This window comes from Thunnus maccoyii, chromosome 10 (assembly GCF_910596095.1).
Source record: "Thunnus maccoyii chromosome 10, fThuMac1.1, whole genome shotgun sequence".
In the NCBI taxonomy this organism is placed as follows: domain Eukaryota; kingdom Metazoa; phylum Chordata; class Actinopteri; order Scombriformes; family Scombridae; genus Thunnus; species Thunnus maccoyii.
Genome location: NC_056542.1, coordinates 6959371 through 7200456, shown reverse-complemented (window position 1 = coordinate 7200456; position 241086 = coordinate 6959371). Strand labels below are relative to the sequence as shown.

At 39.9% G+C, this 241086-nt stretch overlaps 5 protein-coding genes and 3 long non-coding RNA genes across 20 annotated transcripts in view; 3 read left to right on the top strand and 5 right to left on the bottom strand.

Annotated features, from left to right (window-relative positions):
• Positions 1–32895, bottom strand: part of LOC121906338 (DNA-binding protein SATB1) — a 79333-nt gene extending 46438 nt beyond the window's left edge. For 5 of the 8 annotated variants that reach the window (XM_042425149.1, XM_042425152.1, XM_042425154.1 and 2 more), the window contains exons 1-3: positions 4839–5000; positions 3284–3522; positions 326–502 (exon numbers count right to left, since the gene is read on the bottom strand). In XM_042425149.1, the coding sequence (XP_042281083.1) occupies positions 326–502; positions 3284–3497 (391 nt within the window). In that variant the 5' untranslated portion in view covers positions 3498–3522; positions 4839–5000. Of the gene's footprint in view, positions 1–325; positions 503–1157; positions 1231–3283; positions 3523–4838; positions 5001–17913; positions 18404–32635 lie in introns of those variants that run through there. The other 3 variants (XM_042425150.1, XM_042425151.1, XM_042425156.1) reach the window with 3 other exon arrangements.
• Positions 32896–39382: 6487 nt separating this feature from the next.
• On the top strand, positions 39383–51776 carry LOC121906337. The gene is made up of 4 exons (XR_006098597.1): positions 39383–39735; positions 40464–40546; positions 50622–50763; positions 51585–51776. It is a non-coding gene; the product is annotated as an uncharacterized LOC121906337 (long non-coding RNA).
• LOC121906336 lies at positions 41290–56869 on the bottom strand. The gene is made up of 3 exons (XR_006098596.1): positions 56110–56869; positions 51088–51205; positions 41290–42212 (listed from the first exon to the last, which is right to left on the bottom strand). It is a non-coding gene; the product is annotated as an uncharacterized LOC121906336 (long non-coding RNA).
• Positions 56870–57677: 808 nt separating this feature from the next.
• si:dkey-82o10.4 (uncharacterized protein LOC797793 homolog) lies at positions 57678–63514 on the top strand. The gene is made up of 5 exons (XM_042425148.1): positions 57678–58594; positions 59738–59809; positions 60191–60317; positions 60840–60984; positions 62624–63514. The coding sequence occupies exons 1-5, from the start codon at positions 58160–58162 to the stop codon at positions 62706–62708; spliced, it is 864 nt and encodes a 287-aa protein (XP_042281082.1). The 5' UTR covers positions 57678–58159; the 3' UTR covers positions 62709–63514.
• A 4050-nt stretch (positions 63515–67564) lies between these two features.
• On the bottom strand, positions 67565–74090 carry efhb (EF-hand domain family, member B). Its single transcript, XM_042424391.1, has 13 exons — positions 73857–74090; positions 73667–73726; positions 72258–72401; positions 71624–71801; positions 71318–71428; positions 70927–71056; positions 70727–70810; positions 70554–70621; positions 70259–70413; positions 69662–69869; positions 69227–69454; positions 68498–68679; positions 67565–68182 (listed from the first exon to the last, which is right to left on the bottom strand). The coding sequence occupies exons 1-13, from the start codon at positions 73917–73919 to the stop codon at positions 68033–68035; spliced, it is 1761 nt and encodes a 586-aa protein (XP_042280325.1). The 5' UTR covers positions 73920–74090; the 3' UTR covers positions 67565–68032.
• Positions 74091–74833: 743 nt separating this feature from the next.
• Positions 74834–83140, top strand: rab5ab (RAB5A, member RAS oncogene family, b). Its single transcript, XM_042424393.1, has 6 exons — positions 74834–75065; positions 76955–77181; positions 78227–78378; positions 79336–79458; positions 79856–79949; positions 81020–83140. Exons 2-6 carry the CDS (start codon positions 77016–77018, stop codon positions 81133–81135), a joined length of 651 nt encoding a protein of 216 aa, XP_042280327.1. The 5' UTR covers positions 74834–75065; positions 76955–77015; the 3' UTR covers positions 81136–83140.
• Positions 83141–104315: 21175 nt separating this feature from the next.
• On the bottom strand, positions 104316–220468 carry znf385d (zinc finger protein 385D). Of its 6 annotated transcripts, XM_042423350.1 has the most exons (9): positions 219461–220468; positions 212078–212212; positions 173518–173660; positions 144384–144491; positions 132091–132259; positions 117330–117674; positions 115077–115258; positions 109852–109953; positions 104316–105456 (listed from the first exon to the last, which is right to left on the bottom strand). In XM_042423350.1, exons 2-9 carry the CDS (start codon positions 212115–212117, stop codon positions 105202–105204), a joined length of 1344 nt encoding a protein of 447 aa, XP_042279284.1. In that variant the 5' UTR covers positions 212118–212212; positions 219461–220468; the 3' UTR covers positions 104316–105201. The 6 variants fall into 6 exon arrangements, with proteins under 6 accessions (XP_042279284.1, XP_042279289.1, XP_042279286.1 ...); XM_042423355.1 differs by lacking the exon at positions 212078–212212 and having other exon boundaries at positions 219461–219612; XM_042423352.1 differs by lacking the exons at positions 212078–212212; positions 219461–220468 and adding an exon at positions 199451–199508.
• A 3459-nt stretch (positions 220469–223927) lies between these two features.
• Positions 223928–224853, bottom strand: LOC121905242. The gene is made up of 3 exons (XR_006098380.1): positions 224666–224853; positions 224118–224161; positions 223928–224016 (listed from the first exon to the last, which is right to left on the bottom strand). It is a non-coding gene; the product is annotated as an uncharacterized LOC121905242 (long non-coding RNA).
• Between the last annotated feature and the right edge of the window lie 16233 nt (positions 224854–241086).

The following is a 241086-nucleotide window of genomic DNA, read 5'->3' as shown; positions in this document are numbered from 1 at the left end:
ATCTGTGTGGGAATGTGTGTGTGTGTGTGTGTGTGACTGTGTGAGTGTGTGTGTGTGTGTGACTTGAGCATCTCCTGTCTGGGATCAGTGTCAGGATGTGTTACTGTGGCTTCTGATCTGCTGGCGGTAGGCTATTATGGTCACAGAGTGTGTGTGTGTGTGAGACTGTGTGTGTGTGTGTGTGTCTGAGTGTGTGTGTACAAGTAACAGCATGTCAGAAAACGCTGTAGAGAGGATGTTAATGAGTATTAGAGGGATAAAGCAAGACAAGGAGAAAGTGGAGATACGATGACGGGAGTCGATGAGTGACATCAGCGGCGCTTACCTTTGGCCTGGGCCGCCGAACTGTGGGAGTAGCCCAGTGACAGCAGGGCCATCTCGATGAGCTGATTGAAGAGCATGTCCTTACGCACCAGGACGAACTCGGCGTGCTCCTCCTTGCTGTCGAAATCCATGGGATTCTCGTAGTGTTCGACCACACAGAACACGGGCAGCATGTTGCCTGAGGACACGGGAGACACAGAGGCACGCGGCACGGTGAGGACTGAGAGGGTTCACGTTTCTTCACGCGCAAACTTTGACCTTCAGTATTGTGTGTTTGTGGAGGGACGGGATTAATATTTAGCGCAGATGATTAAATTACACCGAGGTTGAGTGTCAAGGGAATATGAGCGAGTGACTACATTGCAGCTGAGTGGAAGTTCTGAAAAGAAACCGACTAAAGGATGTGTTTGGACCACAGAGATATTTTTCATCTTTTATAGGGCAGTTTCCGTCTAGAGCCTCACCTCTCTGCCTCAGCGCCAAACTCTCACATCAACATGAGGAATCAAACACTCCTTGAGTGCACAATAATTTCACAGACTGCATGTTTTACCTCTTTTCTTATTTAGAAATGCTTTCTTTAGTCTCGTAATTTTCCTGATCTTCCTGTTGAGTTTTCTCAAAGATGGTTTCTGTAATCTTTAATTCTATTTTAAGAAGCTTTTTTTATTAATTTTTGAAGGTTTCTTTCCTGCAGTCTTGTGTTTCTTTTTATTCCAGGTTTTAATATAATCACATAACGTTATTGAAATGTTGCACTTTGGCCTGCAATGACTGGTATGAGTTGTGCATGTTTAATAAACAAATATACATATTATAGATAGAATTATCACCTTTAACTCAGTGTGAGCAAACATGAAGCAGCCGCAGAAATCCTTCGACTCGTATGTCTTCTTTTGGCACAATAAACAGTTTATTCACTGTCAAGGTGCTGGGATCACCTTAGACTTTTCCTTCTGCCTGCCAACCCAAAATCATCCTCCCATGATGCAGCGCTTCAAATCCCGAGCCACCCCTGCGCCCTGAGGTTTACTAGTCTGTGTCAACAGTGGCTCTGCTGTTAGGTGGAATGAGCAATCCTTGCTGACTGCTGAAATGTTCAAGGGAGCCACTGTGCAAATATCACCCAATATGCCATTTTTTGCTAAAATAACATCCCTGAAATTTAAGGAAGTTAAAAGCACATGCAGACAACTTGGCCTTTTGAAGTCTCAGTCTGAATGACAACTGTAGAGAATCAAAAATTGGTCAAAGTGTTGGTGAATAATCTATACAGTAGCTTAGTGTACACAGTAAATCCTCCACCGTTTATGAGGTGCCCTGTTGCCCTACTCACTCTGAATGTGTCCACACTACTGTCACCTGGACAAATTTCTGTATATTTATTGTCCTTGGTGATATAAATGATTCACATTCTAATATTTTCCAATCCCAGGCATTCCAGAAGATGCACACAGCTCTGGCAAAACAATCAATAAGCCGACAGATGCCAGGGAATGTGCTGAAAGAGCTGCTTTTCTCCTCCCCCGATTTTAATAGATAAAGATCTAACAATAAAGACTGCTGTGTAGGTTCATTTGGGGGATCAATACTGGCTTTGTTTCCAGGGAGCCCAGAGAGGGCTGCGGTAAATATTGTTTCGGGCTCGGACACAATGCCCACTGTGGGCCCTCTGCGAAGCCTCCGCGGCGGACCGCCCGCCTCCCTCGGCAACTTCACCCTTTACTCGGGAAGAAACTGAGCGCGAGGGGAGGGTGAGAGCGATGAGGAGGCTTTGGAGGAACAAACGTCGTAGGAGGCCAAGAGAAGCAGAGATGATGAAGGTGAAAAATTAGGCTCTCTCAGCTGGAGCGCCACGCGTAGATTAAAGGAGCAAATAAGAGAAACGGCCCAACCGAGGACACTCACACAGCTACATTCCAAGAGTTCCTGAGTCCCTCTTGCCCCAAAGAAAACCAAACCAGCCAAACAAACAAACAGATGAGTTTTAGCAGCCAAGTGCTATTACAACTCCGAACCTACAGGTTTTCAAACTCATTTCAAACCCACTGAAAAAAAAAAAGCATAACTATAAAAAAGGTTCATGTTTTTGGATAGCTTCACCCGCCGTGTTTTTCACTAGACGACACCAGTTTTTATTAAAAAGCTATGTCATAATCCCAAAGTAAAGGCTCCCTTCGAACGGCAATGGCTCTTAAAGGACCCAAACTTTCCCTTAATAAACAAATGTCGGAGCAGGAGGACTGCGGTTTGGAGAGAAGAGCAGTGACACAGCGCTATGCAGCACGACACAGGGATAATTCTCACAGTGCTCTTCTATTAGCTATTGTCTGGGCAAATAAGTAGGAGTGTGTGCAGTCGGTGTGTCTGCTGAGATGACTAAAGAAGCATTGTAAAAAAAGGTTTAAGAGTTTTGGAGAGCACGCAGGGGGTGGTAGTGGGTGGAAGGTGTATGTGTGTGTGTGGGAAGGGGAGGGGGGGGGGGGGGTATTTAAACTGCATTTAAATAGCTTTCCACTATTTACGTGGTTTATTATTCTGGAAAACACACACACACACACATGCACAAAGTTGTTTCAACTATAACTGTTTTATAATCAGTTGTGTATTGACTAGAGCCGCAATTAACGATTCATTTCTTTAACCACTAATCTGTGGGTTATTATTTTGATTAATCTATGAAATGTTTAGTCTGTAAGATGTGAAAAATAGTGAAAAAGGTCCGTCACAATTTCCCAGAACCAGATCTTTACATTACATTTTCCAATAAACAGTCCAAAACCAAAAGATACTAAGTTTACAAAGATATGAAACAGAGAAAATCAATAAATCCTCACCTTTGAGATGCTGGAAGCAGTACATTTTTGGCATATTTGCTTAATAAATGACTAAACTGATTGACTAATAGATTAATCAACTTATCATCTCAGTACAGACACACTTTCTCTCTCCCTCTTACCTCTCTTGTGGCAGGTCTTCAGCAGGTGCCCGGTGGGTTTGTACGGGACCCCGGCTAGCTTGGCCCCGGTGCTGCCCAGCCTGGCCCGGCCCAGGGGGCTTCCGTTCTGCTCCAGTCGGGGCAGCTTGGCCGGCGGGGCCTTGCCCTCTGCCATGCTGTTGACCAGCTCAGAGTTCTCCTTGCCCAAACACGCCTCGCTGAGATGTTCCATCATTCTCAGCACCTCTGCTCACTATCACCTGGGGAGACAAAAAAACAGAATAATTCAGCTGTCAGCCGAGGTATGCGCGAGGCATAAAAGAAGCACAAGAATGAGAAAGTGAAACGTGATACGAGAGTAGCAATGAACACGAAATCTTTTGTGTTGATATCACTGACATGCGAAGACGTGAAGGGACATTTTTATAGAGCAAAAAAAAATGTGCTTTAAGTAATTGAGACCTCTGAGAACAGACCCATTACGGCAATAACTGTCAATTCGCCTCAGTTATGACGACTTGGGCCACGGTGACGTTTTCGTGCCGCTGTAATGTTCCCATTTTTCAACGCATGTATTATGTATGGGTGTCCCGCTAGAGATTCCCATGCGAGAGGGGGCAAACAAGCCTCGGTTTTTAGTGCAAACACATTAATTTGCTGGGAGATTCCACTTGAATGAGTACAGTGCAGTTCAAGGTATAAGGTTCTGCAGCGGTGCACGCAGAGACGAGGAAACTAACATAATTCGTTTTCTGAGTCACTTCGTGTGGCTTCACATTCATGATGCAGCTCGGAAGGGGAAGGCAGGCGAAAGGCCACTACGTAATTTTGCTTTGACAGACACACACACACACACGTATAAAATCACTCACACTATCGCTAGCATAACTTTTATAGGTGTGAACTTTATATTTAGATTTTGCAAGTGCAGAGAGATATTCATGGCAAGTTTACAACTTTGGAATGGGTGGAAAAAGGTAGCTTTAGGAAACTTCCAAGACAGTTGCTGACTCATGAGGGTAGTCATAAAAAAGTTAGTGGGGGAAGAAAAGAAAACAGAAGGGGAGGATAGACAGATAGAAACGAAAGATGGAGATTCTTTTCCCACAGGTGCACAGATACAAAACCACTGACTGAGGCTGAAGCCGCCAACAAAAAGCTTATTTTAGCTCCCGGAGTAAACTTTAAAGCTTTGATTTGGTTAATAAGATGATTTTTTTTAAAAACTGCAACGGAAAAGTCATTACGGGTGACATTACATGCAGGTTTTATTCACTGTGCCGAACAGGAATGCTGTTGTCAAAGAGTGACAAGGGCAAAATCATCCTACCCCCACGCAAAAGATCATGAACTCCTCCATTCATAACATGCAATGAGGCAACTAATTCCCCACAAATAGGGGGCCAAAGGAATCCAGACCCGGATAAAGTCCAGATCCAGGTCAGGATTTTTAAATGACCTTAAAACACAGAAAACAGGAGCAATAGTTCAAATGGACACATAAAGCCCTAAAGGAGGGAGGAGAGGAAAGGGGGGGGGGGGAGTTAAGAGAGGACAAGTTGAGTGGAAAACCAACCTGAAAAGCAGCACTTCAGCACTGGAGAGCATACAACACCACCTGGAAAACGCGTCTTCTTCAAGTTTGGCCAGGGTAGAAAAAGAGACACAAAAAAAAAAGAAAAGAAAAGAAAAGAAAAAACCCGCAAAACAACTCTTCCTCTCTTGTTATCTCTCTTTCTTTCTCTCTCTCTGACACACACACACACACACTCACTCTCTCTCTCTCTGTCTCTCTCTACGTGTGCATGACAGAAAAAAAAACGGTTATTAAAAAAAAAAATCAGTTTTTAAAAAGACGCCTTCTTCTGCTCTTCTTCGCAGATGACTGGCAGACGGTGCGAAAAAACAACACCCCGGGTCTATGGAAGAGGCGATGAGGTCGAGATGGACCGTGATAGGCGAACATTGGTAAGCGGTTATGTATGTGTGTGTGTGTGTGTGTGTATGTGTGTGTCTGTGTGTGTGTGTCCGTGTAGCCCCTAACGTTAGCTAATTCCGTCCAACTGGAGGAAGAAAACGGCAGCCGTTAGAACCGTTAGAACCGGCGACATTTAGCAAAAAGTGGACGGTTAGCCGCGTCCATCGGTTACAAGTGAGGGCGACTTCTGCTTTAGTTCGCACCACAACATCCAAATATCGGCAGGCAGGCAGCCGTACAGTACAGTTAGCAGTCGCCAGTATAAACCAAAGCACCTCGGACACAGTTGTAATAATAATAACCGCCGCCGAGACCCAATAAAACCCCCGTTGTGTATGTTCACGGAGGGGAATAAACGTACACAAAAATGGCTTAACGTCGGCTTAGCTAGATTTGACTACCGGCAGAGACTGACTGAGAAAGAGAGAGAGAGAGAGAGAGATAGGAGAGAGAGAGAGAGAGAGAGAGAGAAGGAGAGAGAGGAAAAATAATAACCGACAGTGTGATCTCGCTATCGCGTCGGAGGCGATGTGGAGACGATATGCGGACAGTCGAAACAGGTTCGCTAAATAAAACAAGGAGAAGGAGGGGAGAGGGGGGGTCAAAAAGTGCGGTTTACTTTCCCGATGTCGAGGATAAATAAGGCTTGCTGTGGATGCATAAGAGAGCTGCCTGCGATAGTAGGAGGTGTCCTGCTGGTTGGGGATTGGCGTCCGGACGGAGCTCCTCTTTCTTTCTATCTCCCTCTCTGTCTCTCCCCCTCTCACCCCGTCTCTCCCTCTCTGTCCCCATTAAATTATTAGTTGTATTGACTCATCACCCCCCCCCCTCCTCTCTCTCCCTCTCTCTCTCTCTCTCGCTCTCTCTCACTCTCTCTCTCTCTCTCTCTCCACTCCTCGCTGGTGCTGCCGCTGCCTGTGCTCTCCCTTTCTCCTCCTCATTTCAAATGGCGTGGTAGAGGGGGTAAAACATTTTAGGGGAAAAAAAATAGAAAGAAAGGAGGGTGATGTATGTGTGTGTATGTGTGTGTGTGTGTGTGAGAGAGAGAGAAAAAGAGGGGGAGAGAGAGAGGGAGAAAAAGAGAAATAATCCCCCTCATAAAAACCAAATGATTCCTCCGCATCTCAGGCCGAAAAGTCCTGGCGGAGACAAATAAAGTGGAGAAAGTGGACTGGGAGAGAAACCACACACACACACACACACACACACACACATAAACACACATGCACACACACACACACATACAAGAACAGGCTGCACATACACACACATACACACAACAGAGGGGGACGGTGTTGCGATTTCCGGCTGTGCGCGCAGGAATTTTTAATCAGCTTGATTAGAGTGAGGCGGTCCTGCATTTAACACACACAGATGCACGCGCGCACACAGTAAAAAAAAAACAAAAAAAAAAACTAAAAACATTCATTCATGATGTGTGTGTTTTTTGTCCATTTTTTATTTTTTACTTTTGCTCAATATATAGTTTTTATTTCACAAAATGCTGCACTATGCAGTGATGTGGTTTAAAATAGCTTAAAGGTAAGGTGAACTATTTGATCTACAGTGAGTGGGTGGTCATCCTGAGATAAACATGACAATAAATAATAAAGAAACCTAAAAATACATTCTGTGTTTACAGAAAAAAAAAACTTTTATATGTCCCAAAACACTCATTTTAAAACCTCCAATAACTTACATCTGTTTGTTTAAAAATAGGAATTTTTGCATGTGCAATTAATTTGGTTTTGTTCTATTAGCTTAAAAATATGCATGTTTTCAGTCATGGTATTACTGTTTCTACACAGTTTGAGTTCATCATTTCACTCATGACATTGTTTTATTTGTTCTATTTTTCTTTTGTAGAATATGTCTCAAATTATAGTTATAGACTTACTTTTTTTTACTATATATGCTATGAATTGATATCAGAAATAACATCTCTTTAAGCTCAAGGAGTGATAGCTTTAATCAAATTTAACACCACATGACTTCCAGTTAATGTTCATTCTTAAACAATAATTCAAACACATCATATTTATATGTTTAAAGATGTATTCATTTACATCTTGCAACTTTAACAGACTATGTTATGTTATTTACACTAATAAATATGTATGACCACCTTAAAAAGTAGGAAGGCTGTATCCTGCACACTTATAGTGGCTGAAATGAGCTACATCCCAAGTAGTTGTTGATTTGTCAGTCAGTATGAAGTTAGAATGATTTCTTAGGCTAATATCTACTTTTTTGGACTTTAAAAATGGTACAAAAACATATATGGCATAAAAGAATCACTGAACAAACAAAAATATGTATTGCATTTTCAGGGAGGCGCTGATTTATGTTATTTTCTATTAACAGATGGTATGAAATGAGATTTTAGATCAGTCTAATAGACCAGAGGGGTGATGTGTGCATATTAAATAACTAAAAACATAGTTCAAGATCCATATAAAACATTCATGGGGTGACCTTCCATTACATCACTACATATTTGAGGGTTGTTGTTCAATAAACAACTATGTTCTCGCAAATAAACAAACAACGCAAAGACAACTTGACATTTCTCATCTTAACATTCAGCTATCGCAGTGTTATTCTGCTATTATTTCACAAATGTTACCTCTGTAGCAGGTCATACTGTATTATGTCAAAGTAGATTATGCCAAAATATTAGACGAGCTAATCTCTTGTTGATACAGTCAACAAAACCCTGAACTGTCAGAGTGGTGGAAGGAATGAAAGGAGGAAAGAAAGGAAAAGGAGGGATATTCGGGAGGCTGGAGAACGACACAGCCTCTGCAAACAATAGCAAGCTGGAAGGTTTTTCTCAAGTTGACGTGTGAGCTATTGTTGTTATCTTGTAATTATTTCATGAACCTCTCCCTGCTGCTTTGTTGTTCCAGGGCAAACTGCAAAAATATCAGACAAGGTAATCTCTGTTGATATTGTCAATAAAAGCCTGATACGGTGTTTTTACCTAACCTTAAGGTGGCCTAATAATACCTGTTTCACTTTGGCTTTATGAACAAAGGCCAAACTAATATCTGGTCAACACAGGTGACAGTAAATGCACCATTGCTGTCTAGTAGTGTAAGGTGCAGATGCATTCGGCTCTCGATATGAGGAGCCAAAGTATCTGTGTGTGAGTGTGAGAGAGGCAAAGTTCAGTGTTGATGCACAGAGGAAATGCTTTAACGCACACATGAAATATAGTGATATTAATACAAATACTGTGTAGGATAAAAGTACACTTAAAGTTAAAACCAAGTGTTCATTCATTCATTTTGCTCTGTTGACAACAGAAGTACATACTGTAACAGGTGGAGCGTTCTGCTCAGCGTCATCAGACCAATATCTAAATCACACAATGATGAACTGACTAGCATGTCTGTCCAGGTTGTGAAAGAACAAAAACAGGAAACCAACAGAAAACAGGAAGTGTGTACACCTATGACGGCGACAAAGCCAGAGGTTGCGAACCGACCGTAGAGGTCAGGTGCATGTGAGATGTTACATAACACTATCTGCTTACTAATAAATATTTGCAGGACTCATAAACTTCCTCTTAGCATAAATATAGTAATAGTACATCAAGTTGTTTCATAAACAGTGCAAACCACAGACGTTAGCTTTTCAAAAGTAACCACCAAACAGGTGACAGCAGTCGAAGAAACTCTATGAAACAACTAAGAAGAAAATTATTCAAATGTACAGAAGCTGTTTACAAGCTGAGCTTTAGAGAAAAAAAAAAAGATCAAGGTCCTTTAAAATAAGGCTGAAATTGAAAGAGATGAAAAGCCGAGCACCGAATAAGTGATGGTGTGTTGTATCACCGTGCAGTAGAATCATTACAGTTACACTTCAATGAACCCCCAGTTGTGAAACCAAATCATTGTTCCACCCACCCATGTGAGGTCAAAAGTTTGCTCATTTCAAAATATATTCATGGCTGAAAAGGCAGCATTGGAAATTCACCACAGAAGGCCAGCGGAGAAGCTTTTAACGGAAAAATACAATCCGAAACTCACCTTACAGACCTGAGATGGAGAGATGTCTTGAAGTATTGACACTTAGTTAGCATGAGGCGTAAGTTTTAAGAGGGGGGGGGCGGCTGCATTTAAAAGGGTCCCGTGTCTGTGGTTTTTTAACAGGAAATGTAAGAGTTGTTGAAACTATTGCATAAGATAAAGATGTATAAGGTCTTGAGCAGAGGCTACCGCTTAGATTCAATGATCAATTCTCATCTTAACAATTCTCGGGGTTTCAGTGAGCTGCCAACATTGTGTACTAAACACAGCTGCGGTGTGCTGTGTGGTTAAATGGCTCCGCTATGTGTCTGAATAAAGGACCCGAACTGTGGAGTAATTACAATATTTTCAGAGGTTCATTTCAATGTGAGATATTATTCACAGTCTGAAAAATGTGACAAAGATTTTCACAAAGTCACTCAAGACATGAAAGTAAAATTGACAAATGAATCATATTGAAGATAGTGTCTATCTTGAGCTACATGAGAGGCACATTAAAGAGGATGAAATTGGCCTGTCCACATATTTTTTATTATTACTTTTTTAAGAATAAATGATGAAAATCAAGTATTGTTTTCTTTTCTCTCTGAAATGAAGGTGCATCATTTCAGAAAGTGTTTCATTTTGCACAACGTGACTACTGGTCAGGTTCACTGGTGTCACTGTGATATGTAGTAACATGAATTGCACCGACAGGCTGCAGCCCCCCCCCTTCCCCTCCCCAACACCCAAACCTTCTCTTCAGCAGATCATTTTGCATCACCTACACCTGCACGGCATCACGGCACAACATTGTGCATGTTGACATGTTTTCCACGTTGACATGTTGTACATGATGTTTGCTACAGCTCCTGTTTCTCTCTTTGTTTTTTTTGTTTTTTTCCCTTGGCCACAGTTAGCAGCATTCGGAAAACAGGAGTGACGGTGAAAGCGAGCCATTGTCGGCAAAATGCTCTTTTCTATCTGGCATGACGCAAGCAGCCGCAGTCATTTCCACTGTGATTGTCGGGCACCATCAGAGAGCATCGATAACCCCTGCCAGGCCTTGGCACCGCCAACAGGTGCCGGCACTGCCAGCTAGGTTGGCACCGACGTGGCTGTGAAAACCCTCTGACATCCAGAAGGGCACAGATTTGCACTGAATGCACCACTGAATCAACACTGCTGATTATCAATTAACATATACCGTTTTGTATCACACAGAAAAGAGGGAAAAATGGGTTTTGAAACACAGAAAGCTTGTTTTAAAAATACTAGCTGTGTGCTGTTATAATCATGTGCTGAATACAGATTTAGCTCTGTTCAAGGTGGGTTTTTACAAGCCAGTGCGGCTTTGTGTCGGGGAGATACAGTACGTGGTGAGCTATGCATGTACACAAGTGTAATTGTTCAGGCAGGATTTTGTGCCTGTTGGCTACATTTGTAAAGAAAACATGAAAAATGACATGAGAAACATGACAGACCAAATGCTAAATTGCAACAAAAGACACCTCATATTTAAATGTCAGGAGTCATAGCATTACACCGCAGATACATTTCATCTTCAGTGTGTGTATCACCACAGGTACTGTACTGTCTTATCAAAACTATCAGATCTGGCCTCCTCCTTTTTTAAACCACATTTATGTCTCAAGAGGAAATATATATTATGCTTGTCTTATTAAAAAAGACACTAATAATCAACACACAAAGGGGTAAAAAGACTGAAAATGAATAAGAAAACGTATAATAGTTGGCTCAGCATGCAGATGCGTCTTTATTTACTGTGTCAGGCGAAGCCGGCGCCATCACTTACTGTACGTAGGTGTTGTGATGTCTTCATGCTCGCCACTTGTGATGCTTCTAATGGGCATTAATACGATTATTTGGATTACTAATACAAATTAGTCTGCGCATCCAGTCTGAGCTAACACAAACAGCAATGGGGGGGTAAGCGCTGTCACTGGTTCGACTTTGAGCTTTCTGCAAAGTGTCTCCCACAATAAAAAAACACACACATAAACATAATAGTATTATTAAAGGCAGTGAAGGATTTAATAATCTGTCGGGGGAACGTGTCAAAACATGCCTGCATCAGTGTGGGTGCACAGATGAACCTCTGTGAGACATAAGATGTCATGTACAGTGAAAAAAGGAAAACACAGGGGGGTGGAGGGGGGGTGTACAGTAGATGCCGTGCAAAACCATTAAGCAGTTAAATGAGTAATAAAAGTGACAAAAATGAAATTAATCTCTCATCTAAACAAAAAGGTTGTATTGGCGCTGGAGTAGATGGTATTTTATTTATTAACAATTACCGGCTTCATTTTTTTTTATCATGAATGGATTCACATCAAAGCCAGACTTGACTTTTGGAACAAAGAAATTGTTTTGGCATTTGTAGGACGTTACGTGGGCATAGCGTGGGTTTCAAAAATGTGTGAAACCTACACATGAACGTAACATGAAGGCCACTTCTCCAAAATACTGTACGGAACTGGAAATCTGAGACACTGAGACGATGGGAACGAGTGTAATGCGTCATCATTTCGTCGGCTAAGTTCCCACTTCGCTCGTCTTCTCAGAAATACCATTGATTGTTTACGTGTGACGTGATTGATTTCCCTGCAGGACTGTTAACATGCACACATTTACAACCACAGGCCGGGTTAGAATCACTTCTTACTGAGTTCAGGGTCTAGGTGGTTTATTAATGTTTCCCCCCTAAGACATCTGAGGACCATGAAAAATTGCTTAATCAGTTGTTACGAGGTAAGCACAGATAGACTGAATATTCCATAATGAACATATCCTCCAAATCAAATTAGTTTCATGTTTTCCATTAGCCTCTCATACAGCGAGTGTGGCTTTCAATTACTAGTGAAATAAGGTGATTTCTACATTTCTCATATGTCCGCGTTTCGGTGTGGGAGGAGGGAGGAAAGAGAGAAAGAAGGAACAAGGGGAATGTAATGAACTGAGAGTCGGCTCCTAAGTGCTTAATTGTTTTATAATCACATGAAGTCGACAGAAATAGAAGCGGAGCGAGTGGTCTCCACCTCAGGTCTGCTGACAGGAAGGCCTAACGCCAGTTGGCCTCAACGAGTCTCTACTGCGCTACAGTGGAAGGGTTTTTTTTTTTTTTTTTTTTTCCCTCCTCCGGCGATATGTCTGAACGACAACCACGGCTCCACCGACACCCCTTGTTCTCACATCGTAACTCTCCACTCTCGAGACGCAGCCTTTAGACGTGTGGTGTGCACTGTACACAATGCAACTCCCACGCACAAGCAGATGCACGCCACACACACAGACGCATGTACATCTGCTAAGCAACGGTGTTGCTTTGACGTAGTGTCGAACAACACCTCTGCCTTCAGGGTCCGGGGCCCTTAATCTGCACCTTGACTTTACAGTCAGCGTCGGTGTCATAAGGTCGACGTCGACTATGGTTATTGTACCGCCGAGCGACGCGAGGCCAGTTCAAGCCAGCGGCAAGCTTCCTCACAGGAATCTGTTTTAAAGATTCGAAACTGTATCCCTGCCTTGTTTTTTCACTTCCTCCTTCTCTCGCTCTCTTTGCCTTTATCAAATTAAAAAAGCCAATTAGACATAGAACAATCAACGGGTATCAGAGGCAAGGCCGTTTTTTTTTTAAAGAAATGACTTTTCTGTCACTACTCGCTGGAACCCGGGTCATCACATGACCGACTAATCAAACTCTAATCTCTGCCTCGTGGATTGCAACAAATAAACAATTAATAGAGTTAGAAAGACAGGGGTGTTTGTGTGTGTAAGAGATACTGAAGACGGCTTTTTCCACGTTGTGGCACTGAGAGAGAAAGAGAGAGGACAGACTGAAGGGGTGAGAAAGGTTGCCATGTCCTGCTGGGTTTTTCCTGAAGTGGGGGGGGGGGGGGGTGGGGGGAGAGAGAGAGACGGTGAAGGGCACAGTACCCCGGCCTTGTGGGGAGTTCTTGAGAGTGTTAAGGAAATGAAGGCAGGCGATGGGATGGTGTTACTCGCCTCAGTGTGCGAGAAGTGATGCTGGAATATAAGCATGCGGGGAAAAACGGCGCTTAATATCGAGGCTTATGCAGAAGTATTAAATAAGAGGTGCAGACTTGAGAATGTGGTTCATTATCTACATATTTTTTTTTCTTTGCACATTTAATCCCTTGTCAAAGGATGCATCATCCATCCACTGACGAACAAAACAGTTGATAAGGCAAGGGTGTGTGTGTGTGTGTGTGTGTGTGAGAGAGAGAGAGAGAGAGAGAGAGAGAGACAGAGAGAGAGAGAGAGAGAATACAGTATGTGTTGAAATTGTTTCATTGGAGTATGTGGGTGGGTATTAACAACCTGATCTTAGCGGGATGCGCTTTCCTCTAAATCGCTCTCTCTTTTTTTTTTTTCCCTGAACAAAGCATTCAGAAAAACCTACACAGATCGGATAAAGACAAGCATCGGAATAAAAGACAATGAGTTTTTTTTTTTTTTTTTTTTTCCCTCTCGAGAAATTAAAAAAAAAAAAAAAAAACATACATTGAGATCTGTAATAATGTGATTTGAATCGTGAAAACTTACATGCTTTCTTTAAATGATATTTTCCACGGTAGCATGAAGCACGCTAAATAACAAAAAAAATAAACAACTAACATAGGAGGGATGTCATTTTGTTAAAGCGTGACAAAACCGACATGACGGACTTTGGGTCTTTTATCTCCTGGGGAGAACACGCCAACCCATTCGGTGAACAGGGCTGATTGTGAGGGACCCAAAAACAATGTGACGCTTTTATCACTAAGCCAAGGAATCTGGATCAACAGTATGCAAAGCATATGCCAGAATAAATGCAGTCGAACATGCTGGGACAACATAACCCCCCCGCACCCCCCCCCCCCCGCCCCCCACCCTCTACTAACCAGTCTCTCTCTCTCTTTTTTATAATATAAAGAACTTTCCAGATAATGACAAAATGAGCTCTAACTCCCGAATCACACACTAAGTATTCACCCAGGGTGGTATGTCTGTAACTGTCGGAGAGGGAGGGAGGGAGGGAGGGAGGGGGGGTGGTGGGGTGGGGTGTGGGGGGGGGCCCTTTCTTACATTTTTGAGCCCTGGAATGCAGCATTCCCTATTAACACACCAACCTTTTCTTTTTTTCCCAAACTAGTTGCAACATGTCATCAAAAAGAAAAAAAAAAACGCTGGGAATCATTGTTATCTTTCTCCTCTATTAGCAATCATAACAGAGCTATTTCATACAGAGGTAGAGATGGCGGGGTGTGGAGGGGTGGAATCCCCAAAGAGCCACACATTAAAAAACGAGACAGGCCTCTTATTTACTGGCGGCAGTCTAATAAATACATTTGCTGGCAGCTAAACAGGTATTTACTCTGCTCCCTACCACAGGTATAATTTCACTGTTTGCTGAGCTGTTATTTTGCTACAGCGATAATTATCGAGGTGGTAAAGAAAGACGATTAATGGTTTTAGCCGAGATATCAGTCTCAGCAAAGTGAGGCACAGCCCAGCTCTAAACTCCCAGTAAATACTCAACAGTTAGGGGTTTTAATAATCAGAGAATCCTGAACACAACCCTAACACACAAAACAAAACTGAGATGGTTGCAAACATACAGAGGTTTTCTTTTTTTTTATTTTAAAGAAGAGACAACATCTTTCCCTGGACGTTTTTATTCTACTAAGAGCGATAAAACTGATGATTCAAAAGCATAATTCAATTTTAAAGAAAAGTGACGAAGCATTCTTAATATCATTTCACAGCAAAAAACAACAACAACAACAACCAAAATCACAACCTATGCTCTCCAATGTGCCGACTAATTGGTCTCTCAGGGTCACAAGACAAACTTTGCCATCTCGCTCTCTCATCTGACAACCTGCTCTTGGGCGTTAAACCTGACACTGAGTGAGAGCTCCACTGTACTTAACTAAACTGGTCTACACTGTCTGCAGACGTATAAGGTTTAACCGGTGACAGACAGAAATCGCTGTTCCTCCGGTTTCTACAGTTTTTCGTGGAACGTACCCTCCGGCGACCTGACAATTAAAGCAGTTGTGATGCCAAAAGTGTCACTGGGCTTTAAAAAGAAAAAAAAAAAAAAGAGACAGCAAGAGGTCTTTGTTTGTGACACACTACAAGCTGATTTCCTGCTCTTACACTACTAGAGTACAGTAAACCAGTAAATGCTGCGTGCACTAGTTTCGGTTAGATGTAATGAAAACAAAACTAAGCTCTCAGGGGGGGAAAAAAATCTGAGTATAACAAGGTTAAACCTGTAAGTTAGAAGCAGAAAGGTAGAAAGGTGGAAACACTTAGGTGTTTTCCCAGATCTCCTCCTAATTGTAAATCACAGTAAGGTTATTGTAAGAGCTGTGAACACAACAGAACGCATTCAAAGGAATTAATTACATACTAATAAGCTGCGACAGATGTTTAGGCTTTACTGCTGGATCTGTGTGACCTGGCAGTCACACACACACACACAGCGTCGCTACCGTCCTCACACTCTTGATTCTTATCATTCCTGCCAAACAAGTTTATGTGTAGAAAATTTTCGCCAGGCAAATTGACACGCCACGATGGATATGTATACGCGAGCATGTGTTTTTTTTTTTTTTTTTAATGTGCCACTTTCACAACCACAAACTGATAAAAAGGACTGGCTGTAAAAAAAAAAAAAAAAATGAAGGCTCACAGCTTAAGAGTAAAACCGAGAAGTTCTGTTTCAACGTTCACAAGCTGCCGTTGAGGCTTTCGTCTTGTCTGAGGACTTTTACAAGAAGTGACACATGGCAGACCGAGACAGGAAAAGGGCTGTGTGTCATTGCTGTCAAAGGCACTGACCAGATAAGCCACAGCACCTTGAACTGCCACAGATCTGCAAAGATAAAAGGAGAAGAATCACCGGTGCTGTGCCATAACCTGTTTTGTTCCCATGCGAGAGGTGCCATGCTTGACCTCGTAATCTCATGTGAGCGAGAGGCGAAGAACACGACCTGATGACAACAACAAGGCGATAAACAACTGGTGACACTGAAGATAATTTCAGAACGACTGCCCTTTAACTATCTGATCAAGTTTCTTCTTTAATACAAGGCAGATTTTTTTTTTTTATTGTGATCCACTCTGCTGTTTATACTCATTTTCACAGTCCGTCACGGTTAAAATTTGTGAAGTTTAATCTTTATGACAGGTTATATACCCACAATACAAACTCTTGTCTGTCTTAAATGAGCGTGTTTGTGCTGATACTTACATATATAACTAATCTTCAACATCACAGTAAAAGCCAGTGACCATGCTGGTGTGCGAAATGTCAGCTATTTTCTAGAGGAAACCTTTAAAAACCTGTAAACCACAGAACATCAGTGCCCACGCAGTTTTAAGATGGCAACACATCTTCTCATAACTGCTCTCTCTCTCTCTCTCTCTCTCTGTGTGTGTGTGTGTCTCTATATCTCTCAAACTTACACACACACACACAGACAGACAGACATACACACGTTGGGTCTAGTTGTACCTGAAATTACTTTATCAGCACTGTGACAAAAGCCACAAGGCAAACCAAACTGCATTACTACACCGTCTCTGTATCATCACATCTATCTGACTGCCTCACACCAAGTCATCCAGAGAGTGAGCAATAAATCCATTAACTGTTTGTTTCCCTGTGAGTGTTTTTTTTGTGTGTGTGTGTGTGTGTTTTGTTTTGTTTTTATGTTTGGCTCAGTCAGTATGTTTCTGCTAGTTACACAAAGTGTTTCATGCTACAGCAGTAAAAGTGTTGAAGGAAGTTGACACGTAATTAAATAGTAAGTGTATGGAGAGAATAAATGAAGTGGCTCTAATGGCCTAATAAAAAGTATTAAAAGTAGATGGGCAGTTGGAATAGCTCCAGCATTTCTAATAGACATGTCAGCGCTTTGATAACAAACGTGATTTGTCAACGCACACACGATTCACTTTCATCATAATGAGTTTTTTTTAAAAAGAAACTAAATGCCTGCTTTAAATATAAACTAAACCCGGACGTGAAATACGTGTAATTTGAAATAAAAAACTAAAAATCTGACTTTATTTACCAAAAAATAAAAATCCCTGGTTCCTAAAGTCATCAGGTCAACAGGAGCAGCGATGGCAGCATCACTTCTTGCTCCTCCGCTGCGCGCTGAATAAGTTGTTAAATGAATTAGAGGAGATGGATGTACTTAACCCCGCGAATATCACGAGTGCTTTGCTTATTCGTGCAGAAATGACTTTCTGCACATTTAAAATTAAATGGCAAAAAAAAAGTACACTTATATTTACCATTAAGAATGACATTCATAATCTGTATTTTTTTATCTTTATGAAATATTAAATCCTTGCAGCCACTTTTGGTCTGTGTGGGTTTTAAGTGATTTGAAAGATAGGTCTGTATATTGCCTTTAATTTATTTAGACGCCAGTAATTTATCCTTGTAATTCTAAAGGGAGAGGCACCTTACTTTTATGAGACATGCAGTAAAGAAATGTGATTTAAAAGATAAGCTTTTTTTTTAAAAAAAAAAAAAAAAGAAAGAAAAAAAAAAGAGGCGTGTGAGAAGAGTGACAGCACAGACAGATCGCTGAGGATAAACAGTGAGACCGTACCTTTAAAGTCAGCAGTCGCCCGACCTCTTGTTTTCCATCAAAAGTTGAGCAACCTCTTGTCACTGCTCCACGACGAGAGATCCAAAAATAGGCAACTGCTCTGTGGGAGGAAAAAAAAAATGTTTTAAAAAGTCAAAAGTCCTACGGTTGAGGAGGGGGGGAGTCGTGTGCTCGAAACCGCACTGGCGGAGGTTGAAGTTGGGGAGCGCACACGGCGGATGGAGCGCAGAAATGTGAGCAACCGTGCGCTGCGGGCAGCGGGGGTGAAGTAGAGGAGAGGAGAGTAGCGGCATGTGAGGAGGGCTGCTTTGAGAGGGTGGCAGGTAAACGAACCGCCCCTCCCCGTTTCTGATGCTCAAATCGATGATTTGCCAGCTGTGGCGCAGCTTGTCTCATTGCCCCACTTTGGTTTTTACAGCCGCTCCTCTCCGACGCGCTGCTCTCCGGGGACACAGAGAGAGAGAGAGAAAGAGAAAGAGAGAGAGAGAGAGAGAGAGGCAGAGAGAGAGAGAGAGAGAGTGAGAGGCAGAGAGAGAGAGAGAGAAGTCACTGCCAGCAGAGCTCTCACACTCATTCATTTTCATATTTACACGCCACATGTTTGCATGTCAAGAAGAAGAAGATGAAGGGGGGAAAAGTCTGGTAAATAGTCGATTGCGCGCAGCGGCGGTGCGTTTTGCTCCGTATAGAGTCAAAGCCTGTTGTTTTAACAGCGGAGGGCAAACTGCCAGCTTTCCTCCCCGCATACCTGAGCGGAATATGAAACCATATAGCCCGGTATAGTCTGCTATACATCAGATGCTCTTATCGACATAAAAGAGCCGTTCATTAAAGCAGATGGGTTGATTTGTTTGAAAGCCAGAGTGTATGCAAAATAAAAAATAAATAAATAAATAAAAAAGTTTACAAGAATAATGAAGTTTGAACAACGCTTATTAAAAGGGAGGCTAATACTGCAGTCTGTTCTCTTGCTGTGTTTGCCGAAAGCTGTTTTTTCAATTAATTTCGCCAATTTAAACAAGGCTTTTAGTGGGAAATAATTATTATTCTGACTATTCTGAAGTGAACATTTTTAATGCATCATTATTGAACCAGACGTACTTCTGTTTCATCAATGCAAGCTGTTGCTTTTTTTTTTTTTTTTTACCTCTTGCAACTTAGTTAAACTCCGGCCATCACACACACACACATACACAAGCGCACACAAGCTTCTCCATCACATTTAAGAATCATACCGCGGGCCTATCAAAAAAAAAAAAAAGACAAAAAATAAATTAAATATGCGCTTAAAGAATGCAAATTTGCAAAAAAAAAAAAAAAAATTACGTGGAGCGCAGAATAATATGATTTTTTTTGCTTTCTCTCTTCTTGGACATCTTTAAGAACACAGCCTGAAGCAGAATCAGCCGAGGCGCAGAGGACAGTGACAGATAACGGGGTGGGGGTGGTGTTGGTGAGGGGGGGATATAGCTTTTATTTTCGCCCTCACAGTGTCTAAATGTATTTGTGCTATTTAAACATGTATTTTCAGCTGTAACTGTATTGACAGGTGTGTGAAAAGTGCAGAATATACATCGCCCTTTTTTTTTCCCCCCCCCCCCCCCCCCTGCCAAAGTCTGAAATTAGACGGGAGAATTTCAAGTTTCAGAGTGTTAAATGAAATGAAATAGTCTCAAATGAAGAACATATTACAGTATATGAAGGGAGAAACGTCTCTCCATGGTGATCCTTCTGACAACATATTGTACATGAATGTTTCCTACAATAGATTTTTAACATCAGGAAAAAAAATAATGAATTATCTTCATCATGCATGGATGAACATTTTCTAATTTACTCATTGTTTGATTTTATCATGCTTGTGTCCATTGTGTGTGTGTGTGTGTGTGTGTGTGTGTGTGTGTGTGTTGCTCCTGCATTTACATCTGTAAGCCTACAATATAAGTGTGTGTGCATTGCAGATTGCGGGTTGCATGCACATTTTTTATTTGTGTCATGTGTCATATGTGTGTGTGTGTATACTCATTTGTTGTGTGTGTGTATTGTGTTGTGTTGTGTGTGTGTGTGTGTGTGTGTGTAATGATTGACAGTTTGCATCTGCACACAGCCAAACTGCTCTGCACTAGCAGGTGTGCAAGAGCCCACAGGTAATGCAGCTGTTTACTTACAATGTGAATGTGTTCCTCTTTCCGGGTTTAGCATAAATAACACACTGATCCATTTACATTTACACTTAATTTACACATCCCATTGAAAATAGAATTAGTGGAAGGGAAAAAAAAAAAAAAAAAAAAAAAAGGCTAAAAGATGCCGACACGAGACAGAAGGTGAGAGCCGAGGAAAAAGGTTTCAGTCTGGAAAAAAATCATGAGAATGATTCTGATTGTCCACGGTGAGCTTATTTCTCAGAGAGGATAGAGAACGACTGGAGCCTTTATCGTAAGCTGATATGTATAAATACTTCTCAGAAAAGTGTATTTGTTGTGGTTTTGGGACTCCACAAAAGTTTCATTATGAAGCATCTGAGATCTGCATTTAAAAAAAAAAAAAAGAAGAAGAGGGAGGAAAAAAAAAAAAAGAAATCACACACACACACACACACACACAATCTCTGCATATGATTCACTCCAGCTCTCTCCTGGGAGACTGAATGGGAATTGAAAAGTTCCAGTAAAGAGATTCAAATTTGCTTTTTGCATAATTATAAATTCATGCTAAGTTAGGAGTGTTTTCATCATTACGGACAACAGCTGGTGATTTCAATGCAGCCTGTGTTTTATCCATCAATTCATGTTGCTGCCTCCGAAAAAAGCCCCACATGTGCTGCAGTTGTCGCTTTGACCACAAGGGGGACCGGTGAGTCTCATCTTAAAGTGGAGTGAGAGAAGAGGAGAAGAGAGGAGAGGAGGGCAGCTAATGATGACCTCTCTCCATGTGACACTTTTAATACTTTGGGTTTTAACATGCTGTAATCCAGCCGGTGGTTATGAATCTGCGGATTCAAAAGAAACAAACTCTGACCTCTGCTTTCAAACACAGAGAAGATTATCAGTGCAGCAGCAGCGGCGGCGGTGGCGGCGTGTGAGAGCCGTAGATGAGCTCCAAGACGTTAATGTAAATTGTTAATGTGCATCTATGATGGTGACGCATGCAGGGGGCACATGTAAGGCACAAAAAAAAAGAGAAACCAAATGTGTGTGAAGTGTAAACAAATCAAAGCAGACCTTGAGCTGAGACATTTCAATCGTCTGCACTTTTCTTTTTTTTTCCTCTCTCTCCGAAAACAATAAATAGCACCTGGAAAATTACAAGGGTTATACACCCCAGAATTAATCTTTCCAACCCATAACTAAATAGAGAGACACTGTTGCCTCTCCATCAAGTGGGTATATTTTAATTACAGGCTATTGACTACTGAAAGTAATTTGTCTCAGAAAGATGCCCAAGAGCTAAAAGACAGACGTCTCGTCTAAATCTGGAATGCTCATCCATTTTTTTTTTTCTGCTCTGGTTTTGTGGTTAGTCTTTGCAACTTTCTCCAGTAGATCTTTTATAATTGCTCACCTTTTAAAGATTAACAAGGATTCCTGAGACACTAACGGTTTCATCTGGGGGTGAGCGCTGGATTTTCACAGAAATTGAAAATTAAAGCATGTATTTTTCCTGCCTTTGCCTCCTTCGCTTTTCTACTCACAACCTCTTTGATTTCATGATTTTTGAAACAGAAGTAGTCCGCAGGCTCACCTCTCAAATGAAACACTATAAATCCTCATTTGCGTGCTGCCAAGGAGGACAGTGGAGATGAGAGCCAATCAGAACAATAAAAGCTGACCCACAGCGGCGCCTCCAAAGCGCACACGCCTACAGCTGTTAATGGGATGTCAGTCAGCTGGGCGAAGGAAAAACAGCCCCGAAGTGTAATTACTGTCTGGTGTGAACTCTCCCATCAGCTGTAGCCGCTTAATGTCACTTAGTACATTATTGCGTGTGGAGAGCGTCAGCTGAACACGGATGTCAGCTGCCTGGATTTTAGAGGACTCTGTCTGTGTGAAGCGGCGAGTTGCTGGTTCGATTCTTCAGGTGTACCGAGGTGTCAATCACACAGCGAAGGGCCTTTTTCCTCTTGACCACAAACCAAATCAAACCCCATCATCAGTTAATCCTATAGCTCCGGCTTAGACCGGTGAAACCTGCTTGTGAATTCATGTCACATAGTGGAAAATAAGGCTTTATTGATCCCCAGGAGGGAAGAGAATTTAAATTTTGATCATAGGTATCAACTGTTGCCTTAAATTTAATTTTAATTGATTTTCTTGGTTGGTTAATTCTTGGGCAGCAGTTTCTTCCTTTAATGTAATTATTTTTCTTCACTCCTGATTTTAACACAACAAGTCCTCCAAATTAAATGACAAAATACGTGATTACTACTCGGTTAAGCTTAAGGAACGATGTGGTCATGGTTAAAAGGAACTGACACTTGATCGTTGGTAGAAAACAGGAAGCGCACAGCAGTCCACGGTTTTTTTGGCTCAGTCATCCACCCTCACCTCCTCCTTCTGCGGACTCTGTGGCTCTAACAACATCAAATCACTTCCTCCTCTTCTCCCGGGCAAAGAGTCATAACTCCTACGGCCGTTGGAGGTCTTCGTCACTTAAAGGTAAACATACGACGGATGCTGTTGTTGTTCTTGGGAGAGCAGCCTCTCCTCACGTCAACCATCTAAACCCTGGTGCAGCTTTTAATGGTGATAACCTCTTGACCTGCAGATAATCCAGAGTTTTCCAGAAGCGTCGGCTGTCGGCCTGAGACTTTCCCAGCAGACTTATTGTTATTGTTATATTGACCTTATTGATATAAGGTGCCTTGCATCCAACTGAGCAGAACCTATGTCATGAAAGCAAAAGCTAAACTGTCACATGAAGAGTAGATGAAATGTAACGAGGCCACAAATTTGCAGGGTTTGTCAACTTACATCCAAATGGTTTTCTGCTTCTTTCTGGCAAACAAAATAGACACATGGCTAATTTTTTTTATTGTATCTGCTTTTCACGCTGATTGTATCGTGCTGATTTATTGACATGGATCGTTGTATCATGCCACTAAAGGGTACATTATGTTATTGTCTCGCATTATTATGTCTAAAAACAACCAGATCTATGTCATATATTTTGTTTAGTTGTGTACTTACATTATCCCAAATGTTTCCAACAATGTGAAAACTGCTTTATTCAGTGTTTTTACTGCTTTTAATTGATAAATATAATTTAATTATCTGCAGATAATTCGGCTCATTGTAAAAACCTTGTGAACGATGAACACTGAAGGAATCCTAACCTAAAAATAAAATGTTAATGGTGGTTTGTTTAACAATGAAGACAACAACTCCCATGATCCCACGTTTACTTCACAACATCATCAAACTCAACGTCTTCTGTTATTGTTTTGATTGAGAGACACCGAGCAGCAGAAAATTACACGTTGTGCGACGCAGGCTCTCAAATCGGTAAAGCCCGTGTTTTTTTATTTCACCTGACAGATCACAAGGAGGGAGGAGTCCCAAGTTCAAAGCAACATCAGATCAACAAAGCCCTAAAAAATCCGGCTACGCATGATGATGATTATATGATGATGATGATGATGATGATGAAGTAGATGAGCAAGATGACTAAATGCTGGAGAAAAAAACCGTCTTGCTGTGAAATATAAATGCAAGTTAGCAAAATGTAAATGCAAAACAAGTTTGATTTAAACAAATTTGAACTAAAAATAAGCCTATACTGTTTGTGCTATTTCTATTAAAAGTAATAGAGACCTTTCATCTAGAGAAAGCTGCTGAAAGAGCAGTGTGATAAATGTTTGTTACCATCATTACTTTAAATGAAAAAAAACAACAGAATACAGCCTTAAAAGATGCGTGATAGTCAAATTTAACTCATGCTGTTGAGCTAACCCTCCCACCTTAGCTTGACATTGTATGCACTAGAAAACCCTGCTAATCCCGATCTGTCTCAGATATTTCTGTGGCCAGCAGTTTTCTGCATGTTCAGATGTGTTGGCTTTCACTCAAAAATGGAATGAAAGTATTCATAAGGTCAATCCACACCAGCAGCATTTTTGACATCTGACACTCTATGTAGATACTACCACAATATGTAGATAGATAGATGACAGATATAGAGAGTAAGAGTCATATCCAGAAGACTCAGGGACAACTGGACATCTTGCTTCTCATCCAAAAGGCTTTCTCAGTTCTGAAGTCAGCAGCCCTTCTTCATACATCATGATCTGGATGCTTTACAGCCAGAGTTAGAGTCACTCCACAAACTCCGGCATTTTCAATGCTACAGGCCTATTTTTCTTCATCTCCTGGGTTCTTAGTAAAACATAATCTCCAAAGGCAGCTGTTCAAATCACACAAAACTCCCACTGTGTATATACTGTTAACTGTATCTATAATGATCGTTCAAGGCTTCTCATTTGTAAGAGCTTTCTGAGCACTTTACCGGCATGTAGAGCTACGACGGCTGCTGACAGGAAAGCTGATTGTGAGGATACTGACGACCAAACGGAGGTCACAGTTGGTGCGGATGGATGGACGCTTCAGTATCACTTAAAGGCTGCTGACATTTCATGTTTCATGTTAAACAAACTGCTTTTAATGCAGCCAAAATATACAATTTCCTATGAGCCAAAGGAGCAATGAGACAACAGGTGTTAAGAACTGCTAAGATAAAAGGTTTCATGAACTGATGATATGCTGCACTAGAGCAGACCTTTCTTTATATGTTTATGTCATAGATTATTTTACCCTAAAGGATTGGTTCACAATTTTTCAAATCTGTCTTAAAACAACAGGTGCCTATATGAACAATGAAACAGGTTTTGCTTGCTGTAATAATTCCTCCTGTTCATACTGACCATTAGAAGATCCCTTCATAGTCGCCTCAGTGAAGAAACGGGGGACAAAAACTACAATCTTCTTTTGAGCAAACATGTATTAAAAAGTTCATCTGAAGCTAATATTAGGCTTCAACCATCATAATTAGTCGAATTAAGTGTATATCTTCCAAAGCTGCAGTCTTTTTAGTACACAAGTCTCTTTATATTTCCCTGGAGTGTGTTCTTGTTGAGCTGCAGTGGAGGAAAAAAGAGGAAAATTTACAGCAAGCAAAACCTGTTTTTATGTTCATACGGGCACCTAACTATTGTTTAAAGACAGACTTGAGAAAGCTATCCTATAAAGAGGACATATTCTGCACATATCCAGGTCTATATTTTTTACTCTGGTGCTCTAGAGGAATATCTTTGCATGATTTACAGTTCAAAAAAATGTGTTAGGTATCTTATACTAGTTCTTCATGCTACCCCCCAGTTCATCCTGAAACAGGTCTCTTTAAAGACCTCCACTGGCCCCGGAGGCTATGTAAACAGCGGTAGTAGGATTTCACTTCTTTTTCTTGTTCTTTACTTGAAATATAAACTTCTCAAGCCCAAATCTGATCCGAAATATGTGAGTAAAAGAACCCACAACCTTGCAAACGAAGCTTTCAGAGCAGGCTGAAACTTTGGCTTCTGACTTACAGGGAGCATTTTTACATACCTTCACCTCAAGTTTTGTAACTTTGACTATGTTTAACATAGACATCTGACATCATAACAGTATAAAAATAACAGATAATCACAAAGAGCATAATATGTCCCCTTTAAAGGGTGTTGCCACCTGCATACAGAGAACACGGCAGTGTCATGTAACGAAGAACATGACGAAGATGTCCACCGCACGCCAGGTGCTACAACAGAAAGTTCTTGATAGACGTTCTTCTGACATCCACCTTTAACTCCTCCTTCTACCGTCACCTTCAGCGTTAAACATTTTCTGCGTCAAGCTTGCAAACACGGTTGGATGTCAGGCACATCAACCAGCACAAGCCACAGGAGCCGCGGCGATATCAGCCCTCTGTGTTTGACATGCATCTCAATGCAGTGCTGCTGTCACAGTGAGACACCATATCTCCTGGAGAGTCTATTAGCTGTGCTTAATTAAACAAATGTGATTAGACTGATCCAAACTCACACAACTGAATCCCCGGTAAGGAGTCAGCCATGAGAGGTGGCTGAAGAGAGAAAGTGGAGTCGCGCATGGCTTGGCTTTATTAATAGAGCCTATTACACACTAACGCACACCTCGGCGGGAAGCTGCAGGGCGTACGTGTGAGTTATGTGTGTGCGGGCAGCGATGTTTCAGGTCCACTTCTGAAGTTTGTCAATCACAGTTTAGTGCTGACTGTCATGAGCAAATGAAGCTCGGAGTGTCGGGGTAAAGGTGATAACTAATAGCAGATTGATTACTGGTAATTTAGTGTGTGATATGTGGGTGGAATTTAGCTACAGCTGTCAGTTGTAACCAGGTGGAAAGCTACAGGGAAATTTCACCAACTTGTAAAAGATGAATCACCGACAGAGGCAGAGAAAGATGAGAGAGAAACTAAAGCAACTGAGTGCGCTAATATTTTAGGGGGATTTTAAGTCTGAGTCATTTCAATTCACCATCAAGTGTAAACGCTTTCTGTCAAAAAAATATAACTTGCTACTTAGAACTACTTAGTTGAGGAAACAAGTAGCAGAAAAGATGAAGAATCCCTGAAACTCAGTTAAAGTTTGAACTTTCTGTGCCCTCTGCATCTCATGAATTTGATGGTGCACTCATTACTCAATCACAGGCAACCTAGACATCCAGGGCACTGCTATTTAAAACAATGGCCTGTCTATGTCTGACTGAGCTGAGGGGTCCTGATGAGCTACTGCAAGTAATATGGCTCTGATATGTTATTGGGTCAATGCCAATTCAAACTAAGGAGGCCTTTAATAGTTTGTTAAAAAGGTCAAGTAACAGTTCACCAAGTTTGGTTCATTTAAAGGATCCATTCAAACTTTTTTTTTTTTCAAAAAGTCCTGTTACCGTGCAAACAGACTCCGTACGGACCTGCATCATCTGCACAGTCTGCAAAACCTGCAATGAAATGCTACTTTATCTCTGCATTTTACTTTTTCAATTACTTGATTTTTTTTGTGTATCTTGCGCAATACTTAAAGGCTTTACGGTACGTATCCCAGAATACCTTCCCGCTATCTTAAAACAACACTGACATGCCCATATGTACACTGAAAGGGTTCGTGGCCGCTGTAATTGTTCCTTCTGTCCATACTGGCAGCAAAGAAATCTTTTCCTAAAGCAATGTTAGTGTAGGAGATGGAGGAGAAAATCCACAGTCTGTGTCTCCTGAAGTTCAGCTGAAGCTAATATGAGGCTTTAGCAGTTTGAGTTAGAAAAATCAAGCAGTATTCTCCAAAGTTAATGAATGTGACTAATATTTTTCTTACTGTCAACAAATGTCACGTGCAGAGCCAACAATGAATTTATCTTCTAACAAGTATTGTGTGTGTATTCGAAGCCTGATATATTATTATTCCTCTGTGCTGTAGACCTCTGTTGGTGTCCTGGGTGACATGTTGCTTCCCCGTGAAGAGTTTGGTCTCTTTAGTTTGTTTAGAATCAGCTCCAAAGACAAATGACAGCGATCCAAAAACACAAAGTAGAGTTTGAAATCTTTCCGTTACTCTGCCGCTGACTGCCGTTTCTTTTCAGATTAACAATAGTGATATTTTTTCAAATAAAGATGCAAAAGGCAAGAAGGAGGGATGAAGGATGTATTTACAAGATTTTGTTTTGATCAATAACATAATAATATAGGGCAGGTAATCATGATGTAACCATGGCAACATATGTAGACATCAGGGCTCACCAGCGTTGGAGTGTGTGTGTGTGTGTGTGTTTGCGAGGAAGCGTGTGTGTGTGGACTGAACCACTTTGTAAACACAGTTTAAGTTTAAGCTTCATCGGAGACGTCAAAACAGTGAAGCGTAGCATTAAGACTCTGATTCAATTAACTTTTCGTCCAAGTGAGAGATACTTCAGAGGCACAGCGGTGTTAAACTGCTGTGTGGAGAATGTTAAGTACACAGGTGTCGATGTTAGGTGTACAGTATGTTTGCTGGACAGGTTTAAATTATACAAACACAGTTTTTCAAATGTATTTTAACTACATAATCACAGACAAGAGAAAAACACTATTATTTTATTACACTATTATAGAAATTCTGGCATGAATGTAACTGCACTGTGTGGTTTTATTAAAGTCAATGCTTCTTATAAGAAATTATTATAAATAAAAGTGTTCATTGTAATTTTCACTTAAACAATGTTGATTTTAAAGGATAAGGCTGTCAATTTTTTAAAATATTTTTCTTACTGTCAACATAATCTCATGCGCAGAGCCAAACCAACAATCAATTGATCCTTCTTACAAGTATTGTTTGTGTTTCCAGAGTCTGATATATCGTATTCTTCTGTGCCGTAGACCTCCGTTGTTGTCCAGAAACTATTAAAAACAGGTCATTGAGCCACACCGCTGCACTGGGTGACATGTTCCTTTGCTCTGAAAGCAATAGTTACGGTAGTTTGTTTAGAAACGACTCACATTTTCAGTCTCAAGAAAGAGGTTCCGTGTACGGCAGACGCCGCTGCACATGAACGTGGTTGCATTCTCAGTGCTTCAACAGCTTGTTGTGTTACATATCACAACCTCTTGACTTTGTACTACACTGTAAATTTCTCAGCTTCAATATGGTATCACTGGTATTAGTCTTTGGAGCTGTTGCTAAACAAACTACGGTAACCATTGGAACCATTGCATCATGTCACCCAGTGCAACGATGTGGCTCGTTGGCTTGTTTTTAATGGTTTGTGGACATCAAGGGAGGGCTGCAGCACAGAGGAATAAGATATGTCAGGCTTTGGATACAAACACAATACTTGTAAGTAGGACGAGTCCATTGCTGGTTTGGCTCAACACACGAGATTAGTTGACAATAAGAAAAATATAGAAGCCTTATCCTTTAAATATCAATATTCACTCTATATACGCACTTCTAAAATATACATTTCTGGCAGCTACTTATAATATATTTCTTAACTGTGTTTGAGTTTACTTTTAGAAAAGTGTTGTTTCCATTAACATGGAACATAGAGGCTGCTTGTGTCTATCTTTTAACAGGGCTATATCTGTACTGAACCATTTATCCAGGCCTGCAATGCCATTTTGCACTGGTGCATCCATCACGTCACCATTAAGAATCGGAATGCCTTTAAGCCTCTTATGCACATTTCCCTTTTAGCCACCATGACTTTTTTGATAACACTGCAGCCACAGGAATCTCTAATTCTGCATAATTTTTTTTTTTAGCAAAACCTGGCTAACCTAATTGTGTTCTTAATGTCTGTTGCTGTACAAGTAAAGACAGGACAGGTAGGTCAAGAATTTACGGTAACTTATTGTTTGGTGACTGAGTTATAATGACACCTGTGTATGAATTGAGAGTCCAATTTAAGGCACACTGTTGCAACTGTTTTAATTTTGTTACAAAGTGAGATAATGTTATTGGATAAGGAGGAACAAATGCAAAAAAAATAACCATTGGACCAATTACCAATCAATGCTTTATTAGCTGTTATTAGCGTTAGCCAACCCCAACTGTCCACATTTTGAAGTGACCTTGAGCAAGACACTAAATCCAAAATTGTTCCTGATATCCAGACCAGCAGCTTGCATGGAAGCACCATTAACCTCAATGACGGAGTGTGTGAATGAGAGGCAAACTGTAAAGCTCTTTGTTTGTAGGTAAAAATAGTGATATATAAGTGCAATCCATTTATTATTGAGTGTGTCAGTTCAGCCAAACAGAAAATAAAAAGATATTTTATAGTACTGTTATGTGTGACGCATATAGTTTTATTTGTCCAGGTTTTAAGATATCTATTTCTGTCGTCGCCTCAATACAACAACGGAACTTTATGGTGCTCGAAACATAAAAAGAAGACATATAAAAGAAATTGAACAGTAACAGAAAAAGTACTCCACAGAACTCATTCAACAGTTTTTATTCGAACTGCTTTCTATGAAATAAATGGTTCATTCACCGTCATTGTGTTGCAGTGGTGGCAGAAAACTCTGAGAAAAATATCTGGGCAAATAAAACCAAAACTATATGCATGACTAGATATCACTAGAGTTATACTTGGGGACTCAGAAGAGAGAGATTTTTAAAAAGAGAACTGATGGAGCACATGCCGAGATATCCTGAGTTTTAGTAAGGCAGTTTGGGTCAAGTTGCACAGATGCTCGATCCTACATTTCCCATAATGCAATTAAATTATCAGTTGACCCTTTTTGAAAACTCCTGGCCCCCAGTTTGTAACACAGGGTTTCTGTGATTTTAAGGCCCCAAACACAGTCCACACAAGTACGCAAACACAAACGGCAACTCCTGCCCCAACCGCCGCAAACATGCGTTAAAGTTAAAGCTAATGAGAGTGTTTCCATGACAACAGCAGTAAACAAACATGGCGTCTGCTATTCTTACTGTACAGAGGAAAGAAAAATAGAAAACTGCTTTTATTGTGCTGCCTTTTCATTGGTCATGGATGACAGAGAATTCCTGTCTGAATAAAGGAAGTTACAAAGTTCAGCTAGTGCATCGTTGGACTGGTCAGCCTGATTGTTTTGAGTGGGAATGAACCCAAATGGAAGGGGGTCAACTTTCTCTTGTTGTTGTTGTTTCACTAGTAAACACTCATTTAGTAGAAGTGACCCTTTAACACAACTGCGATAGATTTCAGCAGACTTGAAAACAAAAACTCGGGTCAGGTGATTTCTGTTACTGCACATGGAAGCACTGCTTTATTTTTAAGTGTGCACCAAAGTGTCACTGGATCATCCATCAATCCGGAGACATACGCTGCAATGCATCACTTCATTTCTAACAATCACTCATACAGTAAAACCCCTAATCCAGCTCACACTCTCAAGTTGCCTTTGACAGCAGCTTAGCCACCCTGCCATCCGGCGTAACACAGCGGGTGTGGAGAAGCCCTCAGGGGTGAGATATCCTCCGCCCCCCCTTCAATCCCCCCCCACTCCCACCCCCTCCCCGGTTGCCCCCGGTGACAGTGACAGAAGTCTGTAATTGCCACCTCGTCAGACGGCTTCATTAAGACGAGCATTGTCTGCGCAGCTGAACGGCGGTGCATGGGGAAGAGACGAGCGCGAGCCGAGGAGAGGAGAGAGTGCCCACAATGCAATTACTGCATCGCTGTGACAGGTGGGGCCTCCAATCCTCTGTGTCGGTGGGGCCCTGATGCATGTTGGGGAGCCGCAGCGGGCTCGCATCATTTTTCACCCCCCCTGTCATTAGTTGGTAATGATTGGATTATTTTGCAGATGAATCGCAGTATATGTCTTGCTCACAAACATTTCCTGGCCAAATTAATCAAAACCATCAAGGCAGAGCAGTCAGAGTGAATTAAAAAAACAACACGTCTAGATTAAAAATTACCGTAATCCTTCATCAGTGTGCTTTTAACCCTTTGACTGGGGGTGTGTTGTGGTGTGTGCCATCTTTTATGAATGTCTTTAACAATATGACAGTCTTTATGAATTGTAAATTATTTATAACATTTGAGGTTCACAACACTTATAAAGAGCTGAAACATTGACACAACAATTAAGTAACAAAGAATGCTATCATGTTTTTGTGCAGCTCACTATCTCTAGATCATATTTGATCTCATATTTGACAATTCTACAGCGCACACTTTACATTAGCACTTAGTGCAAATGTAGAAACTACTGAGTGGATGCTACATGTAGCAGGGAGACTTCTGACGGTCTGCTACAACCTGTAAAAGCAGGGTCACATGACCAACTGAGGTCGCTGAGCTAGCACTACCGCTAGCAAGCTAATCTGCCAGCTGACCACTACAGGCTGTACAAGCTTTTACTACAATGTGGGTTTCACAGTGGGTTTTTATTTCAAAAAATGTGAAAGAAGGACAAATTTTAGTAGGAATTCATTATAAAGAATGATTTTTGTTACATTATTGCAACAATAACATGCCCTGATCATTCAAAGTGACCTTTAAGATAAATAAAACATCATACAAATGATTAGATGATCAATTATCATCCTTTTCATTGAAATTCAACTGTAAAGATCAGAGACTAGAGGTAAATCAGTCACAAACAAAGGACTCTCGCAAAGTGAGGAAAACGGATGAAATAAAAACTGCTTTCAAGGAGCTGAAAACTTTTAACTGTGGTAATAGAACATAAAATAGATCCTAATAAAACATTTTAATGGTCCTCTCTGTCTAAAGAGTACAAACGTTTCTCTCCTTAGTCATTTTAATAAACCCAAATCTCATGTACTGTGTCATCATACTGATGTTGCTTTAACTTTAACTTTCTTAGCTAACTTTTTTCCCACTGAGTGATGAGTTGAAGAATCTACCTCAACCTCTGAAGACTGGAGGAACTGCAAAGAAGGAGCAACAATTCATATTTCCCTGCAACCTTAATGGATAGAACATTGAATAATCATTTTTGATAGTTCCGTGGTCTTAAAAAGTCAGATGGTCAGTTTACCCCCAGGCAGATCAACTTACCTCTAACCTGGGGCAAGTTGAGCCACCGGAACACTTTTTTTTTGAGAAGTCCTATTTTCAGGCCCCTTTGTCATAGATGCATTATTACAGTTTCATTTGATAGGACACATCCTGAAATAAAGGTAGATGTTTTCATTCTACTTCTGTCTCAGTTTCCTTACCTGGAGGACAACATACGTAGAATTTGGCTCATCTTATCTCACTCTCTCCTAATATGGAGTGTTACCCATTGACTGTATGGGAGCTATGCTCCTGTTGCTAACGTGCTAAACATGGATAGCATCACAACTTTTACAAACTGCATAGAATTAGTAAAATGCACACGCATGCATTTACTTTCTGTAGATTGCAGGCTGTGGGAGGATTTCAAGCTGGACACTACAGCAGACCAACACGGTCTGGCTGTTCAGACTGAAGCTGCAGCAGGTAGGAGACATGTAGCTACATCTCGAGTCTAGTTAACGTTACTTAGTAACGTGTTGTCAGGGAGGTTTAATAAGAACTGTGTATGCTACACAAAACATGCAGTCAACGAGGTTTGTTTTGTTTATTTCTATGATTTCAACACAGATTTCTTGTTCACAATTTTAGTCTTATCAGGAGAAAAATAGATTGGGTCCCCTGGACACGTTAATAGTGAGTTTACTGCATCCTTTCAAATTTTAACGCGTCAGAAACACAGTACCTATCAACATCACTGGATACAAGTCTTTATTAAGTTTGTTTTTCTCATAATTCTTGTTTTTACATTTGAAAATGTTTTCACTGATTCCTTACTGCTTTGTCAAAACTAAAAAGAGGTGAAAAGAGAGTTTTACAAATTTTTCAGGGACAGTTGTGTTATGTGCTTCCTCGCTATTTACCTTCTACAGCAGGGGGCGCCAACCTGTCGATCTTTGGGAAGCTCAAAGGAGATCGCAAAGCATTAGGGTTAATTTTAAAAAATCATTTATATACATTTTTTTCGATCTAGCCATGCAAACCGAAAATGTTAGAGCATAACACTCTCCTGCTCTCCTGTCTGATTGGCTAGATCACGATACTATCATGAAGCTACCGTCAGTTGGTTTAGCAACCAGCTAGCAAGTTAAGATGGAGGAGAATGTACGGAAAAAGCCAAAAATCTAAAACTTCCATTCAGCATGCGAATGGAAGTTTTTTCTCACTTTGGTCAATGATAGACCAATCTGCCTAATTTGTAACCAAGCAGTTGCTCTGGCGAAAAAGGTAACTTGGAACGTCATCACGCCCCTAACCCATAATTCAAAGACGACTTGCAATCCAAAAGTGCTCTGCGCTCCAGCAAAGTGACCAAGTTGAAGTTGGCATTGAAGACTGTATGTAAGTCACCTTTTGGCTAAACACAAAAAAACATTTACAGATGGAGAGTTGTCTGTCACTGTTGACACTTTATTCAAAGTCTGTATAAACAAAGACTATATAAGAAATGTGGTCACGAGTGTGCTACTTGGCCCGGCAACTGTGGTTGTTATCGGAGGATATGTCTTAACAAGTGTTCAGGGATTTATCATTGTGTAAATGCTTCTTACTACAATCTGACGAATCTGTGGACATGACACACACTACACAACTAATGGTGTTCGTTCAAATGGCTTTTGAGGACTCATCCATGAAGAAAGATTTCCTCATATTCAAACAGTTCAAACAGTACTTGCATAACAGCAACATCACCATTCATAAGTTAGTGGCAGTTACAACTGACAGCGCACCACTTACGCGAGGCACAATCTATGTTTTTACTTCTTTGTGCTGCAAAGACCCAGAGTTTCCCGAGTTCCACAGTTATCACTGTGTGATCCATCGACAGGCACTTTTTCCCATGTGATGACGCTAGATGTGAGGATTGTTAAGTAACAGGCAAAAGGACTGCAGCGCCGATTTGTGATTTCTTACATACCTGATGGCCAAACTGAACTGAAGGGTAAAGACAAAGAGGAGGCACACTTGATTAGCACTGTCAATGCATTCAAAGCCAATGTGGGTCTGTGGACCTCTCAGTTGAGAAATGGGAGACTGACACACTTCCCAAACCTGGAAAGAAACCCTGAAAAGTTCTGTGCCCATTTGGATAAAGTAGCAGCTGACTTTGACAAGCATGTCATGGAGGATACTGTCTAATTCATCACAAATCCATTTCTTCCCATTGGCAGTGACACTGTATTTGTCAAGTTCCAGGATGTGTTTTCCTTGCCAAGTGGAGTGGACATGGAAATAATTGAACTGCAAAGTGACATTGAGATGCAAGCCAGGGAAAAGGACAGCAACTTTTGGGGACTTCCCCCCCCCCCCCAAAATCTCCTCTCCTCTCCACTTATGTGCTGAAAGTGAAAGCCTACTTTGGCTCCACTTATTTCTGTCAAATGGCCTTTTCAAGTCAAATCAAGTCAGTTTTATTTATATAGCACCAAATCACAACATAAGTTATCTCAGGGCACTTTTCACATAGAGCAGATTGAGACCATACTGTTTAATTTACAGAGATCCAACATACCGCGCAAGGAAAAACTCCCCTTTAACACGAAGAAACCTCGAGCAGAACCGGGTTCTAGGTGGGCGGCCATCTGCCTTGACCAGTTGCGTTGAGAGAGAGAAAGAGGGAGGGGGAAGAGAGAGACACAGAGAAGCACAATAACAACAATAATATTAATAGAAAAATGACTAATAATAATAACAGTAGTAGCTGTGGGGGCGTCAAGCTGGACCGGGAGGACAGCAGCTGGTCTGCATCGGAAGATCCACACCTGCGAGATGAGAAAACAGCAAAACTCTGGGGAAGATGCCAACTTAGTAACATGCATTAATGGAGCATGAATGCGTACAGATGGAGAGGGAAAGGAGGAGATGACAGATGAAAATAATCAAAACAAAGCACAGGACCTGGCTGACTGACAGGCACCTTACTGACTGTGTGAGACTAGCCGTCCAACTACAGAGCGCTAACTGATAGCGTGCAGTCACAGCCATCACACCGACTTTGGGGAGGTTTTGCATAGTTTGGAGTGAAATACTGTGTATAGTACCTAATTGCTTGTTTATTTCCCTTTTGTTGTCATGTGGCATATGGTTCAGTGGGAATATTTATATTGCTCTCTTTAGCTAGTTAAATAAGCTTAATGTATTGCAGTCATTCATATTTTAATTTCTGCCTTCGAGGCTGATTTTGAGAGAAGGTGAGGGTATTTCAGTTCATACTGTGCCTTGATAAAGCATAAAATAGTAAGAAATAAAATTGTTAAAATGGACTGATTGTAAAAATAATAAGAGAAGAGGCAGCATTTAAACATCTGTGTGGGCTTTCATATCTTATATTTCTGAACAGTAGATCTTGGCCTATATTTGCACATGAGAAGTGATCCATCAAAAAATTGTCTACTTATGCTCCAGCTGTCTCTGTCTGTCACATGACCTTGCAGGTCATAGATGTCCCTCGAGAGTCACCCTCATGTAGCAGAGCATAAAGTAAAAGTGTTGAGATGTGATGTAAGATGTTTGACTTCCATGGCATAGCCAGGAGTTTACTTTAATGTTGCCTTTTTTTTAACTGTAATAATTGATATTGTATAAATAAATAATTTCAGAAATTGCATTGAAAATAATCCAGGGTTTTGCCAAATTAACATCAGTGTTGTCTGGCATGGTGTTTGGCAGTGACACCTAAATCATTTATCCTAATCCATGTGCAGTGAATGTAGACATCAACATCTAGCTTTGATATTATTTTAGCTGAAAAAGCAAATAACCTACTAAAAGGAAAGCGATAGTAATGCATTAAACACAGTCAATAGTTTTTCTTGGATTTTCCTACAAAAACTGTGAACAGCGTGTTTTCAGGATGAACCAGAGTAACGAGGATGCTGTTTCTTGAAAGAGATGTTGCTGCAAAATTTGATAAATGTAATTTTTCAATGCTTTGAGCACCACAAACTACACTGTAGTCATTTCTGTTGTCCTAGGAGTGCAGCAGCAATCTCATAGATATCCCAAAACTATGTAAACATGGCTACGTAGCAGTAGGTATAAATGAGAAGATATATGTTATGGTCATTTAGGTGAATGACCCTTTAAAACCTTTATTATTGATTTACATTTTTTTCCTAAATTTTTAATGTTTTAGCCATAAATTCACTATCATGTTGATGAAGGATTCTCTCTTATATCTGCTATGAGACGGGGTAATGTGTGCAAACAGCAGCCTGACTCGCTCTCGTTCAGTCCACCCCCAGCGAAACACATTCCTTTCATCCATCGAAATTCCGCATGATTGAAATTGCCCTCGGTAGAAACATATCATAGCCATCCACGGCTCTTGGACGGCTCCCATTGGGCGGTTCAGCCCATGCCAAGCGTCTGGGTTGGCCGAGAGCCTCCAGGGAGGCCGGGGCTTATGTCTCCATGGGCCAGTAAGCCTAGAGGCCCCGTAGCCGTGGGAAATGTAGCAAATCAGGGGAGCACCTTGGCAGTGGTGCCCCCCCCCCCTCTTAGCCTTAGGACTGTCATAGCTAAAAGAAGGCTAATGGTGGCCAACTGTGCAGCGAGTGGGTCTGGGGTGTTGGGGAAGCATGTCTGTAGGTTCATCTGGATTGGCGTTGATAAGGATGTGCGCTCTTCGTCCTCTGCCTATCACTGCCATGCACAGGGTGGGAGCCGAGTGTGATGCATTTCTGTTTCTGTGTGTGTGTGTGTGTGTGTGTCTGTGTGTGTGTGTGCAGCGGTGGCACAATGATGAGGGACTGGCAGACCATCTCCAGAATGCCAGCAGTGACTGATGCCACACCAGACATTCCTTTCAGAGGAAACGGTGGCGTGGTCAGCACCATGCCAGCTTCCACAGGCCCTCAGGACACCAGCCCCCCCCCCTCCCCTCCTACCCTCCCCCCACCCTCCCCTCCTCCCCCTCCCTCCTTTAAGCGCAGACCACAGCAGTGATGGCACGAGCTTCCAACAAATGTGTGGAACTGTGCAAAGGGGAAAACAAACAAAGCGAGAAGATGTGTTAGGTCTCAACTTTTCTGATTTTTTTTTTTTTTGTATAGTTTCAGTTTTGTTTTTCATTTGACTTTGTCACACAAATTATATTATATGATCACTGAACCGATTTCAAGGCTAAGACTTGTCCACTCTTTACATGTTATCAGATGGATACTTTTGTAATAAAATGTTATTTTAATTACTGGAACCATTACAGTCATTGGTGACCGATCACACTCAGTCCCACCTAAATTCGGGAGTGTCGTCCTTAAATATTCGATTGTGTCATTGATAGGTTTAAGAAGCAGCATACATTCACTTATTTCCTTTCAACTGCTTCTAAGTTCTTGTTTTAACTGTGTGTTTTAGTTTGTGCTATATTTTTTTATCTCCATCCATCAACTTCGTCGTGGTGTAAATAAAGTTGACCTGCATGGATTTAAACATCACGGTGTGACGGCGCCTGTTCCAGTCTGGGTTGCTGTTGACAGTCAGCAGATAAATGTATTAATTGTGTGGTGTTCAAGGATTAATTTGCATTTGATGTTTGATGTTTGATTTTCATGTCTGGGATTGGAAACATCCACATCATATGTGCGAGGAGAGGGGAAAAAAAACTGAGCAAACAGAAGAATAGTGTGGAAAGCTGTGAGTGTGTTTACAGACTGAGCAGGCAAAGTGTAGCTCGACTCTAAACTCTGTAGACTACATATTCTGTGTGGTCCTCTTTATACACTTTTTCACATTGTTCTTGATTTCTCCATACAAACTGCAACCTAAGTGATAAATGCTATTTGTTTATGTTACTGTTATTAAATGCAACATGCAAGCGTTCTCATAAGATTTGAGGTTTTACATTTTGCCTCCAATCATGCTGTACCTGATGCTCAGGGTTGTCCACTGCAATTGCAAATTAAAAATATGATTTTTTTCTGAATGTCAAGATTAAACACTGGTGTATTTTGTGGGAAATTAGTTGTTATATCACAGAAATACTTTTGCCTCTCACTGAAAAACTAAATGTGATTTTAAGTCAGGTTTGTGTATTAATAATGCAGCAATTTACACAGCATTTCTATTTTGTTTCTGTTTTGATCTGTTATTAAACCACCATTTATTTGGAACACATGACAAATTACATTTTCATCAAATATATAAACACCATTCATGACTTTTTTTGTGCCCCACCCCCACACTTATGAAAGGAAACCTACGCCATCGCTGAAAACAGTGGGATCCCGGAAATACCTGGATGTGACGTCACGTTTGCTGCGCTTAGCTGTTACCTGCCATATGAGAGCAGAGATTAAAGGCTATTTGCAACCTCAGAGTTAGCAACGAGGTCACTGGAAGATATAAAGAGTTAGATAACAATCAGTGAGTCTGCAGCCTTTGTTGTTTGTTGTTCATGACAACTGCGAAACAGACAAGTATCACATTTTATATGAGAGAATGTGTGCGTAATGAATAATATGGAAAAAGTACCGTTTAAACTGCTCACCTATATTTTTTCAGATTTTTGTTATTACTGTCAGAGAAGCCAGAAATTAATGTCTGCCTCCTTGAAGAATGTCCCAACTCTGATTAAGTTATTTATGCTGCACTTTGTCATTTTTGTATTGCATATACTGTTTTACTTTATACTGTGTAACCATGATTTCAGGTCAATAAAAAAAAGAAATGAGTCATCCACTGTAAAAAGAAAACCAGAGCGACAGAGTCCAAAGAAATGCAGCCTAAATCATTCTTTAGAGTACATTCTTCCTTTCTCCTATTTGTTGGAAAAGTAAAAATCTCCTGAAAAAATAAAAAATAAAAAGCTAAACCGAAAATCCACACAGCACAAGATATCACGAACCATCCTTCACTCTTTCTGCCAGAGAGAAAAAGCCTCTCCATCTCATGTCTCAGGTTATTTCAGAGGGTGGCGGGGGTTTTTCAATCGCCAGAAGAGCCCCTCGTGCTCCACCAGGGCTTAAGTGATGACACAGAATGATTATAGCACAGTTAAATACCTGGCCTAATGAGCCATTTAGCCCTATTGACATCCGTGGCTGTCTCAGAGGTGGAGCGAGTACCACGTACATGCTCCTTAATCAGAACCGATAACACCATTTAGCCTTCAAACGCTAATCCTGACTCCCGGGCTCTCTCTGGAATCCACTGTGATTTCTCTGTACTCACGCTGAGAAACTTCATGCCTGATTCATTTTCAATTCCACTCTTCCTGCACAGTTGTAACTTCGCTGTGGTTTTACAAGCATTATGACTGGTGAGTTTTTATATGACTTTTTTTTTTTTTTTGCACAGGATGTTGCTCAATATCTTTTAAAACGATTTGTGCAGAGAAGATCCCTTGTGCAGGTTTTGGTGTAACAGTGTTAACGTAGATAATTAAACCACAATAAACTGTAGGTATTTTTTTTTTATTATTGAGGATGTTTTGAAGGTGTAAAAGCAGACAGTGGAAAACCTTTATTGTCGGTTGATTTCCGTTTCATAGCCTACAAAAAATGAAACTGAAAAAGTGGTGACAAGTACTTCAGGTAAATTTGGAGCATTTCATTAAAAACACGTGCCACAACAAAGAGAATGAAAGATAAAGTTTTAACCATGGGCACTTGTTGAGTCAGAATGGTGTGAATGTTTTGATATTATTCAAGTTACTGTAAAAATTATCAGCCCTCACCCTCTCAGCACCGTGAGAATATCTCACATGTGCATATGAAACCGTTGTCTTTTTTTCTCAGCGCTACATCGTTTCACAGGTTTTATTTCTTTAAAAAGCAAATCAGTTTGACCGGAGGCAGAGAAAAAGTGAGCACTGCCTTCCAGCTCCATTACAAAAGTTTACCTGAAAAGATTTAAATGTCATATTCGAGGAAACGCGCCAGTGTTATATCAAGCACAGACAGGATGCACAGGCTGAGTTCTAGAAAAACTTCAGTTTGATATGGAATAAACTGAACATCATCTACTTTTGTGTCTTTGTGGTTGAAGGGGAGTGAGAGAAAAGAAGAACGACTGAGGTGAAACTTTGCTGCCAATCTGCTCGTCTTCACTTCTGAATGACGAAAATCAAGGTCAGTTAGACAAACACACACACACACACACACACACACGCATACGGGCAGGCACACACAAAGAAAAATCGACAAATACACTCGCAGACACCTACACGTCGGGCATTTACAGCCACCACATGTGAACATGAGCGTGCATTCACCTGAGAGGCACACACACACACACACACACACACACACATATATCACCTCCAAATGAAATACACACCACAAATTAAAAAAAAACTTTAACACACTTGCACATATACATGCAAACTGTAAGCCCAAAATTCTCACTACCCCCTAAAGAAACTTTACTCCCTTACACCTACACGCTGTAATACACACACACACACACACACACACACACACAAACAGGCACACAGGCACATGCCATGCCCACAACACACACGACCTTTAAACCATCCCATATACTCCCACACTTTCTGTCTCTCTGCCACACTATCGCTCTTTGTCTCTCTCACAAGTTTGTACTTAAAGTATCTGTAAGGACCTTCACTGACATAATACATTTACTGGCTCCAAACCTTATTTCTAACTTAACCCGAAAACAAATTTTTCATTCTCAAAGAGCCCTTTGACCGGCCAGAACGTCCTCGCTTTCCAAAACCGTCTGCAAAAATATCTATACTTTCCAAAATGGAATTCACTTTTCAGAAATGACTATACTTATTTTTAAAAAAAAACACTTTCCACACGTCCTCACTCTCCCAAAATGTCTTAATTTTCCAAAATATCTTCACTGTCTTCACTTTACAAAAAAAAGGTACACTTTCTAAAAAAGTCCTGAGTCTTCACACTCTCTAAAGATATTCTCACTCTCCAAAAATAATCGCCAACAATGTTCTCACTTTTCAAAATGTCCCCAATTTTCAAAAATTTCAAAAAGTTCTAGAAAAAGGTCTTCATTTTCCAAAATTGACCTCACTTTTTTTCACAACAATGTCCTTTTTCCAAAAACTGTACAAGAATGTCCTCACCCTCATTCAAAAACATCTGCACTTTCCAAAAAATAATATATATTTTTTGGCAATTCTGAGATTTTATTGTTATTTTCTTCCATTTAACATGAAATACAAAAGACGTTACAAACTTGAGGTGCATTTGTTTGTTCACTTTGACAAAAGTTCATAGGTTTATCGCCTTCCTTCCTCCAAACAGTGACATCCAACAGGTAGTTAACTAGTCATCAGACGGCGGACATCTTTAGTCACATACAAATTCTTCGTCCCCAAAAAATCAGTCTGATGTTGGATATTCAGCGTGCAGAGATAAATTAGTTAATTATGTCCCTTCAAAAAGTCCACACTTATAAAAGATGTCCCTAATTTCCAAAAACTAACCTTAAACTCAAAGTCTAAAACTCAAACCGGTCCTCACAAAGATAGAAGTACAAGAACACACACGCCAGTCTGAACATACAGAGGTGTTGTCTTCACGCGGAGCCTCTCTGGTCCCGATCGGTTCGTCAGTAAATCTGGTGTCCAGATGGTGAAAGAAGGAGACATCAGACTGTCGTTCCTAAAGAAGCAGAGCCACGTGAATCTCTCATCCACCACCGTCCCTGCGGACCAGCAGAAGTGTCTACCGGGCCACGTCTGCCTGCTTCTCCAAGTGGCCACAGGGGAGGGCCAATTAGCAGTTCCCATGGAGAGGCGCTGTGGCCCTAATAAGAGACGGAGGGAGAAGGAGAATCAATTAAACCTGCGCTGACCCCCAGAAACAACACAGGAGGATCCGTCTTTAAAATGAGACAGCAGCGGGCGGGCTGGATTTAAACTCATGTCCTGGTGAATTTTGACAACGCTGACCCGATTTCAGACGTCAGCGTGAAACAGTGAGGTTGTATGATGGAAACAAGATGAGTCAGGATGTGCAGGAGTTGTGGAATTAGAAGGCGGTGGACGGATACGTTTACCTGCAACTCTGACAAAACCTCTGTGTAAAAAACAAAACGAAACGTGGTGACATTTTATTTTACGGGTCTGCAATTTCCTAAGAATTTACCTAGAAACATACCCGTACATACCTACAGTATGTAATTTCGCGGTTCTCTCTTGGAAAATAGTCCACGTTCTGAGACAGTTACAGTGTTTGATTTAGTAAGTTGTGTGGATTTTTATAAGCAGTTGTCATTAATTTATAATTGGAAATGTTATTATCCACAAATTTTGAATTGCATGCCTGTCTCGCCTGTAGACAAACTTCTGACAATACAGGTTAATCCAGGTGTTAATTGGAATTAATTAACTGAAAGTGTAACAATTGAACCTTGTCTCCGTATTCCCTATAATTACTACTAAATGACATAGTTATTTCCAGGAACTTTTCTATAAATACACAATTACATATGAGCTCCTTTCTAGGAAGTTATAGGACAAATTTTCCACTTGGAGTGAAGTGCACAGCCATACAATTTGATACTTTAAATCCAAATTCAGACATTCGAATGGATGGATTAGGACAATATACCAACACATTTTAGATATTAAAGATTAAAATTGCCCTGATGATTTCATTGGACCTCTCAAAAGTTGGTGGTTTTGCAAATTTAGCACGATACAGAGGTTTTCCTTCACCTACACCTCCCTAATTTGTGTTGTTAGAACAAGAGGAAGGGGATGCTGGAGAAATTAATAAATTAGAACATAATGAAACAAAAAACACACATCTTACAATGACATTGCTCTGCAAGATACAACAGCTAAACAGTAAAGTGTGATTTTATATGATGGGACTAGCTAGTCACCCAAATCGCATTTGATTAGATAAATGTATGGATCCAGGTTCAGGATGAGTAATAATGAGGAATATTTAAATGTTTTATAGGAAGAAAAAGAGAGATTTTGTTATAAAAATATTTATTTATTTATTTATACTTTTTTTGCCATATTTTTATTGCAAGAGATAACTGAACAATTACCACAACAAGACAGAATTAGGGCTTGGAAAATGTATTTTTTTATTTCAGTGTGTCTTTAAAGGCATTTTCAATTTCTGACAGATCATTTAGGTTTTCATGGTGGTTGTTATGATGTCTGTAGAATTTCATATATCAGCAATAACTTTTGAGACAGTTATCTGCTCCAGACGTGGCTGTAAGTTGAAGCCTTTGTTTGTTAAAAAAAAAGGAAGAAAAAAAAAGCTCAACAGAAGGAAGTTGACGTATGAGTGAAAACTTGTAGATATGCAGTGCATTGTGGGTAGTTTCCTCTCATTTATGTTTTGGGAGTCGTCAACAAAGAACCAGCAGAGGCACCTCAGGAGGGAGGAGAGGCTAATGAAAAGTTTGATTATCTGAGTTGCACTCTGTTTTCCCCAATAATTCATACCAGAAATTAAATTCTGCATACAGTTCTCTTAATTTGACTTTAATTAAACAATACGCTATAAATGGTACTTTAAATGACCAAATGTTCCCATGTAGCCAAGCAGAAGGTCCCCAGCCATTAAGAATGATATAAAGTTGGTCTCAGGAGGGGGCGGATGGATTCTGATCTGCAGGAATGACAGCTGATGACTTCAAAAAGTTAATTAACTTTTCAATTAGGACTGCATCTGACATTGCAGTTGTATCAGCTATAGAGAACAACTCGGCTGTTCAGGGAGAAGCAGACTTGTGTAATAGATTGATGCACTTCAGTGTCTTTGAGCACTTGAATAATGGTTTGTAATGTGAGCATGTGGCATTAAAGCGGTTGTACTGACTATATTTGTTTTAATTTTGACATTAGATAGATGCTTTTATGTTTGTTATCATTTGTTTGGTGGTCTAAGAGCTCACTCAGGTAGACTACATTTTGCTCAAATATAATAAATATACTGTACAACAGTTTGTTGCTGGTAAAGCAAAGATGTTAAATACTGTAAAAGTGGTCATTTATAATGTAATGAATGAATTTTTTTTATGATTACCATTATTGCTATATTATATAAATAAGCACAATTATTATTATTATTATGGTCTTTTTTTGTTGCTAAAAACATGAGAATTAAATATATTCTAATGCACACCTGTTAGACAGGTGCTTGGGAGAATGAAATATTATTTTTTTAAAAAGTTGTAATTCCAATTGTAGGCAACTGTCAAGCAAAAATCTAACAACAAAGCAACATTTTTGTCATTTACACATTATTTTATATTATTTAGCATTTATAAGTATTGTCATTACTGTAAATCTGCTTACAATTGCATTATAGTGCATTATGAACAAATTCTAAGTGTTTATACTTACTTACTACTTATGTAAATTTTGTTGATAACGCACTATAATGCAATTGTAAGCAGATATACAGTAATGACATTTCTTAAGTGTTTATTGATGCATTTGTCAACAATTATAATTTCTCCTATGAAGCATCAGTAAAGAGTTAATAAATGATTAATAGCACAGCTGTAATCATATTTAATGATACATGAATGCACACATTAAAAAAATCCTTACAGTGCGTTATAAAACATTTATACCCATGTACAAGGCAAGTTTATTTGTATGGCACCTTTCAACAACAAGGAAATTCAAAGCGCTGCACATTCAAAAAGAGTTAAATAAAATCAAAATAAACAAAAATATAAGCTAAAATGGAATAAAACAGATAAAATAGGGACCTGACAAAAAGTCAAGAAGTATTTATAAATAAATGAATACTTTATTGATACGTGTAATCTGCAAATATAATAAATACATAGTTCAGATCATATTTCATATAATAAATAAAGATATAATTCACAGTATATGATTACAACTGTGTTACCTTGTCAGTCATAATTATACATGAGTTACAGATGCTTCATAGGAGAATTTGTAGTTACCATTACATTAATCAATACTTAATTTCTGCTTATAACTACACTTGCTGTGTTTCATAAACAGTTTAAACAGTTTATCCATTGTTTATACACTTCTTAATGCTAAACATGGGTGTTAAAATAAAGCATCAGCCTCCGTAAATCAATACTCACTTACTTTTGCTTTTACTCTGCTTCAACTTCAGCAAAGTGATGATACTCTTAAGAAATACTCATCATCATCATTTCAGCTGGTGTTTGTTACATTACATAGCAGCCGGTGTGATAACAGGGCCAAAACTGGTGATTAATAGACAAAACAAAAACAAAAAAAGAATAAATCTGTAGGTTTCTGCATGATAATCCATCCATATTCTCCTTGTAGAGGACAAACTGCCATTCGTGCATCCTCCATGATATCAGATCAAACATCCTCACCATTTGCTTATAGCCTCTCTCTTCTTGAATACAATGTTTTCAATTAGCGCGTGGTTCCTCAATTTTCGGCTAATATTAAGGCTCTAATTGAAGTGGCTGGGTGGCTGTGTGCACTGACGTGGGGACAATGTGCTATGTGTGGCGCTAGTCATTAGCCTGACAGTGCCTTACACCTGGGGTTCATTCAGAGCACGGGTCAGAGGGCACGGGAATTTGTACGATAATTATTGACAAGCAGATGTTATAAAATCATTTATGGTAATGCAATCATAATAAATGGGCTTTGTGTAGCCGGGCAGATGAGCGGAGGGGGAGAAAGTTTAAGAGAGAAGGAGGAGAGAAAGGAAGGAAATTTACACCAAGCTGCTGGAGTGATTGCATTAAAGTCCATGTGGATGATGAAAAAAATGTATGGAGTAAAGAGCACCTGCACGCAGCACACACACACACACACACACACACACACACAAACAATCATATACATAAATACAAACCTTGTGAATGGTAAAGAATGGTGGATAAATCTGCTTTCACGTGCTTTGTCGGCTGTTGGCTGGCTTTGGCACAATCAAAATCTGAAAAATTAGCGATCATTTAGCTCAGACGCATTCAGATCTATTTACATCCTGCATATCAACCTGATGTGATGTTATGTGGCAAAAAATAGCATCTCTCCACCTTAAGTGTGTATGTAGGTAATTTTGCTGCATGTCTAGTTGCTTTTGATCATAACACCGCCATTTAATTATAAAAATAACCTCTATCCCCAGCATAAGGAGGCTCCTCACAAATAAAATATTAGGAACTAAAAGGGGTGGGGGGGGGGGGATAGGTGTCTTTACATATATTGTCATTTGCTATAAGACACCCTATCTGTCTCTTGAAATGTGTTAGGAATTACCGCCAATTCCAAAAACATGCATTAGCCCCCACCTTAGGTGCAATAGTTCTTTTTACAGCGGGCAAATATCGCAACGAAACACGGCTGTGCGAGGCAGCTAACCTGGCAGCTGGCGGAGAATAACCCTGCACAGGAAGAAAGCAACCATGTTATCATGCACACACATGTGGCCTGGGTAAAGATTAAGCCGTATTCATCCCTGGCTGCTTCGCTCTCTCCTGCCTCAGTCCATCACAAGATATGGCAGCCGTTCAGCCAGGAAGCCAGGAGAGGTGCCATGGATTTCACGGCGTTCCCAAATCAGGCCGTCTGGAGACTCGGGCGAGGTGCTCCACCGCTCCGCAACTCGCCTCGGCTTTCCCACAGATCATAAGCTCTGTACTGATGCCGGGGGTTTGGAATTTTGTTGGAAGGGAGCGTTGGTGCAAAACAGAGGCTCCCCTCCACCCACCCTAACACACACACACACACACACACACACACACACACACACGTACCCTCAATACAATCCCCTGTTGTGTGCATGGAATTGGGAATCATCTGCTGATTCATGCTTTCTGAGGACTATTGTTCCGCAGTGTGTTAATATTTTCTGGGAGTTTTTTTTTTTTTTTTTTTTTTTTTTAGGGGAGTGGATTTACTTGAATGAAAGGCAGAGTGTAAGAAAGAAAATGATCATTTAGCATGGAGAAGTGAGGGATCATTGCATGTCCCTGCTGACATGTACATTATCACTGAATGGGGCCGGGGGCTCAGCATGCTGTTGGCCTTGACTTGGGAGAGAGGCTTACACCCCGAGAGCTACTTAGGGGCCTCTCGGTGCTAAGCTGCTAATAATTCCTGCAGGTCCCTTAAAAAAAGGAGAAACACAAAGGGGAAACAAAGTGATGAATGCCGGGTGTATGGTAATACATCAGGCCGTGTTCACAATGAACTGGAGCCTTTCACAGAGTAGGTGTGAGCGGGGCGGCGAGAGCGGTCCACATTAATAATAATGAGAACTATACTCAGCAGTATTTTGCTGAGCAAGGCAATAAGGCAAGAAGGGAAACAGAATAGATCTACAAGGAAAGGTGAGACTCCAACAGTGTTAAAAGCTGCAACTAACACATTATTGTCTTGATTATCAGTTAATCACTGTGTCTATAAAATGTCAGAAAATACTGACAAATGCCCATTATAAGGTTAATATTGCTTGTTTCATACAAACAACACTAAAATATTAAGTTAACTCTCATATATGACAAAAAAAGTAAGAATAAGAATATTTCGAATCATGATTATTCAATTACCAAAATAGTTGTCGGTAGACTTCCTGTTGATGGACTACTACTAATTGTTTCAGCCCTCTCAAAATTTCTATAAGGAAGAGCATATCAGAGCTGCAACTATGTCAATAAAAACATTAAAAAAGGCCAAAATGTGTCAATTTAGTTTGGCAAGAATAAGAAGCTGTTTTGTGTTTTCGTGTGTTATAAAAGACAGAAATCAAAGAGCTTTGAATACATAGTAACACACACACACACACACGCAGGGTGACAGCATTGGTGTAAAAGTCAATGAAATTTTTGCTCATTTGCAACAGCTGTTAGGTGGTAAATCATCTTTTCCTTTTTGTCATTTGAGTCACACTCCTCATCGAGGGTGTTTGTCACAAAAAAAAGGAGGCTGGTTTGCACTTTGCAACAGTAATCACAGGTTGTTAAACCAAAAAGAAATAACATTTAATGGTATAAATTTATGGTGTGAACTTCAGCGATGAAGTCTCATTGTGTGGTCTAAACTTTTTTAATGGAACCAAATGAAAACAAAAGGCACTCCGCGTCGTCTTGAGAGAGCTCAGAAGCGATGCCAAAGGAGCCAGGTAATCACAATGGTGTATCCAGGCATAAATGATTAGCTTACCCATCTGAATATTCAAGGTGATGCCCGAGCCATTTGTGTTGTGCTTCCTACATCCTCGCTTCACCACACACAGATGAGGAGGAGGGGGGGGGGCGGGGGGGGGGGGGGGCTGCGTTGCTGCAGCGGCGAATCCAAAGTGATTTCCCTGTGTCAGTAATTTTTTATTTTCGAAAAAGCCAGTGGTGCAGTGTATTAGTCATAATTTATGTTTATCATCCCTTGTACCCTGACTGACTTCAACAAACCGTTTAACACTCTTAGCATATGTGCATATGGTTGCTTTAATAGCTATTCTGCATGGAGGAGCACTTTAAAGACTCTAAATCATTTCTTTGGACAAACACTAATGAATTATGTCACCACAAGTGCGATTCAAAAGTGCAGGGAGAACCAGTGGTAATTATTGGGAGGCTCAGAGATTTTAATTATCAGGATGGGCTCCTTCAAAGTGTAGCTAACAGGATTCAGAGGGAGGACGGGACACGTCAGTCATTAGATCCTCTGACGGAGAGAAAGTCAACTGTGAGTGTGTGGAGGGTTTCACTCCCAAATTGATCTCACTTACAAAAGCTTGAACCCCTCTAGGAAATATCTCATCATTTAACAAGAATCTCTATATTTTAAAACTACATTGTGAAGTGAGAAAACTATTTTTGGTGTTTGTTCATGAATCTGTGTTTTTGAAGTGAAAAAAACACAGATTTGGTGCCCCCCCCCCCCCCAAAAAAAAACAACAAACGCTGTGTCGAAGCCGCATTGTTGCCGTTAATGAATTCATCAAATGTTCTGTTTGTTTTCTTGCGTGTGTCAAGGCCTCACGTCTCAGGGAGAACAATAGTTCGAGCAACCTCTTGTACACTAATAAAACATCACACTTCCTCAAGGCTAAAGCTCACTCGTACTCGCCGTTACACGCGCGCAACTTTTCGGATTTACCTTTAAAATGTGAGAAAGAGAGACGTAACTCCCGCAGTAGACATGTTTATCTGTTAATGAGAGGAGTTCTGTTATGTGTGGACACATTTATGCTGATTTTAAGCACCTTCTCTTGGCTCTCTGGAAATAGTAACTTGTTTGTCAAGAGCAGTGCTTGATTTTTTTTTTTTTTTTTTGCTTAATGCATTAAATTCTGCTTTAATTTCATCTCTTAATTTTTTTATTATATTTACTGACATTTTATTAAGTTTGTTTATGAAACCAGTGACAGCTCTGAAGGCTCTTCTCACCACACGGTGTGTATTTATGTCTGAATATGTAAGCAGGACCGTTATGAATGTCCTGAAATCAGATTTATTCCAGTAAAAATATCCTCATTCCAAATCATTAAAAAAATGGCAACAAGCTGTGTTTTTCCTTTTTTTTTTTTTCACAGAAAAAAATAGCTGAAATATGGCATGTGAGAAATGTGCAAGGTGGCCGTCTTACAGAAGGTGTAGAGGTGGGATAAATTTAATTACAGCTTCAAATATTCATTTGGCAAATATATCAAGGTTGGAAACACAGGCCCAGAAATGGCAAGCCAGCCTGGCAGGCGCTCACAATAGCGGATGGCAAATGACAGTAATCCATGAAAAGAGACCAGACATTTATAGAATTTATAGAAGGACTCGCCATTCCAGATCTCTGATTTTTGTGGGATTTGCTCATCGGCATGTTAAATGTAGGGAAATATATATATAATAATCCCGACCTGTTTTTCACCCCATTACTTCGGTTGCTAAATTTCCAAATTGATTTAGGTTCATTATTGAGCCACGTGTGGAAACACATTTTGCAAGAACTTACCTGAATCTTTCCTTTCTTGATCAAAATTAAGTTATCCACACATTAATAGACTTTGAGTGTTACTTTGTGCTTGTGAGTTGTCGTTTGAAGAGAGAATATATTGGCTTCTATGTATAAAAAGGCTGAATGTAAATGACAGTTTTACCAGCAGCTAAAAAAACGAACTGAACTCGGAGTCATACCGATACTTTCAAGGAGCGGTTAATACTTTCAAGACAGAAATGAGCCATCTTCTCTTTGTGTCTTTTGCTCTGCAGGCCTCAGACGGTCACTCGACACAGTCGCAGGAGCAGGAAGCGCAACACGTGAGCCTCGCTGCTCTCTGATCTAACACGCTCGCTGTCTCGTCTCCAGCTGTGCAACGGGTTGTAGCAGCGGCACCAGCGAGCTCAGGCACAGGTGAATGCACACCAGGGCACTTCCTCTTCCTGTGACAGCGAGTGAAGGCGGCCTACTTTGCCTCCGTTATCACGCTTTGCCCTGCGTAGGGTTGATTTAATCAGCAGGTTTTCGGGGGGGGGGGGGGGGGGGGGGGGGGGGTTAAGGAGGGAGAGAGACTGCCTTACCTTCCCGAGCCTGGAACCGGAGGAGAGCACGGGGGCGGTAAGTGGTTCTCCGAAGACCACACAGTCACAGAGAGTCCTGGTACTGGTGCCAAACAACCGCCCCATCATCCCCTCCTCCCACCGACAACCAGATTAGAGTAGATCAAACCTCACCCACCTCACTTCCACCTCAAGGGGGCTCCTTCTCCGATGCTGCTGCGGCTCCGAGCAGGAATCACTCTCAGGAGGAGAACACGGGGCGTCAGCTGGTGCTCAGGTGCTGGTGTGGTTGAGTTCTAATAATAAACGGGTACAAAACAGTTAAGTCAAGGATGGAAATTGACAGTGACCTACATTACTAAACCCACAAACCATCTTTAGTTCATATCTTTCCTGCATGCCTGCATCATTGTAATTAAGAGCACACAGTAACTGCACGCAGACAGCTAGTGTGGTGGAGTAAACTGATGAATATTTCTGATTTTAAAGCTACACAGATAAGAGATAATCGTTGTTTTGTTGCTCTCTACGATGTAGCATGATAACAAGCTAACTTTGAACCAGCTCATGAGAGATTTTATGTTACGATTGTTAAAGAGTGAACACATGTCTCATATGTCTTCCCTGGGAAAAATGTCACACAGGAAGTTATGTGTTTTGTTTTTTTTTTAACAGAAACCTTTGTTTGGTTTACGAGCACCACCTACGAAGACTTGGATGTCATCGACAAAAAAAAAAGAAAAGAAAAAGACGTAAAAAGTGTTGGAGTCAATGGCTTGAGTGACAAGTGATTGCTGAATCAAGAAACCAAAGAAAAAAAAAACAACAACAAAGTAAGCGCCTCACAGATTAACACACGACTTGAAATTGCGACTTTAAAGTAGTCGAACCGCTGTTTTTACTTGAACTTTCTTGACGAGCCTCTACCTGCGCGTCACCTCTGCGAACGTTAACACAACAGCGGATCCGCCAGTGGCTCACCGCTGCTCGAATCAAAGATGCGTAAGAACTGAATAAATTTGTTTGCCAACAGGAGCCAAATCATCAAACTGCCTTCCACCCTCCTGCTGCATGAGAACAGTCCGTGTGGAGGTATGGGAGACGCTGGCGGCAGGAGCGGTGCTGCTGGTGCTGGTGGTGGTGGTGGTGGGGGTACTAATCGGGAAGGGAAGGAGGGATGGATGGAGGAGGAGGAGGAGGAGGAGGAGGAGGAAGAAGGGAGGGTTGATAAAGCCTGATCTGTGCCACCGGGCATTTATGGCTGGTGGGGAGGCAGGGGGACGGGGATAGGGGGAAACGGGTGGGAGGAGGCATTGTCTGCTGTGTCCGCGCGTTTATAGGATTGAGCTCAAGTTTCCTTTGTGTTTCCATTTTGTTGAGGGATTATGTTCTTTGAGAGAGTTGTGCAAGCAGGCAGGCACACAGAGTGGAGGCGGAGAGAGAGAGAGAGATGGAGAGAGAAGGAGAGAGAGAGAGAGGATGGGTGAGGTGGTGAGATGGGGGGGGAGAGAGAGGCATGAAGAGGGAGGGAGGATGTCTTTGTTCAGAGCGTTGATCATGAACAAGACAGATAGCAGAGGGTGTGTGTCTGCATGAGTGTGTGTGTGTGTACAAGTGAGTATATCAGTGTGTATGTTTTTGTATGCTAGAGAGAGTGTGTGTGTGAGTGTGTGTGTGTCAGGGAGAGCGAGCAAAGCAAGATGTCAGGACATGTAACCAGCCATGTAACAATTTAAAATCAATTTGCCTCCCAAGAAGGAATTGCTCTGCGAGACATTTTTTCCCCTCCGAGCGTTTACAGGACTTTCATTCTATCTAAATAGATATCAATTACATAATCGCTTTTCTTCTCTCCGCCTGGCCGCCGACCGGCTCCGCAAAGTTTGTCACACTGAGCGCTGGTGTAATTGTCCCCCCGCGCATAATGTTTTGTGATTGCTTGTGACATTAGCAGTGTCATTGATTGTGTCTTGTCAATGTGTCTTCATTACAATGGGGCGCAGTTGTAATGAAGACACACACACAAAAAAAAAGCTCTGACTGAAGCGAGGAGGGGCGGGAGGTGGAGGTTGAGTTCGGTGAGGTCTGATACTTATTTCTGAATCGTGTCAGCCAGTCGACGTTTCATGTCGGGGAAAACCGCTTCTTTTCCTTCAAACGCGCCAGTCCCCAAGTCGCATCCAAAACATTTTTTTTTTTTTTTTTTGCTCTCGTTAATCGATTGGTGATGGATGAAAGTCTGCGCCTCTTCGCAATTCATCAAAAATTCAAATAGAGAAAAAAAAAAAGTAACTGGAAGTCTTAACTGGTGATAATCTGAATGCTGAAAGTTTTCCAACTCCTCTCATTTAAAAAAAAAAACAAAAAAAAAACATCCTGGTGTCTTTACCTTGTTCCAACCCCACTGGGGTAACCACGCACCCATTGTGTTTTCCTCAACTTGTTAAAACACCACATGGTACATTTGCATAGGATAACCAACATATAGAGAATCATTTGCATGCCTGAAAGTGCACTTGAGTAACCGTAATTACACGTGACACCAATTACTCTGTTACTTTGTATTAAATTATAATGGAAAATTCCACTAGAGAATTGGAGCCTAATTGCATCTTAATTTGCATAATTTTGCATATTAATCACATCTCAGATGAATAATAAATTTCAGCAGATTTTTTAATTTATGCATAGATACAAAAACAAGTTGAAAAATAATTTGTGAGTGAAAAAAATCAGGAACTATTACTTAGAGCATTTGTGCTAATTTCTCTCATTACCCAACGCTCAAGTCAAAGATATCTTTACTCTTGATCAACAAGCTCCGCGTTCTGAAATCGAGAGTTAGTCAAAGCTTCAGTAGGAGAAAAAAAAAGAAAAAAGAAAGAAAAGAAATGGAGAAACATAAATTTTTGGAAATATCCATGCATCAATTTTACATAAAACTTTGTGGCTCTACAGTATTTAAAGCTCTTTCAGCACTGCAGAGATGCCAAATGCACTCAACAATGATAATTCAAATCACTTTCTGCCTTTTCCCTGTTCTCACTCTCGCTCTCTCTTTTTTTCTGGCCAACACCTGTGCCTGCTATTGTGTGTGGCTCCCTGCCAGCAGACACCAAAATCCAATACCTGTAGCCCAGATTCAATTCAAATGTACAAAAAAACAAATCATATTTTCAGATTTAACATCCTATCTTTTACAGAGGAAAGTTGACCAAGTTGTTCTCAACTTGATGATGAAGAGAGGCGAAACTAAATCCTGTTCTTTTATAAATAAAGTTGGAGTCAGAAGAAACGAGAAAAACAAACACATTATTATATGTTTTTATGAGGCCACACTGTCCGAGTGAACACAGTGTTTCCCGACCTTTCGTGACCCTTTGACACAAGTTAACTTTTTTTTTTGTTTTCTGATTTAATTGCAGGTAACATTCAGACAAATATAATGATTTGTGGAGAGTTTGACAAAATAAAATCACTTCCTTGTTCCCTCAATCAACATACACTCTGTTCTTTACTCTATAGTGAGCAGTAAATTGATTTTGGACACTTTTTGAGTCACACGACTGTAATTTTTGCATCATTGTGGGATTGTTAGAGGAAAATAGATTACGCACCATGGACACTGCTTTCTTATTCTACTGTAGGAATTCTTGAGGGCGCTGTATAGCGGATAAATTTCAGTCAGAATTTGATCATTTGAATAAAATGAGACAGTAAATATGGTGCACTGTAGTACATAGGGAGAGATTCAGACAGCTTTTTTGTGTAGCTTTGATATGTTTCTCCTTTCTTACCCTTTTAATTGTCTCTGGACCTTCCAGATTTATTTTGTGTCCCCTTAAAGGTGTTCCGACCCCTAGGTTGGGAACCATCATCTTTAAAATGTGAAAAGTGTCACCTGATATCACTTCATGTACACCGAAGCTACAATATCATACATATATATTCATTTTTTGGGCGTCCAAATCCTGTGATTTCATCCAGAAAACATTCATTCCAGAGCATCACATGTTATTGCCGGCGTCGTCTCATCATTATTAATAAATGAGGCTCCGCATTTAGCCTTTGCTCCTTCCAGTGACCCGCCTCGCACACTCTGGGGTTCAGTTAAACACGACATCTTCATCCCTGTGAGGAGCTCAGCTGTGGACAACAGTGCCTTTCAGTGGCACAACAGAGGAAAGAGCTCAGTGAAGACGCAGGCTGCAACGTTACAGCTCACACAACCGTCTCTGTGACACTGAATCACATTTACATTCGAGGCCTTCGAAACTCTGAGTGTCCTACAGTTTCACCTTCACAGCTTAGATTGTCAAGAATAGTGAGAAACACCCAAACTATCCATTCAAATAGATTCTGAGAGTGGAAGAGAAACACAGAGAGTCAGGGCCTCGGTGCCATCACACCCACTTAAGAAATGTTTGACTAGACACCAGAAAACCTGTAAATTTTTAATGTTTTCTTGTAAAATGTATTCACTTAACTGTTTAGCTACATTCTGTTAATTTTTATCTCCCTAAATAATGGTTTAACTGCTACTTCACAGAATATACTGTACTGTCTGGGGTGAGAAATACGAAATCCCTTTATTTTATTTTAGGCTGCTTAAAACATCCACATGTAAAGATACTTTAAATATCAGAATCAGCCTTAAAAAGCGCACTGTGTGTAATTTCTGTCCATAATTGAATGTCCTCAGTTCGCCAAGACACAACACGCAGCACATGACCTCTGTGTCTTGAATGTTAGCTACAGCTGATTGATTTTTTGAGGCGGTTTAATTGGTGTTTGTGGTGTTTATTTAAGTTTGACTCTTGATTCAAACTCAGTCAACCTGTGAGGCTCAAATGACCAAAAAAAAAAAAAAAAAAAATCAGTTCATTCAATGATTTTCTTTCTTTCTGAATGGCAGTAAACAGGGATAAATGTACAGTAGTCATGACTCACTTTTCTGACTGTTGTTTGCATGTGAAAACTTAATCTCACGAGACAGTTCAAATGTTAATTATCCACATGTGAAAACCAACATGTGTCCAAACAACTCATATGTTCTGCTCCTACACGTGGGTTTTTACATATACATCCCCATTTTCTTTTCTTTCTTTTTTTTTAAACTTTCTTTTGATATCTCTCTTATTTCTTCCTTTTTCTTTTGTTTCTGTTTTTCTCTCTCTTCATCTTTTGTCATTTTCCCTACCTTTTTCCCTCCTTCTTCTCTCATTCTTCTTCCTTCTCCACAGTCTAAACCTGGTTAAAATATCTTGATTATCACGTAATAAACAGCAGCCTGGACTCTCACTCTGCACTTGTGTGTTTATCTGCATATTCTCCAAAAAATTAATCCCATCCAGAGAGGACTTGTTAATATTCTGCTCCATTCGACTCGCAGATGTAAAACGCATTCTCAACTGACACACATAATTACTGTGATACATCCCGGAAAGGTTTTCGTGTCTGAGCGCAATTTCAAATAACCGAGTGCTAATTATTGATAGCCTAAATAAAATTAGTTGGGAGAACTTCAGGTGGGCGGGGCCGCGCGCAGGTGTCTGCCGCGTGCGTGCGTGCGCGCGCGCGGGAGAGAGCGACGGGAAACGGCGCTGACCTGTAATCACCGAGAACAGCGGGGACTTAATGATGTTTTGGTCTGCTGATCAAATTTCACATTTTCGCACAATCATTTTGGGCACCTGCGTAGAAAACAAAGCCTGGGCGGAAACTGCTGGCCTGTAGGAACAACTGGTTCTGTGCGCGCGCGCGTGCGTTTGTGCGTACGTGTGTTTGTGTGTGTGTGTGCGTGCGCGCCCATGTATACACACAAAGTCACTTTCACTGGCTTTTTTAGGTGTTCTCTCTCTTTTGTTGTGTAAATTGTACATGCACGCACAGACACACTTAAAGTTTGTCTCCTACTTTTCTCAGACTTTATAACACACACACACACACACACACACACACACACACACACACACACACACACACACGGAGAGAGAGAGAGAGAGAGAGAGAGAGAGAGCAGACGAGACAGATTCATGGATATTTATCTCCCTCTACTGGACGGAAAGCCACTTTGCTCCCTGTATATGCTCCTTGCACAAGTTCTAACTAATGCAGTTATTAAGACATAAAACACTTAACCAGTAAAAAAAAAAAAAAAAAAGATTAAATGTTTGTGCAAAAGAGTGAACACATGAAATCAGGTTTGAATATGTATTTACATGTGTTACTTGGAGCAACTGAGCAACTAAAACCATCCTGAGGTCTATTATTGTTTAATAAGGGAACTAGAGTATAATTAAAAATTTTAAAATGAGTTTAACAAATGTATGAAGGTTTTATTTCTGCTGATTAAGATATACAGTGTTGCTGGTAAATCATAGAGCTGACAACCCCAGTATTTGCCTACAGTTGACCAAATGTACATTGTCAGCATTTGACCTCCATACTTCCACTTTCTTCCTTTCCTCAATTGTTCCAACTTCAACTTATTATCCCTGAGGAACTTTGATGAGCAGGTCACAGGAACACACTGGTGACTGGTGAGCAGCAGCAAACTGTTAGTGAAATACATTAAAGCAACATGAAATATTTTATGAAAAATAAACATATTTAAATATACCTCTTACACCTCACTGATCCCCACTGAGAAAGTCATAATGAACTCATGCTGTGCAGCCAAACATTGTTCAAACCCACAGAACTTTATTTGAAATTCTTCTACAAACATACCAAACATGTCAGGCTGAATTTTGGAGAAAATGTGTAAACTGCTACATTAAAATGGGACATTAATAATACTTCCATTTGAAAGAATGCTGCAGCCTTAAAAACATTTAGTCTGGGATTTGAATAAAGTGTATTAGTGGAATTACAGAATATAAACTGTCACACAGGGTGGGATAAGATGATTTTTACAACCTTAAAGCTGCTTAGGAGGGAAAAAAAATATGGAGAACTGTATATTAAGGGGTTAATTTGTTTATTTATTTTTTCTTAAACACAGCAGCAGATCCAGCAAAACACTTCCCCTACTCTGCTGGAGGGAAAAGTGAAGAGTTATTAAGACGATCCTTGAGCCTGATTGTTAAATTTCCAACTGCACTTGAAGGCAGCAGTCATGTGTGTACACCATGAGGATTATGGGTACAGCATGGGGTGAGTTGCATAAGGTTACCAAAGACAGTTGTTTTGATAATGGAGGCTGTTTCGGCGTCGGTCCTCCGTTCAATCGCAGCCGGTAACGCTGCATGCTCCCCGCTATGATGCAGCGGATCACCAGCCTCGCTGCAGGCCGGGAGCTCGGCGGGCTCGTTGCCTGCACACCCGGGGTCTACGCCTGGAAGAGAGGCCCGACCTGCAGCAGGCAACCGGCCGCCGTGCACCGGTTGAGGACGGGGGTGTGTATACGTCCTGAGCGTCCCTTCAGCGGGGAGCTTGGAGCACAGGGCCGGAGGTTGTGCAGGCGGGATGTCGAGTTCGCCGGTCAGAAACACAGACTATTCAGCTCACAGCCCGGAGCCGACGGCCCGCCGCCGGAGAGCCCCGGCGGTCAGCCTGCTATCTCTGTGGTCGGCTCACCGGATCCTATCACATGGATCCGGTGCAAAGCCATCATGTGGGTCGTTCTGCTGTGGTTTGAGGTAGACATCATCTCTTCGGAGTTTGACAGAGGAGTAAAGCAGGTAAACACTGGCGCATGAGGTCTTCTACTTACTGCTACTGTGGTAATAAATGCAGTAGAAGAAGAAGTTAAGAGCCGTTTCAAATGTGGATGATAAAGGGCCTCATATTTCCAAAACATCACCTTCTATGTTCTCCTTTTATGTGACCATGGACACTAAAAATGAGGATTTGATATGGCCACAAGGGGCTTCATAGAGGTCAAATATGAGATAAAGCAGTTGAAAAGCTTGAGGGGAGGTATTACAGTATGTATGTATGTGAGCTTAATTGATTGGTTAAATGATGATTAACCAATAGTTGATGGACAGAATATTTGTTTGCAACTATTTTGACATTTGATGAATGGCTAGGGTAATATTTCCAAGAGAAAATGTCAAAAAATGTTCCTGATTTTCTCTGTTTTATTACTTTATACTGGAGTTTGGGCTGTTGTTTAGATAAAATAAGACATTTAAGACTTCACCTTGGAGTTTGGGAACTTGTGTCGAGCATTATTCTCATTTTTCTGGCAGTTTATGGACCAAACGATTAATCAGTAAAAAATTAATCAACAGATAGTTGTCAGAGACTGCAGCTTTTACAACTCAGAAAATACCGTTTAAGTGTATTAATTTTTGTCAGTATCAGACTAAATGACTTCTGTTGCAAAAACAGTCTCACCTCAAGGTCCGTTTAGTAGCTGCACCTCATCAGCTGATGGACTTTGTCCAGCTGTTTTGAATTGTAAATGTTCAAATTTCCATTTTTCTCTGAGCATTTTGTCTTAAAAGCCGCAGTTTAAGTCTTTAGTGTTTGGAAAAAATGGAAATTTGAACTTGTATAATTACACGACAACAAGGCAAACTCAAGCTGCAAAACTGTTACTAAATGGCCCCTGTGTTTTTTCTACTGTCAAAACTATAGTTTGAACAGCAGGATATAACTTTTTTTTTTTTTTTAAGGCTAAAAGGCTTGAGGGAAATTTAACATTGTGTATTAGATTTTTGCTGGTTTAAGACAAAGGTTCTCAGCCTGGTTTGAACACAAGACATCACAGTGAACACGACCAGCGCAGCTTACAAACACCTTTGTATCGACAGGAATAGAAACAATGACTCGAGGCACTTACATCACTCACCTTGTTGTTCCTTCGTCCATTCCAGGCTTTTGTCCATGTCTCTAACATGATGTCCAGTGGCAGATACTGGGAGCTGAGGGGGATAGTGTCCAAGGAGGTAACAATCACACTGTACACACACACACACACACACACACACACACACACACAAATTAGAGATGTGTTCAAGTGCATATCACTGACTCTGCCGCCTGTGGGACGCCAGCACCATGTAGAACTTTGACACACTATATGAAAACGTACATGAAAATGAATCAGTCCAGGTACAATGAATGGCAGAGTGTTGAACTGAAACCTTAAAAATATGCTGTCACCTTACATTCAAAGCAAGCTGGAAGTCCCAACAGTATAAGAAATCCTTGGAACTTGACCCTTCATGGCAAGGGTCCAACAATCAATTGAGACGGACCAGTGTTAAAGGTTTAATCACCGCTATTGCTTGTTTTTCGTATTGATTATGTCTGTCTTGTCATTTCAGATGGTGAATTATATTGAGAAGAAGTGTCGTCCTCTCACCAAAGACCAGAGGCAACAGCTAGCAGTGTCAGTGGATGATATTATATTTGTGCTGCCGGAAGACATCTCTCTTGTTTTTGATCAATACGGTAGGTTTTTGTTGGATCGGTTTTCATGTATTCACATGAGCAGACTGAGAATACTTTGAGTGAGAAAGTGAAAACAGGACACTTGATTTGCAATTAACATCCCACCTGGATCACTTTAGGGGGACTTTAACAACTTCAGTAAACTGGTTGAATTGCTCTACTGCCAATTTGATCCTATTAGTCAAAGGTCATAAACTTGTCTGTGCTGTTTTTGCAGCGTGGACTCACATCCTTTGTCTCCAAGCACAGTATCCCTCATCAGACAGCTTGCAGTTTTGTATTCTCTGTTACTAGTCACACACATATTGGCTTTTTCCATTTGAGCAGTAGTATAAAAGTCTCGTATGTGATCACAGGCGAACAAACACACCTTTCATCACACTTTTAAGGCGTCCTTTAACAAGCCACTGAATCTTCACTAGTTGAGCATCACCTGTAGAGGATTGTAGATACATACAACATTACTATCACTCCAGCTAACTCAGCTACTGGTTGCTCTCTGGTTTCTCTTTCTGCTCGCAGGTAGAACGTTCTGCAGTGTTGTCATGAGGTTTTGGCTCCTGACGACACACGAAGGCCCCGATGACCCCGAGGCAACAAAAATCTTCAAAGTGGCCCCCAGTGAAGATGGCAGCCCACAGAAGAAAATAGTGACAGCGGTCTATGAGTAAGCGCTCAGCTCGTCATCTGCGCGCATCACAAACATGACATCCATCTAAAAGTATGGATTGCTGTCAAATCTCTCCTCGCAAATCAGTCCCACACACATTTTTCTTTACTAGAAGCTCATTTTTGATCATTAATTTGCTCAGATGTTCTTTGCCAAAATCTCTGTTTGCTTTATTTCTGCATATAGAGTATGCTAAATCACAATTAAAAGGTGGAAATATTTACTTAGAGGCATAATTATATGTTGGCAAAAGCTCAAAGTTACATGCAGGCCTGACAACATATGGCATGTCTGTTGTTGTTGGGTTTTGTTGGGAGCCACAGATACACAACAACTGATGGTGGTGAGTTTAATGTTTTTCAAATAGATGCAGACGTTATAATTTCGGAAAAATGTTCCCAAGTGTCATGTGTGGACGGGGATGAGAGATTTTAATGCATCACCTGGGAAAATGTTGAAAGAGACACATTTAGTTTAAAAAAAAAAAAAGAAACATTAATAGAAATGCTGATGTGAAGAAAAGTAACCAAAAAAAAAAAAAACACCACCAAGCAAGAAACAATACTGATAGAACACACACAGGTGGTGCAGTGAAAGCAGCACATCAGTCGAGCTGCCGCAGCATCAGTTACAACAAAAAACCCTTTTATACAACCTCCTTTTATACGTATGTGACTCACCGCTGTTCCCGGCAGTCACTCTTCTCCCGCTTGTGCACCTGGTGCCAAATATAAGGCGAGCATTGTGGCGCTTTCCGTAAAATGTCCTCATATCTGAATAAAGCTCGATGCAACGGATAGCGACGTTTGAATGAGCCAAAGCCATTACTTTAGATAGATGAAGCCAGCAATGTTATACATACTTCACGTCTAAAATGGGATGTTGAGTGTTTGCCAAAAAGTAAAGAATCCAGTTCTGTTAGTGCATCACTTCAGTTGCTCTGATTTGGGTCTAAAGAACCGCTGACATGATTTGCCACTGAAACAGAAAAGGGGAAATAATTTCACTCCCGGCGCATGCAACAGTCAAAGCCTCTTTCCATTTCCAGTCAGTAATCCTGTTAGTTGTTGGACCACATGGTGTGGCTATTCTACCTAATGCCCACCTATCTAGTTAGCCAGATTCTCTTTCCTATTGTTTCAGGTCTTTAAATCCCTTCTGAGAAAGCCGGTTACACTTCAAATGTTAACCCAAAGGCTTGCGAACAGACAGTTTGGCAGGATAAGGAAGCCGTTTTTCAGAATTTTCACCTCATTATTTTCAAGGTGAGACAGGAAACAGAACTTTGTTTGAATGTCAGTGTAAGTCAATCCGCCTTTTCCCCCTCAAGGACTAAGAAGAGTTTTAGGATGCTGCTCTGCAAAACTCACATTTTACTTCTTAAAAAAACAGAAATAACTGTCATGACAATTAACAGAGAACATGACGGGGCGTCCCGTTGGCCTTGAGGTTTAAGATGCTGACTGTTTAATTTCAGTGTCCTGGGATCGACATAGTCACGCAGCTTTTAGTCACTCCTGTTGGTTGGATGGTTTTATTTCCTGTTAAATTGTCCTGGAACCGGATGTTCATGTTTTAAAACGAGAGTGAATTATCTTAGTTCCTGTTAAAATCACGTATGCCTCCTTCCTCCCAGATTCCACCGAGAGCTGACGACCGGAGCCTCTCCCGATTGGACAGTCACCACCGTCTGGCACTGGCACTGGAAACTGTTTGAGTGATTTGACTCAACGCTGCAAGGTCATCAGGACACGTCAACGGACTAGTGATTGATTGATTGATAGTGACTGAATGAAGGACAGCCTTCAACTGGACAACAGACAAAGCAAGCAGCAGATTAAAGAACTGTCCATCTGGATCACATGAAACTGAACCACAGCAGGGACACTTTGCAGATGACCTCAGAACTTTATATATATATACATGACCCTACTTGAACATCCTCCTTTGACCCTCGTATGCCTTTGAAACACTCTTCCAGTGATTTTACACAGTTCCCAGAAAGTCACTTACTGTAGCGCCCCTCTGATCTGATCCACCTGCAGAACACTATCAGCTTAAACATATGAACAGATGTCATTGGAGGAACATTCAAAAAATATTAATGTATATAATTAATATTGTTAAAATATGCTACAAGTCTGGGTTGAGTGTTTTGACAAAAAAAAAAAAATCTTATCTCATTCCACTCACTAGCTTTTTTTGGGCTTTCAGCTGCGTCTCATGGTCTTCCTCAGTGGATGGACTTTCATCAGTTGTTATTACATAACATAAAGTATTTGATCACATGACAACAGGCGTTCATATATGGGACCAAACCTCCACATCTACTGTAGGTCACATGACGACAACTGAGCCATCTCTATGACAACTGAACACCTCCATCATGGCTGAAAGTCACAGCAAAGCTACTAAGTGGACCTAGAGTTAAGTTTTTTTGTTTTTTTTGGCAAATCACAATTTCCAAAGTGACGATGAACTCTTGATACCTGTTAAACCGATACCTCATATGAATAAACTGCTTGATAACCGTATCAAATTGTACTGTTGATCCTTTGATTTACACAGTCTTACAATTAATACTCATCTCCACTACAGCAACAGTATGTGTCTCTGACATAGCAGTGATGACAAGCAAAGGGACTTGGACATGTAAAAAAATTTTTAAAAAAGCACCAGTGTCATGGATGTTTTAGTCAAACCGTCTTAACTCTCTCCACAACATGTCAAAATAATATAAACGTATTAAAGTACAAACTGACACCCGACACTTGTCGCTGCGTGATGCGCTACAAATCAAATATGACCTGGCCTCAACTTTTTTTCAGCGCTCCAATGACGCAGTGAAGCGTCAACCAATGTCAATCATATGTCTTTGTTTCACCATTTCCACTCTCCGCACAATTCCTGTTACGTTCCATCTAAAAAAAAAAATGGAAGAAAAACTGATTCTTGTCATTAGCCAGTTCCCTGTTATTTAACCCTTTTAATTTACTGTGACACTAACAAAAAAAAAATGCATCTTGGCAGAGGGTGGCAGCTGTTGTGGGAGTACCTGGTATGTAACGTACATTTTTAAACACACAATGGCTACCTGTGGTAGTGTGTTATTTAATAATACATATTCACTAGCTATTAAAGATAATTGCTGTTTTGTAGCTTTGTCGCTCGTAGTGTGAACACCCCGTTAGGAAGGTGGCACACCTGCAAATACTTTCTCTACAGTCCCTAACTCTTCTAACATGAACAGGCTAATGTAGCTCTTCATTAGCATTAAAGGTGAAGTCCTTATATTCCATAACTGTATTTTCCACATGTGATTCATGAAACATATAAGAAGAAACCAAATATATTAGTGTTCTGGTACTTCTGACAACAACCAACAGGCAACAAAGTAATCCATTTTCCATAGCGAGCAGGAAGGGGGGCGTATGTTCAGCTACATGGTTGTCGGCGACGTAGTTGACTGCAAGTACAAGAGATCACAACACGATTCCTACACCAAGTGAAAAATAGTTGTAAAGCATCGCTGCGAGCAAGAGTGACAAATTCTAGCAGAAAATTCCCCCACCAGACAAAGTAACTCAAACGCAGCCTGCGGTCGTTGCCAGAAACATGTCAGTCGTCAAAGACATTACAGGCTCATGAATGCCGCGTGTCATCCCATTCTGTTAAAGCTCTCCGCAATATTATTAATGTTGACAACATATCTGACAAACAGAGGATTCTGTCATTAGCGGCCGCTTATTCATGCATAATGAAATATGCCGAGGATTATTCTAATTTTTTTTTCCTGCATAGTAATATGCGGTCTGTGGAAGTTTGCGTGGGGGGGTTTTTTTGGTTCCAGTGGAGCATCTCGCAGACTCGTAATGAGATTAAATGAGTGCGGTTAGCTTAGCACATGTCAATATGCTCATGGGTTATGGTGAGAGCACATTAAACAATTAGCCACGCCTGTGCATCACTCAGTTTAATGGAAATTAACAAGAAAACAAAAACAAGTGGTGAATATAAAAAAAAAAAGCTAATGGTTTTTTTATTAGGTTTTTTTTTTTTTTTTTTACTGTTTTGTAATTTTCTGACATGTGGATCAGTCAACGCTGCGTGCCAACCTGTTTCATTAATCTGGTTACCGAAACTGATTGCAAACAATTCCTTATTCCAAGAAACCATAAATTAATTGCGCTGTCACTGTCAGACTCTCATTTTAAGATTGATTAATAGAATTAAAAAGATAAATACGCCTGGAAATCAAATCTAATACTCTGACAGAACAGACGATAAGGTACAGAGAACATACGTCTCAGTATTTATTCAAGTCTTTTACCAGCAGAGAAACACAGGCTGTTATTGTTAAGTCCAAAGCAATCAATTAAAGATTTAACTCTGTCTCTGTATCTCAGCAGCTCGGTGTATCAACAAAAGATGACATGTTGTCTCCAACAAAGAAAAGATGAAATATTGACAAAATAAATGAGCTGTCGCTACGAAAGAAATTCTGTTTTTCATTTTAATATAGAAACTGATTCTCTATAAACAGATATATAACAGGGGAAAACAACTTCTTTTGTTTGCTGACATGTTTATCTCTGAATTTGAGACGCTATTAATATTATGACTAATGAAAATGTAAGAGAGAGCAATTACATACAAAAGCCTTCAAAATGTTTTTAAAATGTTGCTTGTAGCACAGGGACATAAAATAAAACCAAAACTCAAAAAAGCACATTATTATTACTATGCATTTACCAATAAAATTAAGTATTTTTGACTAGTTTTTTTTTAATCTCAGCTTTAATTCCCTTATTTGCTTTTTATGCCATTCAGTGTTATGTGCAGGAGATTCTCCACTGTGTGTTTGTACTTTACTGTTTTTGTACAGTCTAGGAAACTAAACATAATATTCAGAAAACCAGTGACATAAAGACTGATAGCAGACTTGAGTGTATCACAGTTGACAGTGATGATAATGACATTTACCACCAAAATGTGTATTTTAATCATTCCCCAGCATGCAGAGAACCTGGTTCATTTCAGAAGAAGGTTGGTTTGCATCTCAAAATGAACCTAAACTGACAGTTGTGTCCTCTTTTTTTAAGGCAAAGTTGATTTATTGTTATAAAACGTGCTCCATGGTGTGTTAATGGTTGTTTCTAATACTGTAAATATTACTACATCAAACAAGTTGTTTACCCAGCGATGGAGGCGCAGCTTGAACGACTCTCAGCAGTGCAAATATTGAAAAATGTGTATCAGGTACAGTATGTCTGTTCATGTAACCCTCTTTTGGTTCGGAGCTCAACTGCTAACTGGCTTCAAGCATATTCATGAAATAATAGAAACAGCAGCCCTCTAAAATAGCCTTCAATCCAAGAAATAGTTCCAGAGGATGCTCAGATTAAGATTTACATGACGAAATACATTAGTCTGATGTTTAAAATGTTGTGGCTCTATGTCCCTCCACCAGTCCACCAGATGCCCTCAGACTTTTTCCCTGTTTGTTCAGACTGGACTGAGGGGGAGAAGAACGGTGAAGAGGTTGCGAGTTATGTTTAAGGGCCACTTGAGATACTGTTGCCTGCTTCATTGACTCTCATAGAAACTAAGTGCAAAAGTGAACTGAAACTCAGATCATCAGTTGCAGCCTTAATGTGCAGGCCAACCACTTGACAGATTTATTGGTTCAGGTTTATGTCGACAGCAATTTATGTTTCTAGTCTTTATGTTAAAGGTTTCTAGACTGGCAATGTAATGTTAAAGTTTATTTGCTCAGTATGACTTTTGCACTTTAAGTCATATTTATGTAATTCTGAGACAGTTTGATTTATGACGTTCATATATTCAGAGGATTGTGTGTGATTATATTGTAGACTTTTATTTTACTCATTAATGAAGCTGTATTTTTGATCTGTCCTCAGCCCAGAGCAGCTATCGCCTTTTGTGTTTTGTCTTTTTTATCCCCAGCCTGTTTCTCCCTCCACACCTGCCCTGCATCAGTCTCGTTAGCCCTGCCCTGCTCTCTGTGTCTTCCCAGCCAATCAGCTCCCAGCCTGCCCTTGTGTCTTACCACCTGTTCCTTGTTGTTTCATTAGTTCAGTTTGTATTGAGGTCCTGGTTTCCAGTCCAGTCTTGTTGGATCCTTTGTTCTGCTGTTTGTTCAGTTCTGTTCAGTTGTTCTTTGCCTGCACTTGAGACTGAATAAAGGTGATATTTTTCAACCTTACTCTTCCTACAGTCTCCTGCATTTGGGTCAACCTGCCACGCTCCACATAACATAAAAAAAGGTGTTAAGATGTGTTTTACGGAGTGTATATTTATTGTAAAACAGATTGATAACCAAAATCATGATAATGCAACAATGTGTAACAATAATAATAATAATAATAATAATAATAATAATAGCCTGACACATTTGGAAACATTTACCTTTAAGTATGTGATAGCACAAAATGAATTGATCATGTGCATAGGACATGGTTCTCAATAGTGGCACAGAAGAAAATTAAAATTTAACATTTCTTGGATGTTCATACAGATTAACTCAAGAATCATTTCCAAGAAAGCAAAACTCAAGCTGAGTACTGAATTTGTTTATTCATATCCCCAGTAGCTGATACATTTATATGAACAACAATATAATGACAAATAAAAAGTGTTTTTCATTGCTCCAGATGTATCAAAACAGGTGTCCCACTTGCAGAGATAAAGTGTAAAAAACATTGTGTTTTGCATTAAAAATGTCTTTTTTTGTTGCACTTTACAAACTGCTTTACTTAACTAAGCTACTGAGAATGATAGTGAGAAACTCAGATTTTCACATCATGATTATCATGTGAAAACTTTAACTTCACTACTAAAACTTGTACTTGAGATGAACATACCTCTTTTATGGATTGAGATCATTCTCAGACCTTTTAAGCTGAGCCGCTCTTCATGATGTCAAAAATGCACTCCCATCAAACTAAAACCATTTGGAGCAACAACATTTCCACCTGAAATATTTACTGATGAGGAAGCACCGTGCCGGTAAAACACCATTTTTCTACAACACTGCCTTTATTTCATTGAGTATGTTCCGGAAAACCTCGACACAAACCTCCCCGGTTGGATGCCTCATTGACGCCAGCTTCCACGCTTCCTCGAACGTCTCCTCGGAAATATTCACATCCACATTCCTGAAGATCTCTGCTATCTGAGAACGGAAGGAGATGCGTCAGTAACAAAAAAAAACTCTGTTTCTCCCAAACATGGTCATGTAATAACTGTCTCTTTTACTTCTAATCTGAACAAAGAATCAAATAATATGAAACAGGCTGGTGGTGGAAAAGCAAGTTCAATCAACTTTATTTTGAAAAGTAAATATGAAGAAAAGTATTAAACCCCACTGAAGTATATGGTAATTCAAGAAACAGATACCCAACAAAGAAAACACATGAAATTTAACAAAACAAATTCTTCTTATTATTAAGGTACACTACCACCCCGATCTTGTGTTTGTTGTGCGTACCTCTGTCTTGGTGCGAGGACAGAAGAAGTGTTGCTCGTGAACACCTCGGAGGGTGTGAACTGATGGATGCAGAAGATCTGCAGCCGTGGATGTATCACCGTAGTTGTTAGGGTCGCTGACTCTCTTGATGCGTGGAGCTGGGAGGTCAGAGCGCACGGACGGGATCCCGAAGGCGCGGCTGCCTATGGAAAGAGAGAATAGAAGTTAAATAAGCACTCATAAAGCTTTATGTAGAGATTATGTCCTCACTAAAAAATATTGCGCTGCAGAGGAAATTCAAGCACGTTTTAATGAATATGACTCATAACACAAGACGCTGAGACTAATGGCCGTCTTAGTGCTGTAGGAATAAAGTCTTTTTTTCTGCAAGAATTAATAATTATAATATATAATAATTAAAAAGTTAATTTATTTCATGTCTCTCACTACAGTGATTTCAACTGTTGCATGATTGTGTCATTAGAAAGTCATTTGCGGGTAAGGAGGAGTGTCAACACGTTGCTAATTGGCGATGACAATGACTGACTTTCCTTATTACCAGAATGTCATTTTACACTTGATTCACCTGCTTTGCCTCTTTACTGAACTGTGCACATTCTGGCTCCAAACATACAATGTTGTCACCCACAAATCCCAGCTGTTGGGTTTTAAACAGGCAGACAAAAAGTCATATGGTTAAATGGAAACTAAAAACATCCTTGTCACAACAAACCTCTGCCTCTGACTTACTTGATGTGAACGGACCACCACCGACAGCCCCAATGATGGAAGAGGAGGTGATGAAGTGGTCTGGGGCTGCCCTGGGTTGTCTCAGGGTCCGCACAGTTTTCAGTGAGCTGCCTGGCTCCACAGGCTCCAGGTCCTCAGGCTCAATCAAAGCCCTAGAAGCAAGAAGCTGCGCTGATTCTGACGAAGGCTTCGTCTCTGTGTTGGCTGGTGCCGTGCCGGTCTGGCGCTCTGCAGGAGATGACAAAAACAGAAAATGTTCCAGAAACTAGGCCTCCGTATGTAGCCTCTGCTTCACCCTGATGCAGAAGCATAAAAGCAGCCTCGACTGAGCCACATGAATTTGAAGCAGAACTAGAAATGTCCTAGAAAAGCATGCATTGAGATTAAAATAATAATAGCAAATAGCAAATAGCAACTTAGTAAATACAAACTGACTATTCGTGAGGATGCGTTGCTCTTCACTGTTGATGGGCATCTTGTCCTTCCAGTTGAGGAAGTTAGCAAACTCCAAGAAGTTGATTAATCCGTCCTTATCTGTGTCGCAGTAATCTATCAGCTCATCCAGGACCGGTCCGCTCACGTCCAGATGAAACTCACGGCACACCTCCTGCAGGTCCTCTTTGTCAATCATTCCTTTGCCTTTCTAGTGATTTACATAAACGGATATACAAACAAAATCATACACAAATTCTGTCACTATTTGTTATTTGTAGCTCCATCTATTGATGAAAAGACCCAACAACTACAGTATGTTCTCACAAGTGTTAAACTGCAACAGGAGAATTGTACTGTAGTAGCATTATTTACTTTACAAACTCACTTATCAATATCCTAATGCAACAGGCCTTTCTCACACCATGCATTGACATAACTTGGTGTCTTTGATCATGTGAAAAGATGAATTGTTGTATGTGTTACACTGAACAAAGTACCACTGGACTTTTTCAGATTACTTTAGTTAAAAAGTCAGCAAATTAAGAGTACAGGTCACCAGAATTGTGTAAAAGTGTCACCCTGCCTGTCCAGTCCTACCTTGTCATAATGCCTGAACGCCTGCAGCAGGGAGGAGAAGTTTTGGAAGTTGACCTTCTTGAGTCGGTGTCGCACCGCGTTGACCAGACTGCGCTGCTGGTCCCGGCCTCTCGTGTACCTGCCTGGCTCCATGGAGTTCATTACACCTCCAACACCTGTGGAGGAAGCAGGAAAAACATCATTTGCTGACTTGAACAAAAAGCTCAAGACATTGTGGGCACATGGTATCTGCTAACACATGTTCAAATATGAAACCCAGGAAAAGAAAATGTGTAGATAAACTAATAAACTTTACCAAATTCATCTGGCGGCAAGAGAATTCCAAAAGTGTGATCCGGCGAAACTTTCAAGCTATTTCCTTTCCTGAAAAGAATGAGATTAATGACAAAATGAAGTTAAACATTAGTTAATAAAGTATAATTGTCAGAGTTAACAGAATCAGCCAGAAGAGGTGCAACAGAAACTAACGCGCGGTTCAGTCTGCCAATTGGTGGCGCCGTCTTTTCCCTGAAGTCATTAGATCTCTTCCAAACAGGCTTTGGATTGTAAAACCTAAGGCAAAATAATATGAGAGCAAGGTCAGGTGGGATTTATTTTCTCTAAAATTAGATATACACTAAATGGATACACAGTGTTATGGAAATTAGTGTTAATTTTTCATTGCTTACTTCTGTGACTCCCCCAGCCAGCGGAGAGTTTTGCTAAGATTGCGGCCGTCGTTGAAATGAGGCGTGAGGTTCCCAAACCTGCTGTCTCTACTGCAGTGACTCCAGTCATACTTCCTGTCAACTTGCTCACCTGGAGTAGAGCACGGCGATGTGATCGACAAAAATCAACAAGTAGATTGATAAATCTGACTTTCAAATATGAAATAATGAAAAGAAAAACAAAAATATCAACAAAATACAGCCACACATGCAACTTAAAGTCACAATTAATTACATTCTGCTTGGCCAACTGCTGGTTATAATAGTGAAGGCATTCTGCATTTTTATCAATATGAATGTGCAACTTAATTTTGCTTTTAGGTTTTATTTCAGACACATTTCCAGGTCCTACCAACAAAATAGGCATTGTGGCTACGGATATAAGCCTTGTGTCCCTCCTGAGCCTCCATCTCCAACTCCTCTGCTGTTTTTGAAGGGTTAATAATTTCACTTACACCCGAACCTGAACAAAAAAGAAGGTCATCACTTCAGTAAACGATTCTTATCCTTACTTTAATTAATTATAACACTAAATTTTAAAAAATCCGCACATTTTGGGAGACTTGATAGGAGATGATAAATATTTGCATGTTCTCGTTACAGCATTTATGTCTTACCAGACTCTTTTTGACTTTATTTGACATTGCACATACTGTACCTTTTACTGTTTTAACACCAAACGTTGTTTCGTCATTATACCAGGTGGGAAGTCCAGTATGCTGGTCATGTGACCTGCCCAGAGGTGCTTTTTGTCTGGATGCGTAAACCGCTTCACTGAGCTCCTGCAACTTCTGTTGGAACAAGGTGTTTTGGGGAGGACTCAGGATGTCTCCGTCCTGTTTGAATCACACAAAATTGAAGAATTTACATCCATATTCTGGTTGTGTGACATCTAAATACCATATATATAATGTAATCGATTCACCTCTGTGAGTTTTAGCAGGTACTACATGGTTAAACAAAATGAACATACTACAGTGTCACTGTCGCTAATCTTCTTTTCTCAAATTAATCCGTGAGCTTATAACAAAAAAAAGAAGTATTATCAAGGTATGAAGTAATTATTCAGGAGCATCTTAAAATGCCAGAAGGTGAGGTAATATTTTTTTCACAATTTCAGTAAATCCTTTGTTTTGACAGCCTTAATCTCATCACAGTGCAGCATGATAAATCATTCATTGACACTGACCCAAAAATATATCAACCCACCAAATGTGAGGTAGTAAAAACCCTCCTTATTGCCCGTTTAACCCACAGGGAGGTGTGTGTGTGTGTTTATGGATGGTACTCACAGCAAGGGAAGATTTGGTGCTGACACCATGAACGAGAGTGCCAGCAACATCTGGATCATTTGCCTTCCCTTGGTGCACTCTGATAGCGCCCGGTTCTGGTTGGGTGCTGTTGCGGAATTTCCTAACCACTGGTGGGGTGGGGGGCTGAAAAACAACAGATAAAATTGTTAAAGGATGGGTTCATATTTGTTCAAGTCTGTCTGAAAACAACAGTCACAGGCCCAAATGAACAATGAAATACATTTTTTTTTGCCATAATCATTCCTCCTGTTCATACTGATCATTAGAAGATCCCTTTATAATGCACTTACAATGTAAGTGGGCCAAAATTGACAAAGTCAAATGTTTATCTGAAGCTAATGTGAAGTTTCTCAATGAGTCAAATCAAGTAGATATCTTTCAACGTTAGTCTTTTTAGTGCCAAAGTCTTGTTACTATACTTCCACCGCAGCTCAACAGGGAAACACTGGGAAACAAACGCCTCTTTCACACATAGTTTCCCTGGGATAACATTTCAGGCACCATTAGCGATTTTCACTATTCACACATGCAGCTACTTTCAGGAACATTTCCATCTTGTGCCTTTTCTGGCAATGCCAGAATAGATGGGGCAAGGGACAGTCCAGCAGATGGCGGTAATGCAACACTTAGGGATGCCAACCTCCATAAAAATCAACAGAAGAAGAGGGAGAAACCCATGAAACTCAGATCAAACTGTGAAACTAAGCAGTCCTGATCAAATATGCATCCAGATTCTGTTACTGCATTGCCTATTTCTCGCCTCAAATGTTTCAGGAAACATATTTTAGTGTACTATTTAGAAAGTTTGCCATGTTGAAAGCAAACAAACCAAAACCAAGCACCGCCCAACTCACAGTATATCACCCACAAGTCAAGTCTTGTGATTTGTTCACTCCCTCTATCTGAAAGCATCTTTCATCTGACAGACGTAATCCTTAACAATACTTGTCCTTGCAATGTTACTGCTTTCATTCACATCACAGCTGTACTGGCATTTTCCCTGAAAAAATTGGCAGCACAGATTTCCCTGAATATCGATCCCTGCTCCCATTCACACATGACCCCATGCAGGAAATGTTCCTGAACATTTCAGGGATAGACTCTCTAAAGGGGGGATCTGATGCTAAAAAGACAAATGTGGCAGATATCCACTTGATTTGATCTGTTGTTTTAAGACAGACTTGAAAATTTGTGAACCTGTCCTTTAATATGGTATACAGCATCAGAGAGAGAGAGGACATGTAGCTTCAGCATTTAGAGTTGGCTGCTGCTCCGCATGATATTCATACTTACAGTTGTGCAAATGCATCCAGAGACAAAACTGATATTGTATACTTAGACACACACACACACACACACACACACACACACACACAATATTGACTTACAGCTGGCACTTCTTGTAAGCAGGTCTTAGTCCCGTAACCTACAGGTCTCAGTTTCCCAGCCTGGTGTTTAAGAAAAAAAGAGAAAAAAACATTAATATACAGTGTAAACTATCAAAGACACAAGGTTATTTAGCTAAAACCTTTCCTCTATAGTAAGACAACACTGGCTAGCAACTTCAAGTTGACTTACCCTCGGTATGTTTGGAAAACTATCGGTGTATTTCACTTGGTAAGAAGTATTTCCGTCAGACATGCTTATGTCTGCAACAGAACCAACCAAGTAATGATCTTCTCTTCTCTAATGTTTCCTGGAAAAACTTTGGACAACTTGCTACACCAAATTCTTTGGTCGACTGCCTGGACGCTGAGTTGTACACCTGTTTGGGTTTCGTTGCCTAGCAACACTGGTCATTAGTTTAAATTGGAAATACGATCACACAGAACTTTTAAAAAACACTTTTCATGGTAATATAAAGTTAGGAGATGAAGATCATTGATCAAGACTCCTTTAAAAACATGCTGGAAAAAACAGTTTAGATATTCCTTTTATTTAAGTACAGACTGTTTTTCTTGACTTCTTGACTATTGAGTACATGAATGAACATGAGGTACATTCATGGGAACAAGATGCCAAGGGGGTACACAAACAACACATCAGAAATAGAGGGGAAATTAAATAAATAAATGGAAAAAAAAAATTAAAAACTAATACAGATAATGAAAAATACATAAAATAAATAAAACAACAAAATAGGGTTAAATAAATATATTAAAAACAATACACTCATTAACCTTGTTTGCAACCTTTTTATCAGTGCAAGATTTAATGGTCTATGATTTCTGCTCACACTCTGCATGAAAAACTGAGAGGAGAGTTTTTTGTTGGCAAACTTTATAAATATGAAACTTAGCAAAGATTATTGTAAGATTGGTGATGTTTGCTTGTTTCCCATTCTTTCTGTTGTAACTTAAAAACCCAAACAGTGACATACAATAAATATAAATAACACAATAAAGTAAATTCTGCCATAAATGTAACATTGATAAACCAAGAGTCTTATTGAAAAGTGAGGTACAAATGACATATATTATTATTATTATTTTCAGTGTTTTTATGAGGAGGCACATACCAGTAAATTGGGAATAAATCCTGACACGTGATTGGTCCGTCGCGCTGCTACGTAGGCAGATTGTCAGCTCCAGTCATACGATCTGTCATCATCCTTCGTACAATGCGAAAAGGGAAGTTGAAAGAAGTGGGAGAGGGACATCGCGGAGCCTTATGAAATCTAACGTCATAGCAGCTGGCTGGTCTCTCGACACACTGTGAACAGGACGCCGAAGTGCTTCAAATATTGTTCTGGAGACAACAGTCACGTTAACAGGCTTCATCTTTTGGGTAAGTGAGGAGCTACTAGTCGCTAACCGGAGGGCTCCTCCCGATGCGGCCACAGCTAAAGGGCCAAGCTAGTTAGCACAGTAACTTAACGTGGTAGGTTACGACAAGCGAATACGCATCAGCTGTCATGTTTGGATTATTAACACGTTAATGTGGACATATGTATAATATAATGAATGTTAGAGACCATGTTTAGTCCACTGATTTGTACGGCAGTTCGCTAAATTAACGTCAGACAGCTAACGGTAGCTAGCTGTCACTAGCTGTACACACCCAAACCTGCATCATCTGTGTTTAGCGTATCCAAACGTTAGCCTACATACATGGCAGATGTGTTGTGTTTAAGATCGGTGTGTCCGATACTACCCATATTTAACCTATACATGTTAAATCATGCTTTATTACAGGTAGAGATCGTCTTTTTAGGATAAACATTCTGAACTTACCAGCTAGCTATGTTGCTAACGCTAGCATTCGTTACTAATTCTTGCCAGTCAACAACAACATAACAGGTTATTTGTGGTTAACTGTGTGTCGTAACGCGATTTCGACGACGTTGACAGTAATTATTTTTGGACTGGTACTTTCTGTATACTCGGATGGTAGTATTGAGGAATGTCTAAGTTACAGATCTGTTATTGTCCGGTTAATATGGTTTGTTGTTATTCACCTTCAATTTTACAGAACCACGCATACCGAAACTGCCTGTAATTTAACCTTGAACCATATTCCCACATATATGCTCATACCTGTGTCATACTAATCCCCTTTGTAACAGTCTGCTTCACATTACTTAAAGCTACAGGCAAGAGCTGCCAGAGGTTTGTTATTACAGATTTTTTTTTTTTTTTTTTTTACAAGTGCACCAGTTGGTCAACTTTCTGTCATTGCTTGAAGTTAAACAGATCAAAAACAGCGGTAACTTTACCAGCAGCAGCTCAGATGTTTGTGTGACATCAGTTGCCAAAATGTTGGCGTTACTGTCAGGGTGGAAATACGACTTTCACTGTCTGCCAAACTCTGGTATGTTTTTGCCATACCTGTTACACTTTGTTTAACTGGTTACTATGGCAAGCAACCAGCTATTGTTTGAAGAGGAAAGAAAGTTAGGCGGAAACTAATATGAAACTGTTTTGTTTACTCAGTGTCTAATGAACTACAGCATAATGTATTTCCCACTGTTGTTAATGTGACATCTGTGACATTTGGCCTCCAGATTCTGACTGCTTGTTTTAAAAAATATGTATTGTAAATAAAACTACACATAACATAAACATAAAACTACAACATTTAAATTCCTCATTATTCCCCTCATTTCACAACCAAAACACATAAATCTGTTCACAAGTGTTTCTGACATATGATCACAGTCATTAATCCACTCAGTACAGATATTCATTTTTATCAACTATGATCTTGAGTAAACAAAACACAGGTATGAATTATTATAAGAAATAGCAATTATAATATTGACCAGGTTTGCCGCATTAGTGCATTTTACATTTTTGGAGGGTTACTCATATCATGATGAGATGCAACCCTGGACAAGACTTTTGTACAGTAATAAGCGTACCCACTCAGGCATTTGCTCTATCATGCACCTGCCTGTTTACCTCAGTTCTCTCAGAGGCCTGTGTATAATTTTTCACATAAAACATAATTGTTAAAATAGCTTTTGCCTGTTCGGGCTTGATGTCCTCTGTGCTATGACCATGGTGTTTCAGGCTCATTTACCTACAGAGAGGAAAAAACGTATCATATTATTCGTGTTTGGTGATTTTCCAATAAACACCGCAAACCTGCGAATTTAAATTCTAACCAGAACAATCTCCTACCTGATTTCCTTTTGTGACATCGACACTTGGCTCTCTTTTCTTTCTCGTGCTCAGGTATTTTCCACAGTTTTCCAAAGCACGTCAGCGTCCAGAGGAAGAGACCGGAGAGTGTGACATGGCAAGTAGAGGCGGAGCTACACGACCCAATGGGCCAAACGCAGGCAACAAGATCTGCCAGTTCAAACTTGTGCTTTTAGGAGAGTCAGCGGTGGGGAAGTCGAGTCTCGTACTCCGTTTCGTCAAGGGACAGTTTCACGAATTCCAAGAGAGCACAATCGGAGGTATGCGCATACATAAGCCCGTGTTTTTGCTTCTCTTCTGTCAACAAGCCTGCAAAATCATACTGACGTACTTTTATTTACAGTTTCACTAAGCTGGCAGTCTTATATCGGGAGACTAAGCATTGAATAGATCATCAACACAAGCCTACAAAGCAAACAGTCATCACAAGAGTTATAGCTCCCGTTCCAGAGTATAGGAAATATTAGTAGAAGCAGAGGAAATGGGTTGAAAAGTTGTTGAACACCCAAAAAAACAGGATGGTGGAAAAGAATACATGATTCAATTAAAGGAGAGCGAGGGGAAATGAAGAGATGTGTTTTCAGTTTATAACTGGAGGTGCAGAATGTGAGAATCGCCAACAGGAGCAGAAAACTGTAGAATAATTAGGTAAATTCCCAGACATCCATTCCTGGTTCCTGGTATGTCCAGCGGCTCATGTGACGTTCAAGCTGTCGCTTATCATCTGCATAATCTTACCCTCATCGCGCGGTGGCAAACATACTGCATACTGGATATTGTAAGGTTGAATCAGACTCTATCCGTTCCAATGCTTTGCTATTTTCAGACTCACCTTTGACCAGAGAAACACCTGTAAAATCCTAGAAAACACAGATCACAGAGAGTAAACCTGCTCAGACTGGATGATAGGGGAAGATCAAGACAACAGCACAGCTAGAGTTGTCCAGTGTGAATTGATATGTGTTCAAATACAATGATGAACCAATAAATAAAAGATTATAATAGATGTATAAAAAGAGAGACTGTGTTAATCCGTAACTGGAATGGTTAAAAAATGTGTGTTTCCTGTCCCCTTTAATGCTTCAGCATCCATCCAGATTTTGGATGTACATAATAAAATGTGTTTGATATTACTTTGTATCCGTTTTCCCAAATGTGGAAATCTGGACTAAATCAACCAGATAATCTTTCTGTTTGTGTCTCAAGCATTGGTTTTTAATTATTATCTTCACAAAAACACATTTCGTGTACCGCAGTAGTTATGGGCCCATTTATCATCGGTCGCTCTGCTTTGTGCCCCTGCAGCTGCCTTCCTGACTCAGACAGTATGTTTGGACGACACAACAGTCAAGTTTGAAATCTGGGACACAGCTGGTCAGGAGCGCTACCACAGTCTGGCTCCCATGTACTACAGAGGTGCCCAGGCAGCCATCGTGGTCTATGATATAACAAATGAGGTGAGATTTCATGACTGGTGTGAAAAGCTACTAAAAAGTCACAAATAAAGGATGAGGAAAAAAAAGACCATATTCATAGATGCCCCTGTGGAGTTTTTCACCACTAGTAGCTCCATGGAGCAATGTTTTGTACAAACACATGCACTCAGGCAGTGCAATACACGTTCCTGCCACTTGTTTCACGTTATTCGACAGTACGAGAGAGGCTGGATGCGGTAACACACAAAGAAACGCCTACAAAGGCAGTGAGAAGAAGACCACAAGCTTAGCAAACATGCATGAAAACAATGCACCAAAAAAAATCAGTGTTGCAGATGTTTCATGAGGAAGGAAACGCTTTCAACACATTTATTGGAGTTTAATGATGCACACAATGTATTCTGGTGAGAAACACTGAATTTAAATATACTGTAACTACTGTGTTGTTCACTAGAAAACTCCCCAGGGCACCTTTTAATGTCAACAGAACTATCAGCTGTGAATTCTCTTGAATTTGGTTCAGCTTAACGAAGCAAAGCACAGACGGGTATGAAGCACCTTCTGACACCTTCTACTCAACTCGTTAAGAGACGTTTTACTGCAGTAGATGATCTTTTAAAGACAAAGTCATGAATTAAGAGAGTCTTCAAAGCTCAGAGAACAGGCACCCATGTTTTTTCTTGTGTGTACGTCTGTATAGCATAAGCCAGTCTCCCGTACCGTACAAGCAGTGCTTTAACCGTACCTGAGGACATTCATTTTGTTTCATATTTCATCAAAAGCATCATTGTAAGTCTGTTATCTTGGACCTCAATCAAAAGATTAGCAAAAGCTTTGCCAGACATCATGGGGAGGTTGTCCGGTTGTCCTCATCTTGCCATCACATGGGTCGTATTGTTATTTTCACTAACTGAACACCCCCCCTCCTCCACCTCCACCTCCACCCCCATCCTCTTTCCTCCTTGTTCTGTTTGCCAGGAGTCATTTGTACGGGCGAAGAACTGGGTTAAAGAGCTTCAGAGACAAGCCAGTCCAAATATTGTAATAGCCCTGGCTGGGAACAAGGCTGACCTCGCTAACAAGAGAGCATTGGACTTCCAGGTTTGTGTTCTTGAGATCCTGATTAATGAAGTGGAGGATGTGAACACAGCCGCAGAAATCATTAGAGTAATTGGGAGTTGTGTCTATGATTATTCAAGTTTTTTTTTGACAACTCAGCAACAGACAATACAATGAAGCTAACGATTCAAATGCTGAACATTGCTTATTTAATATAATTATTAACTGTTATAACTTAAGGAAGCACTTGCATGATAAATAAAAAGGCTCATAAAATGAATCAGGCTTCACATGTCCAATACTGATCCATTTAAAATATGCCCGGGAAATCCCAACTGTGCATCCCCAACACTTAATTTTTTTTTTGCTCTATGCTAACTAGGAGGTAACTAACGTCATTGATAATAAATATCTTTTAATGTCGGTTTCACTTTCACAGGATGCACAGTCATACGCAGATGATAACAGCTTGCTTTTTATGGAAACGTCAGCGAAGACCTCTATGAACGTGAATGAGATATTCATGGCCATCGGTAAGTGTCTCTACTGAAATATTTAAGAAGAGTTTAATAATTATGACGCGATATTTGACTTGTGATCCTACTAAAAACAATAAACTGTCTAAGTGTTAGAGCTCTGACAGTACAGACCAGCCGTTGGTGTGCAGGGAGTGAAATGAAGAGATGTCGCTTCATGATAAGATAACTGTAAACACATGAACTCATAGTAGAAACATGTGGTGGCCTCTGATTCATATGTATCTGATTGTGGTTTTGTTTTAATTGTCTTTATATATTAATACTACAAATTCCCAGAAATTCTTTTATTTGCCTTCTCAAAAAGGATGTTGATACTCCGCCAACTCCCGGCATCACGCCGTGTGCTTTCGGATGATTAAAACTGAAAAAGATAATTAATGACAAAAATAATAAATTAAGGTTATTAGAACAACACTGATCTGTACTTTCTGTAATACTTTTGTAATTGGATTCAGCCTCTACAGGCAGTGTTTTTTAATCCGTATTGTTTTAACACGCTGTCGGTACATGTGGTGTTTTGTTTTCTCGGCGTAACTCACCGTTTCCTGTGCCAAACTGAACTGGAGTGAAAATCGTGCCAAACCGGCGCTGTGCCGGTGGGGTTTTTAGAGAGCGGAGCCGCTGTTATTGATTCATAGAGTTTGGTGACATTTTGTAATTCTCAGCACAGCTTCACCCAGCTTTCACCCGACGAGAGGTCTAATTAGACAAAGTGATTGCAAACACCTGTGTGGATGTGCAGCAGCTTTTAAGGGATCTTCATCAAAAATGTTGAACAAAAGAAATTGTTGGCCAATAGATTGTATCAATATATCTTTTTAAAATATTGATATCATTATCAGCCTCAAACATCCAGTATTGTTAGGGAGATAGTCCTCTTTGATGGTTTTATTTGTTGGAAAGAACTAGGATAATATCTGGAAACTGTTATTGTCCCATGTAAGTATCTTTAAAATGAATTTGGTGTCATCTGAGCGCGTGTCGTCTCAGGTGGTCTCGTGTTCCCGGCTTATCCGATCACTTCCGGTGACGCCATCGCTCATCTTTTTGCTATGTCATTACAGCGAAGAAGCTACCCAAGAACGAGCCTCAAGCTGCCGGAGCCAGCAGCGGGCGGAACCGGGGAGTGGACCTGACAGAGACTGCCCAGCCCACCAGCCGTCCCTGCTGCAGTAACTAACCCAGCTCTTCCTGCTCATCCTCCACACACACATACACACATACACACACACATGTACACACACATACACACACGTACCCCCCCCCGCCCCCCTCTGCCCTCCCCTCCCAACTGAACAACATCTGGACATCGGGCTCCTCGGCTTCCTGACGTCAGACCTGACCTTCAGCCTCACTCCCCCCTTGGAATAGCTAAAGACTCTGTATAGCTGCATTTCTAATACCTTTTTTTTTTTTTGTTGATGTTCGTTTTTTTTTTTTTTTTTTTTTTTTAACTTTTTTTAAGAAGTGTATATCAGTATAATGGATGCATGTATCACTACAACGCCTAAAAAAAAAACACACACACACACATTTTTATCTTTTATTCAGTTGGAAGACTAACCCCCGTTTTAAAAGAAAGATGAGCGAGCGTGAAACCTGTGAACGTGTGATTGTTGTCGTGTGTGAAATTTTTTTTTCCTGAGAGTGATTTGCTGATGAGAAGGTGTAGCCTCATTTGTCACTTCACAGGGTCGACTGGATGCGAATGATGATGATGATGATGATGATGATGTTGCCTGTAATAAATACACTGTTGTGCGGGTTTTAAGTTTTGCTCACAATCAGAAGAAAACCAAATTGTTCCCATCTTGAGACGCTCGGCTTCTCAGACTGTGAGTCAAGACAGTTCAAAGCAAGAATCCCCCCCCCCCCTCACCCACCCACCCCTCCATCTCCGCATCTGTTACTCAAGAAGACGTCTTTATCCAAGGCTCCCTAATGAAAAAGTGCAAGAAAAATAAATTTGTTACTGTCCTGTTTTTATTTTGAAAAGGTTGAAAAAGTCTAAAGAAGAAAAACAGCTCTGGCTTCCCGTTATGTGCAACCACTGTCATTTTTATTAAAAGCAAAAAAAAAAAAAAAAAAGTGGAGACTAATCTTCATCTGTAGAGTGATGTCACATTGCCGTACATTATATTAAAACAACAGTCTTCATGGTGTGGGGGAAAAAAACGTGGAGTTGTGACATGCAGGAAGACCGGGAAACGACACCCGCAGGCCACACGTGAGGCCGGTATGACAGGATTTTGTAAATTCAGCTTTGCTATCGAACGAAATGCTTTCATGCCGCAGCATCTTCAAGAGTCTTATCACAGATGTTAAAATTCTGACACTGATAACGGTTTCGCTCGGAAAAAAGGAAAAATCAACTTGAAGACTGTTGGAACATCCTGCTTTGTGAAATTGTCTCGCAAAGACTTGAACATACGACGATTTCTATGTTAAACTCTTTGTTAGTTATCTGCTCTGTTTCTGTTCAGGCCAGTAGTCAACCTGCATCAATTTGGGTGATCTGAATCAAAGGGGATCATTTATTTTTATTTTTTTTGTTAGAATAGAGCTCATACGGCACACAAAAAGAAAATTGGACTACTACCCATTGTCACAAGTCTGTGGAAAATATACTCTAATGTTGTTATAGGGTGCAATGTTGTCTTCTTCCTCCTTTAGTACAGCTTGCAGAGCTTGTGAGCTCACCAGGAAATTTATCTAGAGATTCCGAACAATTGTACAGTTCAATATAGGTCTGCTTTTATTTTTCATTTCTCTCTTTTTTTTTTTTTTTTTTTTAAATTTTCATTCTAGACCTTGTCACAAACTGGTCAAATGTTAAGCAGTGTTGGTCTTTTTAGGTATATGTAGTGTTATTAACAAAATCCCTCTCTCTGGTGTCTTGTTACTTTTTCTCAGAAATGGTCCATGGTCATGTTTGAAAGGAACTTTTATTGCATTGCACAGTGTTGATCATGTTTTAATTAATGACTGCCCTTCGATTTTATATGACGGACTGTATTGGACTTGCTAACCTACAGCTGTAAGCAGGTAGCATAATTAACCTAACTGGTTGTCTCTCTTACAGCTCAATGAATTTTAATGATGTAAAACAGCATTACTAGTGATGGGCTGATCAGTTTTGAGTGTCTGAATACAACTTAATAAATTCAATAAAGAGGTCTCTTGTACGGCTTTTTGCTCTGATTATATCGGTGGAGTCACATATAAGCTGTGAAGAAACAAGTTTCTGCATGTACTGGAACCAAATTTCTCTCGTTACTCAAGGCAAATTTAATTACAGTCCATCTGATAGTTGTGGAGACATTTCACTGGAAAAACCGCAAATGTCAACTTCATGGTGGCGCAACAAGAAAAGTCAAAGGATCACCCTTAACCATAAATGTCTGTACAAGATTTTTGGCAAGTGTCTAAATGTTCCTGAGAAAATCCTCCTAAAACCCGAAATGTCAGCCTCAGGGTGTTGCTAAAGGGAAAGTTAGGGGATCACCAGAGTCATTAGGATTCATCGTCTGGGAGCTGTGAATGTCTGTAGGAGGTTTTATGGCAGTCTGTCAAGTAGTAGTTGAGATATTTCAGTTTCGACTGTAGGGCTACGCTGCTGAAAGGCTAAAGTTGATGCAGCAGAAGCTATGGGTCAAGCCCCAAAACTGCTGAATCCTACACTTCACATAGTGTAAAACAATAATGTTGTTTCGTTAGACTCTTCCTACCTGGAAAACATCTACATTTTTCAAACTCTGCACCCAGAGTTTATAAAAAGACTTTCTTTTTAAAATTTGTAGCGTCCGAGCCCAGATGACCCTGATGAAGGTTATTTTTGACAAATTATATCTGACAAAGCTCCTCCACAACTAATTTCACAGACTGGGTTGTACTCCCTGTAATGAACAGGCTGATCTTAACATGTGAAATTGATGTATTTGTCTGTCTGTCAATCAATAACGAAAATAACCATCAGTTGCATTTTTTTTTTCCTTTTTCATACTTGAGCTCTTGTCAGTTCCAAGTTTCTTGTATATTTCCATTTTCTGCCTGCTCCCTCAGCTCTTTGGCGGTTTGCCATCCTGACGATTCACACACTCCCCATCCTCACAGTCCAAAGTAGATGAGTCCTCTCTGAACTCTCCACCAGCCCGATCACATGCTTGGCCAAGACTCAAATCTCCGAGCATAAATGACCTCCTGCTCCTGACGATTACAGTCCTCACAACTTGATTAGCAGCTTGCTCGCCCAGCACCTCCCACACACCACTGGAGGCATGAATCAGTAAATGGAAAGAGAAGTTGTATGAAGTGAGAGGGTATAACAGCACGGGGATCAATAACCAATTAAACTCAAAGTCTCTTAAGTGGACAAGACCAGAAAGTGCTGTGTAATAAAGGGTAAGTTCACCAAAATTACAAAGAACTCAGGTTTGCCCAAGTTTTGAGATATATCTGACATTTCTTCTGCCTCCCCAGTATAGTCGGGGTGATTTTGTGCTCACTGCATTGAAACATAATGAAAAGAAAGAATTCAACAGGAGCATCTCTTTCTATAAACTTTTAACTATCCATAGAACATATTGTCAAACATTGGGAGTATTTTCTTCAGTAGAAGTTAGTCCCTGTGAAAACTGTTCACAGGAAGGTCTGTGGATTATCCTGAGTAACAGAGATCAAAGAGATGTTAATGTACTTTTTATGTTATTAAAAAAAACTTCAAGAGTAATTTGATTCCCCTTGAAAATCCTGCGTTTGCTGACCTCCAGTGGTTTAATTTCTCACCTTGCTGCAGTGAATCACCCACAACATCACTGTTAGGTGTGGTTACAGGTGCAACAGAGCACATTTCTGACCACTTACATCACTGAGCTGGGCGTGGGTCTGTGTTGAAACAAGTGTTGTGATGCCAAAACAGTAACACCAGTGAGGTGTTGAGATCTCACAGTTTAGAGGTCGTGGCTCATATGTGCTTCACATGCTTGTCATCCACTCGCTGGCCTGAGTGCTGATTGATGGACTCCTTGTTATCATTTTGTTTTCTTTGGTCTCACCTACTCAGATTTTATTTTATTCCTAAATCTGAACTGTTTCCTGTCCTGGCTTGCTGTGGGAAGAGAGTGTCAGAGGAAGCTGCAGGTCGGGGACTTGGTAAACCCACATCCCCGCTCCTTTATTTGATCCAGCCAACTATTCATACTACAACATCTCAGCTTTGTTGGTCCGGTCTGGCTATGCAACACAGGCTTGAAACTTTCAACCAGAGAGGGCAGCAAAGCACTGCTCTTCAGCCCTCTAATAAATTACACTAACAGTCGCTTCCATTTATTGATGCAGCAAGATAAGTCTTGACCTGGAAAATAAATCCAAACCTCACAAGATCCAGAGTAGCTACTGAATGGGCCTTGAAATGAGGTTTTTTTTTGTCTTAACTGCTGTTTCCAAGGTCAAGAATGAACTTTGTCTTTATGGATATATGCCAGTAGAGAATTAGTAAGTGAGAATGTTTTGTGTGTGTGTGTAATTCAGGTGAATTGACTCTTTATTGCTGACAGAACCTGCATTTTGGAAACAATTAACTTACATTTCATATTCACTAATACATTTGGAGCTTTTGTGTCCAGTTAATTTAATATTTTTAAGTTTTTCTCATCCTCTAGTTTGCAGCTGACATGAAGTGATGACTTTTTGAATATTCTGATCTGAACAACTTTGACACCAAAAGATTTTTTTGCAAGAGTGTAGGATGATGATCACAAAGATTGTAGTAATGGTGCTCTGCTCTGCTCTGCTGTGTCACAATGTGCCCTTTTTCCATCCTGACATCCACCACTAACCACACAGACGTATAAGACGAGTTTGTGCGCAAGTCGGATGGCTTGTTGCCTTCTTCGCGCTGGAGTTTTCGTGTTGCCAGAAAAGCTTCAAACAAATGTTGGACCCTATGAGTCACTAGGTCGCATGCTGCTTTTTCTGGGAGAGCTGCCCATCTACTTTGTCCAGAGAGTTAAATCACAACCCTTTGATGAACAGTTCAAACAAAAAAATGAATACCGACCACAGTTTGTGATTATAATCTTTCCACTGGGAGATTCTAAACCCTGATCTTTCCAAATGTCAATCAAGCAGACCGACACTCAAACAGATTCTGGAAATTTCATTTCTGCCCAGTGAAAGAATGTCGCTCATCTCCATCAGTTTTACTGTTTTGACTCATTCTCATCGCTCTTCTCGATCTGTTTTTAATCGCAGCAGGCAGATTTAGTAGAAGAAAGCTCTGATAAGCCAACCCTACGCTACCAGCCCAGTGCCAAACAGACATTGTTAGTGACTAGCTGGTGGACATACTGGAGCATTTAGCAGCTAAATGCTCCACTATGTTCACCAGCTATTTCCTTCAGATGTTGGTGGAGGAAGCAAAACAGAGCTAAAAGACATACTGAATTTATGACTATGTGGCTAGAAACATGACTCCAAATTAATGCTAACATTCCTCTGCATCAGCTGGATGTCTATAAACTTGCTAAGTTTACCGAATGCATAAAAAGTGGTTAAAAAAAAAAAAAGCAAGGCTGGAGCACCTGTTTTCTTCCATGCATAAAGGTTTGATAGTCTTTCACCTTTCTCCAGGACTGAGCTATAAAGGTGTCAGTCCGCTCCAAACAACATTGTTCAACCAGATGTCAACCACGTCGGCAAAAGTGTTTTTTACTTCTTCCGATCGGCCATACTCGCCATCATATGGAGCTGCAAGATTTTCAAATGCATTCACTTTCAGACAGTCTCTCTTCAAACACGCTCATAATGGTTCACTGGGTGTACACACAAAATGTGACAGAAGTAACTGTGTGATCTTATGCACGTGTCTAATTCCAATCCTTTCTTACTTCAATCATTTAAAAAAAACAAGAATTCTCACTGCACTTGTACACTGTCAGCTACATGAGAATTTGTACCTGTACTTTTTGAGTCACTGTCCTCTAATGCTTGATTGTCTTTCCACGCTTGTATGTTGCTTTGGATAAAAGTATCGGCCAAATGACAAAGTGTACATTTGAGAGAGAAGTTCACTCTGCCATCATTGTGTGATGTGGGCTTGCTTGTCCCATGTGTCAGTTTTGGAAAGTCATAGAAATTGTCTGATGCAGCCCTCCTAAATCTGATGTGCAGAAGGACCGGGTTTCAGACGCTGTACAACCATCCGACAGGCACTTCGGTTGAAGCATACTGAGGCCTTTACTGTTGCGTCAGGAGTCTCCTCTTCAAAGAGCTGAATGTTGACGCTGATGGAGATGGCTTTTGGATGGACAGATGCATTATTCACGTCCCAGACTCTGCACCAGTCCATAATTCTGGATGTAAAGCAACAATGGTGCAGAGTTTGTCTCTGCTTGTCTGAAGATATCAGTCTTTTAAAATGAATTCAGCTGTATGCCGACTTTTCCACAGTTTCACGGGTAACAGAATCACTTTTTGAACTGTGCAGGATGAGATTATCCTGTCAGCCCAAGAAGAAAATAAAGTAGGACAAAATGCTTTATGGGTGTTTTGACATTTTGCTCATGAGCCTGTAAACAAGATTTATTAAAGTTTTCTCATATAAACTGTGAAAACTGCACACGTTTTGACATGTTAAAGGATTTCATTACTCAAACTGAAATCTTTCTGTGGCAGAGATTCATCATATTAGTATTCTACGCTGTCTGTCACAGGAATGATGACAATTGGTTCACTTCCAAATCTGGCCCTTCACTCTCTTTGGCAGACCTCCTGAGGTGGAAATGGAAAGTACTCGTTCCATTCAAAAATTGTATTTTTTGATATATGTGACAGACACTGAAAATAAAGCTAACTTTGAGTTTAACCTTTCCTTTCAACAGTATATTTGAGTGTGTCCACATTGTGTTTTTACAATACCAAACACCGAAAATCTGGTCTTACTTGGTCTTAAATGGATTTGAAGGATTTTGGCAGTCAACCTTCTGTACGGAAATCCTGAATAAAGCAGCAAGAGGCGCTTTTCAGAGGACATAACCGCATTTTACACAGAATTACAGAATAATCATTACTGCTATAAATGTGGGTTTTTTTTCAAATAAATTATGTTTAGTGTCCGTTTTATTTTCAATGAAACAGCTTCAGTTTATACTTCTTCATGTTCACTAACGTCAGAAGAATAGAAACCCTTCAGTGGTACAAAGAGGCTGATTGCTGGACCATCAATTATAAACATCACAAAATTGTGTAATGAGGTAAAATAAAAAGTCTCAAAATCACCAAGTTGGTATTTGATAAACAGCTAACATGAAAGGAATTCCCCAAATAAAGGATAGGTTCACATTTCTTCTCATCTATCTCAAAACAATACTCATATGCTCTTATTGAAAGATTTATTGATTGCTGTAATCATCTCTTTTCATACAACAATACTAATAACATAATAATTCAGCTGAGAATAACATGAGGCTTCAGGCTTCGGCTTTCTGAACAAAATACCCCCTTTTTGTGTTCACAGACAGTGTTTTCTTGCTGCGGAGTGGAGAATTAATTACAACTTATTCAGTGTACATATGGGCATGAGAGTACTGTTTTAAAACAGACTTGAAAATATGTGAACGTTTCATTTAAGTGGCCTGTTTTGTGAGGGTTTTCAATGGATTTTTAAAGACATCCTACATGCCCAAAAAGTCCATAAATGTTTTCAGTTCATATATGTCCATATAAATTTGGTTTATTTTCTTTATTTTATGTCATAACGTCCTCCTCATAGTCTTCATATAATTAATATATAATATATAATTCATATAATTAATAGAGATACTTCATAAAAATTAGTTTTGGTCAACTTAAAAACACTTTTAGGCAGGTGTGTTTGCATTAAGTATGATTCTGTTCATTAATTGTGTTCACAAAACAGTGTTTGGGTGGTTTTCACACCGCTGACAGACTCCACCCATGAGGTCTTTGAATCAGACCAAAGAAATGCTCCAAAAATATAATGAAAATGTATTTCCTGTTGCTCTTTGAACTACATTTGAAGCAGGAAGTATGCTATACTGTTTGTAACAGGTTTTATAAAAACATTGGGTTCACATGTTAAGTGCATTTCACTCTGGTTGCCATGTGGGGGCAGCAGTGTACTGTACCGATATAATAAAACTCCATCAGCACATCTGGGGGGAAGAAAGATCTGTTTGGAAAAATGGCTTAGAATATAATATCACCTTCACTCACCAATAAAAAACAAATTGATGCATTTGCACTTAAAAATGTTGGCTTGCTCGATTAATATCCACTCTTCACAGCCCATCAGTTTTATCACCAACTACATAAAATGGTAATTTATAAGAAGGATAATGTAACACTGGAACGTTAACAGACACCTGCAAGAGAATAAGACTTTTTTTTTTTTTTTTTTTTTTTATAGTGTAGCTCTTGCCTTAAGTTGCTATAAATATGTTTATATTAGGACACCATGCAGATTCAGTACTGAAGATTACTTGATTGCAAAAACATTATTGTTGTTGCTTGTATTTCCTGCTCTTATAAAACAACACCAGAGAGACTGAATATGCACTGACAGAAAAAAAAGTTGAAAAATAAATAAATATGGAAAGAACTTCAAATCAGTCAGTGAATATCATTACATATTCAAATAATTGTCAGTGTTTTCATGTAGTTTTGCAGCATCTTTGGCCGTAAGTGTGAAATTGTTGTGGTGTGTTTACGCTGCACTTATACGGACATATTTCAAATATAATACCGCCAGTGTTGCCATAAATATGAAATACTCCCTGTGCACGTCTTTTTCTCAGAAAAACCTTGCTGTCACCGAGTGTTTCAACAACTGTCTAGACTGAATTATTATTTCTGTTATATCATTAAAGTCATTATATAAAGTGGCAAAACAGAAATGTGGAAAAAAAAATATTTTTATTATTTAAATGAAGACAACTGCTTTTTCCACCTTCAGTTACCAGAAATGTCAACAGACACATCAAAGTGCTGTTTGCATGCCTGCATTTGATATGTCAAGGCAAAACACAAGGTAAGACCCCCTGAAAGTCACGGCTGTTGCCCACTGTGATCTCCATAGCTGACGGCATGCGTCACCTGTCCTGGCTGTCACCGGTAACCCTGGGACGTCGCCATGGTGACAGCCTCATTACAGTGATAACTCTGCCGGGTGAAATATTTCCGTTATGTCCCTTGTGATGTTATGATGTGCAGTGTTCCAGTGATGACCGGGGGCCACTTCGGAGAAAACTTTTAACTCCTGAGCTACAGGCTGAGAGATATTTCATCCACGTACGACCTGCGGGCTAAAGAAGGGGCAGAGGAAATGGTTACCACAGTGACAAACCACAGCAGCCTCAGCTCATAAGCTCCTGAGGTTTATCGCTATGTGACTGATGCTTATCTAATCCACCCAGCTCTTGGGTGTCTCACACCTCGACAGCAAAGGTCACATGTGTCACATTTCCATACCAAAACTAATAAATTAAGTTTTAAACCAAGGCTTTGTTTCCTGTGATTGTACTTATTAAGAAAATATTAGTGTAGCTTTCCGATCCAATGTGCACCACCTAAACCTTATTGTGTAAGGGATGCATGAGGCCAAACAAAAAAAAAAGAAAGACAGAAAGTTACCAATGTAGGTTGACTGATTTCTTGGTGCTAAATGTCTGAACTGTAATCTTTGGTTTGTTTAGAATCACTGACATATCTGTTATTTTTGGCCAAATTGTTAGTTGTGTGACAAGTGTACTATTACTACTACAGGTTTTCTTGTCTGATGGTCAATTGCCTGAAAAAGCTTGTTGTTAACTGTCATTCACAGATGTTAAGAAATGGAAAATTGTTCATCTGGCATGTAAGCCAAAAAAGTTTTCTACGTTCCAGGTTTGCTTCTGCGTGGTACAGTACTGTGGCCCATAGACTTTACATTACGATGACGTCACAACCTTTAAAGGTGACCTATTATGCTTTTCCTTATTGTCAGTGATATCTATAATGTCACAATGTCGGATGTTCATATTAAATGTGGCCAAAGTGTCAAATAATGAGTTAAATGCATGTAGGAGTAATCCCTGTGAGCAAAAAGCCCGGGCTTCAGACTGCTCTGAACGCTCGGTTTCCAACGGTTCTCTACTTGCAGCCCAATCCGACGTCAACTCATGACAGATTTCTTTATATGGTCGTCCGCTCCACGCACAGCGCGCCAGTTCACTGCTCCGCTCCACTTACATTCTGGTGTTTTTCCATTGTTTTGGGGGTGGTCACGCCGAGCCACGACTCAAGCTGAGTGAGTGTTTTATAATTACACAGCAGGCAAGTAAAATAAGTATTTTACCTGTTGGAGGTGTGCTGGTCATCTGTGGCTCTTCATCAAACATCATCATCACTGTGGCTGTTTCAGCTTGTACTATTCCTCCCTGCATTATTTCTAACTGATCCACTGAACAAAGAGCTCCAAATATGTCCATATGTTGTTGCATCAACCAGTTTTTAACGGCGCTAACGAAGCTCTGCTAATATGGTGATGAACACATTTCATTTCCTATAAATTCTTCACAAGTCATTTAAAAGCTTTTAATATGAAGCAGCGAGCACCGTCATATGATGAATGAACATGAATTGTCAGTGTTGGCGGCCCCAGAGGGTATAAAAGCCTGAACTGTGAGAGCTTTAGTGCAGCTCTCTACCAACTGAACTGACTGAAATAAGCTCAATAGGCCTGAGCAGAAGATAAAATCACTATTTGAGCTGAGCTTTTGTTTACTCTTCAGGGCTCCAGGAAGGTTATATTAAGAGATTGGGATCTTGCAGCCACCACTACCTTGCATAGTACCAGTGGATCTTTCATCCAGTATCTCCAGTTCTTTTACAGATACTTTCCCTCCATATGGCCCAAATTAAATGCGTTAATGTCTTCTACTGGGATGCTTATTTGATTCCTCGAGGCGAAATGGAGCAGCGTAAGTATTTGTACTGTCATGGTGTTTGATATATGGGACATTCATCGTCATGGAAGCTCTCCTTTTACTAGTTCCCTGTCCTTGAAATTTATAGCACCTCTCAAATGTGTTCATACACGACTGCTCATGGACGGACAGTCAGACACACTCCCTGTGTGTTTATAGCTCTGTGTTATTCATCAGGGTCAAAGTGTCCGTCTCACTTGACTGGCATCTGTTTGAGCCAATAATTAATAGCTCAATAATTGATGTGCCCGTCATATGGGCAAGGAGATTATGGAGAGGTTAGGTCAGTCAGTAATGAATGCTAACGAGAGGTCACCAAACAACCTCTGCAGTACACTTGAAACTGTACACTGAGGCATCCATGAAGTAATGAATATTTCACTATTAATCATTAGAGTTTCTGCTACTGCTAACACAGTAAACATTCGTTTAAGCTGTTTACATGACAGCGCTGGCAGAAAGTTCTCAAGGACTAAAACCGACTATTCACACAGCAAATGCAAAATCTATCACTGGTGTTTGTTTGTATGATGTCAGGGAAGAAAATTCAAAATAGTAATAATTTCCACAAATCAATAAAATGAAGTTGAAACTACTTAATTAATTCCTTAGTGAATTCTGCCAGTCATTCCATATACTCTCACTATAAACCACTTGGATATAATGGCTGTAATTTGACCTTTGCTATTTTAATATATTCCAAGTTTTGATGGCTAAACACAATGATATCTTTGACATCTCTTGACAAAGATGTATCGTTGCCCTCTTCATAAAGGGAAAGCTATCAGAAAGTGGCAGCCTCACCAAGAATTAAGTTCAGTCAGAGACACTTATGTCAAAGAATTGACCATTTAAAGCAAATGGTTATAGTTAGATTTGGTGGAAAAAGCTCTTTTGCTGTTTGAGGGACCTCTCAAAGAATCTGAGCGGGGATGATGATTCTCCTAAGAGAGCTAATCGCCCCTTAACAAACACAAACAAACATTAACCTCAGTTAAAATCAACAATATGAAATACCACATAAGGAGGTAGTTGGGGTGGCGAGAATGTAATCGGCAGAGTGAACGGTGTACACCTGTGTGAATGTGATTAGATGTTACCAGTCACACAGCTGAAGATAAGTAATTGATTGTGCAGCATATTGAAAACAGCTGAGGCTCTATCTGAACTAACGCTATGCTCCAACGTTGTCTTACGAGGAAACAAAAATAAGGCTACTTCTGCACTTGCTATAGTTGTGTGCCGTCACAGTTTTCCTGTGCAATGAGGGATTATTACAGGTGTGCTCGCTTTCCGTTATATTTCCCAAAAAAAGTGATTTAGGTTATGAAGAATTCAAAGGTTTATTTACCACATACACGAATAATGTTTGTAGTTATGGCAATGTGGCGTGCTCCTAAGGTTGCACTAAAAGACTAGTGTGACAAAAAAGGATTAAAAGATAAATAATTGTAAAACTGTGAAGTGTACAAATGTCACTATCAAAAAGTTCATCATCTTGTTGGCCGGAGTCTCTCTGTGTTTGACTTGTGGCTGCAGCAGTGTTTGCCTGACTGCTGAAGCTGGAATAGTCTGTTGCTAGGATGATCTTTCATAGTCTAGCTCTGGCTCCACACCTACTACTGTATAAGTCCTGTGGAGCGGAGAGTGTTGGTTCGATAGTATGGTTGGCTGAGCAAACCATTCTCTGCAGGGCTCTAATGTTGTTGCCGTACCAGTTGATGATTCCCCCCTATTAGGATGCTTTCATATCATAACTGATGGAACCGATGACCAAAGCTACTAGAATAAAACTCAAGTTGTCATAAGTTTTCTTTTCAGAAATGTGAGCACAATATTGTATTTTGAGGTGATAAATTATTGTTGAACTGAAACAGAATCTTTAATTGAGTGAAAATTTACTAGGATCTTCTCAATAGACTCAATAGAGCATTTAAGTGTCATTTTCACTAACCCTGGAGGACTTGTAAAAGACAGATTAAAAGAATTGGTGTCATGGGGATCAGAATTTACTGGATACTCATGTTACTTGTTTGTTTGTTTTTCAAAGCCAAACCACTGCTAAAAACACAAGCTGCAAATGTGACCCTACCATTTTGGTGTCTTTGTATCCAATTATTAGCTGACAGGGAGTTGAATCTCCTTGGTTGCAACATCCGGCTACTGGTCACTGGTTAGCCGTCTTGCTCAGGGGCATTTTAATAGTACCATTAACTAAGAGGACATTTCTCACTTGCTGTCCCCTGCAGGAGCTGCACAGTCGATGTGAGATTTGCACCAGCAACATTCATTCATCACAGAGCAGCTCAGACACAAAGCTCTCCTCATAGTTGTGGTTTTGGAAGAGATGTTCATGGTATTTGGTGTTTTTGGTGTCTCGCCCTGCACTTCAAAGCATCAAGCCTCACGGCAACTCTGACTCATCCATCCCACAATGACACTGTTTGATAAAGGTCAGACATCAAAAAAACACATTGTTTTGACTTGGAAGGGAATGATGCATCAGCGACTATGAGGAAAACAGAGACGGGTGACAAATGAATGGAAAAACTGGTACAGGTCTGAATTCTTGACCCCTACAGTGAGGGGATCTGGTGGCTCTGTTATGCTGTGGGGGGGCATTTTGTTGGCATGGTTTGGGTCCACTTGTCCCTTTAGAAGGAAGGGTCACTGCAAATCAATACAAATTTGTTCTGAGTGATCACCTTTATCCTATGATGAAACATTTCTATACTGATGGGAGTGGTCTCTTCCAGGATGACAATGCCCCAATTCATAGGGCACAAGGGGTCACTGAATGGTTTGATGAGTATGAAAATGATGTGAATCATATGTGCTATGACCTTCACAGTCACCAGATCTCAACCTGATTGAACATCTATGGGAGATTTTGGATTGATGTGTTAGACAGCGCTCTCCATCAGAGTTCAGAGACTTGTAGAATCATTGCCAAGACACACTGAAGCTGTTCTTGCTGCACATGGTGGCTCAACATCTTACAACACTTCATGTTGGTTTTTCCTTTAATTTGTCACCCGTCCGTATCTCACCACCACAGTAACTATTTTTTGTGCAAGTTCATAAATGTAGAAGTAAAATAAAGTTTGTTTTCTCATGATAAAAACATAATTATAATGAAATTACTGTTTTGTAACCTTAATTTAACCTAAACCGTCTTGCCAGGTGTATGATTCGGAGATATAAAGAGCAGACATAAGGTAATTTATGACAGGAACAGATGAACAAGAGAATAATACCTCCTTGGTTGATTTTAATGACCAGAGCATGGGTGTACTTTTTTTTTTTAATTCTATTTCAATTTGAAATTGATAATATGTTAAATAGTGCAAAAATAGGAGATATACAAAATATTTTGCCAAACAGAGGAGAAAATGCAAAAATATATAAAATGAAATGTAAAAGCACTAATACTTATAAAAAATGAACACAAAGCCAAGCAAACCAACAACAACAAAAAAATAATGTCAGAAAAAGTAGTCTTGTTCAAACTCTCTAAAAGAAAAAACCCTCAAATGCTTAATGCTGGACATAACTATAAAAAAACAAAAAATCAGAAAAAGCTCTGTAAGTCAAAAGAAAAACCTAAAACACTGTACCATCTGTGCTATCTCCGCAAGACAATAAGAGCAATTTGAGATAAAAATAGTGAACATTGGAGTTGAAACTCCAAATGAACGCTAATGTCTTTCTGTATCTGCTGCTGTATAAATATGGGAACTGTTTGCTAACAGATTCGCTATAACTAGCTTAATAACAAAATAATATAATAACAAAATAATGTGTCTGGGCTGTGGGTTAGATAGAGTCTCTCTGCCTTCGGATAGTAAAGATAATAATTTGATGCAGCTTTTATAACACTATAAGGCAGGGTCAGACTGGGACAAAAAAGAACGAACACTCTCATTTTTGTAATAACGGGCTTCTCAAACGGCTCACATAGCAACCAGCCTGTCGGGATTTCTCCCGGTGCTCCGACAGTCCGACTACTCTATAAGGATTCCAACTTGTTATGAAAATCTCACCATTACTGTCACTGTTAAGTCCAGAGGTGTGATGATGATGAAATGATTTGGACTCGAGTCAGACTCAACTTGAGAAAAATCAAAGAGAACCTCACTTTGACACCAATGACTTGTGACTTCAGCCTTTTGACTTTGCATGACGAAAGATTTCTGTAATGAAAGGGCGCAGCAAGGTTTTTAAAAAAAAAAAAACAATTTTCCTAAGAACAGATACACTCTCAATCAATCATAGTGCACAAGCTGCAGGGGAGACTTTGTCTGGCAGTAGCTACACTTTTGCAGATCACCAACAGATGATACCTCAGATTCCAACATCCGGACATCAAGACTCCGCTGTGGTCACCACAAATCAGCAAAATGCAAAACATTGAACTTCCAACTACATTTGAACTTTGAAACTTCATGAAGAACAGTAACCTGAGGCTAACCTTAATGTGTTTTGGCTAGCTATTATTTAAGCTAACGTTAGCTACTCACATTTAGAAGTTAACTTTTCAAACATGAAATGAATGAGGCCTCGAAACAGTCCATGTGGCAATAAAATCTTTGTATCTAAGATTTGGTTGCCTAAATGGTGTCTTTTTATATCAATAAATATGTTTCATTGATGGGTGGGTAGCAGTAATGTTAGCAACTATCCGTATGACTTGTTTAGTACTCAAAACACAAAGTTGAAGACTTGACTTGACTAGACTTGTTGGTCCTGACTTAAGTCTTTACTTATGACTTCATTTGGGACTTAATTGCCGAGACGTGAGGCTTTCATTTGACTTGCAAAACAATGACTTTGTCCCACCTCTGATTCATTCAACAGTCCACTGTCGTATAGTTAGTGGACAACATCAGGAGAGATCAGAGGGAGATGAACAGTTAAACTACGACATGATTTTCGGTGTCAGACACTATTATGAGTCACAATAACGGGAGACGGCAATGCTGTCTATATTCATGAGCACTGTAATAGCACAGCTGTCAGACAAGTCCTTGAAATGTTTTGAATTGCACTCATACCATTCATGTACCCCAGTTCTTAGCAGAGTCCCAGAGTTTTTAAGGGCTGGGACACTTCACTACCTGTGCGTTATTAAACTTGATCACACTGAGGTAGAAACCAGTCTCTGCAAATCATGTCTGTATTTTACTCAAGGTACTTTTCAAAAGAAAGAAATGTTTGAATATGGAGACACGAAGAGCATCAACTCAGTTTGGATAACTGCTGAGTCTAATTCTTGATTCTGGGGAGCAAGAATTCATGCACCGATAAAGTAGATATTTGATTTACACTTAAATGATAAGAAGCAACTCACAAAGCAATTGTAGCAGGCATATTAGTTTTGAATGTTGTCTTGGTGGGATATCTATAAAGTATACCTAATTTGAACTCAGTGGGTGATGTTGTTGTGGAGCTGGATGTTTTAAGGGATGTTATTGCGGTGTAACTCAGATGTTATATCCTGGTCTTGGAGTCGTCACTGCACTGAAATGGTGCATCTTTCTGGTCTGTACTAGGTATTATGAACATGAGGGGGGAGTGAAGGGATTCCCCCCCATGGGTTGATCATTGAGTCCAAACGTCTCCATAGATTATTGAGATTAAGGTGTTCAGTTGGGAATTAATGTGTCTGGATTGTATAGCTCTTATTCCCATTTGGAATCTATTTATTTGCTTATTTAATTGAATTCAATATGTTAAATGCTGGTAATTTATGGCTTAGGGACACTTGCAGTGTTTTTGATGTCATGTATGTTGTCAAATTCACAGATGCGTTTCTTAATTTGGTTCAGTTGCATTCATTTGTGCTGGAGTTTTTTTTCTAAATGCCTTTACCTTTTGTATGCATTTTCTTAAAGGGGACATATTATGCACATTTCCAGGTCTATATTTACATTCTGGGGCTTTACTGGAATATCTTTGCATGATTTCCTGTTCAAAAAACTTTTTATTTGTCTTATACTGGTCCATTATGCAGCCCCTCAGTTCAGCCTCTGTCTGAGACAGGCCATTTTAGCTCCTGTCTCTTTAAGGGCCCCTTCCTGATGTGCCCAGCAAGCTTCAGGAAGCTGACCCTCTGCAGACTACACGTACACGGACAGCTGCAATCATCACGGACGCGTAGTAGCTCTCCGCTTGGAGAACATGTTCCACACATGCACAGTGGATCAGCGTCTACAGGAAGACAGAGTTCTCCATGCCAGTCCATGCAATCACAACAAATTGGAGATATGCTGATGTACACACAGAGCCTACACGTACACCCTCTGATGACGAAATTTACATAACGCGGACCCTCATGTACCTGTGGACATGGTATAATTTCAGTTTAAGAGGGGGCTCTAGAGGCTATGTAAACAGTAGTGGGATTTAGTGGGAAATGAAAACTCAAATACATCTGTACACGTTTGAGCCCGAGTCCGATCCAAAATATGCAAGTGTAAACAACCCGTGGAACAACAACAAAGGCTACGGAACGGACCATGACCTTTGACCATGTTTAACATAGACATCCAACATTATAACAGTATAGAAAGAAAATCACAAGAAAATCGCAAATCCCCTTTAAGTTGTGGAGCGTTGAGTTATTCCCACCACTTATATGCACACGTCTGATGCAATATTATGGTTTTTGCATGGTCCTTGTAAAAAAAAAAGTAAACAGATGATGTATTTCATTGAGGTTTCCTATCATAATTTCCTATCCCACAAAGCAGCGGAGACAATTTTCCTTTGTCACTGAGGGATACTTTGAGGGTTTGGAAAGAGTTTGGAAAGCAGTGTGTGTAGCCACTAAACATGCTAATCTGTTGCTGTCCAGCACAACATCTACAACTGGAATAAATGACACTCAATCCCCCCTAAAACCAGCAGAACACAGCTAGTAAGTTGGATGGAAACGAGCAATACAAACACACTTAGCCTTTTCCTCTCAACCAAACAAAACAGCCACTATCAATGTGCAGCTGACTGACAGCTTGGAGCAAAACCTTGCATCATGACTATACCTCAAAAGCAATGTAACATGAGGATTACTTTTGTCACAGATAAACCATGGCACTGCTGCAAACATCCATGTATTCACTACACATTCCTGTACAAACATGTGTGGGTGGATGTGGATAGATTTATGAGTGTATGTGAATGTTTTTGAATTATGCTGTGTACTGTGTGTATATCTACTACGTGCACATACATATGTGTCTACGGTTGACCTACGTCTTCAACTTTTTGCTCTCAACCTATTTTGGGCTCCAGTGAGCCACTTGAAAAAATTGCAAAGGTGCTCTGAGAGCAAACCTTTCAGTGACTCCTCTGCAAACCTCGCTTCTCGTTAAATCTTTATTTTTCGTTACTGGAGCCTAAAAGCACTCTGCAAAAACACACAGGACACTAAAACGAGGGCACTTTTAATGCAGGTGTTCTGTCAAATACACAAGCGGGACCATGTTTCAAAAAGATCGCTGCCTGGGAGCGAGGCTTTTTGTACACTGTGAATGTCCAAATGAAGTAAAAATGTCAAAGCCCTAATGGACTGGAATGTTAATTGAGGCATTTATCACGATGTTGAATCAAAGCTTTTACACGGACTTAGAGGCGAGCTGCCCGGACCTGCCAGGACTCCCGAGGGCATTGTCAGTGCAGCTCATGTCGAGTATCTGTTACAACATCCTGCCAGAGTGCCGTGGCCTTTAGGGTTTCTCTTCTCAACCAGCTGTAAATGAAAAATGAAAAACAACTCAATATAACTAATGAAAAGCAATGAACTTCTTTCTTGTTACAGTGACAGAGGAGCACAAAATGATGAATCTGACAGAGGAATTTAGCCAACACACACAGCTTAACTGTGCTGAGCAAGTAGTCAGCATATAAATCGCCTCCCTGTTCACTAAAAAAGAACAAAGGTGGTGAGGGGGTGAGGAGGTGTTGGGGGAAATGAAGCCTATGTGGACGTGAACCGATACCAACAGCAGATGAAATCATCCTCTTATTTATTACAACACAATACAATATTTTTTTGTACTCTGCTATTAATACCATAATTGTTGTTTAGCAATTCACTCAGTTTTTACCATAAAATTTTTAAGTTTAAACGCTGTACATCCCATTGGAAATTTAAAAACCTATCTGCTGCCAAGTATTTCAAAAACAGATGTGTACTTGCTCTTAAATGTTACTGTGGGCTTGTAAATTCAGTACATGCTTGTAACGTCACTAAAAGTCATAAATAACTTTGTCAGACGACGTGTTATTATTTTTTACAGGGTGAACAGTCAGTGCTTGTTGTGATTCTTTATAATAACCAAGCATATAATAAGGTGACGATGTGCTGCTTTTATTCCATTGTTCTGTTGTTTTCTTTGTGCATCACTCAGTATAAGGAAATGTCATCTATGTATCTAAGACAGGATTTTTTGATGACAGGAGTTGAAAATGACACATAATTATGACTCATGATCCGTGACAACAGACTCGCTGGAAAAGAATCCTTTTTATATTTTAGGATCTTAATGAGCTTTGTGTTTTCATTCACAGCTTCATCAGGCCTGATGATAATGACATGCAGGTTTTTCCCATTAAAAACTAATGAAAAACAAAAAAGATTCTTTTACACCAATCCAGTTTTCCCAGGTTATAATAAATGTTATAATAATGACGATTTTCCTCTCCTCCTCTTACAGTTTTCTTGCTGTTAGCAGCCTCTCTGGACTGGCACTGTGTTAATATCTGCATCACAGCTGCTATTTAAAAAGTGAACATGATATTTATCTCAACTTTCATTCATTTTTTTAATAACACTATAATTTAAGCCTGATAATCAGAGTAAATTAGCACTTTATTTCATTATTCACACTAACATTGTGTTGATGTTAGCCCTGTTCTATTTTGGAGGGGTATTATTTTGACTTAATTAATCAGATATTACTGGATTTTCAGTTAACATGAAGGCATGGAGCCATTATTATCATCATTATTTAAGAGTCATTATTTCTGTAAGTTGACTTCCACCAACTTGTACAGTTGCGTTGCCGCATCTCATCATTTTTGTGGCCATTTTTTGCTGCCATTTATCTGAGTCTCGCTCAGAAAGATGACGTCGCCATTCTTAGTCCCAAACAAAGCTATTATAGGCACAGTTGTTTTTATCCAGCTGGGGAAAAGGCCATCGATGAGCACGACATCATCATTGAATCATTGTACAATTCAGAGATATGGGTGGTTATTCATAAGCCTGGAAGCAGGCTACTCTAATTTAGCATTCTGGTAAACATTTTAAGTCACTCTGAATAAAAAGATTGAAAGAAATAGAGGAGTGAACTGAGAAAACCTTGTAGTTTTCATAGCAATGGAATTAGTCTGGCTCTAGGGATGGAAATGTTGGTAGAAATTTGTTACCATCCACAGTGCTCAGAGGATGAATGCTAATAACTTTGGTGACTTTTTCTCTAATATCACCATGAGGTTGACATTTGTGGTCTTACATTAAATATATTCACTAACGGATGGACTGCCATTAAATTTACTCATGTGTATCCAAAGTTAAGCTACTTTACAGTAGCTCTCCACTCAGCACTGCAACACAAAATAGGAGCAATACAACCGCCTGTTATTTTTTACATGATTTCACTTTTCTGTGTTTCTTTCAGGTCCATAATGATTATTTTTCTTGACGTATAACAGTTCCAAGCAGCTCCAGTCTGGTGCGATATGATTGAAGTAACCAGTAATAGTTATTAAGTAGGCAATTATATTATATTTTAATCTGTTTATGAAAAGAATCTGCTCAAAGGAGTTTAAACGTTTTACCAGAAATTTTCCACTAACTAATTCAATCACTGAACTTTTTGCTTAGCTGATGATATCGGGATATTTATTTCCTCACATATGGCCTACTTTCTTTTGCACTGCATTACTTTCCAGACCTGCGCAACCTGTGTCAAAACAGCCCGGCACCAGATCTTATTAAGCAGCAGTTTATGCAAATCACATGCATTGTGGCTGGGCTCGTTTACATCCGTATTCTTGGTAAATACTCCGCTGAACTGAAAATTACGGTGCTCTAAATGTTGCGTGTCCAATAGTAACTTGTGACAGGTTTAGTAAAAATATCTCCCCTTAGTAATGTTAACATGCAGCTGGGCTGACAGAAGTTCATTCATCAGTTTCTAACTGTCTTTTGATAGCGAGAAATACTTTTTCATTCAGATATTAATCAGACAATCACATATTATTTTCATTTTTCATGTTTTTCTTTCATTCTTCAGACTTATATCTTATTGTTTGTGTTGTAAGAAGAAAAGCTAACGAGATGATGCTTTAACTCTGTTTTTCTCTAACTTTTATGTTTTTTATTGTTTATGACCATGGATATGAATAACTAGTCGTTGAAGATGACAGAATACTGGGTGCATTATTTTTCTGTTCCAAGGTACACATTTTTTACAGACCATTTGTTACAGAATTTTTGAAATGAAATTCATTGTCTTGAAACATGCTTCAACTAAGGTTCACTTGATTTTAGTAATAGTCTGGTCATCAACTGTAGCCAAAAAAAAAATGCTTTTCTCTTTTCTGAGTCACTCGTAATCTACATTCCAGTGCTCGCTTGGTTGGACACCCAGCTGTTCACAGCATTTTCCCTGCTGACAGAGAGGGACTCAGCCAGTGTTTTTCTGCTGATAGCTCTCCTGAACAGCAGATAGAGAGGCTCCGCATCCCACTTACAGATGTTTGTGATCATTGCTCCAGTGAGATTAAATGGAAGTGAGCTGGTGGCCAGAGATTCAACTCACAGAGCAGGGGCCTGGTCCTCAGGCAGCCTGCTGTATTGGTTTTGGAGAGAAAGCCTGAGCTTCAGTGGAAAGAAGCTCCATCATCTGGCTGGACAGCCAGTTTTCATACCTCAGGGAGTTTGGGGGTAGATATGCTACAAACGAGGGATGGATGAATTAGCTTATGGGTTAGTTCACAGACTGAACAACTGAGTTTAATATGTAGCGTATGAGTTATGGTGTTGTGGTGAATTGGAGTCTCTCCAATAAGTCAGAGTTAAGGCCCTCAGACCTGCTTTTGTCAGTGATGTTATTTCCTGGATGGAAAGCCATCTGGGCTTTAAGATGTCAGACATCATGGATGTATTTATGGTGTGTGTGTGCCTGTGCATGCATGCGTGAATCAGTGTCTGTGAATTTTGTGTGCCTATCCAGAAGATAATTAATGGGCTGACATTTGTCTGCCACATTTATGTCTTTTATTAAGGTACTGTATTTTTAGTCACATTTATCTTGATAAAACCGGATTAATGGATGCGGAAAAAAGAAACCATTGTGGGTTGCTCAATTGCAGATGTATAGCTTAATCTCTCTAATCGTCTTCTCTGTGTCCCGGGTATCGATGTGGTGCGAACTCTGTAAGACAAACTAACCTGTATAGCACAAAGATAGAGAAGAAGAGTTGCATGCAAAAAAGCAAGAGAAATCAAACTAGTCCAGATACTACACAGAAACTAGTCTTACAAGTGTGTTGTAGATGCATCAGCTTCTGACATCCACTCTGCAGTAATATTAGCGGGCATTCAGACCGAAAACGTCACTACATTTAAAAAACATGTGAAGGGCTGTGCTGCATGTTTCTACAAAATAAAATACAATCCAGGAAGTCCAGTTGGAGTAATATATCCTTGAGTTTCAAGGATTATGAGACACTAAAACACTGCACAGTGGTTTATAATATTGAGACAGGATTTTACAATTTTGAAACGTTATCACAGTGACAATCATTTTATCCTCAATGTGGACAATCATGAGGTCAACAGTAGAACTATACTGTTCACATCACAAAGTAATCTACCAGGAATGTGAGCTTGCACATAATTGATTAGCCGGTGCCAACGGTTCAGCTTTTTTGTAGGACAACCTCGCATTTTTTGCCGAAGTCCTCTGTATCTGGATCTTCCAAAGCAGTGGCCTTGAAATGAATAAACGCAGCACTGATGTCGGTCTGAATAGAGGCTTATTCCAATAGGCTGTCTGTCTTTTAGTGATGCAAGCAAGTCTAGACATGTCACGTTATTGGGTGCAAAGGCAAAAACAGTCTCAACACCACATAGCTATACCCTCCCTTGGTTGAGCAAGCATAACTCAAAATGAGATAACTATTGCTTGACTGAACTGAATTTCATTTCTGATAAATTCATCTTGTGACTTGCCGGAGCTTCATCTACTCTCAAATCCTGCTTTGTTTCGCTTTCAAGAAACATACCGCACTTTCTGTAGTTGCAACATGAGTGACAGCACTCACTGAGCTTCACAGGATCACCAACATTAACAAAGTAGGACTCTTTTTATTTGAAATTATTCACCTTTTACACACTGACAGGTAATATACACAAGCCTTTGTGGTCCCTCTGGCCCGAAACATGGTCAGTGACAATGTGTGCTGGATATCAACTAGGATGGCTTATGGTGGATGGAAAGCTCACACGTACACACAAACACACACACACACACACACTCATACACACATCCAAATACACACACTCGTACACACATGAACAAGCAAACGCACACATGCAGAACTCTCACACACATACAGATATGCAAGGACGAATACAAAAACACACATTACGACACGTACTCTAACCATCTAACACAGTCTAGCCATCTAATGTAGACATCAACAGAGGAGGGGCTTAAAGTGCATACAGGAACAGAGGAGGGCCTTGCTCACTCTTATGATCAGTAACAGCCTTTTAAATTATGAGCAACAGTAATCCTCCACTAAAGCAATGATCTTACTGCCACGCTGTATCTTTACAAAAAGCATATCCCTACCGTATTTTTAGCTCAAACTGTGCCTTGCATGATGAAATAATGACACTGCATAGTTCACAGGGTTTGTGTTATACATTATTGCGGTACGATGCAGGTCCATGGTCCGGGTTATGAGATATGAGCTGCAACACAGCACGGAAAGCATGTATAGCCCAGGTTTTAAGTGGAATTAGAGAAATAAATCCATCATGAGGGATGCTTCTCTGCAGTCCGATTTAGCTTTAAATGTAGGATAATCCATACAAGGAGAGGTGAGAAGTGGTGACGGACGGTCTGATCGCGGCATGAAAATGTTCAGTATCCCGGATGCATAGAAGGAGTACAGATGCTGACACAACTCCTTGGCCTGGTCTGGGTGAAGCACATGGATTGGTCTTTGATGGGTCAAACAGGTCAATAAGGGGCAAATAGGACTTGTGGATGGGAGGTCCTGACAGGCCCAGGGGCCGGGCGGAGCAGTGCAGCGGGGAGGGTCTGTGTCTGGAAGAGGGCAGGGGTCGGGGTGTGGTTAGTGGCGGGGTTCGTGCGGTGCGTGAAAGTGTTACCGATGGCGGCGGCGGCAGCTGCTGCCACAGCTGCCAGATGAGCAGGTATGATCTGGGCGGTCAGAGGCTGGCACTGCCGCTCTTTACCCAGGGTCAACTTTATCTGGTAGAGAAAGACAGAATAACATCAGTACAGTCTGTGCATGCACAGGGTGGAAAAATGTGAATATTTAACGGCAAAGTTTGGTAAATCTATTGTAAACTTTGCTACAAAGCACAGTCATATTTTTAGTCGGGCTTGAGTTTTAATTACAGATACCAAAGCAGTAGTTTTGTCAATAACTCTGAGAAATATAAACATGTTTTTCTACAAACTTCTTTTTTCATTTAACAAAAAAATCAAATGTTAAATGGAAAGATGAGCAGCCGTACGAGTACCTCGGCTAAATAAAGTAGCCTGATACAGAATTCTGATTTAAATCAGTATCCTTTTGATCAAACAAGTAAACAAGATATCCAATCTGATCAGAAACTCAAGGTCAGTTTTTGATATTTGGTGATATTTGGACACATTCTAGTATTCTGTACCACAAATAGTCTGGTTTGATACCTGGCACAAAGTTTTTCAACAATTTTGATAATTGATTAATCATTTCAGTCATTTTTCAAGGAACAGTACAAAACAATTTGCTGTTTCAGCATCTAAAATGTGAGGGTTTGCTGCTTTTCTCTCTTGTATATTATTTTAAATTTCAATCTTTGGGGTTTTGGATTGTCGGTTGTTGTTGTTGGAAATTTGAGGACACATTGGGCTCTAGGATGGCCATTTTTTAAAAATTTCCTCTAACATTTCATAGTCTTAACAAAGCATTGATTATTCAAAAAAATTAGGATTTCCGCAGTCTCATCATATCCTTGTTGTTTAGTTTCCAGATGTGACTGTGCTTGTTACAGTTAATTGGTTTTACTTTTGTAACCCGGGCTCAGTGGAGGCAACACAGTGAAGTCATAAACAGGGTTTAACTTGTAAAAGTATTTATTTTTATTATTTCAGTTTTATTATTTCAAGAAAAAGAAAATAAATCATGGCTGAGGACGTCACTTCTGTAGAGACATCTGCAGGCACATAGACTCGGGGCCAGAGAGCTTTACAGGTGCCAGAAATCAGCTGCTAATTGCTGAAATTGTTCCAGATGATTTGCAACACAGCACCGCCAACAAACAAAGGAAACAGCAATAGATATGTCAACCCGTCACATATTAAATCTTTTTTTCAGCTGTTTGACTGCTGTACCTGCAATTTAGACATCAGGCATTTGGTCAGTTTAATTTCCTTGGAGCTCTTTTATTGTCTCAAAACCTAGACTCACATATCAAATTGCTGACCTCTTTTATAGCTTCATATGCTGCTATTCCACCTAAATAATGATTATAATTTTGTTGCAGTGTGTTTGCAGTGGTGATTTAGTTATTTCAAAGTCAGTATTTTTTCTGCACAACGAAAAGGAATAATTGCTGAGAACTGATGAGTTATATTTTATGTTATGTTATATATTTCCTATGAAAGAAAAGAAGAAGGAAGGAGAAAAACAAAGAAAGAAATGACAAATGAACAGAAAACAGCCTAATAGGGTGAAAAGGTCACCAAAGTTATCTGGCCTAATCTTCTGTATCAGTAATGGAAAAGACTCGGTCTCACAGCACCAGGATGGCAGCAGTTGTCATGGGTTATCAATCACTGACTCAGTCATCGTAACCCTTTGGGAAGCATTCTTTACTCTCTGCTCATCAAAGTAGCTCCTCTCCGTTAACCCAGTCAATGATGGGTTTCAGAAAAAGTCATTTCCCCCACACTGGTAACCCCCGAGCTTCGTCTCGGCAAACAGTGGGTGTGATGAATGTCATTTTCGGAGGGATTCTGTGAGATGGAAAGTCAGACTCTCCTTTATCTTTCCCACATTTAATCTACATGGCTCCTCTGTGTATTCTAACAGACCTGTGTCACGTGGCACTCAAAAAAAACCCAACTTTTAGCATTTGTTTTAATTTTCCTGGAGTGCAAAAAGGGCACATAGAGTAGAGATTACGAGAAAGTTACTTCAGTACGCTTCTCTTATACCGTGGTTTGTCAACATGCCTGACACTAATCTGAGCTGCCTTCATGCAGAAGACCACAAGTACTTCAAATAAGTTAAAACCGACATTTACAATTACCTCTAAATAGTATTCGACCCAAGACTGCATTCTTCCTCCAGTGCTGGCTTAGACTCTTCTTGATACATGCCATTTTTATCAATAAAATATCAAGTTTTCAAATTTAATCATGTTGCTCCCTGCCATGGATTTTTAATAAAATCCAGTTAACAGGTGATCCAGTTATGAAAGTTGACATTTTATTGATTTAGGTGCCGTTGAATGGATTGAATGTGCCTTATCAAAGACCCTATTACACTTTAGAAGAGGTGTATAGGATTTCTCGCTGATAACCAAAGGAACTTTGAAGTGTATGCAGTTCTCTCCAATGTAAACAGAGCAAGAGAGAACGTTGCATATCGGGGTTGGGCACAGACATACGCTTTTTATTTGACCTGCAAACTGCAGACACAGGAAGTGGCTGAAATAAGAGAATGACAATGAACAGATGTCTGTGAAGATTCTCAGTCATCCAGATCATAGTTATTCAAGTAGGGTTGAATCAAGGGCGACTGGGCTTGGTTGTAGATACTTGAAGATGTTTCGCCTCTCATCCAAGAGGCGTCTTCAGTTCTGACTGACTGGTGAGGAGTCCCAGGTATTTAGGGTCATTACATAGACTGTAATATAAAGATGGATGTCATGACAGTTCCCCAAAAGTGAAGCCAAAACATCTCGATCGCCCCCTGGTGGCTGGCTGCGGTATAGGTTGTAAGTCCCAACCCCTCCAATGTTAGTGGATGGGACATGAGCCAAACTATTAAATCAAAGTAACATTAAATACATTTCCCCCAAAGATGGTTTCTGTCATTTTAGGTAGTTCTTATCACACTGATGTAAGTTCATGTGCTGATTTTTCTGATAAGTTTGTTTTTAATTAGTTATTTGATGATATAAAAAGGGGGTCTGACGAAATGATTGACAGCTGTGACGGCCGCTGTCAAACCTCCGTCAGACTCAACTATGCAGACTCTGGCCCTGAATGACGTCACACACTCAAAATGGTAGCTCCCGAAAAAGAGATATTTTGGCTTCACTTTTGCATAACGGTAGGAGGTGGAGATGTGTCGTCCATATTTATATGCAGTCTATGGGTCATTATCAAGGTCATTGATACCACTTGGTTCATTAGTGCTCCTGGCTTTTGTATTGACAGTCGTTAGAGTCGTTGGAGTCCCCTGAGGCCAAATGTGAATGGTTGTTACGTCTCCTGGGAGGGGATGAAGGCACTGTATTGTAGTTGGGGGGATAAGTGGTGTAGTAGACCCCCTCCTCTGTTGTACTTGATCGCCTCCTTCACTCGTCTTTCAAACCATCAGTCCTCCCTATCAAAACTGCTGAGTCTTGACCTGAGGAGTTGGTTCTCCTGTGTCAGCTATGCGTTTGTTTAATGGTTGTTTAGTTTCCCCAATATTTTGCACTTAAAGCTGTTGGATACATTAACTGGACCTTTGTGAAAACAGCCTCAAGATCCAGGAAAAACACCAAAACTGCGGGTGGTGAGGAAAAGAAGAATAAATTCAACAACATCATCATTCCTAACGTGTCTGGAGTGTCTGAGAAACTCATGAGGGTTTTCAACAAACACCTTATCCCAGTGTTTTTCAAACTCAACAACACACTAAGACAGATGCTGGTCAACCCGAAAGACAGCATACCCAAACACAAGAAAAGCAATCTAGTGTATGCAGTCCATTTCAGTGAGGAATGCACTGACTTGTATATCAGGGAAACTAAATAATCATTAAACAAACGCATGGCTCAACACAGGGGGGCCGAATCGCCAGCAGTTTACCTTCACTTGAAAGATAAGTGACACTCTATCAAGGACAAGAAAGCATATATTTTGGATAGGTAGGACAGATGGTTTGAAAGAGGAGTGAAGGAGGCTATCTACGTGAAAGTAGAGAAACCATCCCTCAACAGAGGAGGAAGTCTGCGACACCACTTATCCCCCGCCTACAATGCTATCCTTTCATCCCTTCCCAGTAGACTTAACAACCATTCACATTTGGCCTCATGTGACAACTCCAACGACTCTCATTTACACTTGGCCTCAGGTGACTCCAACAACTCTTAACGACTGTCTTTACACCAGCCAGGAGCACTAACGAGCCAAGTGGTATCAAAACTAAAGAAGCCCCTTTGATGAGAGGCGAAACATCTTCAAGTATGTACAACCGAGTCCAGCTGCCCTTGATTCAACCCTCCTTTGAATATGACAGAGAACAGTTTCAGATTTCAAACAAAAAATACTGTCTCTCATGGCTTGATATGTCTGTCTCCAAAGAAGCTGCTGTACTTGTTGTGTCGACACTAGGACTTTTGTTGCTGATAAGCTTGACTGAGGCGTTCAGTGACTCACCGGCTGCTTGGTCTGGCCTTTCTGTGGTTTGCTGTAGGGGCTGTATTTAGGTTTGGCTGGTTTACCTGCTGCACGGTCTTTATGACGCCGGCTGCTGATGTGCTGAAAAGGAGACAGAAAACAAGCTTCAAATAAGGCAGAGAAGTTTCAGAAAGTCACTCTGCTGTGGTTAAAATGCACTTTTTGCAGATTCAAATTACAATAAAGGAATGCATACACAAGATAGAAATAAATCTTTGTATCTATCCGAGATTTTATATATTGTGCATGGCTTAAATCAACACATAATTTCCACTAATAGAGAGCCAAAGTGAAACCAGAGCTTCCAGTTTCTGCTCTGTGAAGTGCTGCAAGAAATCCTCTTTCAAAATCACATTGATATTTGTAACACAAACTAACCACAAAATTTAGCCTTGGAAAATAACCTTACTCAACAACGTCATGTGGTTCACTCCATGTGTCCAGATAAGAATGGTGTATTTTCAAGAAAAACAATCTAGTATTGTTTATAACAACCTTTAACAGACACCATTTCCTCTAAGTTCTAGACCAGCATGGGTTGATTAATGCTGCATTCATGTCATGTCATTCAACTCGTAATTATGAGTCAACCTCCAACCTGTAACTCAGAGTCGGGGAATTTCTGACTACAATACAACACTATACAACATCTCCCATTAGGCAGAAGTGTCAACAAAATAGGTGTCAAAGTGGCAACAAAACCACCATCGTCAACAGTTCAAAGTAATTAAGGTAATCAAGGTCATTAGAAGAGAGAGTTGGTGGATATTATGGATATGGAGGAAGTTACGATGACAAAAGTACCCTTGCTACAACACTGGTACATTTCATTGGGAGCATTGGTACAAATTAATCATCATCTAACTTTGTTAAAATCACAAAGGTTTCATTACTATAGTAAGTGTTAAAGTAAATGCTCATTATCTTAATATGAGTAGTAAACCTCAGGGAGCATGATTAGTTTTTTCAATAAGGCTGAATAGAAAGAGAGAGTCACAGACAGCGGTGGAGCAGTGGCAGGTGTCATCACAACTTTGGCTCTCTATATTAAAGACACTTTATACCGTATATCATTCGTTCAGGAGTTAGCTTCACTGTGTCTACCAAGGTTGTCAATGTGGGCACACAGCAGGTAAGTCAAGTCAGAAAATTGAAGGAAAGCTGCCTGCAGACCAAAATCAGGGCAGTGCGTTCACGTAGTGGGGATGCCACCGCACATGACTCAGCAAAAAAAGCAGTGGTCGTCCAACAAAAAGCTGAACCAGGCTCCACTTTTGCTGCAACACAACCTGATGTCAGCCAGCAAGGCGCTGCGTTGGCCAATCACATACATGCAAACGCACATTCCTGGTGGATTACCTTGTAACATGACAGCTGTATTTCACTGTTTACCCTGCAAGTGTTACGACGAAAGATAAAACTGTTGCTGCCGTAATAACTTTCCAGAGTTGTAAAATCCTGTGTGAGTATTACAAACGGCTGTTCAGTGTTTTGACTTCTGACAAGTCTCTAAAGGCATTAAATCCGTAGCTCCAACTCAACTTCATTGTCTCACTGGTACTTCAAACAACACACCACTCCAACGAAGCACCTTGTACTGTTTTAACGTATGGCAGTTTTCAGTCTAGAGCCCCCTAGAGACTGCAGTGCTTATTACATCATAAAATAAGACAGTACTGGATGATATAATAATTTCACAATTTAGCAATTCTTAGACCTTTAAAAGTAACTCAAGAATGTCATGTGGATGGCTCTACAGAAAAGGCCTCGGGGTAATTACAATAAAAAAGGGTTTATCCTGTAGGGGCAAGAATGTGCTCTAAAATCTTTTGGTAATCTGTTCAACAATAAGATAAATCCTTTAGGGATCATGAATATCCACAGCAGGCTTTTAAGATAGCTTGTCAGACCACAATGCATATGTCAAGTGGAAGGTTTGAGCAGATGGTGGTGCTAGAGGAGGTCACCAAAAAAATGTCTTCTGAGTCATACAAAACTATGAATACCCAAACTAAGTTTCAAGGCAATCTGGATGAGATACTGCATCTTTTCTCTGGACAACCAGTGAAAACTGTCATTGTTTCTTTTTTTATTACAGATTGTCTGTGATGCTTTATAGATGCCAGTTAACTCAGCCTCAAGCTAGAAGCCATTTCAGGGTAGATAGCTTATCATGTGTTGAGGTGGGCACCTGAACAACTGAGATGGCAGGGGCCGGACTAAAAATACATCTCCTGTCTCAAGGTTAAAAGTATTAGACCTTTAAAGGTTTTATTGTGACTGGAGCCATCCAGGGTGAAAATGACTGCAGTTGCGGCACTGCAAAGTACTGTACAGAAAGCATTTACCACATGACACATTATGTTCCCATGTTAAATACAGTACATGTTGAGCATGGACAATTATTTTCTGATGTTGAAAGTCCAAAAACAATCAGTTGATCTGAATAAACAAGTAAAATACAATAATCTGGAATGACACATATAGAAATACCTTTTTACCTCAAGCCAATAAATAATTCAGTGTGGGTACATGTTGACAACAAAAGGCAGATTTCTGGCTGCGTCTAAATTTCACAAGTCCTTGCAGTGGATTTAACAGTCACACATTTCCTCTGGTTTCTTGCAGTAACTGGATTTTGTCATGCTGGATTCTTTTCACAGAGAATCGCCACTGTTCAGAAGTACTCAGTATAAGTCCCAGCATGAAAAATTCATACAAAGCCTGTCTATTTTCTGTGAGAAATCTCAAGGTTAGCTCAGACAAAACAGAGTGGTTTTAAAGTATTGTAGATGAAATTCTCCCCATGACAGAATGATCAGCAGCTACAAGAAAATAAGATTTGTGGAATGCCCCAAAGCGACAACCAAGATACACATTCCAAGGCAAGTTTTTAGCCAAGTAACACTAAAAAAAAAAAATACCACAAAGAGATCAGATCATTGTCAGCTGTGTAGTTACCTAATTTCTTCAACATCTTGTAAACTAGAAACCAGTTTCCTGACTTGGGCTGAGCCATTAAGAGAAACGCTGTGAGCTGTTAGAAACCTAATTTCTTGGCCAAGTACTGTATATGCTTGATCAGATTTCTTATGAGATTTTGCAACATGTGTGCATGACAAAGACATCAGACAGGGAGAGTTTTGCTGTGACAGCAGCGTGGCGGGATGAAAAAGAAAGACTGTTACTATAAAAAATTATAAATAATATAATGAATCATCATAATTAAATAAATTAAAAAAAGTTTTTCACACATGAACAGCAGACTTCAAAAGTTTTGTTTGGGTAGCAGTGCTTCCTGGAGTCAAAAAACTGTTAAAAAAAAAAAACCCAATTAAAATGCCTTTATTGTTATGACATGGTTATATTAGACTTTAAAAACAAGACTCTGACGCGTTTCAGAATCAAACCTTCGTCAGGGACCTGACAAAGGCTTAAGGTTTGATGCCGTCCACTGCTTGGTAGCCAAAATGCTAATATATTGTTATGGTTTAAGCTAACATTAGCGACTCTGTTCTGCTATATATATGATTTGGGGAAGTTTACGCTCTACCAACCCCAGCAATGTTACCTAAGATAGTGATACATCTGTGAAGCACCTTGGTTTAGTCCTCAAAGCCTTTTCTCTTGTAAAAGGGAAACATATTGTTACTAAATACAAACAATAAAACATAAATTAAACTTTTGTGTTGCTTGTCCAAGGACGCTTTACTATAGTAAGTAACACAAACAGGGTTATAAAGGATAACATTTTAATAACATTTTTATTTGTAATGTTGTTATAACGCGTGTAGTGCCACCAACCCATATAAAGGGCAGATGATGTTTGGCACTGGAAAGTTTTAAAAAGAGTAAAAAGAAAAAAGGTGATATTTATTAACAAAAATATTAATGAAACAGAAGGAAAAATTAACCCTGCGAAATTCAACCAAAATAACTTAAACTGAAGCAAAGCAAAAGACAAAAAAAAATAAAATCTGCAGCCTCTCAGCAAGCTGCCGCCTACTCTCTGCCCTACTGACCACTGAATGGCATTTTACCTTCTCAGCCTCACCGAGCTGGAACGTACCATCCACTCAGGTTACCACAGGGTGAGCCACACTGGTACAAAGCTTTCAAAACATACAGAGCTTTGATGTAGAATTGCACAGCAAAATTATACCACCAAATTATACAGAGCGTCATTTACTACAGCACAGTTTTATCCTTCCAACCTCAACTTGACAGAGCGGCTTAGTGCAGCTAATGATATACACCTGCTGTCACTATGCCTACCATCACAAGAACTCACTACCCAACTGAAAACTGTATTACATTATTTAACATAACATGACTGATAAATTAATAGATGCAGAGTGAGGGAGGGTCTCTGGCACAACTTCACCTACTTCCAAGGTGCACAGAGAAGATGAGAACTCCAGCAACACCGACGCGTTTTGGCTTGTGCGTCGGTCAACTAATAAAGTTGTTCCTCATACTACAAGTGTTGCTGGAGTTCTTATCTTTCTTGATAAATTAATAGAAACATTTGACTGAAACCAGGACCTAGTGAAAAGGGAGAAGAGCAACCTTTTCACAACTGATTCTACCGTCTTCTACATGGCACTGGTGAGGATGCTGACTTTTTGGCTCGGACAGCTTATTAAGTTTCAGTCTTTTAGCACACCACAGTATCATGTAGGCTATGTAGCCATCATGTGGATATTTAAGACCCTTTAACAAGGTGCTCGATTTAAAACGAGTCAGCTGGGAACATTTAAAAGTCAGCAGTTGAGTTTTCAGCCAATTCACAGAGTTAGTGACTAACTACAGGTTAAATCTGCAAGGAACAGTCGTCATTTCCAACAAAACTGAGTCACTTAGAAACGAGAGGCCTGTGAAATTTAAGATCCATTGTTTAAAAAATGACTAAGATTCTTGAGCGGTAAATCTGCCACCGTTATTAGTGTAAAATGCGTATGCTGGAGGGAATCCAGTACAATCTCATTACATTCAGTAGTAGTTCTTTGGCTTGTTGAAAGTATGATTACATGCTGGTCCAATGTATGTTTTTCTTTTAGTCACTTACTCCTCTCACCGTCTTTTTAGGGTTAGTTTAACATTCTTTTTGGGCGTAAAATGTAGGGACATTTTGACATGAAATCTATTTTTCTCAGTGTGTTTGAGTGTTTCAGAGTCTCTCAGTCTCTGCTGATCCTTCTCACCTGCTTTAGCTGAGTCTCTGAGTTGACATGCACATCACACGTCTCACAGTAAAACGTTTTGTTCTGCAGGCCCGTTGACGATTTGGTGGATGTAGCCAGTTTGCTTTTGACTCCGGGTCGGGGGAAGGACTTGATGGAGCCCACGCCGCTCCTGGCCTCGAGCATCGTCTTGTGCTTCGTACCTGAAAGTTCAAACAGGAGGCAGCCTGGTCAGTAAATTAATTTAACCTACAGATTCTGCCTAAAGGGAGGACAAGATCAAAGGTACACACTGTCTTTTATCCGTTTCCTGACCTGGGAAATATGAGGGTCAGTGTGAAAGGGTCGACTTGTAAATTATCCTGGTAAAATGACCCAGTTCACATCCAAAAGGTCAGCTGTCCAGGTTCACACACAGTCCAGGTTCATACAGTGACACTGTTCGAAGTAAAGTAGCCATCATCCTGATAAATCCTGAGCTCCATCAGACCTGCCTAAAATAATTTATTTCAGCTAAAAGTTCTGTTTCCTCTGGAGTTTTTCTTCTGTCCTGTCAACTTTATAACTACAGTTTTTATTTTGCTGCTTAAACGTCCCACGATATTTTCTGCAGTGACATTACTGTGCGTATGGAAACGTTTACAATTACTGAAAGCAGCGTCTGTAATCTTTAAAGTAAATCATTAAAGAGAACACTCTACAACACAGAAATCACGTTGAAAGCTTGCGCTGCTCAACATAATTTAAAAAGCATTACAGCCTACAGGGACCGGTAGAGGTGGAATGTCATGTCCACAGCGAGCAGCTGCGTCGCGTTTCGGCCCTATCGGGTACGCCCAGTTCTTTTCCCCACTTTACTAAATCTAGGCACAGCGTCTATTTTTACTGGACCGGCTTGCACAGGACAGAAAAAAATAAATTACTGCAACAAAACAAATGGGCCTATAGGTTGCCAGCCACCTGCAGGCGGGGGTGCTGCAGAACTCCTAGCAACCCTACTTCCTGTGGCTATGATTTGACCTGAGTTGTGTCATGTCTAGAGTTAAGTGATGGACTGGGAAATAAAAATGACCCTGGACTTTTTACTCAGACCATCAAAACCAATGCCAAACTCTCCTCACTCGGTTAAATAATGATGAAACACAAGAGGAAACAGACAATATGTTATTATTACAGGACAGATGTATTGTGTAGTCCATGAAGGTCCAAGAGTGGACAGGACAGGTCAGGGAAAGGCATAAAGCCAGTGTTGGTTCTCCTTAGCTAGTGATGTTGGAGTAATTATACCCCCAGTTTGTGCCTTGCATATATTAGAATTACATTTGAGTTACAAAACTACGCCTCCATTTCTTTGAAAGATAAATACTCTGCCATGTTTGAAAACCCCAGAAGGTCAATTAACAACACTTACTGCCGTTCTGAAGGTATTTCTAGAGTCTCCTAACCATCTGGATGAAAAAATATTCAGTCTACTGCACGATAAAAAAGATTTTTAACCTTTTTCCCAAATTGCGACTCTTCGGTCTCTAATCCAAACAAATTGATAGCTGGTGGCTAACTGCAGCCATTACTGAACTGCGGATGTCACAGTTATGTGGTATGCGTCTTAATTAGTTGTCAACTTGTGCTTAAACCTGAACAGGTGTCAATGTTTTGTTTCATGTACAGCTTTCTGCTATGTCCTCTTGTCAACTGATCGTTATTTGACTCTGCTCTCTTGTTCAAACTTTGCAGACTCAGATGACTCAGCCTTCTGTCACATCCCTCACATTATGTGTTGTATGAATGAGATATTACAGCTCTGTTTGTCTTGATGATTCATAAAAATTCTTTGTTTACTGAAGAACAGATGTCTGACAAAACCTAATCAGAAGTGGATACAAGGTTCCCATGGAAACAAACCACAACAAAATTTCCAAATGTGTTTTTTTTATGGCACTGATGCCGGCTGATTTTGTAGAAACCCAAAGGATAACAACCGTCTCTACAAAAAGCATCAACTCACCAACAAAACCATTTCAACACTGATGCTGGCTGATTTTGTAGAAATCCAACAGATAATAACTGTCTCTACACAAAAGCGTCAACTCACCAACAAAACCATTTCAACACTGATGCTGGTGTCTATTTGTCAAGTAAATTGTGCTACATTGAATAGAATAATCATGCAAAAATCATAATGTTTGATGAGCGAAACTCTTATGCAGTCTCTTTTGTCATCTATACAAAAAGTCTCTGTCATAATTACATCTGCAGTAAACGTCGCTCTCTTACCGCTGTTGTGAGCTTCCAGCTGCGACGCCGAGTTGACCGCCACTTTGCAAAGCGAGCAGTACAGAAGACGTCGAGCTTTCTCCTCCTCCGTTTCCGCGTCCGTCTCCGTTTCAGGTTCGGCTTCGAGCTCCAGGTCTGGTTCTGAGGGTGAGTTTAGCTGAGACGACCTCTCGTCCCCTCCAGCAGCTGAGGTAGTCTCTGGGGCTGTAGCTGCCGTGGTGCTCAGCACTAACGGCGAGGTCACAGGTGCCGGCGTTGGCGTTGTAAGGGTCACCAAGGACGGCAGGGGTTGTGCCGGTCTGAGGACAGGGGATAGCGGTAGGGGCGCTGCTCCAGGAACGCCATCTGCAGAGAGAAGTTGCTTGTGTTTTAATTATGTTAACTCTCCATCCATCATTTAGAGGCAAATATGTTTTGTCATGTAATCTTCTATCAGCAGGTGGCTGAACATGTAGTAATGTTAGACTTTAGAGAATACTTTCTAGTTTTTTTGTTTGTTGTATTTCAAGATATACATTGAAATATGAACATGGAAAAAGTTGAGATTCGGACGTAGGAGACAAAATAAACAAAACAAAGATGCAAAAGTCAGATATTTTGTTGACATGATGACACATGTTGGTGTATGAGACAGTGAACATTTTAGTTCAAGACGATTCCAAGGTCAAGTTGGATGATTTCAAGGACAAGTGAAGACCAGAACGCACGGCTGGCTGATATAAACAATTAAACACAGATCCCAGAAGAAATGTTTCCTCCATAGGAATATTAGAAACTTTGACAACTGTCGATTGCTCCACAAGGAAGCTATTTCTAACCAAATATATGGGAGTCAAAGGAAAGGACAGCTCACTCCCCAAAAAAGGAACTAGATGGGAGAGATAAGCACTCTCTCAGGGTAAACTTTGTGCTCAACTGTAACAATAACCTTAAATCTGCTGTTGTTAAACAAGGTAACAAGACGTTTGTGGCTTCCACTCTGTACCTGTTTGTACAGAGTGGATGAGACGTCCGTCACAAAACAGAAAGCTGTTGTACATGGTTAATACACCAAAAACCTGTGTCAATAAATTAAACACCACAAACAAGTTTATCACCTAATGCATCAATATTCAATAAAGCATGCAGAGTGCCTGCACTTCCACTACCAAAACACCAGCAATTAGAAAAGCAAAGCAAGGTACTCAGGGAAACACCCCCCTCAATAAAAATGTAACATCTGCTTATTCCAGCGTTAAAACACACATCATATATGCTGCTGATTTCTCTATGATAAAACAGATGCTGCCCAATACACAGTCAAAAAATTAGGAATTCAACTCAAGATATCAGACATTTCAAACTGTGAGATTTCACGCTGTGGGATTTCACACTGTGGGGATTTACACGGATTTAGACTAACAAGATTGCAGGTTTTGTTTATTTTTGTATAATTTATTTATTTAAGCCGATTTTTCTGTTTCACATAATGTTTGGTCATTTTTCTGGCTTTGAATCTTCTACTAGTAAATACAAAGCTTAAAAGAGGCTCAACAGAAAAAAGTGACTGATATCAACTGTTATGAATAAAAAAAAAAAAAAAAAGATGACGATGAAATGTTTTGTCATATCGTCTAACAGAACATATTCAATTCAAAACAAAGATAAACATTTGAGTCATAATTTCAAGATCAACATAAGCCAAACAAGCAGCAGACCAATCCAAACAGAGGTCAGATTTATGGATCAGACTTGACTCTCTAGAGAGGAGATAAGTACTTTTGACTTATATTTAGGATTATAAAAACGATTTTTCTTTTAAAAAAAAAAACAACTTTTCCAAGCTCACCAGGGGAGTTATTCTGGTGTTTGGGTAGTTGATTGATCGTATGCTATGCTGTATATGTGGATCATGACTGCAAAGCACAACAAACAAATGCAGTCTATAAAATAATCAGTGTGTGAGATCACATTAACATGTTACACAAATAGCTGCTGCGCTCAGAAAAGAAATGTCTATTTTGGGGGGGTGGCGGAGGGGGGGGACGACAGCAGTGGATCAATATATTTGACCATTAGAACAACACAACATGTCAGTGTATAGAATACAGAGGACTGCTGCAACGTTCACGAAAATGAAATTTTGCCTTGGCGGCACCACCTGATCGATGCCAGTGCCTCTGAATTCTCCGCACTCCAGTGTCACGAAATGAAGATCAGACAGCCAGGAGAGCAAATCAATAGTGAATTATGTCATGCTATTTTTGTGAGCTATTATATACGGTCCTCATTTATTCCAGTGGACGTGTCAGCCATCGGCGCCACAAAACGGCTCGAAGTTACATCGTCGCCGGTTTCACTTCTGCCAGAGGTTAAAAAAATACATCAGAATTAAGAGCAGCAGCTGTGTTTCTGCTATGACCTGTGGTGAAAGAAGTTAAGACATCCTACACATAAGGAGACTCAGAGAGAGCTACTGGTGAAAGCTGAGGTATTGAGTGGTAACCAGGAATTGCAGGTTATTTTACTGCTACACTGACTCCGGATGAAAACTTGGGCTAAAGGCTTAAAATGTATGTAAATGTATGCATTGTGGATTTTCCTTTTAAGTGTTTCAGTGTTTGTGAGCATCCAATCCATTAACCTTTGGAATGGGTTTGAGGCACTTTACTATTTGTTTTAATACACTCCTCTTTCAGTTGACTGACTCCAACTGTGGAATTTGCAGCACTTTCATGAAACTCGCTGCATGTTTTGAATGCAGATGTATAAAGTAACAAGCAGGTGCAAATGGTACATGGTACAAAAAAAAACCTGTGACATCAGTGAAAATATAATATATAAGTGTTGTGGAGATATTGAGTGATGGTCAGCACCTCAGTGGAGAAAGTGCACAAGAGCCTTTGATGTCTTAATGCTAAAAAATGTTTATTGAAAGCACTTGGCCGAGCGGAGGACTGAAAACAGTAAACACCAGAGTGTTCTGCTCCGACGCCGTCTCTCTCCGTTCTGCCCGCTGAAGGTCTGACTGTTAGTCTAATTGGTTCACTAGTTTCTAAACAAGGAACTGCATTTTACCCGCGTTAGTTCAGGTCACGTTGCATGGAACTTCAGGTCACCGTCAACACATTCTGGCTACGCATTCACCTATCTGTGTTGTCTAGGAAGGCCCCCCTCCAACCTTGGTAACCATGGCGATGCTGATTTACCCTTTATCAAAGAGGCTTCTGTTCCCCCAAACATTACAGACAGCTGCCTATCCAAGGAGAGGCAGTTTCTCTCTCTGCAAGACTTGATGTTGCTTACTCTGTGACCTCAAGGCCCAGGCTTGACCCATGTAACCCAATTTTTAACCCCTAAAGATGGAAAATCCCATAACAATAAGGGGGTTTGTTCTACAACATGTAACAAAATCATAAAACTTAACAAATACCCTATATTTGCAGGGTTGATGAGCTATAGAGTAAACCTGCAAACAACATAAATGATGTTCATCTTTTACATAAATATATTAACAAATCCTCCTAATATTTAGTTAAAAAGGAGTTAAGAGAACAATATGTACTTTGGTATAATATTTGACATATAGACAATAAGATTCGCTTCTAAAAAGGTTGATAGCAATAGACAGTAACAATATATCTACACTGATTTTTCTGGTGTGTTGACTTCACTTCCAGGAATAAATATCAAACCAGACATCACCCTATGACTTTACTATTCATGGCTGCATAGAAGCCCCTCATTTCATTATAGCCTCCTGATTTGTTAAGATATTGTATCCTGAGAAGTCATGAATGCAGTAATTGTATCCTGAAGTTTGCTTATTTATTTGGCTGCACAATGAAGTAAGCTGTGATGCACATTTTAAATTATAAAGAGACTTAAGTGGAGTAGGGCTGTCACTTTTTCAAAAAATTATGTTTGACTGAATGAGAACATGTAATTAGTTCAAATTAATTTAAAGGCATCCAACATGGCCTAATGGTAAATACGTTGAAAAATCAACATGGTTCTGTTTCTTCTCAGTGCCTTTGGTGCTTCATTTATGAGGCAAGGTAACAGGTGTTGAGGTAATGTTACTGCAGGCAATTTATGTTTTGAAAAGGCAGCAAACAACCTCACCTTTTTTTTTTTTTTTTTTTTTTTTCCATCTAAGCTGTTGAATCCAAAATGCATCCACACATTACTTCTCACATGGTGTGGTGTCATGACTCTCCTGCTGGCACAGTTTGCTAGTTTCCATCAGTTTGGTTAAATGAAGAAAACAACAGATCACAAATGGAAAAAAGTGTCCTCGCTGTGGAGTTAAGCTCCCAAAAAAATGTATTTGACTGAAAAACTCAACTAAAGCTGCAACGATAAGTCAATTAGTCAATTGACAGAAAATTAATCTGCAACTATTTTGATAACTGATTAATTGTTTTTATAAAAGGAAAGCCAAATTCTTTGTTTCCAATATGATATGAAGGAATATTTTCTGGTTTCTTTAGTCTTCACTGATAGTAAAGTGAATATCTTTGGATTGTGGACTGTTGGCTGAGTCTCCTTGTGCTTTGGGAATCAGTAATCAACATTTTTCATCATTTTTGGACATTTTATAGACCAAACAACTTATCAACTAATCAAAAAATCAACAACAATCAATCAACAAATGAATCAATAATGAAAATAATTGTTAGTTGCAGCTCTAAACTCAACGTTTCACCCCTACTAAGTCTTCATCTGGCGAATGGCTAAAGGCCAACATGACAAAGAGCAAAGTATATGGACAGAAATTAGTTACATCATGCTAACGTCATCTGTACAATTCCTTTTTGGTCGTGAAATAGATCAGTGATTTTATGAACACCACCCGGCGGAGTAGAAACCACAGACTGCTGTGTAAATTGTGTATTTGGTCGGATCATTACAAATTGAATATTTATTTATTTTTTATGATGTTTGAATGGTGGTTCAAATAAAAAGTGACAGCCCTACTCTGGAGTGGTAAATAAAACCACATTCAGCAGCTGTGATGCTCCTCTTTTCACTTTGTCAGTAATTGTTTTGCTGCTGCAGTTTTTTTTTTTTTTATGCCGTTTCCTGACTGCTCCTGACAGGATCTGTCCATCACATGACCAGGTGACCTTAAGCAAGGGCGCCTATTGATTACTGTTGCCAGCAGATTGAGTGTTGGGTGCTGCAATGCGCGTGGTGCAACTATGACTAATTCACCTCTACCTGTCCGTGTGTGTTTCAGTAGACACTTCAGACGCCTGTGGACTGGACTAAGGAAGAATATCTGGCATGAAAAGGCCATTATTACAGGCCGTTACACTCAAACCCATGACTGGAACATTTATTTAAAGACTCAACTCTGAAAGGGGAACAATGACTTCACTTATTAGTTGTGCGTGATTTATGTTCTGTTTAATTTGAGTTGAGGATGACTAAATACAGGCAAGAGCCAGAAAATCTACCCACTTATTCCAATCCACATACTCTAAACACTGCCATATTTATATTATTTAAAAAATCACAGTAATCTGATTACAGATAAAGAAGACAGGAATACTTTGCAGTGATAGCACCATTAGTTTTTTTAAATTAACGTTCAAATTACAGGTTTTTAATTAAAACAATACAGCTTTTCAGGCATGTTGACAATCATCAGTTGTTGTCAAACCTCATTAAAGACCAAAATGTAACTTCACATTACAACGTCCATCAAGTCCAGGCCATTACCACAAGAACAAATAATTAATCTGTGAACTATTTATGATGCAGCTGACCTTGTCACTCCTGATAAATAATGTTTACGCCACGAGCAGAAAGGCAGTGACCTCTCTGCTCCCTGCAATTAACGACCACCTCCTGCCCATCCGCTCCGGCGTGCCAGGCATCAAAACAACCTGAAATCACAGCGATTAACTCAGTCGATCTCACCGTGCTCACCAGCGACCAAAAGCTGCCATCACACCTGCTTCTCTGGGCAGCTTTTCAGTGGCACGGTCACCGGACTGAATGTGGTTCCAGAAAAGAGCAAGTAAAGGTTTGGTGCTCCAGTGAACCGGTCGGTCTTTGCCTGTGAGTCGTCATTTAGCTGTTTTTGGCTCCATGGCTCTTGCCATGAGAAAGTTTAAATAAATGCCCCATTAGCACAATCTTAAAGTGGTGATCAGAGATTTTCTGGTTATCATTAGGGATTATTTTGTGGTGCCATGTTGTCGTTGCTGTGGTGTTTTTTCAGCGGAACGTCGCATTTGCTTTTATTGGCCCTCATTTTTCATCCCTCATTTATCAACAGCTGTGAATCATAATCTCTGACTCAACGTTGAAGTAGTGTTTTGAACAACAAACACATCAGCATACATGAACTGCTATATATATATTCAGTCAATAGTAGGAGAGTTGGGTGCGGGAATAGCTGACTGCAACGTTTTGCCAAAAATTCTTGGTTTCTGTATCACCCTGAGTGAGAAGCAATGTTTCGCTTTCTACCTCTACACTTGTTAAAGTATTTCCATATTTTATTTTTTAGCTTTCTTGCCAAAAGTTAAATGAGAAGATCGATACCACTCTCATATGTATGCATTAAGGAGCTGGAGCCAGGAGGCAATTAGTTTAGCTCAAAGACAGGAAGCAGCAGGAAAAAGCTAGCCTGGCACCCTCTAAAGTTTAAAAAAAAATACACCCACTTGACTCCACATTTCTGTTTGAGTATGGATTAAACAACGTGTTTAGTGAGCTTTAGAGGTGTTGGCAGGCTTTTTTTTTAAACTTTGAACTGAGCCAGGCTAGCAGTTTCCCTCTGCTTTTATGCTTTATGCTAAGCTAAGCTAAGCTAGCCCAGTTTTCACCACAATTAAAATAACAATCATATTATTGTACTTGTTTTCAGCGCTTACATAGACATTTATCATGTTCTGTCCCATTCATTATTACCTAACCCTATATAAAAACATAAACAATGCATCATGCATCTGAAGCGGAATAACAGCTAACAGCTTCGGCATGACAGCTAACAGTTAGCTAACATGCCGACGAGAGAGTCGGTCCTTTCTGCACACACTGCAAGAGTACGTTTTTGGTCACGCACAGTGGAAATGCCGATATAAAAGATTATATTAAGATGTGCAAACATAAGCTGTGGTTTCCCTGAGAGCTGAGAGCTCCATAAAAGAAACTCTAAGAAGAAAGACGACAAAGCGTAAACTACCCAGCTCTTTCTCGGTTTTTGTTATTAATGAGGTGCCATTCTGATTTAATGTTTTGACATTTTAATCCTTCGTTACCAGCTCATGGCATAGAGTTGTGATGATCTAAGTTAAAGTTATTTTTTTATGTCTATAAAGTTTTTTTATAGGCCGCAAAGAGATTTGTACCTTGTTTTTTCTTTTTTGTTTTTAAAAAGGGAATGTGTCACAGTCTGCCATTTAGCGGGCAGCTTGCGCTTGTGCACACTGACAAATACCTTGGTGGATTTTGGGAGACAAAACATAATTTTTCGTCCGCTGAGGTGCATCCATGGTGTTGAAAGGTGATATGCTGAAATAATTGTCCCCCATAAACACATGTGCTTATGAAAATATGGTCATCCTATGAAGAACTATTTAGTACCTTTGGAGCTTTACAAAGCCTTGGACACATTTGACTGAGCGATGATGTCCATTTCCTTGTTGCTAAGCTACGCTAAACATGTGAAGCAACTACCCCTGTAATGAGCATACAGAGAAGAAATTGATACCATGTTTCTTGTTCAAACATAGAAGCTTGCTGAGAGCTCCAGGTTCACACGTTGGACATGTTGGTGATGTTTTCTGCAAATGTAATATCCAAGTTTCCTTTTCTTGTTCCCAGCATGACACTGAAATGTAGACGTACAATCAGTCATCTAACAACTTAAACCACTTAATTGCCACTTGTGTACAATTGTACAAGCTCCATTTAAAGATAGGTCACTCCTGCTAAGAAGCTGAAACAAGCATTTCCCAGCATGTAAGAATAGTTAGTAATAGATATCAGTAATGGATATCTGTTTAACCTCTGCTCTTGGAATAATGAATATGTAATATAAATTGGCAATAATCAACGAGAATAAGAAAGGTCTCTGTATCTTTTTGTGTCTACTTATTACAAAGCCTGGTTGGTGAGACTATCCCCATGTTAAGTCATGCATGTATTTGCCCTTGTGTTAGGTGAACCTATCCACCACAGTGTCATTAAAGAGCCATTTGCTGTTGGAAGGGCAGGTGATTAAAGTGTACTTTGGCTGGCCTAGGACGCCCTGCACTCTGGGAAGCCTCCAGTAATCCATATCCCCAGTCAGTGTGACCTAACTGGCTCTGTGAAGCCCAGTTAAGAACTCAATCCCCTCTCATTAATGGAGGTAATGACTGTGATCAATCTAAAGTTGGTATGGGCGAGTGGGGCCCGACAGCAAAGTAGGAGGGAGAGAAGGAGATATAGAGATTGAGGCAAGGTGGGAGAAAGGAAAGGATAAGCAAAACAAGAACAAAAGAGGATAGATTTGGAAGACAGAGAAAGATGGAGCTTGGAAAAAGAGAAAAGGTAAATTAAAGTGAAACTGGAAAAGTAAGTAAACTTGAGGCAAAACAATGGTGGAAAATCAAGTATGTGAAAAAAAGGAGAAGAATGAAAGAAAGAAAGAAAGAAAGAAAGAGAAAGAAAGGGACATGAGAAGGTGAGAGGAGAGAGATAACATTAAAAGAGAGTAATCGAGTAAGGGACACAAAGGGAGAGTAATTGAGAGGGTGGGAGTGGTGGAGGCAACAAAGACGGAGAGAATCGAGAGAAAGGCAGATCAGGACAGGTGCTGCGACCCTTCGAGACAGGACACCGCCTCTTTTCTTTCCTCCGTTTGTAGCTCAGCCTCTACTGACTCTCCCCTGAGATTTGCTTTGGCGATGGAGGAGAAACGCAGCTCTGAAATCCTTCCACTCTACTTAGGCTTTGAGGCAATCAGAGGGCTCCCAGGAGATCTGATTACCTTTCTCAATGAAGCTGGATTAAGCTCTTTAATTAAAATGATTGGGCCTTATTATATGCTGTCACAACTTAAAGGACAGAAATCCCTCATGGCTCTTGAGTTCTGTCAAATTTCATCCGACATCTATGAGTTTTTTCCCCCCTCTCCTCTTGTCAGTATTCAAAGTGAGTAAATGAGAAAAGAGTCACGGTTGAATATTCTTAGAATAAAAGATTGATAAGGTGAAAAATTTGCATTCACAAATAAGTGTGCATCGAGGCTTGCAATCATCCTTTTTGTTGAAGGGAAAAAAGGCGACATTATCTCAAATATTTAACAGCAGCAGGAGTCATTGATTTGAATTTACACTGATTTATCTCTTTCCAATTTCATCTGAAAGCAAATGATCCGCACCTAATTTCTGTTGGGAAGTTTCTGCGGTTACACATTGCCATCCAAAATCCCCACAAATGAGAACATTTGCGGCACGGCGCAGGTATGGAGCCAATCTAATCACACACTCATCAGGTTTGCTGCTGTCTCCAACGTCTGTCTGTGAGGGCTTTTTCCAAGCCAGCGCGTACAGAGACTTAGGCACAAAAGCAGTTTTTTTTGGTTGGAGGAGGGTGGGATGGCGGAGGGTGTCAGCCACCAATGGGGACCTGACGATGGGAAGCTGTGGAGGGAAAAAGCCTGAGCTAGCCTCCTGCCTCCCTGCAGCCTGCTCCATTGTACAGCTCCTGTCAGTGCTGGCATGACTCCCCTGACAATCTGCTCTTTAATAGCTAATATCAGGGTACATTTCCTCAGGCACTGGACTGGAACTGAGAGATGGCAGGCTATGCTGTGGGCATTTCTCTCTCTCCTTCTTTGCCTTCCTCTCTCTCTCTCCCGCTACTCTCTCTGGTGCTGGTGTAAGGACACACAAACACACACACACACACACACGCAAACTTGACAGGCGGCCGCTGAGTCATCCCCCTAATCTATACTATCTCGCTGTGTCCAGCTGTCCATCTCAGAAACACACACAAGTTCACAGATGAAGTAAAGAACATGGATGTTTAACGGTAGGCGCCATTTATGAAATCCATACTGTGATTACATGCTTTCATACACGACGATGCACTTAAGTTCTTTGCACATCAACTTAAACCAGTCTGAGATGGACTCATGAGATCTAAATGAATAGTTGTTTGTTTCACAATGAATTGTTTCCATTACGTTGTCTAAGAAGTTGTTTTTTTGTTTTCATCTCTTGTTTCAGTGACTGCAATCTTGCTTAACCTTAAACCCTGGGGTTATTATTGTATCCATGATGACGAAGGTAGACTAACTTTAAGGAGGTGGTAACTAACCCACACCACATGTTTCTGTAAAGTGATCCTTTTAACCCAAACCATGATCTTTTCCCTAAATCTAACCAAGTGTTTCTTGTGCCTAAACGTAACCAGACCTTAACCACATTGTTGTCACATCATAAATCATCATTATTCCTTAACAGTGGGTTGTAATGGTTTTGGAAAGCACAGATAAATGATGTTGTCCTGCCAATTACTGCCGATAGGTGCGCCAGATTAGAAAACGCTCTGTGAGTCATCCCGGAGTCACAAGGTCAAACGATGTATTTGGTCATTTAATTTGGAGGACCTATTGGAAAACAACATAAATACTCACTATTAATAAAATACTTACTGATCTCGCAGCTCTTAAATGAAACAACCAGGTGTATTTCTTTTAAAAAAACCAAATCATGCTATATTGTTGCCAGCTTGGGTATGTTGTGTTTTGGAATAAAGTGATAATACACCAAATATATCTTTCGCTGATAACTTTAAAGCAAAAACAAACCCATTGAAAGCCAACTCTGAAAAAGCAGACATAGCTCTCCCTCCCTGTTGTTTCTTCCTACTCTCACTACGGCCATTACTCTTCCGTGAACTCGGCTTTTTATTAGAGCGAGTTTTGTGCCGCTGATATACCATCAAATACTTCAGCCTTGCAGATAATGCAGCATTTACCCGCGTCGACAATTAATTCTTCTGACATCTGAGCACATTAATATTCATTACCCAGTGCCACTTGTGACAAACCGCCGCCCCCATACAAGCACTGTAGATACGATGGTGAGATGCTGTAGAAATCTGCTGGTGTTTTTTTATTTTTTTTTATTTTTATTTTAAGGGCACTGAAATGATTAATAGCCATTTGTCTGTTTGGTTATGACGGCTTGTTGTTTAAGGTCTCTGAGGTCTCTGCCTGTGTATAATGTGTTTACGATTTTCCCAAGGCCCTAAGTGTATGTTTAATGTCAGGGCTGTGTAGAGTCCATTACAGATGAGTATCTAAGTGCAGGTAAAGTGGGAGGAGGTCAAGGTCTAAATCCCACCTCTATCGTTTAGGCTTCTAGTAATAGTTGTGTATTGGGAGGGACGGTATATAAAAAGGGCTACAAATGCTACACTGTTAACCCAATATGAACCCTTATATGAACCATATCATACAAGGGAAGTTAAACAGACTATACATATCATAATTTTCTCTGCAACTACTCCTGGCATCATCATGGAGTTTCAACATAGAACTGGAAAAGAGAAAGAGTTGTGGTGCACATGGTCTTTAGTAAAAATAAAAGATGAATCGGCAGGTTTGTCACCAAATTATCAGTTTCATCTTATGTCATATTTGTGTTAGAACAGTTACAGGTAATAAGAAACTCTGAAATAAATACTGAAATGAATTATATGATTATTTTTAAAACTCACCAGTGTAATTTCATCCTCTTTCTTTACACGACATAATTTTCCCCAGTGAACGTTAATTTTATCACGCCACTTGTCATCACAAAGCTGATCAAGACAAACAGGGCAGATAGTTATCTCACAACCACTAGCGTCAAGTAAATATATTAATTATTTAAAATTCAATTAAGATATAAAAGCTCACGCTTTAATTTTTAATTGTATGGAAACTAAAAAAATATGTTATCAGTCAATGTTTTGAAAATACGTTCAATATGAACATACGTGACTTGGCAGATAATACTCATCACATTTGCTTCCTTATTCTTGGTGCCATGACATTTCTTTCCAGTCACATTTGCTGTTGCACATTATTAATATATAAGCAAACATGATCATCATGAAAGGGATACTGTGAATCTCTCTCGTTAAAAATGTCACCAGTCAATAACAGAGCCTTGAGGTTCAAGGTTCCCACAGCACACGAACGCCCCTCAGTTCTCATCCTTTATGTAGTCATAAAAAGATGAGTGCAGAAGAGTAAACAGTGAAAACACTGTCTCAAAAACCAATTAAGTGCTTATCAGCAGCAGGGGGGTTGCAAAAAAACGCACAAAATGTGATTCTTTTTTTACGGTTGGAGTAGAAATGCATCCAGGATTTCACCAACGCTGTTGCTTAAGACCTGTGGACCTCCAAGATGGCAGCCAGAAGGTGCATTACATCACCTGAAAGCTCTCTTACGGGAAATGTCGACAAACTGCAGCATGGATTAGCTCAGGGGAAGATTCAGTGCAAATTGCTCCACTTAATGGGCTGACATTTGTGTAGCAGCTTAGCAACTCTGTGGGATGTGAGACAGATCCCTGCCCGGTGTACAGCTCCTAAAACAACATAAAGACTAGCATATGGCCTGTGTGATGTGAAATATATCAAATTAAGTACTTGCTAATCCTGTTTTCTCCAAGTCAAAAGGAACAATATAAATTTTGTAATATTTGTTATATGTCTATTTAAGAGCCAAAATCACCAAACCCTCATTCCCTCTGAGACATACAGTATAATATCTGGATGGGCATATGAATTGTTAAGTGGTTGTGTTTTCACCTCGATCAATCTGTAATCCTCAAGTGTGAATATGTCATACTCGATAAAATAGGTCACGGTGCACTATGAGCTCCAGAAATGTGCTCCTAATTTAAATACTTGTGGAACATTGGAAGAAGACATGGGTAGAGGTAAAATTAATCCCAGAGCGCAGCGGCTAAATGTGTTTCCAATTCCTTTAAAAAACTTCTATTGTTACAGTTGAAGGGGAAGACTTTCATTGGGCCAATTTCATGACTTAACACCAGGCAGCTTAAAAAATATTACAGTGGAGGAGACCGAGAGGGCAACACTCCTCAGCAGCGCTTTCGGTCGCCAAAATCGTTATCCTCTACAGAACCAATGTGAAACACAGCAGATAAAATCCTTTCAAAAAAAAAAATCTGCATCTGGTTCCCGTCAGGTGCTGAGAGTTGTAGTTAGTTTTTGTTTACTTTTTAAACATGTTTTTAATCAGAAGTTCCACCAGGAATAAGAATCATTTTAGGCTGACACCTGGCCGAGATAACCGCATTTAAACAGCCACCTGGCTGCAACGTGATGAATATTAAGTGAGTACACAACAATGTGCACCAGCAAAAATGTAATTAAAAATTGAATAATGGGGAAACACAAAGTACAGCCCAGTATACCAAGGAATTATGTTTATACTGGACAATTACGCACTTCACGTTTTATATATACTGCCAACATTCAGCGCTAGTGCAGGAAGTAGTGTGTCCTTTGTGTAGCGAGGCGGAAAGTAGAGGTGTGGAGGTTGAGATGGTGGATGGGAGAACAGTTTGGGCCCCATTACAGACTTGCAATTAAAGTTTTCAAAACATGTTTTTTGTGATTTTGTTATTTATATACTGTCATGATGACGAATGTAGATGTTAAACATGCTCAAAGATCCTTAACTTGAGGTGAACATATGTGAAAATGCTCCCTGCAAGTCCAAAGCCAGAGCGTCAGCCTACACTGAATGCTTCATTTGCAATGTTCCCTCTAATTCCCCTTTGACCTGACGTCAGATCCATTGTACATGCCCAGTCTTTGTTGCTAAGGTTGTTCCATGGGTTGTTTACGTTGTACACTTATATATTTTGGATCAGATTGCACGGAGGTATTTGAGAGGTTTCCATTTCAAGTAAAGAACGAGTAAAATAAGAGAGATCCTACTATTATTTGTTTATGTAGCCTCCAGAGTTGCTGGAAGTCTGCCGAGGAGCAACTTCTGGAAGCTAACCACCATCCGGAGGGGGGCCTTAAAGAGACAGGAGCTAAAACAGCCTGTTTCAAACAGAGGCTGAACTGAGGAGATGTATAAAGGACCAGTATAAGATAAATAAGAGGTTTTTTTTTAACTGTAAATCATGCAAAGATATTCCAGTAGAGCTCCAGAATATAAATACAGACCTGGAAATGTGCATGATACATCCCCTTTAATCATTACCACAGTTCTTACCAAAACTTAACCAAGTGTTTTAGTAGCCTAACTCTAACCATACTTTATTTGCCATATCCACAGTTTTCCCTAACTTTTACCACAGTGTAGTTGCCATGTGCAGATATTGTAGAAAGCAAGAATGTTGAAAACGCTGGCATAGGATGTCCTCTGAGGTTTAGCACATAGTTATGAATACAGCTTTTGCGTAATAAGATGCAATGTTTTGGCAAATTGTATGTCTTCATCAGAGTAACTTATCCTTTCTATGTCTGACTGTCCCGTGTGTCCTGCTGAGATCTCCCAACTCTAATCATTCAATATGTGAGCAGTGAGTCAGCAGGCAACACAGGGTTGATATAATCAACAGTGAGTCCGTCCAACTCCTAAAGTAATTGCATGTTGTGTCGAGCAAATTTAAAATGCCCAAACAAAGGTGAGTTTATGGGTCCGATATTCACTCTCAACAAAAAGAAAGCAGCTACATAGAGACAACAACAACATTCATGGATTTGCAGCAGGCAGTAAAACACAAACCTTTCCTGTCGGTACCGTTGGGGACCTGCGAGGTGTTGATGCCCTTGGCGATCTCCTGGTTCGCGGTTTCCTTGGTGACCACTGAGCCTTTGAGCTTACTCTTCGGAGCATCCAGGGCTTTTAGCTTCTTGGCATGTTTGGTCCCCTTGTAGTGGGCCAAGGCCTGGCTCTGTTAGGAGAACAAATAACAGGCTCGATTTAACACCGGGAAGCAGCTGTACACAGGGCAAGGATGAAATGAAATATGAAAACTAGAGGAACACAGACAGAGTCAACGAAGCAGAATAAACATAATTAGCAGGGGACAGTTGATATGTCTTGCAGTCCAGCAAAAAATGTCAACATTTGATTTCGTTTCTACCAGTTTTAGAGAAAAAAAAACCTCCTTCTCTCACAGAATGAAGTACCCAGTACCTTTTTTAAAAAAACAGTAACTCAAGTGCTCTTTTTTTTTTGGATCTGTTGAGTGAAAAACTTCGAGAGCATTTTATTTCCCTTAAAAGGTTATTTCTGAGTGATGCAGCACTTTGGAATTTAAATCAATTTATTGCTCTACAGCAATGAACGACTTTGTTCAGTGCATTATCAATCATTTTTCCTTGTTTCCAGCTTACTTTACTCTGAATATTAAGTAAATTTCTTCATTAATAATAATACCTGGATCTGAGTGATTGAGAAATACGTGTGACCCTTGACGTTTAATTTATGAAGTGGCTATTTGGTTAAAAGTCCGGACACGTAGCACCACTAAGATTCACCTTCACAACAGATTCATCCAGGCACACAGAAGTGGGACATATGCAAAGACTTTGAGCTGTCCTTGTTTACCTCTGCACACTTCCCTGCATACTTTGCCTGTGGCAGGAAGGAAGGTATCAGGAGGGATGCAGTTGCCTCTCAGAATAAATAAGTACGCCAACCACACATCCCCAGAAGATATTTGTAAGCATCTTTATTTATGGGCCACAGTGGGGATATTCACTAAAGACTGCTGGGACAAAGAGACCATTCCTGGTAGTACACCATCATTACCATATAAGTAAAACATTGTTCCTGTTTCTTTTTTATTCTTTTCCAGTAATTAATGTCCTATTGTTTTAGAACAGGTCAGATTGTTTTAATTTTAAGAAAATAACATTGTGATCTCATATGAAAACTCGCATGGCATTTCGGGCGTGCTTACATTAGTCTAATTTATTTGACAATAGTTAACAGCAACGTGCCAAGTTAAATAAAACAAGACAAGAGGCTTCATTACATGAGCTGGAATAAAGTTACCAGAAATTCATAGTTCAATAATTTTGTTGGCAAAGGTTATGAAACTGCTGAAGAGCCAGAAATATTTTTTCTTCGTCTTAGAAACCATTTTTGGATGAGGTGCCACTTTTTCAAACAGAGTGCCCATCTTATTCTGACATGAAACTATTAATTTTAACCTACGTTCATCAGTCTCCAGGTACAAAAGTCATTACTTTTTTTTTTTTGGTCATGAGACACAGGTGAGATGGATACGTGTTTAATACGACTACAGCAATCATTCATCTTTCATCAGAGCAATGAAGTGGAGGAATTGCCTGAATTCCAAGTCTGACATGCATGATTAAAACTAGAAGGGAAATCATTTGTTTTCTTTCCAGATGCTATGTGAGCGCTCTGTGAGGGGGAATAGATATCAAACAAACCAGAGTCGGAGGGTTGAAACAGAACGGTCACAGTTAAATTCCCAGTGTATCCATCATTAGCAATGCACCCCCAGAGCAAGAATCCTTTGGCCACTGTAAGTTAAGCTGAATGAGAACATCGGCTTAAATGATGAAAATATGGCTTTGATTATTCCTGGCACTAAGTCGAAAACAACGTGTTGTCTGGTTTACTTCACTCAGAGGTAACAAAGCTGAATTAAGACATAAAGAACACTAAAATGATTTCAGACCTTTGTCTGTAGAGCTTCTTCCTTTGTAAATTTTTGGAGAAAAAAAACCCATTTCCATAAACTTTAACACAGCCAAGCTGTAGTCATATTAACAAAAGGTCCACAGCAGCACAAGGTCAGTACGCAGAAAGAGATATTGAATGTGCATCTTATTCTGCCTCCCTAAAACTGCAACAGTCAATATATTCATGTTAACAATGGATTAAATGATTATGTGTAATGTGAAAGGTGTCACTTTTAGTAATAAACTCACAGATAATTATCACAGACTCTGCAGTTCCACTATGGACTGCTCAAGCAACAGCTATGTATCCGACATTAGTTAGCTCACACTAGCTAGCTGAGATAATAGAGCTAAAAGGAGAGTAAATATTGGACTTACATTCATTAGGTGACCAGAAACATGACTCTAAAATTAATTATAATAATGCTTTGTGTCTGCTAATTGTGTAAATAAGCAATAACAACTTGAAAAGGGGATAATATGTCAGTGTTATTTACAGCTTGTTACACGTCGTCTCCAATGGGCCGAAAAAAACAAGCAGAAAAAACAACACTAATGAATTGATCACAATTAACATTGTTTTTTTTACATGAAATAAAATCTGTTAAATTAATAAGGATACATAGTGAATGTGCCCATTTTTATTTATATATTTATTTTTCTCTTGCAGTAAGGAGCAACACAGAAAAAATCTCTCTCAAAAATCTCCTAAATTTTGACTTTTGTTCTTGTCAGTTTTAACCATAGACTCTATATGACAGACAACCATCCCAGTATGCATAAGTGAAGCCAAAATATTGCCAATACCAGAGCTTTGCAACCAGATATTTATATACAGTCTACTGTTTTAACTGATAGACAAAGCTATGTTAATACTTGAGGAGGGAGAGCGTGTTCAACCTGGCCCCAGAAATAGTGTCTAAGATTGCAAACTGTTGAAAATTCAAGTATTTGCTGTTGTTCACCTCATTCATTCATCAGATTATTACAACTGTGTATCTTGTAGTTTATGTAAATGTGAGCTACATGCCGTGATAATCAGTGACGGCCTTATTTTAGAATCGGTCTATAAACCGTCCTCCCTTTTATGTTGAAGTAAAGCAATTTGCATTTCCTTAAATCTATATGTATGTCTTATCTGAGTATAGGCAGGAGAGGAGGATGAAATAAAGAATGTCAGAAAACAAATATGAACTTGAATTGAGTTCAAATGAATGAAAGATCTGTCCAGAAATCTGGAAATTTTGGGGGAAAACCCTGAAATATCACATGATTGGAAACCTAATTACGAAATCACACTGACTTGTTTTGCTGCAAAGGCGGGGTGGGGGTGCAATTTTAGGTATCGAGACAAGGGAGGTTCAGGAACATGCTGTTCTGGCTTCATAATTTAATTAACTCAATGTGATTTAAATTAGACTATGACCAATTTCTTCCATAAACAACAGACCGTTTCTGGTGGTCAGGGTTACTCTGAACCAAAAGATCAGAGGAAAGTTTACAAGTGTTACAGCTGTTTATGTTTTCTGCTCACATTTGGCTTTCAACAACTGTTTCCTAACTTGATGTTCAAATAAAGATATCTCACAAGCCCAACACTGGTATAATGATGTCGTTTTTTATTTGTGGAATAGTTTACTTTTTCCTGTTTTTTATTTATCAAGCTGGAGTTGTCTCCCGTTTTTATTTGCAGTTCTGTGTTTAAGCACCATTTTTAGTCAGTCATAAATCTTTATGACCTAGATTCACAGACTATACTGTATATCAACTTTGTGCAGCCAGTAGTATGATAAGGATGCAAATTACAGAAGAACGGTGTCTTCAAGGGCAGCAGATAATGTAAATTAAAACGTTTAGTAATGCAGATTTTATGGGGTTGTTCATCTTTTAATGAAAACGGGTTGGAGATCTTCCTAGCTGTTCCTGACATCACTGTTTCACACATGCAAAAACTCATCCACCCACATTCCTGTGGATCAGTAAAGAGCAAGTAAACAATCCCAACCCTAAGAATCACTGGTCATTGTTTTAACCCATAACACCCGGGGTAGGAGCCTCAATGTCTGCTGTGGGGAGGGGGTGAGAGAGGGAGGGTCAAGATCAGGTATCATGAGAAGGAGCTACACCTCAGTCTGATTCATTGTGTGAGTCAGACTGATGTCTGAACCAAACAGGAATAAACACATTTTTAAAATGTATTTCCTTCTGGCACCAGCCTGCAGCCAGCCATCAATAAAGTTACATCAAAATCTAATGATTCCTGCACAGATTGTTGCTGTTGGGGTTGTTTCAGAACTGGTGGTGAAATGTTGAAGGATGAAAAAATGTCTAAGAATAAATGTCTGAGGCAAAGATGAAAAATTCTGATATTTTTCTGCACATGTATCGTATGTATTTATTATGTTACCTAGTCATCAGCAACAATGTATTCTCTACAAAAAAACATCTCAAAATTCTCAGAAAAGACACAATTAAGACTGACATGATGATCCGTATTTCACTGAACACCTGCGAGCTTCAGGCCTCGTATTTCAAATGATGCTTTTCTTACTTCTCCTAAGCTGACAAAGCAAGACTAATGAGAAAATCATGCCCAGTATCATCAAGATGCCGAAGGCAAACGCAGTCCCCATGAGTGAGGTCGATACTCGATCCAACCATGTCATAATGTACGTCATGCACGGTGTCGAGTATATCTCACGACTGTCCAAAACTGTGCAGTTCCTGGAGGTGTCGGTGCAGTTACAAGAATCGGGCACTACTGAGCTATTCCCCCAGTCAAAATGTCCAACAAACAACCCACAACAGAATCCGGTCTTTTCCACCTTCTGAAACGACTCCTGGACTTCCTTTGGCTGTTCGCTCAGCGGAAGCAGCTGTTTCATTTGTTCTTTCACCACCTCCTGGGCGGCTGGAGTTCTTGATATGGCGCCCAAAGCTCCCACGGCCAACATCGTGAGAAACATTGAGAGCAGGCCCACGAAGAACAGGGCCAGGAGGCAGCGGTTGTCTCCGATCGCTCCACAGCAGCCCAGGAAGCCAAAAATGAGAGTCACGGCAGATACAAATATCAGGAGGTTTATGGCTGGGAGAAGCTCATCAGTGATCTGGTAGTCGACTTGGTTGTTTCTGGCATGTAAGGATAAACCAAGAATAATGCTTCCACCCACAAAAAACAAAAAATTGAAGGTTAAAAACAAGTTCTTGATGACCTTGCTTACTGTCATTGTTCAACCACAGAGTCAAGCTAAAGGTTATACAGATTGTGTATGAGCCTCTGAGTGCTACTGCTTAAATATAAAGCAGCTGCTGGTGGAGTGGGTGGGAAGTTTTAACCAGGGTGTGTTCGGTAGGTGAAAGGTAACCTTGTTGAAAGCAGAGCACAATGAAAACTGACCTGGAGGGGGTTAAAAAGTTGTTCTTCCACTTGTTCAAGCTAATGGCAACACCTCCGGATGCTATCTCACAGCTTTCCTTTGTAACAGTTCAGACAATGGGATGTCATGGAGGGAAAATAGTTTGAGATTGCTCCCCAAATCCTTTGGAATATAAGAAATGATGCTCCTTTTTGACCAAATAATCCAGGTACTACAGGTATCGGGGACTAAAACTTGCTTTTGCACAGTCCTGTTTGCATTTCTATCAATTATACTATCATATTACGGATCGCCCCTGGTGTTTTGTTGACATTGGCTTTACATTCTCATTGTTTGGGATCACATAGGCTTCACTGCTGTGTGATACTTTTATTGTATCATTGTGTCTTGTGCTGTTTTGTATAGAGCTGCAACAATTAGTCGATTAATCAGTCAATTTAAAAAGATTCAATGAACTATGAGTAACTCTGTTTTAACCCTGAGGGAGGTAATGTTCTGGGTTTCTTGAAAAGTTCCTGTGGAGGAAATTAGACTAAAATGAGAAGTGATGTTTACATTTCTTCATGTGTATTTCAAGATAATTTACAGAAAGACATTATCAGCCTGTAAATAACCGCGGGTCTTCAAAGTAAACAAGTTAAATGTACATGAGTCACAGGAAGGAGATAAAGGAAACATTAGAAATGCATTAAATGTAAACAGATAATAACGTGTGTCCTGTTAAGGCAGCAGGTCGGATTATCCAGTGACTCATTTGTTGTCAACAAATTAGACTTGAATCCAGTTTATGATCTAAACTCATAAACAGGACTGCATCTAGTAAAACAGAAATGTCTTAAAAATCTTTCAGAACAGAGAAGCCCTTTTCTCTTTATGATCTCAGACTATTAACGGGTTTACAAACAGACCCTCTGCTCTCCTAGAGAGCAGCTCGGATCAGTATTTGGCAGAACGGCACAGACGGATCCAGCTTCCTTCTCCGTATCATCTCTCGGTCCAAGCTGCACTATCAGTCTCACATTATGATAAACTGTCCCTGGAGCAAATTAAGACTGTCTGCTTCTATAAAAAAAAGAAGAAAAAAAAACATCCTCTGGGGTATTTCAGACCTTCTTTCTCTGCACCTACTTGTTGATTGGCAGGTAAACACAGGCTCTATCTCCCTAATGAAGCGTTAAAATTAACAGCTAGACAGTAAATATATACTGAGATAGATTTCCATGAGTAAAGAATAATAACCTCATTCTGAGTAATCACCGACATATTCAGTGTTAGACATGAATTGATTACTTCCTTAATGAAAGAGGAATGACACTGCTATTTAGGGATACTACTGATTTAACAACATGCAGCGGTGGCAATGATTTTCTTTTCAAATTTTTTGATTACTTTCAAAATAGTATGGAAATTAGGTGCTGGGAAATCGAAACCCATCTGCTGGTCCATCGGGTTAAATTTAGCAAGTTTGTATTAATGCAGTGCATTTTATTTGAATGAACTGGAGAGCACAGATATGAGCTAATGAGAGCAGTAATGCGTTGCAGTGAACTCAGAGATCGTAATACCATCTCCATCCTGTAATCTACTTTGCTAATATGATGCATTATATTGAAACTTAGTGTCATAATCATAAAGATAAAGAGAAGAGATCCTCTCATAATCAAGCTATCATGACCGTGGGCTCAGATAAATGTAAAGAACATACCCTGAATTACAATATGGCATGCTAAGAAGAGGCTTTCACAAACACACAGAACCCTTTTCAGACATGAAACTGTTCAACAACTCAAGACAAAACACCCGCTGACTCAATCACATCTGTTGTTTGTATCGTTGTTAAGCTAACGGTGCCTTATTTCAGTTTGAATGAGTTTCTACAGACAGGTCAGTGATGTGCTGAAATTATAAGAAGTTTTTAATTGTAATCAGTCATTTGAGGAATATCAACGACCATGGTTGGGTGAAGCCACTCAGGGATTTTACTGAGAGTACGTCCACATTAAGCCAGTTCAATTCAAGCCAGTTCCCTTTCAGTCCCCTGTCCAGACTAAAACAGCGTTTTTTTTCCCCCAAAACTGAGCTTTTCTAAAACAGTCTTCAGATTGGATACATCTTAAAATGCCAGCTTGGTGTTTTAGTTTATACAGGTAAAAATGAGGTTTTGCAAAACAATGACATAAACTGTCCAGTCATGATCTGAGTCTGTAGCGACTGAACCGCTACAACTTCTGTTTACACGTCCCTTAGATGTAGCATGTAATGTTGTATTTTTATCCTCTAATACTTTTATATATTGTACTTAAAACAAATTGAATTCCATTGAACTGAAGACAACCTTTAGTCGCCTATAACTTTCTGTGATCGATCACTTTAAATACCAGTATAGCCAGTATAGCCAAACCCACAGCACAGTTGTAATTAATCTGGAGTTTTTCAGACAACATCTCAATTTTAAAATAATGATCTTATGTCCGGTGGCTTGGGAGGGACTGATGGTTAAAATGTAGTGTTTATGAGCCCTACAATTTTATACTTCTTCCATTATCTGGCAACAGAAACAGAAAATGATGTAAATGAGAACAACTATATAATGAATTCAAGTGTATTAGAGTTGCACTTAAGAGTAGAGTCACTCTAGCAGCTGTGAGGCTGTACTTAGGCACATTAGTGCTTTTAACTAAACACCAACATGGCGGAAAGCTCACAGTGACTAACATGCTGATAATTAAAAGGATTTTCTCCATCCTAGTTTATCGTGTTCACATGCTAACATGCTTGCTGATTACCACTAAACACAAAGTGCAGCTGAGCCTCATGAGTATGCACATTAGTTTTGCAGGTATTTGGTCATAAATCTAAGTATTCGACAAATTAAAACATTGACCTGATGATGGAACTGAATGAAAAATTACAGGATCACTAAAGCTATTACAATTCATTACATCTGAGGAGGACATAAATGTATTCATGGCAATCCATCCAGACATTTGAGTCTGAACTAAAGTGGTGAAAGTGATGCCAACATGGCTAAAAAAAAATCTACAAGAAAACTACAAGTGTAGAATAGTAGAGTAGAGGAGGAAATACAATCAAACAATATTAGAACTAAAGATGGACGTTTTCCCATATTGTTACTGACACCTAAACACCAGTTATGCAGCCAACTTACTGAATAGCGTTAAAAGAAATTAAAATAAGAGGCCAAAGAGGAGAAATACATGTTTTGAAGATTCACGTTTTGTGACAATTATGACAATTATGTATTAAAGCAGAAAAACAATCAGAAAAAAATTGCTCAGCAGGCTTTTCAAACAACCTCTCCAATTATCTTCTTCCACCTCAACTACATTTATATCGATTGTGCTGTTTGCCATATCTGCTTTTATTGAAAACTTTTATTGAGAACTTCATTATAAAGTTACTCTGAAGTCATGAAAATTGACTATTTGGTTTTGGTTAAATTGGTTAAGCTCCCCATTAGCCCTGGTCTCAACCTTACCATCTCCTAATTTAGCCAAATGGCTCTTGAGGTATGATGAGAACATAAACAAGGCCACACATAGGATCACTTTGTTCCTGACTTGTTTAAATCCTGCGGCTTAAGAGGTGAAAAAGTCCTGCAAGGTCAATTTCTTCTATGACTGCATATCTTTTGGTGTTGCTCTGAGTTGGTGAAATGGATGAGACTCTTTCCTCTGGACCAACAAATTGTCCAAGATGGATCCCATTTTATAAAGCTAATAAAACCCACCATATAACTGCTGCTTTTCCATCACATACTGCACTGTGACAGAACGTTAAAGTTATGATTTTTCCACACATCTATAAAATATAGTATAATTTATCCTCAAGAGATCTTGAATATTTGTAGAAAAATTCATCGCAAGCCGTCCAATAACCATCGGACTGTTAGCTCACAAATAAACAACTTTGCAGTTATATAGAAATCTAGCGGCTAACAATGTGTGATTTATATCAATTTCTTGTCTGATTCACACTCCTACAGTTGACTGAATGCATGTACTGCTTTTCAGCTCCTCTCTGGAGTTAAATCTGTCTGTGACTCACTATTTTCTGTCCCCTCTCGGCTACAGAACAAATTAAATTAAATTAAATACTCGGCAGCGAGTCAACAACGAAGAGAATAATTTAATGGCTCTTCCTATAAACCTTTATCAACTTTTATTCAATTCTTTTCATATTCTTCATACATTGTTCTGTCATTATCTCAGTATATTGTATAATGTTGGTCATTTGCATACTCACTTGCATGTTAATAACATAATTTTACAGCTGGTGTGTAACAAAAGTGTTGGAATATCTGGTTTGGTATTCACTAAAACCTCTTAAATTGTTCTTTGTTCATGTTTGCCGCCGCCTACAAATCAATTTCACTCATCTGACCTCACCTTATTTAAAATGTATTGGTCAGACGATTCAAATGCTATTCAGATGCAAATGTCCTACTGCTTGACGACAGCAGTTTAGGACTAAAAACAAAGACGAAGCGTCACACACACGAAGACGAGGAATCACTACCTCCTCATTCAAAAACATTTCACCATTCGTCCAATGCTGCTCCGTAGTGCAGAAGATACACCTGCACTTCTTATTACTGAAGAATTCTATATTAGAAGTCAAACATGTGGACTGATGATGATCTATAGACATTTTACATGAAGTTTACATTACATATTGACAAACCAGACTATGGGTTGGTTTATAGTCACTCAGAACTGGGTCTTGCGACGTGTTATCCGATCACGTTGGAAATCAAATGTGCTAATAGTTGTTCCGAACAGCTTCACTCAAAGGCGGAGTGCAAAGCTGAGAAGGGAAGGGGACGGGGGGAGACGCGATATCATTTAAATATGGGGACAGTCTCTCATGTCATCGCAGTCATAGTGTTGCACTTGCTTGTTCACATGAAAAGTGACACCAGGCATTAACATCCGTCTCGAGTGATCCGATCACAAGTGGACAGCTCTAAGTACAGGTGTGAACGCACCCAAGGCGCATTTAGGACGCGTTGACATCCGATCACTCAGACCACATTCAGAGGTGGTCTGGGCCACGTGGCTACATTCATTTAGCAGTGTAAACGCAATGTGTCCTGGGCCACATTAAGGGCCGCCTACTCAACTGACGTCCTCTATTTCTGCAGACTAGGCACGGGAATTGAATTGCTGTCTCCTGCTCCAAAGCTGTGTTCAACTTGTTTAATAACAGGATGAAGAAATGCATTACTTTGTTTTTCCATTTTTCATGTGAATTAAAAAAACGTAATCCACCTCCCGTTTTTTCCTGTTTTTCCCCTTCCCCTAACCCGCCTACCTCATCAAACTGACAATTGGAATAGAAATTAAACCAAAACCAGAAAATAACTTGTTTTTCACTTGTCTTGTCAGAAGCTAAACGTTGTTGGATAGTTTCCTCTGTCCTGTCGAGTTAATAACTACAGTTTTTAGTTTTGCACAAAATGAGCTCAGGATTCATCAGGAGGACGACTGCTTTACTCCAAACAGTTTCACTGTATGAACCTGGACTGTGTGTGTGTGTGTGTGTAACAGCTGACCTTTTGGACGTGTACAAAAACAGAACACTAATCTATTCTGATTTAAATAATCAATGAAGTTACGCTGCTGTGCCTCCTACACTGTGCGTAAATGCGCACAGCGTCTCTCAATGGGGAGATCGCTGCATATAACTCTATATATGTATATGTATATATATAGATTCACACACACACACACACACACACATATATATATATATATATGTATATGTTCCGATGCGGCGCTACAGCAAATCAAAAGGAGGGGCATTTGATTTTCATGAGGAGGCACACAATGCATTGTATATTTGTTTATCCTGTTATCAAAGAAGTTGAACACAGCCTTGGATGGAGGATACACGGACCCACTGCTCCTCCCACCAGTTAAAAACTAACAAATTTGGTCTTTGCAAATGGAAATGATGTACGTGTTTATGCATATTCCATATAGAGCCGGGAAGTGCAATCCAATCACAAGTGGTCACTCAAGACGCATGTGGAGACGCGTGTTAATGCCAGGTGTGAACAGACGCACTTAGAGCTGACCATTTGTGGTCGGATCACCCAAGAAGCATATTAATCCCAGGTGTAAACAGGGCCATAAATAGTTTTGTTTCTAAAAAAGGAGAGCTAGAGAGAGAGGTTGAAATCCTGATTCCTTTCTCACCTCCCCACAGCCAACCAATCATTGTGTTAAGTGGTTGTGAATGTTGGCTTGTTCATTTTGGAGAATTAAAGAAATGGCTGTGCACAACCCCCCATAACCACCGTTGGAAAGGTGCAGGGGGAGGGGTTTAATGGGCCTCTCCAATGTCCAACAAGTATGTCTGAAGGAGTATATAGCTACCTACAGAACCTACAGCCATGCTAGCATCCTGTTAGGCACAATTGTGCTTTGAGCAAAATGCAGGTATAATGTGTACCAAGCTCACCAGAATAATGGACAAATTACATCTTTGACCTGATGGTGGTGCTAGATGAACGGTCAGGGGATTACCAGACTTTTTTAATTCATCATCTGGACTAGAGATCTTCCAATATCTGTAGTAAATTCCATGGCAAGCCATCAAGTAGTTGTCACAATATTTCACAAAATCAAAGATATTAACTTCATGGTGGTGATAGAAGAAAAGTCAGTAGGATTCATCCTCCGGGGGCCGTCGATGTCTGGTGCAAAATTTCATGACGATGCATGAAATCCACACAGCGTGGCTAAAAATACATATTGGTTCTCTATATTTATAAAACATGTCCAGCTCTAACAGAACAACAACTATGTGAAAGAAAACATGGCTGACATCAGAGTCTTTGGAGGTTGTAATGTGGTTGGGGAGTATTTCCTGTTTATTTTCTTTGTGTATCTCTGGCTCTGAAGTGCTCGTGACTTTTGAACTTACATTCATCTTCAGAAGAAAACTTGCTCACCTGTGAGTTGAACCTCAGCTGGCAAACGCTGCAGGAGACGTGCTTCCTCTTGGCGGTGGGAGGGAGGCCGAGGGTGTGATGGAGGACGGCTTTCTGCACCGGGTCCATCTGGAGGACAGAGAGAGACACACACACATAGAGAGAGAGAGAGAGAGAGAGAGAGAGGCTAATTAAAACAGCGCTTAAGCGGACCTGCAAATCAACTTCACTCCTCGATCGCTCACTGTGCAGTAAAGAGAAAACAGGTTGCCTGGAGAAATACCCTTTGATTGTGATGAACGCAGGCCGATAGGTTTATTGCTTTCATCTCATTAAAATAGTAAAGCTGTGTAAAAACAGAACCACATGCATGGGGCTGATGTGTTTTTGACGTGATTTCATGAAAACAAATCTGTTTTTGATTCTGTTTACGGCCGACATGTTTTTCAGCGAGAGGTTAGATTTCATTGTTCGTGGTGAAATCCGCCATTCCTGCACTGAACTCAAATTGCTTTCACACACTTTAATGATTCAGAGGAGACAATGCAGCATGTAATCCAGCATAATTCTGTCTAATTGATAACAGCTTCACTGTTTACTGTTTACTCTCCTAGTGCTGTATCAAAGCATTAGATACTAATAATGCTAGTGCAAACTGATCGTACCGCCGCTGCTTCATATTAGAACCATTCAACTGGCGCAACAGGGGATGGCTTTTATTGTGAAGCAGTCACAGAAAATTGTTGGCACTGACTGCGATCATTCATTTTTGGCTTTTTTTTTTTTTGTCAGCGGATCATTTTTTAATTTTCGCAAGAGAGTAACAAGAAGGATCAGCCACAGTGTTGAAGAGCTGCAGGCACATCTCCCAACTCCTCACCAAGGTAACCGACTTCACTGCACCCTGCTCTTATGTGGGAAAACTACTCAGGCTGTGTCATCCAAAATTAAATGACTCACCCAGATATTACACATATAAATAAAATAATAAACCCCGTTCCACATGGCGAGCACACACATTTTCATCTTCAGAACCTAGCCAGGAGTGGTCGTGCTACTGCATTGCTGCACCCTGCTTGTCTGTTCGGTATGTGCCTCCCTCTGTGTGGTGACAGAGCTTCGGGGAATGAACAAACACATCTGCCTCGCTGAGAAAAAGACTCAATAGGCACCACTTGGCTGGGGAAGGTGGAAAGGTGCAGGCGCCGTGTGGGAAGATTAATCCACCTTGACAATAGTGCTGCAGAAAGCAGGCACAATGAAGTTATACTGTAGCTTTCTGTGGATGCTGTTTGGCTGAACTGAAGCTGTTTTCATTATTCGGGATTTCAAAAGCATTTGTGTGCAGGGATAGAAAACGCTTTTTCAGGTATTCATCATTGGAACAAAAGTGAGAAACTGTGGTACTTCAAGAGCAGAGAAGCAGTAATCATCAGTGATACTTTCATATAAAGAAATGTAGAGTTTTTCTATCCTCTTTAAATTCATTTATACACTAGTCTTGTGCTCTTGAACACCACAGCACCACTGGACAATCTTTGACATGATAATCCTGGTTATAAAATGTTGTTTTTTATCATACTTACCATTGATTTTATGTTGATTTTTTTGTGATTTTTATCAGATTTACTCATCCATCCACCAACATTTAAACTGACAAATCTGCTTCACTTTGTACTTAATGACCCTATAAATAAAAAAAAACCTTTCTTTCTACACATCAAAGAGAGAAAGTTACATCTTTTATCAAATACACTTGTACAGTCTAATGCAATCCAATGCCATAGCCCTTTAATAAACACTCTTATAATGTTTAATTTTTGTTGACACTGTGTCAGAGAGGAGTTGATTCAACCCTTTCGTCATTAATGAGGTTGTAATTAGTGTTAGTACTGGATTATGCTGAAAAAGTGCTTCAGATATTTTGACTGTCATTCACGTTGGCTATGGGCAGGCGGTAAAATCCGGCAAACAAACTCCAAAAGAATCGAGGCAGGAAGGCAAGTAATCAGGTGCAGGTGACAGCAAAGGCTGGAACGCTACAAACGCTTGGCAACATAGACAACCTGGCAAAGACTCGCTGAATACTGGTCTCCATATACAGTAAAAAGCGGGACTGACTGAATGAGGAGCAGCTGGGTAGCCAGGTGACGGGGTCAGGTGATTTCTAGAGGAGGGAAACTCACGCAGGGCGACTAGAGAACAGGTGACGCAAAACAAGGAATGGAAAATTTCAGAATATACATAGTTGGACGAGGAGAAGAAAGAGGCTGAAGATGGAGACTGTGCAAACGACACTCTGTTTTGGCTGGCGGCATCCCTGCAGGCAAGTCAGGGTGCCACAAACAGCTTAGACGCAGGATGACCTGGCTTAGAGGGATGGGTGTTGGAGAAAGATTAGAGACAAACTGGAACCAAAGTTCAGAAAAGGCAGTGAAGAGATACTGGCTATAAGAGAGAAAAATGACGGGCTCTGGCAAGGAAACTTGAAATGAAGCAGACTCTGAGAGTGAGATTGATACAGGCTCGGACTGATGGACACAAACAGGGCTGGGCTGAGCTACAGTGAATACAGAAAGGTACAGAAGCAGGTATGGATTCAGGTGGAGAAGCAGAGACAGGCATTGGATGAAAAGCTAAAATTGGGTCTGACTGAGAGGACAGTTTCTGGTTCAGGCAAAGAAGCAGAAACAAGTTCAGGCTCAGAGACAGAATCAGGATCAGCCAGAGGAACAACGGGACGTATTGCTGATTTACTGCAGGGCTTTGAAATAGATGGCTGCAGTTATACAGTACGCTCCCAATATTATTTTAACTTTGACATTAGATTTTATGCCAAAAACCACAATAAAAATGTATATTTCTTAAAAGAAAGGCACAGAGGTATTCTTCAGAGTTGCACTGTAAGTACAGACACACTTTAAATGGGACATATACATTTCGAGGTCAGTCAGGACAACAAGAACAACCTCAGCAACAAAGATTATGGATGGATGGATGCGCAACAAGTTGATGTCATCTTGTCGGGAAAAAACATTACAAACAAAGCGTTCAGAGCAGACTGAAGCCCTGGCTTTGGTCTTGCTGGGAGCATTTCTACATACATTCACCTCAAGCTTTGAGTCTATGTCTATGTTTATATAGACATCTGACATCATAATGGCATATAAATGGCAGAAAATCACGGGTAAACAATGAGTTTAAAACCTTAAATGATCTATGCCAATAGTCATATAAATTTTATAAATGTCTTTTATCACTTTTATCTTTTTCTTCTTTTGACAAAATGTGAAGTGAGTTGTAATTTTTAAATGGCTGAATTTTCATTTATTGAATCCAGTCAACAATATCTGCCAAGAGGAAATCAAAATCTTGCTACAATAAAATGTTCTTCTTGCAGGAAAACAATGATGGCCATTGAGCTGTCGGAGAAGTGAGGGAGTCTCACATGAATCACTCGCAGCGCATAAGTTTACAGACAAAAAACCAGTATCACAAAGTTGTCCTTGGAGGGTGTTTTTAGACACTTATGATCCACCGAGGCACGCAACATAAAAGGTTTTGAGGAATGGCATTGTGTTTAAGCACTGCAGCAAATTCAGTGCGTGTTGACAGAATATGTATAACCCAAGACTGGTGCTGGTCTGCAGGAGGATTATATGTGTTTTCAGTAGGGTGTGACCCAGTTGGGCATCAAACTTACAAACTAAGGACACGTGCTAAATGCTCACGCTTTGAGCAGATTCATTTTTAAAGTATAGGAGTACATACAGCATGTGGAAGGAGAAATAAGACAAAAATAATAGCTGCACTAATCAATGTTTTTACGAACAATGGGTCAAATGTGTAACGTGAAAGGACATCATCACAAACTCTGCAGTCCCCCTCAGCTCTATGGAGTGTTATAGCGATTTGTTTTGGTTTTACAGCCCACAACTTTACTATTTTAATTCACCGCCCTCATCTTCATCATTTCCAGTTTCCTGTTCTCAGCGTTAAAGCTCTGATAAATTCACTGTATGCTACCTGCCCAGCAACAAACAGCTTACAGACACAGTTAGCTACTAGCTGGTGAAGGAAGTAGAACATCTAGTAGCTAAAAAAGCCGGATATTTCCCTCTGGAGTTGGTGTAAACCAGACTAGAGCAAGAAGAAGAGTGAAATATTGGACTAACATTCATCAAATGACCAGAAACACGACTCTGAATGCTAATGTTGCTGCGAGTCGGTGTCAGTGTTGGGTTTACATATTGTTCTGCTTCCTCCAAATCACCAAAAAATATCTATTACTGCAGCTTTGAGGTAAAAACTATTATTTAAGAGGGTTAAGATTGGTTGGTTGATATACTTTGGCCCTAAAATGAAATGAATGCATTCAAAGTCAAATAAAAGTCTCAAACAGAATTGCTTAATGTGGAGTAAACATGGTGGGAAATACGTTTATTCTCTTTATTGCTGAGAGCTAGATAAAAAGATTGCTACCATTCTCATGTTTGTATGCTAAAAATGAAGTTTAGCTTAGCATAAGCTTAGAATAGCACAGTCTTTTGTGCACCAATGTGCAATATGATGTATATTTGTATATATTTGATTTCGTCTCTCTCTTATTTTCCTTTTATTATAAACTCTAATTGGAAATGGAGATCTAAGAAGCCAAATTTCACTGCCTTCAATGTTGCCATGTGCTTTGTTGCTGTGCATTTGACAATAAAACCTCTTGAATCTTGCATCATAAAGACAAACTGGGAGCAACAAAGTGACTTCCTGGAGACTCTGATTGTTGCCTGGCAACCTTATGGTGACGATAAGACTCCAGGAAGAAATAGTCTGGCACCTAATCTCCTGTAAAAATGCAAATTGAAAGCATGTACGCTTTGGTTTTTGTACAGATTACATAAACGAGATGCAACGTATTAATTTGTGAGCTTCAGATATGCTGGTAGATGAACCCAGCCTCATAATGAATGGACAGATGTGAGAGTGGTACCAATTTTCAAAGTATATTTCCCAAACTTTCCCAAACTATTCCTTTAGTTATCAGGGGTTATCACAAGTTATAAGGGATCATCAACGAACAGAGAGAAGATCCCGCATTGATAAAAGCTTTTACAGCTTTAGCAGCTCTGAAAGGAAGAATGACCTAACACACCTATTCAACTGCAGGAGAAAAATGTGCATACATTATTGGCTTTTAATGGAAAATACATTTACAGAATACAGTACGTTATTGAAAAAATTAAATGTTTTAAATGTACAGCAGATTGTTTTAAAGTAGCTGATGTCAGGTAGGAACCTATAGACTATCGGAGGTGAAGGGTGCATATTCATATAATTTTCATCTGTTCTTTTATTGCATTGATTTCTATTTGACGCGCAGCATTATGAAACACGCTGCACTAAATGTGTCGGCGGTGTCAAAAGAGGTGGAAGCAAATGAGGCCCACTTCAACAGCTGAAATTCATTAGATGATATACAGTGAAATGTGCAGCCTGGCACCGAGATCAGCCTTTCACCCTGAAAACACTGAAAACTCTGCATTACGTTACCAGAGCTGGGACTCTCCTCTGCCTTTGCCCTGACACACTTTGCTGCTGAACTGGAGAGAGAGAGAGAAAGTGTTATGCAACATTCTACCTTTGTACTGTAAATCTCACCCAAGTTTTTGGGAAGAGAAAAGAGGATGACACATGGAGTTGGCAAGGCTCGCTGGCAGGGGAAACACTACAGCAGAGAACCAGACGCACTGCAGCCTGCTGGGAAACTGGGGCCTGAGCTCTGGAAAGCTAACACCAGTTAAAAACATCTGGGCCACGAGAGAATGGATGACCTCTTACTAGAAACACGCACTGGGCTAGAAACATGTTATTTCACCCTCACACAGATGCTGTGAAATGAATCTGTAGTGATGAGGCCTCATGAAATGGTATGTTCATGCAAAATGATCAGGAGAGATTTTGGTGCTTATTCATGGAAATGTCATTAATCACTGGGTATAAAATTATTTGAAAAGGGGATTGAAAACTCTGAAATCACTCCATTATTATCTATTCTTGGCAGTGTTGTTAATTTACCCACAATTCAGCAGTGAAATTCCACCATCTCCCGTGTATCTTTCCATGTATCTTTTTAAGAAATCCCCCTATCATGTACCATTTTATTCCCTTGCTGCACTGAAACATGATGTGTTTATGCCTCGTCTGCAGTGAGCAGCTGCAGTGCCAGGGACATGTTATTCCCCGAGCACTGCTCCCATCAGCCACCCACTGAGCCACACACTCCACATGGGCCACGCCTGCCAGGGTCGGAAATGTTGCCGGAGCAAATGTACCACTACACACATATAATCCATGTGCAAACACACAGTACAAACACCCACACACGCCAAAGCGTATCACATATGCCCATTTTCAAGCCTGCAGCAGCATATAGTTCACTATCTCTGCAGCAAATTCAGTGTCATATTATAAATCCCTTCCTAAAGCTGTAATATGCATTTTTTTTTTCCTCAGTTGGTCTACTTCCAGCCTCAACACTTGTCAATCATCTTGATGAGCTGTCTGTCTTGAAACAGCCTCTCGCCTGAGGCTGAGGTAACCGTAAAGCTACCACAGATGCTCAGAGAGCAGATGGTGAACATAGCCAATCTGCTATTAAAGAAAAAAATGTTTGCAGTGCTTTTGAATAGGTCTTGTACTCGCGTAAACATCTTTAACACTATCAAAAAAAGCAGTTTCAGGTAAACATGGAGAATCTAGGATCTTATATAGAGTCTACAGGTGGTGGAGCTTATTTATTATTGTAATGTAAACATCTTAATGTATCTTTAAACAGCTTTCCTTTCTGTAATTCTGGTTGATCTTGCCCAGTTAATGTGTCCTTCTTCTTCATCTCACGTTTTTAATCATGTTTTTTTAAGCTCATTTTATGTTTTCCATTTTTTTAGACACCTTTATGCAAAATATTACCTGCACTTTCCAATTATTCATTGTATTTGCTCCCTTTTAGGGAAAATGTGTCATGGTTAATGTATCGTAACAATATAAGAAAATCTATTTTTTATTTCACCGCGCTCTCTGTCTGTGTGGGTGTCTCCTTTCATTTGTCTGTCTGTCTTTGAGTCCCACTGATGTGTCTCCGTCAGGGGAGGCGTCGGCGGCGTGTCGACAGCGAGGGAGAATAAGCAGGTCATTCGCTGGATACTATCTGACAGCCCACAGAAGGCCTGTCCGTCTCAAAGTTCAGCACAGCAGCCACCGCTGACGCTTCCCCTGCTCAGCGCTGCCAGATAATGTGACAGGACAAGACAGTGATGAGCTGAGATGGCGGTCGAGACTGGCTGACTTTTACAGCAGCCGACTGATAAAAAGGGATGAAAACACACACTGAGTACTATCTGCTTTGGTTGCACAAGACTTAGTGTGCCAACCTTTTGTGATATGTGTTCGGATGAGACAGAAAGAGTTAGTATCAAACAAACAAGCAGGATTTAAAATACACAACAAAGCATGAAATAATCAATTATGTGACATTTTGGTTTAATTCGGCTGTCTGAACTCTTTATGAGGAGATTACAATCGCTTTGAAGAGGCAGTATGTCACATTTTTACTGCCCTACGGAATGAAATGACTATAATACAACTGCAGGGGGTGGACTGATCAATACCAATAACTCAATGTTTACGTGGCCAAGTGCTGAGATTTCTGGCTTTGAAACCAAAACGTTTTCTGAACTGTGTTTCTTTTTCTTCCTCTTTTTCATTAAAAAAAAACAAAAAACGCTCAGATGCATAGTGAAGGTCAGTTATTTTCTCTGATAATCAAGGACAAAACACTTGGACTTGCTTTTCACTCTAAAATGAATCAACAGTCCGTAGTGAATAGTGAAATGGGTGAATTTTGCTTAGTTATCAACACAGAAAATGATGCTTTTCCATCTGTAACTCAAACTTTTCAATTATGCATGTGAGTATATATACATAATTTATGTGATCCAACAAATTACAGAATATCTCGGAGGTGTAAATGTGATCTCTTTTATGAGCAAAACTAGAAGCAGCCATTCTGGTTTTCAAACCCAACCAATTTTTTGGAGAGAAATAGAGATATTTGATTGTTTATTTTTTCTCCATAAATGTCTGAATATCGCCACAAGTATTCTAAACAAGTCCGTATATCTAAATAACAAGACGAGTCATTTGTTTATGATTTCTAAGATGACTGCTCCAGACAGGACTCATAGACTCGAGTGTTTTCTGATTTGTCATGACTGTAGTTACGGTCGGGTTAAGATTGGGCAACTCAAGCCACTTGGTTTGGGTTAAGAAAACATCTGAGTCATGGTTAAAACAAACTAATGCTGGTAGGAGATGAGCCCACCCACCTTCCTCCTTTTGCAGCAGTAATAACAGCATTACACTATTTCAGCCTTTGCTCCTCAGTGATAAAAGTCAGTATTCAAACGACCAAACGAAAGGTTGCTTGTCAGAAAAATAAATACGGGTCATTGTAAGCATTTCAACAAATGGGCAATGCCATTTTTCTGGTGAGGACAGTCTAAGTTTGAAGGGCAATGAGACATGACACTATCTGGCCCACTGGTTCCCATCCTGGGTGTTGGGACCCCCCAAAGGAGCAAAGGGATAAATCTGACGGTCACAAAATGATGACATTCTCTAGCCCAGTGGTTCCCAGTCTGAGAGTCAGGACCTGCCAGAGGGACAAGGGATGAATCTGACGGGTCACGAGAGGATTAACAGGATAGGACAAAATCAAATACATGTTTCTTCTGTACAAAATTTGTTTGTTTTTCTGACTTTTCTCCAACAATTCCCTCTTTCTCATGAAACAAAAAGACAATTTGAGAAGACAAATAAACTATCCTTAACTGATCACGAATTATTGACATGTTATTATGCTTTGTTTTAAGAACACAACGGCCAAAAATGTTTTGAAATTAGTGCTCTAGGCCAATTTATTTGCACAGGAACACTAGTCAACTTCAGCTGTTGCTTATTACATGACTTGCAGTTTAAAATCAGCTGCTGATCAATTATGTGCATTGCAAATGCTGCCAAAACAATTTACAAGTCCATGTTGTTAAAATGTATTGTTTATAGTGCTTTATTATTAAAAGGAAGAAAAAAGAACTTGGGAAATTCATCTCATCTGGTCGGGCATGTTGGTGTCCATATTTGATTGAAAGCATCTGGCAGGTGTTACATCATAGGGGACAAGAGACAAAGAAAAAACTAGCTACATGTCATGAGCAGTGTGTTGTTAGCAGTGATACTGAATAGAAAGGACAACACTAGCATCTAACCAGACAGAAGCGACATTTTCAGGTATGTTTACATGCTGTTTAATGTGCTGCAGTTTAGCAGCCAATTAGCTAGTTAGTTAGCAGTTAGCAGTGCTCTTATCCTCTGTGAATGTTTGTTTGGTGGCTCGTTCAACAAGCTAAAGTTCGAGACAAGATGTGTGTTCGTGTTTGTAAGTTAGATAAAAAGGAGACTTTTTTGGCATGCTCAGTGTGACAGTCTGCTCTGCCTATCATTGAACGCCACATTATTGCTTTGATTTGCTGTATCGAAATAAGGTATCCAACTACGTAGATGGATAGCTAATTGTTTTAATAAGTAGGGGGCGCCATCATAAATGTTTCCCTTTTGGTTTCTGATTTTTTTTCTCAAAGGAGAACACAGGACAAGTGATTTACTGAGCAGATATGTAAGCTGTGGCAGACAAAATGCAATTTAATTTATCAGTTGGACTTTAAGGTAGATAGGAACAATTGATTTTTTAATAATTTTTTTATCCATTTCTTTTGTTTAACACCAATAAGAAAAAAAACCCACAGAAAATAATGAACCCGACTGACAAAAAAATACTTCAGAATTTCTTTGCAACAGCAGCTTTCATGAAGACCTAGTGACCTGTCGTAAAGGTGTGTGTCATATTATTATAAATGTGTAGCGCTGGTGTATAGCACATAACTGTCCAACAGACGCTTTGTGTTATAATGTTTTATATACAGTGCAGGCTATATTTGAAATATGTATGACTGAGAGGCATATAGTGTTTATACTGGGTGCTCTCTTCACATGCTCGCGAGGCGCTGAGGAATCTAGTCTGTAGTGGTAACAAGGTATTTAAAATATACATTTATATTTATCAAAGTACATATAGAAGGAGAGAATGGTCAATGGGGGGCTCCACGGGTGAGGTCTAAATGTGCTATTCACGGCCGCCAGCCTCGCTTACTATTAACTAAAGTGGGATGAATGACCTGTCAAATGTAATCCTCCCCACTATGTGTCTCCCAATTACCTCCACCGCCTGACCCAGTCCGTTAGTTCATCATCAGCCGATGTTGTAGATTGTTGCCACACGGGAAAGACTTCAGAAATTAGCAATTCAAATCCGAGGGAGGCTTTCATTGGCTTATAATGAGCGAGAACAGGCTTGCAGGTGTTCATAAAACAACACAGAGCATTATGACATAGGAGGAAGGTAAGCAGGGAAAGTGAGTGACCACCAAAATATGAAACCAGTGAATTTATCAGGGAGAAAAATGGGGATTTCTTCTTTTTTTTGTGATCAATTTTGTATTGTTTTATATCTGAAATTGAACATGGGTAAACAGCATGTCTGCTACAGTACATAGTCAAATCCAATGATGCATCCATAACATCCACATGTATGTTCACAACTTGTGAAGGCAAGTAGCAAGAGCACGAATCAATACATGCGAACACATAGTATACATACAGTGAATGGCAACTGCAAGAAAATACAACATGAGAAAAAAAGTACAAGTAAAAGTAATATTCTAGTTAACCCCCTCCTATCTACTTATCTTTAAAGAGGACATATGTTATGATGTCAGATATCTATGTTAAACATAAAAAATAAAACTGTCCCTAAAGTAAAAAGCCAGAGCTTCAGCCTGCAATGTTACCTCTACTTCCTCATCAAACTGACATAAGATCGTTCGCCCATGCCGACAAATGGCTGTCCGTTTCCTAGTCTCTGTTGCTAAGGACTACAGGCCGTATACTTTGTCCACTCATATATTTCGGATCAGATTTGGGCTCAAACATGTACGGATGTATTTGAGAAGTTGACATTTTGAGTAAACAATTAGAAAATGAAGTGAAATCCTACTACTAAAAGCTAAAACTGCCTGTTTCAGACAGAGGCTGAACCGAGGGGCTGCATAACGAGCCAGTATAAGAGTTTTGAAAGCTGTAAATCATCATAAACCTGGAAATGTGAGTGTTATGTCCTCTTAAAGGTCTTGTAATGTAAGCAGACCATCTTGTCCAATGATATCTTTTAAATCAAGGATGCCCTTTCTACACTCATTAACGATATTCGGTTGACCACCTTCAAGTATCCGCTGTATCTACTGTTGGCTTTAAGTTACTGCAGCTGTGGGAGCCCGGCACTAAAGCACTAAATCCGGTGTGTAACCTTTTCAGTCATAGAGTGAACTAATGTGATATTTATTTGGAAATTATATTTTAAAGTGTGCAATTCTGTGCAGGATAATAGGTGTAATGACTCCAACAGACACACATATACAGTTTAAGGAAGAAAAGACTGATAGATAGAAAGACGAAAGCGAGAGATTTGATTGTTGAGCGCTTCACTGAATAGGAAAATTCACCGTCTGTGCTTTGAATGAAATTCGTAAAATCTGCTTCTGTCTTCCCCCCCCCCCCCCCCCCCCCTTTCATATTCTAATAGTTTTAACTGAGTTACTAAAGATCTGTTTGATCTCCCTCAAACTTAAAGCTTCCTTCGCAAAGCCCTTTGGGGGAAAAGTCTGTTTCCACTCGATGATTACACTTGTTTGTCTGCTTTCCTTCGGGTGGGCGGTTCAGACTGAAAGAGCTCTCTTGTACATGATACTTAAACAAGTAAGTGTGTCTGCGAAAGTGCATTGTTCCTGTTTATTCCTTCAGTCCACTTAGTTATTAATATATAGAATAATGGAGAACTACAAAGGATGTCAGATAGACTGTTCATTTCTTTTAATGCTTCTTCATATGAACACTCAACATGTCTTTTAAAAAAGCAAGGTTGCTTAGTGATGGGAATTAGGGACTGAAATTGCAGAATGAAGGCAAAGAGACAAGGAAACAAAAAGAAAAGGGCTAAATGGATGCATTTTATTGTTCGGAAGGTTGAACATTTCTCTCTCCTTGTTTTTTTTCTCTGTGTCTTTATTCCTCTGTGAATATGTTCTCCGCCCTCTTAACACTAACCATCTTCCAGTTCCTGACAGTCTCCTCCTTTTCGATTTCATTCTCCATTTTTCTGTGACCCTGACCTTTTTTTTTTTTCTGCATTCCCTTCCTTCCTCCCTCTGCTCTCTCTGCACATCTCTCTTGCAGACACTGTGTTTTTCCCCAGGTATGAATGTTCCTTCTGCATTTCCCCATTGCTCTTCACCGCTGACCCCCCTCACACCTCTGGGCCCCATCAGGATGAAATATTGAACTGGGAGAGCTCCCTCAAGGTATTTGGCAGCCTCGCACTCTGTCCCCTGTCTAGCTGAGATGAAAGATAAAAATGTAACACCGTAACCCCCTTCTGCACCAGGTCCTCCTATAACCTTAAAGCGTCACACTCTATTCAGCACCATCATAGTGTTCCAACTGCCCGCTCTTATGGTGCTAATAACGGCTATAATGCTACCACACAGGCTGTTTAAAGTAATAATCCATGATATTTTGATCTAATTAAATGTCCTTTTGGCTTCTCTCTCTGGCCAATTGATATGAAGCAACCTATCCATCAGTCTTGCCAGTCCAGTGAATCAAAGCTTTTACATCTGCTGTTCTAAAGACTAAGAGCCAGATGTACTGAGAAAATGCCATTTTGCAAATGTGCTTTGCGGTTTTCATTGAGTTTGCACGTGTGTGTGTGTGTATATCCGTGTGTATCCTGGGCTGTGCATGGTACAGCCCTTCAGGTGCCATCTGCGGAGTGAAGGAGAGCTCATTTGCCCAGTTGAGAGGTGGGATTTCTATGACATCACTAAGCTCAGAAAATATATGATACTGTATAACCTTGATTGCAAAATACAGAACCAGTCAAAAGTTTGGACACACCTTCCCATTCCCTTGAATGAGAAAGTGTGTCCAAACTTTTGTCTGGTTCTGGATTTGCTTTGACCAACTCCTCTGGATATAAACTGTTGAAACATTACTCATAAAATTGTGGTATTATAATCTTTAGCTTATATCTGATTATTAAAAGGAGATGAAGCGATATAACAAGACAAATAAAAGATGCACAATGCATACACAAGGCACTGCAACCAGGTGGAGAGAGAGACTGACGGAGTAGCAGAGGTTCAGAGCAGAGCAGGTGGAGGTGGAGATGGTATTTAAATGGATGTTAATACTACGGTGAACACTCACTTAAAGGGAAACTTCTGGATTTTTCAACCTGGAACCCTATTTTCCCACCATTTTGTGTCTAAGTGACTAATGGGGACAAGAATTTTTGAAATCAGTCCAGTATTGAGCGAGAGCGCTGAAACCAGCAGCCGCGAAACGAGCTGCAATGTAATCCAACGCAAGGAACAGTGCTGGGCTGTGAAGCCAATTTGACATAGCGGCCAACTGTGTAATTACAACGTCACATGACACTATTGGGCCCAAAAAGACTTTTTCCCCATAGACTTACATTGGGAAAGAGATGTCCATAAATCACAACCCCCGTGAAATGACTCGTCTCACTATCAGAATTTGATCGGTTCGGTCTGATCACATTTCGAAAGCCTAAAAGAGCCGCACGATTGAATTGTTTTATCCCCATTCAAGTTAGCCGGAGGGCTAAACCGGAAGTAGCCAGTGAAAGTCACCAAAGCGCTTGCTCTATGAGCCCAATGATCCCAGAGGATCGGAGTAATTTTATACGCAGAAGTCGAACTTTTTTAGCTCCATGCGCCACTGAGCAACTTTCACAGGAATGTATGGGGCCCCGCCTCCGACGCTGTATCCAGTTCTCTTTATACATCCATGATCCAACGGGGCAATTGTGCCCCATCAATATATGTCCACTAAAAGTGCTTGTATTTGCCACTGACAGGCTCAGATTGTTATTATAATTGTTTGACAATATTATGGAAAGGACCGTACAGAGAAATAAAATGTTTTTCTTTACCTTTCGCTTGATCTGGTCTGTTTGTTATTGTGTCTAACCAAGTCTCGCTCAAAGAGAAGTCTCGTTCTGAAACATCGTGAGAGTTGTTAGTATAATAATTGTTAGTTACAGCTCTAGTTTCATACTGCAGTGGACTGAAACATGAGTAAATCCATCCATTATTAGCACAAAGTTTACATAAAAGTTTGCATATTTTGAGTTACTTCTTCCTTCGCCTCAAGATTAACATATTTGAAATGCATTTAAATTTTGACTTAATTGAAACTGGTTAGAGGTTGGTTTTTCCTCTTTCATAAGATTCTCTTGTGAATCAATTTGTCCCACCATCTCTAGCTAACAGGATAAAGTGCTTTCACAACACCAGCAAAATAAAATATAACATTAAAGACAAACACACCTGTGTCATCTGTAAATGTGTTGAGTCAGTTGTGATTGACGCTGCAGGCAAACTGAGAAAAAACTGCTGCCTGAGAGCGAGTGACTGAGACAATAGCTAAAAATGAAAGGAGTACCATCTACAAAAATGAGAACTTAAACAGTAAATCCACCTGTTAAACTCCCACCCACAATTTTGATTGACAGGTGAAACACCGCCTTTATGACACAAAACATAGTGGATATGGAACATTTTGTTTTGGGTACCTGTGCTTAAAAAATAAATATATTTGGGTTTTAACATGGACTATAATTACCGTTAGAATAGTGCAATGTCAGGATATCTGAAGTCTTTTTGCATATAAATTACCATCCGTTGGAGCAGTGAAATTCAAGCGGATGGAGTTCGATCGCGTTTTTGCTAAATTCCCTCACAGGGTAATTTCTAATCCATCATTCTATCAAACCGCTTCAGCTACACCCACAGGATGGAGGGGAGTGTCTCAGTCATGACAGGGTTCAATAAAAACTAAGATTAAACGATTTATCTTCTCATAATATTCCACCATGAATATCAAACAAGGCTGATACCGTGGTAATGAGAGAGGAGCCTGAGGAGCGTGGCCATCTATTGGATTTCCAAAATCAATGCCCCCAGATAGAAAAATGCATGAGCCACCTGCAAACACTGAATCTTAACAATGCAACGTACACGCTGTATTCCCTGTAACATTCCTCACAGGCCCTGCGGGGCTTCAACTTTCTAATCCTTCTTTCACTGATCTCGGTGTTCTTTAGCTTTACTTAATGCAGGGAAAGTTTGCTGAGCAAGCATGCTCTTTATCAACACTCACTGCTTCTCATTTATTCAGTTATACATATTTACGCATACTACAGTAAAGCCTCATAATGTTAAATACTCAGCGCTTATGAGCTATATTTGGGGACCTTCTCTTGTGGTTATTTGCTCTCATCAAACTGCAACACAATGACACTTAGATTTTCCCAGGCAAAGCAGGAATTCAAACCACTGACTTTCAGCCTAGTTTCTTTAAATCAAAGGCAACTGTCACCCTCTTATTGGAGCTTAGCTGCATGACAGATTTACGGTGGACCCTTGTTTGAATTCTCAGGGCGCACATTGGACACATTTATGTAAGCTCACGAGATTTTAAAATACACTGCTTATGAGAAGAAAACATATGAGAAAGTTTTACAGAGAGGAAGTATCACTGCAGACACACAGGGTGTGTCCGAAGACCTCGTACCAGAGGCACGCGGTCGCTCGAGCCCCAGGCTGCCTCATCAAAATGACGATTTAGTCCTAGGAGTCTGTCGCTCTCGTAAATCCCTGGGTCAACCTTGTCTCCATGCAAAAAGACACTGCTTAATTCTCCCTCTGGGACTGATGTGCTTTTCATTACAGAACCATGGTGTTGCAGGTGCAAACTGCTCGCTCTCCAGCTGGTTCTGCTTTGACAGTGAAACATGGTACAGCAGGAGGTTAACCTTAATGCATGCACACACAGTTAAGGAGGGATGGATGTCACAGACGGAGCATGTTCAGCTCTGGGATACTTAGAGACAGCTGTCTTTAAGGGTAATAGCATGCAGTTAACCAATTCTCATATGTGTGCAATGTGCAGATTGTTATAGTTTCGATTATATAAACATTTCTTGGAGGCAGAAATGATCTCCAGTTGAATTAAACCTCAATGGGCAAAGACAAACCACAACTTTTCTAGCAAAGTAACATCAGACTCAGGCCTCCCATGAGACAGACTGTCGACATAAGAGAGGAAGAAGATTAAACCGTGAAGGCAGCGCTCTTCATTTAAGCTGATAAAATTTAATCGTGCTGCCTGAAGTAATTTAGGTTATCTAGTGAACTTAGTTGAATATCTAAATTCAACGCAGCCACAAAATCCCAGAGTCATCTAGTTCAGTGGTTTCTAACTTTTTTGGCTAGTAATCCTGAAAGAAAGGAATGTTGAGTCATAACCCCTTCTCTCAGGTTGTAAATATGTATGTGTTGTGAGCAGTTAGACCAAAAAGTGATACTTCTTTCTCAGATTGTTTCATTTGAATCATTTTTATAGGCTCCAAGGGGTAAAACCACCCAATATTTCACATTTTTGCAAAAAGACTGAGGGAAAATAATAAAAAAATCATCATAATGTGTGACAGATTGTTGTATTTTTGCTATTTCCAGTCAGATTTATCTTTATTTATCTCAGATGTAGCAAGTCAGTCAGTTATTTGTGCTACATTTTTAAATCATGAATTTCATGGATGTAAATTAATTAAACGTCAGTGCCATTTTTTAAATATTACCGGACTATTCAGCCATACTGTTTGCTTCGACCTACAACGGATATGTAGATGTCTACGTGCAGGAGGCAGGATTACTCGTGGACCAATAATATAACGTTTATCTTCCTTTACTGTGGAGGATGGCAACAATTGTGCAGTCTGGAGAACGCTGTAACTCCAGTGCAGACGAACTTTTCGAGTCCACACCAGAGCCAGAAAGCAATCACAACTATGTGTACAAAACAGAACAAGAGAAATTAACTGCCACCTACATAGTTCCCGTAGCAAGGTAACATTACCATAACAAATTATCATTTATCTGTAATTATCTCAACACGACTTACATATTAAATAACATGGGGCATAGTAACAATAACAGTACCAGTACTACATTCATTTTGTGTCCGTAGGCAGTTCCATTCAAGAGATTTACACTCAGATTAAACATACAGTTTCACATATGACACTTTTCATAGACGTACAAAACACATCAAACAGTCATGACAATCATACATATCACATTATATCCACTGGATTCAGATCTCACTTTGCAGCACACTGATTTTTGTTTAGTAACAGGATGGACTGATGTATAAAAGAAATCTTCAGCTTGTTGTGTTTAAATTGAGGTACTGTTAGCAAGACTACAGGTGGCGATACGACCAGGTCCTGAGCAAACTGGCCAAGGTGCTGGAAGGGAGCAGAGGTCATCCTCCACCAGCGGACCATCACATTCAGTTTGTCAGAGAAGGTTGGAGCAACACCAAGAATTCCACTAGGGATAGTTCCCGCCACCCAGGATTGGAGAATGAGGGTCTAGTTCCCCAGTGAGATCACCAACACAAGCCTCCACCCGGACATAATAATGTGGTCCAGCGGCGCCAAGACTGTGCTCATCATTGAGCTAACTGTCCCATGGGAGGAGGGTGTAGAATCTGCCTCGGAGAGGAAGAGACTGAAGTATTGAGATCTTGCCACTGAGTGCAAGGAGGCTGGTTGGAGAACCATCATCTAACCAGTAGAAATATGATGCCACTGCTTTGTCAGTATATCAGCTGTTCACCTCATGAGGAACATGGGAGTAATTGGAACAAACAAGTGGAAGGCCCGAAAAGACCTGGCTGAGGAGACTGAGAGGAGCAGCTTTTGGCTCTGATTGAGGAGAAAGGACAAGTGTTGGAGTAACACAAGGGCTGGCTGCAGGGGGTGGCAGGGAGACATCCCTACAACTGCTCCGCCACCAGGAGACGTTCCGGGTTTAGATTGGTGGTACCCAGCTGACGACTGCTGAGCCAGGCCATACTACAGTACAGCATGATATTCTGAATAACTGATTTAAAAAACAGTAAAATAATCTGGCTACTGGCTTCAAATGATCTGAGTCTATGAAGAAAGTAAATGTATCTGCTGTATCTTCTTACAAATAAATTCTATATGAGGGTTGATAGAGTGGCATCTATCATAACAAGAAGAGACTTGCTTAAATTCTACATAATGGATTGTCACTGTCAGAAGGAGGAAGGTCAAAGATAATTTCTTCTGTTTTATTAGTATTGATAAATAGTCAGTTAACATTACACTGGTACAGTCTGGGGTCATCACTGTGGCTATTTTAAAAGAAACTAGTTGGGCACACTGGTGTTGAAATCTTCAGTGTCCAATGTAAACAACACAGGTGAGCTAATGCAGCCTTGAGGTGCTCCAACATTAGTCCTGATCGGAGAGGAAAGTGTATAATTTACCTTTACAAGCTGTGTTCTGTTTGTGAGAAAAGAGTTGTACCAGTAAATGAAGTTTGGATTGAACTGCAACTGAATCATTTTGGACAGGCATGACATTTTGGCATATGTTTTATGTTTGTCGAGGTGTTGGGTGATGAGATGCACAAGTGCAACAACTGCATCATCCGTGCTGTGACGTTGCTTGTAGGCAATTTGAAAAGAATCCTGTCTGTTATCTATTGCTTTATTGGACCAAAATCTTTTCCAATGATTTCATAATAACAAATGTAAGCGCTATTGGCTGAAAATCATTATACTCTTTAAGGACATTGTTTTTTTAGGAGACATTTAATATGAGAAGTCTTCCAAGCTAGTGGAATAGTACGAGTGTCTACGGACAGCTGAAGGATAGGTTGCCAGACAGGGGCCAATTCCCTGGCAAAGGATTTTAAAACAAGTGCACTGCTTGAGTCAACGCCAAGGGCTTTCCTTGAGTTATGCTGGAAGATGCACCCGACTTCATCCACAGTAATGACAACCCTATTTGCACAAGTGGGGGTAATGGCCTTAAGTACATCTGCACATTTCTCAGAGTTGTCAATGGAGTCAAAACAAGAGAAAAAGCGATTTAAATCATTTGAAAACACAAGTTCATTGTCGGTCACAATAGGTTTGTTCAAAGATGACATTCCTGTCATCCTCTTCATAGCGTCCCAGTGTGTGCGTGTTTGGCTTGCCTTAGTTTCTTCTTTAAGTCCTTTTCCAACTGTTCGAGTTTGGCGAAGTTTTTATTTTTAAATTCCATTTTTCTGGTGTTGATATCTTTAGTCACATACGATTTCTTATTTGGGTAGATCTTTATCTTTTTGGTAGGAATAAATAGCTGGATATGTAAATTAATAGAGTCACTTAAATCATCTTCAATTTAATTGATTCAAATTCCTCTGGAAAATCAAGGCAATATGTGCTGTTTTCACGTGTGGAGCTGTTTCAGCGTTTGCAGCCTCGTTCTTCCTTTCTAAATCTGCACAATGTAGTGCTGCATGCCATGCTGTGTTCATTTGGGTTTGTTCCCTTTTATATGTTTTTGAAGAGGGACAATTTTCAGAGGCATCTGACATTGAAGTGCAATCCAGTGTAATCTAATTCAATAAAATGTCGTCTGACAAAACAATTTCAACTCAATATGTTCCATATTATAGTCTTTTGGGGAGCTTTAACTGCATCTCACAGTTAATGCTGAGTTAAAATGAATGAATGAATTCCAAATGTAGATTCTTTTGTGGGATCGAACGTGCTGGGTCTGCACTGGTCCAAACTGCCTCCGGGAAGTAGCCATGTACTCGTACTCTTTAAGTCTGACACTTACAAAAGCTCTTGCCCTTCGCCTGCCTTCTCAGCTTCAATTGAATTAAAAAGTCACTTGAGTACTGTGTGACAACGTTTAGCTTGCTTTAAGCAGTGCAGGTGGTGACTGACGGACACACTGACGTACAAGCCCGTATACTCCACTCGAACTGACTCGGCTCGGTTGCTGCTGATACTAATACTGGCTCTCATACATACTTGCTACCCTTGACACTTCACGTACATCCCAAACAGACCAAACAGACCACTAGGGGGCTTCTGGCCTCACCAGATTCATTCATGTACAGTAAGTACGAGTTGGTAGGTTTGTCTTTATTTACTGTAAAAATAATATGCATGTAGCATTAACACAATTATCATAGTAAGTATCACACAGCCTAATATTTTGGGATTATTATGAAGCATATTTGCTTTTTCTTCAACACAATACCCATGCATACTGTTAGTGTGTCCTGTGCTCTGGTGGCTTGAAAGTGCACAACGCCCAATACTGGAAAACTCAAAATTGGTATATTATCACTGGTATATTAAGACTACACAAACACTTGCACTTCCCAGCACTACTCACAGTCTTCATTATTGTCATCATCATTCATTACAGCGTGTCAGCTCAGTCAATCTCTATTTTTAACCTAACAGCATGTGGGTAACCACAGTTATATGCAATAATGAACCTAAACTGTGAGCATCCCGACCTCAACCGAGCTTTGTCAGCATTATGATAATCTGTTCAACATTTGTGGTCATGAATGCAAGATATAAAAAGACAGTTTTTCTTAACGGAGTCCGGTGGTTTTCTTCCAGCAGATCAGTTTTAAACGAACTGGTCACATGATGAGGTGAAGGTGACAGTTTAGATGAACCTCAAACCTCGAACATCTCATAAAGGCAGTGCTTTCGCTGTTGTTTACAGGAGTCCAGTCACTTTCTGTGATACGCTCACAAACCCAAAGCCCCATGAACTAAAACACACATTGCTGTTGTTATCTACTACATACCTTTAAGGAATCTCAAATTGAGTAGTATTCCCTGTTTTAAGATGACCAGATGGGCAGTTAAAGATGAAATACGTCTCCAAAGAACCCCAAGCGCATGACAACACCATCAAATAAGCAAAAACAGATTGCTCCTGTCTTCCATTTCTATCTTACATCCAAGCCTTTGGCGTGCAGAGAGATCACACTGAAACACAGGAAGGAAACAAAAATATATCACCGTCTTTTGATTTAAAACCCAGTGTTCATCAATTATCACACTGCGGTTGAAATTTCACAATATTTTGACACTTAAGGGAGCTTTGAGAGTTGTAACAGTACCAGTAGGTGACTCAGACAAGGAGGAGACACTGGACTACAGCATCAACTCTGCTACTCTTGGGAAGCTGGCACCAAGCACCTCCATAAAAAATCATCTTGAGCTCCCCACTATTATCTCTGCATTCCACCGGAGAGAGAGCGGTGAGCTGGCAGCTATCCAGAGAGAGTGAAATATTATCGTGGGAGAACACATCAAGACGAGCTCCGCCAACATAAAGCTTCCACTCAGTTCAGGGGGTTAAAAAGCCCCAGAGCACGAGCTAAATGATAAGGGCCGTTGTGCCGGGCATTAGATAGATACACAATCCACTCCAGTCCGGCAGGTGTGACTCGCTGCAAGGAAGGCGACTGGTATTGCGGTGGTCCCACTCACCCCGGCTTTGATCGTTCCCCGTCGTTTTGTGGGCTCGCATGTTTACCCCAGGAATACAATTTATAGAGTCCATTAGATGTTTATGGGACATGTGTAAGTCGAATGGGAGTCTGAAAAACAGCCCTGACTCACCCTTTGTTCTTTTTTATTTTGAGCCATTCTTTCTCATTTGAGAGTCAACAACAAAATAAATGGATGAAGCTATAGAGTGGGAGGGCTGGGGCTGGATGTATTTCAACCACTGTAAATTCCTATTTTAATGCTTTCTTTTAATGATGTCCTTGATGTTCCTCCACATAGAAACATGTGAGTCTCCTGGATAATTCAGAATCTATAGGGGTTAGATTAGATTAGCTATTTCTGAAGTACAGTACATGTATTAAATTGATCACATATGCTTGTTATGAGCATCATTTTTAATGAATTCAGCTTAAAGTAGAATTAATATATTTTTTGGCCTCTTGGGGGCAGCAGAACAAGCAGTAAACATAACGTCATATGGCAAATGTGTTAGCAAAATGTCGCCTATTTACACATCAGCGTTCACTTAAAGAGGTGTTTCTGATGGAAGTAAGTCCAGCAGTCTCCCTCTGATTCAGTTTTGGTCTCCTGAGGAAAATATTTGTCTCTTTAGCTGCTAAATGCTCGACTATGTTCACCAGCTGCCTGCTACTGCTACAGTGAGCTGAAAGATGCTAAAACGTTTCATTGAGCTGATGGGAACTGCTGAGTTGGGTGATAAGTCTCCTTTCAACACCCGTTCTCAGAAATCGAGTTTCGGTAATGGTGCCATCTTTAAGTACTATAACACCGATAAGCTTTAGCCACCATTGCTATGGGGAGGAAGCAGGTAAGAGCTGTAGTAAATTCAGAACACTTTGTTGGGATTAACTGAGGTCAAAACATAGTTTACAATAGTTGCTGAATTTATTTTACACTGACCCAGAATCCAAACTGATTCAAACTGCTGACTGTATTATCATCTCTACAAAGTGAACTCTCCACCTCTCGCTCGCTGCGAGTGGCACATGTGCAGAATTTTAAGCTCAATGATTAGACGTTTCCTATCAATATGCACCTCAGAAGTCGCAGTTAACTTCTCTCCTCATTGTTTTTGTGTACACAGGCTCGTATCTTTGATTCTTATCGAAGAACCAGACATTTTGCAACACAGCTGCTCCCTTTTTTGTACTTATGATTCAAGAGTTGGCACAGTAGTTTACTTAATATTTTTTGCAGCAATCAAAGAAATTTGCCAATTTGAGAGTCTTTATTTTTTGAAACAACTTGTACAGCTGTGTTGATATCATCTGTTGCCATTTTTCTGTTGCTATTTTTATGGATATAGCTCCGTAGCTTGCTACACAGGAGGTAAAGTCTTCAATTTCAATCTGGCCTACAAAGCTCAATTATTTCTTCGACCGGAGGAAACAGCCATTAATGAGCGCAACAACAGACCTATTTGAATCGCTGAACAAATCTGTTTGTGGTGATTACTTTGGAAGCGTTCCAACTGTCTCTCACGTTACATCATCGATACAGAAAATGAACAGGCCTTTTACTTCCAGAAAACCCGGATGCCTAAAATACCTCCTCCTCCCACCTCGCAGCTCACTGTGTTATGTGCTTTCTCAAAGAGCACATTTCCATTACAGCCATTGATGCTAACGTTGACTTAGAGGGGGTGGGCACACATTGAAATGGACTGTGATGCTTTTGTGAGTGCAGACTGAGGCCTGTGTGTCACTGCTGCTGCAGGACTACAAAGCAATTTCCCAGCGTGCAGATCTGCACGCACAATCGATAAATCACATTCCTGATTACTTTGCAGGGGGAAATGGAGTTTGTATTGTTTCTCCAAGACAAATGTAGGCTCCAGGCAAGATAGATCTTATTTTCAGAGCCAAAGAAAGACAACCCCAACACACACACACACACACACACACCTTCGCCTCCACACGCCGCCACCCCCCCCTCCCTGCTCTGTTAAACTGAAACTACTATACCCCCCCTTTCACTTTTCTCTTTCATTACACTCCAAAACTCACCGGTTCCTGTTGAGTTCTCTTTCATTTTTTCCCCCCTTTTTCTTTCTGGTTTTCTCCATTTCTTTCAAGGTGGCAATTTCAATAACTCCTCTGCGATTGAATCAATTGAAAGTTGCAGAGCAATCCCCAAAAAAAGTTCTTCACGGCTCACTCTCTTGTTTCTTTTACTGCGAACTGGACTCTTCGCCCCGCAAAGTACTGCAATGTGCTATCCTCGACGCATCCAAGTGTCCCGATGTTTACTCTCAAAGCGGGTCAACAGCAACACATTGTGACACATATGTTTTGGTTAAAAAGTCAAAACTATTGAGGAATGATTAAATTTTTGTGATTAAGTTCCTTGTTTTCATCTCAGTTAAGGGATTAAACTGCTTCTCTAATAGTTGAGGAATTCTTCAGTCTTTCACCCAACAGCAACAAGCGGATGCAATGAATCATGACTTGTTTTTTCATTGTTGGTCTTGACTTCATTGTAGCTGTCCTAAATCCTTATTCTGACCCTGGAGTGAAACGAGCTAAACCCTGAATCTGTTCCTTAATTATATGAAAGCGAGTGAGGAATGTTAAAGCGGACGAGCCAGAATTTCTTATTGCAAAAGTTTTGATTAATGTCAACTAAATATATCACTGATATATTTATCTATCGGACAATCAAGAGTGCTGATTAGAGTGTTGGGCTCTCTGACACAGTGGAAAAAAGCCCCCAACTCTAGTTTTTAAGCATATATTGTGCAATATATTAAATTGCAGATGACTTGGAGAGAAAATAACTAATTCATGCTCACAAAATCTGAGCTTGAATAGGTGCTGTGTGAGATAAACAGCTGTCAGTACATAGACAATGCTTTTGTTTTGATTTTGGACAGAGATGTGGATATATGTCAAAATGTTAACAATATCATCAGTTCTATTCATTTCTGCATACGAATGATCAATTCAAGAGCGTGAATTATGTAATGTGTGAACACCATTTAGTAATTAGTGCACACAAATTATTAATTTGAGATCATGTTTTGTTAATTTGTGTATTTGAATTAGTTTTTGTTTTTCTCCATGACTCTGACTCCGACTGGCTCCGTAGTTTGTGTCTAATCCAGTGAACAAACCTACCAAAACCAAAATTGAGATACTTCATCGCATGGATGCAAAAATCCTGTAAATCTAAAATGATCCTGCTGAGTGAAGTGAAACATTACCCACAACAACCAAATACAACAAAAGATTTTAAAGCTTCCTCTGCAGATATTTCGTTAAAATGTTATGTCGGTATATTGTTATATCACACGTTTCTGTCTTTTACAGCTGGCAGATAGATGACTAAATGAAGATGAAAAAAAAAAATCAAAAGGTCAGTAAGTTCTGCTCTCGTGTTGTTAAGGGTGAAGGAACAGAAGCATACCTAAAGTAGCTCATACACCGCTCAACACCTGGGAATAAAAACAGGATCACTACATGTTCCAATCCTCTCCTCCGCTCTGCTCTGCACTACATCATCTTGTTTGTCTAAAAGCTCCTTTTGAACTGAAGTCTCCTGAGAGACCTTTTTTTTTTTTTTTTTTTACCCCCTGTGCTTCTGTGCTCATGTAGTTACATGCATGATGTCTTTTTTTATGTCCTGAAGCCACATTTTTTTTGTATGCCTCACTGAGGGAAAAAGAAAGAAAGAAAGAAAGCAAGAGAGAAAGAGAGAGAGAATGCGGTGGGATAACAAACTTCTTCTCTTTCCCTCCGGCCAAGAACTTCTGATTTTGTCAGTCACTCAGCGCAGAACAAGATTGCACAAAGGCAACAACAAGAGACTTTGTTGTTAGTTCCATTTCATGCAGGTGTGGACACGCGCACACTTTCAATGTTTACTGTTTTCTTTTCCACCACATTTGAAAAAAAATGCCTATAATAATGTGAATCTCGCCAGGATGAAGTGACTTCTCGCTGCTGCAGTGCGTTAATGGAAGAACTGTCATCATCATCTATAGAATCATTGGGTATTTTTTTTGAATAAGGGAGCATAAATGTTTATTGGGCCCCGGAGGCACGTAAGCAAATCTGACCTCATCTCAGCAGATACAAGTGTGTTCTTTCAGTGGGAGTACAGATGGAAACCAGCTTCGTCGTGATCTGTAAATCAAAAAATCTGCTGCACTTAATCGAACAGCTGTTTGGTCTCTGTGCACAATTAGAATCAGAGATTTGCAACTTCTAATAAATTGCTTGATTGAAGCAATATCGTGCATATGCAGAGGTGGAAAGTTATTTACATACTTCAAATGCAAGTATTTCCATTTGTGTAGCTTTATACTTAAACTCCACCACATTTCACAGGAATATATTGTACTTTATACTCCGTGTTTTACATTTAACATAAGATAAGCTTATCAAATATAACCGATATCATCATTTTTCTGTTTCTTTTTCTTCCGTCTGTCTTTATATCCTTATCTTTTTCCCTTTAATCCTTTTTTTCCCTTTTTCCTTCCTTCTTTTAGATTTCCAATCACCTTCTTGTCTTATTTCCTTCTTTCTGTTCTCATTTCTTTCCTCCTTTAGTTGATGTGAAAGCAAAAAAAAAACTCCTAGTTACTTCAGCTATTTTACTTTTACTTGTACCAAATGTTTTGTACTTGCACTGTTTATATGATTTGTAAAACATCTTTTCCTACACAGCAAGCCACCCGCTGCATGACACCTAAAGTGAAACCTCCTCCTTTGTTGCTCCCTTGAAACCAAACTTACATGAGTGATGAAAGCGTTGCAAAAAAGGGGGCTTGTGTAGGCAGCATAACAGAATGTAGAGCAGCAACTTGTGTATGAACCCTTTTATAAAGCTTCTGGTAACGTCTCCTGCTTTATAAGTGCACCACATTCGGCTGGTGATTAGGAAACCTCAGAGAAAAAGTTTGCGAGAGAGAGGGGGGAAACAGAAAAAGGCTGAGAGAGAAAATCAGAGGGTTGAAAAAGCGGGAAGCGGCGCGCGTCTGTGCGACAGAGAGCGAGAGGTGATTACTTTGTGTTAATCTAGTATCAGCTTTCCACCATTTGGAAACTTCCCAGTGCATTACTCATTATCTGTTAAAGACAGATTAGACGGGGCAAGAAAAGGGACGCAGTATTCCTGAACTTTCTCATGAAACTCTCATTGCAGAAACAATCTGTCTTCTCGTGGGTTATCTGGGTTTTTCTCTGTGATGTCCCCGATTTTTTTTTTTTCCCCCCACTTCAAGTGCGTGTTTTTTTTTTTCTCACTCTTCTCCAGCTGTGTGCCATATTTCAACCTTCCCTTTCCAGCAGACTTTAAATTGAGCTATCCCCGTAATTCAAAAGAAAGACACAGAAAAAAAAAAAAAAAATCTTTTAGGCTTTTATCTGTCAGGGTTTTACTTTTTTCTAGGAGTCATCGTATTTTTTTGATGACCTTGCTGATTCGAACCGCGCGAGGCCACATATTTCCTCATAATTACTTTCTACTTTCAAAAAGAAAATCAATAGATCCTTACGAGTGTACACATGAGTCCTGGTACAGTAAGTGCACATCGGGTGAGTGCTCCATTTAAAAGGTAGCGCCTCACCGGTTGCAAATCCAATAAGGTCTGTGCAGCCACATGCTTCCGTTGCATTTCAGAAAGCTGTTTGTATGGGTTATCAATACTGAAGAAATGGCCAATCAAAAAGTATGTCTCTGAGATGTGACACCTCTGTTGAAAAACATGCGCTCTAAAGGGATTATTTCACATTTTAAAATGTGAAGGAATGTTTTTCACATTAAAATAGCAATAGATAAATAGTATACCTGTAATGTAATAAGAATGGAAAAGAGGAAGTAAAGAAAAACAAGACGACAGGAAGAAAAATAACATATTCGGTCCTGCGATGTGCCTCCGGTCGTCTGTTTTATACATATAATTAAGCAAACCCGAAACCACGGTTACAATAACGAACGTGGTTTGAATGACATCAAGTTAAAAGTCTTCACTTACAAGAACATATGTAAGCTTTTATGAGTCAACATATTGCCCGGTCAACCTCATGACACATATAAGCGCCGCAGTATCCAACCGACAGTTTAGTGAACCATGGAGCATGTTTCCAATTCAACTGAATTCAATTACATTCAAAATACTCTAATCGTCTCTCGGGGGGCAGTTTTAGGCAAGCGAATCATTCATTCACACACACACGAAGCCAATATGACAACGTTAGAAAGAGTTAAAATACATAAGGATTAATGGTAGTGGTCGGTCTGTAGCTAGCCAACAATATATAACACCACAGAGGCACATATTCTCTCTGAAGTGTCAAAAGTGTAAGTGAATTTTACAGTCTATACAGGAGATAAACTGAACATTTTCTTGTACTGTTCAAAAGTCTAATGGCTTCTGGAATAAAACCAAACTTCTTTCTGTTTGTTGTACCTGCAGGTAATCTAGAGCACATTCATAATGGGATTAGGTTAAAGTAGTCAATCTAACCTTTGTAAACACTTCCATCGCTCTGACAATTCGCCAAAGAAGACAAACCCAAAATCACTCTGTAACAAATGGCTGTTTTCAAAGAAACATTTAATGCTCCGGCACTTATTTGACTTTTAAGATTAATGCTTGTCACATTCTGGACAGACCGATGAGATGCCAACGTGTTTTCAAATTTTCTACGGCTAACTGTGTTTTCTGTGGTTGAGTTAAAAAAGAAACAGATGTTAACAAGGAGAGGAGTTGTACTCTGCGGCCAAATTCCACGAAGAGAAATGAGTTTTGGTCTTTGAGCCTAAAGGCAGAGTTGTCCATAAATCACCAAGATAAAGTACAATATGCTAACTTTCTGAGAACGAGCGCATTATCACGGTAACAATCATTTTCCATTAGTGCTTCTCTTAATTCTTGCACTACTAAAAGAGAAATTACATGATATCTGTAATACAAATACACTGAGATCTTCATAGTTTCTGTCTTGTGCCCATAAAATCAGTAGTGTTTAACAAATCATACATTTCTCTCACAGATAGATGTATCTATTTCAAGTGGAGCGTCAACACCATTAAACATGTTCCATTCAATTTTACAACTTTTGCATTAAAGCTATAAAAGCATCATCTTAATAAGGTGTTTTATTGGTAACTATGAAAGAGAGCATTTTATAAAAGGACAAATAGGTACATGAACCAAATGAGGTTGAGGAAGATCGGACTTCACTGCCTTGAAGTTAAAAGCTGGTTATTGTAGCTCTAAGGCAGCGATAACAGCTTTAAATAAACATGTATCTGGAGAATATGTAGATTTTAGAAATAAGTAGGGACTTGAGATAAAGATACGGAATCTAAAAGGTTGGGAAAAAACACGAAATTCACTCTTCTCTGCTACTCAAATCACAGCACGTTATCATTCAACATGACCTTAAGTGACGTTCAAACAGCCTGTGAAAACCCGGCGAGCGGATCACATGACACGAGAGATAAGCATTGCACTCACAGTGTTGAATCCTGGGAAGAGGCTGACCGCTGAAGCCGTATCCAATGGAAACGGGAGAAACTGCTTCATGCCCAGTGAGGTCTGGACAGCAGGCAGGGTGGGACGCATCAGGGCAGGCATGAGGCCATTTTGACATGTGTTACCTGTAGGAGGGAGAGCGAAGGCAATGTGTTGAACCACAGACAGTAACCGGGAGAGATGCTTGAGCCAAAATCTTACAGTTTACATCCAACTGAACCTTCAGGGTTTGATGTGTTGCCCGTATCTCACTGCCCCTTCACATTGTGTATCATCTTATATGTGCAAGTAATTTCTTTAACTGTGCATTTGTGCATACAAAATTAATGCCAGAGATCTCACTTTCTTTAAAGGAATATATAGCTACTTTTATGCTTTAACCAAACTTTCAATCTGATACCTTTTAGGCATCATCATCATTATTATTTAAAAGCAACAAAAAAAAATCTTTTACTAGTTTTTTCTTGAGTTTTATTCCAAGAACTTCATAATCTAATTTCCTATCCACACTTTGGGGGATTTTCATTCTTTCACATCGCCGTCCAATGTTTGTGGAACAATAATGTCAACCGATGGTTCCTAGTCAACCCTTTAGAGATTTCAACCACGTGTCGAACTGAAAACCGTGAGAAAGATGCGACCATGAGATGTGTTTGGAAGGTCTGGAAAAAGCTGGTTTGGGGGACCTTGAGTTGGAATTGTTTTGTCACTAATACTGATCCCAGTCAAGGATGGAACCATGTTGGATAATAAACTTGAATCTCACACGTTTCGGGGGATTCTTTTACTGCAAAAATAATAATATTCAGTTACAAAATTGATGCTATTTCTTTAAATTTTCATCAAATTTTATTTCATGTCTGCAGGTTTTCATTATCAATACAACAGCATGTCTCAGAGTACAATCTCAAAAGTACTTCTTCACAGTGAGTATTTCATTAAGCTTTATTATTTACTGTTTTTACTAATATTTGTGCATTTGAATGCAGGACTTGTCATGTACTTGTGATGGAGTATTTGCATAATCTGCTACTTACACTTACCAATTTGACTACTTCTTCTACCACCACCATGGTTCAAAGAATGGTGTCTATTACCGTTAATCATCTCAAAGATTAAGTGTGTGATTCACTGGCTGCAGGCTGTGAATTTACTGAATTCAATTTCTTCTTGTAATCACAATCAGACCAAAAAATGTGCGCTGAGAATAAGTTGTACATGCAGATGACCACAACGTGATGATGCGATGATGTTTATCTCTCCGAAACAGATGTTCTCATTCTGAAATTGTCCCCATAAATAGTCTTTGTGGAATGACTGCGGCAGGCAGTGTGTCTTATGAGATGATTCAATGGCCTGGCCCACAAATCTCTAGGAAAAACAAAAGTAAATACTTCACTTTTATTGTCATGTGAGTGTGCCACGCCAGCAGAGCGCTTTATAAACCACGAATTGGAAACAGCACAAGGTTGGTTTCAACACGGTGGGATCAAAAAAAAAAAAAAAAAAAAAAAACGGAAAAAAAAGGGCAGAGAAAACCGTTGCAGCCTTCCAAAACATTAGGAATTAAAGAAGCCATTTCGCAAAGCTGTAATGAGGACCAGAGGGATGATTTTTTTTTATCGCTGCACATTTAACAACAGTGGAGCTCCGGGCCAGTATGACTCTAAAGCGCTGGCACATACAGTATCAAACCACCGACTTGAGACAAATAAAAACAAGGTTTGCCTCGTTTCGGTCCCTAGGCAGTGGTAAGGGGTAAATAAAAAGCAAAAGTCATAAAGAAGAGAAGAGGGGAAAAACCACAGACTGTCCCCCCCCCCTTCTCTCACTCTGTCTTCTGTCTTCTCCCTCCAGTCGCCGGAGCGCTGCCATCTGTTGGAAAAAGAACACATGCCGTCTCTCATGTGGAGGCACGTCCTAGTCCCAACTTTAACAAAGCATGTCCTTCTGTGGAGATCATCCAACTGTAGCGTCTCTCGACATGCCGGGCCTGACGTCAGCCCACAGGCACGCCTCACCTCACGCTCAGCTAGATCCACCATTCATCAGTCCGACGTGCACAGTCAAAACAGCTGGTTCAGACACATCGGGGCTGATGTTTGGGATATATAGTCTGCAGCGGGATGAAGAGTGACGAACTGAAATGTGAATTTGTTTGATAGGGGGTCATGTTTGGCTTTGCTGATTGATAGGGGATGAAATCTGATGTGTCACCGTGGCGGAAGTCTGTGAGTTTTCTACTCGGTAACATCACACAGAGGTGATTTGTTCTGTTGAAATAGAAATAACAATAAAGTCTTGTCATTCTATTGACAAGGCCAGTGGTGTAAGAAGTACAGATACTTTGCTTAAAGCTGTACTAATCAATATTATTGGATGAATAATGGGTCAACCTATTATGTGTGTGAAAGGTGTCGCTTGTAGTGACGAACCTGCAGAGAATTATCACCCGACTCTGCAGTTCCCCTCAAACCTATAGAGCTTTTTAGAGTCTTTCAGATCATTGTTTTAGTTTTACACTTGCAACTTTAATGTTTTGACAGCCCTCATCAATGTTTCTGGCAGCTTGTTTTTGCTAAAAAAAGCTCTGATAAAGCCACACTGTGCACTAGATAAAAGTTAGCAACTAACTGGTGAACATAGTGGAGCATTTAGAAGCTAAAGAGCCAGATATTTCCCTCCGGAGTTGGTGGAGAACAAAACAGAGCTAAAATAAGATTCATCAGGTGACCAGAAACATGACTCTAAATGAATGCTAATGTTGTCTGCTGGATTTTTAAATAGGCAGTCGTTAGCCATATCAGCTTTATAAGGCGATAATAGAGCCTGTTATGCTGACCCCAAGTGGCAAAGAAGTAAATTAATGCAGGTTTAAGTAAAAACAAGCAATTCCATAGTTTAAATACACCATTACAAGTAAAAGTCCTGCATTAAAAATGTTACTTCAGCTGACTTTAGCATGTCAGAAGCATTTTAATGTTGCAACTTGGCAAAGTAGAGCAAATATTCCTACATTATGTACTGTTTGGTAGTGTAATCTATGACAAAACATCATATTTTATAAGTTGATTGTATATTTTGTATGGAAATCTGAGTATCCAAGTAACTAGTAAACATAGCTGTCAGATAAATAAAGTAGAGTAGAGCAAAAAGTGAATTATTTCCCTCTGAAATGTAGTAAAGTAGAAGTATAAAGAACCGTGAAATTGATATGTAAAATGGATATAAAGTACAGATTTGTACATATTTGTACTTACTGTAAGTAGAGCGCCTGAGTAAATGTACTTTGTTTGTACCACTGGACACAGCGTCTACTGCTTACTGGATTTAACCTGTTCTAACCTCACACATCCTCTTAAACCTCACACTGTTTGAGATACAAATTGATTTTCTTTTTTTTCTCCTGTTGTGAAAGGTAGAACAACAATAGTGATCCAACCAACATGCCCAAACACCAAAAGCACATTCCAGCCTGCAGCAGGGGTTAGTGTTTCAAACTCTCTGAAGTCTGATCATCTGTCACCACCAGCAAAAGTGCAAAAAATATAAGGCGGAGAGAGAAAATGAGCCCGTGGCTGCTATTCTAAACTTTAACCCCAACCCCTGAGCATCACATTGAGTTCATCATACTCCAGCACAACAGGCTCCGGTAGAAATGCACAGATGGCATCCATAATTATCACTTTGTTAGAGGTGTCAATATTTGACTTGAGTTCGGCTAACAAATGTTAATATTTGAGCTGTTGGCAGCTTCTGCATTGTGACGCCTAGGCCCAGGTGGGCTGAGTCTCTGCAGCTGACATTGCCATCTATTTTGCATAACGAGTCGCTCAGGAACTCGTTCAAGAGAGTCACTGTACGCTGAAAGGTCAGCAGGTGACAGTCATTAAAATATGTGGTAGAAGACTCTCTGAGCAGCCTGGGAACTCGGCACAGGCAGCATAAAACTGTGGAAAAAGAGCAGCCAGGTCCTATTTTCTGTGTTTCTGTCAGGAGCATTTATTGAGATGATGAAAATGAAATGAACTGAAACAAGTTCAAGGCAAACAATTAGAATACGAAACATAATTTGAATGAGAAGCCTGTTTATATACCAGTATGGCCCAGAATCACCCCAGTAGTGCTCTGTTTACAAAGTGAATGCAGTCTTGTAACTGAATGAAGACTTCTCACTATGAGCCTCTCATGCAGGCACTCACAGCAAATATATGCGATGGCTAAATGCGACTTTCATGAGTATTTGAGGTTGTAAAATGTTTGTCTATGTAAAACTGAAGCACAGATTTGTATTTTAGGCCACACAGAAAGCTGCAAAGAGCTTACTTTCTGCTAAAAACTAGATATTTAAATAAAATATAAATCATAAAATGCAATGTGATCGTTCCATGATTAACCTGCAAGTGGGCCTCAGTGCAAAAAATGACCATCTGGACCCCTGATTAACCTCATTCCTTTTCTTCTCTGTACTGGATTCAAATGCATGACCTGGACCTGGCTTGCTGGTAATTTGATTAAACACAAATTAATTTCAGAATATGCAACATATAAGAACGCTACTGAAATAATGAAAGTCTTGAAACTGGAATTTGACACTGGGGCAACGTCAAAATCAGGTACTAAAGCAGGATAACATTAAAGCTGCACTAATAAATATTTTTATCCTGACAGTGGATCAAATGACTATGTGTAATGTGAAAGATGTCGCTTATATATCACCTAACTGTGCTGTTCCTCTCAGCTCTTTGTAACCATGTTAAAAATACCATACATTATAATAAAGCTGATGTTAAAAGAAAGTTAATGAAGGTTAAAAGACACATCATAAATGGTTAAAAAAGCTCATTTCATAAAAGATTAAAAGGTGCAGTGAAATAGATACGTGTAAAAAGATACAATGTGAAGAGTAGAAACAGGAAGTGGTATTCAAGAGTAAGTTTAATACTGGTCATTGAGTGTCGCGACATGTGGGTAGTTAATACAAACAAGTATGTAGTCAGTGTTTACAGCTACATTCAGACTGAAAGTGGCCCGAATCCAATTTTTTTTTTGCTCCTCTGTGACTCAGATCTGTTTTTTTCATAACTCTGTGAACAGCACAAATCACATGGAACCTGATCTTTTCAATTCTGATTTGGGACACTTTTATATGTGGTCTTAAATCACATACAGGTCTGTTTTTTGGGGGGGTTTTTTGCAACGCGACCTCAGTCTGAACAGTCATATCGGAATTCATGCGACTTTTACGTCACTCCGGCCAATACGACCCAACTCCCACACACTTTCTCAGTGAGATGGGTCGCCTGGACTGAGTGTCTTGCTGCGAGAGTCTTGTGGGGAGGTGCTGACAGATTAAAAGTAGCCCTGGCATCCTGAAAGTTCGGATGACATCTGTTTGTGTGAAGCCATTCGCATCACGATCCCACCACTCCTGGTTCCGACTCTGCATCCACACACACCTCTGTACAGAAGTAATAGCCATCGCTCCACACATAGTCATCATTAAAAATTTGTCTCTCTTTCTCCTCATGCTTGTCCTCGTTATCATCTGCTCACAAATTTCCTAGCTGGCTTGCATTGCAACTTACAAATGAAACTGTAAACACTGACTTCAGTGGCCTCATATGACAGCGTGCTGCATGTGACGTCTTTGTTATTGTTCTTTTTCCGCATGAAGGTCAGTTCAAGACTGTGACCAGTTCACAGTGGAATCTCATATTGGCCACATTTTAAAAAATAATGTGAACAGACAAACAAAAAAAACAGATCTGAGCAATAAATCCAAAGTGAGCACTAAGGCTTGCAGGGTGAACACAGTCTTAAATTATCTTCTTGACAGTCTTCGTCAGGATTCTCATGCTACAAGCAGCTGAAGACATTTCTACTTTAAGTGTGTTGTACAGTTGTTCACGTCTGTATATTAGCTCATTAGCTAACCGAGTGCAGTTTGTTAGCATTCATTAACAAAGTTAATGGACTCCAGCTACTGTATAGCTAACCCAGCTTATGCTACGCAACGTGGAAACCCTGAAGATTTACCAGTTAGCGCTACAAGCTACCAAGTCAATGCTCAGAGTTCCTTTGACTACACAGGACAGACGACGCCATCTTTGAACATCTGTGTGCCATCTTGTTCCTCATCAGAGACCAAGACACTGGTATAAGCTGCGGATTGGACTCAGAATTAGTAACCAAGGTACCACTCTCTCCGCTCCCAAGTGTCGAATCAGGCCTGCAACAGGTTTTTATTTTAATATCTGCATTCTTGTGTGTGTGTGTGTGTGTGTGTGTGTGTGTGTGTGCTTGGTGAGTGTGGACGCACTGATTTCTGTTGCCAATTTAAATTTGAGGTAATCTGCATTTCATTTGTGTTGTGTTTTGCTCCAGTTGAAGAGAATTATTACTTTAACTCAAGTTATTGAAAGGAAAGAAAAAGTGAAATTTCAAGGAGACTAAATTCTATTTAATTTGTTTATTTTGATAAATTTTACAAAAGTAAATAATAGAAATTCATTGTTTCTAATAAATGATTCCAGTGTGATGTTTGTTTGCTCCTTTTACTAGAGTTATTTAAACACATGAGATAGATATTAGTGACAGTTTGTTGATGGAGTGATTGCAGTAGTCTAATCACTCAAATATGGAATACAGTGTGTAGATTTGATAGACATAACTTAACAAGGTGTGTTACAGTTCATTAGCAGTGAATAAAGGGACTCAAGACAAGAAGTTTATATAGGTAAACAGGACAACATTAGTATTAATAAGTATTATTTATTGTACATTAATTTAGTTGAATCAGAGAAGTCAGGGCTCTTCCCTGATTAGACTAGAGACAGGTGGGCTACATCCACATCGCGTCTTTCAGCATTTTTCAGCTCATTGTTTTGGTTTTACAGCCCACAACTTCACTGATTGGTTCAGTCTCATTGCTCTCATCAGCAGCAGGCAACTGATTTTAGCCAAAAATCTCTAAAAACAGACTGTGCGCTATTCCTGCTCAGCATTACATGGCAGAAAGACAAAGTTAGCGTGTTAGCTGGTGAACCTAGTGGAGTGTCAGCAGTTTAAGTGCCAGATATGTTTCACGGGAGATGGTGGATGCCAAAACAGAGCTAAAAGGAAAGTGAATATTGCTCTTACATTCATTAGATGAATGCTAATGTTGCTCTGTGTCTACAGGATGTGTTTGTTAACACATGTCAACTTTATAAGACCATAATACTCGTCAGAGACTTTTAACTTGTTGTGGAGTTCTTCCTCCAAGAGGCCAAACAAAACTGTTAAAGTACAGCTTTAAAGCCCTCATCGTGTCAGTTGATATTGTGCGTTAGGGGTGCATATCCTTAAAATAAACTTTAATTAATCAAATTACTACAAATGAGTTGACCCACACTGAACCTGGGGCGTTTGGAGATGCTTTTTTTGCCTGCTTTTCCCAGAAATGTAATGATGCAGTGATGCAAGTGAAATGGGATCTGACTTCTGGAAACATTTGAAACAGATCAGAATTGATGAAAGTTTTTTTCCCCACTGGCCTTTGTTTACCCATTCTCTTTGAGGCTGAGTTTAATGATGCAACACGAACTGTACAGTATGAGATGTTAAGAGCAACTCATTGGACAGGATGTGGTTGGCTACTGTATCGTGGCGTGCCTCAGACTGTCCTCTGCATTGCCCTTCCTGAAAGATTCACTTATCTGGGCTCAAGCGTTTTTACTCCTGCGGCAGTATATCGAGAGAGGGAGAGAGTAAAAATGATGTCTGGAGGACGCCGACTGGCATTAATAATTAATCATCTTGTGCCGCTTTCCTCCACCTCCGCCTCCTCTTAGTGTCCTGAACCTGGCTGCTCCTCCGATAAGATCTGTCCAGAGGCTGAGAGTCCACGCAGCCTGAGAGCCTCAAAATAAGTGGATCACTCTCGCGCAGACTTCCATTTCCCTCAGCAAATATAAATCCAATTATTAGATAAATCTGAATTCCACTGAAAGTCATTCATATGCTGATGACGATACAGATGTGATTAACACCTTTGTGTTTTTACTGATTGTATTCCGTGACCCTTAACATGCTCTGAGATCAGCACTCTCCTTCAAGCGGAGAGGATAAAATCATTTCACCCCAATTATAATGAACAAAGTGAGTACAAAGGGGAGATTTAAAGCATTCTTATTTTTTGAAAGCCACACTTTCACTGATTTTCCAATTAACCTTTCCGAGATAAACTCTATGTTCTTATGAAATTCCATAAATCTCACCAGCGTGTGGCATTTGGCTCCGAGCTACACAACGCACACCGCCTCCAACCCCTTCAGATTAGTATACTGTAGCTCTGGCTGCTGTCATGAGTGTAGCTCACTAATAAACACAGCTGTCTCTGAAACGGATCCAACAATCACTTCCCATGCGCTCTGTAATCTGAGGTTAACCAAAAAGACGTTTACATGCTGCTAAACGCCAACCGCAAAGCCAGACACAGCGGATATATTTCCTCTGGGCCTTTGACTCAACAACACTAATAGCTTGTATGATTGCACCACACACTCAAGACCTATTAGCCTGCTGGGTTACGGTTCCTTTACTGGCTGGTTTTGATGTATGCGGACAGCTTATAATGCGGAGGGACGTTTCCTTTTTCATCTGTTCATTTTTTACTTTTCCATTTCGGTATCTTGTTTTGAAGAAGTCTCGCAAAGAATGTTGCGGGCTCTTCTCATGATATGTCACCTGATATAATTCACTTTACCAGGAAACATGTTCTAGTTAAATAGCAGCCATGCAGAGCTAGTGAACAAACAGCATTATTAATCTTTTAAGAGATGCCATCTATTTTCTCTGTGCAGTGCAGTTGTGCACTCAGGATTGCATTCATAAATGCTAAAACGACGCACATCCTGTACGCAAAGAGATGACCTTTACTCCTCTTGTGTTTTTTGTTTCACACTGAGCGGTGCAGATAAGATGTTCTTTCTTTTTTTTATTATTCTTTTACGACATGACATGAGTATAAAATACAGACAAAACAAGCATCACCAACCACAAAAAACCTGCCTGAACTGTTGGCTGGCAAGCTTCTCCACTTTCACTTCTCATGATTTTGCGTTAAACAGGGCCAATTTCAAAACCCATCCATCCAACCAGACCCGCATCACCTTTATTTTCTCTTTGCTTTCCAAAAGCTGCACACCTGACCGACATCAGCTGTGGATCTGGAAGAGCTGAAGCTGTCTCTGCACCTGACAGCTTATTCATTTATAAGCTCCCAGCTCCTTCTTCCCCCACCACCACCCCCCCTCCCCCCACACCCACCCAACCCTCCTCTGTGTATGGCATAACAAGAGAAAATCCTTCTCGCTCTTACAAGCCACGGTCTGTAACTTCAGATCACTTTAATCCCCGGGATAAAAAAGAGAGTCTTTCATTTAACAAATCACCCCCTCAGAACTCTGGATCCCTGTGTAATTATTCCTCCGATGTGACTGTAAGCCAGCCGTGAGAAGAGCACTTGACGAGAAGCCGCTCGCGCATTAAGTCTTCCTAAGCCTCCTCCATAAAAACTAATGGAAGGGGCCCTTCTTAGATTCCTCTAAATATCCTACACGGAATATAAAGTGGCTCTCAAGACACGGCATCTCCGAACTTCCTACAGACTGTCAGTGGGTCAAACAGCAACAATGAAATGCAAAGCTTGGATTCAACCCAGTCACCTGGGACTTGGTCTAATAAAGCAGAACATGAGCATGAAAAGGGGGTTATCTGCACGGGTGAGCAGGTTCATTCAACATTTTTAGGAGACCTCTGTGTGCAACTTCACGCTTTCTTTCTTTCTTTCTTTTTATTTATTATTTAGCTGAAACAGCAACGAGCTCTCCTATCCATCTCTATGAGTTTCCAGAACAAGTAACAGGCAGGCTGAAACACAATTACACACATGTTCAGAGGAGGGGAAGAGTGTGTGCACCTATACTCTGCATTTGACTGTGATAAAGCACATGAACACACACACACACATAAAACCACTGCTTTCCTATGTGTGTAACTTCACACTCTTTTCCTTTAACGGAAGCCAGCGCTTCTTCTTTTTCATGCTTTTTAGTATCCAGAACAAGTGAGAACATTAAATAAGAGATATCTGCACACACACACACACACACACACACACACACGAGGATGAGATTATGCACGTAAACACTACACACACACATAATGATATATAAATACAAACACACACTTACCAAAAAACATGCTGCTCTCCATAGCTCCTCAGGCTCGGGGTTCTGCTGTATTTCCTCTCTGGTGCCCTGCCAGTGTGTGTGTGTCCATGTACAGCAGCCTGGGCATGTCTCATACACTCCTCAGGGGTGTGTGTGTCTGTGCATGTGTGTTCAATCCAACAGCAGCGTCAATGGCCAGTCTGCATGCTGCACTCTGCACGCCGCTGCTGTCTGTGGACCCCCGTATCTGCTTCTCTCTCTCTCTCTCTCTCTTTCTCTCTCTCTCTCTCTCCTCGTACTGGTCCTCCCTTGCCTCTAGCGTCCCCTCCCCTCCTCTTTAGCTCTTCCCCTCCCTCGTCCTCCTCCTCTTCTGTCTTCCTCCTCCTCCTCCTCCTCCTCCTCCTCCTCCTCTCTGGCCCCTCCACACTCTTCTTTCTTTTCTCTCTCTCTCTCTCTCTCCGAGGTGTCTATCTACATTTTCCAGCAACAGCCTCTTCTCCCACAAATACCTCTCTCTCTCTCTCTCTCTATAGGTGTCTCATCTTTGTTTTATGTGTCAACCAAGCCCCTCTCTCTCTCTCTCTCTCTCTCTCTCTCTCTCTCTTTCTCTCTCTCTCTCTGTCTCACTCTCTCCTTGCTTTCCCCCCGCTGTCTCTCCTTAATTTGATCTTATTCCCTTCTCCCTGCTTCCATCTCCAGCTCGTATCCTTTTCTTTTTTCTTTATCTTGACTGTTCCCTCGCCTTTCCTTGGTTCTTACTCTTCCTTATCTCTCTCTCTCTCTCTCTCTCTCTCTCTCTTTCTGTGTTTCTACCTCTGTAAATATCTTAGCAGTGTTTTTTTTTCTCTCACACTCGCTCGCCTTTCTTCACTCACCCTCTTTGTCTTTTATCATTCTCTCCTATTCACTCAGCACGTTTACACACACACAAATGGTTACTAGGAGAAATAGGTTATGTAAGAAATTGGACAATAGTTACTAACCCTGATCCATATCCATGACTATCATACTTAATGTCAGAAAATCCTGGTCATCTTTTAGTCACTCAGGCATTGAAAGTACAAACTAACCAGGTGGTAGACCATCTTCTATAGTAATCAATATTTAATATGAACAGTGGGACAAATGACAGTATATAATGAGAAAGTAGTCGCTTGTAGTGATAAACTCCTACCCGACTGCAGTTCCCCTCAGCTCTACGGAGCATCTCTCAGCTCATTGTTTTGGCAGAAGGCAGCTGTTTTCAACAAAAAAAAGCTTCACACTACCTGCCAAGCATCAAACAGCAGACAAAAGTTAGTGACTAACTGGTGAACATAATGGAGCATTTAGCAGCTAAAGATGACAGATTTTTCCCTCAGGAGGTGGTGGAGACCAAAACAGAGCTAAAAGGAGCGTGAATATGGGCGTTACATTCATCAGGTGGACAGAAACATGACTCCGAATGAATAATAATGTTGCTTTGTGTTTTCATGGTGCAGTTATTTGCTAACATGTTCACCATAACAACCTGACAAGCTGATAATATGACAATGTTGTGTTTACAGCTTGTTGTGCCACCCCCAAGTGGCCACACAAAATAGATGAATGCAGGTTGGTGGGTGTAAAATAATGAAAAGCATTTTTTAAGCCAACAGACAGAGATATCTTCCATTAATGTAAAAAAAAGATAGAGCTTACTACTGAATTAAATCTTTCAGCCACCAGTGGCGGCACTGAGCGCACCAGACCTGTGCCATCTTTGATTTTACTCGGTTTGTATTGATTTTTATGGAAGACACATTCCTCTGTCAGGATATATTATGTTTTTTGTTATGTTACACCTGCCAGACATCATTTTCTATCTTAAAAGTTTCCAGTAAGGTTGTCTAAATGGCTTTTATGAACATCTGAATGACTGAGATGTTTGAATTTCCAACAGTTTCAATTTTTAGTCAGACTTTGGATGAAATGATTTTGGATACAAGTACTGCTGTATGTAATTATATTTGCTTTAATCCCGCTGCTCTGGCTCTAGTCTTTGTCCTGCACATGCATACAGTTGGGTTTCGATTATCGCTTCCCTGATTATAGAAACCAGATTTCATGTTTAAATGACGTTAAAGAAATCAGATTACTGCAGAAAGCCAGCTGTAACCCAGTTACTTAAGTGCAAAAGTGCACTGATTGATTGTCTTTTTTGTCTTTCTCTCCTTCCTCTTTTACACTACCTTTTTCACCCTTTGTTGATCAATCTTGTTTTCTCTCTGATGCTCATACGCATGTTCTCTGTCTCTCTTTTTGTTGCCTTTCGCTCCTTCTTTCTCTCGCTTTGCTTTCACATAGTCACTCTCTTTCTTTCTTTTCATGATTCTTTCTTCCCCTCTCTGTAATCAGACTCTACAGGAGCTGATATCAGGCTGCTGCTGCAGCCATGAGACACTGCTGCTCCCCTCTATCTGTGGTCTTCACACACACACACACACACACATACACACACACACACATACACACACACACACACACAAAACCACACACACACACACACACACACACACAAACACATATGAGATCTTTGGAAACCTAACACAGGCACAAAACATGCACAAACTGCACGTGTACTACACAATCTCACAGATACAGATGCACACATGAAGACAACTGGCTGCTCTAAACCGTGCACACACACACACACACACACACATACACACACATACACACACACACGCAGACTTAGAGAGAGAGATAAACAGCCACACTCTTAAATAATAAAATATGCATACTCAAAATACTTGAAGACACACACAGACACACAAACACACAGAGACAACAGGCAAGCAAGAACATACACCCACACACCTCCTATCACACACACACACACACACACATACACACATTCACACACACAGACACACAAACACGCAGAGACAACAGGAAAGCAAGTACATACACCCACACACCTCCTATCACACACACACACACACACACAAACACACACAGACAGACAGACAGACAGACAGACAGACAGACAGATAAAGCTCCACTCATTGATATGTGTGATATGAATGATAAAGTGTGTCCAATCTTTTGACTGGTACTGTTTGTACACCCACTCTTACAGAAACGTATAAACGACCACACACATCGACTCTGCCAAACATTAGCAGCTATGTGTGTATATATATATATATATATGTATATATATATGAATATATATATATATATATATATATATATATATATATATATATATATATATATAATTGTATTATTAATTATATATCTATATATTATACAGATGTTTTTTGAAAATTATATATAATATTTCAAATAAGCAAGGACATACTGTACATTTACATACATTTTATTTTCCTGCTGCCATCTTTATTTTGTTCAGCGAGCTGGTAAAAAAAAAGACACTTTTGTGTGATATTTTTCTCACGAAATCTTTCTTAAAAGGAATCTTTTCAGCTGAGGGCAAACCCGAAGACGAGCTGAAACCTACAAAGACTGAAAAGACCACACATAAAGATTGTTTCCACCAACTGGTAACAATTTTATAGTCTTTGACGGTCAGGAGGGAGCACAAACCTTATCACACTGAACGACGGCTCAGTAACAGCAATCAGCAAATCACACAAGAACAATACCAATTATCTTATGTTCTTTTACCAAAACAAACATGAACGGCAACCAACTGCTTCTAGGTTTAAATGCAATGCCATTTGCGCTGAAAAGACAAAAAAAAAGAAAGAAAAAAGTGCAGCATTTGGGTGAGACCCCGGATAGAGAGTCGTGGGTTATGTAGTCTGTAATTGGAGGTGAACTCCAGGTTTGGATTGGCTGTGTAGCTCTTTGATTTGATGTTGTAAAGACCAGGACCACACCACAGACCTGTCCTCTTCTGTTTATTTACTGGTACGTCTCCCCCCGGGTGGCGGATAAGTGACGTCGTCGGTCACCCGTGTCATTTGCAAATGACAACTAACAAAAAAATCTTTATGAGAATAACCGGCAGCGACGGGATCTGAAACATATCACACACTATATGATTTTATCTGCCAACTGTCAACTGACACAAACTGAAACAGACCCGCGTCATCTCAGTCTGATAAGCCATCACGCCTAAATAATATTCATAATTAGTGCAACTATTTTCATGTGTGTCCATGATGAGAAATGTCTTCTAAACAACAGCAAGTGCTCTCAAATAACACGCCGGGTTTCTTAAATTTAGCTTTGTATTTATTTTCTGGCTCAAATGTAATCATCAATAAGAATGATGATTGCATAACTGGCACGAGATTAGAGCCGGGGCTAGTCGTAGCGTATCATCGCTGCTTCCCGCCTGATATGATATTTATGTTATTGTCATGAATGGATTTGTCTGCTCCGTCCACACAAAGTCCTTTGCATTCTTTCTTTCTTTGTATTTTTGGTCTTTTCTAGCAGAGTCAAGACAAACAACTTGGAAGGCTGCAACACAGAACTCCCCGCTCACACAAGCAGAATCAAAGTCCCTATTTATACCTGGCATTAATAAACATGTCGTATCTGGATCTGGATGATAAAATAAACATGACCAAACATTTTTTGAGATATTTAGATGTTTCTCCAGTGTAAGAACATGCTGACAGATGCAAATAACAACTGTTATTTCTGTGCACATATGGGCTTTTGTGTCGACACGTGGAATATATATATATATATATATATATATATATATATATATATATATATATATATATACAAGAAACATACCTGTGCACATATTTGCACCTGTGTTTTTGTGCAGATGTGGTGTGTTTGCACAGCGTTGATGACAGAAGTTCAAACAATCCCGAGGGGTCTGAGCGGGATTGTGTCTGTGTTTGTCTGAGTGTGTTCATCTCTGTCACAGTGTGTGTCCGCGTCTGTATTCCCACACGTGTTTAACCTCCACCTGAGTTTTGGCTCGGCTATCTCTCTCTCACACACACACACACACACACACACACAGAAACACACACACACACTGTCTGATTGGCCCACTGTAACGTCGCTGCTGAAGGTCAGACGGAATTGACCGATCCTGAGCTCCGGCCCGGCGCTATCGACTGCAAATGAGACGCTTTCTTGATCAAAGCGATGTCTGGCTGCACACACACACACACACACACTCACACACATACATTGAGATATGTAGCTAGGCAGCCAGTCGATTGGTGACATCATCAGCTGTCCCCTCAAAAGTGGCAACAAATAAATAAATAAATGCAAACTCAAATACAATAAATGTCCTCAAGTGCTGTGTGTAATTCCTCTCTGCTATCATCTCCTTCAGGCTCCTCTGTTGCGGCCATTTTGCACAGCACAGATGTTTTCAATTAATCTTGAATTCCCATTCTCCCTGTTCACCCCCCGCCTCCTCTCCGGACCCCCCTCCACTCCTCCCCCCCCCCCCCCCCCCCCCCCCCCCCCCCCCCCACAGCGGCTTATTCCAGTAAATAAGTTTATTCTGTATCTGAAATGGCAGCTCTCCCTTTCTCTACTCCTTCATCTTTGTCCTCCTCCCTCCTTGCAAATCTTCCATCCCTTTATCCCCGTTCCCCCATCCTGTCGTTCTTCCACCGTACGCCGGCTGTGGCGAATGTGTTTTTTAACCTTGACTCGCAGGTGTCGGTGGCAGAATGGGGCATTATTTGTCACCATAAATAGCGGTTAAGCAGTGGCGGCAGCCCTGCAGGAAAAGCCCCATTGCGCCGCGTGTGAGTGCAGCCCAGGATACTTCATTAATCTTGCTGTCACTTTCATGACGCTTTTCATTAGTTATAGGGCTATCTGATCAACAGGCAGACTCTCGGCTTTTCAAAGCCGTCTAACAGCAGCAGCCTGAGAGAGAGAAGAGAGGGAGAGAGGAAGAGCTGGAGGTTTGTAAAGCGAGAGAGAGGCTAACAGAAATGAGACTCCAAGAGATTCAAGTGAGGAATTCTGATTGTCTTGGCCTCTAACAATTCAACAACATCTTGTGGGAGGTCGACTCATGTGGCGCCACAGAGCATCCCGCTGACCCTTAAACAGAAACATTGCGTGATGGACAAATTCAGTAAGTGAATAAATCTGAAGGCTGAAATCCATTCATTTATCTTTTATGCTTCTTTTGTTCCTCTATGGAAATGCACTTATTCGCTTTCTTGCTGCGAGTTAGATGAGAAGATTGATATCACGATCATATCTGTCTGTTCAATATGAAGCTGGAGTCAGCAGTCACTTAGCTTTGCTTAGCATAAAGAGTGGAAACAAGGGGAAACAGCTAGTTTGTCTCTGTCCAAAAAGTGTTCAAAATAACGCCTACAAGCACCTCTAAAGCATACTAATTAACAGGGTACAAAATGTCAAACTACTCCTTTAACAATTAATTGATTCCAAAATTATATTCTTTAAAACAAGCAGTTACAAAACAGTGGATTGTGATAATGTCACCAAGTTTCAATCAAAATAAACTGTTATCTGTGTTTTTTAGTTTTATTTTGATCCTCATTTCACAAAAACGCCTTGAATAGGAAGGAAGTGAAGAGGGAACAAAAGGCAGCATTTTCCTTTTGTTTTAAATAAAAGAATCAGGTTTAAAGCTGGATATGAAAAGGTTTTATTGCAGCGTATTTGTGTCAGTACTTATTTTCTTGCAGCACATGCAAGATGATTATTTGTCAGCTTGTCGATGCTGACAAGTCAGTGTAATGCAAGATGTTGTAATACTCTGTAACATCTATTACCGCCACACCTCTCGAGAGCGTCCAAACTGAAATGTCATGACAACAGAGAGCAGGGAGAGAAAAAAAGAAAAAAAAAAAAGAAACAAAAATTAATAAGCTGAAGCGTTTCATTTTTACTTGCTCAGGATCAAGGAGTGATTATGAGTCATTCACAGAGAGAAATATCATAACTGCACAAGTGGAAACTCGACACCAGATGGGAAAGCTCTGGCCCACGTCGACTTGACCGCAAGCTTTTTCTAAGTAGACCGATTATTACACTGATGACCAATGACTACGACGGAGGGTTTATGAACTGCGCTGCTACATAAAACTGCACCATGTCAAATGCGGCTTGTGTGTAACCCACCTACATGTGTGCTGAAGGGTGCTGCGGCCTGTGTCCCTCCCACTAAGCCTTCTGGGATTGAATCTGGTTTCCCACCATTTCCTCTCCATGTGTTTTACATCACCGGGTGAATAGCGTGAGGCGGCAGATAACCGCTCGTACCTGCGGGGCAGAACTCTGGCTAAACAAAGTGGTTGGAAGAGTTTGGTTCTGAAGTTTGATATACACCGACTGAAACAAGTGGCAGTATTTCGAAACAAACCTGGCATGAAAGTAAAGCACATAACCGTTTCCAGCTACAGCGGTGAGTCATCCAACGACCCCTGTGTTGAGAATAGTTTTAGCTTTGAGGATATCATCAATGTTATATGAGATATTGAGTGAAGGTATGAGCCCTTTTCTGCTCTGTTAGTCTCAGCCTGCAGTCGTTAAGAAATAAAATGACATGAAAAAAAACCAAAGAAGTAACACTTCCAGTTGCTGTTAGATTGAAAATGGAATCGAAATGGGGTCTCAGGTAATCAGCCTGAAAATGCTGCGGCGGCTGCATACTCTGCAACGCTCGACCGCTCGCCAAACTGTTGATCCATCCCTCGTCCTGTTTTTTTTTTTTTTTTTTTTTTTGCCTTCAAGTTCCTCAGCAGAGAGGATCAAAGCATCCTTGCAGTGCTTTTCAAAAATCCACCATCACCACCAACCCCCCACTTTTACCCAGTAGAAGTAATTGGAAACAGATAGCGAAGTTACGGCACCCTGGATGGGTACTGTGATGATTGTTAGCAGGGTGGTTTCAGAGCTGGAACAAGGTACCAAAAGAACATGATTGCAAAGCAGTTTAAAAGAGGTCGACTGCTGAATAGTTTGTCTGTGATACTTGATGTGAACATCCTGAACATCCCAGTCAAAGGAAAGTAATATGCATGATCCCGCTAAGCACGGTACGACTGATACTTTACACCTTAAATATTAACATTTAGGGAGACTTTCTACTTTTCCTCCTCTACATATGAGAGGGAAATACGAGGTTATCCTCTCTGCATTCTATCTGACAGCAGTAGTTACTTGTTAGTTTGCAGATACATACAGTAGGGTCCAAAAGTCTCAGACCGGAAAAGTGGTTCCAGACTTTTGGAGCCTACTGTATATATCAATATCAGAGTTGTTGGGTAAAAATCTTGCTGCTCTAAAAGGTCAACTTTGAGTGACTTTTAGACATTGGTCTCTGTTTTTATCTTTCTTTCCTTCTCTTTCTTTCTCTTACCTGAACATCTTTACTTCCTCTCACTTGATTATTTACTACAAAATAGCACAAAGTATTTCAATAAGAAGACATCAATTAGAAGCATATGACAATATTTATTTATGAAAGCCTTTAGTGCTTAGACACCATCGATGTGACACATATTCATTAAAGGGATAGCCAGTTAGCTTAGCTTAGCACAAAGACAGGAAACAGGGGAAAACAGGCAGCCTGACTTTTTAAATGCCTTAATAAATCTTCCTTACACCGCTTACAAACTGTCCAAAATGCTGCTGCTAGGCTCTTAACACGATCCAACAGATGGTCTCATATTACTCCTATTTTAACCTCACTGCTCTGGCTTCCAGTTAATTTTAGAATTAAAAGTTTGGTGCTCACTTATAGAGCCCTACATGACCAGGCTCCACAGTGTATTACGGACCTTCTGCACTCCTACACCACATACCGAGCTCTTAGGGTCCTCCACCCAGAGCTTTCTGAGTGTACCTTGGACACATTTTAAGACTCAGGAAGATCGTGCTTTCCAGTCGGCAGCCCCTAAGCGTTGGAATAGTCTCCCAGTAAGCTTAAGGTCCTTGGATACTGTGGACTCTTTTGAAAAGCAGCTAAAAACCCATCTGTTCAGACAGGCATTTGGGTAGCATGTGGTATTTCATGTTTTAATTTGTCTATTTTGTCTGCTCTCCTTATTTATTTTGATTGTATTTAATTTATTTCTCTGACCGCAAAGCACTTTGTGACTGGTGTCTGTGAAAGGTGCTGTATAAATAAACTTTGCTTGCTTGCTTGCTCTGTCTGAAGGTAACAAAATGTGCCTACTACCACCTCTAAAGCTTGCTAATTAATGTTATATCCTCTGCGTGAAAACAGCAATTCTCTGTTTTACGTTGGGCTACGTGCCCGACTAGTTCTTCAGACTCACTTGCTCCCAGCTCCTCCGTCCTGGAGGTAATGCTAGTGACGGGGAAGGAGGTGGGTGGGTTGTGCAATAGTGTGTCCGAAAGACAGAATGGCAATCGTATTTAAAGAGCAGCAGCCAAGAACTGAATGGCTCGAGGAACTCGGGCAGAAAGCGCATTAGTCACATATGATGATGTCAGAATTGTGAATGTAGGGATTTTAAAGGACAGCAGAAGTGACAGAGAAGATTTGGGTGGAATAAAACCCGTGAAAAAAAAAAAAACCAACTATGGGTTTGTTTATTTGCTGCAATCTTCTCCAAGCACGTGTTCCAACTGAAGAAAACAGATTAATAGATAAATATATAGTTTTCTTCTTTTTAAACATGCTAAATAACTTGGTCGTCTCAAAATCAATTATATTGTCTATGTTCATGGTAATGGAGGAACATGTAACCCTTAGTGTAACAACACTAAGAAACATATATCACCAGATTAAGGCCGTATTCAGGCCAAAATCAGCCGTTGCAGCCCGACCGTCGCAGCGTTGAGCGGAGGTGTGCGGGCGTGTTTGTGCTCCAGAACGTAACTGCTGTGAAACAATCAGAAAATAACATTTTATTGATCTGATTCACCAGCTTTCTCTCTACCACCGCTCCCTCTCCTCTCGTCATTCACTCTCTAGCTCACTCGACCTCAGCTGCTCTCTCTCTCTCTCTTTTTCTCTCGTCTTTTAAAACGAGCCGGGTAGCCGACAGCAAAGTCTAACTTTTACTTTTAACATTATCAAACGAAGAGAAAAGTCCTTTCCCTCCTCCTAGTAACGTCTCTGTACTCCCTCATGGCAGAGTTTTACAGCTTTGATCAGTCCGATCGCCAGCTGTGATTGGCCACCGCAGCGTGACATTGGGTTGCGGTTCTCACAAAAGTTGACTCCGGCTCAACTTTCTCGCTGCGGCACAGCTGCAGTAAAAACGCCTGCAGCCTAAATGCACTACCCCCGTTCACCTCATTTTCGCCACGCCGCCTCATTTGGTCGGCCTTATTCTCAAACATATGGATCAAGTGGATCATGATACGAGGTTTAAGACGTTTCTGTGGATGTTTTGGTGCATTATGACTTCTCCTTTTATTTACTGCGACTCCGGGTCACTGTTGGAATTAATGTTAACTGTGGTGAATCAAAGCTTTTTGACAGCTGCTGTGCTCTATGAAGCAGCAAGCTACCAACTTTTCAGAGGCATCTTTCAAGACCGCAGGGGTTGAGTATTTAATAATGAAAAGATTTTCAGTGGCGTATTTCTAGTATCTGGAGTCAAACCAATATAACGTGTCAATATCAGCTTTTTTTGTCATGTCGCTGACCTCTGATACGAAGGAGGTTCCATCCTGTAACTCTGTAATGAAATCTACAATTTTGCACACATTTCATTTGTTAATTTAATTGTTCAATTACATCAGGAAGAATGACACTGTGTCCGCGGTGATGAGACCGCAGCTAAAAATGGAGTAAAATAGTCGGGAATATGCTCTGAATACATAAATGAAGACGAAAGCGCTGAGACACATTTCCCTTCGTTTCAGCCGAATGCTTTTATCAGAGTAAGGGAGACTTCAATAATACTGGATGTTTTGTAAGTGAATCCTTCATTTAAAAGGCCTAATCTCTTCCAGTGATTCCTCGCCATACAGTATGTGGTTTTCCCTGCCTTGACAAGCTGCTAATCTTTAAAAAAATTAGATTAGTCTATATTTCAAAAGGAGAGCTGTCGAGTCACATGAGTCTTAATGATGTGTCAGAAGTTTTTTTTGAAGCAAAAGACTGGAAGCTTCTAGTGTTTTGATGGAGAACATATCCCTATTAGTCAAAAATGTTTGTCAGTAACATTTGTTTCATGAAACAGTGCAGAAAGTCCAGTAACCTTGATCTGAAAACATCACACTGACCAAGCAGAAAACATCAGGGAAGTCATGCTCCAGCAATAAAACCAATTCCAGATTTACTCTCCAGCTTGGTTGTTGTGATTCCCTCCACCTCCATTTCCCTCTCTTCTTTTCAATCTCCCTCTCTCTCTCTCTCTCTCTCTCTCTTTCTTTCCACTTTATCTGTCTTTACAGCTTGTAAAAGCCGAACAGCCAGAAAGAGACGAGCCGAGGTATTGATTTCAGGGGGAAGGGAAAATTGCTGCAGTCTAACGAACACAAATTGGTGTCAAAAGCTCATCACTCGACTAAAAGACAAGTTTGCCTCAGATAAATGTTTACCGCCGCTCAAAGAGATCTGACGGAAACATGAGATTAACTTAAGTGCTTAGACAAAAGAGGCGGCAAAGATTAAAGATTATTAAAAAGAGAAGAGCTTTCTTAGCTCAGTGGAGCCAAGATCAAAATGTCAGCTCTGGCGTTCACTTTACTCTGCCCCCATGCTTTAGGACACAATATGGACATGCAGGGCTGTAATGAAGAACCAGCTCGGTGCAGGCCTTTTGGCTATGAAGTCACTCGGTGTGAGGAAAGGAATGTCAAAACAAGAGTTCTGCAGTATCTGTAAAAACATGGGGAGTCTGGTGGACACTGGAATGATGTGATCTAAGACAACAGGCGTCTAAAATAAATTTTGTTTGTCTGCACTTCGGCCGCCAGAGCCTGTCACTCCCCTAAATACAGCAGGGGATTATTCACTCTCCACTCTCCCTTTTTGACACGAGTGCAGAGAAAAACTTAACGGTTGAACCTCTACTTCTGCCAAACTCTACACGCAAGGTTCCCAGTTTTAACAGCGTCTAATTGGATACTCATGTGTTCCTTACGACCTCCCTCTTCATGCAGTTTCTTTGAAAAACCCATCACCGGTGCTAAATCAGGAAGGGGAACAACGTGTGCAAGGGATGGCGACTATCTAAACATCTGTTTTTACGAGGAACAGAAAGCGTAAACTGTGGTTTTCTTGCAACATGGTCTGCATTTTGTAACCACTGAAAATGATAACAAACAAGGACATAGTCTAACATTAATTAAGACAAAGCACAGATGTAAAGATCCATTGAACTGTATGAGATCTGTGCTGCGGCTTTACATGATGAAATACAACTGGCCGGCTACGTGGCCAATCATCTGACTTTTGTTATCTTGAAAGCCGAGGCGGTATTGGCAGCGGAATGTCATTAGCTACGCACCGGAGACAGCTTTACGAGCACTCGTGACAAAATGTGTAGATGTTGTGACATTGTCAAGTCAAGTTTGATTCCCAAGTATCGTACGAGAGGCTGCACTTTATCCGACTTGATCTCTGAGCGGGACTCTTTTCCCCTGTTGTTGTTGTTGTTGGCTCCCTCAAAGCTTAATTAAACCTGCCAGGAACCGTTTCTGGCATTTCTGTGAGAATAAATCTGAGAGAGTTCACTAACTAACACACAGACCCCTGGCACTAAAGCCGATCTGGTGCGGTGGTATCGATTGCAGCCCGTGTGGCTCGACCGAGCCTTCAGGATGTTGGGTCAATGCAGATCTGATTTGCATCACCGTCTCAGAAAAGTGAGTTGGAAGTTTGATCCTGAAATCTCCAGCTGCATGGTCGGTGTGGCTGCTGAGTGCGTATTGACGTCATTATGAAGGCTAGAAAAAAAAATGACAGCTGAGACAAACCGAGACTTATCTTTACTGCGCTTACTGTTTGATTGTGTTTCCATCCGGATCAAGTGTCAAAGCATCAGCCAGGTATCATGAAATTCAGCTTATTTCTTTGGTTGCTTGGTTGTTTGTGTTGTCAGTAGGCGTCTCACAAGAAGACAGTTTATCCCTTTTTATGTTTTCTTGGAAAAGGTTGCTCATAACAACCTACAGATGAACTCAACATAATCTTTTATACACCAATAAATTTCATTTTTATGTAAATATTTCGTTTTGATTTGTGTGTTTGTTATTTTTTTTATTAATTTATTTCAATATTCTCCTCCAGGTGTTTAAATATAAAAAAATAATTTGAAACTTTTTGTGCAGAGGGAGATAGCTGCTTATTATTATTATTATTATTATTATTATTAGCAAGAGTAGCATTAGAAACTAATGAGAAGTGGCATTAGAAACACAATTTGAACATCTTCTCTCCTGTTTACAATACACGAGTAAAGGTTTCAGGTTGCCAATAAATTAATGTTGAGCACAGACTTATTTTCTTAGTCTAAGTGTCCCATTTTTCAAACTGTGGAAATCTCATTGCGGAACAAAACTCACTGGATATTTTCCTCACAAGTGGTGCAGATCCATGGCTTTAAAAGATCAATTTTCCTATCAAATCTGTCTTCATTAGTTTTTTTTCGAGAACCAAGAATTTCCTTGACATCAGGAAAAGCAAAGGCCTGAGTAAGCACTTCACTGCCTACAGTATACAAGCATGTCATACATCCACTTGCAGTGCTTAAAATGCATTTGTGACCCCGTCCAAAATTTTCTTGGCTGGTCAACAAAGGCTGCCTTTGTTGACCATCTGAAAAAAATGTTTGCTGCATTTTCCAGCATCACTGGACCAGCGAGCTGCGAGGAGAGAAGACAAGCTGCAGAAAATGAATGCAGCAGGTAACATATTAGTGAGACCTCTGCTTAATAAGCCGTTTATTTCCCAACAAAAGGGCATGTGTAACAGATGTGTTTGTGTAGTGGTGTTATTTCATTTAGGTGTGAATATGTATTCACTTTTGTCTGTTGTGTAATTAACATGCAAAGAGATGATTTGATTTCTATTTTCCTGCTGAGTCCAGCATGTGTGGAGGAACTGTTTGATTATTTATGCATAAAAATGAGAAACTTGTGCACAAATTATTAGTTTGTACAATTATATATTATTAATAATCAAACTAGTAACTACTTCATTAAATTCCTTAAATTAACATCGTTATGTTATTGTAGTAGTGCTGTAGGAACTGTTTTTATGGCCAAGGCTGAATGTCAGTAGCAGGACAGCAGTTGTGTTTTCGGCTGCGTCTGAATGTCTAGAGTCATTATATCCTATATAATGGGCTATAATTATCTGACAATGCAATGTAAAAGTACAATGTAATGTATAATCAATCCTCACTACATAAGAGTGAACAACTCATGGGTTTGACAGACAGTGAATAGAGTAGTGTAGTATTTTCATTATCGATTTATCTGCCGATTATTTTCTTGAATAAACTGGTTAATCGTTTGGTCTATCAAATGTCAAAAAAAAAGCTCATGATGGCGTCTTCAAATATCTTGTTTTGTCCAACCAACAGTCCAAAACCCAAACGCTTTGTCATGGCCCTCGGCGTCTGATACTGACACACAAGGCGATCAGGCTTTCAACTCACTCCAATCTTACTCCAACCCATCCACATCATTATTAGAAGCGTCTTAATAATGTGCAGTATCACGGCAGTTTGTGAAATTTAATCTATATAATGTATTTCAATTGGAAGTATCTTTCATGCCGGCACCAACCGTTACAAATCACTGTTAAAAAATAACTGTTTTATGGTGTGACAGTGTGGTTAAGGTCTGGTTAGGTTTAGGCACACAAACTACTTGGTTAGGGTTAGGGAGAGATCATGGTTTGGGTTAAAATGATCACATGAAACATGGTTGGAAGCGGGAAGCAGTCTCCTGCAGTAAAGTCCACCTAAGTCCACTTTTTGCCATCTATTTATTGAGCCATCCACCCAACTCACTACCTCTAAATAAGGACTTTTGTCACCTTAAGTACACATCATCAGTCTCATGGCATCTATTTCAGACGTTATGGGAGTTCTATAGAAGTCTATCGGACTACAATGCACGTTGAAAAATGACACTAAGAGGTACGGCATGACAAAGCATCGGTATTTGAGGAGTTGGGAGTGAGAAAGGGCTGAATCTTCACATTTGAGACGCTGCAACAAGCAAATGTTTATTGTTTTGGCCTAAAAAAAATGACTAAAACAATTATTCAATTATCAAAATAGTTGCTAATTTCATTACAGCTCCAGTAATGTCAAATAGTTTTTTTTAAAAAAGCTTGCCATTTGGCACAAAAGTGTATAATATGACAATTTCTGACAATAGCTTTATGGAAGAAGAGCCCAAAAAATTAATGAATCCTTTCTCTGATTTATTCCATTTATCCTTGTGTTCTCCACACTTGTCTCATTTGTCTCTTGTCTCTGTCTCATTTGAACAATGTTTCAGCACTCCTCGTTTAGTCTTTGCTGTCCAGTTTTGACAGTGTGTGTCTGTAATTCGGTCAAAAACAATCACTGAATGTTGTCAAGTCATTCACATTTTAAACAAGCTTTTTGGAGTTAATAACATTTAGATTTTGCCTTGAGGTAAGTGAGTATACTCTCCGTTTTGGATGTTATTTCACATTTCTTAGAAGTTTTCTACAGGACAACAGCTGCTAATTCATTCACAAATGCAATTTAAGTAACGAAAAGGTTTGAATTACTAATCCTTGTGAAGGAATTATGAAAGAATTGTACCTCTAGTACTTGCCAGGCTCCATAGTTTTCTTCATTTGTTTTCACATTATCACTCGTAAAGCAGGCAGAATGTGTTTCCTCCACCTCCGTTCATGCTTCACTGGGAATTCTACTTGTATATTCTTTTATGTATTCTTCCATAAGGCTTCAATCATAAATTTCACACAATGTATAACTCAATAAAAGACATAACCTCGAGGTTATTTACAGGGAGCCTCCAACTACTATCATCTGGGCCCATAATGCATGGAAAGAATGTGCAGCTTGTCACAGGATGACACCCAAAGTCCAATAAATTCCGCTGCCGCCATTGCACCACAAGATAAATGGAAACCTCCCCCATCTGAACCAGATACACCCCGCTCCCCCATCCACCCGTCCACCACCAGCCACTGTCAAGGTTACCCTAAGCGATGCACTTTGCGAGGGATCAGCACTCTTTATTTTCATGGCAGTCATGAGCTCCATACAGCTGGTGTTGAAGACGTCCCGTCTGAAAAGGGAGGGGGGGGGGGGGGTTCATCACATGACATCTGGGTGACAGCTGAGTGAACTGACTTGGCTGCTCACATGGAATAACAGAGGAAGAAAAAACATTTGTTTGTTCAGGTTCTAGTTTAATTAATTTTGGAAAAACAGTGACGGTATTTGTCACGTTTCCCACCTCTCAACAGTTAAATCCATGATATTACCAAACTTCTCAGGTCATTTAATCTGCTCTTTCCATAGTTTCATTTCTACTGTGAACTAAATATTTTAAATCAGCAGGATGACAATAAATATGCCTTTTTTTTCTGTCATTCATTTGTTTTTCTTTCCCCCTTCACACACAATATCTCAGGTTGGAGTTTTCATTACACAAACACAGCTGCATAGAGAGCAGAAATAATCATGTTGGTTGGTTAAACCTCAACAGGCAGAGTCAACAAATCAGTTTTTTTTTCAGAGCACAAGAAGGATAAATCGTGAACTGATGAATGAGGAACACTGATTAAAATTTAAACAAAGGTTTGAGGAGAAAGAAATTTGACAACCTGATACTGAAGTAGCTATCTCTAAAATAGGACGTGGACACGGACGCCAGATGTGCACATTATACTACACTGGATGTCTTCATACACGGACGTCTTTGCACATTTGTCAACGCATTAGACAATCCCTTCTTTGGATTTTGTTATAGCTACATTACAGACTGAATAACATCATTAACTGCTTCTCTCCGTCAATAGCCGTGTTTCCATTAGATTCGCAAAAGAATTTTAAAAGAACTTATGAAAACGCGAATTAGGTGCGTTTCCATCAACTGGTTTGAATCACATAGTTTCATCAGAAGTTTAAATAATCCGCCAAATAAACAGAGTAGAAGACGAAGAGGTCGCCAACTGGAAAGAAACAAATTGTTATATTACCTTGACGAGAGAAAAATGGAGAGAGGTCTTCAAGAATTAGTTTCAACTGGGCAAGTTGTAAATGCTCTTTCATGTCAGCTAGTATCAGCCGTGCTCCACGCTATCTGGAGACGCTGGAAGACGCAGAGAGTGGAAATAGCTGATCATATCAGTTATACGTTTGCTACGTCAGTATTTATTCAACAAATATGTTTCCATTCCCATTTTGTGCATAAACTCTTCAATCGAGCGTAAAAACTTCTTTCACATGTTGGCGTTTCCATCAAGTTTTTCTAATGCGATACTTCGAAATGCACATAAAAATAGATTAATGGAAACAAGTTTTTTTGTGAGAAAAAAGTGTAAGTGGAGCTTTGAGTTGAGATTATTTTGTCACAGTACAGTCAGGTAGTTGTATTGAAGCTGAACTGCGGCTGTCAGTGAGTAAGCTGCCGTTCCAGTTGCAGAACGACCGCACTGCGTCCACGAAAGCCAGAAACACTTAAGAGAAAAAGAGAGAGAGAGAGAAAGAGGATGAGCTTCTTCAGCTCACGAAGGAAGACATGAGGTTACAGAGAAGAGCAGAGAGAGAACAGACAGGCTCTTCTCTCTACTCGAGAGATTAGTTGAAAAATAAAAAATAGTGAAAGAATGGATTAAAATAAAGTAATTGTTAAATACATTGTTTATTTCATTTACAGCGTATTTACAACTATTTACAAGATAAAGTTGTGGTGAAGGCTGCTTTTCCTCGAGCAAACAGATGTACAAAAATAACACTTATTCCAATAAAAGTCAGCACCCAGGGAAGTTAATTAGAGGATTAATCAGTAATATAAAAGTTTGGTTGTCTGTGTAAGGCGTGAGTGAAAGCCATTAGGCCCGGTTTTATCTCCAAGCCAGGTGCAACTGATACACTTCAAGGGAAGTCTGAAACACCATTGTTTCCGAGATGAATCATACTTGGATCATTACCAAAGCATCAAGGTCACTAATGAACTAAGAATCAATGGGAGAATAGTTCTGAGTATGTGAGGCGGACCCTAAAAATAGACTCCACGTGAGGAAGGGTTATGAAAGGTAAATAATATGATGTTTTATGATTTTACATTTGGTTCTTTGTCCCGGGATCAAGGCCTCGGTTTGCTTTGTATTGCTCTTGATGCACAGTAAACCTATTCACATTGAACTCTACCAGTCTTGAGTGTGTTCTTTGAGTCAGAACATACATATAAGTTTTTGAGTTACTACTGAGTTGAGGGAAATGTGAAGATTTATTAGCCCATCTGAAGATTTCCCACCACAAAGTACATAAGACGTAGAATAACAGGGTGTCTGCAGGTCCTTAAAAAGTCTTATTTTATAAATAATAGGTCTTAGAAAATATGTTTATGTATATTTTGGTTCAGCTGAGCAGTGAGTCCCTGGATGGGCTGCCATAATAATAAAATTAATAGTTTTGGCTCCATTTTTACTAGCTGTGTCCCGATTGCAGCTGTCAAGGTTGCTAGGCGACAGGAGCGGCGCTTCGTGACACAGGGTGGAGGCAGGAACAGTTGATGACGCAAAAACCGTCTCATTTAACAACGTTCGGTTCTGCCTTCGCGGTCTACGAAGGACACACCTTTGTGGACCATGTCCTTCGAAGGATCTAGCCCCTGAATTGGGACACAGCTCGTGTTGCACATGAATGAGCAGGTGCACTTTACATGAATATTACATTTACACCCACATTTTGTATCAATGTGAAGAAATATCTTTATTATTTTAAGGTATTAAATTCACTAGATTAGCCAAAAATGCTGCATTTTAATAGACAAGTAGATGAAGTTAGTAGACGGCACTTTACAGTTAGCATCATATAATAATGTCTACATCATTATTTTTACTTTTCAAGTTGACTTCAGTCTCTTTCTTTGCCCCAAAAGGTTAATATTATTTTGGCTTCATGAAATGTTTGTAGAACTTCAAAATTAAAAAAATAAACTGGGGACAAACCTAAAAACTGGCTGAAACCTTCAAAGACCGGACCACACAGAGAGATTGTTTTCCACCAACTGGCACAGAGTTTTTAAGTCTTTGACAGTCAGAAAGGAGAATAAACCTTTTGACTGAGTAATAATCACTGAACATGACCGTCAGTAATAACTGGAGTTCTGGTGACTGACAACCACAGCAAATCCCACAAAAACGAATCGTTGTTCATGTTCTTGTACTAAAACAAACATGGACGACATACAGCCGCTTGCACTGTTTATATCATGGATGTATGGTTTATATACAGTGTAATCTGTGCTGAAAAGGCAAAAAAAAGAGAAAGTACAGCGTTTGGGTAAGATCCTGGAGAGAGAGACGTGGGTAATGTGGACTGTAGAGCCAACAGAGGGAAGTGGAAGTGAGTGAAAGCTAACTTAAGTTTAGGTGGGTCTTTGATTTTATGTTGTAGAGACATTTTTCCCCTCTTTAATTTATTTACGGTACGTCTCCCTCAGCATCAACTGGATCTGAAGATGTATTAGAATCTTTACATATCACACATTATATGATTTTATCTGGCAACACAGACTAAAACAGACCTGCTCCAACTAAATCCAATCAAGCACAAATTATATTAATAATCAGCATAAATGTCATGTGTGTCCTCGTCTTTATTGCCCTTAAGATGTTCTATCATAAAGTCCATTAGCACTAATAGAGACACTGCAAAGAAAAAAAACAAACACACATTTTTTTCAAGCTTGGGTTTCTGACATAGTGGCTTCAACAAGAAAATACAAGGTTGTGTTTCACAAGGGGATCATTTGTAGTGAAGGTTGCAGCATTGTGCTAATTTGCTGCTTATTGTAGGATCAACATGAAGAAAGACAGCTGGCATGTTGAACTTTCCAGAGTTGTTCAATTGGACCTTGAGGAGGATAATATGCTGTGCTTTGTGTTGTTTGATAATCATGAAACTGGATTTACAGTTACATATTTAATCTTCCATCCTAGTAGCACTACATGACACCAACACAGCCGCTTGTGTCATTTTTCTGCAATGTTTTTTCTCAGTGTGAAACATGTCAAGACATGTATTTGTTATTAAATGTCTCAGCCGGCGACTGTGCCATTCATGGTATAATATGTTTACTGTCTTTCTGTAATATTTTCAGAACTTCCATCAAAAAAAAAACCCATCAAAGCAAAGAAAAAGAAATGAGAATACAACAGGTGACCACACAAAAAGGCAACAGTCAGTACTGCCATGTGTGTATGAGGCTCATTACTTGCATGACGATGTATTATGTCAGGTCTTATGTAATAGCGAAACATGATACATGAGGGCTTAAGTATATTACTAAAAATCGGTGCCATATGGATCTTGTTAAGTGCACAAATGTTGACCTTGTGTATTCAGTAGAGATTTAAGCTCTTAATCGTAGGACGGGTGAACGAGGCTGGAAGACTTGAATGAGGTCATTTCAAAACATGACTAATAATAATAATTAGATATCTAATTATTTATAATTCTGCAGGACTTTGCTAAACAAAGTTACAACTTGCTGTAAACTAACAGGAACACTACAAAGTTTTCACCACAGTGAGCTTTGTGAGAGCTTCAGTATAGGAAAGTTGTTTTGCCTCTGGCTCCATTAACAGCCCAACCTGCCAACACCAACTTAGCACAATTCAGAAACCACACTGGACCCAACGGGCAAATTAACAAAAGTACCACAACATAATGAGGTCAAAAAACAAATTAGCAGCAAGTTCATTAAAATTATTAGTTGTTCAAATAGACTCACACAACGAAATTTGCGGTTAGCGCTTGTCCAGCCAACACAACAACTAAATAAACTGCACGTCATACTGAGCGGTTGCAGAAAAAGACCTTTTAACCACTTTAGACCACTTAAGTAAAAGTAGCAATATAATAAATAAAATAAAATAAAAAATACTCCTTGACATGTAAAAGTCCGGCCTTCAATGTTTATTGAAAGTACTGAAGATCATCAACAAAAGTATCCTGGTAAAACTACTCATTATGCAGACAAATGGTGTTATATTATTATTATAACACAAAATTTCATGATAAAATAAAGTCGTCATTGTGAGCATGGCCGTTATTTTCAACCGAGAGAGCGGCTGTGCTGTTTTGTGTTCGCTGTAGCAATTTTCCACCAAATTTCAGCCAGTTCTACTAAAGTGAACTTTGACCCCAAATATGCTGACCTCAACAATACACGTCCAACAGGGGTTCTATGCAGAAATGATGTCGACAATGATTTTACCTTAGAGAAGAATGGTGGAAAGTTAATTTTGTGCATCTCTGAATTCCTGGATTTATGTGACTCTACTGTCGAATCATACCAGGACTTCAGGAAAATATGTCAAGCATGCTAGAAAATATCAAGAGAGGACGGACGGGGATACAAGTCCTTATGTTGTTCTCTGCAGAATCCTAGTGAGCTGTTTTTAGGATTATGTGGTGCTCATCATTCTGCACACAACCTGCCAAAAATTACTTTCTAATGGAGCTCCTAGTAACTACTTTATATAGTTATAGGATTAGTGCTGAAAAACGAAGCCAATGCTGAAGCGCCAAAAACTGCAGTTCCTTGAATGGCCACTTGAGGCTCCAAAAGGGAGTAAATCCCCATAGACCCTCATGTTAAAATGCCCAACTTTACAGCAGAAATAAACATGTTTACAGCCTGGTACAAATAACGGTTTTGGTCTCTTTCCCCTTTCATGACAACTGTACGGGGGGTGATTTTTTTTTATAACTCACCCGTTTAAATTTTATTAAGCCGTAAAATTATGCGTAATGAAGGACATCGCTGCTTTGAGTGACAGGTCCGCCAGCCGCTAGGTGGCTTGTTTCAGCCATTCGGCCCGCCTCTTTGCCCATTTTTGATTGGCAGAGTCACTCACTGCCAAGGTGGCGACGGCCAGAGCGGCCCACTTTGAGCTTCAAAACCACTTTTCAGAAACCAATGTGTTGACGTCACAGTAAGTACGTCCATATTTTTATACAGTCTATGGATTAATGTGGTGGAGAGAAAAGATGCAAAACATATTCAACTGCACACTGTAAGAACAAAAATATCTTTCTCTGTATTTCAACATATTTTTCTGTAAGTAAAGCTTAAAACTTGTCAGCCAAGAACTATTAACGTTGCTTAAACTTGGTTTCATTTTTGGACTCTGGGGTTTATTTTTGATGTAATCTGTAAATTCTAATTTATTTTCTTGACAGATATAGCTGCAACAACAGCAACAAAAGCTTAAACTCTTTAGTCTTACAAAACTTTCCACATGTTGTGACTTAAAAACAAATGTAGAAAATGCAGTAACATATGCAGACATGTTATTGCTTTGTCATGTTTCATTTGCATTTAAATTTCAACCCTTTTAGGACAGAGCATTTCTTTGGATTTTTAGTAAGAATGCTGGGAATACTGCAATTTGTCCTCATCCTGCCATTGCAAATTAATCCACAGGCACAAGGAAATACACTCTCAAACCACCCAGAAGTACATGGTACGTCTCATCCAGCAGCTGTTTCATGCTGTGCTCTGAGTATTTTAGAGCAGATTCTTCCATGAATGTGATTATCTTTCTATCACGTATGCGTTCATGCGGTGAAGCATCCAGCATGTTCCCTGTGAACACTGTTACGGTGATTTGCAGGTGAAATGATGTCAGTGCATCTTTGCTAAAAACCATTTAAAAAGCAACCAAACATTTCCCAGTTTCAGCCTTGAGGCTCGGACTTATTTTCACCTACAAAACATCAAAAGTCTTCACTTGGTTTCAGCTGCAGGCTCGAGACAAGAAGAGCAACTAAACAATGTAGATAGAGAAGAGGAGAGCCGATACAATCAATTTAAACAGAGCAGAATATGATGCAGACTCTACACAGCTTGGGAACAAGAACACTAAAGGAAAAAATGTATGTAGAAGACAAACAAAGACTGTTTATTGCAGTTTGTTGGGGAATCTGCAATGTCTGTTTTATCAGCCAGGCCCAACAAGTCTGTTGTGTCATTAGTACAAAACACAAGGCTGAAAAGAGGAGCCCTGCTGTTTTATGCTCTCAAAACAGCAGAATAAGTGAGGATAGAAGCAGAGAACAAAAGAGGATATACGAGCAAAGAGAAATTCACAGAGGGACTGAACACCAAGGTGAATTTACAGACATGAAGACTGAACAAGGCCGCTGCCAACATCAAGGTGAGACGAGAGGAACAGGCGAGACTGGCATAGTACAGATACTTTTTTTTATTATTTTTTTTATAAAGGATCCTTTTTTCCAGATGGCCCCCTTTTTTTGCTTTGATGAGATCTGCACTTGCCGGCAGGGCGACAGCAAGTCACCATCTTATTTCACCCTCCCATAAAGTGATGAACACAGCATTTCCTTGAAGCCTTATCTGCAGCAACACGGTAACACGCAGAGCGCCGCTCCATTTCAATATCTGCAAACATATAACCAGAGAAATGTGACAGCAGTCGTAGACCCGACTGCACCTCGGCTGTTATCACACAAACAGGGGCTAATATGTTTAAACACTGCAGCTGCTTTAATGTTGATTCCTTCCTTCTCGATCAGATGAATACGTCATCAGAAACCTGATTGATGAGTTAAACTCTCATATGAATCGTGTAACGGTACAAATGTGCTCCATTTATACATACAGGAGGCCTGGTAACCCCTCACCTGACAAATAGGAGCTGACAACAGAGAGGCTTGTTCATTTATCAACTGAGGGAAAGTGAAAAAAAAAACAAAAAATGTGATATCCTTTTGCATACAGATTGTAAAGCCTTATGGGAAAGTCACCCACCAAAGAGGCACATCTGTGATAATCTAAATCAAAACCTACTGGTGCAGTCAACAAGTTTTAAGCATGGTTTATTTTCGCATCACAAGAAAGCAGATGTAGAAGTAAACTTTCAGCTCTTTAACAGATTTTAAATTCTCTCTATCTTTAAAAGACAATCTGACAAACACGCTGACAGGCATGGACGGAGAAGAGAAGAGAGACAAAGGGAAAGAAGATCTGATCTGTTTCACATCAGCATCATTTTTTTGGTAAAATGCCACTTTGACAGTCATGTTCCGTTCTGGGAGCTGTATCAGTTTTTCCTGATAGGTGTAACATAATCACACAGAACATCTCTCTGAGTTTGTTTCAAGCTTTTATTTATCGGGGGAGCGTCAGCTGAGCACAACGTCCCCCCCTCTTCACTCAGTTACCCACCTCCACTGTTTCAGCCAACAGTCTGCTTTTTGCTGCTCACTCAGCACAGCTCTGATGGAGCCCTTATGAGGACGATGCTTGTTGAGGGAGCGGGAAGCTTTATTCATTTATTTTCCTCCCCCCGACCCCCCCTAACTGCATTTTCCCAGTCAGTCCGGGAACTGGTGGCTCTCCAATCACAGACCTGATCTGTAACCTCTGCAGACGGTTTCTCACTCCGTATGTGCTCTCACACTTAGCATAAAATAGCTCATGAATATTTTTAGCTCAATGTGTATTTGTGAAAAATGACTCACCCCATGCAGTATCCTTTCTCTAAGTGCAAGCCGCAGGCTATTCAGACATTTTTGTGATAACATTTTCAAAGTTACATTCAAATTTGCAAAGAGCTCGTCTCCATTTGCTTATACAATATATTTAGCAGTTAGAAATTAAACATTAGAGTGATTAATTCATGATTATTAATATCTGATGATGATGGTTTCATTAAAAAATGAGAGATGCTGTGTTAATGGAGGATGTTGTTTAACATCACAGGCACTGCAGAAATAAAGTTTTGATTAACCATAAGGAGCTTTTGTTGTTGTTGTTGTTGTTTTTTTTCTTTCTTCATACAGCGTCAGAGCACTGGAGCAGAGTGCACTGCCTCTCTGGCCCAGATTTTAGGGAGGACAAAAGGAGGCAATAACAGGCTCATTTCACCGCATTGCTTCAGCACTGGCACGCGGTGTAGACACGTATTGCCCGCTGAGGTGGATATTGAAAAGACAATGAAAAAAAAAAAAAGAAGTAGACAGCCCAATCCATTACAAGACCTCTAGAATTACATTTTCCTCTGATACAGTGGAGCCCTGTGAGACCCAATACACTGTGTTTCTGGAGATGGAAACAATTTGGCTCAGGTTGGCTAATTCTCTGGGACTATGTACTCACTGACAGAAAAGATGGTGTAACACTAACTAAAAGAAAAAAAAAAAAAAAGAGAGAGGATCTCACGGGGGATTTTGCGACTGAAATTTATTGGACGTAACTCAAGAGCGTTGCTCCCCCCCCCCCCCCCAAAACAGCGCTGACTTGAAACATCTGGCTGTATAACCTCTTAACACGGCTGAAACCTGGCTGTGTCATGAAGAATATGTTAGCCTAAATGAATCCGCTCCACCCAGTCGTATTAATACTCTCACTCCTCGAGACACCGGCCAAAGAGGTGGAGTTGCGGCCATTTTCAGCTCAAGCCTAATAATCAACCCAAGATCCAAACCTTAATCATAACTCATTCGAAAGCCTTTCACACCAAGCCTGGAAAACATTACAGCCAATTCTATTTGTCATAGTGAACCGCCCTCCTGGCCCGTACTCTGAATTGTCGGAGTATTATCAAGTTTAGTCCTTAGTACAGATAAAATAATTATAGTAAGTGCTTATAATATTTATGTGGATGTTGACAATGATAGTCTTAGCGCTGCGTTTATCTCATGATTTGACTCAAGTGGCTTCTCTCAGGGTGTAAATAAACCCACTCACTGTTTCAACCACACCCTCGACCTTGTTCTGACATATGGCATCAAAACCGAACATTTAATAGTCTTTCCACAGAGTCCTCTTTTTTATCAGACCATTACTTAATATCTTTTGAATCCCTATTACTGGACTACACGCCGTTAGACAAAAATGATTTCTCCAGATGTCTATCTGATAGTGCTGTAGCTAAATTTAAAGATTAGATTCCATCAGCGTTTAATTCAATGCCATGTCTCTGCACTGGCTCCCTGTAAAAAATCCAGAGAAGAATTTAAAATCCTTTCTCTTCACCTTAATGGTCAGCCAACATCATATCTTAAAGAGCTCATAGTAGCTTATTTCCCCACTGGAACACTGAACTCCCAGAATACAGACTTAATTGTGGTCTTCAAAAGTAGAATGGGAGCTTTCAACTGTAAGGCTCCTCTCCTGTGGAACCATGTTTCGGTCCGGGGGGCAGACACCCTCCCTACATTTAAGAGTAGAATAAAAACTTTCCTCTTTGATAAAGCTTATAGTTAGGGTTGGCCAGGCTTGCTGTGGACCAGTCCCTAGTTATGCTGCTATAGGACTAGACCGCCAGGGGAATTCCCAATGTATGCATTCATGTCCCATTAATGCATGTTACTAACTTGGCTTCTTCCCCATTGTTGTTGCGAATCACCTGCTGATGCCCACGCCCACTATTATTATTATTAGTCATATTTCTATTATTATTATAGTTGTTATTATTGTTGTTGCTGTGCATCTCTCTCTCTCTCTCTCAGAGACGGCAGATGGCCACCCACACAGAGCCCGGTTCTGTTTAAGGTTTTTTCCTGTTGAAGAGGAGTTTTTCCTTGCCGCCGTCGCCAAGTGCTTGCTCATGGGGGAATGTTGGATCTCTATAAAGTACGGTCCTGCTCTATATGAAAAATATCATGAGACAACTTTTGTTGTGATTTGGAGCTATATAAATGACATTGACTTAACTTGATGAGCGAGCTTTTTTTCGTATGCTGACATAGTGCTGCTTTTTTGTGTGTCAGCTACATGCCTTTTCTTCAGCAGTTCAGTCACACAGAGAAAAACTGAGGGGAGAGAGAAAAACTGGATTTGGGAACAGATGGTTCCCCTAGAGAATGGCTGAAGGGTGTGATTCAAATTAAAACAAAATAAGTTATATGAGGTGTTTTTTTTCTTTTTTTTTTGATTGAACTGTGAGAGGGGAAAAAGAAGAGAAGGGAAAAGAAAGGTGATGTGAAATGAAGAGCTTTGTTGTTGTAGCCATGTGGATATCGGTTTTAAATTTGAGATGCTTTGGGATTTGGGGGCCGGTATCCTCCTCAGTGTTCCAGGAGGTGAAGACAACATCACAGACAGCTTATTGAGGTCGCCGCAGCAGTTGTTTTGCTTTGATGATCAGCATGAAGATGTCTGGTGGGTCCGGAGCTGTGACGAAATCCATCCACGAATCACAGCACACGCTCAGGATAGCCAACGGTCCGGTCTGTGCCTCTGCGAGCGAGATCGTCCAAATGCACTTATGTTATGTACAAGAACAGAAAAGCATTGAGCAAGAAAGCTGCTATTGCGAATCAGTAGTCTGGAGGGAGACATTACACTGCACTGAACCGTATGTGTACGATTAATTTACTTTCATTCCTTTCCTGTTGCAAAATTTGGTGATATATATACACTTTAAAGTCCCACAGGAGCACCATATAAAGTCTATTAAACCTACTGTGCCGTTTTATTTATTAAACTGAAAAACAATGCCCCTTATTGTGGCTTCACAGTCGCTGCAGAAGCCCATTTTGGCAGGTTTATACAGGCAAAAAGTGTAGAGACTTTTATATAACGAGCATCTCCATTTCTTTTCCCCTCTTCAACGGTTCTTATTTACCTGCTACGATTTCTGCTCTCTTTTAATCATTTTAAACCGTTTTAAATGCCTTACTGAGCTTATAACATGACTTTTACAGCACGTTTACAACCAAGCTCAGTCTCTAAATCCTTAAATTAATTCACTCAGCAGCACTTTGTCATCCTTCATCCCAGCTATTGTTTGTTGGTGTTGTTTTATGGGTTTCAATTGGTCTCTGCTGTTTCTGATTTCCTAAATGGTCATGGTAACAAAACCGCAGATGCACCCAATATTGGCATGAAATGTCAAGTGCTAAAACAACAAGAAGCTGTAGCAAGTATTGGAGATTTGGAGCATAACAAATGAGCGTGATACCTAAAAATACCCTGGTTTTCCCACCGAGGGAGGGATTATGTGGCGGAGACAGAGAGTAGAAAGTAACCATGTGGAGGTTTCTCATTCCTAAAAAAATGTTTTCTGCTGGCAGCTTTGTTTTCAGTGTTTGGCTTGTTCAATATTTACAGCTGCACTGACTGATTTTTGACCACTAGAAGACAGAAAGTAGCAAATGTAAAACAAATGTGTCAAGTTTTTATGACGAACATGTTGCCAAACAGTTTCGTACCTGCACAACCAGCAGACAGAGAGAAATATGAGCATCCCATCGGACATGTTTCTTTGACGACTGTTGAATGTTAAATGTCCCATGTTCACTGGTGTTGACGTAGCTCTGGTTTGGTCCACTCCTCCCACGTTATGTCTGTGGTTATAAAAAAATCATTGGTTTTAAAGCTGGAGGGACTCAACCAAGGAGAACAACCAGCTGAAACTGAAAGTAAAAAGCTGCAGAGTGGATGTTGATTCAAGCATCTTTTCATATTATAAAGCACCATTTGATTCTACAGCAATGCATTGAATTTACCAAAGATGAAAGATTTTTTATGGCTTATCTCATAATTATGACTTAAACCCACTGATTTGTAAAAGAAAGGTTATGAAAAAAGTTTTATTTCTCTGTAGGATAATGTTGTTAAGCACCTTTAGTGGACGTGCATTAAAGGTGTGCAATTACCTCGAAGGATTACATTGCAGCCCAGCTCTCACTCAATACTGGACCAGTTTCAAAAATCGTTGTCCCCATTAGTCACTTAGACACAAATAGAGGAAAATAGGGTCCAGTTTGAAAAATACTGAAGCTTCCCTTTAATATCTCCCAGTTTCTCAAATCAAGGAAGGAATAAGGTAGAACTATCACGCTTCTGTCTTCATAAATAGCAATAATTGATATTTACCTTAACATTTTCTCATAATTACAAGATCCAGATCTCATAATTTTCTCGTAATTATAAGATAGCGTTCTTGTAATTATAAAATAGTTTTCTCATAATTATGAGATACTTTTCTTATAAGTATGAGATCCGGATAAATATTAAGTAATAATTATGACATACGGAAGTCATAATTATGAGATAAGGCCTCTGTAGATTCTGTTGTAGGTTCAGTGTTGATATGAAAAGTTTTGTTCACTTTCACTCCTCTTACCAAAGCGTTTCAGTTGCCTGAATGTTTTGCTCGCTGTTGTTTTCACTGCTTAAAATTAGCTGTCAGCTAATAAACACATAATAAACTGAAGTGAACTGCGGGTCCAATCCCTGCAATCATCACAGTCAAATTCACAGACGAACGCAACGTTTCTATTATTTGGTCTTTGTTGGTACTTTATATTAATTCCACAGTTTATTAGAATGTGTTGCAAATTTGTATACAGGAAATACTTATTGTAAACAAACCGAGTGCTTAAGCCTACAAATGCTAATCGTTTTCATGCTGTATAATATTAGTGGTATTTTCAGTCACCTCTGTTTCTCCCATACAAACCTCATGACATATGAGAAGGAAAAAACTGATAGATGAATGCAATTTCCTGTCGACCTCGTGAAAGCAGCGTGACTCCAGTTTAGCATTCCTTCAAAATTGGAGATTCCAACTACTTAACCCCGTCAAACACATGAAGCCACTCAGTAAGATAAATACGCTGTTTAGTCCCAATAACTCAATCATCTTATATTCTCTTCCAAAGTATTTAGAAGGGGCACAAGCAGGTAAAAAAAAAAGAAGCAGAAATCAAATCATGTATGTTGCAGCTTCAAAAGACACAGAGACCAATAAGTGAAACGGGATTTTACATGAAAGATTTCCATCGCTTGTCGGATCTTCATTCTTTGTTTGAGAACAGTCTGCACATGAAGAGCTTTGTTCCAAATATCTGAGGTATCAATGCAACAAAAAGTCACATAAAAACCCTTTACAACTCTCTGAGACTGAGAGGATTTAATCGTTTACAGTTTATACTGCTGGAATTTGGAGTGATCGGTGATTTATTTCAAATTTAGAAACATAATCCCTAAAAGACTGACAGTACTGTGCTTGTGGTTCAAAGTGAGTTAATGGTGGTCAAGCAACACGCTGTGTCTGGAGCTAAGAAGCTTCCTAAAGCCAGCAGAGATCACATGTTCAGAAATAAAGACGGCGGCGGTGGTGGGGGGCAATATTGGAGATGCTATTTCCTGTTTCTAACCAGCACTCCATTCCACTCCATTCACTCCAAAGCCCAGAGCTTGTCAAAGTGACAGCTCCATTGACAGCACACTAGTGACACATTGAACCGGGCGAATAATAATACAGAGACTCAAACTGAGAATAGGAAGCCCCAGTTGTCCTTTGTCAGCAATGCTATTAAAATTCATAAGAAAATAACTGAGTGAGAGACTTGTGAGCAATTACTTGCTGCAACTGCTAATCTCATTCGTACAGTTCAACAGTTCCATTTATTTATTGTGATGTTTTTTAAATGAAAAGTTCATGTTTCTTATTGTGGTAGCTTGTGGCAAGAGCAGGCCACAGTGATGAGAAACCCCGGCAAAACTCAAACACCACAAAAATTTGCAGCCATTAGAAACCACTGCCACCAGTCAACCGCAGGTTACTCTTAGCGTGAACTATTAAATTGATATTTACTGCATCAAAATGACTTTCAGGTGGTGGGAAAAGTAAAAGCATCTTGTCTACTACAACTAATGTCTGCTGCAACATTAGGAAAATAGAACACAGACAATGAGCCTGCTGCATGTAATATACTTTATATACGGTATGTAGTTACCATCAATTAAAATGATGTAAATCATGCCAATAATTTTTTTTAAATAAAATACATCTTCACAAATGTAAGTCTAATCTTACACTAATCTAAATCTGTACAGTACAACAGTTATATTGATTTATTGTACTTTTTAAATGAAAAGTTAATGTTTCTTATTGTCAGGGTGCAAAAAACAAGGCAAAAAAGAAATACAGTCAATATAAATGTGTCTAAAATCCCCGTCTAAAAATCCATCTGTTCATTTATCTATCTTCTATATGTTACAGTACATATATTTTCCTCCCTCTTCTCTCTACTCGAGTTCCAGCAGACTCTGGCCGCAGGTTATTTGTCATCCCTCATTTCTTCTTTGATCCCACTGCTTTCCAAGGCTCAGGCGATTCAAGCCATCCCCATCACCCTTTTGTAATTAATAACAGGCTTCTTTCAAGGGATTTCTTCTAATTTGTCTTCTTTTTTCCCTCGTAACCATCCAGCTGTGTCTTCACGAGTCTCACAATAATCATTTTTTGGCAATTGTTGGTGCAGACTAGCAGGGAAACACACTTAATTTCAGAGACAGAGAGAGAGAGAGGGGGAATAGAGTGGCTGTTGTATATTCGTGCCAGTGGGCAGGGGAGGATTGTTCTGTTGCTTTACTGGCCTACCTTGGACCTCGAATGATGTCATTTCCTATTAAAATAATTGGTCTTGATAGGGAACAGGAGGTATTTGATATTCTCTACATCCAAAAATATGAAACTAATTATTATTTGGGATCAAGCAGTTGTTTGTTGGAAAATGGAAAAGGATATTTGTTTCTGCGGGGATAAATTCTGTTATTGTTCACTTATATCCTCTGCTTGTTAATCAGAAACAAGGTTTTAATCAGGAAGGGGGTATTAATCAGAAAAGAAATGGAGCTCAAAGAACACCGGGAGCTAGAAAACATTAGCTGCAAGTGCTGTGTTTTGCCTGGGAAATGTGCCAGTGCGTGTAAACTAGGACTTTAGTTTTCTGCACAGCATGTGGTGTTTAGTTGTGTCCAAGCCTCTTACCAGCCTTTGATCCATATGAGGGGGAAAAAAGGAAAACAGGAAAATAGCATACTTGAGTTAATCACTTCACAGCCAATGATTTATAAACCAATTTAAGTCGAGCTGGAGTATGGACCAAGATGAACTTAAAGGTTCTATAGTAGGAATCAGAATTTCCTTCTCACTAGCGACACCGGTGGCCGTTAAGTGAACTGCAGTCAGCTGTTGCTCGCAGCAGCGCTAGACTATTGCAGGTGATGTCTTTTCCCTTGCGTACACTTCTCGTAATACCATAAATGAACTGTTTTGCACCGTATCTATTCAAGCATCTCTCACTCCCTGTCAGTCAGTCCCCGAGCTTTTGCCAAAAAGCAATGCACTGTGACTGAGGAGCAACGAGCTGTGGCCGGGAAGCCACCTTTGGACGACCAACAGAAAAAACAAAAGGCGTAAGTTATGTTCTGCTATCACTCTGCAGTTTGTTTCTTGCTCCTTTGCTGCAGAAATGATGTTGTTTCAGCTGTGTGTGCTCGAGAGTGGGCGACTTGCCATTGCAGGGGTGTTTTGTTGTGAAATGTGTGGTCGTTGACAGATGCAGTTAGCTGTCTCATTAGCTGGAGAGCTAATATCTGCAGGGTGTTCCTACTCGGACAACACAGTTTTTGTTGTGGTAGATGCCGGTTGTTTGTTGACGTGATAATTGTATGTTACGATGTGACAATACTTTGGTTAAAGTCTGGTTAGATTTAAGCACCAAATCCACTTGCTTCGGTTTAGGGAAAGATCATTTGGGTTTAAGTTAAAATAATCATTTTGTTAAAGTAAGAGAAACACGTTTTGGGTTAAAGTTACTACTTCCTTTAAGGTTACGACCTTTGTCGTCATTATTACAGTAATAACCGCATGGTTACAGTTTTTAAATAACAGTCTTGACTCGCAGTTGGAAGTGTGAAACTCGCAGTTGGGCAGATTCCGGTGTTTTGTTGAGCCAACCATCCACCCCAACGTCCTCCATATGTGGAATTTGTCGCTATATTGATAATCTGATCTCCTTCTTTACTCCAGTCATAATTACTGCAGCCACTGGAGGGATTCTGTCACGTAAATATAGGTTATTTTGGGCCACTGGTAATTACGACCTATTATATCAGTTTTCTTGGCAGTCTCAAACTTTCAGCTCACCGTGAACATCATTATTTGTCCTATTCAGTAATGAGATATGGTGACATAGCTATATATAAGTTACATATATAGTAGTTACATACGTATTTCATAGTCACCTGGATGTAACCCCAGTTCTACAAATATGTTTGTAGCCCACTATCGCTCTTTATCTTAAAGTAAATGACAGAATCTAAACAGGGTCCCTGTAGGGGATATAATTACAGCAGGATATGGCCTGATCATGTATGATACATTAGTCTTGTATTGCAGTGATACAAACAATGGGTGAGCTCTGACGCTGAACTATAAATCAAAACCTACCCTGTACAATAGGTATCTACGGCTACAGTCACATCCATTTGTACAGTAAATATTTACTCCCATTCACAGTCTCTTGGCTGCCTCAGGTCACACTGTTTTCTCACCTTTTCCCTGTGAATATGCACAGTCAGTCAATAGAAACAGTGATGTAATGTGTTTGAAAATAGGGAAGTTATTACCTTAGTGATATGTCATATTATTATTTTATTCAATATCACACTACCAGATGACTAACTGCAGCATCACTCTTGTTTACAGTTTGTGATCAAAACCATGACATCGCATCATTTTTCAGGGCTGAGTGTGGGGCAATTTTGTTGAAAGGAAGGAATGATGTGACAAACCGACACATATGCCTGTTCACAAGCTTGAAATGTTTTTTCATGAGGATTGAGACAGAAGGAGTCTGATTAGTTGTTTATTTTTGTAGAGATATGAGTGTTTGAAATATACTGAGCGTACAGATGGATAGAAGAAAAGTGGATTATGCTACGAGAGGGGTTTGATAAGTTTTAATTGATGCTTTGAAATTTTTTCCACTGGTCACAGTTTGAATCCAAAATGACCATGAAACCATACTGAACACAATCACTGTTCTCCAAAATGAATAAAACTACACATTTTTTACAGCTACCTCTCAAGCCTACAGGGGATTAATGTTTTATACTATAAAGATTTTTGGTAGAATATTAGTGTAAGCGTTGGCCACTGAACAACATTTCATTTACAAGCTTTGATATAAAATCAAGCCCACAAGAAAAAACAATAACATCATGAATAGGATTAAATGAATTCGTGCCTCTCTTCCAATAAAAAAAAGGCTGATCATCAGTGTCAAGAGGTTGGAGGTTCCCAAGGAGCTGAACGCACCACAGCACAAAAACAAATTTCAGCAACTCCACAATCACAGAGCAGCCTGCAGCAGACTTTTCATATCAAATAACGAGTGAAAGCTTGAAGAAAAAAAAAAAAAAAAAAAAACCCTGTTAGGGCTCATGAACATCATTATAAAAGATGCATAAACAAAGAAGGAGAAACAGTGAATTCTTCATTCATCAGCCTAAATGACGAGCACAACTGAGGGAACAGACTTAGGATCCCATTGTCACTGAGACTAAAGATATTGACCTGTGAAATTTAGACTGTAGTAGTTATATCCATAAAAACCTATACGTATCTATACCAGATAGTCAATATTTTTCATCAAGCCTGACAACATTTTTGGAAACTGAAACTGAGAACGATGCATACATGTCATATATAGTGCAGAAACAACCAGTGGACTGATTTGTTTTTTTAATCAACAAAACATAATCAACAATTCCTGCCAGCTGTTTTGAATATTCATTGATATTTATCAAGCAAAAATACCAAAAATTCACACATCTCAGCTTCTCAAAAATGATGATTTGCTGCTTTTATTCATTTTATACCATTGTTAATTGAATATATTTGTGTTTTGGACCTTTGGTCAGGCACAACAAGCAATTTGAAGACGTCATTGGAGTCTGGGAAATCGTGATGGCCAATTTTCACTATTAGGGTAATAATCAAACCAGCTAATATCAAAGAATGTATGACTCAATAATTAAAACAACCATTAGTTGCAGCTCTAGTCATATATAGTACAAATGGTTTTAAATGGCAGTGTGGTTGTACTTTCAAATGTTGTTAAAGGAACCGTAAATACTTTTGAATGTCTGTCCTTCAAATATTGCCTCGTAAAAAACATATTATTTAACAATAAATGTTAGGTGTAGCTTGTAAACCGGGTGTGAGAAATGATGATATACCTATTTGCTCTACAATGACCAAACAGGAGAATGTTGTTAATAGGTGTGTGATGCCTAATTTGTGTCCAATACACATATATTGGTCCACCACCAAGTGTGGCAGTAAACAGTGTTACGAAAATTAAAAGAAATAAATTTCCCAAACTTACATGTTGACACGGAGGTGACTTAACTGGAGACACAGCATTTTTATGTTGAAGTAGCCTGGTGGAAAATCAGCATGTGGAGTCTTTCGGGGGGGTGGATGGATGGATTGATGGATGGTTGTGTACATTTACTGTCAGCTCTGATGACTCTCATACAACTCATGAGTCTCCTGCTGAAAGTGGAGTCATTCTTGTTCAACTACCCTATCCTTGACATTAGTTTTCAGAGACCATGTGTTGTCACAACGGGCCCCGATTTGAACAGTGTGACCTTGTCTTAAGTAGAAGTGGAGTGCTCGTTCAGAGGGCATGATGAAGTATATGGCAGCGAATCAGAAACCTCCACCGTGATGTGCTATTATCACTCTCCCCGGTGTCGCCCTATTTCATTTCCACCATACCACTGACCTTCACTGAACAATGGATCCTGCTGACTTAAAGGTTCCTCTGTCCTTTCTGCATGGATGATGGACGCCCCAACCTGTCCTCTTTCACCCAGCGTGAGCACTGCAACGAAGCAGATGTCTTTGTCAGGGGTAGAGGCCCACTCCGCCACCGATAAGGACAGTCACCGCTACGGTGTTCCTCTTCTTTTTCCGGAAATTGACTACAGGCTCTTCAATTATTCACACTGTTGAATAATGTCCTTCGCCATCTTTATCTGTGCTTATCTTGACTGGTGATGCTTATCTGAAGGTTGAGTAATGGCAAGAGTCAATGGGAAGTGGCAGGGTTTGTATAGACAGTCTTCGCTGTTGTCGTTGGATGTTTAAGCTGAATAACGCTGCAATTTGGGGCCAAGAATGAAGAGAAATTGATAACATGTTTTCATGTAATGAGCTTAAAAAGGCAGGGTGAGATGGTAACACATCAGGACGTCCATTCACCTAAACATCTATGTGCTGGACAGCTCAAAGCTCCTCTAATCAATATGTGTGACGTCAACGATGAATCCAATGACTATGTGTAATGTGGAACCTATCAAACTCTGCTGGATTGCAGAGATTTTTAGCTTCTTTTGCTCATTGTTTTGGTTTTATGGCACATTTACTGTATATTTCAGACACAGTGCTCTCATCAAACCCGTTTCCAGCAGCAGCAGGTATCTGTTTTCAGATAAAGGTACTGAGTATCTGGTGAGGAAAGTAAAAAGTTTAGCAGATCAAGAACCAGATATTAATTATAGGGGTTGGTGGAGACCAAAACAGAGCTAAAAGAAGAGTGAATATTGGATCCACATTCATCAGGTGGATATAAACCCAACACCAACTGAATAACAACCCTACATGTTTAGGCATGTTTAACGTTAACCATAAAAACTTTATGAGGTAATATATGTCAGGTTTTCATGTCTGTCATGTCTTGTCATTGAGTTGTTCTGCCAAACATAGTTCCAAGCAACATTATAATTTTATTATCTCGGTCTGGATCGCAGTTGCAGCAGGCCCTTCTCAAGTCAAGTCTAATTTGTGCCGCCCAATAAAACAAATCACAAATTTGCCTCAGGGGGTTTTACAATCTGCTATCTCCAGCCACATCCTCCAGTTTCTTCCAGAGGTGTTCCCATGCCAGATTGGATACATCCCCCAGTGTGTTCTGGGTCTACCCCGGGGTCATGCCAAGAAAACCTTCAGAGGGAGGAATCCTAATCAACAAAGTCATCTGTCTTCTTTCAACGTGAATAATTTTTAAATTTATAACTTGCCAGTTGTACCCGTAATCTGAGTCTTTTGACCTTTTACCCAAAGTTCATGATCATAGGTGAGGCTTTGAACATAGATCAGTTGGTAGATTGAGAGTCTGCAGGATCAACTCCATTTCACGGTCATAAATCTTGTCTACAAAAAATGTAGACTTACTGGGCAAAAGGTAAAGATATGTATGTACTCGTGAAAACATTCAAGTGCTTACAAGACTAACAAGTATTTAACCCTGAGCCTTGGAGAAGGTGTTTTTTCTATCTTTGAGTGGAGCTGTTATGGTGTGTTCACGCTACATGCACGAGTTTGACCGCGTGATCGTTTGTACTTATGGGAGCCTGATGTTACTGAAGCTCAGCCTGCCTGCCATCATGACAGCTCAGTCCTCCTAACAACAGTCATACTGACACTTATCTGTAAACATTGAGATACATTATCAACTCTTCTGTTTATTTTGCTGCGATAAACTGCATTAACCCGTCACACAAAACTCCCCTGTCGTTGAAATGGGCCAATAAGTCTTCAGGTCACCCACAACTTAGTATTCACCTCAAAACTTATAAGAGAAGGATTAAAAATACACTGGAAGCTGGTAGAGTTCAATGTGAATAGGTTTACTGTGCATGATAAACAATACAGAGCAAACCGTTGCCTTTGCCCGGGAACAAAGCAAAACCTAATATAAAACCGTAAAACCTCATTATATAGTTTTCTTCACCCCTCCTATTGTGAAGCTTATTTTCTAGACTCCACCTCATTTTTTAATTATGTTCAACCATCTAGTCATTATTTCTGAGTTCATGAGTGACCTTGACGCTTTGGTGATAATACAAGTGTGACTTATCTTAGAAATTACTGCCTCAGCATCTTCCACCTTTTTCTCACACTAACAACGGACCTGGTGGCCTTTAATCATTTCACACAGAAAACCAAATTGCTATACCACAGATTAGCCTTCTTGCTAACTCCCTCTCTTATTGGCATAATGTTATTTTTGCACACTCACTGGCACATTCATTTGATCATGGGAAGGCAATTTCCACCACACCCCCTGAAAATCTGTTGATTTACTGCACTTCCCAGATGACAACTACAGACCTTAAAGTGGTATGAACCCAAAATAAACTTAGATTTTGTTTTGCAGAAGGATGCTGCAATAACTACATCATGATGCAGATTTGTAAAAAGTGTAGCTGCTCCAAAATAAAGTCATCTAAATGCATAAATACAGCAGTGACATGTTTATACACATAGATATCCACATACAGTGGAACTTTAAAATTATATATAAACTCATTTAAGATGTTTGTTATTGATGACAGCAGCTGAGGGGGACTCTAGTGTTAGCTCCAGCCAAGTTAGGTTGAGAAGCGGCAGCAGCACCAAGCTGTCTGTCAGCTGAATCCACTGGTCCGGCTCCATGATACATGCAAATTTTTTGCTCAACTTGAATATTTTCAACTTTCGCGTATTCGTGTGTTGCCTGACACGAATAGATGCAAATATGTGTTAATTCACGGCTTTGCATTGACTTTGTTTGTATTCTAGCTGCATGAAAAATTTGTTTCGTGTTTGTTGTGAACACACCATTATGATGTTGTGGAGCTGTTGATGCTATGGACAAGATTCAGCGTACATTCAAGAGTCCTTAAAACCAAACTATCAATTTTTTGTTATTTGCTTTTGCAGGAAGTGAACTTGGACCCAAACTGTCTCTTTGCAGTGAAGCTCCAAATAAAGTCTGTTAAGTCTGTGTCATAATCATTGTTTTGACTTTTCACTTAATGCACATATTTGAAAGATCTTTTTCTCATAATAGCATTTTATCTGATAATTATGAGATCTCACAATTACAAGATACAGATCTCATATTTAGGATAGTAAAGATATGTTATGGTAAGATATAAGCAGAAATATTAAATATATACATGGAAGTCATAACTATGAGAACTTGTTATGTATTTTACTGTGTTTGTTAAATGCAGTGTGCCTCCATAATATTCAGTCTACAGCGCTAATAAAACCATGTATAAGCTTATTCATGTCCATTGACTACATATGTATTTTCAGAAAAACAACATTGATCTCTGCATCGTGTGTGTCTTAGGTGTTGGAAAGTAGCCTCAGTCAGGCTAAGGTCATTTCATGTGTGCATAGAAATGTACAAGTAAGGGCTGAACATAATTTTGATGAGTGTATCAACTCAGGTCGACACCGTGGAACTCAGTTTTACATAAAGTCGACCTACTTGACTCCACTGAAAGATGAAAACTCAGTGATTTATACAGATTTTGAAGGCGCATTATCAACCAAAAATGAGAACCATTCTTCAATATGACAAGACAAGAAAGTACTCGTTCTCCCTTTCGCCCTGTTCAGAGGGAATGTTGACAAAAAAAAAAAAGAGAGGGAGCTATGCCTGCGTCTCATAACAGACAGCACATTCCCGAGCTGTCAGCGCACAGCAAGCACTGACACACACACATAAACAAATCATTATGCTGCAGGGACGGATGCATGAGTACACACAATCGAGTACAAAATCGAATACATTATCCTGGCAAAACTTGCATTGTCTGTATACGTATTTTCTAACAAGTCTGTCATGGAAACGTGAGAAGATTAAATCACGGATGGAATTAAAATGTAAACACACCTAATTATACTACAGCTATAATAAATAAATCTCAACTCTCTTACACAAAGGGAGGGATAGCAATCAAACAGTAACTCAGCCCAAATGGGTGACATGACTCATAGCACAATAATTTAATTTTCAACGGGCATTTATGAGGATGAAAACAATCAAAGACTTCCCAGAAGCTGCAGCTAGTATCCATTAGATTCAGTAGATTCTGCTCTTTGATAATGGCAATGCCCCGAGACAGACACTGGGCGATTCCCATCTCCAGGCTCATGACTAATCTCTAACAACGATCTGTTCTTTATAAGGCTTACATAATGTGCTGTCATTAGTCATGTTCCATGAGCCATATGTTGAGCTAATTGACAATAATGGCAACAATCAGGATGCAGTGGAAAAGCTGTGGAAAATAGCACACTGAACAGACCAGATGTTTTTGTTTTGCCTCTGTTCATAGTATCTTTTTTTTTCCCCCTCAAAAAATCATCATCATCTTGATTTTCTGTTTGTTTTTCATTTTATACTTTATTTCAGGGTTTTGCTTTATGTCACACCCTGCTGCTGCTGCTGCTGTCGTCTCACTCTCCACCGTGTGCAGTCTGGAGGAAGCAGAAATCGGTCTAGGAGTATCCAGAGTAATTGATATTACTCACATGGCTGTTGAGTCACACAAATGTAATTTTGTGATACTTTAAACATGACAAATGAGATTTTCTCTCACCTATATTGTGTCGGGGTGGTAGCAGAAGTCTCAGTGGCATGTTTCTAAACATTGACACATAAAGCATTTATACAAGACCACTGGGAAAGTGGAAAAATGAGTTTAGGGCACAAAGCCTCTCTAACCTCGTATTGTGCTACTTTCTGGTGTTGTTAGATAAGGAGGCGGATGAGTTGAATGAATAAATTAGAGCAAAACCATTATTATTTGGAAATATAAATAAAGTTTTTGTCAGCTGAAATCCATACACATACCTCCACTATAGGTATTACTGTGCTAGCTGTTAGCTATTTGCTTGGATACATTTATATAAGATGTCAAGATGTGTCATCAAAAATATTTTTACATTTTACGGGAAAAGAGGGATTTTGTTGATGATTTAGCATGTAAGATATGAATAATTAACACAGGGACACAGGATTAATTACCTGAAACCAACTGCTAGTGACACCATTTAGCATATAGTCAGACAGATATTGTAAGACCTAAAGCTTGACTTTTAATCCAAGGTTATTTCAAAAAAATGTACAGGACAAAACATGTGTTACCTTGAGAGTTATTGGAAATCCACTGAAATCAATCTGAGCCACAGCAGAAGCCAAGAGACGGATATTAAAATCTGGCAGCTGCATTTCATACGACTGTAGCTGAAGTAAGATAGATTTATTTCAACATACAGAGCAGTGTGCATTATGTATAACATTAATTAATAATAATCATAAACTATTTACATGGCACTTTTCTTAACAATGTTACCAAGTGCTTCACAAAAAGATAAAATACAAAAAGATAAAATGGAATAAAACAATAATAATAAAATATAAATGGATTTAATGAAATAAAATTGATAAAGAAGAGTTTCAGATCATCAAAAGATTCGAAAATTCATTTTAAAAACACATCCTGACTCAAGAGAGAAATAGATTTCACACGAGAATGTTTTTGTCTGGTTTGAAGATAAATTATAGAAGCTGATTATTTTTCCATTCTTCAGTTAAATAAACAGCTCTCGTTCTTTATCAGTAGAACGTAAAAGATATGAAGCTCACGAGCCTTTTATAATATCTACAATCAGCTTTTAGATATTAAGAAAAAAAAGAAACCGAGAGCTCAGAGTTTTTTCCTAGGAAAGTCTGCTGGGTGGTTTCGTGATGCGTATCAGACATCAAAACAACATGTCTTTAGCGGTTGTAGGGAAAATACACATTAATATCGTCTTGGAGCGCATCTCAGATCTGAATGTGCAATATGAAAGTGAAGACAAAATGTGAATGATGGGAGTAAAAACTAATCGGGGCAGATGTACCTTCCCCCCTGAGGAAAATCCCTCCACTTCTCCACCATCCACAGATGGATGTCTCCAAGGCTGACGGTTGGAAAGCAACTCGGCAACCTATCTGTTTTGATCATCAGATTTCTGACAGCACTACTGATTGTAGATCACGTAACATGTTTACAACGAGAGCGTCTCCTCCTCCTCCTCCTCCTCCTCCTCCTTCACTCTTGATTTGCCTTGCTTGCAGATTTTCCTCCATATGCAGCAGTTTTCTGGATGGCATGCATCTCCTGATGAATGAAATAGACCTTTGGTCCCCTTCAGCTTTTGTGTGGAAGTGGAAGCCATGAAAGTTGAGTGAGGTTGCAGCCTAAAATTGGCACGCGATAATTCACTAATGACATCCCGTGCACTTCAAACATGAAAATAATAAATGTGATCATTACGAGCATCTCTATACAATTTAACAGCTTAAAATAAAAAGAACAAAACATCATAAAACAAAGAAAACTGCAACCACTCGGTTCACTTTTCCAGGTTTTTGCCCTGAGGCTATAAAAATCAGTATTGGACCAATTTCTCTTTGTATTGTTCCAAGCTCGCCCACACTATGCCAGACTTGCTCAACCTGAACAATTAGAGTTGACCCATAGTCACAGCATTACCGGTGGTTTGGCCCTGTGTTTCAGCCTGGCTTTAGCAACAGCGGGTAAGACAGAGAGAGAGTTTGGAAGTGCTGGTGCGGTGAGGCTTTCCATCACCTCAGCTACTTAACGCCCAGGAGAATGACCCATATGGAATCCATATGCATGGCCAGCCTTTCCCTGAATGGGTTAATGTTGGTCACGGCCAGGTTGTCATGCTTCAGGGGCACCAAGGCTTTGATGGAGCACCTCTTGGTTTAACGCCAGAGCCTGCGGGATTCGGTCAGGCGAGCTCTTTCCTGGAACATCTGAGGTATGTCGAGTGACTTCAAGCTGTGGTTTTGGAGCGTTTGTGTTCATTATATGTTTTGTTCTTGGCTTTAAGAGAGAATCTCCATATGGAGAAACATAATAACAAAGATAACTGCCAAACATCCAGGTAACAGTTTTATATTTTTGGTATGCTGTACACTCGATTTATACTGATGTCATGCTCTTCTGTGACCGTTTCTTTGGCACGGAGAACCAAGTTTGCTTTCCACCTCGAAGCCTTGCGGCGCTATAACTCTTCAAAAGAGTTCATGCGCGGCAGAATGGGCTAATTGGGTGGAAATGTGTTGACATTTCACCAACACATCTCTCCAGAAGAAGTTCCGACAGTAGCATGAGATGTATCCAATCAATTATTCAGACGATCTAGGCATGAATGAGACGAGCGTGCACCCGGCCTCCGTTGGACACACAGTACACTGGCCTCCTGCTTCAGAAACTAATGGTTCGTTTAGAGAACGTCTGCTACATCTGCCTAGTTTTCTGCATGGAATCACCTGTGATCACTCGTGCATCTCTCACCTGGAGGTGACACTGTGCACACTCGTCCTATTCGTTTCATGTTGACTGGCAGACATCATGCTTGTAGCTTATCTATTTTATTTGTCATGGTCTTTTATCTGTTCATCCTTTTGTATTTTAAATCTATTTTAATTTCTCATGTGCTTGTTTCAAATTGTTTCACTCTTTAGATTTGTTCTGTCTTATTATCATCTGTAAAGGCCAGTTCATAGCGTCCACGTCTGCACGGCCGCAGGTGTCGGCGTGGCGTAAATGTCATCATCTGCCAATGTTTCAAAATTTGTCACAGTGTGGACTGTACGTAGTACAGGCGTGCCAACAGCATGTTCACTAAAAAAAAAAAGCAAACAGGACGCTTGTATCATTTACTGTATGTGTTGTATTCCGATTTTCATCAAGCGGTCACACACAGTGGTTTCTTTTTACGACTTTTTCTTGTTGCAGTGCCACATGCAGGAACTCTTCAGCTTCATTCAGGCTGAAATGTGTTAAAACACTGAAATACGATCCATTACAGTTGGAGTAACATATTGCATTTAAAGGCTTATCAGAAAAACACTTCTGTGCATGCAGACCCCTGATTGTAGTATGTACAGAAAAGGATGTGCATCCATGTGCAAGTCTGCAGCTGTCCGCGGACACAGAACACAGAACCATGAATTGGCCTTAAAGCACTTTGAATTGCGCTAATCTGTATGAAAGGTGCTATACAAATAAAGTTTGTTTAATGGATTTACGGCGTTAAACTGTTTTTTTGCCATTTCTGTGTTCATGATTTTTTGGGCAGGCCTGAAATGGTGACTCGATGACATAGAGGGGTAACTAACACCTCCCCCACTATATAAACACTAGAACACACATACTCATAGTTACTATTTTTATCTCTGGTTGTTTTAAAAACTTCCATCGGAGACGACTGGGATTCATTTTGGATAATCCGCTGTTATTGGTGAACGGGGCCATTTTCGATCGACATTAGAGCTCAAGGAGTTATTTTAAATCCAGCTGAAGCTTCCGTCGACGGGTGGAGCCGCCAGCAGCTTTGGCTTCAGCACCGGCCGCTCAGCTGGGAGGACGGTAGAGTCAGCGGATGCGGCGCCGCCCACTTCAGCACCGACTGTGCAGCTGGGAGGTCCCCGGACAGAGAGAGAGAGAGCATTTGCTGGGCTTGTATTGGATTTTATTGGGGTTTATTCACATTGAACTGTTATTACTGTTTAGGCACTAGTTTGTGGACAGATTTGTAGTTCTTTCCGCCAACTGGAAGATCTCACGGCTGTTAGAAATTCTCCAGACCTCCGACTCGCAATATATTTCCCCAGATGTTTCGGTCTGTGAATGAGGCCACAAAGAAAAAAACAGCATGATCTCAAAGAAACACATGAAATGACCACGACATCGCGTTACACGGCGGTGGCACGTAACGTGTTAAAGTTACGTGCCGGTACCACAGAAACAATGCCAACGGAAAGTCAATTAGGATCCTTTGTTGTAGTAGACACATGAATATGACCCGGAGAAGTAACACAGTTCAGACGACGTTTATATAAGGTCACAAATTTCCATATTCGGAGACGTTTGGGTTGGGTGGATGGCTCGATAGATGGATGGCAAAAAGTGGACTGCTGCTCACTTCCTGTTTCCAACCACAAGTCAAGACTGTTTTTTAAGAACCATAACCACGATTGTAGTGGTGTTTATTGTCGCCATGACGATGAAGGTTACCTAACTTTAAGGGAGTTGTAACTTTAACCCACGCAACATTTCAAGTGCTCATTTTAACCGAAACCGTAATATTTCCCAAAACCTCCCCGACTGTTTTTTTGTGCCTAAATCTACCCAGACCTTAACCGCAGCGTTGTCGCACCATAAGACATAAATATTCTTTAACAGCGATTCGTAACGGTTTTGGAAAGCGCAGACAAATGCAGCCTGATCTCACTGAAATATACGAAACGCCCGCCCGCCACCCGGTCGTGGTCGTTAAGAGGTCGTGGTCGTTTCACCTGTTTCTGTGAGGAAAAAAAAGGAACAAACTTTTCTTTTAAGTCATTTGTCGATTTAATTGCGCAAATCTGCGAGCTGACCTCCCCTCATATAAAACTTCCTCTCCTGTCTGCACCATTTTCACCACCTAGAAGCATCTCAGATTTCAAAGACTGATATAAATCCCACATGTGCTCACCGCCACATCTCCACTCTGTCCCACATCTGTCCCTGCCCCTTCCTTTTTTTTTCTTTTCTTTTTTTTTTTACAGCACATTCTCATTGGATAGTCTGATAAGGTCCTTAAAATCCAATTTATCACTATTATGCATTTCTGTGAACAACCTCAAGCCATTATTCAAATGAGGCCGGCGGAGAACAGGCTCTTCCTGTGGGTTCGAACGCAGCCAAGGGTGAAGTTGGAGAGACCAGAACTGATCTTCCTGGATGTGATTGTCTCTAAACGTGATTGTGATTAGGAGAAAAATACTGTGTACAGCTACCATCTGTGTGTGTGCGTGTGTGTGTGCGTGTGTGTGTGTGGGAGAGAGAGAGAGAGGAGAGGCGATGGGGGTGTTGCTGATGGGAGTGGTCATGTACAGGATGCAGTGTGTGGGGAAGTTGGGGGGAGGAGATGAGGAGGCGGGGGAGTCGGGGCCGATGGTGGCGTTCATTACACACACCAGTGCACACACATAACCCGAGCTCAGACACGCAGCCATCACTCACACACACACACACACACACACAGACCTGCCACACATACATACATTCCTGCAGGCAGAGAGGACAAACCGCCTGTGATTCACCTTCCTGCCTGTCACACAGCTCACAGACTAACATGAACACACATTTTTGCCTCTTTTTTCCATCTTTCTGTCCTTCTTTCAAAGCACGTACAGTTACAGTTCATTTATTATTCTTTTATCTTTCCCTCTCTCACTCCTCTGTTCATTGTTTGAATAACAGTACAGCACTCATCAGTCCTGTTCTAAATGTCAACACTATCCAAACAGACAGATTACTCATGTTTCCACCAAAAAACTTTTTTGGAGTGCAATTACCTCTCTCTCTTTCTCTCTCTCTCTGCTGTTTTTAGCAGCTTGTAAAAACTTGTCAAAGCACAACAGGCATTAAAACTCACAAACGTCTCTCTGACTCCCTGTTAGGTTTTTACAGAGAGACGGGTCAGGTGGTTTTTGTCTGACACTTGTAAAAGTCTCCAAAAAAACAAACAGTAATAAATGGACTCAAAGTGCATGAACTCGTCTCTGATGCGGTCAGGTCTGAAGGACGATAAGGATTCACTTGCAAAAATAAAACACGTGTCAAATTCGTGTTTTCACATGTGGAAGAAGAAGAAGAGCATATTGTGAATTTATGTGAAGTTATCACACACGCATATAATTATTGTTTTGACGTGTGATGTTTTGCACTTAATATGATATTTGCCAGTTTCATGTAAATGTATCAAATGAAATGTGAATAAAATAGTTTCACACACATCCTGTTAATTCTGATTATTTTTATCCAACCGTGTTAAAATGTGATTTATTTGAGAAATACAGGTGAAAATTAAATTAAGAAGATACAATTTACAGCTTAGGTATTTTTTTTACTTGCTTTTTACTACAGATGTGCTTTATTACTTGGGTTTCCTTTATGAAAAACTAATAATAAATCCAGTATCTTGTCTCTTTTTATTTAAATGAGTAATTATTAAGTTTTATTTCAACATTTTAAAAAGATAATTCTAATGCAAATATTCATCTTTAAAACTGCTATTTGCAGTGCACACAGTCTAGTTTATTGTTTCTGTTTTTTTCTTTACTTCGAGGGTTTATGATGCATAATCAACACCTCATTTGCATTTTCTCCGAATGATTCTTTATTTTATGGTTGCGAGAGGACTTTGTTTACTGTGAACTATCGTAACATTCTGTTCTGTTGCAGCAGAAAACAACATTCACAGAGACTTAAAATAAACAGATCGGGGATATTCTTTGGTAAAAAATTGAAAAACAACAAAAAACTACAGTGATCATTAAGGATAATCCATCCTGCAAAGGCCCGGAGCTCGCAGCCATCTCTCGAAACTATTGACCGTGGAAGGAGCAGGGAATTTTTGTTGGTTTCTATCACTGCTCGACTCCATCCCATTACAACAGATTCAGGTCAGGGACCTTGACAAATGATTGGCTGTGTCTATGTGACCCACTGGCCCAATCAGCACAGGACGTCTGGATGAAATTGCAGGGCAGATAATGTTGCTGGCAGACTCATCATTAATTACTGCCCTTCTATCAATATCTAATTATACTAGCTGTCTGGCTGAGCGCGAAGGAAGATGAACCTCATACTAGAAGACTTTATATTGGCAATATAGCCACCAAGTCGTGATGCCGTCCCTGTTAAAGCAGCCGTTTTCCACTCGGGTCATCACTGCCCAAAGCTCTGCTGGATTTCATTTTAGCTGTTTAATCAGAGGCTATTTTACTCCCGGGATGCAAAGTGAATGCAATTAATTTCCATTAACCACCTGGCAGGAAAGATAAAACAACAGTAGTGTGAGTCTGAGAAACAACGCCGTCTCACTCACACCTCATATGTTATGTCTACATTAAGTCAGCTAATGGTGGATTTGTTTTTTTAATATATTTTTTTTCCAAACACGACAGATTCGACGGGGGATTAAGCAAGAAAAGATTTGTGAGCCTGAAAAATTGTCCAGTAGGAAATGTGTACAATGTATTGAATTATTATTATGAAGTGTTGTATGAATTTAAAACTGCTCTATGCCTGAAATTGGGCATGAAGCCTGAGAAGTTTAAGCCTTGTTTGAGCTATTACAACTGTTACATCATTTACAGTTTAACTGAAGGATACGTTTTTGTTTAAATGAGCAGATCACTTTAAACTGATTTCCACCTGGATGTTGTTTCCTCATTCATGTTTCTTTCCTGCTGCAAGAAGATGCTGACCTGAGATTATAGAAAACACATGAGAACAGCTCAAAATATTCCAGAAGAGAAACTGAGGATTTTTTTTTTTTTAAAAATGCAAAAGGAAAAGAAACACTGCTGAATATGCACCAGAAGCGGGGGCAGGCTTTTGAAAAGGTCCCCAAGCAGAATCCCATCCACCAAACATGTTTTTGACTAGACACCAATCAAACTGTAAAATATCTGGTAGGTCTAATATTATTAGGGAGGGGGGGGGGGGGTTATAGCCCAGCAGCAGGTATTAGCTAAAACCAGGATACCCTTAACAATGAAAATAAGTATAATAAGGAGTATAGTATGCTGGAGTATTAAAATAAATCACAAACTGCCACATTTATTTATTCATTCATTAAACTGTTCAATTATATCTTTTGTAAATTTCATCTCACACATGTTCAATTCATGCTGGAGAATTTCTCTTCACTTTATTTTTATTTATATTGGTTCATGGCTGGAAGAAGAAGTCAAATTTAGTCTGAAAAAAAATCAGTGTCAGTCACATTATGTATAATGTATTTTCATGGGTAAATTTGATGTATTGATCGGGACAGTGTGCAGTTTTAAATATTAAAGATGCACTGCAACGGAGTTAGCTCGAAACTAATTTGCATCCACAATCAAAACATATCAAACAGCACAACAACAAACAGTAAAAAGCACAAAAAAACACACAGAACACACTGTACAAAATACAAAATACAAAATACAAAGCTACACACAACAGCACATCACATACACCCACAATGTCAATTAGAAATGTGTGATCGTAGAATAATAGTGCACATCACATCATTATAAACCCCACAAATTTCCATAAATATTTGTCAGTGACATGAACTCTCTGTCAAACAAACAAACAAAGTTAGTGGTTGTATTGTAAATGGAATTTATTATGCGGTTTTCCCTTTTTTAATAAATAAATATAAATTCCTGGATTCTTCCTTTTAAAACATGAAAAAAATGATAATTAGTCCTAAACATAGTGCAGACGTGTACATTATGTTGTTAAATAACAGACCCAGAGGAAGACTCACACAGGAAAATATTCATCTTTATAATTAGTGTTGACTTCAGGGACACTTGTTCAGAGTTGGAAAGTATTGATTTGAGATTTGTTTATTCATTGATCCATCGTTGTTCCCTAAAATTGTTCAGGGTGCACGTTGATAGAAAAAGAACGTGTTAAGAACAGGAACTGAACGCTAGTGTTTGTGTTTCTAAATCATCAGAAACTCGCTCTCTCAAACCAGCACCACGAAAATCTAAACAAGTAATAGCAGGAATGAACTTAGGGGCACTTGTTTTCATCAGGAGGGATATTTATAGGGCATATCAAGTCTCAGAAATAACAGTCTTTGTATGTTACGTCAATAAAACAGCTGAGGGTAAAGACACACACCAGATAAAAGTTTGGACCTCTAACAAAAATACCATTAAGGTAATCAGCGTGCAGTTGGAAGCTCTTCGACACAGAGACACAGTGCATTAGCTGAGGTATGTGGTGAGGAGCAGGCTGGTTATTTTGGCAGTTAGATCATTGTTGCATTAATGTGTTTCCCTCAAGAGGACGGTGCAGCTGTCCTTGAGTAAAGCACTTAAATACTATTGCCTCAGTAAACACTCTGCTGCCGAGCGGTCGAACAAGGGAGAGTACTGCGGATGGATCGGTCTGCTGTTGTGTAGCTGAGGTGAAAGTCGAGCTGAAGAACAGCGTTATGTTTTAATATAAATGTTTTTTTTTTATAAAAGGCCAGATCATAAGAATGAGCGAACATTAGTGAAAGCCTTGTGTGATTTCTATAGTTTCACAGGAATTAGGAAAAGATGCTAGTAAGCTTTAATAAACAACATCCTGCAGGAGGCGGCTCAGTTTATTGTCAGTAAACAAACACAAACTTTTCACAATATGGTTGTAATGGCACAGCGTGGAATCAAATTAAACTGGTTTTGTCAACTATTAAGATATCTTGGTTTAAACTTCACAAAACGATGCTGGGACTTGATTTCAGTATTAGAGTAGGTCATCTGTGTAACAATAAAAATATAAATGCTTATTTGACTATGTTAGGCTTTAGTGTTCACAGGTCATGCAGGTCACTGATCATATACGACCATATTTTTGACAATTTTTACCTCGAATTTTGTGCTGAGATTAGATTACATGATATCTTTCCAGGTAACCAAAGCACACAGGACACAGAACAAAGTATTCTCCTTCAGGTTTCCTTAAAATGTTCACTTACGTACTTAAAAGGAATCCCTTTAAAGTTTGTTAAATCAGCAACCAAAGTGAGGAAAACAACTTTAGGTACCTCTGACTCTATCTTTACCCCAGCATGGCCGAGTTCATGATGATAAATGAAGTAAACGAACGCATCCTGAGAAGAGATACGCTTAACGATGAGCAATTGATTTTATATTATAGATTCGACCAGCAGTCAATTCACGATTTGTCCGCCCGTCTACAGCTGGATCATTCTACTTTCCTCAGCTGTGCTCTTCAGGCCGTATTGCAATTAATGATTGCTCCTCAATTTCATGCTAAGAGATCTTTCCAGGAACACTCGAGGTATTTCATGCGCCGCGTCATTCACCGAGTTTCAAACACCCTTATCCATCTGCTGCTGTCTAAACAAGAGGAAGATGAGATAGTGGTGCACTTCTTTAATGTCTCTGACTTCCCGAGAGTGTAATGAAATCAACAATACATAAATATCTCGTTAGACGATGTCATCTTTATTATGAACGACTGTACGGAGATTTCTTTCACTGTCAGTGATGTATTTAGCGTTAACAGGTACTTCATAGTCACATCATATTTCAAGTAAGCTGTGAGTTTTGTTGGATTCCCTCCTGTAATTAGTTATCTCTTTTTTGGCCAGAACAAAAGCAGTTTTCGCATCTTTTTCGGACATCTTCGCCAGACTTCTTGAATTAATCTTCGTTATAATTTCCTCCCACATTCGTTGTTTTCTGTTTGAGGATCAAATTTACTTTTCAGTATGTGCCCTCTCACTTTTTATTGTACTCCTCCAGAAATATAATCTTTTCCTCCTCTGACCAATTAGGTCTTCTTTTCCTCCATTTTTTTTTTTCACTATAGGCCAACTTTGTGAAGCAATAACACGTCAGGCAATAACAGGTATCATAAGCGCCAGTGCAAGCAAACAAACGGTCTCAGTAGAAACGGTCGAATTTTACTGCTATGAACTATGCACACGGATTTCTAAACCGAGAGCGCAGATTTATACACGGCTCCTTTTTTTTTTATCTCAGTTGAGCTCAGGGGGGGTTTTATACTACCTACTGTAACACAAAACACCAGTAAAGTTTTCACACAAGACAAGATAAAGTGCTTAACTGATCTTTATCAAACCCCCCTACGTTTGCGAGGTCAAGCAATTGTCAAGTTGATTTCAAGTAGTTTGGATTCAACATTAGATATGAGATGTCATGTTGATGTTTCCAGCAGCTAGCCTATGTGGAATGAAAGCTTTGTTTGGCTTTTCTTTTTAGTCTCTTAACTTTGCACAAACATTCAACAACTATATAAAGGCAGACATCCATCACAGAAGAAGCAAAGACAGCCATTTCCCCTTTGAGAGCAATCTCAATAATCCAGCATACAATGCAGCCAAAAGTTGTGTTTTGATTAAAAAGTGCAGTTGCTATTTTTCTTCTTCTTTTTTTTTTTTTTTTTGGCTTTCTAGGCGATCATCATTTTCACTCCGTGTACTTGCACATTAAATCTAAAACAGGGTGCCAGAGGTTGATTATGAGTGATTTTGAAAGACTTTTCTTGGAAATACACCTGCTGATGTGCAGCTATAAGGAAAAAAAAAGAACAAAACAAAAAAAAAGATGACAAAAACATGTTTCTGTAAGATTTCTGCCGTCATATCTGAGCGTGCCGCGAGACAGACAGCTTGTCAACAGTTGTCTGAACAGCAGTTTGTCACCTCCCTGCTGTTTTACCTCCCTGCTTATTTTAAAAGAGTATAAAAACCTGTAGGTCAATTATTTTCAGTAAGCCTCTGAGCGCAGATTATTTCACAGACGACTTCTGGGAACAATAATCAATGCTTCTGGCTGTCAGCAGGAGCTACCTTGAATTGAAAGACCAGAATAACTTATGGGGTTTGTTAGGGAAAAAAAAAAAAAAAAAATGTTATGTTGTTTCTTCCCGCATTGTTCAAATGCTTCTTATTGTGCTGCCACATCACGTCTTGCATTCAACAAATCTTCCAGCGAGTCTCATAGGGATGAATACTCTGTCAATATTCTTGTGAGGAGGGGATGTCTGCTAATTTTTTTTTTTTTTTTTCTCACACTGACAAGTTCAATGTTCTTGTAAGGACATATTTGCATGGACCTGTGCAAACAATGTTAAGGCAAGGAACACTATAATACGATTGACTTAATTGAATTCTGTGGGGAAACTGAGTCATGGTGGCTGCGAAGAACGGAGAGCTCAAGAAAATGAATAAAAAGGCAATTGAGGATATAAATATTTATAAGCCTCTGTGATGCTTATAAAAGTTCCCAGTTTGAAAGAAACCTCAAAATGATGGCATTTGACAGACTGCTGCTAAAACATTAACATAAAATGGAAGAGTGAGCAAAATTTGAATGAATGTCGTTATGAGGAAGGAAATTCTGTTTTTACTGTGTTAAAAAAAAAAACCTCTATTACCAGTAAACCTGTGCAGTTTCTTAAAAGAACATGTTTATTATGCATAAAACTCTGCATAGATCTCTGTAATTACCTTCATACAGAGCAAAGAAGATTATAGAAATCTCTATATGAACAAAGTGACATAAACCTCAACTGATTTTATTGTATTGTGTTTTATGGTTATGTTATTTTTCTATTTATATAATGTTCTTACAAGCTGGGAAGAAGGCGAAGCAGTGAAATCCAAAAACAATTATCCCTCAACTCTGATGTTAGGGCTGCAACTTTTTCCATTATGGAGTCATCTGTAAATTCTTTTATAGATTAGTTAATACATTTTTTTAAGTCTATAAAATGGTGAAAATCAACAGTCCAAAACCCCAAAGATATTCAACATAACAGTTACAATAGGGGTGTAACAGTAACCGTAACAGTATGTATGTATTTCCTCCTGAATCGTTCAGTGCAGGACATTCAGTTCAGCTCTGTGACCCAAACAATTACTGTTAAAATCATTTAATAATTCATTTTCTCCAACATGTGGAACAATAATTCAAGAGCGCCAGTTCCACCCAGAGCGTTTTGGCAGCACACCACTTAGCTGTCATTGATGTATGCTAGCTAGAGTGCAGCTCAGGCCGCGTATTTCTGTCAGAACCCGCCCCAAGTCCAAGAGAGTAGTAACCCAAGTAACCCGACCCACAGTAACCCGACCCGAACCCGACAGACATTCTGTTTTTTATGTCCGAACCCGACCCAAGCCAGATACAGTTGATGTATGTGTTGTGTTCATGCGTTGTCACAAGTAACAAACCCCAACACTGAACAGGAAGTCGCCCAACACAGACAGTGGGTCCATCATTTTTATTCATTTTTACATTATTTTCACTAAAAAGAACTTGAAGCACCATGTCAAGTAGGCTGGCCCAGCCGACGTGACCGAACCAGCCAAAGCCGCCAAACTGAGCCCAACATGAAATATAATTTCTAAATTTTTGTATCCACCCTCTGATGCTAATCAGCTTAGCCAACGTAGCTTGGTTACCCTGTAGTGTTGTTACCGTCAGAATGACAAATGAAAGACCATTAACACTGACCGAGTGCAACACTATTAAATTATTATTAAAATATGCTCCGTTATCTCCATCATGAAACAATATCATGTCATATCATGTGGTTTGGTCCCTCTGACTGATATATTATTATATATGACATCATTATATTATTAATACTGCAGCATCAGTGTTAGAGCAGCATGTTACTGTTGTAGCTGCTGGAGCTAGTTTAAACTACTTTATATACAGTTAGACCATAAATAGCATAAAACAGGTGTCAGCAGGTGTCCAGACTCCTTACAAGAAACAGAAAAGATTGTTTTCCTTTTTCCGCTGCAGCACAAATAAACTGTTTCAGTAACAGTTTTGACCAATGAGCCATTGTTGGATGTCTCCATTTTTCAAAATATAAAGACCAGAATGTTATTTTCTACCTTACTCTATTTTTCTTATTTTTATACTTCTGCATTAAGGGGTTACACTGTATCTACAGCAGCTACATGCACATACTCTCCAAAACGTCGTATAATATGGCTTAACTACCATGTGACTTACAAAATGTAGCCAAATGTCTCCAGTTGGATTCTGGACATGTACTTTTTTTTTGCATGTTAAGCGTTTCTCTCTACCAAGGTTTCCGTCAGAGTCCTGCTCATATAAACGTGGCACTTAATTCATTCAAGAAATGTTGCCTGTGAACAAAATCCAGGGAGAAATTGCGTTTGCCAACACAACATGATTGGGAAAACAGTTCAGTCCTCTACGAACATAATTTCTAGGAGACAGGGTTGCGATGGCAGATCATGAATCGTTATTGAAACGGTAATTTGTAACAGTTTTGGACAACACCTACAAACTTGATGAACTATGTCATCGAGCTGATAAAGCTGTCAGATCAGGAAAATCTCATATGAGTTAAAGACATATTAACGAACAAGGAGGACTTGTTGAGAAAAGCAGCGTTTGAGAGGCTGGAACCAGTGAATCTGGTATAAGCAACTGCACACATGTTTTAATTCGACTTAAAGTGTTGAGGTTGCAGATTGCAACTAACTGAACGCCCCTCCTCTCAACCCCTCCCGTCCAAGTGCGTAGGAGAATCTACGGTGGCTGCGAAAAACACAAAAGGTACTGTAGAAACATGACGGTGCAGCATGGCGGGCTCTGTGGAGGAGGACCCACCCCTTAGGTAGATACAAAGAGTTCATTCTAAGGTAACGAAAACACAACAATTCTTATTTTCAGGTGATTATACACTAATTAAAACATACATATAAATATTCTGTTCAGTTTCTACCAATAGATCCCCTTAAATCTTACACACTGGTCCTTTAAATCCTCTACATCCCACATTCACCAGTAATCAATGCTGCCGATTCTTCTTCACGTATCAAAATGTGAAGGAGGGAAAATTGAGAGGTGTAGCTGCGGGTGACTGCATGCAGGATTAAGGTTTATTGTATTCCTCCGGCTGTATTGAGGAAAATGTGAGCAATGAGAAGCAGAAGAAGCGTCTGCAGGATTATCTCAGTCAGCCGTGTTGTAACAGGCACTCAAACGTGGTGTACCTTCGTGTTCCTGCAGACACTTGACCTTAGGGAAAAAGACTTACTTTACACCTCAAATCCATGTCTTTGTCAGCTGTACTGCTCATCTGAAAGGAATTAAACTAGTTCTACATATACGGAATATCTCTATCCCTTCATATTTAGTGTAGTCTGATGAACTGTGGTTCCAGCGAGCGCCATGTAAGTTCACGAGATGATCGCTGTAATTAATACCCATGAGACCTAAATACAATAAGATGTCAGTCTTTCTCTCTGCAGAGTGCTGGATGCACTACTCAAAAAGATGTAAAATGTTAAATAAATGTACTTAAATCTACAATAATTGATTTTTTGGGCACTTGGAAGCAGTGGAAACAAGTTGACATATCATCACTTGTTAGCAAACAGTTGTTTATTTCTACATCCAGCAGTTACAGAGCAACATTATCATTCATTTGAAGATGCATTTTTATTCACTTGGTTAATGTAAGTCCAATATTTTCTCCTGTGTTTTAGCTTTGTTGCTCTCTATCGTCTCCTGAGGGGAGATATTTGGCCCACTATGTTCACCAGCTCGTCACTAACTGTGTGTTTTTGCTGTTTGGTGCTGAGCAGGTAGAGTACAGTGGGCTTTTAGAGCTTTTTCTCTGAAAACAGCTGCCTGCTGCGGCCGACGACAACGCTAAGAGAGCAGTGAGAGCGACCCAAAAAAAAGTAAAGTTGCAGCCAGACAGTTAAACAAAGAGCAGGAATTCGCTAGAGAGCGCTGCTAGAGTCATGCCTCTCATGTTGTTATATGAATATTGATTCTACTGTATTTTGTTTTGTTTTTTTGAGTTTTTTTTTGTTCAGACAGTGACTTCTCGCAGAATTGACTTTGTATGTTGCATGTTCTTTTCTAGCTTTGTGTTTTGGTGAGAAAAAGACAATTTTCAACTCTGGTGGACAATAAAGTTTCTATTCTGTTAATGGATCAAACCTGGCCCTCAAACAATAATTGGTCCTCCATTGAACGCTTATGTTTCCCCTTTTATAGTTTACATCAAAACTTGTACATTCTTTTTCATAAAGCTACTTTAGATAGCAATATAAATACAAGCCTCATATGAATATAAATGAAACTTAATACATTTATCATCATTTTTAATCCAGATACCCCACATCTATCAGATCAGGCCACTATTGGGATGATATTATTTAGTCTGATTTTGCGGATAAACTTCAATTTAGTTCTTAATTGAATTGAAGCCAGGTTACCTATCACCTATTGTTCTACAGTATCCAGTTCCTGTTTGCTATCTTGGTATCAGTCTCATTTTACTCAACATCATTTCCTGTCAAAGGAAATGATTTAATATGTGCATTTATTGTATGTTATCTATGATGTGATTACTTATTTACATTCTGTCTCATTAGTTTCCTTTCTGCTTCACTTCACCTCCATTATAACAGTTACTGTCTGTCTCTGCAGCAGCTTTTAATACATGTATTTATTTCCGCTCCTGAAGAAACGTTCGGTCCAGTCAGACGACACCTTGTAAACGTAAAGCCGCCCTGAGAGGTTTTACACTAACCTGGACTCTCGGTGTCCCGAGTCAACAGGCCCCAAGGACAAACCAGCAAGACACATAGAGCCTGGAGCATTAATTATTTAGAGTAGAGACGGATGTCGGAGGCAGATAAATGTGTTTTACAATTCCACTCTTGCTTTTCGCTGCAATCTAAGATGAAGGGAGTTGCGGGGGGGGAGTGGGGGGGTGTAGGAGCACAAATGCCCGTTATCATGCACTTTATCTCCTCAGATGAACTGGATGACGACAAATGCAGAGAGGAGGAATAGAGAGGGCTTTGAAGATCTGTGTTAGCATGCATGTGTGAAAATAACGCGGTTCACTTCAAAACCTCTTCTCTTATTTTGGTGATTTTCATGTT

Coding starts and splice junctions, on each gene's coding strand:
- rab5ab (XM_042424393.1), top strand. CDS start 77,016: ATGGCAAGTAGAGGCGGAGCTACACGACCCAATGGGCCAAACGCAGGC. Junction 77,182..78,226: donor CCAAGAGAGCACAATCGGAG/GTATGCGCATAC, acceptor GTGCCCCTGCAG/CTGCCTTCCTGACTCAGACA. Junction 78,379..79,335: donor TCTATGATATAACAAATGAG/GTGAGATTTCAT, acceptor TCTGTTTGCCAG/GAGTCATTTGTACGGGCGAA.
- znf385d (XM_042423350.1), bottom strand. CDS start 212,117: ATGGGATGCTCATATTTCTCTCTGTCTGCTGGTTGTGCAG. Junction 173,661..212,077: donor TCTGTCTGCTGGTTGTGCAG/GTACGAAACTGT, acceptor TCCCTCCTACAG/GTAACACATGTCAAAATGGC. Junction 115,259..117,329: donor GCTGGAAGCTCACAACAGCG/GTAAGAGAGCGA, acceptor TTGAACTTTCAG/GTACGAAGCACAAGACGATG.
- si:dkey-82o10.4 (XM_042425148.1), top strand. CDS start 58,160: ATGCTCCCCGCTATGATGCAGCGGATCACCAGCCTCGCTGCAGGCCGG. Junction 58,595..59,737: donor TTGACAGAGGAGTAAAGCAG/GTAAACACTGGC, acceptor CGTCCATTCCAG/GCTTTTGTCCATGTCTCTAA. Junction 60,985..62,623: donor ATAGTGACAGCGGTCTATGA/GTAAGCGCTCAG, acceptor CCTTCCTCCCAG/ATTCCACCGAGAGCTGACGA.
- efhb (XM_042424391.1), bottom strand. CDS start 73,919: ATGTCTGACGGAAATACTTCTTACCAAGTGAAATACACCGATAGTTTT. Junction 71,429..71,623: donor TGGTGTTAAAACAGTAAAAG/GTACAGTATGTG, acceptor TTTTTTGTTCAG/GTTCGGGTGTAAGTGAAATT. Junction 69,455..69,661: donor GCAACGCATCCTCACGAATA/GTCAGTTTGTAT, acceptor CATCTCCTGCAG/AGCGCCAGACCGGCACGGCA.